At 44.2% G+C, this 288,358-nt stretch overlaps 1 long non-coding RNA gene across 1 annotated transcript; it reads left to right on the top strand.

Annotated features, from left to right (window-relative positions):
• Nucleotides 1–100,354: 100,354 nt before the first annotated feature.
• Nucleotides 100,355–257,553, top strand: LOC139353634 (uncharacterized). Its single transcript, XR_011604856.1, has 3 exons — nucleotides 100,355–102,198; nucleotides 256,247–256,928; nucleotides 256,982–257,553. It is a non-coding gene; the product is annotated as an uncharacterized lncRNA (long non-coding RNA).
• The last annotated feature ends 30,805 nt before the right edge of the window (nucleotides 257,554–288,358 follow it).

The following is a 288,358-nucleotide window of genomic DNA, read 5'->3' as shown; positions in this document are numbered from 1 at the left end:
AGCAGCCCAATACCCCAGTAGAATGGTTATTAGAAGGAAAACGAACACAAGGATTGATAACAAGTTACCGGGGGTGAACGTGGTGTAGGAGGGGTCTGGATGTAGGTAAATATCGAAGGTGTGCAACTTCGACATAGGTTAAGGAAAGGCAATCTCAAGCAAGATATGAACAAATGGTCAGTTAAGGTCGGGCCAGCATTGGCATAAGATGTCGCGATGCAACCATTCGAATTTCCTAAGCCTTAAGCTAAGAGTAGCTATTAAAAGCGGTTGCGGAGGTTTTTTAGCGGTTTTAAATGTATTTTGTATGAGTTGTTATACCCGTTACTCGTAGAGTAAAAGGGTATACTAGATTCGTCGGAAAGTATGTAACAGGCAGAAGGAAGCGTTTCCGACCCCACAAAGTATATATATTCTTGATCAGGATCACTAGCCGAGTCGATCTAGCCATGTCCGTCTGTCCGTCTGTCCGTCTGTCCGGATGAACGCTAAGATCTCGGAAACTATGGGAGCTAGGCTATTGAGATTTGGCGTGCAGATTCCTGAGCTTCCTACGCAGCGCAAGTTTGTTTCAGTAGACTGCCACGCCTACTCTAACGCCCACAAACCGCCCAAAACTGTGGCTCCTACAGGTTTGATGCTAGATAGAAAATTTTAACTGAAATGTAATGTTCTCATCAATACCTATCGATTGACCTAAAAAAAAGTTTGCCACGCCCACTTTAACGCCCACAAACCGCAAAACCCTGTGACGCCCACAATTTTCATGCTAGATAAAAAATTTTAACTGAAATGTATTAGTCTCGTCGATACCTATCGATTGATCCAAAAAAAAAAAATTTGCCACGCCCACTCTAACGCCCATAACGCTTAAATCTGTATACCGCCGGTAGGTGGCGCATTTTAATCTCGCTTTGCTGCTTGCATATCTCCATATAGCTGAGTAACGGGTATCTGATAGTCGAGGTACTCGACTATAGCGTTCTTCCTTGTTTTCTCCTCAAATCCTATTGATTGACTCAAGAAAAAGTTTGCCACGCCCACTTTAACTCCCACAAATCGCCCACAAACTTCAAAAAATCATAAATATGAACGCGGATATCTCGGAAACTATGAAAGATGGAGAATTGGGATTTCAGATTTAGATTCCATAGCCTTATACGCAGCGCAAGTTTGTGTCGGGAATATGCCACGCCCACTCTAACGCCCACAAACCGCGAAAACCTGTGATGAACACAATTTTTATGCTAGATAAAAAATTTTAACTGAAATGTATTGGTCTCGTCAGTACCTATCGATTAATCCAAAAAAGTTTGCCACGCCCACTCTAAAGCCCATAACGCTTAAATCTGTATACCGCCGGTCGGTGGCGCATTTTAATCTCGCTTTGCTACTTGCATATCTCTATTTAGCTGAGAAACGGGTATCTGATAGTCGAGGTACTCGACTATAGCGTTCTTCCTTGTTATACCCGTTACTCGTAGAGTAAAAGGGTATACTAGATTCGTCGGAAAGTATGTAACAGGCAGAAGGAAGCGTTTCCGACCCCATAAAGTATATATATTCTTGATCAGGATTACTAGCCGAGTCGATCTAGCCATGTCCGTCTGTCCGTCTGTCCGTCTGACCGTCTGTCCGTCTGTCCGTCTGTCTGTCCGGATGAACGCTGAGATCTCGGAAACTATGAGAGCTAGGCTATTGAGACTTGGCGTACAGATTCCTGAGCTTCTTACGCAGCGCAAGTTTGTTTCAGTAGACTGCCACGCCCACTCTAACGCCCACAAACCGCCCAAAACTGAAACTCCTACAGTTTTGATGCTAGATAGAAAATTTTAACTGAAATGTATTGTTCTCATCAATACCTATCGATTGACCTAAAAAAAAGTTTGCCACGCCCACTTAAACGCCCACAAACCGCGAAAACCTGTGACGCCCACAATTTGGATGCTAGATAAAAAATTTTAACTGAAATGTATTGGTGTCGTCAATACCTATCAATTGATCCAAAAATAAATTTGCCACGCCCACTCTAACGCCCATAACGCTTAAATCTGTCTACCGCCGGTAGGTGGCGCATTTTAATTTCGCTTTGCTGCTTGCATATCTCCATTTCCCTTTGAGTAACGGGTATCTGATAGTCGAGGTACTCGACTATAGCGTTCTTCCTTGTTTTTAATTGCAAGCGTATACTCATCCCATAATCAGTGTGTTTGGTATTCCACGGAACCCTCCCGTTTTATTGCATTTAAAATATTGTGACCCGTCGTTATCTTCTGAGAATGAGCAGGAGAAAGTGAACGTGCGTACCCACGAACCCGAATCTCACCCCCTACCCTCGAGTCCTTGCTCATGACTGCTTGTGCGCGAAGGTGTGAAATTTTAATTTTGTGAGTTTTGTTCAAAATGTGCAATTTTATTTTAGAACAGAGAAAATTATTCCATTGGAAAGGGCTTGAAAAAGTGCTTTCCAATGATACCAAATTTTTTTTTTTTTTTTAGTGAGGGGGTATACTTGTTATGGTATCGGAGGTCATCGTCGTTTTTTGCCTTTTTCAGACGAGTAGTGGGAATATACGGGAGGAGGCAGAATTTGAAATTCGGTATAATTTTCCGCTTCAGTGCACCGTTTTAAGAAATTCTTAAAACTAAACTTCTTATCCTACACATAAATATTATTGGGTGGCCTTTAGATATAAACCCTGAATAGTGTACCCAATAAGAAATTTAAAACATAAACCTTAAAGTGATCCCACTAGCTAATTTTTCTATACACACCCGTCTAACTTTATCGTAGACACAAACAATTTCGATATCCTCAGGTAATTTTTCTATACACTAACTTCTAACTTTATCGTAGACACAAACAATTTCGATATCCTAAAGCCTTGAAAAGTGGTACTATAAGTCTTATACAACTTGAACATTAAAGTGATTATTCAGCTAATTTTTCCTAGACACACTCCTCAAAAGGAATCGTATAACATATAAGAAAAACTAGACTCGAGGACTCGAGGTTAGGGGGTGAGATTCGGGTTCGTGGGTACGCACGTTCACTTTCTCCTGCTCATTCTCAGAAGATAACGAGGGGTCACAATATTTGAAGTGCAATAAAACGGGAGGGTTCCGTGGAATACCAATTACACTGATTATGGGATGAGTACACGCTTGCAATTAAAAACAACTCATACAAAATACATTTAAAACCGCCTAAAAAACCTCCACAACCGCTTTTAATAGCTACTCACGTTCAATACGAAGATAATCCAGCTGATTTGGCTAGTCGAGGAGTTCCCCTTCAAGAGCTGGTGGATAACCCGCTTTGGTGGCATGGACCCACTTGGCTGCAACGTCCACGCGATCATTGGCCCAGCCAGGGAACCGACCTGCCGGTGACTGAGATCGAAAAGCGTGCCGTTAAAGTCCATGTGGCGTCTATGCCGTCAGAAGATTTCCTAGATCGCTTTTCCAATTTAGATAGAGCTTTGCGGGTCCTCGCGTGTGTCCATCGATTTGTCCAACGATGTCGAAGACAACCACCGCCTTCCGGGGTCCGTCTAGAGGCCCAGGACGTTGCCGCCACGGAAGAACTCATGATTCTAGATAAGAAAGGGGTAATCAGGGCATGCGGCCGCGTAACGGCCTCCGACAGTTTGCGGTACGATGAACGACATCCGATAATCCTGCCGTACGAATGTGCACTCTCGCGGCTTCTGGTCAAATTCACGCATCTCATTACGTTACATGGTGGCAACCAGTTAGTGGTGCGTCTCACTCGGTCCAGATACTGGGTTCCGAGAATAAAGAACTTGGTGAAGGCAGTGGTTAACTCCTGCAAGGTCTGCGTTATCCACAAAAAGATATTGCAAGTCCAGATGATGGGAAGTTTTCCGATGGACTACGCCGGCCCGTTTGATATATAAAACAAGGAAGAACGCTATAGTTGAGTACCTCGACTATCAGATACCCGTTACTCAGATAACAAACTATAAAATAAGTTAGCCGCGCACTTTGTTCTCTCTCCCTTGCTCTCATTTCTCGGCTCTGCTTTTGTTTCAGCCAGCGCCAAGAATGAGAAAGCAACACATAAAATAGACAAAAAACATTTATATTTATGTATGCTTGCTAAACATACACAATTTTAAGGCACATTCTGTATTTCAAAATATTTGGTTGAATAGCTTTGTTTGAAAGAATTATATTTGCCGCGGATATTAGATTGCAATTTTTTACATTCACACATGCATAAACACATACATGTATGTATGTATGTATGTCGTTTTCTGGCTCTAGTGTCAAGGCTTGTCCTAACTACTTTGGTTTGAGAGCATTGGACTGAAAACGGAAGTGTTTTTTTGGGACAATCTATAGGTATTTATTAAGCTAATTCATATTTTTTGAAAGAGATAAATAAAGATGTACAGATCTTTAAAGGCTTTTGCCCGTCAATGGGACAAATAGATAAAGGGTTCATTATTCAATAGAATAAGTTAGCCGCGCACTTTGCTCTCTCTGAGCGCCGGCAGGGCTTTTTTTTTCCGCTGAGTTCGGCCGGCAACTATTTACATACACACACATACACGCGTAAAAACATTTCGCATTGTCTGGCTCTGACGTCATAGCTTTTTTCTTTGGAGGTTTGTGGGCGTTAGAGTGGGCGTTAGAGTGGGCGTACCAAATTTTTTTTTATTGACAAGACTAATACATTTCAGTTAAAATTTTCTATCTACCATCAAAACTGTACGAGCCACAGTTTTGGGCGGTTTGTGGGCGTTAGAGTGGGCGTGGCAGTCTACTGAAGCTCAGGAATCTGCACGCCAAATCTCAATAGCCTAGCTCTCATAGTTTCCCAGATCTCAGCGTTCATCCGGACAGACGGACAGACGGACATGGCTAGATCGACTCGGCTAGTGATCCTGATCAAGAATATATATACTTTATGGGGTCGGAAACGCTTCCTTCTGCCTGTTACATACTTTCCGACGAATCTAGTATACCCTTTTACTCTACGAGTAACGGGTATAATTATAACTGAAATGTATTAGTCTCGTCAATACCAATCGAAGAAACCAAAAAAAAAAAAATTTGCCACTCCCAATATAATGCCCATAACGATTAAATCTGTCCACCGCCCACATAACCATATTTTGTGATCAGGGGTAAGTGCCGCATTTCAGTCTCGCTTTGCTGCTGCATGTAAACTTGTAAGGGCTAAAACTGAGACTTGGCTGAAACCAGATATACATGACTCTGAAGTTCTGTCCAACAATTTGAATACGTATAGGACCGACCAGACTCCTCGTAGCGGAGGGGAGTGGGGTTCAGATTGCCGTTACCTCTAATCTGTCACCGGAGAGAATATACTTTCCTTCCAATAACATAGAATTCGTTGGTTTCTTTGCAATCTTAATCTATTTTTGTAACCTGTTAATATATTCCGCTTGGACCTGAGTAAGTAATTTATGAGCAACATTTGCTGCAATAAAATCTGTTCTATCTTATCTTTCCGAAAGCAATCTTTTAATTGTGTTGGGTGATTTCAATCTCCCTGACATTTCTTGGTCCCCATCCAATGACTCACTTGTCTCTACCCCTTTATCTGACCATGACTTCGTTGACGGTCTGTTAGAATGATCATTACAGCAATTTAGCTTTATACGTAATTCACTAAACAGACAATTAGATCTTGTAACTGTTTTAGATCCGTCTTTAGTCACGGTATCTGGAATTGACCCTCTAGTTGTGCCAGAAGACTGGTATCATCCCACATTGGAACTTACAATTTGTCCTCCCAGTGTTGATACCCTCTTTCCTTTACTTTCCTTAACTAAAAGTAGATGCTTTCGTAAATGCGACTTTAATAAACTCAACAACATGATTTCACAATATAAGTGGAAAAATTTATATAATTGTTTGGATATTAAAAGTGCTACTGTTAGTGTCCTAAACTCTTTTTCTGTGAATGTGTTCCTGATTGTATTTCTCCTAAGTTAGACAGGACTCCTTGGTTTACCAAAGAGTTGCAAAGAATTAGAAACCTTAAAACATGTGGTAACTCTTACTAATTTTAATGTACAGAACAGTCATTGCTATTCCATGTATTGGAACCGATGTAAATTTGAATTTTCAAAGGATCCGAGCCAGTTTTTTTACCCGTTACTTCCGACCCCATAAAGTATATATATTCTTGATCTGGATTACTAGCCGAGTCGATCTAGCCATGTCCGTCTGTCCGTCTGTCCGTCTGACCGTCTGTCCGTCTGTCCGTCTGTCCGTCTGTCTGTCCGGATGAACGCTGAGATCTCGGAAACTATGAGAGCTAGGCTATTGAGACTTGGCGTACAGATTCCTGAGCTTCTTACGCAGCGCAAGTTTGTTTCAGTAGACTGCCACGCCCACTCTAACGCCCACAAACTGCCCAAAACTGAAACTCCTACAGTTTTGATGCTAGATAGAAAATTTTAAGTGAAATGTATTGTTCTCATCATCATACCTATCGATTGACCTAAAAAAAAGTTTGCCACGCCCACTTAAACGCCCACAAACCGCGAATACCTGTGACGTTCACAATTTGGATGCTAGATAAAAAATTTTAACTGAAATGTATTGGTGTCGTCAATACCTATCGATTGATCCAAAAATAAATTTGCCACGCCCACTCTAACGCCCATAACGCTTAAATCTGTCTACCGCCGGTAGGTGGCGCATTTTAATTTCGCTTTGCTGCTTGCATATCTCCATTTCCCTTTGAGTAACGGGTATCTGATAGTCGAGGTACTCGACTATAGCGTTCTTCCTTGTTAACTTTGTCAATGTCAATTGTCAACTCTATTGAAGCATCTACGGATCCCGATATTGCAGTTTTATTTGCTGAATTCTTCCCCTCTACTTATAGTTCTGTTTCTTGGCCTTATACTAGCTAGCCTAATCACTTAAACAAGGCAAATTGTATTTTTATACCCGTTACTCGTAGAGTAAAAGGGTATACTAGATTCGTCGGAAAGTATGTAACAGGCAGAAGGAAGCGTTTCCGACACCATAAAGTATATATATTCTTGATCAGAATAACTAGCCGAGTCGATCTAGCCATGTCCGTCGGTCCGTCTGTCCGGATGAACGCTGAGATCTCGGAAACTATAAGAGCTAGGCTATTGAGATCTCGCGTGAAGATTCCTGAGCTTCTTACGCAGCGCAAGTTTGTTTCAGCAGAGAACCACGCCCACTCGAACGCCCACAAACTGCCCAAGCCTGTGGGGCCCACTAACTAAAATGTATTAGTCTTGTCAATACCTGTCGATTGATCAAAAAAAAGTTTGCCACGCCCACTCTAACGCCCACAAACCGCCCAAGCGTGTGGCGCCCACAATTTTTATTCTAGATAAAAAATATTAACTGAAATGTATTGGTCTCGTCAATACCTATCGATTGATCCAAAAAAAATTTGCCACGCCCACTCTAACGGCCATAGCGCTTAAATCTGTCCACCGCCGGTAGGTGGCGCATTTTATTCTCGCTTTGCTGCTTGCATATGGGATGAGTACACGCTTGCAATTAAAAACAACTCATACAAAATACATTTAAAACCGCCTAAAAAACCTCCACAACCGCTTTTAATAGCTACTCACGTTCAATACGAAGATAATCCAGCTGATTTGGCTAGTCGAGGAGTTCCCCTTCAAGAGCTGGTGGATAACCCGCTTTGGTGGCATGGACCCACTTGGCTGCAACGTCCACGCGATCATTGGCCCAGCCAGGGAACCGACCTGCCGGTGACTGAGATCGAAAAGCGTGCCGTTAAAGTCCATGTGGCGTCTATGCCGTCAGAAGATTTCCTAGATCGCTTTTCCAATTTAGATAGAGCTTTGCGGGTCCTCGCGTGTGTCCATCGATTTGTCCAACGATGTCGAAGACAACCACCGCCTTCCGGGGTCCGTCTAGAGGCCCAGGACGTTGCCGCCACGGAAGAACTCATGATTCTAGATAAGAAAGGGGTAATCAGGGCATGCGGCCGCGTAACGGCCTCCGACAGTTTGCGGTACGATGAACGACATCCGATAATCCTGCCGTACGAATGTGCACTCTCGCGGCTTCTGGTCAAATTCACGCATCTCATTACGTTACATGGTGGCAACCAGTTAGTGGTGCGTCTCACTCGGTCCAGATACTGGGTTCCGAGAATAAAGAACTTGGTGAAGGCAGTGGTTAACTCCTGCAAGGTCTGCGTTATCCACAAAAAGAGATTGCAAGTCCAGATGATGGGAAGTTTTCCGATGGACTACGCCGGCCCGTTTGATATATAAAACAAGGAAGAACGCTATAGTTGAGTACCTCGACTATCAGATACCCGTTACTCAGATAACAAACTATAAAATAAGTTAGCCGCGCACTTTGTTCTCTCTCCCTTGCTCTCATTTCTCGGCTCTGCTTTTGTTTCAGCCAGCGCCAAGAATGAGAAAGCAACACATAAAATAGACAAAAAACATTTATATTTATGTATGCTTGCTAAACATACACAATTTTAAGGCACATTCTGTATTTCAAAATATTTGGTTGAATAGCTTTGTTTGAAAGAATTATATTTGCCGCGGATATTAGATTGCAATTTTTTACATTCACACATGCATAAACACATACATGTATGTATGTATGTATGTATGTCGTTTTCTGGCTCTAGTGTCAAGGCTTGTCCTAACTACTTTGGTTTGAGAGCATTGGACTGAAAACGGAAGTGTTTTTTTGGGACAATCTATAGGTATTTATTAAGCTAATTCATATTTTTTGAAAGAGATAAATAAAGATGTACAGATCTTTAAAGGCTTTTGCCCGTCAATGGGACAAATAGATAAAGGGTTCATTATTCAATAGAATAAGTTAGCCGCGCACTTTGCTCTCTCTGAGCGCCGGCAGGGCTTTTTTTTTCCGCTGAGTTCGGCCGGCAACTATTTACATACACACACATACACGCGTAAAAACATTTCGCATTGTCTGGCTCTGACGTCATAGCTTTTTTCTTTGGAGGTTTGTGGGCGTTAGAGTGGGCGTTAGAGTGGGCGTACCAAATTTTTTTTTATTGACAAGACTAATACATTTCAGTTAAAATTTTCTATCTACCATCAAAACTGTACGAGCCACAGTTTTGGGCGGTTTGTGGGCGTTAGAGTGGGCGTGGCAGTCTACTGAAGCTCAGGAATCTGCACGCCAAATCTCAATAGCCTAGCTCTCATAGTTTCCCAGATCTCAGCGTTCATCCGGACAGACGGACAGACGGACATGGCTAGATCGACTCGGCTAGTGATCCTGATCAAGAATATATATACTTTATGGGGTCGGAAACGCTTCCTTCTGCCTGTTACATACTTTCCGACGAATCTAGTATACCCTTTTACTCTACGAGTAACGGGTATAATTATAACTGAAATGTATTAGTCTCGTCAATACCAATCGAAGAAACCAAAAAAAAAAAAATTTGCCACTCCCAATATAATGCCCATAACGATTAAATCTGTCCACCGCCCACATAACCATATTTTGTGATCAGGGGTAAGTGCCGCATTTCAGTCTCGCTTTGCTGCTGCATGTAAACTTGTATGGGCTAAAACTGAGACTTGGCTGAAACCAGATATACATGACTCTGAAGTTCTGTCCAACAATTTGAATACGTATAGGACCGACCAGACTCCTCGTAGCGGAGGGGAGTGGGGTTCAGATTGCCGTTACCTCTAATCTGTCACCGGAGAGAATATACTTTCCTTCCAATAACATAGAATTCGTTGGTTTCTTTGCAATCTTAATCTATTTTTGTAACCTGTTAATATATTCCGCTTGGACCTGAGTAAGTAATTTATGAGCAACATTTGCTGCAATAAAATCTGTTCTATCTTATCTTTCCGAAAGCAATCTTTTAATTGTGTTGGGTGATTTCAATCTCCCTGACATTTCTTGGTCCCCATCCAATGACTCACTTGTCTCTACCCCTTTATCTGACCATGACTTCGTTGACGGTCTGTTAGAATGATCATTACAGCAATTTAGCTTTATACGTAATTCACTAAACAGACAATTAGATCTTGTAACTGTTTTAGATCCGTCTTTAGTCACGGTATCTGGAATTGACCCTCTAGTTGTGCCAGAAGACTGGTATCATCCCACATTGGAACTTACAATTTGTCCTCCCAGTGTTGATACCCTCTTTCCTTTACTTTCCTTAACTAAAAGTAGATGCTTTCGTAAATGCGACTTTAATAAACTCAACAACATGATTTCACAATATAAGTGGAAAAATTTATATAATTGTTTGGATATTAAAAGTGCTACTGTTAGTGTCCTAAACTCTTTTTCTGTGAATGTGTTCCTGATTGTATTTCTCCTAAGTTAGACAGGACTCCTTGGTTTACCAAAGAGTTGCAAAGAATTAGAAACCTTAAAACATGTGGTAACTCTTACTAATTTTAATGTACAGAACAGTCATTGCTATTCCATGTATTGGAACCGATGTAAATTTGAATTTTCAAAGGATCCGAGCCAGTTTTTTTACCCGTTACTTCCGACCCCATAAAGTATATATATTCTTGATCTGGATTACTAGCCGAGTCGATCTAGCCATGTCCGTCTGTCCGTCTGTCCGTCTGACCGTCTGTCCGTCTGTCCGTCTGTCTGTCCGGATGAACGCTGAGATCTCGGAAACTATGAGAGCTAGGCTATTGAGACTTGGCGTACAGATTCCTGAGCTTCTTACGCAGCGCAAGTTTGTTTCAGTAGACTGCCACGCCCACTCTAACGCCCACAAACTGCCCAAAACTGAAACTCCTACAGTTTTGATGCTAGATAGAAAATTTTAAGTGAAATGTATTTGTTTATGGGGAAGACAACAAATATGCCACCCTTATATTTATAATTAATAACGCACGAATAGGTTATATTAAAATGTATAGCGTTTATTCGGAGCGGCAGACGGACTGTGAATGTGTAAAAAGCTTGGCTCCAAGATCTTCATATAGACATATGCAGGCTTACAAAGTAGTTGCTGAATAGATAAGCGACAGCTTTATGGGTATAAGAAAGAAGGCGAAAGATAAGCAGAGAGCGATGCAGGTGACGTCGTACACCTATGCGCGCATGACTAGGCGCTGGCGATCTGCTCCGAACATACTCCCCCCGTTGGAAGAGGTAAGGTTCCAACTATCTCGGAATCGATGGGCAGAACGGCTAGCTTGGCGACGGCTCTCTTGATCAGACCCGTAGCTGTACGGACCATAGCTACTCTGATGACTCCGTCCCCGCCGGGTATGACTTCTTGGATGCACCCAAGCTGCCATCTCAAGGGTGGAACGTTGTCCTCCTTAAGCAAAACTATGCGTCCAACCTTGATGTTAGACGTTTCGACGCGCCACTTGCTCCTCTCTTGAAGTAGGGACAAATACTCGCTGCTCCACCTTTTCCAGAAATGTTGCTGCATCTGGGTAACCCGCTGCCATCTGCTGAGGCGGTCTTCGCGGAGATGAGTAATGCCAGGCTCAGGAAACTTAGTGTAGCTGGAACCCTTCAGGAAATGCGCCGGTGTTAGCACCTCAAGGCTTTCAGCATTTTCTGAAATTGGACAGAGTGGACGGGAGTTAAGGATGGCAGAAATCTCATATGCAAGAGTTCTTAATTCATCGATGGCTAAGATGGATGCACCGACGACTCTGTAGAAGTGAAATTTAGCTGACTTCACAGCGGCCTCCCATAAACCACCGAAGTGCGGGGCACGCGGAGGGATGAACTTCCAATCGATCCCATCAGCTAAACAGACGGAAGATATCGATGCTGTGTGTTGCTCGCTCAAAAAGAGCTCTTTCAGCTCGGCAAGCTCTCTCTTTGCACCGACAAAGTTTGTAGCATTGTCGCTCCAAATGGTACGCGGACTGCCTCTAAGGCTGATGAATCTCCTCAGCGCTGCGATGAAAGAATCCGTCGTGAGATCCTGGACCACTTCCAAATGAGCAGCCTTCGTGGAAAAACAGACAAAGACGGCGATATAGCACTTGTGGGGTGCCTTATTTCTGGCCTCTGCTTTATGATAGAATGGCCCACAATAGTCCACTCCTGTGGTATGAAAAGCTGGATTAGGCTGCACTCTATTTGCTGGAAGGCTACCCATGACGTGCTCCCAAGTAACAGGCTTCATTCGGAAACATCGGACGCATTTGTTGATAACGCTGGCGACGAACTTGCGGCCTCCAATCGGCCAGTACCTTTGCCGTAATGCGGCAAGCAGCGCCTGCGATCCTCCATGCAAATATTTCTCATGATAATAAACGATGATCGCCTTGGTGACTGGATGATCCTTGGGCAACAGTATCGGATGCCTCGTGTCGTAGTCCAAGTTTGCGTTCTGAAGCCTTCCACCCACGCGAAGTAACCCATCGGAGCCGAGTATAGGTCTAAGCGAAACCAGCTTGCTTTTCTGTGGAAACGGCTTGCCCTGGCTAAGAGCTCCATACTCCTTCGCCAAGTTAACCTGTTGGATGCTCCTCAGAAGAAGTACAGTTCCAGAGTTGATCTCCTCCACCGAAAGTCGCCCTTTTAACGGCGCAGATTTGGCTCTGCAATTTGAAATGAATCGATAAATGTATGCAAATACGCGCTGCAACTTATCGAAAGAGTTGAGGAATTTGCAGTTTGATGAACTGTCTATGCAAACGGCCCCAATTAGAGCCACAGAACGGCGCTCTGGAAGATCCTTTACTGAGTCTAGCAGGGACGGCCAATTTGACGAGCCTTGCAGAAGGAATGGAGGCCCGTTAGCCCAAAGGGAATGTTCCAACAATTCTCTTGGGGTACATCCTCGCGATACGACGTCTGCCGGGTTCAAGTTTGTAGGAACGTGATGCCAAGACATGTCTTTCGTCATCTCCTGAATTTTCGCGATTCTGTTTGATACGAAAACGTTAAACTCCCTCGGAGGTTGCCGAATCCACGCCAACACAATGGACGAGTCCGACCAGCAATGAAAGGTGCAATCGAAATCTATGGCTTCCTTGGCGTTTACGATTAGCTCAGCCAATAAAAGCGCTGCGGAAAGTTCTAATCTTGGAATTGTTAAGGCCTTCAATGGAGCTACCCTTGACTTGGCACAGAGCAGATGGACTTTCGATTCTCCATTGGTCTCCGATCGCAAGTATAGACACGCTCCATAAGCTGACATGCTAGCATCGCAGAATCCATGCAACTCAACGGAAGCCCTTGGTTGCAGTACGAATCGTGGGAATTTTAAGTTCTGTACGACCGATAACTGTGAGGTCAACTCCCCCCATGACGAAAGAATGGGCTCTGGCAGTGCATCATCCCAATCCACGTTCGCACTCCATAGAGATTGCAGAAAAATCTTAGATTTTGTGATAATAGGAGTTATTATCAGATCATAGAATTTGGCAATCGTCGACAATGCAACCCGCTTAGTGGGTCGTTGATTGATTGGCAGTTGAGAAAAATGAAATAGGAGCTGATCAGAAGATGGATCCCAGACTAGTCCCAATGCCTTGGCGACATCCGATCCATCGTGAAATTTGATTAACTGCTCCTTGTCGCATTCAGACTCTCCCTTCAGGGCTGCTGACTCATTCGAACACCATTTGCGAATTGGAAAGTGGCCTCGCGACAGTAATTCCTTCACCTGACGACGAATTTCTGTCACCTCCTCAACTGAGTCCCCACCAGATATTAAATCATCCACATAGAAATCTCTACGAACAATTTTTGCTCCAATAGGAAATGATTCCTCCTCATCGTAAGAGAGTTGATGCATGGCCCTTATAGCCAAGAAGGCAGCTGGCTTGGTTCCGTAAGTCACCGTGTTCAATTTAAAAACACTCAATTCTTTCCTGGAGCTCTCTCTCCAAACGATGCACTGCAAGAAATCATCCGGGTACGAAACACGCACGCAACGGTACATCTTGCAGATATCTCCACAAAGGGCAACTTTAAAAAATCGAAAGCGAAGCAGTATATTGAAGATTTTTTGTTGAATTGTTGGTCCTGCCAGAAGTAAGTCGTTCAGAGAGCTACCAGAAGTTGTTTTAGCAGATCCATCAAAAACGACACGAAGCTTCGTACTCGTGCTTTCCTGCTTATGTACGCAATGATGGGGCAAAAAGAATTGTGTTTCTGGCGGTTCCTTAGTTACAAGAGACATGTGACCTAGGTCGATATACTCCCTCAAAAATGCTGAATACTGAGCTTTCAGGGCTGGGTTTCTATCTAATTTAGCTTCCAAACTCTTGAAACGACGACGAGCCAAGCAATAAGAATCACCTAAAGATTCGAATCCGGAAGTGGTCAAGAGACGAACAGAGTATTGGCCGTTTCCAAGTCGAATGCAATTTTCAGTAAAAAGTTGCTCACATCGCAAGTCTTCCGGCAATAAAGATGGCTTAGACGAAGTGAAGTCCTCAATTTCCCAAAATCGCTTTACAATGGCGGAAAGTGTGTCATCGGAATAATCAGCTGGGTCCTTGATGCTGGCTTGTAAAACCGACTTATGAGTTGGCATGTTCGATGATAACCCTCCAGAGACTATCCAACCAAGCTTGGTGTTCTGAAGAGTTGGCAAAGCCCTATCCAAATGAATTTGTCCCATAGAAATTATTTCGAAAAACAACCCAGCGCCGAGTAAAAGGTCAATTCGTTGTGATTGATTGAAATTAGGGTCAGCGAGTGAAATGTTTTGCGGTATCCTCCACGATGTTGCATTTATATTGAAATGGGGTTGATAATCAGTAATACTGTGAGTCACAACCGCTGTGAATGCCGCTCGATAGCTTGCATCCCGTGATTGCACAAGAATATCGACAGTCTTATCAGAGATCATGGAAGATTCTCCTATCCCAGAAATCGACGTTTGCGATCTTCTGTGATTCAAGTTTAGTTGGCTGGCTAAGCGAGAGGTTATGAAGTTTAGCTGGGAGGCCGAATCTAAAATTGCTCGGCAAGGCATAAATGCTCCAATTCTATTTCTGACGTAGATAATAGCAGTTGGAAGCAACACGTAGTCGATCGGCAAAATATTTAAGGCTTTGGGTGGAGGGCTTGGTAAATGATGATCAGGATGCGATGATGTATGCGAACATGATACTAATGCTGATGAAGTAGATGGTAATGGCTGAGAGCTCGAGGATGGATCGCATGATGGAGATGAAAATGAGGTTGATGTTGCGGATGGGTCATGGTTCATGTGTAATAATGAATGATGCTTCATGCGACAATACTTGCAGTGAGTCGACTTGCATTGCTGCAAACTATGCCCCTTGCGCAAACAGTTGAGGCAAAGGTGCAACTTCTTTGCTTCTCTATATCGAAGATTCGGACTCAAATTTAAAAATCGAGGACACTTTGGCAAATAATGATCCCGTGCATCGCAAAATAAGCATGTCAAATGATTTGAGTTAGTAGCAGATGCAATAAGTGTATTTTGGTTATATTTGTGCAAGTTTTTTCCCACCTGCTGGCCTGGTGTTTGAGTTACCAAGGCTTGATCCAAGTTTTCCATCATCCTGCACCTCTTTTCCAAAAACGACTCCATAGCATCCCAGGTAGACAGCTCAGTGATGGACAAATCCTCTTCCCATTTTTCCCGCGTCCTCTGATCCAGTTTCCGAGTGACGATGTGAATTAAAAGTCCATCCAAAATTTGTTGCGTATTGGCCAGGGTTCGAATTGCTCGCAGATGCGAATTCATGCAATCGCTCAGCTCCCGAAGACCCTTCGAAGATCCCTTCTCGACACCCTTTAAACCGAATATTGCCTGAACATGTGCCTGAAAGTGTAAAACTTTATTATCAAATCGATTAACCAGCAAATTCATAGCCTTTTTAAAATTAGCATTCGAGGGTTCGAGCGATCGTATGGTTTCCAGAGCCACGCCGCCCAAACTCGAACGCAAATATTGTAATTTTTCAATGTCGCTTAGCTCATCATCATTTCCGATGACCGTAGTGAAAGTCGCAAGAAAATCCGGCCACTCAGAGTAGGATCCATGAAAACGAACAATTTCCAAATTTGGCAACCGAGGCTTTCTAGATCGAAAAGAAAGATCCGCATTATTAGTGATGTCAATAGATGTTGAATTTGCAGCGGTTGAAGCCGGCAATTGTGACTTGCGATGAGCCGCCAAGCCTCGGCTTAGTTTCGCCTTCACATCCATGAAGACTTCAGCAAATTCAATCCGATGGTCGCTCGGGATCTCTGCAAAGTCCAGTCTTTCCAACGATGTCTGCGCAGAATCAAATGCCTGGTTTAAGGAATTGATCCATTCCATTCGCGCCAGCAAATCAGATTCGTCAAACTGATTAACCGCATCAGCGTTTAAATAGCATTTCATCGAGCTCATTTGCCGCAAAATAGATTGGGCTTTGACTCGGTAGTAGTCGACGTCACTTGTGGATTCATTTTGAGCCCGAACCGAGTTTTCCGTATCAGACATTTTTCAATCACGAAAAAGAAAAAAAATGAAATGAAAATGAAGTAAAGTAAAATGTCCGACCGCGTTAGAGGCACAAAACACCGTATACCCTTTACCGCGAAAACGTGAAGGTTAACAAGCGTCGCCGAGATGCAACGGAACCTTTAACTTTGTTGTTGTTGTTCTTGCCGATAAATTGCCCGCCTAGCAACAGCGGATTATGTAACTGGCAAACGAATGTATGTATGGCTATATGTACATGTATATATGTAATATGCGCTATTAACAAAGATTAAATGCGATTCCCTTTGTTAAGAATTATTTGCACAACACAAATTTGGTGCTTTTTCACAGCGCAAAATGTACAAAAAATCAAACGGCCGGCTGTGCACTTTTATATGCACATATGTATGTATGTTTGTCTGTTTGTGACCGAATGCACGATAAAGACAGCGAAACAAAGCGTTTGTTTAAACTATATTAAACAATCGCGAAACCGAGTTGCAGACTCCGATAAAAACTGCTATCACGTCGGGGTCACCAAATGTTTATGGGGAAGACAACAAATATGCCACCCTTATATTTATAATTAATAACGCACGAATAGGTTATATTAAAATGTATAGCGTTTATTCGGAGCGGCAGACGGACTGTGAATGTGTAAAAAGCTTGGCTCCAAGATCTTCATATAGACATATGCAGGCTTACAAAGTAGTTGCTGAATAGATAAGCGACAGCTTTATGGGTATAAGAAAGAAGGCGAAAGATAAGCAGAGAGCGATGCAGGTGACGTCGTACACCTATGCGCGCATGACTAGGCGCTGGCGATCTGCTCCGAACAGTATTGTTCTCATCATCATACCTATCGATTGACCTAAAAAAAAGTTTGCCACGCCCACTTAAACGCCCACAAACCGCGAATACCTGTGACGTTCACAATTTGGATGCTAGATAAAAAATTTTAACTGAAATGTATTGGTGTCGTCAATACCTATCGATTGATCCAAAAATAAATTTGCCACGCCCACTCTAACGCCCATAACGCTTAAATCTGTCTACCGCCGGTAGGTGGCGCATTTTAATTTCGCTTTGCTGCTTGCATATCTCCATTTCCCTTTGAGTAACGGGTATCTGATAGTCGAGGTACTCGACTATAGCGTTCTTCCTTGTTAACTTTGTCAATGTCAATTGTCAACTCTATTGAAGCATCTACGGATCCCGATATTGCAGTTTTATTTGCTGAATTCTTCCCCTCTACTTATAGTTCTGTTTCTTGGCCTTATACTAGCTAGCCTAATCACTTAAACAAGGCAAATTGTATTTTTATACCCGTTACTCGTAGAGTAAAAGGGTATACTAGATTCGTCGGAAAGTATGTAACAGGCAGAAGGAAGCGTTTCCGACACCATAAAGTATATATATTCTTGATCAGAATAACTAGCCGAGTCGATCTAGCCATGTCCGTCGGTCCGTCTGTCCGGATGAACGCTGAGATCTCGGAAACTATAAGAGCTAGGCTATTGAGATCTCGCGTGAAGATTCCTGAGCTTCTTACGCAGCGCAAGTTTGTTTCAGCAGAGAACCACGCCCACTCGAACGCCCACAAACTGCCCAAGCCTGTGGGGCCCACTAACTAAAATGTATTAGTCTTGTCAATACCTGTCGATTGATCAAAAAAAAGTTTGCCACGCCCACTCTAACGCCCACAAACCGCCCAAGCGTGTGGCGCCCACAATTTTTATTCTAGATAAAAAATATTAACTGAAATGTATTGGTCTCGTCAATACCTATCGATTGATCCAAAAAAAATTTGCCACGCCCACTCTAACGGCCATAGCGCTTAAATCTGTCCACCGCCGGTAGGTGGCGCATTTTATTCTCGCTTTGCTGCTTGCATATCTCTATTTACCTGAGTAACGGGTATCTGATAGTCGAGGTACTCGACTATAGCGTTCTTCCTTGTTTGACTTTATAAAGAAGTTTTTACATTTTAAATTTATAAATTTAAAATACTTAAAAATATTACTTTCTTTTGTTCAAAAAAGATTGTCAGCTTGGATCGTCACCTAATGTCATTATATCCCCGTTACTCGTAGAGTAAAAGGGTATACTAGATTCGTCGGAATGTATGTAACAGGCAGAAGAAAGCGTTTCCGACCCCATAAAGTATATATATTCTCGATCAGGATCACTAGCCGAGTCGATCTAGCCATGTCCGTCTGTCCATCCGTATAATCGCTGAGATCTCGGAAACTATAAGAGCTAGGCTATTGAGATTCGGCATGCAGATTCCTGAGCTTCTTCGGCAGCGCAAGTTTGTTTTAGTAGCGTGCCACGCGCACTTTAACGCCCACAAACCGCCAACAAACTTGAACAAATCGTACATATGAACGCGGATGTCTCGGAAACTATCAAGGACAGAGAATTGGGATTTCAGATTTAGATTCCGTAGCTTTGAGCGCAGTGAAATTTTGTTCCGCGAATATGCCATGCCCACTCTAACGCCAACAATCCGCCCAAACCTGAGGTGCCCACAGTTTGTATGACAGATAAAAAATTTTAACTAAAATGTATTAGTCTCGTCAATACCTATTGTTTTATCCAAAAACAAGTTTGCCACGCCCACTCTAACGCCCACAAACCTCCCAAACCTGTGGCGGCACAATTTTTATGTTAGAAATAAAATTATAACTGAAATGTATTAGTCTCGTCAATACCAATCGAAGAAACCAAAAAAAAACAAGGAAGAACGCTATAGTCGAGTACCTCGACTATCAGATACCCGTTACTCAGATAATGGGACCAAAAGGAAATGGAGATATGCAAGCAGAAAGCGAGATTGAAATGCGCCACCTACCGGCGGTAGACAGATTTAAGCGTTACGGGCGTTAGAGTGGGCGTGCAAACTTTTCGGTCAATCGATAGGTATTGACGAGAACAACACATTTCAGATAAAATTTTTTATCTAGCATGAAAATTGTGGGCGCCACAGGCTTGGCCGGCTTGTGGGCGTTAGAGTGGGCGTGGCACACTGCTGAATCAAACTTGCGCTGCGTAAGAAGCAATAGAATAAGTTAGCCGCGCACTTTGCTCTCTCTGAGCGCCGGCAGTGCTTTTTTCTTTGCCGCTAAGTTCGGCCGGCAACTATTTACATACACACACATACACGCGTAAAAACATTTCGCATTGTCTGGCTCCTGACGTCATAGCTTTTTTTCTTGGGAGGTTTGTGGGCGTTAGAGTGGGCATAGCAAAATTTTTGGGTCAATCGATAGGTATTGACAAGACTAATACATTTCAGTTAAAATTTTCTATCTAGCATCAAAACTGTAGGAGTTACAGTTTTGGGCGGTTTGTGGGCGTTAGAGTGGGCGTGGCAGTCTACTGAAACAAACTTGCGCTGCGTAAGAAGCTCAGGAATCTGTACGCCAAACCTCAATAGCCTAGCTCTCATAGTTTCCGAGATCTCAGCGTTCATCCGGACAGACAGACGGACAGACGGACAGACGGACATGGCTAGATCGACTCGGCTAGTTATTCTGATCAAGAATATATATACTTTATGGTGTCGGAAACGCTTCCTTCTGCCTGTTACATACTTTCCGACGAATCTAGTATACCCTTTTACACTACGAGTAACGGGTATAAAAATTTGCCACTCCCAATATAATGCCCATAAGGATGAACGCTGAGATCTCGGAAACTATAAGAGCTAGGCTATTGAGATCTCGCGTGAAGATTCCTGAGCTTCTTACGCAGCGCAAGTTTGTTTCAGCAGAGAACCACGCCCACTCGAACGCCCACAAACTGCCCAAGCCTGTGGGGCCCACTAACTAAAATGTATTAGTCTTGTCAATACCTGTCGATTGATCAAAAAAAAGTTTGCCACGCCCACTCTAACGCCCACAAACCGCCCAAGCGTGTGGCGCCCACAATTTTTATTCTAGATAAAAAATATTAACTGAAATGTATTGGTCTCGTCAATACCTATCGATTGATCCAAAAAAAATTTGCCACGCCCACTCTAACGGCCATAGCGCTTAAATCTGTCCACCGCCGGTAGGTGGCGCATTTTATTCTCGCTTTGCTGCTTGCATATCTCTATTTACCTGAGTAACGGGTATCTGATAGTCGAGGTACTCGACTATAGCGTTCTTCCTTGTTTGACTTTATAAAGAAGTTTTTACATTTTAAATTTATAAATTTAAAATACTTAAAAATATTACTTTCTTTTGTTCAAAAAAGATTGTCAGCTTGGATCGTCACCTAATGTCATTATATCCCCGTTACTCGTAGAGTAAAAGGGTATACTAGATTCGTCGGAATGTATGTAACAGGCAGAAGAAAGCGTTTCCGACCCCATAAAGTATATATATTCTCGATCAGGATCACTAGCCGAGTCGATCTAGCCATGTCCGTCTGTCCATCCGTATAATCGCTGAGATCTCGGAAACTATAAGAGATAGGCTATTGAGATTCGGCATGCAGACTCTCTGTCCTTGATAGTTTCCAAGACATCTGCGTTCATATGTACGATTTTTTCAAGTTTGTTGGCGGTTTGTGGGCGTTAAAACAAACTTGCGCTGCGTAAGAAGCAATAGAATAAGTTAGCCGCGCACTTTGCTCTCTATGAGCGCCGGCAGTGCTTTTTTCTTTGCCGCTAAGTTCGGCCGGCAACTATTTACATACACACACATACACGCGTAAAAACATTTCGCATTGTCTGGCTCTGACGTCATAGCTTTTTTTCTTTGGAGGTTTGTAAGCGTTAGAGTGGGCGTAGTCAATCGATAGGTATTGACAAGACTAATACATTTCAGTTAAAATTTTCTATCTTGCATCAAAACTGTAGGAGTTACCGTTTTGGGCGGTTTGTGGGCGTTAGAGTGGGCGTGGCAGTCTACTGAAACAAACTTGCGCTGCATAAGAAGCTCAGGAATCTGTACGCCAAATCTCAATAGCCTAGCTCTCAAAGTTTCCGAGATCTCAGCGTTCATCCGCACAGACAGACGGACAGACGGACAGACGGACATGGCTAGATTGACTCGGCTAGTGATCCTGATCAAGAATATATACACTTTATGGGGTCGGAAACGCTTCCTTCTGCCTGTTACATACTTTGCGACGAATCTAGTATACCCTTTTACTCTACGAGTAACGGGTATAAAAATTTGCCACTCCCAATATAATGCCCATAACGATTAAATCTTTCCACCGCCCACATAACCATATTTTGTGATCAGGGGTAAGTGCCGCATTTCAGTTTCGCTTTGCTGCTGCATGTAAACTTGTAAGGGCTAAAACTGAGACTTGGCTGAAACCGGATATACATGACTCTGAAGTTCTGTCCAACAATTTGAATACGTATAGGACCGACCAGACTCCTCGTAGCGGAGGGAGGTGGGGTTCAGATTGCCGTTACCTCTAATCTGTCACCGGAGAGAATATACTTTCCTTCCAATAACATAGAATTCGTTGGTTTCTTTGCAATCTTAATCTATTTTTGTAACCTGTTAATATATTCCGCTTGGACCTGAGTAAGTAATTTATGAGCAACATTTGCTGCAATAAAATCTGTTCTATCTTATCTTTCCGAAAGGAATCTTTTAATTGTGTTGGGTGATTTCAATCTCCCTGACATTTCTTGGTCCCCATCCAATGACTCACTTGTCTCTACCCCTTTATCTGACCATGACTTCGTTGACGGTCTGTTAGAATGATCATTACAGCAAGTTAGCTTTATACGTAATTCACTAAACAGACAATTAGATCTTGTAACTGTTTTAGATCCGTCTTTAGTCACGGTATCTGGAATTGACCCTCTAGTTGTGCCAGAAGACTGGTATCATCCCACATTGGAACTTACAATTTGTCCTCCCAGTGTTGATACCCTCTTTCCTTTACTTTCCTTAACTAAAAGTAGATGCTTTCGTAAATGCGACTTTAATAAACTCAACAACATGATTTCACAATATAAGTGGAAAAATTTATATAATTGTTTGGATATTAAAAGTGCTACTGTTAGTGTCCTAAACTCTTTTTCTGTGAATGTGTTCCTGATTGTATTTCTCCTAAGTTAGACAGGACTCCTTGGTTTACCAAAGAGTTGCAAAGAATTAGAAACCTTAAAACATGTGGTAACTCTTACTAATTTTAATGTACAGAACAGTCATTGCTATTCCATGTATTGGAACCGATGTAAATTTGAATTTTCAAAGGATCCGAGCCAGTTTTTAACTTTGTCAATGTCAATTGTCAACTCTATTGAAGCATCTACGGATCCCGATATTGCAGATTTATTTGCTGAATTCTTCCCCTCTACTTATAGTTCTGTTTCTTGGCCTTATACTAGCTACCCTAATCACTTAAACAAGGCAAGTTGTATTTTTATACCCGTTACTCGTAGTGTAAAAGGGTATACTAGATTCGTCGGAAAGTATGTAACAGGCAGAAGGAAGCGTTTCCGACACCTTAAAGTATATATATTCTTGATCAGAATAACTAGCCGAGTCGATCTAGCCATGTCCGTCGGTCCGTCTGTCCGGATGAACGCTGAGATCTCGGAAACTATAAGAGCTAGGCTATTGAGATCTCGCGTGAAGATTCCTGAGCTTCTTACGCAGCGCAAGTTTGTTTCAGCAGAGAACCACGCCCACTCGAACGCCCACAAACTGCCCAAGCCTGTCGATTGATCAAAAAAAAGTTTTCCACGCCCACTCTAACGCCCACAAACCGCCCAAGCGTGTGGCGCCCACAATTTTTATTCTAGATAAAAAATATTAACTGAAATGTATTGGTATCGTCAATACCTATCGATTGATCCAAAAAAAATTTGCCACGCCCACTCTAACGGCCATAACGCTTAAATCTGTCCACCGCCGGTAGGTGGCGCATTTTATTCTCGCTTTGCTGCTTGCATATCTCCATTTCCCTTTGGCTCCTTTAGCTGAGTAACGGGTATCTGATAGTCGAGGTACTACAGCGTTCTTCTTAAGTGACTTAGAAAGTGATTTCATTTAATTTGTTCCTCAACTTCTGTCCCTCTACTAAAAAAAATCTTTACTCATTTGCTTCAGTCTTAATTGTTCTATGTGCCTTCGTTGCGAACCGTATTTGCCCGAAATATAATAATTGGCGCCACGCGTAACAAACACGTGCTTAGTGTCATTCGGCCATTTGTTTGTACTGCTCTTAGTGCATCAACGTTCAACAATATACTAGAAAGAAAAAGTATTTAGTTTTAGTATTTACTTCTACTATGTGAAGTGGATTCGATGATCATTTATTTTTATACCCGTTACTCGTAGAGTAAAAGTGTAAATGTAACAGGCATACGAGTAACGGGTATGACAACTCATAAAAAATGCAAACTACACTTAAAACCGTGGAAACACTGCCCTGCCTGTTTATAATAGCTACTCAAGGTTATTGCCGCCTTTGCAACCAAACAGCCCACGACGTTTCTATGGTGCGATTCATAAACCGGATTACACTGGATCCGTAAAAACTCCGAAACATTATCAACATGTGTAGGAAATCGCATTTTGAAGCTCGAAGAGGTCCTCAATCCTAAGGATCTTATCTCGAGACGTTGTTCGGTTGCGGAGCTAAGGGCCTTCAGGTGGTTCGATGAACCCGAATGTCTGCGGTAGGATAAAACTCAGTGGCCAGCAGACAAGCGTAAGGACCCTAATGTAGATGTAGTACAAATGCTTGTCGCCCTATGCAGATTTTCAATGGTCGACGAGTCGTACGTCCGTGCGCGCACTGCGTACGACACCGCCCTGTCAACATGCCAAGGATTGACTTATCCCCTCGAGACCTTTCTCAAGATGCGGAATTTTTGTGGGCATACGCATACGCGGCAAGCCACCTAGTAAGGCTTTTTTTGTGACCAAGGCTGTACAGCTTTTATCTAGCCTATTAACTGACTCGTTCCTTGGTGCCCTCAAACGTTTCATATATTTTAAAAATGTGTTGTACGATCTACTAAATAAATTCACTCCCTTTAGCTGAGTAACGGGTACCTGATAGTCGAGGTACTGGGCTGTAGCGTTCTTCCTTGTTTTACATTCGGCACGCTGTAACTCAATATAACTGTGTTTCTCTCATTCGACACACTTCATCAACATCGTATATAGCTAAACACAGGAATACGGAATTGCAGCTAGTAATTCTACAAATAACGGTAATAGTAATAGCAGGCTTGGAAAACTTCAACTTCTGTAAGTAAGGAAAAATATCACAAGTTTCAATTCAACGTAACATAACATAACATAAAAGAGAAAATATAATGTCTAAAGTGCCGTGGGAGGATAAGCGGATTGTGACCAACAATCCTGATGAAGACAATGGTATGAAACATATTTTCAAACTTTTATTTATTATTTTAACACTTAATATAAATCTTTTAGTATCTGAAAGAATTGATTTATTTCATAGTGCAAAACAACCTGAAACTGGAAAGGAGTTGGAAATTTCTTGTCTTGTCGAATATGTAAAGAAAATGACAATTCTGTATTCATTAGACCAACGTGACTGGAATGTAAAGGTTGTTAACATAATAAGGATGTGGGTGCTTAAATCAACAGAACTAGTTCTTACAATATTTTACGATTGCAATGTTCTTACTGGTTGCCTAGGATTCCCTGTTGCTCCAGTGCTCGATGTATGCTACTTCATTCGTTTGTCCAATCAAGCTTTATCTATTAATTCTTTTCACGATTTGATTAACTTCGGAACTATACAAGACGACATCGACGGCTGCCTCTTGCGAACAATAGAGTTCATTTATGCACCCATATTTCGAAATTTTTCAGAATGGGGTGACAATGTAAAACAACGTTTTTGTACATCATTGGACAAGTTTTTAGGATTTTTAACTGCAATATATTTTAAAATGTCAGGCATGACCGTCCTCTATGTTCCATATGTTGTTAAACAAATAAGAAGAGATAGTATCTCCTATGACCGAGAGTTTGTCAAGAACTTGGAAGCCATCGCAGTGTCATGGGCAACGTTAATTCGAACTCTTTTAAATGACAAGACCTTGACAATATCAAACGAATTTGTAAGCGTTGGGGATGAGTTTGAGTTTTGGCTATATCGGTGTAAGTATTAAATAAAGTGAGCACTATAGTCGATGCCATCGACTATCAGATAGAAGGAGAAATGCAAGTTGCAGGGCGACAGTACCCAAGATTGCGTACTTTGATTACTTACAATTTTGTAATGATTAGATTGATATGATTTGATTTTTGGTACAGGTACACAGCTTAAAATTTCTAGTTTTCCATAATAACTGGATCCTTGTGAGTTAAAATCCCATATAAACTAGTTTTCCATCAACTACAGATTTCGCGGTGTAGCTAAGAAAACAGAAAACCGATGTTTTGAACTGTGTGACCCATATAATTATACTTATCTTAAATATTTTTGCTGAATCACACTCTAATACAAGACGATACTATAAAACAAGGAAGAACGCTATAGTCGAGTTACAGGTTTAATCGTTCTTAGCCTTTTTTGGGCGTTAGAGTGGGCGTGGAAAAAGAACGTGAAAATTGAATTCATTTTTTTTCGAAAGCTGTTGCTGACTAATGCAAAAAAATTGAAGAAACGGGCACTTTTAAATTAATTTGAATATTAATAGAATAGTTTACACTACTTAAGCGGTTCTTTTGTAATAACAAACTAAAACAAAAACTCATTTTTGAATACATTTATAAAGAGATTTCCACCTGGTTTAACGTAAGTGCTTACACTGCGTTGTAGAAAATAAAATTCTTGTTCGTAGGAATGAAATCTCACAGTGCACTTTTCGGGCTTTTTCTATAATTTGGAACTATAGCCATCTACCCGAAACATAACAAGGAAGATCGCTATAGTCGGGAACCTCGACAATTAGGTACCCGTTACTCAGCTAAAGGGACAAAAGGGAAATGGAGATATGCACCTACCGGCGGTAAACAGATTTAAGTCTTATGGACGTGGGCATGTCAAATTTCTTTTTTTGATCAATCGATAGGTACTGACGAGTCCAATAAATTTCAGTTAAAATTTTTTATCTGGCATAAAAATTTTGGACGCCACAGGCTTGGGCGTTTTGTGGGCGTTAGAGTGGGCGTGGCATACTCGCGTAATAAACTAGCGCTGCGTACAAGACTGCGAAATCTAAATCTGAGATCACAATTCTCTATCTTTGATAGTTTCCAAAATATCCACGTTCATATTTACGACTTTTTGAAGTTTGTTGGCGTTAGATTGGGCGTGGCACTCTGCTGAAATAAACCTGCGCTTCGCAGGAATCTCAGGAATCTGCATGCCTAATCCCAGTATTGTAGGTCCTATAGTTTCCGAGATCTCAGCGTTCATACGGACAGACGGACATAGCTAGATCGACTCGGCTAGTGATCCTGATCAAGAATATATATACTTTATAGGGTCGGAAACGCTTCCTTCTGCCTGTTACGTACTTTCCAACAAATCTAGTATACCCCTTTACTCTACGAGTAACGGGTATAATAATTCTGTAATCAATTTTTAAAATTTAGGAAAATGGAATAAAATAAAAATATATTATCTAAAAAATGGATACACTAAAGGCAACTAGAGATACATATGATAGGGACTCATTTTAAAGAAAGAATTCTGCAATTAGTTTCAGAAACTTAAGTGAACATATATGATTTAGAAAATGTATATATTGAAACATTTAATTTAGATGCTTCTCCACTAATACATTGAATATTATCCACGATTCCAGGTGTACAAGTTAGATCAGTAGTAGACGAACACCCAATACTAGGTAGAACAATAGTAATGATGGTCTTTAAGAAATAATTCATATCCATAATATAATGGAATGGAATTAATTATATAAGAAAAAAAATAACATAAAAGTTGACTTTGATAAATCATATAAGTCACTTACTCAAAACAGACCAATTCAAAAAAATACTATTAAAAAACATGTAGAAATACTAGTAAAATGCTTTAATAAACCTCGAAAACTAATACATGGCCAGAGGGAAATATTAAATCAAGAGCACTGGTCCCAAGTATAAAATTTTTTTTATCAGATTACGATCTAATTTAATATCAACTAAGCAAAAGTTCAATTTAGACATATCAGTACCGACTATACTTAACACTTCTATAACAGTTGAAACTGGTGATGAACCGGAATCAACAAAACAAACTGACATTTACCAAATAGAATCAGAAGACCTTACAGAAAACAACCCTAAAATAGAAGAGCAAGATTTAAATAATCTTACTATTCCAGCTGTTTTAATGTAAGATATAGATAATTCTACAGATTCTGATGATAGTTAAAGCATAATAGAAAACAAAATAAGCAACAATATCACAATGGCACAATCTAATATTGATTTTATTAATACAGCATCCAAGCTTTTACCAGTTTTCGATGGAAAGGCTGAAAACTTAACAAGTTTTATTGGTGCATTAAAAATAATAAAATCAATAAAAGGCGAGCACGAACAATTAGCAGTTTCCATAATAAAAACAAAGCTAAAAGGTGTCGCCAGAAATCTAATCGGAAATGAAACAACAATAACTGAAGTCATTTCCAGATTAAAAATCAACCTCAAAGGCGAAACTGTAGAAGTGTTGTTAGCAAAACTGATGAACCTACAGCAACGCAATACAACTGCTAACCAGTACACACAAGAGCTTGAGCAGATGACAAAATCTTTAGAAGGTGCATATATAACATATGGCTTACCCCTATAGTTAGCCAGAAGTTATTCCACTCAGCATGCAGTCAAAACTATAACTAAAAATTGTACAATCGATAAGGTAAAACTTATCATGCAAGCTGGTACCTTCAATACTATGAATGATGCCATATCAAAATTTGTAAACAGTTGCACAGAAGCAACCGGACAGCCAAACAATGTGCTATATTACAGCGCGGCGGAAACCGCGGACGAGGAAATTACAGAGGTAACTTTCGTAGTCGTGATAACAATTACAACAACAATAGTACCCAAAACAATACTGGACGAGGCCAATATAGAGGAAACTATAGAGGCCGTGGCAACTCAAGTCGAGGCCACAACAATAATAACCAAAATAATATCCGAGTAACCAATAGTATATCGGGAAACTCACAAAACACTTTAGATATTCAACAGTAGAAAATGAAAGGGTTCATACCGTTAATCTCAGTCAGAACATATTTGTATCATTCCATCATGTGGCTACAGGAAAAGAACTTGTCTTTTTAGTAGACACAGGTGCAGACATTTTAGTAGTTAAAGAAAATTCTGATGTCTTTCATGACATACCAGATAATTATATTATAGACATAAAAGGAATAAGTTAAGAGGTAACCAAATCCAAGGGGTTAAGTTATATTGAGATACAGACCACTAAGTACATAATCCAACACGATTTTCATATCGTGGATTTACATTTCGCTATCCCTTGTGATGGCATTTTAGGAATCGATTTTATACAAAAATACAACTGTCAATTAGACTTCAAGCCATCTGAAGATTGGCTTATAATTAGACCTAATAACTTAAAATTTGCAATTTATGTTCCAATAACATAAAGTTCTGGCAACAACTCAATACTTCTGCCAGCAAGATCCCAAGCTATTAGAAATATTCAACTAAATTCAAAAGAAAACAGTGAATTGATTCCAAATCAAGAAATTAAGCTTATGAATCACTTTCGAACTACTATGTAGTCAAAACTAATCTAGAAAATAAACAAAAAGCTGTACTATTGTACTATACAATATCTCAACTTTCAAAAAAATTTCCTTCACACTCCAATGTAATGATATATTTGGATTGTAAACAGAACCAATAAGCACAACTAATTTTTACAAACAAAAACTGAGATTAAAGGATGATGAACCAGTGTATATAAAAAACAAGGAAGAACGCTACAGACGAGTACCTCGACTATCAGATACCCGTTACTCAGCTAATGGGAGCAAAAGGGAAATGCAGATATGCAAGCAGCAAAGCGAGATTGAAATGCGCCACCTACTTGTGATCTCAATATGTGGTTATGTGGGAGGTAGACAGATTTAAGCGTTATGCGCGTTAGAGTGGGCGTGGCATTGTGGCGTTATGGATCAATCGATAGGTATTGACGAGACCAATACATTAGACACATTGTGTCTAGCATGAAAATTGTGGGCGCCACAAAACTGATTGGGACGTATGGCTTCAATATTTCGTTTTTTGTTTCAACACGACCCCTTCAATGGCACATATTTATTGTCCATACGACCTAGTATTTGGTAAAACAAATAATTTTCCAAAACAATTTAACATAGAACTTATATATAATATAGATGACTATGCTAAGGAAAGTAAATATAGATTAGAAATAGCATACAAAAGAGCTTGAACAATGATAGAAAAAAATAATAAGATACTATATGAAACAGGTCATAAGTTAGATTATCAATATACCGGTCCCTATATAGTAACGGAAATAGGAGAAAGAAATAACATTATAATAACTGTTCACGTCAAAAGGGCGTTTAATTTCAGGAGGCAGTGTCGAGCGGCAGTTTTATCCAGATGTCTACATATCGCGCGCTCGCACTGCCGTCCGCTCTCCTTCTCTCCCCTAAGTCTCCGCTCTGCTCTGGAGCGCTTAAGTTAAGTTAGGCTTAAGCAGTTCATGTTTCAAAGTGTACGAATAAACACCAACGCACGTCGCGTAAAAACCCCAAAAGTACTCCCGTGTTTTTTGGGTACCATTCAATCTTGGGGCTTCAATTATTTCATCGATCAAGTCGCACCCCCCCAACATTTTGGTCCACTTCGAGGCGGATTTCAAAATCTTTGGACTTTCCTCTCCTGGAGTTTCCTTTGATTTTGTCCCAGCAGGCTTGAAACACTCCAGATAAGTTCCGCTTACTATAATTTCCGGTCATACAGCCAGTTTTTCGAACCCTATTTCGACTAACTTTCTGTATGATATATTGTCTAAATCCAAAAGAGATTAATCCGACGCAACGGCATTTAATATATGTATTTCAATTCCGTTACTTGTGCCCGACAATATTCCAGTTTCCTTTGCCCTCAGTTGCACACTTGAAACAATTCCAGTAATTATTTCAGTGCTACTATTCAACGAAAATATTTGTCAAATATATTTTCAATTCCAATCGTGTGTAAAATATAACTCAGCCGCAGTAAAAAATTCCCCGTCATAAAATTTTTCCTTAAGATTTGCACTCTTTATTATACCCGTTACTCGTAGAGTAAAAGGGTATACTAGATTCGTCGGAAAGTATGTAACAGGCAGAAGGAAGCGTTTCCGACCCCATAAAGTATATATATTCTTGATCAGGATCACTAGCCGAGTCGATCTAGCCATGTCCGTCTGTCCGTCTGTCCGTCTGACCGTCTGTCCGTCTGTCCGTCTGTCTGTCTGGATGAACGCTGAGATCTCGGAAACTATGAGAGCTAGGCTATTAAAATTTGACGTACAGATTTCTGAGCTTCTTACGCAGCGCAAGTTTGTTTCCGCCCAAAACTGTAACTCCTACAGTTTTGATGCTAGACAGAAAATTTTAACTGAAATGTATTGTTCTCATCAATACCTATCGATTGACCTAAAAAAAAGTTTGCCACGCCCACTTAAACGCTCACAAACCGCGAAAACCAGTGACGCCCACAATTTGCATGCTAGATAAAAAATTTTAACTGAAATGTATTGGTGTCGTCAATACCTCTCGATTGATCCAAAAATAAATTTGCCACGCCCACTCTAACGCCCATAACGCTTAAATCTGTCTACCGCCGGTAGGTGGCGCATTTTAATTTCGTTTTGCTGCTTGCATATCTCCATTTCCCTTTGAGTAACGGGTATGTGATAGTCGAGGTACTCGACTATAGCGTTCTTCCTTGTTTTTTACTGTGTTCCAGCTGCGTGTGTATATTTACATAAATATTCTAATACAGTCCACTCTAACTACTTTTTCTAATACAGTCCACTCCAACTACTTTTCTCGACCTACAAATACGGCTAAACTATTTCCAATATTAAGAACAAAGTTACAAATTCCACAAATTTACTCCAGCAAATCGTTTGCAATTTAGTTGTGCAGGTGACAAACAAACGCACCGACATACAAACATAAGCGAAGTCTTTCCCATTCCCGCAACGTTATTCTGCTACTTGCAATCCACATATGTACACACATATATACGTATATCGATACCTTCGCCAGTGCACAGTGGGTCAAGAGCTCACAATAAATGTTCCTTCCAAACATACAACATTAAAGTCCGTAATTCTTTACATAAGTCCGACAATCCGATATAATAAATATTTATTGCCTATCCGACAGTGTGACCGTATATATTTACAATCTTAATTGGTTCCTAAATTCCAATGTGATTCCAATCCGTTTCCTTACATCAGAATTAAAATTCTAAATTATTTAACGTCATGGCAACATCAGTAAAATCCGCTTTAACCCGATTTATGGCCACAGCTGACTGTCTGTTCCACTTTGAGGCCACTGTGAACGCTCCAGGTGCTCCTACACCAACGTTATCCGCATGTAAAATCCGTCGCGATCACCTCAATTCCTTGTGGCAAACGGTAAAGGCAGCATACGACATATGCTCCGACTGCATTATAGCTGCAGGCGAGAGCGCCGCAGACACAAAATCCATACTAAAGTCCAACTATTACCAAACGTACTCCACTTACGAAATACTTGCCGCGCAGCTGATGGAACAAATCCAAAAGGGCTCCTCCCAAATACCTCAAGCTCCAGTAACTCCGTCCCAAAATTTCACGTCTTATGGCTGTCGGCTCCCTCCTATCGACACAGAGGTTTTCTCTGGCGATTATCTTCGCTGGCCGACTTTCCGGGACCTTTTCACGGCAATATACATAGACAATCCGAGTCTAACGCCCATTGAAAAATTATTCCACTTAAATTCAAAAACAAGTGGCGAAGCTCATTCCAATGATGGCTTTCGCTCAGCCTGGAATAACCTAACTGAGCGTTTCGAAAATAAGCGATTGCAGGTAAACAGTCACCTGAAAACACTTTTCAATGTGCAATCCATAGCACAGGAGTCGGGAGCAGCCTTAAAGGAACTTCAACGCACTTTTCAAGGTTGCTTAACTTCCTTAAAATTTTCCGGTGTTAATATTGAGAATTGGGAACCTATCCTGGTTTATATGTGCTCGACAAAACTACCAAAGCTCACTCTCTCATTATGGGAGCAATCCATCCAAAATAAAGCCGAAATTCCTACGTGGCTTGAGCTTGATTCATATTTGACGGAGCGCCATCTAACTCTTGAGGCCGTCGATAGCTTCCGATCTGCCAATTTCCACCACGTCCAGTCCAAAGACACAAGTCGAGAGGCAGAATTTCAAAAAATAAATTCCTTCAACACAAGGTTAGTTCCGATAACCAAAGGCTGCGATCTGTGTTCGAAGAAGAACCACCCCGTGCGTATATGTCCACGCTTCCTACAGATGACGGTAGAAGATCGCTTAGCCTATATCCAAAGGAAGCAGTTGTGCTCCAATTGCTTTGCAAGTAGCCATCAATTCCGGGATTGCACAAGCGCTCACAACTGTCTCACTTGCCAAGATCGGCATCACACATTGCTTCATCGAAACAGCGGTCCTACTACTCCGACGATTCCATCCGACCCTCCAAGGCCAGTATCCGCCTCAGTTCCACACATCATTTCGTCCTATTCAACGCAAGTTTCCGTACAAAAAGTTCCTCCTAAGAATACTCCATCCGAATATTGGGTTCCATACCCCGCCTTGGATGGCAGACGTACTCGAGGTATTAAATCCTACCAATGCCGAGTCTGCCAAAAGATCCATCCTCTACGGAAGTGCCACCACTTTCTACGGCTAAGCCCCCAGAATCGGCTTCAGGAAGTACATATCCAGAAGTACTGCTCCAATTGCTTGGCTCACAATCATTCCAAGGACTCCTGCCGCAGTGGTCATCACTGCCACAAGTGTGGAAAGGCCCACCACACTCTCCTACATACGGACGACCGATCTATACTTCCAACATATTCCTGAGCCTACTATCCTGAGGTTCTTGCTACGGGTGTCCTCGCAAGGGGGGGGGGGAGAATGTTCACGTCAAAAGGGCGTTTAATTTCAGGAGGCAGTGTCGAGCGGCAGTTTTATCCAGATGTCTACATCTCGCGCGCTCGCACTGCCGTCCGCTCTCCCTCTCTCCCCTAAGTCTCCGCTCTGCTCTGGAGCGCTTAAGTTAAGTTAGGCTTAAGCAGTTCATGTTTCAAAGTGTACGAATAAACACCTACGCACGTCGCGTAAAAACCCCAAAAGTACTCCCGTGTTTTTTGGGTACCATTCAATCTTGGGGCTTCAATTATTTCATCGATCAAGCCGCACCGCCCCAACAATAACGAATAATAAAAACAAAAAACAAAAAGTTCTTAGGGATAGATTAAAAACGTTTATATCATAATTGCATTTATTATGGCCATGCTTAGAAGCACTTTTTCTTTAAATACAATTCCGTTTTCTTAATAACTAAAAAAAAAAAATTTTTTTTTTAATTATCCTTTTAAGTAAAGTATTCACACACAACTTCACAATATTACGTTATTTTTCAAAAGGAGGGAGATGTAGTATGCACATATATTGAATATCTACTGTACCAAGAGTACTTGAAGTAAACACACTGTAACATTTTTTTTCAGTGCTTACATAAACAAAAGCCCGGTCAAACACCTAAGTGGCCGAACCATGAGTCGATCGGCGCGCACAGAAAGTGCAAGTGTGAGCATTCTGTTACACACGCAGGCCGCTCAACCGAACTCAAGTACACGCATATACCCTCGCGCGTTTAAGAGAGCATAATTAAATACTCATAATTTATATAAGATATACATAGCCGTCTATCTGCCGTCCAACTGTGGGCAGCGCAGATACGAGAATTAGGCTTACTTAGAACCTAAGGCAAAATGTAAAATCAGATACAACTGGACGTTGGTAGCAGCACCACAAACCGCCCAAAACTGTGGCTCCCACAGTTTTGATGCTAGAATAAAAATTTTGATTGAAATGTATTGTTCTCGTCAATACCTATCGATTGACCCAAAAAAACGTTTGCCACGCCCACTTTAACGCCCACAAACCGCCCAAAACTGTGGCTCATGCAGTTTTGATACTAGAATAAAAATTTTAAGTGAAATGTGTTGTTCTCATCAATACGTATTGGTTGACTCAAAAAAAAGTTTGCCACGCTCACTTTAACGTCCAAAAACTTCAAAAAATCGTAAGTATGAACGCGGATATCTCGGAAACTATCAAAGATAGAGAATTGGGAACTCAGACTTAGATTTCGTAGCCTTGAGCGCAGCGCAAGTTTGTTACGCAAATATGCCACTCCCACTCTAACGCCTATAACGCTCAAACCTGTCTACCGCCGGTAGGTGGCGCATTTTAACCTCGCTTTGCTGCTTGAATATCTCCATTTCCCTTTGGTTCCTTTAGCTGAGAAACGGGTATCTGATAGTCGAGGTACTCGACTATAGCGTTCTTCCTTGTTAAAAAATGTTATTTCCGAGCGTTGGAGGTTATATGTTAAAAAACATCGAAGCAATAATTTGTTTCATATTATTTTTCCACCAATTTTCCGATCGTTCCTATGGCAGCTATATGATATAGTCGTACGATTTTGATAAAATTTTATTCAAAATTCAAAACTAATTAAAAAATGTTTCCAAGCTGAGGAGGTTATATGTTAAGAAACACCAAAGACATAATTTTTTAAAATTTTTTTTCCGATTATGCCTATTGCTCTTATAGCTCAGATATAGTTGTCTGATCCGGCTGGTTCCGACTTATGTACTACCTGCGAAAGACTTTTGGGAAAGTTTCAGCCCGATAGCTTTAAAACTGAGAGACTAGCTTGTGTAGAAACGGACGGACAGACGGACATGGCAATATCGACTCGTCCAGTCATGCTAATCAAGAATATAACATATATATGCTTTATGGGGTCGGAAACGTCTCCTTCACTGCGTTGCAAACTTCTGACTGAAATCATAATAATAAACCAATTATACTATAACCAAAAAATAAGAAAGGAAGTTAACTTCGGCAAGGCGAAGCTTGTATAAACTTGTAGTTATATTTATTAAATTTTAAAATACAAAAAATGATATTTCCAATAATGTAAGCTATAATTTGTTTCATATTATTTTCCCACCAATTTTACGATCGTTCCTTCGGCAGCTATATAATATAGTCTTCCGATTTTGAAAAAATTTAATTCGAAATTCAAAACTAATTAAAAAATGTTATTTCCAAGGAAAAGAGGTAATATGTTAAAAAACACCAAAGATATAATTTTTTTACATTTTTTTTCCGAATATTCCTATGGGAGCGATAAGATATAGTTGTCCGATTTTGACAAAATGAAATTCAAAATTCAGAACTAATTAAAAAATGTTATTTTTAGTCAAGTACCCCGACTATCAGATACCCGTTACTCAGCTAAAGGGACCAAAGGGAAATATGAAAGCAGTAAAGCGAGATTAAAATGCGCCACCTACCGGCGGTGGGATGATTTAAGCGTTATAGGCGTTAGATTGTGCGTGGAAAATTTTTTTTTTGGATCAATCGATAGGTATTGACGAGACCAATACATTTCAGTTAAAGTTTTATATCCATCATGAAAATAGTGGGCGTCACAGTTTTGAGCGGCTTGTGGGCGTTAAAGTAGGCTTGGCAAACTTTTTTTTGGTCTATCGATAGGTTTTGTTGAGAACAATACATTTCTGTTAAAATTTTTATTCTAGCATCAAAACTGTAGGAGCCACAGTTTTGGGCGGATTGTGGGCGTTAGAGTGGGCGCGGCACATTGCTAAGACAAACTTGCGCTGCGTACAGTTTGCGTAACTGGCTCGGCTGACACTACAGAATGTGTTGATCGCTTGGCTGGTGAGTATGTCGTCGAGTCGGATGGTGAGTTAGTGAGTCATCGATTTATGTAAAATATTATGCTGTCAGGAATTCTTCCCTGCAGTAGGTGGTACTTAGCGCCTGGTTTCAAGCTTGGCTACTGCTTGGTTTGTTGGGTGCTGGTCATGTTAAGCACCCTTGGCTACGAACATTCTACCCCCTATTGAGGGGTAATTTGGTTGAATTGTATAGAAAGCAGCTTACAAATCATTGACCGGGGAGGATCTTTCCTTCAGCTGCGGGGGTTCATGTTTGTGATTAAGGTCCTTCATTTCTTCTTGATGCTGCTTGACACTCCTCTTTGCGATAAAATTGGCATTACCGTGGCGACTGAAATTGAGCCCTTCTAGAACTTGATCATTTGGCACGTCTATGGTATGTGAACCTTTTGCAACAAAGCACAGATAATTCTTGGTATAAAATGTTGAACGAAAGTGAGACTGTAGGTTTTATTTTAATTGGTTTTTCTCTTGCAGTATAAAGTTCAGTCAGCTACAATGAACCATTACTTGTAGCGGTTGATTCTAGATCGGACGAGTCAGTGCTGCTAGTTCTTGGTTGGCTACATACATGTTCAGGCTTTTTTATTTTATGATCCATCAATGCTAAGTTCGTTAAATGAATCCCTTTTTTATCGAGAGAATTCTTATTCTGCCGTTTGCTATCTTCTATATTAAATTGTTTATAATTCACCGGATTTTTATCTTTCGTTAGCTCATAAGCAACGTTGCTGTGATCACATAACCAAGCTGTTAGCCTTGTGCCAAAGGTTTATTAGGTACTAGTCTAAGAAGTTCACCGGATATTACAAGAGATTATACATCAACCCCTAAGGTTAGGTCAAAGGGTGCAGGTTGCCGAAAGTCAGTATCTGTTAACGGCAATATTAAGATCGGTTGCATTTGGTACTGACGGTTGGTCTGTAATGGCTGTGGGAATTATAAATACCACTATTAGTGTTGAAAAACCTGATTTAACTGATGGGAGCTTTAAAAGATAGCAGATCCGCCATCCTCCTTGAGATAAGATTAACCTGTGATCCAGCATCTATTACAACGCAACATGTTTGTAGTTGACTGGTTGGCCCTTGTAATGATACCTTGGCGGTCGCGAGCAGAGTATATCCTCTAATGTAGCCGTAGCCTGCAACGGTTGCTGCGCCGGGCACTGGATTGCTAGTCAGTCCTTGGTGTAACAGTGAGTGATGCCGTTGCTGGCAAGTGGCCGGTGATCCAAAGTTTTCGACCTGATGAGCTGTAGGCAAATAATTTGTGCATGCTCTTACTTGAACATTGGCTTGGCGACGTGTTTTGGTGTCCATTTCCTGGAAGCGGCTACATGCTCTTAGATGATGTGGTCCTAGGTGACAAATCGTACAGCTCTCTTCGTTGAAAACGGACTGATGGCGGAGTGTTGCTGTAGGTTGAGCGCTTATCGTCTCCAGCATGCAAGCGCGCCGCTCAATAAACGTCAGTACACTCCTTAACTTTGGAATTCCCGTTGGTGCATCCTCTGAATTTTCCAGTGGAGCTAAACACAGGATTGGATCCCAGAATTTTTTGCTGTCGTCGATGTTTTTGAGTTTTTGATGGTGTCATGTAGGGTTCTTAGTTGGCGCGAGCCGTCTATAGGCTTGTGGTCAGTAAATTTTGCTATGGCGGCGAATACTAGTATTTTTCCGTTCTGGTACCTGGCCTTCAATCGCAGCCAGGTATTGTCATAGCCAACCTATGAGAAGGCTGTGTCTGTCAAAGCGTTCCTCGCTTCACCACGGAGCGAACTCTGTAGAATAGGTAGTTTTTGCCTGGCCGAATTCGGTTTATTATGTACCAATTCCACAAAGAGATCATGGAACCGTGGCCAGTCTAGATACTCGCCGTTGTACTCTGGAATGCTAATTGGCGCAAGTGCCAAGTTTAGGCTCATTGGCGCGTCTTTTTCTCGAAGCAGGTTCATTTCGTATTTCTCGTATGAGTGGAATTGAGTTAGCTCTGCTTTTGCCAGAGCTGCGGCCCCAGGTGTGCTATCCAGTTCGTCGTGGGCTCACTGGAGGTCCAGGTGCCTTTGTAGGGCTGAAGTGACCGTTGGAGCATTAGAGGCTAATGGTAGTAGGTGTGAAGCTGGATGATGCGGACTATCCTGTGAATCTGGATTAAGCTGACGATCCTGTGAGGCTGGATGAAGCTGAGTATCCTGTGAAGCTAAATGAAGCTGAGTAGCCTGTGAAGCTTGATAAAGCTGACTATCTTGTGAAGTTGGATGAAGCTGTGTATCCTGTGAATCTGGATGCCGCTGAGTATCCTGTGAAGCTGGATGATGCTGAAGTTCCTGTGACGCTGGAAGAAGAAGCGTATCCTGTGAAGCTGGATTACGCTGAAGTTCCTGATACGCTGGAAGAAGAAGCGTATCCTGTGAAGCTGGATTAAGCTGAAGTTAATGTGACGCTGGAAGAAGAAGCGAATCCTGTGAAGCTGGATTAAGGTGAGTATCCTGTGTGCACCACTGTTAGGTTAACAGCTGTTAAGGCCTGTTTTTATTTTAACGAGGTGACAGCGCTGGTAAAACGGTATTATTCTTAATATTTTAAGTTGTCAAAAAGTGTAAAACTAAAAGCACTGACATTTTTGAAACACCATCCAATCAGAGGCACTTGTAACTTGTGTTTGTGACCTTGATATTGTATTTATTGATTGTGGTGCTCGTATATTCGTGTTCTAGTTCTAACCTCAAAAAAACAAAATCTTTAAGTTAATTTGTGTTTTTAAATGGAGCTACAAAGTGATTCCAGCTGTTTCCACCTCTGAAACCTTTTCTATCTTGTAGAGTATTTTATTCTCATTGAGGTCGGTCAATATAAAGGTGCATTTTGCGCACTTTATATAAAATTTACTTTTAAGGACCTCTACCTAATATGGTATATTTCTCGCATTTTTGTCTGGTAAATGGCAGTTTCGGTGTTATTTTAAGTGGTTATATACCTTCTTTGTCAAAGAGAAAGGGGAAAGTTTGGATTTTATTTAGGTATGTAGCAATTATTTCATTACACAATTGTTTTAATTTTTTGATAGTACACTTTATAAACAATGTTTGTGCAAAATTTTGTGGAAAAATATTAAATAGTTTTTAAGTGGTGGCTGTTTCCCTTAGAGGACTTTTTTTTAAGAGCCTTGCGGTGATACTTCCCCAGGTCGAGCAGGTCAACTGAAACCATAAAAGTAAACAAATTTCATTAGTTTAATGTAATTCCTTGTGCTTGATCGATCGTTTTTAAGAATTTTTTTTTTGTGCATACGGAAACGTTTTATGCTAAAAATAAACTTTTTGGTCGCTAAAAATTTTACTAAAAAATTGATTTCGGAGAAAAAAAAGTTTGTGCATGAAAAGTCGGTCGTTCAAGCACAGAAAAATTTCATTACGAACATTAAAAAAAAAATTTGAAGTAAATCGGTTCAGTAGTTTTCCGCCAACCCATATCATTCATATCATACCATTCAGTTTATGCGACGAGGCGCGCGGTTAGGAGCGCTGTTACTTTTTTTCTACTGCTCGAATCTACGAAAATTTATGAAAATGTTCTCAAGGAGTTGTTCTTTAAGATAAAGCAATAAAAAAATTTTCGATTTTTTGAAAATAAACAAGGAAGAACGCTATAGTCGAGTACCTCGACTATCAGATACCCGTTACTCAGCTAAAGGGACCAAAGGGAAATGGAGATAGCAGCAAAGCGAGATTAAAATGCGCCACCTACCGGCGGTAGACAGATTTAAGCGTTATGGGCGTTAGAGTTGGCGTGGCTATTTTTTTTGGATCAATCGATAGGTATTGACGAGACCAATACTTTACAGTTAAAATTTTTTATCTAGCGTGAAAATTGTGGGCGTCACAGGCTTGGGCGGTTTGTGGGCGTTAAAGTGGGCGTGGCAAACTTTTTTTTAGGTCGATCGATAGGTATTGATAGGAACAACACATTTCAAACATTTAAAAAAATTTTTTTCTAGCATCAAAACTGTAGGAGCCACAGTTTTGGGCGGTTTGTGGGCGTAAGAGTGGACGTGGCACTCTGCTGAAACAAACTTGCGCTGCGTAAGAAGCTCCTATAGTTTCCGAGATTTTAGCGTTCATCCGGACAGACGGACATGGCTAGATCGACTCGGCTAGTGATCCTGATCAGGAATATATATACTTTATGGGGTCGGAAAAGCTTTCTTCTGCCTGTTACATACTTTCCGACGAATCTAGTATACCCTTTTCCTCTACGAGTAACGGTGTTACGTGGGCATATTAGTGCCCGAGTCCTGACAAGGACTTGGGCCGAGGGAGAGGCGTCCGATGTTCAGGCACCATTTGCCGGCATAAGCTACGTCGCATTCGGGTCGTGGGATCTTGGTAAGCCTCTCTCCTCTCCAACATAACGAGAATAAATATTAAAAGTGGCTGGAAAATAATATTAGTCAACAAGTTCGTCAGTCATCAGTACACACTGCCCAACAAGCTTAGCTGTCGCTTGATCGCAATACGATCGGGCTGTGTTTTGGCCATATTCCCTCCCCTTCACACATTCGTGTGCCAATGGATCGTCGCGGGCCGCGCAATACGATCCCCTATTGTCAAGGTTGTCCGTCGAAAGTTATGTCATTGTTCTTGAGCTACTCCACTCCTTGCGTCAGCACACCCCCGTTGTTAGAGTTCTAGCACACCATGGTTTTGTATTCTTTTTCACATTATAAATTTATTAAATAATATTTATGTCGGCGTGTGCCGGGATTGAATAACATAATATTGGCTAATTCATATAGGGATTAAATTAATTGACAATTATTGTATTAGCGGAGAGTATCGACTTTACTACCTGTGAAGGTGCACACACCAGCAAAATGCTGACTATTCACGACTACAAACGTCGCTCAGAGGGTTCTTGCAATTGTACATACAATTACAAGGCTGATACTCGCCGCTGAAAAATTAACATTTGATTATTATGTATAAAAAAGGTATAAAAAGAAAAGTATATCTAAATGATTATATATATGAAACAATTATTATATGTGGATATTATATATTATTACATGTATTCCTAACAGATTAATTCTTTGTCTTAACTAGGAAAGTATTAACATTGCCCAAAAACAAATTCTTATCCAGACGGGAGAGAACAATGACCGTTGAAACGGTAGAGATAATGATAGCTTTTTCGGTCTTATTACAGTGGGCAAGTGGAAAAAAATCTAGACGGAAGGTCTCAATATATAAGTATTCCAATTAATTCACTGTTATTGGTAGGGACGCTTTTGATAACAAGTATAAAATTCTTACGTTAAATTGTGGATCAGTGTCTATTGTTTTTGCTAAAGCTTCTGATGTAATCATGGCGCAAGGATATATATGTATATATGTATGTATAAGAAAAGGAACCGTGTTCCGACAAACTTACCCTCGTTTTAATCCTGGGCGATGAGATCTCGACGCTCCGGATCCTGGGCTTTGGGAGATTTTATTATTGGTTTATATACATATATACGTACAAGACTTGAAGGCGGTTTACAAAAACAAAACACAAAAATTATGTTACACAAAAAAAATAACACTATCGCTGTATAGATATGCATGTATGCATGCATCGAATGCGAGTTCCACTACGGCGCACGTCGGTTCCAAAGCTCGAGCTGGGGGCTGGTCGGTGCAGCTCCAATTTCTTGTTCAGCGTATGTAATTGGGGGTTCTGTTTACACTTGCATTCAGAAATGCATGTACTCGCAAATTGTTTGTGATTGTTTTTGGCGATTCACTTTTTGGTTTATAATATTGGAGTGCAATTTATTTATTATTATTTTATTGTGTCTATTGTCTTTTTGCTGCTTCACTTCACTGTATCTGCTTGGCTTATGCTCCAATGTGGGTCACCACTTTCTCCAGGGCATGATGTTGGTCGCGGCGTCTCTGAACAGAGCGCTTGTAGATCTTTACAACCTTAAGGAGCACTATAACCAGGAGTAGTCCAACGATGAGCTTCATGGTCTTGTTGACATCTTGAATATTATCTTGGTGGTCAACGATCTCTACTGTGTTAATCACATTGGCGGTGCTGCCGGCCACTTTATACGTTTTGCTACCTATCTTGGGGTCCTTAGGCCATTCACTTGGTTCGCTAGTTCTTTTCGTCCTCCGGGATTTTGCAGGTTGACTTCCTCCAGATTGTGGTCGATCGCAGGACCGGTTATCGTGACTTTCTCCTGGGTGAAGTTGATCCTAGGGAAACGTCAAGACATCCTTCTGGACACCAGCCTTCTTCCAGTCGTGGTCTGTGTTGATGGGAGTTGAACTTATAGACCACTGTCAGGGAGAGATCAGAACAATTTCTGTCCCTTCTCTATTTGGCTGGGGTCTTTTATACCGGACTAGAGCTTTCGCTAGCTCCCCATATTAGATGAGTTATATATTTCCCCTATGGAGTGAATGGCCGGTTGGTGCACTTTGCTACCTTACTGGAGTACGGTTACGAGCAGGTCGATCGTGATCGTTGTTCTGGCCACGCGACACCCATGAGTTGCCGAATTGTTTTTGCTGATTTTCCCTTATAAATTGGAGTGCGGTTAGTCATTAGGGCCCCTACCCTCAACTTATGGCATTTGTTTTGCCGGGGTTAATCTTGTATGGGGGAAGGGCGTACGTAAGAGGCTCGAATGGAATGACTTCGCAAAAGGAATCTTCGTACGACCATCTCTTTAGATCTCCTTCTCCTTTATTCTTTTTTTTTTTAGGCGCCCATACATTAACCCAGTCTCAGATGAGCTAGTCGGGCTTATTATTTTATTATTTAATTATTGTACTTTTTTATTATGTTATTATTATAAATGCTGAAAAACAAAAGCTTTCCGGCCTCGCACGGAAACATACATACATACATATTTATACATGTAAATAAAAATATGGCTCATAAAAAATATATAATATAGCTTTAATGAAAAATAGTATATAAATATACAAAAAAAATTAGAAGTGAGTAAAAGTTAAAAAGTTGAGAATAAAATTGCTGAGTGTGCCGTAACCACGGTTTTTAACCGGGGGCTACTCAGCTGAAAGGTAAAAAGTTTTCCCATTTCCTGAAGAAAAATATATTAAAAGTATAAGAATTGTTTTTATACCCGTTACTCGTAGAGTAAAAGGGTATACTAGATTCGTCGGAAAGTATGTAACAGGCAGAAGGAAGCGTTTCCGACCCCATAAAGTATATATATTCTTGATCAGGATCACTAGCCGAGTCGATCTAGCCATGTCCGTCTGTCCGTCTGTCCGTCTGTCCGTCTGACCGTCTGTCCGTCTGTCCGTCTGTCCGTCTGTCCGGATGAACGCTGAGATCTCGGAAACTATGGGAGCTAGGCTATTGAGATTTGGCGTGCAGATTCCTGAGCTTCCTACGCAGCGCAAGTTTGTTTCAGTAGACTGCCACGCCCACTCTAACGTCCACAAACCGCCCAAAACTGTGGCTCCTACAGTTTTGATGCTAGATAGAAAATTTTAACTGAAATGTAATGTTCTCATCAATACCTATCGATTGACCCAAAAAAAAGTTTGCCACGCCCACTTTAACGCCCACAAACCGCAAAACCCTGTGACGCCCACAATTTTCATGCTAGATAAAAATTTTTAACTGAAATGTATTGGTCTCGTCAATACCTATCGATTGATCCAAAAAAAAATTTGCCACGCCCACTCTAACGCCCATAACGCTTAAATCTGTATACCGCCGGTAGGTGGCGCATTTTAATCTCGCTTTGCTGCTTGCATATCTCCATTTAGCTGAGTAACGGGTATCTGATAGTCAAGGTACTCGACTATAGCGTTCTCCCTTGTTTTGTTTTGTTTTGGGTTTCTTTTTTTATTTTTATTATTACTTTTTATACCCGTTACTCGTAGAGTAAAAGGGTATACTAGATTCGTTGGAAAGTATGTAACAGGCAGAAGGAAGCGTTTCCGACCCCATAAAGTGTATATATTCTTGATCAGGATCACTAGCCGAGTCGATCTAGCCATGTCCGTCTGTCCGTCTGTCCGGATGAACACTGAGATCTCGGAAACTATGAGAGCTAGGCTATTGAGATTTGGCGTGCAGATTCCTGAGCTTCTTACGCAGCGCAAGTTTGTTTCAGTAGACTGCCACGCCCACTCTACCGCCCACAAACCGCCCAAAACTGTGGCTCCTACAGTTTTGATGCTAGAACAAAAATTTTAACTGAAATGTAATGTTCTCATCAATACCTATCGATTGACTTAAAAAAAAGTTTGCAACGCCCACTTTAAAGCCCACAAACCGCGAAAACCTGTGACGCCCACAATTTTAATGCTAGATAAAAAATTTTATCTGAAATGTATTCGTCTCGTCATTACCTATCGATTGATCCAAAAAAAAATTTGACACGCCCACTCTAACGCCCATAACGCTTAAATCTGTATACCGCCGGTAGGTGGCGCTTTTTAATCTCGCTTTGCTACTTGCATATCTCTATTTAGCTGAGTATTGGGTATCTGATAATCGAGGTACTCGACTATAGCGTTCTTCCTTGTTTTTTTTGTTTTACTTACTTACTATATATTTATTTTAATACTAGACATCGTTCTTAAGTTAAGGTTTTCTTATTATTAGTAGGATATCTTCCCGCGCTAGGACTCCCAGGCGCGGGCTTCTTCTTGCCAATTTTCTGGCGAGGCGGTTCATGCGCCGCCCCACCCTCTGTTGGCTCTCCTGTATCCTGACTATCCAGCGCTGCTGGATGCACTCCTCATCGATGTTGATACTGTGGCAGAGCCCGTTCATCCATTCCGTAAGGAATGTTAGAAACGAGGCCCTGCTCTCGTACTCCTTCTTAAGCTTGTTAAGCTGATGAGCAGCTTGGATAGCGTGTTCATATACGCTGAACGTGTTCATCATGTCTGGATAATTTTCTGTCCCCGGCTGTGGCTTTTATAGCGGAATCAGGGTAGTTCTGATTACGTGTTCACCTCATCAGGTGATCGGGACCTTCTATCCCACAGTTCTAAGTTTGTCGCCTTCTGGAGTCGTCGGATTACGTTCAGAGGTTCAGGCGACATACAGGTCTTTAGCATGGAATACCCCGACACTTTTCCCCACTGCATTGCCCAGCTCATATAGCGCTTTGCCCTTACGCTGGAGTACAACATAGCGAATTCGATTCGGGTCAAGTTTGGCATTATATCCGTCAGCTTTGTTACTCTGCTTGTAGTTTTTCCTATAGACAACTTGTCCTACGGAAAACTCTACGAGCTTGCTACGGGTGTTATATGCCTTTTCTGCGCGTTCATGAGTTCGGTTTAATCCTTGGGTCACTTTTTGTCTTATAAGTTCCATCTTGTCTGGGAGACTTATCTGTGGATCTCCTGCCTGTATTCTCACCAGTTTTTGTAGAATCGGATAAGCTGTTCCATGGGTAACCATCCGCGTTTCGAACATGGCGTAATATGGTTCCATGCCTATTGACTCGTGTAGTCCATTACTAAGGGCACACTCTATTCGACTTAGTTCGGTATCCCAATTTCGCTGATCAGTGGCAATTGTTGCTCGCAAAATTTGGAGTACAGATCGGTTTACCCTCTCAGCCGCGTTCGCTTGCGGGGAGTAAAGTCCAGTCTTTACGTGTCGAATACTATAGCGGGTCATTAACTCGCCAAAAATTTGAGACACAAATAGTTTGCCGTTGTCTGAGTGTACAAACTCGGGGACTCCAAATTGATGGAAAATTTGGGTCTCAAGGAATTTGATGACTTCTGCAGCTACTGCATGTCTCATCGGCTGCAGCCAGACAAACTTTGAGAAATGGTCTAGGCATACAAAAATCACCGAGCTCCCAGCTTTGGTCCTCGGGTATGGTCCCATAAAGTCGATGAACAACCTTTGGCAAGCCCGCTCCGTAACCCGCTGTTCTCCCATGGGTGGTCGGTCATTTTTGTTGGCGGTCTTGGTGATCTTACAGACCTCGCATTCCTTCACTACTTTTTGAACATCTACAGCCATGCCTGGCCAATAGTAAAACTGTTTCAATTTGGCTAGTGATTTGTGCAACCCCCCATGCCCTGCGGTTTTGGCATGATGTGCTCTCCAGACTAAATCAGGACGCAGCTCGGCGGGAACCCAGAGCTTCCATTTTCGGGCTTCACCCACAGCGTCGTTTAGGCAGAATCCCATCCGTTTATATACATAGCCTTCTGATGTTTGAAGGTCTGGACTTTTACCTAAATTTTCGTCCACCGCCTGCACTAGGTTGACATAATCCGATGACTGGAACGCTGTCGAATCGAGGTTGATGTGTATGTCCAGTTCTTCCGCACCAGCCTTCTGTAGATCGTCCGTATGAACTCGTGAGAGAGCATCTGGGACTACATTTAGTGATCCTTTCCTGTGTTCTATGGTGAAGTCAAACGCTTGTAGCTTCTGACTCATCAGCCATTTTAGACTAGCATCAGTGATCACTTTGAAGGGCATCCCATCTACGTAGGCACGGAATTTGGTAATGCTGAGGATAGCGGCATAGCATTCCAACTCGGCAGTGATCACTTTGAAGGGCATCCCATCTACGTAGGCACGGAAATTGGTAATGCTGAGGATAGCGGCATAGCATTCCAACTCGGCAGTGATCACTTTGAAGGGCATCCCATCTACGTAGGCACGGAATTTGGTAATGCTGAGGATAGCGGCATAGCATTCCAACTCGGCTATGCTGTAATTCCGCTGTGCTTTGTTCAATTTGGCTGACATATAGGCGATTGGATGTTCTCCGCCCTCGTCATCGGTTTGGAACAAAACTCCCCCCACTCCAGTGGTCGAGGCATCACATTGGATGGTAAATGGTTTCTTAAAATCCGGGGTGACGAGTACCGGTGCTGTTGCCATGCTGGTTTTCAAAAGGTCAAACGCCTTAATTGCCTCATCTGACAGTTCAAATTTCTTTATGCGGTCTTTCTTCAAACAGTCATGAAGCGGTGCCGGTGTCTGGGCGTAATTTTGGATGAACCTCCTGTACCAGCCTGTCATTCCCAGGAACCTCCGCATTTGTTTGGCGGAGCTAGGCTGGGGAAATTCCTGGATCGATTGTATTTTCGCGTCATCCGTTCGGATGCATCCTCCCCCAACTACATATCCTAAATATCTTGCCAGGCTGTAGAAAAACTTGCTCTTGTCTACATTTATCGTTAGCTCTGCCCGCTGTAAGCAGGCACTGAGCTGGCTCAACATATCCATGTGGGCTTCAAATGTAGGTGAACAGACCAGTAAGTCATCCAGATACACAAATACATTATCGCGTAGCGCCGCTGGTATAACTTTATCCATTAGTCGGCACATTCGCTGCGCGGCATTGCAGAAGCCGAACGGCATGACTGTAAACTAATACAGTGGCCTGCCGGGTACTGTAAACGCGGTTTTCTCTCTGCTTTTGGTTTCGAGAGGTATTTGCCAAAAGGCGTCTTTTAAATCAATTGCGGAAATATAATACGTTTCCTGTAGTCGACTCAACAGACCCTCGATATGTGGTAGTGGATACGCTTCTTTGATCGTCCGGGAATTTACTATACGCGCATCGAGGCAAAGGCGAGTTTTCGGCCCTTTTTGCACCAGTGTTACCGGTGAACTCCAGCTACTATTGCTCTCCTCGATTACGCCTAGACCTAACATGTGATCTAGCTCGGCGTACACCAGCTTCTGTTTGGCTGGGGATATCGGGTAATGTCGCTGCTTGACTGGTAAGTCCTCGTTGGTCACTTCAATTATATGTTGCTCTAAACTGGTCTTTCCTAATCCTTTTTCTAGACAAGACGGGTATGTGTCTATCACTTGCTGCAGCTTAAAATGTTGTTCTGGGGTAAGCTGATGTGGGGTATAGGCGGTCCCGGGCTTGAGCGTATTGTTCATGTCTAGGTCGCCGGTCATAAGGTCGAAATCCGGTGTTGTTTCAACGGCGGCAACCTCGCGTCTACCTTTACCAAGGAATGTGAGGCCGAACGTATCCCAGAAATTAATTCCGAAATAAAATCGTTGTGTCAGATCTGGCACTATCAAAAACTCTAGGTCCTTGGTTTCTCCTTCCCATTCCACGGGTAACGTCATGGCTCCGGTTACTTGGGTTTCAACACCGCTGGCTGTGCGTACACATTCTTCACTTACCTTCCTTATCGGCCTCGTCCGGTTTTTTAAGAAAGCGTGCGCTCCTCTGCCAATACAGTTCGCACTGGCGCCTGTGTCCAGTAAGGCGAGTATCTCTTCTCCATCGACCTTCGTTTTGGCAAAGAAACGGTTGTCATTTTGCACGCTCACCACTGTGTCCACCCCCTTTTGCTTGAGCCGGCGATAGTCTGCTCGGGCATCATATAATTTTAGTATTTTTCGCGTTGTTCGTGTATCGCTGTCTGCATCTTCCAAGCCATTGAAGATACGTTCACGAGCAAGTTCGTACTCCCTCTCTCGTTGTCCCGGTTTTACCTGACGGACTCCGCGCAAAAGCCGCTGGGTTAGCATCTGCATCCGTCCCGACTTTCTCGCAGAACCTGCAGGTGGCATCGTGGAATTTGATCGGGCAGGATTCTTCCTTCAAAGGATGCTTCCTGTAGAAGTCTGCTCCTTTGCCACACTTATAACACACCAGCGCGTGTAATGGGCCTCGGCATCCTTGTCGATCCGCGTAACGCCCTCGCGTATCTTTCCGCTGCCGGTTGAATTCTTCCACCGTGACCGCGTCCGGCAAGTCCTCCAGTGTCTGGAATTCCTCTATTTCGTTGATTGCAGCTCGGCTGCGCATGTTTCTTCCTGTGTTTCTCAGCCAGCGATCAACTCTGAGACCCTCTCTTTTGAGCTCCGCTAATGACGTTATTGGGGATGTTAGGAGTAATCCCCCCACCTGGGAGTTCATGTTATCCTTTAAGAGCTCAACGAATTCATCTTCAGCGATTTTGTGCTTGAGCTTAAAATGCAGGTTATGCATATCCGAAACATAATCGCTAAAGGTTTCGTGTGGCCCTTGCTTGCGTTCCATTAATTCCTTGACTTTCATAAGGTCACTTCCGGTAGTGGAAAATGCCAGTCTCATTTCTTGGGTCAATGAGTAGTAGTCAAAGTCGTAATTTTCTGCCTTGTCCTCCATTAGCTGCCAACACCATTTCGTGGCTGCACCTGCCAGCAGAAGATGGAATTCACGAAAGACTTGTTGACGGCTGAGGTCATACAATTCTTGCAGTCGGTCCGCGCGGAATAGGAAACTCTCAACTGTCATGCCGCATCCGCTTCCATCGAACTTTAGGTTCCGTCTGTCTAATCTGACATCTTTTGGTCGCGGTCCTTGGAATGATGAGTTCCGATCGATCTCTGGATGCAGTTGGTAACTCGACTCCCTCTCATTTGTTCTGAATTGCCTGTGTGATGGGGTGTCCATCCGCCTAAGTGTTCTTAACCGGTGCATCTGGCTGTTGAGCATGTCCTGTGTTACCGGTTCCAGAGGCGGGGTCTCTTGGTATCTCAAAAAGCTGTCCGTTGGATTCGGAACAGTACGGGGCGGCGAAGGCAGTCCCTTCTGTTCGGGTCTCCTGGATGTCGGAGACTGCAATTCTGTTATCTGTGCTTTCAGTGCTTCTATCTGGGCACTCACTCCACGCTGCATTTCGTTGCTCTGCCTCAAAAGCTCCATCAATCTTTATTCACGTCGCTAGGCAGGCTCTAAGTTGTCCTCCTCGTGCCTCTGAAATTGGGGAAGCATACTTGATCTCCCCTTCGGCGGTCCTAGGGGTAGATTCTCCCCACCGGCGGCTCCTTCCATTTCAGAATATTGGTCCAGGTTGTTTTCTTCAGACAGGGTATCTACCTGTTTTGACTGATTCTGTGCGCGCTCCCACGGCTCTCTTTTAAGTGAATCTCCTAGCCTTGGCGCGCTTGCACTGCGGGGTTGGTGATTTTCACCGCGCGTTGTTGCTCGGGTCACTCTTCCGGTACTGGGTTGGAATAAGACCTTCTTCTTGGCCCCCTTCATTTAGACGATTGGACCTTCCTTAAAGGCCTCCGCTTTCTTTTATAGATTGTCACTTTGTGCTGATTAATACATGCACTAGAATTTGTCTTCACTCTATTTCGATTGGTATAAAAGCTTTACGTTATACTTTTCAAAACACCCGGTCAGCGACGTAAACGCTGAATAAGTCGACTATAACAATGTTTATAACCTGGGGGTGCTTCCCTCTGCTTCTCAAGTTTCTCTTCGGTCAAGAACCGTACGATATGTAAGCCCCAAACAAAAACAAAATAAATTTCCCTAACTAGGGGTGTTAGCCGCTTCTACACAACGCGGTTCCGCTAAGCTATCATGCCCTTACTTTCCCTTTCTATTCAGCTCAAATGTTCCAATGTTTAGATAAGGAATCTGTCCGAAAACCCCCTCCCGCCAGTCGTCGGAAAACAAGTTATTTGACCGATCATTCTCGGGCTCCACAACCGTCTCCTATTTCTCTGGACTCGAACCAAGCAAACGTCCTGACCAACTAGCCTAATACGTCGGCCAGAGAAACTAAAAATCGTCCACCGCCCAAATATGTCAAGGGAAACCGCAAAGACTCGAACCAAGCAAACGACTTGACAAATGCCTAGTACGTTGTGGGGCGTCGGCTTTACGTTTCCTGTCAGTTCCCCCTGGATCGACAAACGAACAGTAGATCCGCACCGCAACTGCTAAATGCGTTACCGTAATGTTTGCGCTCCTGCTCTTTCTGGACTCGAACCAATCAAACGACCGGACAAATGCCTAGTACGTCGTGGGGCGTCGGCCAGAAAGCACCTATAAATTGTATTTACGTTAATCTCAACAAATAGTCGGTCGGCACTTAGTTGTAGGTATAGTATTATAGAAAGGATAACTCATAGTTCTTGTTTTAAGGAAATTCTGGTAAATTTGTCCATGAACAAAACAGGGAATTTCTAAGGTTACAAATAATTTCAAAGTCAGGCCTCTATTCTGCGACAAAGTTCTGATTGAGTGGCCACTCAACACTGACAGTCACAGAAGTTGGGGACTTTACGGTTATTAATTTAAAGACAAAAACAAATAAGTAGGTGTACATTTAAAATTATTTAAGTTCCCTGCTCTATAAAACAGTCAAGTTACTCATGGCCAACAAAGATGAAAGCTTTGCCATCCCTAGGTACATCCACTCCGATACCGCAGGCATCGAGATTGTGGACCCTGGTAAAATTCCTTAAGGAATATATTAGTGCCCGAGTCCTGACAAGGACTTGGGCCGAGGGAGAGGCGTCCGATGTTCAGGCACCATTTGCCGGCATAAGCTACGTCGCATTCGGGTCGTGGGATCTTGGTAAGCCTCTCTCCTCTCCAACATAACGAGAATAAATATTAAAAGTGCCTGGAAAATAATATTAGTCAACAAGTTCGTCAGTCATCAGTACACACTGCCCAACAAGCCTAGCTGTCGCTTGATCGCAATACGATCGGGCTGTGTTTTGGCCATATTCCCTCCCCTTCACACATTCGTGTGCCAATGGATCGTCGCGGGCCGCGCAATACGATCCCCTATTGTCAAGGTTGTCCGTCGAAAGTTATGTCATTGTTCTTGAGCTACTCCACTCCTTGCGTCAGCACACCCCCGTTGTTAGAGTTCTAGCACACCATGGTTTTGTATTCTTTTTCACATTATAAATTTATTAAATAATATTTATGTCGGCGTGTGCCGGGATTGAATAACATAATATTGGCTAATTCATATAGGGATTAAATTAATTGACAATTATTGTATTAGCGGAGAGTATCGACTTTACTACCTGTGAAGGTGCACACACCAGCAAAATGCTGACTATTCACGACTACAAACGTCGCTCAGAGGGTTCTTGCAATTGTACATACAATTACAAGGCTGATACTCGCCGCTGAAAAATTAACATTTGATTATTATGTATAAAAAAGGTATAAAAAGAAAAGTATATCTAAATGATTATATATATGAAACAATTATTATATGTGGATATTATATATTATTACATGTATTCCTAACAGATTAATTCTTTGTCTTAACTAGGAAAGTATTAACATTGCCCAAAAACAAATTCTTATCCAGACGGGAGAGAACAATGACCGTTGAAACGGTAGAGATAATGATAGCTTTTTCGGTCTTATTACAGTGGGCAAGTGGAGTAAAATCTAGACGGAAGGTCTCAATATATAAGTATTCCAATTAATTCACTGTTATTGGTAGGGTCGCTTTTGATAACAAGTATAAAATTCTTACGTTAAATTGTGGATCAGTGTCTATTGTTTTTGCTAAAGCTTCTGATGTAATCATGGCGCACGGATATATATGTATATATGTATGTATAAGAAAAGGAACCGTGTTCCGACAAACTTACCCTCGTTTTAATCCTGGGCGATGAGATCTCGACGCTCCGGATCCTGGGCTTTGTGAGATTTTATTATTGGTTTATATACATATATACGTACAAGACTTGAAGGCGGTTTACAAAAACAAAACACAAAAATTATGTTACACAAAAAAAATAACACTATCGCTGTATAGATATGCATGCATCGTATGCGAGTTCCACTATGGCGCACGTCGGTTCCAAAGCTCGAGCTGGGGGCTGGTCGGTGCAGCTCCAATTTCTTGTTCAGCGTATGTAATTGGGGGTTCTGTTTACACTTGCATTCAGAAATGCATGTACTCGCAAATTGTTTGTGATTGTTTTTGGCGATTCACTTTTTGGTTTATAATATTGGAGTGCAATTTATTTATTATTATTTTATTGTGTCTATTGTCTTTTTGCTGCTTCACTTCACTGTATCTGCTTGGCTTATGCTCCAATGTGGGTCACCACTTTCTCCAGGGCATGATGTTGGTCGCGGCGTCTCTGAACAGAGCGCTTGTAGATCTTTACAACCTTAAGGAGCACTATAACCAGGAGTAGTCCAACGATGAGCTTCATGGTCTTGTTGACATCTTGAATATCATCTTGGTGGTCAACGATCTCTACTGTGTTAATCACATTGGCGGTGCTGCCGGCCACTTTATACGTTTTGCTACCTATCTTGGGGTCCTTAGGCCATTCACTTGGTTCGCTAGTTCTTTTCGTCCTCCGGGATTTTGCAGGTTGACTTCCTCCAGATTGTGGTCGATCGCAGGACCGGTTATCGTGACTTTCTCCTGGGTGAAGTTGATCCTAGGGAAACGTCAAGACATCCTTCTGGACACCAGCCTTCTTCCAGTCGTGGTCTGTGTTGATGTGAGTTGTACTTCTAGACCACTGTCAGGGAGAGATCAGAACAATTTCTGTCCCTTCTCTATTTGGCTGGGGTCTTTTATACCGGACTAGAGCTTTTGCTAGCTCCCCCCCATATTGGATGAGTAAACTAAGTGTTCCCACCTAGGGATACTGTTTCTCTATTTCCCCTATTTATGGAGTCAACGACCGGTTGGTGCACTTAAAAAATGGGAAAATAAAAAACGACAACATATTTTTTTAAATTCAGTTTGGTCTTTTATATAAAAAAATAAGAGGAAAAAATTTTTTTTTTGATAATACGAAAAAAAAAAATTTTTTTTTTTTTTTAAAAAAGACGGGAATACGTAAATGAAGGAAGCGAGAGAACCAAAGTGCCCCACTGACTTTTTGGGGCCTTTTGAAATTACAGGTTTCGAATATACATGTCACAGAAAAAACTAAGTATATATATACAAAAAATAATATGAATGAACATTTCTTTTTAAATAAATGAACAGTAACGCAATATCCAAAACAGAACTTAAATAGAGTACAGAAATAATACCCAAAATGGGTCTAAATGACATTAAAACAGTGGACTCCACTGCTAACGTAAATAATAAAATCGAATCAAAAATATTGATACCAACTTAACTTATCATCAACAATTGTTTTCATTATAAGATCATAAAATTTGTATAAAGCCAATATGTACCACAATAAGTGTGTATCAGACAGGCCAACGATCTGAATAAGATCTAAATTAATAAAGCGCAAACATTGTTATACAAATATGTTTCAAAATAAACACAATATTCAATATATTATTATGTACACAGTGACATATTAAAAAAAACAATTAAATGTTTTTTAAGAAAATATCACTTTTAAAAAAGAAATACAAATGATTGAAAACTAAAAATGAATACACAGGACTGCATTAGAATTATTATCGATAATAAACAAAATTTTGAGAACAGGGTATTAGCCTATAGTTAGAAACAGAGACGTGCATCTATTAATATAAGATTTTGAATATAAGTATATGAAACGGTACAACCTAGCTTTTTCCCCGCTTATTCACGGCACGCAAAAAAAAATAGTACTATCTACCGTATGAAATTGTAAAGATTTCTAGAAAATATACATGCATCCAGTGTTAGGACACATAAATGTGCTAAAAATTATGCACAATTTTTACAAAAAAAAACATTAAATTTTAGAATGGAATGGGAGCAATAAACTCTTCATATCCGAGAATTAAAAAAACACCTTTCATAAGCCTATTGAATGTATAAGCCAAAATAGGCCAATACATAAAGACACAATTAATAAACATGCGAAGGCTCTTGTAAATTCTTTCAATACGGCAAGAACCCGAGTACATAAAAATATGGAAGAATTAAACAAAACGTTCAAAATTATCTAAATTATTTATAAAATTATTAGTTGTTGATATAATAATCTAATAACTGACAAAGATAGGTATAATTTAAATATATCGATACCGACAATTTCAAGTACCCCTTTGACAATAGATCAAGAAATAGGAATTGAAATAAAAGAAAAATAGCAATATCAATGATCAAACAATTCCTTCAGTTATAACAGTAACAGAAGCAGAAGAAGAAGATATAGGCTCCGATATAAGTGTGTCAGACATAAAAGAAAACATAATGGCAGATCCAGCAGCCCAAAGGGCACATATGAAAGATATCTCGATTACCATCCCGGAATTTAACGGACAAAAGATATAACTCCAAAGATTTGTAACAGCCTTGAAGTTGGTTAACTTGCCTAGGGGCACATTCAAAGATTTGGCTGTAGAAGTCATTAAATTAAAAATTATAGAATCTTTATTATACAAGGTACAGAACGAATTAGAAATTAATTCAATCATGAAATAACTGCAAGACACTACAGTCGGTGAAACATCTGACGTAGTCAAAGCCAAAATGGCGATAACAAGCCAGAAAAGCAAAACAGCCGAGACATTTACAACAGAAATAGACAACTTACGAAAGCCCCTTGAAGCTTCGTAAAAATGGTGAGCAAGGCCACCTAAAAACAATTTTAGAGGCAAGCAACTTCTCAACTATGAATGAAGCCGTAACTAAGTACACACAATGCAGTAATGAAATTACAGGCAACGCCAACTCAACAATGTACACACAAGGAGGAAAGAACTATCGCGGTAACGATTTCAGAAATAACAAGGATGAACGCTATAGTCGAGCACCTCGACTATCAGATACCCCTTACTCAGCTAAAGGAACCGAAGGGAAATGGAGATATGCAAGCAGCAAAGCGAGATTTAAATGCGCCACCTACCGGCGATAGACAGATTTAAGCGTTATGGGCGTTTATCTAGTTTTATCTATCATGAAAATTGTGGGCGCCACAGGTTTGGGCGGTTTGTGGGCGTTAGAGTGGGCGTGGCATATTTGCTCTGGATTGCTCACCACTTGTACACTGTAACAAGACCGAAAAGGCAATTATCATCTCTATCGTTCCAACGGTCGTTGTTTTCTCTCGTTTAGATAAAATTGTATTTTTGTGCAATGTCAATACGTTTCTAGTTAAAATCAAGAATTAGTATTTAGAAATAACTATTCATATATAATCAATTAGATATGCATTCCTTTTTTTATACATTTTACATTTTTATATATAATAATTAAATGTTCATTTTTAAGCTGATGAGAAAACGCAAGAAAACTAAACTGGTTAATTTAAAATAAGCGAAAAGACGCAAAATCCCAAAAAAAAATTTAAGTTTCAACTTATGTACAAAATCGGTGTAACGACTTAAACTAGCACATAATTATACCCGTTACTCGTAGAGTAAAAGGGTATACTAGATTCGTCGGAAAGTATGTAACAGGCAGAAGGAAGCGTTTCCGACCCCATAAAGTATATATATTCTTGATCAGGATCACTAGCCGAGTCGATCTAGCCATGTCCGTCTGTCCGTCTGTCCGTCTGTCTGTCCGGATGAACGCTGAGATCTCGGAAACTATGGGAGCTAGGCTATTGAGATTTGGCGTGCAGATTCCTGAGCTTCTTACGCAGCGCAAGTTTGTTTCAGTAGAGTGCCACGCCCACTCTAACGCCCACAAACCGCCCAAAACTGTGGCTCCTACAGTTTTGATGCTAGAATAAAAATTTTAACTGAAATGTAATGTTCTCATCAATACCTATCGATTGACCCAAAAAAAAAAATTGCCACGCCCACTTTAACGCCCACAAACCGCGAAAACCTGTGACGCCCACAATTTTCATGTTAGATAAAAAATTTTAGCTGAAATGTATTGGTCTCGTCAATACCTATCGATTGATCCAAAAAAAAAATTGCCACGCCCACTCTAACGCCCATAACGCTAAAATCTGTATACCGCCGGTAGGTGGCGCATTTTAATCTCGCTTTGCTGCTTGCATATCTCCATTTAGCTGAGTAACGGGTATCTGATAGTCGAGGTACTCGACTATAGCGTTCTTCCTTGTTTTTTTATCATATAATAATAAATAAACGCCACGCTAATAGAGAAGTTTGACTCCTTCAGTAAAAGAATACGTGCGTAATTTAACGAAAACTTATTCCAAAACTCCATTAACCTTAACAAATACACCAATTAATGCTTTTATAGAGTGATAATGGACCCAATTGGTCCGTTACCAAGAACAGAAAATGGCAACGAATGCGAAGTAACTTTAATACGTGATATCACGAAATATTTAGTATCCATCCCAGTTGCAAATAAAATCACAACAACTAATGCAAAAGCTATATTTGAATATTTCCTGTATATCTGTTGACAAACCAGATTGGGAAGTATCCCTTTTATATTTCGTTTACTGGTTTAACACAAAACCGTCAAGGCTCATAATTATAGTCCATACGAGCTAGATTTCAACAAACATAATAAGGTAGATGACTATGCAAAAGAATCAAAATATAGATTAGAAATACGATTGAAAGGTAATTAACTTTGATATTAAGATAGGAGATAAAGTCTAACTAAGAAATTAGTCAGGTCATAAGTTAGATCCCGTTAACATCGGACCATTTGAGGTCAGAGAAATTAAAGATAATAATAATTGTAAGGATGCTTTCTCGGCCGGGGTACAGATCTTAGTCGGATCCAAGAGTCCTTTACAAGAAAATTTGTAAATTTGCCGGACTAGAGGGTTAAACTCCACAGGGGAACGGGTAACTTTGAGGGGAGTCTTCACCAGAGGTCCTTATTCACGTCGAAGAAAAGCAGATGTCGTTGGTAATGCAGAATCCGATTCCTGGGCTGCGACCTAACGGGCTGGCCGGAGTCTTGCACTCCGCATCAGAGGCGAAAAATCCACCGGGCTGGACCTTCGGGCGAGGCCAAGCCGAAAGATTACTTGGCGAGTGTAAGTCTTGGGTTTCGCGTCGGAGGTGAAAAAGCCATCGGGCTGGACCTTCGGGCGAGGCCAAGCCGGGAGATTACTTTGCGGCCGTAAGTCTTGGGTTTCGCGTCGGAGGCGAAAAATCCACCGGGCTGGACCTTCGGGCGAGGCCAAGCCGGGAGATTACTTTGCGGGCGTAAGTCTTGGGTTTCGCGTCGGAGGCGGAAAATCTACCGGGCTGGACCTTCGGGCGAGGCCAAGCCGGGAGATTACTTTGCGGGCGTAAGTCTTGAGTTTCGCGTCGGAGGCGGAAAATCCTCCGGGCTGGACCTTCGGACGAGGCCAAGCCGGGAGATTACTTTGCGGGCGTAAGTCAGCACGAGGGGCGGGGCCGCGCACGAGCCGCAGGATGGCGAAGGAGCTAGGATTGTGGATAAGGCGGGAAGGGTGTCCACGCGCAAATCCCAAATCTACGGGGGAGGCAGGGAAACTAGGCTTGTGGATACGGCGGGAAGGGTGTCCACGCACGAATCCCAAAACTACGGGGGAGGCAGGAAAACTAGGCTTGCGGATAAGGCGGGAAGGGTTTGACGCGAAAATCCCAAAGACTACGGAGGCGGTGGGAAAGCTAGGATTGCGGATACGGCGGGAAGGGTGTCCACGCACGAATCCCAAAAACTACAGAAGTAGGAAAACTACTGGACCGGACGGGAAGGGGGTTCAGATCCAGGTCCGAAGGAGCGGTGTGAGCGTGGTAAAGTTAGATTAGCTTTGGTACCTAACTACGAGAAGGAAACACACGATCGAGAGATGCAATTAGATATTCTTCACCGTTTATTCAATTTGTCCTCACTCGGGTCCGCTACACCGTCTTGAGCACATGAGAATCTGACCGTACTAACCTTAGCTGACTTGCTTATATATATATGTGTGCCTTATAATCGTCCGCGTGGCCACTCCGCAGAACCTGATCCCCTCCGCTCGGCTATTTCGAGGAGCACGCGTGACTTTTGAAACCTCGCTAAGCCGTGTACGAACCACACGTCTTTTCCGTTCCGCGATCCCGAGAGAAGAGCCCCGCCACGATCGCTGCGTGACCCTCCCTCATTTTCCGGCCTTTTCCTCTATTCGGGATTTCTAGTATTTTCCTACTTATGGTATTTTAGCTCCTTTGATTTTCTAGTATTTAACATGTCTTTATGAACTATCGGTTGGCGTTGCCACCCAGGGATCTGAACTAAGCTATGACTTATTTATTCTTAATTCGACTTAATATTTATTATAATTCACTGTATTTCTCTTAAAGCTATAATAAAGACAGTAGTACTTATTGTGGCGCACACGCCTTCTAGGCGGGTTCGTCACATAATATAATAAAAACTAAAAAGAACAAAGAAAAAGATCATAAGGATTGATTAAAGAATCTAAAGTTCGCAGCTCATGATATGTGGGAATCGACTTTCCAAAAAGCGGACAAAATTTAATCTTGCGGATTTAACGCCACTTCTTACAGGCCTTCAAAGTGTGGGGATCGAGGTTAAGTTTCCATTAAATTAAGGGAACTCCATTGCTCACTGCTTTGAGGATCGCTGAGGAACAGCTGCCGAAGCTTAACAAGCTCTTTTTTGGCCCACAAAGTTGGTTGCGCTGTCCGACCAATTTGTTTGTGGCTTTCCCCTCAGGCTTGTAAATCTTATTAGGACTGCAATAAAAATTTGAGGGCGCTTAATTTTCACACTAGATAATACATTTTACCTACCGAATGTTCAAAAAAAAGTTTGTCCGTCATTCTGTCAGTCTGTCAGTCTGTCAGTCTGTCAGTCTGTCAGTCTGTCAGTCTGTCAGTCTGTCAGTCTGTCAGTCTGTCAGTCTGTGAGTCTGTGAGTCTGTCAGTCTGTCAGTGTGTCAGTCTGTCAGTCTGTCAGTCTGTCAGTCTGTCAGTCTGTCAGTCTGTCAGTCTGTCAGTCTGTCAGTCTGTCAGTCTGTCAGTCTGTCAGTCTGTCAGTCTGTCAGTCTGTCAGTCTGTCAGTCTGTCAGTCTGTCAGTCTGTCAGTCTGTCAGTCTGTCAGTCTGTCAGTCTGTCAGTCTGTCAGTCTGTCAGTCTGTCAGTCTGTCAGTCTGTCAGTCTGTCAGTCTGTCAGTCTGTCAGTCTGTCAGTCTGTCAGTCTGTCAGTCTGTCAGTCTGTCAGTCTGTCAGTCTGTCAGTCTGTCAGTCTGTCAGTCTGTCAGTCTGTCAGTCTGTCAGTCTGTCAGTCTGTCAGTCTGTCAGTCTGTCAGTCTGTCAGTCTGTCAGTCTGTCAGTCTGTCAGTCTGTCAGTCTGTCAGTCTGTCAGTCTGTCAGTCTGTCAGTCTGTCAGTCTGTCAGTCTGTCAGTCTGTCAGTCTGTCAGTCTGTCAGTCTGTCAGTCTGTCAGTCTGTCAGTCTGTCAGTCTGTCAGTCTGTCAGTCTGTCAGTCTGTCAGTCTGTCAGTCTGTCAGTCTGTCAGTCTGTCAGTCTGTCAGTCTGTCAGTCTGTCAGTCTGTCAGTCTGTCAGTCTGTCAGTCTGTCAGTCTGTCAGTCTGTCAGTCTGTCAGTCTGTCAGTCTGTCAGTCTGTCAGTCTGTCAGTCTGTCAGTCTGTCAGTCTGTCAGTCTGTCAGTCTGTCAGTCTGTCAGTCTGTCAGTCTGTCAGTCTGTCAGTCTGTCAGTCTGTCAGTCTGTCAGTCTGTCAGTCTGTCAGTCTGTCAGTCTGTCAGTCTGTCAGTCTGTCAGTCTGTCAGTCTGTCAGTCTGTCAGTCTGTCAGTCTGTCAGTCTGTCAGTCTGTCAGTCTGTCAGTCTGTCAGTCTGTCAGTCTGTCAGTCTGTCAGTCTGTCAGTCTGTCAGTCTGTCAGTCTGTCAGTCTGTCAGTCTGTCAGTCTGTCAGTCTGTCAGTCTGTCAGTCTGTCAGTCTGTCAGTCTGTCAGTCTGTCAGTCTGTCAGTCTGTCGGGACTTTTGTATTTGCTTAAGTACACTGTAACATATTGTTGGTATTGGTACAGTGCGTACTCGCTACAATAATACATGCATACTACAAGACGTACTGTCAAACTATTTAAAAAATATAGAATAAAGCATGATATCCGAACTGTTTATCATGTCACATCATTCCAGCAATCATCGAGTAATTCACCCGCTGGCAGCTCTGCCGGCAACCCTGCCGAGCAGGTGCTTGGTGAGGAGTTGGAGGCACCTGGTGGGCCGAAGGGACGGCTACTCTACCGATTCGTCGCTGAGCAGAGAGATGCGAGCTGGACTAGGAACAAAGGAATACAAGCTTATGCTTTACCCCAAAGAAGTTAAAAATGGAACCTGCATATTAGCCAAAAGGCATCTTAGTATATTTCTGCTTCGCAATTACAGCAACGGAGACAACACCGCAGTAAGCCTGGTGCAGGGTACTATCGGCCTACTTGGCCCTTGAAAAGGAAAACCCCCCAGAGGCGCTGGTCAGAGAAAAATCGACCCGTTTTTGAAGAAGAGGAAATGGTAGAACACCTTTTCTGCTTCTGCCCAGCCCTATGCAGACTCAGACGACGTCGCCATCATCTTTAATGGAAAATATCCACAAACACTTTGCGACCTTATGACCGCTAAACTTAAAATACTATCGCAATGGACGATAGCGAATGGACTCGGGGTAAGTCCCTCGAAAACGGAACTTGTTCTATTTACAAATAGATACAAAATTCCACAACTTAGCCCACCCATTTTAAACAATTGTAATCTCTCCTTTAGCGATCACGCCAGGTATTTGGGGTTAGTACTAGATAAACGCCTCAAATGGGGCTTAAACAACCAAGAGAACCAAAAAGCGACCATTGCACTTTACTCCTGTAAAAAAGCAATCGGGCTAAGATGGGGCATGTCCCCAAGAATAGTTAACTGGATATACACAGCGGTAGTCAAGCCAATCCTACTGTACGGAGTGGCTCTGTAGTGGACCGCCTTGCACAAACAATGACTCCTCTGAACAAAGTACAGCGAATGGCGGCTTTGTGTATTAGTGGAGCCCTTCGAACCACCCCGAATGAAGCGCTGAATGCGATCTTGAACCTCCCTAGCCTGGACTTAGCAGGCATGGAAAGGGCCAAATCGGCAGCTATTCGACAGTGGAAAGCCCCATTTTATGGCCATGCTAAAATTCTCCAGCATGATAAGTCGATTCCGAAGATCACGGATCTATGCAAATCTATTGAATATAGTCACACACCCTTTGAGGCCCTGATTCCTGATAGAGAGGAATGGGAACAGGGCCGACCGGGCACGACGGACGCAATCTGTTTCTGTACAGATGGCTCCAAATTGGAAGGACATGTCGGCGGAGGTGTATACTCCGAACAATTAGATATCAGGAAGTCATTCAGGCTCCCGGACCACTGTAGCGTCTTTCAGGCGGAGGTCCACGCTATAAAAGAAGCACTAACCTGTTTAAGGAACCCTAGCCTCCAGAGAGGACACCTAAACATATATAGTGACAGCCAAGCGGCTATTAAGTCGATCTACTCGACAAACACCAACTCCCGTACAATAGCAGACTGTCGCAGATCTCTCCACGAGATGGCAAATCAGTTTACTATCAGCCTAATATGGGTTCCGGGTCACCGGGACATCGTAGGCAACTGCATAGCGGACGAATTAGCCAGGCAGGGCACCACCAAGCCTCTCCTACCAGGAGAGGAAAATGTCGGTATGCCCATGGCTACTTGCAAGCTAAACATAAAAAACCACTTCAACACACTAGCCAACACCCATTGGCAAAACGCACCACAGTGTCGCATCTCTCACCAGACATGGCCTGTGATAAACAACAAAAAAACCTGGGAGTTACTCAAGCTCAGCCGCACAGAGTGTGGCATGTTGATCCGAGCTCTTACAGGCCACTGTGTTGTTGGCGCACATTCCGGCAGGCTAAAAGCCCCGCAAAATGATTTCTGCAGAAGCTGTAGGGATGAGGAAGAAGTGGAAACGGTAGAACACCTTCTCTGCTTCTGCCCAGCCCTATGCAGACTCAGACTGAAACACTTAGGAAGCCCCTTCATCGACGATCTTACCGAAATATCGGAGATTAATCTCAAAAGCATAAGTGCCTTTATTAAATCTTCCGGGTGGAAGACATGCTGATCAGCTTAACACAGGCTGAAACTACTAGAAACGGGACCCTAGAGAAGGAAGAAGCGAGATCATGCGTTATCACAGCGGACCCATTGAGGTCTAAGTGTGTCGGACTATAGTCCGACAGCCGCCCTAACCTAACCTAACCCCCCAAGCCTATAGCGCCAACAATTTTCATGCTAGATAAAAAATTTTAACTGAAATTTATTGGTCTCGTCAATACCAATCGATTGATCCAAAAAATCTGCCACGCCCACTCTAACGCCCGTAACGCTTAAATCTCGCTTTGCTGCTTGCATATCTCCATTTCCCTTTGGTCCCTTTAGCTGAGTAACGGGTAACTAATAGTCGAGGTACTCGACTATAGCGTTGTGCCTTGTTTTTATTTCAATTTAAAAATTTTTTAATTTTAATTTTTAATTTTACATTTTTAATTTTAAGTTTTATTTATTTTTAATTTTTATTTAGTTCATTTTAACTTTAAAATTTAAATTTAAATTTTTAATTTTATTTGTTTCTCACTTTCTCTCTAAATTTAAATTCCAATATGCTAAATTGTGTAGTTAAATAGTCAAGCATTGTTCTTAAATAGTCTTAAAATAGTCTTTCAGTGCGTTTTTAATTTAAGTTTCGTTACTGATTGCCTTGATAGTGTGTGGAAGTTAGTTCCTAGTGCGAACAGCATTTTAATTTAAGTTTCGTTACTGATTGCCTTGATAGTGTGTGGAAGTTAGTTCCTAGTGCGAACAGCATTTACAAGGAACTGCCTCCTTGTGCATAGGTTCTTATACTTGAAGCTTATTATGTTTCTGGTTCTTCTTGACGAACTAAAAATAAGTTTTTCATACAGATACGACGGCTCTTGTTTGCTTATAATTTTATGGAGTATTAATAAGGCCCTATGGTTGTCCAGGATTTAAATGGCATGTTAAAGATCTATTATAAATATATCTTGCCACATTATTAAACTAGCGGCTTGCGCTGACCTACGGAGCTCCAGTTACTAAATACCTCTAGACCATATAAAAGAACCGATATGAGGTACATTTTTGCAATTGTCTTTTTTATTTTGGTCAGTAGGAAGTCTTTGGTCAAGTATAAGATTCTAAGTATTGCATCCCACGTCAATGTTTGATTAAATGTAAATCGAAAATTAATTGTAGTTTTTACATACTCAATAGGAGCATTGTTAATGGATCATTTTTGCAATGCATCGGTAGTCATCACTCTTTTACCTACAATAGTACATTTAGTTTTTTTCGTGTTTAATCCTAGCTCATTACTTTTCGCCCAATGGCTAACAATTTCCAATTCTGTTTGACAGACACTTATACTGTTCCTGAACGGTTTCAGTCATTAATAACCTCTCATCATTAGGCGCATAATGGCATCTCTAATAATAATAAATAATAATAATAAATAGGCTTCGCAACTGGCAAGAATAAAAATACATACAGTCCACACGTTCAAGTCGTTTATATTTCTAACCATGTTGCTGGTCCATCGTTCCGGATTCTTTGACAGTTTTGAAGTGCTTTGATTCTCAGAGTAATTCTAAAATTCAAATCAAACGGCTCTCGGGCAACAGCACAGAGGCGCCATCCTTTCAAGACATTTATGAAAGCACAATTCATAACAAACAGCATTTGTCCAACACCCAGAAGTTTCATCACTTTAAAACACTACTCGTTGATAAGCCTGCCAACTTGGTTCGACACTTGGCAATTACGGACACGGCTTACAACACTGCATGGGAACGTCTTAAGGAAAGATACAATCGTCCACGGCACATTGTAAACTCGTTTTTGGAACAGTTTATGAGCCTGCCAACAACTACAAAGATCGATGCAACAGTTCTACGGTAGGTTTCGGACGGAGCAAACGAAATTATTCGGAAACTGGATGCGGTGAACCAGACGGGACGCGATTGTTGGGTCATATAACTAGCCATAGAGAAATTTGACGATGACACACGGCGCAGGTGGAGACAGATTCACCCACTCTGGAGGAATTCTTCAAGTTTCTCGATTCTCGCTGCGAAGAACTGGAGCTGAGCAAAAAAGAGATTGCGACTGGAAGCCAGATAACACATCCAAAAAGGACCGCAAAATCGATGGTTGCGGTTGAAAGTAGTGACTGCACCAAATGTAGTTCTACAGAACACACTCTATATGGCTGTGAGCAGTTTCTGGATGTGTCTGGACGGCAGAGGCGATAATTTGTGAAGGAGAAATCACTATCCTGTAACTGCTTGCGACCTGGTCATGCGGTAAACAGGTGCAAGTCAACATAAAAGTGCAGGCAATGCAAAGGAAATCATTAATCTCTTCTTCATGACCAACCGAATCCACAGGCTAGTGGGAATCTTGCCCAGGTAGCGGAGGGGGACGGGCAAAACTTAAGCGCATCTAACACAAACTCAGTGACACTCAGTCATCTGGCCCAAGGAGCGGGCACCCAAAAGGTTGTATGTGCGCAGGTGGAGACAGATTCACCCACTCTGGAGGAATTCTTCAAGTTTATCGATTCTCGCTGCGAAGAAATGGAGTTGAGCAAAAAAGAGATTGCGACTGGAAGCCAGATAACACATCCTTAAATGCCAAAAAGGACCGCAAAATCGATGGTTGCGGTTAAACGTAGCGGCTGCACCAAATGTAGTTCTACAGAACACACTCTATATGGCGGCAGAGGCGATAATTTGTGAAGGAGAAATCACTATGCTGTAACTGCTTGCGACCTGGTCATGGGGTAAACAGGTGCAAGTCAACATAAAAGTGCAGGCAATGCAAAGGAAATCATCAATCTCTTCTTCATGTCCAACCGAATCCACAGGCTAGTGGGAATCTTGCCCAGATAGCGGAGGGGGACGAGCAAAACTTAAGCGCATCTAACACAAACTCAGTGACACTCAGTCATTTGGCCCAAGGAGCGGGCACCCAAAAGGTTGTATGTGCACAAGGCACTGCAAAATCTACACATCTAACGGAATTCAAGCATATTACCAACTGCTATGGTGTATGTTAAAAACTCAAAAGGTGATCACGTAACATGCCGTCTTCTATTGGACACAGATTCAGAGCTGTCTTATGTATCTAAGCGTTGCATCCAAGCTCTCGGATTGACACGTTCGGCATCACGCATTTTGGTAAAAGCAGACACGACAAGGGGATGCATCCAATGTCTATGCCCACGTCCTAGGTCGAATCCCCTCATCTCTGGAACATTAGGAAGCGAACACGTATGGTCAGTGTTCACAGTACGAAAGATGAACGAAAACAAGGGTAATCTTATCGCTATTTCCTCGGTATTTGGATGGGTTATCACTTCACTAATCACATTGAACGCAAGCAACGCTATTTTACTAGCCTCAACAATGGATATCGACAATACGCTTCAGAAGTTTTGGGAAGTGGACAACGTTCAAAGCAACACAAAATTGGAACCGGAAGACGAACAGGTCGAGAAGCACTTTCTCGCTACTCACAGTCGCGATGAAAACAGGAAGTATGTCGTTGAACTTTCATTCAACACGGAAAGTCCTTAATTCGGAGAAACTCCACATGGAGCTCTTAAACGTTTCAAATCGGTAAGAGACGACTACAACCAAACGAGCAGTTGCGGACCCAGTACATATACTTTATGCGGGAGTAAATCAATCTGGGGCTCATGCGTGAGGTGCCGACAGAGGAAATCGCTACTGGAAATCAGTCCTTTTTTCCCCACCACCCAGTGCTAGACCGATGGATCCTTTCGCGACGCTAATATTAGGGCGTTAAATGACACTCTTTTCACAGTGCCCAGTATCCAACGCGATCTATTTGCTGTGTGGCTTTCGAATGTACAGGTTCGCAGGTTAAATGGGTATCCAATACCTTATTCATACAAACGGATGATACCGACGCACAATCGTCGCCAGTTAAGGACCTTGGACTATACTGGCATCCTGGAAAATCCTGATTGTACAAAGAGACAAGTCTTGTCCGACGTCTCCAGGGTATTTGATCCACTCGGACTCTAGGCACCCATTGTAATCCAATTTTAGATTATTTTCCAAAAACTCTTACACTTGGATTGGGATGACCCGCTCACAACTAAACTCGCTGACAACTGGCTGAAGTGGAAAGCAGATCTAGACACTCTACAAAAATTGCAATTACCACGCTTCGTTGCCAACGACGCAGACATTATCGAACTCCACGGATATTCGTATGCTTCAACCAAGGCGTACGCTGCTGTGGTGTACAGCAGAGTTACAAATGACGACGGATTCATCTCGGTGGTCCTTGTGGCTGCGAAGACAAGGGTGGCTCGACTGAAACAACAATCATTGCCACCCTGGCAATGCGCTTTGCGCAGCACTTCTTCTAAGCCAACTCACTCGTTCGTTCTCTTTTGGATTTCGCCACAAGAACATAACTGCTTTTGCCTGGTCCGACTCATCAATAGTGCTCTCCAGGTTATCCTATGCACCAGCCCAACTAAAGACTTTTGTTGGAAACAGAACTTCGGAAATCCTTGACACTATTCCTAAGAAGGCCTGGCGGCACGTATACTCCAAATCAAACCCAGCTGACTGCGCTTCCAGGGGTCTGATGGATGCTGACCTCATCGACTTCCATTTTTGGTGGCATGGACCTTTGTGGCTACGGGACCAGGATCAATACCTGGTAAAGTTGAACGATTCACGTTTTGGTTTATCTCTATCAGACAAACGCATTAAAGGAGAAGTCAAGTCCAACTGTTTGGCCACATTGGCTCTTGCAACTCAGGTTCATCCAATCGATGAGCTGATCGCACGAGTTCTTGGCTCAAGCTCGTTCACATTGTCGCATATGTGAAGCGATTCATTCAACGCACACAAAATCCGTCCTGCGATAAGGCCTCAAGAGATCTTACATTTGGAGAAATTAAGGCAGCAAGGATCATTTGTATAATGACTGCCCAACAACAAATGGCTGCTTTACCCAGCGTGCCTGTCACTCAAGCCCTTCCATGTGCAGGCCCTACTACATTTGCCTTTTTGTCTGCATGGTCACCTCGGCTATACACCTGGAACTTGCCATAGACCTGACAACAGAAAGCTTCTTGGCTGCCTTGCGGCGCTTCATATCCCTACGTGGCAAGTGTAGCCAAATCTACAGTGACAACGGATCAAACTTTCTTGGAGCTAAGCAATCCGTCAACGAAATGCAAAAATTGTTTTCATCACAACGACATAAGGACATCGTCACATCCTCTCTGGCGGATGATGGAATTCAGTGGGTACTCATTCCCCCGAGAGCTCCTCATTGGAAAGGGAAATGGGAGTTGGCAGTTCGCTGCGACAAACTGCATCTCCAGCGCGTCACCGGCAATTCAACTCTCACCTTCGAACAGATGCGCACCTTTCATGGTCAAATCAGCGCAGTAATAAATTCACGCCCCTTATGCTACACATCGGATACCAAAAACAACTCACCCGCCCACTTCCACATTGCGCAATTGTTAAACACCGTGCCAGATCCTGACTTAAGCCACATGACTATGCTTTAAGGATTCTGGAAGAAATGGAATCAGGAGTATCTGACTACTCTGCAACAACGTTCGAAATGGACCACTTCAATACCCAACCTCTCGATCGATGATGTAGTTCTTGTTAAGGAGTCCAAAACACCACCAGCATCGTGGCATATCGGACTGGTTATGGAAACCTAACCAGGGAAGGAAATCCTCGTTCGAGCAGTCAAGCTGAAGACATCAATAAGAGAGATGATCAGGCCAATCCCGAAGGTTGGCGTTTTGCCCAATTCAGAAACTATGTTTCAGGGCGGGCCGAAATGTCCTAAACGGTCGCAGTAAAAAAAAAAAAAAAAAAAAATCTTATATCTTATATTTACGCGAATAATGCCATCTCTATCCTATGTAACAGAAAACCGACACACATATATATATATACATTTTTCCGTTTCTGGCAACGCTGCTACGAGTATCAAATAGGCGTCGCAACTGGAAAGAATAAAACAAGGAAGAACGCTATAGTCGAGTACCTCTACTATCAGATACCCGTTTCTCAGCTAAAGGGACCAAAGGGAAATGGAGATATGCCAGCAGCAAAGCGAGATTAAAGTGCGCCACCTACCGGCGGTAGATAATTTTAAGCGTAATGGGGGTTAGAGTGGGCGTGGCAAATTTTTTTTGGATCAATCGATAGGTGTTGACGAAACCAATACATTTCAGTTAAAATTTTGTATCTAGCATGAAAATTGTGGGCGTCACAGGTTTTCGCGGTTTGTGGGCCTTAAAGTGGGCGTGGCAAACTTTTTTTTGGGTCAATCGATAGGTATTGATGAGAACATTACATTTCAGTTAAAATTTTTATTCTAGCATCAAAACTGTAGGAGCCACAGTTTTGGGCGGCTTGTGGGCGTTAGAGTGGGCGTGGCACTCTACTGAAACAGACTGACAGACTGACAGACTGACAGACTGACAGACTGACAGACTGACAGACTGACAGACTGACAGACTGACAGACTGACAGACTGACAGACTGACAGACTGACAGACTGACAGACTGACAGACTGACAGACTGACAGACTGACAGACTGACAGACTGACAGACTGACAGACTGACAGACTGACAGACTGACAGACTGACAGACTGACAGACTGACAGACTGACAGACTGACAGACTGACAGACTGACAGACTGACAGACTGACAGACTGACAGACTGACAGACTGACAGACTGACAGACTGACAGACTGACAGACTGACAGACTGACAGACTGACAGACTGACAGACTGACAGACTGACAGACTGACAGACTGACAGACTGACAGACTGACAGACTGACAGACTGACAGACTGACAGACTGACAGACTGACAGACTGACAGACTGACAGACTGACAGACTGACAGACTGACAGACTGACAGACTGACAGACTGACAGACTGACAGACTGACCATTCTACTTGCTCCAGGAACTCGAATGGTTTTTCCGCCCCGTCGAACCTGAACGACCATTCACGGACCTGTTTAGCGACCTTTGCATAGTCCGACTGGCTTGGTCTCGGAGTTAGCGCTGCTGCTTTCTTTTCTTGGCTTGATTCTCTCCTGTGGGCCTCTTTTTGCATGTTGTCAATGCTCAGGCTTGCCACAAAGTTGTCCCCTTCAGCGTTCGTTAGCGTAATGCTTGGGCCAGCTCTGTCGTAGTATGTTGCCTCCAGCTCGGCCCAGATGTCGACGAGTTGTGGATCATTCTCTGTTTCGGAGTAGTATTCCGATAGTGCCTTCCTCATGTCGTCTAGCCTGCCCTCCAGGGCGACATTGAGCCTCTGTGCGACATGGGCGAAGTCTTCCTTCTTGAGGCGGTAAATCCACTTCTTTCCCACTTTTACTGTGCTGTTCTCACTGTTGGGACAATCACGTTGGGCGCCAGATGTAACGAACTGATTTTGTATGTCTGCTCTCTACGAGATTCGTGCGGCTAGCTCAGAAGATTGTGCGTTCGTCCCACCAAATTTATATGACGTGATTGGCCGTAGATCAGTGAAAAAACAAAGTGTTCAAATGGTAACAGTGGGATTTATTCTCGTGGTATTGGTACAGCGGGTGTGTGGCTATGCTGGCTTCTGTATCTCCTTGTTCAGGTTCCGCCGGCTGCTGGTGCTCCTCCTTCTGGCTTGTCGACGCGTTGACTCGGCTTCCGCTTGGATCCTGGGTCTCGGGACGCTCGTAGTGGCCGCCTCTGTTCACTCGCCGACGCGCTGCCTCGGGGTCGCTTGTTGCGCCTTAGACTCGCAGAGTGTTCGGCCTTGTGAGCTTAGGGAAGCGTCACCGTTCTCAGACTAGGGTGAACAAGCCTTGCTCTCCAGGCCAACGCCTTTCGGGGCAATACCTCTCCCTTGCTCTGTCCCGGACGGTCCCGCTAGGTTCTTGCTCAGATCGCGCTGACAGTCAGGCTATCGCCAGGAAGCTGCCTAGCAGTTCACATTACTTTACGCCTAGCGCAGACGAACGTTCACCCTAATGCGTGACGTCCGCGACGCTCCTGCGCTCCCCAATGAGCTCCGCGCGGCGATGGAAACGTGGCTGCCGGTGATGTCTGCTGGCGGCGCTGCCGATGTCCTCTGCGCTGTCTCCTGACTTGCCGCTGGGCTTCTCCAGGACAACGCCAACCGACTGCTTCAACGGGTCGTTCGCTCGCCCTTACTGACTAGTAGCTTGGCGTTCTGGCACTCGGGGATTTCGGCGGTTGCTATTCGGGAATTTCGCCGGTAATCGCAGGGCTCTCCTGGCCAACGCTTCTTGAAACCGCAAATCGATCCACCGCTAGTCCTTCACCCCAGGTCCTTCTTGGTCGGGCAAGGTACGCTGGGTCCTAGACAACTTTCCTCCCCTAGCTAACAGTTTTTCGTCGAAGGGCTCTTTCGCTTGACTCTGACAGACCCGACGGGCGATTCGCCAGCTTGTGGTCGATGTAAAACAAACGCCTTGACTTAGCCGTGTGATGCCTTCCGGACCGCAGCCACTTGTGTCTCAATTCGGAGATTCCTGATGTCCCAATCCCTAACGTCTCGACGTGGCGATCTTGCTTCCCCACGGTGCTGCTTCCGACGACTCCCCTTGTTGCGGCTCCCTCGTAGATTACTTGGTTGAGTGACTGTTCACCTTGGTACTTTAATTGATCTTGACGGTTTGACTCCTCGTGATCGACTGATCCAGCTGCCAGCGCTCTGCGGCCTTATATAGGGCCTCCAAGCACCGTTATTTCCCTTTTGCGCACGGCCCGCTGGATTTCTCCACTCTGGGTCCAAAGTTCGTGCCTCCTGGATGACCCACATGTCCTTTATGTACCGCTTCCAATAGATGTTCCGCCCACTGCTGCCGTTCCGCTGATTCCCGTGCCGCTTGTGGCACGCCTGTGTGCCGCTCCACTGCCGAGATGTGGCACTTCCTCTCCCGGTCCAAAGTTCACGGGAGAGTCCAAAGTCCGGTGGAGTTCCGTTATCCCCTTTTGCATACGGCACTCTTGCTCTGCCCGCGAAGTCTCCATTCTCTCTCGATCTCCATCCTTGGCCTCCAAACTCTCTCGCTCTCCTTCATTGGTCTCCAAACTCTCTCGCTCTCCTTCGTTGGTCTCCAAACTCTCTCGCTCTCCTTCATTGGTCTCCAAACTCTCTCGCTCTCCTTACTCTCCTTACTATTCAAGCAGTAAAGCGAGATTAAAATGCGCCACCTACCGGCGGTGGACAGATTTAAGCGTTATGGCCGTTAGAGTGGGCGTGGCAAATTTTTTTTGGATCAATCGATAGGTATTGACGAGACCAATACATTTCAGTTAATATTTTTTATCTAGAATAAAAATTGTGGGCGCCACACGCTTGGGCGGTTTGTGGGCGTTAGAGTGGGCGTGGCAAACTTGTTTTTGATCAATGGACAGGTATTGACAAGACTAATACATTTTAGTTAAAATTTTTTCTCTAGCATACAAATTGTGGGCCACACCGGCTTGGGCAGTTGGGCGAGTGGGCGTGGCACTCTGCTGAAACAAACTTGGGCTGCGTAAGAAGCTCAGGAATCTGCACGCCAAATCTCAATAGCCTAGCGCTTATAGTTTCCGAGATCTCAGCGTTCATCCGGACAGACGGACATGGCTAGATCGACTGGGCTAGTGATCCTGATTAAGAATATATATACTTTATGGTGTCGAAAACGCTTCCTTCTGCCTGTTACATACTTTCCGACGAATCTAGTATACCCTTTTACTATACGAGTAACGGGTATAAAAATACAATTTGCCCTGTTTAAGTGATTAGGGTAGCTAGAATTAGACCATGAAACAGAACTATAAGTAGATTGGAAGAATTCAGCAAATAAATCTGCAATTTCGGGATCCGTAGATGCCTCAATAGAGTTTAATCGTACGGATGATGGCAATGCTGAAGACTTTCGCTTAGCATTGACAAAGTTATAAAATTGCCTCGGATCCTTTGAAAATTCAAATTTACATCGGTTCAAATACATGGAATAGCAATGACTGTTAAGTACATTAAAATTAGTACGAGCCACCACATATCTTGAAAAATCGGATGGCCTACCCGACTTTTTGTACTTTTTATAGAAGTTGGTTTTTAGGTTTCTAAGTCTTTGCAACTGATTGGTAAACCAAGGTGGCCTGTCTAACTTAGGAGGAAAACTGTCAGGAACACATTCACTGAAAAAAGAGCTTAGGACACTATAAAATAGTTCCGTAGCACTTTCAATATCTAAGCAATTATATAAATTTGTCCAGTTATATTGTGAAATCAAGTTGTTGAGATTACTAAAGTCACATTTACGAAAGCATCTACATTTATTTGGAGAAAGTGAAGGAGAGAGGGTATCAACGCTGGGAAGACAAATTGTAAGTTCTAATGTGGGATGATACTGGTCTTCAGGCACAACTAGTGGGTCAATTCTAGATACAGTGACTTCAGACGGATCTAAAACAAATACTAGATCTAATTGTCTGTTTAGTGAATTACGTATAAAGCTAACTTGCTGTAATGATAATTCTAACAGACCGTCAACGAAGTCATGGTCAGATAAAGGGGTAGAGACAAGTGAGTCAGTGAAAAGGGACCAAGAAATGTCAGGGAGATTGAAATCACCCAAAACAATTAAAAGATCCCTTTCGGAAAGATGAGATAAAACAGTTTTTATTGCAGACAAATGTTGCTCATAAATTGTTAAGTCGGATCCAGGTGGTTTAAGAACAAGTTACATAAATAGAAAAAGATTTCAAAGAAACTTTAACACCAACGAATTCTATGTCATTGGGATTAAGAAAGTATATTCTCTCCGATGATAAAGTAGAGGTAACGGCAACCAGCACCCCACCCCCCCTACGAGGAGAGCGATCAGTTCTATACGTATTACAATTTTTGGACAGAACTTCGGAGTCTGATATCTCCGGTTTCAGCCAAGTCTCAGTAAAGGCCAGAATGTCTTCAGAATAGGCAGAGGAGTCAGCATAAATTAGGTAGTTTCATATTGAGTCCCCTAACATTTTGATAGGCCAAAAATAAACTGCTCAGTTTTTTGGCGCAGGTACAGTCGTGGAAGGCCTATTATTAGTTCTCCGTTTGTTTGGAACAAATTCTTTAATGACCAATTCATCATTAAGCCAAAATCTTTTAGAATTTAGTACATTAAATACTTCCGGAGGAGCAGATATTTTAAATGAAGATATCATACGAACATATGGAAATTTAAACTCCTCCACTGTGATGTTTTGAGATGAGAATTCCTGTTGTATGAATTCCAAAACATCTGCAGATGTGGTTTCAGGTGTTAAACGAGACACAAATAATTGCTTCCTATATGGAACAACCGAGAGGCTCTTTCTTCCACCATTAGCAATCTGAACATCGTTCGTCTGAGTATCAAGACTAGGGACTCCTATAGAGCTAACTTCACCAGTAGGCACAGAAAGCTGCATAGGGTTTGACCCCTTAGGCTGACTAGCAGAAACAGGGACTCCTCCAGAGCTTTTGGTACCTATGGGTACTGCTGTCAGAGAAACTTTAGGTCCCCCAGACCCAGTAGATGCCGACATAGCTGCCGTTACCGATCGGGTACAAATATTTGGAGCTAAGTTGGGATTTGGAACTGATGCCTTTACGGGAGCAGATTTTGAAGGAGCGGTCTTTTTGCGTTTAGGTGACCCTACTGACATTTTTTTATTATCAAGGTCCGCTTTAAACTCTTTAAAATCAGCAACTACGCTCATAAGCTTATCAAAAAGTTTCATAAAACGATCATTGGTCAGTGCAACATAGCCATCCAAATCACGGTCTATTTCAACGCAAGAGGCACAAGTCCACGAAAAACCAACACGCAGATCAATAAAATCTTTTACTCTGCCAACAAGTCCAGTACATTTTGGATGAATGACTGTATTGCAGAGACAGTAAATAAAAACATCATTAGGTGACGATCCAAACTCACAATCTTTCTTGGAACAAAAAAGAGCCATTTTTAGGTATTCAAATTTAAGAAAAAAAGTTGTTTATAAAACCAAAGAATCAAAAGAATTATAAATACCTCACCTAATTTGACACTGGGATCAAACAATAAAAATGTAGACACACAAAAACACAAAAGTATAAGAGCGCGAAGAGACTGCGAAAGCGAGAGAGCGCGACAGAGTGGCTGTCGACTGAGCGTGGCTTGCGAAACACAAACAAAATATACACGACAACAGTTGCGACGACGAGAAACGGGAGAGAGATTACAAGAGAGAGAGATTACAGATTATGGGAAACAACAACAAAAGCTATTGAAACAAATGCACCGCAGCTTACAGAAGTTACAATAACAAAATGCACAGGTTAAAAACAGAGTTAGGTTTTGTTAAAATTGCTACAATAAAATAGACAATTAAACATAAACAGACGACTTAAAACACAAGCACGGCTGGTTATGTTGGACTAAGACACAAAGCAAGGCACCAGTAACACAGATATTAATGACAAATTGACAAAAATCACAGAGCACAAGATAAACACAACCGGTCACAAGCGACGCTAAATCAGTCTTAGTTACTTTTCGATTTGTACCCTTTTTATTTGTACTATGTATCTTCCTCGCAAACCGTATTCGCCCGAAAAAAAAGGGACCTAAGGGAAATGGAGATATGCAAGCAGCAAAGGGAGATTGAAATACGCCACCTAACGGCGGTAAACAGATTTAAGCGTTATGGGAGTTAGAGTGGGCGTGGCTTGTTCGCGTAACAAACTTGCGCTGCGTACAAGGCTACGGAATCTAAGTCTGTGATCCCAATTCTCTTTCTTTTATAGTTTCCGAGATGTCCGCGTTCATATTTACGATTTTTCGAAGTTTGTGGGCGGTTTGTGGGCGTGGAAAACTTTTGGGTTAATCGATAGGTATTGATGAGAACAATACATTTCAGTTAAAATTTGTATTCTAGCATCAAAACTGCAGGAGCCACAGTTTTGGGCGGTTTGTGGGCGTTAGAGTGGGCGTGGCACATTGCTGAAATAAACTTGCTGTGCGTAAGAAGCTCAGGAATCTGCATGCCAAATCTCAACAGCCTAGCTCACGACAGACGGACATGGCTAGAACGACTCGGCTAGTACATACATACATACATGTTACATTTATTTGAAATTCAGAGCTAATTAAAAAAATTTTATTTCCAAGCGAAGGTGATTATATGTTAGAAAACACCAAAGATATATTTTTTTTTTCCGGGTATTTCTATGGGAGCTTTAAGACATAGTTGTCCGATCCGGCTGGATCCCACTTTTATGGGAAATTTCAGCCCGAAAGCTTTAAAACTGAGAGACTAGTTTGCGTAGAAACGTCTAGTGATGCTGATCAAGGATATATATACTTTATGGCGTCGGAAACGTCTTCTTTACTGGGTTGCAAGCTTCTGACTGAAATCAAGGGTAAAGAACGGTCTCTTTCGCCGAGGATTACTCGGCCTTATAGACAGGGGCAATCCGGAGGGCAGGATTCCCAGGAATAAGTGGGATGCAGTGGAGGCCCAGCTTTCCCTTATATGCCTACGCATGATGCGAGAGAAGCCAGGTACATCGGGCAGCGTCAAGGTGGTGGCCAGCGATGGTCAGCGGTCAGTCGGCTGACTTATACAAGCAGGCGACGAGCAAGCTCGGTAAGGTTTACGAAGGGGCGAACATTGTCGCACTAGATTGGTGTGATGTGCCCAGTAGGCTCCGAGCTCGGATTTGGCTTCCAGCAGCGTTCAGGGCGCCGGAGGACATCCTCTACATGTTGTAGGATCAATCGATAGGTATTGACGAGTCCAATAAATTTCAGTTAAAATTTTTTATCTGGCATGAAAATTGTGGACGCCACAGGATAGGGCGTCTCTTTTATAGTTTCCGAGATATCCGCGTTCATATCTACGATTTTTCGAAGTTGGTGGGCGGTTTGGGGGCGTTAAAGTGGGCGTGGCAAACTCTCTTCTGGGTTAATCGATAGGTATTAATGAAAACAATACATTTCAGCTAAAAATTTTATTCTAGCATTAAACTGCAGTAGCAGTAGTAGTAGTAGTTTTGGACGGTTTGTGGGCGTTAGAGTGGGAGTGGCAAATTGCTGAATCAACGCGCTGCGTAAGAAGCTCAGGAATCTGCATGCCAAATCTCAATAGCCCATTTATTCGCCATTTTCTGTGAAACTTTGCTGCAACTGTTTTGCTAACACTCCGATGTGGGTCACTATTTTCTCCAGGGCGTGATGTTGGTCGCGGCGTCTCTGAACGCTTAAAGATCTTAACGACTTTAAGGTTCGCCAGAACCAGGAATAGTCCAACGATGAGTTGGACGACGTTGTGGTTAATAACATTGGCGGTGCTGCCGGCCACCTGGGACGTTTTGCTGCCCCTCTTGGGGTCCTTAGGCCATACACTTGGTTCACTAATACTGTTCGTCCTTCGGTGTGTGTAGGTAGAGTTTCTTCAGGATGCGGTCGATTGCAGGACCGGTCAGAAGGATTTTCTTCCAGATAGGGTTGGATTCCAGGGAAGAATGGAAACTTCCTTTATTATAATCATTAAGATATACAACCTTTTTCCACGGCGCACGCGGATATATATATTAGCCAATACATTTATAATGTCACAAGGAAGAACGCTATAGTCGAGTACCTCGACTATCAGATACCCGTTACTCAGCTAAAGGGAACAAAGGGTAATGGAGATATGCAAGCAGCAAAGCGATACTGAAATGCGCCACCCACCCTTGATCTCAATTTATGGTTATGGTTAGAGTGGGCGTGTCAAATTTTTTTTTTCATCAATCGAAAGGTATTGACGGCGCTACAGGTTTGGACGGTTTGTGGGCGTTAGAGTGGGCGAGGCATATTCGCGTAAGAAACTTGCGCTGCGGCCAAGGCTACGAAATATAAACCTGAAATCTCAAATGTGTATCTTTAATAGTTTAAGAGACATCCGCGTTCATATTTACGATTTTTTTAAGTTTGTGGGCGGTTTGTGGGCGTTGAAGTGGGCTTTTATTTGGGTCAATCGATAGCTATTGATGAGAAAACTTCATTTCAGTTGACGTTTTTACACTAACATCAAAACTGTAGGAGCCACAGTTTTGGGCGGTTTGTGGGCGTTATACATTTATATTTTCGCTGCGTAAGAAGCTTGTGATTCTGCATGCCAAATCTAAGTATCCCTTTTATATGATTGACTGATTTAACCAAAAAACCGTCTAGGCTCATAATTATAGTCCATACGAGTTAGATTTCGGCAAACATAATAAGGTAGATGACTATGCTAAAGAATCAAAATGTAGATTAGAAATATGAACTAAACCAGGTTAGGAATAAAAACATTACGATTGAAAGGTAGTTACTTTTGATTTGAAGATAGGAGACAAAGTCTAACAAAGAAATTAATCAGTTAGATCCCGTTAACATAGGACCATTTAAGGTCAGAGAAATTAAAGATAATAATAATATAATACAAATTAATAAGAATTTCTTTAAGGATTCTAATTTTATAAGGATACATTAAAGAAACTAAAGTTCGCTGCTCATGATATGTGGGAATCGACTTTCCAACAAGGCGTACAAAATTTTATCTTGCGGATTTTACCGCCGCTTCCCATAGGCCTTTAAAGTGTGGGGATCGAGGTTTAGTTTCCATCAAAGTAGAGAACTCCATTGTCCACTGCTTTGAGGATCGCTGAGGAACAGCTGCCGAAGCTTAATAAGCTCATTTTTGGCCCACAAAGTTGGTTGCGCTGTCATACCAAATCATTTGTGGCTTTCCTCTCAGGCTTGTAAATCTTTTTAGGACTGCAATAAAAATTGCGATGAGATATACTGGACTACTTCCAAGTACGTAGCCTTAGTGAAGAAACAAACGGAAAGGGCCCACAAAAGTCTAGGAGGGGCGAGATGATGTGCTCTACTAGTTTGGGCTTTAATCTAAAGCATTGCATGCACTTGCTGATGACAGCAGAGAGGAAAATATTAGAACGAACGCGAAAGTGCTCGTGCTGATACTGAGGACTCCAAACTTTATAAACCCAAGAACACTCAGCTTTATTTACAGTATAGGTTATTTGTGTGTCATATATAAGTTTTGGATCTAGGAGAACACCTAAATGGTTAACTGAGTAAATTCGGTCCAGGGACAAGTTTTGAAGAGAGCCACTCATAAACGTTGGCGTACCCCAAGATAAGATAGTTTAATTTCAAAAGATTGTGCTGACACCATTCCTGGATTATTTTAATATCTGACTGAAGCAGAAACTAAACTCAATATAATTATATGATAAACATAACTTAACTTTTAGCACACATTAGTACACGAGAGTGAGTTAAAATAGAGGGCCTGAGGCACTCCCGTAGATCATTTTGGAAACAGCGTTTTTGAATATAACCCTCTAGGTCTACCATTCAAAGAACTTGTAATCCAAGTTAGAAGATTAATCGGAAACCCGAGCTGATCTAATTTGAACAAAAGAAGAGAGTGGTTTACAGGGTCAAAGGCTTTACTAAAATCTGTACATACAACGTCTGTCTGCAATTTTTTGTTAAACCCATCTATTACAAGAGATGTCAAATCGAGCAGGTTAGTGGTGGTCGATCTTCGCTTAACAAAACCATTTTGTCACGTTAAGGATCCCAAATGTTGAAAATGAGAGGTAATACTGCGTTTAAATGTTTTCGAAATTGCAAACATTTTTGGGATTTCTCTATAGATCGCACCCTTTTTTTGTAGTGGAATAATAAAAGAAAATATTAGAACGAACGCGAAAGTGCTCGTGCTGATACTGAGGACTCCAAACTTTGTAAACCCAAGAACACTCATAGCTTTATTTACAGTAGAGGTTATTTGTGTGTCATATATAAGTCATATAAGATAAGATAGTTTATTTTCAAAAGATTGTGCTGACACCATTCCTGGATTCTTTTAATATCTGACTGAAGCAGAAACCAAACTCAATATAATTATATGATAAATATAACTTAACAAAATCAGCACACATTGCCTGGGCCTGAGGCACTCCCGCAGATCATCTTTGCAACACGAAACGGCTAATGCAGACTAACATTTGGACAGGACAGTAGTTTCGCGATAGTCTAACAGAAACATTAAAGGTTAAGTGACTTACCATATTCACGAAATCAATGTAACCTCTGATAAGATTATGCGTAAAAATTGTACAGAGCATTATTCTACGATTTACTAGAGTAGGCAAATTAATCAAAAGCAATCCACTCGATTAAGAAGGTAACCTGATGTTTTGATCCCAGTTCAAACCTCGTAAAGCAAAAAGAAGAAATTGTTATACCCGTTACTCGTTGAGTAAAAGGGTATCCTATATTCGTTGGAAAGTAAGTAACAGGATCACTAGCCGAGTAGATCTAGCCATGTCCGTCTGTCCGTCCGGATGAACGCTTGGATCTCGGAAACTATAAGAGCTAGGCTACTGGGACGTGGCATGCAGATTCCAGAGCTTCTTGCGCAAGTTTTCAGCAGAAAGCCACGCCTACTCTAACGCCCAAAAAAAATTTTGCCACGCCCCCTTTAACGCCCACAAACCATATCGCGGGTAGGTGGCGCATTTCACTCTCGTTTTTCTGCTTACATATCTTATTTTCCCTTTGGTCCCTTTTGCTGAGTAACGGGTAACTGATAGTCGAGGTACTCGACTATAGCGTCCTTCCTTGCTTATGTACGGATTCAATACTGGCAATATGCCCTTGATGTTGTGCACTCCAAACCGAAGAATTGTATTCTATATTAGGAAGTACACGGGAGGAAAATAATAATTTGGTAGTGTATGTATCATCAAATTCCCCAGACCAACGCACTATGGAGAATTTTACCAACTTTTTGGCCAAAACCCATTTTTTAAAAGTCGTTAAAAATTGGTTTTGTTTATCAGAATGCATCAGGACAACATCAATATCTAATGTTACTAACAGAAAAGCTAACAGCTGTTAAGGCCTGTTTTTATTTTAACGAGGTGACAGCGCTGGTAAAACGCCTATTATTCTAAATATTTTAAATTTTAAAAAAGTGTAAAACTAAACAAAGCACTAAAAATTTTTGAAATACCCTACAATCAGAGGTACTTGTATCTTGTGTTTGTGACCTTGATATTGTGTTTATTGTTTGTGGCGCTCGTATATTCGTGTTCTAGCTCTTACCTCAAAAAAACAAAATGGAGCTACAAAGGGATTCCAGCTGTTTCCACCTCTGAAACCTTTTTTATCTTGTAGAGTATTTAATTCTCATTAATTGATATCATTTAAAATTTAGCTTTAAGGACCTCTTTTAATATAGTACATTTCTTGCGTTTTTGTCTGGTAAACGGCAGTTTCGATGTTATTTTAAGATAATTATATTTCTTATTAAATAACGATTATTTTAAAACTATTTTACAACATCATTAAAGGACTTAAGTACTTTTGTTAAGAATTATAGTGATAAAACAAAAAATTACAATTTCATTTAAAAAAATGGGAAAATAAAAAACGACAACATTTTCTTTGTAATTGAGTTTGGTCTTTTATATAAAAAAAAATAGGGAAAAACATTTTTTTATTTGATTGACAAGAAAAAAAATTTTTTGTTCTTAAAAAAAGGGCGGGAACACTTTATGTTTTTTATGATTTTAAGTTTTATGTTTGATCTAATTAATAAAACTTAGAGAATAAGTTTTATTCTTTCATTTTTATATAAAACTCAAAGAATAATTGTTATTTTTCAAGCAAAAAGTAAAACTCAGAAAATACATTTTATTTGTAACGATTATTTCATGAGTTTTAAATAAAACTCTGAAAAATAAGAATCATTGCGGTTATGTAAAATACAATGTCTAATAATGTCAGTGGTGTAGTTGGATTTTTTCCAGGATTTTCCCTTGTTAGTGATTTTTTTGTTTGAAAAAACAAAAATAACAGTTATTTTCGAACCCTAGGATAAACAGATGATGAGATAGACACATTAAAAAGTTTAAGAATTGGTTTACAAATAGTTCGGGCACAAAAGTTAAGCACTCATCCAGGGAGCCCATATGGCCCCGGAGAATAGGTTGGCGTTATAGTTTCTAAATCACTTAAGAGAGAACTTTCGGTGATTACAGGAGAAACAAGGAAGAACGCTATAGTCGAATACCTCGACTATCAGATACCCGTTACTCAGCTAAAGGGGCCAAAGGGAAATGGAGATATTCAAGCAGTAAAGCGAGATTAAAATGCGCCACCTACCGGCGGTGGACAGATTTAAGCGTTATGGCCGTTAGAGTGGGCGTGGCAAATTTTTTTTGGATCAATCGATAGGTATTGACGAGACCAATACATTTCAGTTAATATTTTTTATCTAGAATAAAAATTGTGGGCGCCACACGCTTGGGCGGTTTGTGGGCGTTAGAGTGGGCGTGGCAAACTTGTTTTTGATCAATGGACAGGTATTGACAAGACTAATACATTTTAGTTAAAATTTTTTCTCTAGCATACAAATTGTGGGCCACACAGGCTTGGGCAGTTGGGCGAGTGGGCGTGGCACTCTGCTGAAACAAACTTGGGCTGCGTAAGAAGCTCAGGAATCTGCACGCCAAATCTCAATAGACTAGCGCTTATAGTTTCCGAGATCTCAGCGTTCATCCGGACAGACGGACATGGCTAGATCGACTGGGCTAGTGATCCTGATTAAGAATATATATACTTTATGGTGTCGAAAACGCTTCCTTCTGCCTGTTACATACTTTCCGACGAATCTAGTATACCCTTTTACTATACGAGTAACGGGTATAAAAATACAATTTGAACTGTTTAAGTGATTAGGGTAGCTAGTATAAGGCCAAGAAACAGAACTATACGTAGATGGGAAGAATTCAGCAAATAAATCTGCAATTTCGGGATCCGTAGATGCCTCAATAGAGTTGACAATTGACATTGACAAAGTTAAAAACTGCCTCGGATCCTTTGAAAATTCAAATTTACATCGGTTCCAATACATGGAATAGCAATGACTGTTCTGTACATTAAAATTAGTAAGAGTTACCACATGTTTTAAGGTTTCTAATTCTTTGCAACTCTTTGGTAAACCAAGGAGTCCTGTCTAACTTAGGAGAAATACTATCAGGAACACATTCACAGAAAAAAGAAATTTTTCCAGTTTTTCCACAACTAGGGGGTCAATTCTAGATACCGTGACTAAAGACGGATCTAAAACAAATACAAGATCTAATTGTCTGTTTAGTGAATTACGTATAAAGCTAACTTGCTGTAATGATAATTCTAACAGACCGCCAACGAAGTCATGGTCAGATAAAGGGGTAGAGAAAAGTGAGTCATTGGATGGGGACCAAGAAATGTCAGGGAGATTGAAATCACCCAACACAATTAAAAGATTCCTTTCGGAAAGATAAGATAGAACAGATTTTATTGCAGCAAATGTTGCTTATAAATTACTTACTCAGGTCCAAGCAAAATATATATTAACAGGTTACAAAAATAGATTAAGATTGCAAAGAATTCTATGTTATTGGAAGGAAAGGATAATCTCTCCGATGATATATTAGAGGTAACGGCAATCTAAACCCCACTCCCTTCCTCTACGAGGAGTCTGGTCGGTTCTATACGTATTCAAATTGTTGGACAGAACTTCAGAGTCATGTATATCCGGTTTCAGCCAAGTCTCAGTAAAGACCAGAAAGACTTAAAAAAACCAGGGTAGTCAGCATGTAAGAACTGTCTAACTGAAAGACGTCCAAATTTGTTGAGTTATAATTACAACCTGACTTTATTTTGTATAAGTTTTAGCCCTTACAAGTTTACATGCAGCAGCAAAGCGAGAATGAAATGCGGCACTTAACCCTGATCACAAAATATGGTTATGTGGGCGGTGGACAGATTTAAGCGTTATGGGCATTATATTGGGAGTGGCAAATTTTTTTTTTACGTACGTAAGCTTGAACAAGCCAAAACTAAGTACTATGAACATTTTTCTTATCGGTTTCGGTATTATAGATGATCAAATCAAACAATGGCTCAAGGACGGAATCATCGAGCATTCTGAATCCAAGTACAGCAGTCCGGTCGTCCTGCTAAAGAAACGCGATAACACACCTCGACTTTGCATTGACTACAGAAAGATTAACAAGGTAATAGTACGAGATATGTTTCCCCTTCCCTTGATCTAAGACCAATTAGACCGTCTGCAAGATGCCCATGTATTCAGCACGATGGACCTCAAAACTGGATTTTCCAAGTTAATGTCGATGAAAAAAACAGCAAGCTAACATGCTTTGTAACTTACAATGGCCAGTACCAGTTCCTGAAAGTCCTTTTTGGCCTCACGAATTCTCCAGGCGTATTTCAAAGACACGTTAACACCATTTTCCGAGACTGGACCCGATCTGATATTGCCATTCCCTACCTCGACGACATCATTGTCCCAGCTGCAGACGAAGGCGAAGCAGTAGCCAATCTCAAGACAATCGTCAAGAGATGTGAGGAGTGTGGTTTAATTATCAACATAAAGAAATGCTGCTTGTGAGGAGTATGGTTTAATTAACATTCTAAAGAAATGCTGCTTCCCAACAAGGAAAATCGAGTTTCTAGGCCATTGTATTGAAAACAATCGTTTAGCATCTCAGATGACATGACGAAAGCTGTGACGAAGTTTCCTCTCCCAACAATCGCAGGACGAGGATTTAAAAGCCATAATAGACATAGTTAATGAAAAATATATCCAAAACAATTTCTTTTTACCATCTTTTTGCCTACTTTCCGACGAATCGAGTTTACCCTTTTACTCTACGAGTAACGCGTATAATTACAATTATTAGGACTTTTTATTTAAAACAGAAAAACCAATCCCACAGTAGGGTAATCCTACTCCGGATTCTAGCCTAAAAAATGGTCAAAAAATTATTAACTGTTCCTGTTGGTTCTCTTTTGTTCTCTGGATGATTTTACTGGGTTGTGTGTGCCTCTAGCTTTTTGTTTTGATTTCATCCGTTCTGATTACAGTTGTTGTTGCTATAATTATTACAACGCTGATTATTGTTATACCTTGGCCTATGCTGAACCTGTAGGGATTCATCTGCGTCCATCGGTTCTATAGGAATTATAGGAATTATATTAGGGATTATACTGTCTGCCCTGATTCCAATTATGATTTTTATTCGGGTTATAATTAGTAACATTCTGATGCTCTGATTGCTATTTTAGTTATTATGGTTAGCTGCCTGGGTTTATTATTTGAGTTTTGATTTGGGCCCCTTAAATTTTTGTACTTTCTAGTTCTTGTACTTTTACCATTGCGTTCGATAAGTCTGGCGGATTCATAAAAAATATTCGGTCTAAGATATGGACGTTGAGGCCAGTTATGAATATTCTTAGTGCTGTCCCTTTGTGTTTTTCATTAATTTCAACAGTTAATGGTTTGTTCCTGCCATAAGTCATAATGGTTTTATTTATTAGAAGAGCTAGTTTTTTATGAACTAGTATATTTCATTATGGACAGTTTTCCTTTACTTACTACTCCTAAGTCTTATTCAATAGTATAAATTGCCATTATGGCGTCAAAACTTAGTACTGTTCCATTTTTTTTTCTTAAGATTGACATGCTGAAAAGAATCTCGCAAACCTTTAGCATATTGCTGCATAGCTATTTCTGCTGATTTCCTCCAACACACATATTTGTCTTCCTCACCTTTAAATTCCCTGGCTGATTTTTTAATTTCAAATGAAGTTTCACAATTACTATTTGGGTCAACAACTTCTACAAGAAAATCTTCAACCTGTTTTATATTCAGGGGTGTCACAGAAACCGGCGACGGATTTGGAGACGGTTGGTTTGGAAACCACCACATCAATACCGTAGGTGTCACAGAAACTCGAGCGATTTCCTTTTTTCGGAAGTATTACCGAAAAATGCTCTGTTGAGGAACTTGTGAGATGGTTCCAAAGTCACCTAGCTGGGGCAACCGAGCGGGTCGCAGGTTGCGGATAGCGGACGACCTCTTTCGAGGCCTTCGCCTGAATGGCTAAGGAGGGTAGAATGGGCCCGGACATCGGCGAAGAGATCTAAGATCCAGCCATCGGTCTCTTTCGCCGAAATTAGCAAGGACCGAGTCTAACTCGGTCTCATAGACAAGGGCAGTCCGGAGGGCAGGATTCCCAGGAACAAGTGGAAGGCAGTTGAGTCCCACCTTTCCCTAATTTGCCTGCGCATGGTGTTGGAGAAGCCAGGCACATCGCCCTTCTGTATGGACGCGGGCTGGTACCAGGGCAGCGTCAAGGTGGTGGCCTGCGACAGTCAGCGGTCGGCTGACCTGTACAAACAGACGACGAGCAAGCTCGGTGAGGTCTACAAAGGGGCAAACATTGTCGCACAAGACTAAACGCACTAAAACTTACTAAACTGGTGTGATGTCCCCAGTAGGCCCCGAGCCGGAGGACATCCTCTTTATGTTGCAAGAATGCAACCCGCACCTCCCCACGAAGGACTGGAAAGTCGTCAAGGTGGAGAAGCATGAAGGGGATGTCAACCAGGCGGTGTTGGTTCTATACAAGGAGTCAGTTGCTCCAAACAAGACTGCTCGAGGAGTGCTGAACTTCGGGTTTAGTGCGATCCACATTAAGGTGTACAAGGGCGACTCCAACGCCGCTGGCAGCTCTGCCGGCAACCCTGCCGAGCAGGTGCTTGGTGAGGAGTTGGAGGCACCTGGTGGGCCGAAGGGACGGCTACTCTACCGATTCGTCGCTGAGCAGAGAGATGCGAGCTGGACTAGGAACAAAGGAATACAAGCTTATGCTTTACCCCAAAGAAGTTAAAAATGGAACCTGCATATTAGCCAAAAGGCATCTTAGTATATTTCTGCTTCGCAATTACAGCAACGAAGACAACACCGCAGTAAGCCTGGTGCAGGGTACTATCGGCCTACTTGGCCCTTGAAAAGGAAAACCCCCCAGAGGCGCTGGTCAGAGGAATGGCAGAGGAAAGGTTTGGTAATAGGCGGTGACGCCAACGCCCATCACACCCAGTGGGGTTGCCCAAACCATAACGACAGAGGTAAGTCTTTTTTTAATTTTGTTCTAAATTCGAACATAATTACGTATCGGTGCCACACGAATTAACGCAAAGAAACATCTTTGACCGTACCGACGCATGCGAATTGCTTCTGAAGAAGAGGAAATGGTAGAACACCTTTTCTGCTTCTGCCCAGCCCTATGCAGACTCAGACGACGTCGCCATCATCTTTAATGGAAAATATCCACAAACACTTTGCGATCTTATGACCGCTAAACTTAAAATACTATCGCAATGGACGATAGCGAATGGACTCGGGGTAAGTCCCTCGAAAACGGAACTTGTTCTATTTACAAATAGATACAAAATTCCACAACTTAGCCCACCCATTCTAAACAATTGTAATCTCTCTTTTAGCGATCACGCCAGGTACTTGGGGTTAGTACTAGATACGCGCTTCGAATGGGGCTTAAACAACCAAGAGAGAACCAAGAAAGCGACCATTGCACTTTACTCCTGTAAAAAAACAATTGGGATAAGATGGGGCATGTCCCCTAGAATAGTCAACTGGATATACACAGCGGTAGTCAAGCCAATCCTACTGTACGGAGTGGCTCTGTGGTGGACCGCCCTGCACAAACAATGCATACTGACTCCTCTAAACAATGTACAGCGAATGGCGGCTTTGTGTATTAGTGGAGCCCTTCGAACCATCCCGAGTGAAGCGCTGAATGCGATCTTGAACCTCCCTAGCCAAGACTTAGCAGGCATGGGAAGAGCCAAATTGGCAACTATCAGCCTTACATGGGTTCCGGGTCACCGGGACATCGTAGGCAACTGCATAGCGGACCAATTAGCCAGGCAAAAAACCTCGGAGTTACTCACACAGAGTGTGGCATGTTGATTCGAGCTCTTACAGGCCACTGTCTTGTTGGCGCACATGCCGGCAGTCTAAAAGCCCCGCAAAATGATTTCTGCAGAAGCTGCAGGGGTGAGGAAGAAGTGGAAACGGTAGAACACCTTCTCTGCTTCTGCCCAGCCCTATGCAGACTCAGACTGAAACACTTAAGAAGTCCCTTCATCGACGATCATACCGAAATAACAAGATTAATCTCAAAAACATAAGTGCTTTTATAAAATCTTGCTGGTGGAAGACATGCTGACCAGCTTAAGGAAAAACGAGATCATGCGGTATACACAGAGGTCTAAGTGTGTCGGACCATAATCCGACAGCCGCCCTAACCTAACTTAACCAAACGGCATTTTTTACAGTACTACTACGATAAAGGCAAAAATGGATCTCAAGCCGGCAATACAATTTTTGCGGTTTATGAACCCGATACAGTTTCCAATTCCACCGCAAAACGATGGTTTCAACGTTTCAGTTCTGGTGTAGAGGTGGTCGTTGGTGTGCCGCGCTCTGGAAGGCTTGTCGTCGAAAATTGCGAGAAAATCGCTTCATTGGTCGAAATCTCTTTCGAGCCGTAGCATCGGTCAAGAGCTGGGCATTAAGCCGCTATAAACCATTTGAAGAAGCTTGGTGTCACTAAGAAGATCGATGTATCGGTGCCACACGAATTAACGCAAAAAAACATCTTTGACCGTATCGACCGAATCGCAAAAAAATCGACCCGTTTTTGAAAAGTGGATCACTTACGACAACATAATGCGCAAAGGGACGTGGTCGAAAAGCGGTGAAGCGGCCCAGACGGTGGCCAAGCCTGGACTGATGGCCAGGAAAGTTATTCTGTGTGTTTAGTGGGATTGGCAGGCACTCATCCACTATGAGCTGCTCCCCTATGGCCAAACGCTCTGTTCGGACCTGTACTGCCAACAACTGGACCGCTTGAAGGCAAGCACTCATGCCAACAAAGGCCGAATTGTTTTCCATCAGGACAACGCCAGGCCAAACACATCTTTGGTGACGCGCCAGAAGCTCCGGGAGCTCGGATGGGAGGTTCTTTTGCATCCACCGCATAGTCCGGACCCCGTATCAAGTTATTACCACCTACTCGTATTTCTGTCCATGGCGAACGCGCTTGGTATTCTGAAGTTGGCCACAAGAGAGTCCTGTGAAAATTGGCTCTCCGAGTGTTTTGCCAAAGGGAAAGCGAACTTCTATAAGAGGGGCATTATGAATTTGACGTCTCGTTGGGAACGCGGAATAGAATAGAACGGGGCATATTTGACTTGAATCGCACTTTTGTAACCTATTTTATGAACAATTAAAAATTCAATAAAAATACCGCAGGACTTTTATCTGTTTATCACCCATTAACGCATTCTATGAACGATTGGACATTGTACGTTGAAAATCTAACGTAACACATATAAATTCCGCAACAACCCAGCATAGTAAAGAAAGTTCCGCAGAAAAACAATACTTATTATTGAAACCCCCTTAAACATTTTTTGGAATCAAGTATTTTTAAGTTTGGAAATAATATCTATAAATTTAGTATGCCTTTTGCAACGTTTCACCGTCATGAAATAAGTCAAAATGTTTTCACTGACAGACCTCATAAAAATATTAAAGTCAAATTTTAACCCATTACTAATAAGTGGAATTTAAACCTTGGAAAAGATTACGGAAAAAATTCAATTTCAAACATTAGAGTAAAAGATCTAATTAACGAAGCCCGTCAAAATTACTCAAAATTCACAATAGAACTCATCGAGATGCGATTGAATATCTAAAACAGCTTACAGAAAACGTACAATTTCAAAAAATTAAAGAAGAAATAGTTAAAAAAAATTTTAAAACAATGTGAAATTTTTAACCGCATTAGATAAATGCGAGCAATAAAACATGTGAAACCCGCTCTACATCATCTTTAATTTTGTTTCGGTATACCAAAAAGTGTAGTCTTTAATAACGAAAAGTCATTGAGTTTCGCTTCCATAACTTTTATGATGAAAGTCCAATTAAAAATTTAAATCTACACTGCTCCCCCGTATAATGGTTCAGCAAAATAAAAGAACAGTCAGACTTAAAAAAACATAATCAAATCAAGGAAGATCGCTATAGTCGATTACCTGGACTATCATATACCCGTTACTCAGCTAAAGGCTATCTTTTTTTTGGGTCAATCGATATGTTTTAAAGAGAACATTACATATCAGTTACAATTTTTTTCTAGCATGAAAGTTGTGGGAGCAACATGCTTTGGCGGCTTGTGGGAGTGGCAACTGTTTTTTGGATCAAACGGATAGGTATTGACGAGACTAATATATTTCAGTTTAAATTTTTTATCTAGCATGAAAATTGTGAAATTGTGTGTTATTTTTAGTTCAATCGATAGGTTTTGACTAGACCAATAGTACATTTCAGTTAAAAATTTGTTTCTAGCCTTAAAACTTGCGCTGCGTACAAGGCTACGGAATCTAAATCTGAAATACCAATTCTCTATCTCGGAAACTATAAAAGAAAGAGAATTGGGATCTCAGATTTAGACTCCATGGGAGGTGTCGCTGCCGTCTTGATTAACTCCTTAGCCAACTTCCGTTGGCACAAGAGAGCTTCCCTCGCATTTCTTGAACTTTGTTTTTGTCTCCGGATCGAATACAACTGTCACGGTCGCCATGTATTATTTATTGCCCGTCATGTATTATTTATAGTCATCTCTTATTTAATGATTATATGTAAAGTAAAGTAAAGTAAAGTACTTCAATTTGGTTTCAGTGGCCATCGGCCACGTCAATATGTTTATTGATTGGTGCTAAAAATTAGTGTGACTTACAATTAGGTATTCGCGCTGCCTGCATACTTTGGCAGCGGCCGTCATGCCTATATCAAAGTATATGCTCACAAATGTATTTGGCTGATAGCAGCGAGAGCGCAAGAGAAGTTGTATATGCACTTATTGTATGTGTCTGTACTCAGGCCATGGGAATATGCTGACGCTAGCACTTCCCATAAGTTCGGCTCTGAGGCGCGTACATATTTAAATGTTTTATCCTTTATCGCTAGCTAAGAAAAAGCTTTTGTGTGTCAAAATCGATCGCATGATTGAATTGGACGTCATAGAAGAGGCACCATCATCGCCTTCGTCTTCGCCGGTTACCTTGCACGTCAAACCTGGCAAGGTTTGATGGACGCTTATCCGATTCCTAATATGGAATTTGGCAAATCTGCCTAGATCAAGAGTCCCGTGCAAAGACAGCGTTCACGATACCGAACCGTCCGCTGTACCATTTCAAAAGGATGCCTTTGGTGTGACCAACGCTCCGAAAACCATGTGCCGTTTAATGGACCTTACGGTATTACTATCTGCTAGGCTACCTTGATGACCCTTTGGTGTTGTCAAACAGCTTTGAAGACCATCTTCTACATCTTCTGAGCTTTCTGAGAGGACTGGACGTACGGTCCCCGACTCCTCACTTCGTCGACGTTTCCTGTTGTGTTCATTAAGACTTCCGCAAGGATAGCCTTCAGCTCCATTCTGCGAAGGTATGACTTCCAACGTGCTCCCATGCTTGCGATACGGGATGCCTAAATAGGGTCAAAAATGGAATTCCGACTCAGAAGAATATATTATTGAATATACTCGACAAAGCCAAAGGCTTAAAAACAGAAGAAATCATAGGGAAGATTTTATTATATTTGTGGGTTGGTAACTGTGCACTGTGCACTGGTAACTTGGTGAAAGCTAACGAGGCAGTGGATCTAGTAACTGAACTGGATGACGACTGGATATGGACTCTGCTTGCTATGAGATCTTGATTCGGCGATGGTTTAATGCGAACTCCCTTTGTAGCCCGAGCAACAGGCCGCCGGATGCCGATAATTATACCTATAAATTACAATTAAAATGTCAGCTTTAATCTCCTTTGAACTCTTAAACTGGTTATGCGGTCTACCAGTTACAGTGAAAGCCGTTTTGTCTCAATCTCGGCATACATGGCCTTTCTATTGCGGGTAAGACAGGAGTGTCGTTGTTTTATCGGATTGGCCGTACCGACATCAATTGAGTGCGTTAACAACTTGGTTCTGCCGAGACCCTCTTGAGTGAATGACGGAAAACAATTATGACGTTCGTTAATTTTGCTTTGTCAAACTCGGACAATTTATGCTGATCAGCGTTAGCCTTACGATTAGGATCGGCACCTAGCGCGGGTACATTCAGGCATTTGGGAAGTAGATCATAAAGTCTCCAGAAATCAATGCCTAAATACAAATTCTGCTTCAGTGAAGGTAGCACATAAATTTTCGAAATCCTTTTGATATCCATGTATTCGATCTCAACTTCCAAATGACCAACTATCTGCTGAGGTTGTCCATCAGCAGTTGTAGCGCTGCCTTTTTTCGTCTTAAATTCTTTGCTGTTATTTAAGTCACTTTCTAGTTTTGATTCATTATTAACTTTTGGGATATGAATTAATCCTAATATTGGAATTTTCCCATTAAGCAAAGGACAGTTGCTTGGCTCCGAGTGCCAGTAAGGCGGCATCGACACGCCCCCTCTGGAGTTTTTTGACAGCTCCGCAACCATAGAAAAAGGCTCTTCTTTCGGCCACACAGTCCTGATACCTGAGACTTTCCTTGCCGCAGCTCTAGCACAACAAGGAAAAGGTTTCGATGTCGCGTTCTTTATCGGATTCCGATTCTAGCGGTTTGAAAGGGGAAGATCTCGAATAACCCTGACAACTCTTATTATCAGACAAAAACTCTTCACGCCTGGCACAAATCTCCCTCAATTCTGAAACTGATTGAATATCGATATTCAAGATCTCATGTCTAATTTCGGGACGAAAATGGTTTCGGAGAACCAGAATGAGCTTGTGAGGTATCCGATGCGATCTAATTGATCGACTAGACTTGAAATCGAGTCATAGAAACCATCGAATGTTTCGTTTGGCTTTTGTTTGGTGTTCCTAATCAACTCCTCAAGATCACCGTCATCCGTACTCTGCCGAAACTGTAGACGCAAGGCTGAACAAAAGCTATCCAATCGGACCTCGCCATAAGCTTTGTGATATCGCCAATAGTATTCGTTAGCTTTCCTTTCTACAAAGAACAGTGAAATTATTGCCTAACGTCCCCCTAGTTAGTGCTTCACGGCGGTAAATAAAATTGTCCACTGTCCTACACCAGAAAATTGTGTTTTCCAGCCGTTTAAAATATTAATTACTTTATCTGGTCGATTTAATAAGCTTTTAATTTGCATACCCGGAGCTAGAATGTCTTGCCTAGAATTAACAGCGATTTCTATATGGATTCTGTTGTAACCACTTCCGACCTGTTGATGATTGAAGTTCTCCCCTTGAGTGCTTCCGGACGCACTGCTCGCTTATCAATATAATTTATTTAATATATATATAATGTATTTAATTGAAGTAATTTAAATATTTGGTTCCGAATTCAATGTTTGGCTCTCTGCTTAACAAGTATAATTTAATGCTAGTTATTAGTGGACAGTTCGGGCTATTAAATAAAAAATTATAAGCAAATTAACTTTGTAATCTTGGGAACAAGCGCTTTTCTACTTGAGTATCTCTGTCTCCCAGTGCACTTAGCTGGGTAACGGGATCCCTCTGGTGTAATCCTCTTTTAATGCCAGTGCTTAAATACAATGCATTTTTTTTGCTGAAACTAAACTTAAATACAATTTGAATTAGTTTTATCTATAACTATTATCGATAATAGTTTAGCGACTACGAACGCAGGAAATAGAAGTCGGCGAAAAAGTATTTTATACTCACATTGAACGTTAAACGGAGCCGAGAAGCAAACTTTAATATTCTCCTATAGGTGCTGACGTGGTCCCGCGGAGCAGTCTAGGGTTAAGGCTGGCCGAGCCAGTGTGCTCGTGGGCGCGGCCTGGAGCACCTGTTGCGAATTGTGGATGGACGGGTGGCTGGCTGATAGCACGTATGTGGGCGCGGGGGTATTCCCTTTCTTCATCTGGTCATTTACAATACTTAGACGGGCCGGCTGACCGTGGGTCATCTATTGCAGAGTTATGATGATTAGGCTGGAAAGAAACTATCCTCCTTTTCCTCCTGGCGTCTTAGCAGAGCAAGTATAATTATAGGGGCTTAACTTCTACGGTAACACCGACTCCCAACGGGGGTCCCCTAGAGGAGCTAGAGGAGAGGTCTACGTCATACGCCCTTCCCTTAGCCCAACTGCCAAGAGATGTGACAGAAACCCTTACAGAAAGAGCCTCCCGGTGGCTTAGGACCAGTCAACTACAGGGAGCGACTTCGCTAGTATTCCGACGGGAGTTCTTTTTTGATTGGAGACGACGTCAGAGCTCGTTACCAACGCGAGGAAGAGGGCTTCAAAGATTATGTTATCGAATTTGTACGCTGATGCGACATGCCCCGGGTATGACCAGATGAAGGAGTTAGACAGGATTTCTCCCCGCTCACCAGATGAAGACAGCATCGCGACCGTATACGGTTAAAGTTCCAAGATCTCTCGAAGCACAGCCCCGCTCAAGCTCACGGGAACACTCGAAAGTCTCCGAGGTCACAGACGCCGTCGAACCCCATCCAGGCGCAGATGGTCACTTTGCGAGAGGGTGCTACAATTGTGTGTGTTGTGAATGTAGAAGGGAAGGGATCAGGACTATGATTGTTATAGACGTCCAGAGTCGAGAAACGCCCAGTGTCCTCGACCAACCCGGGAACAGTTGAGGACGAGAATACCCGAGGACCGGGAAGAGTTTCGTCAACAGCTGAGTCCAAAGCTTATACAGTTCACCCGTCGTCCTAGTACGTAAAAAGAACGACGAGTGGCGGATAAGTCTTGATTTCCGACAATTAAACGCGGTGTCGATTCTAGACGCGTAACCGACTCCTCGTATTAGTTATATCTTAGAACGTCTCAGCCAGACCCCAGTCTGGTCGACATTAGACCTAAAAAGTCGCTACTGGACAGAGCATACACGAAACCTCCGCGAGGTATTTCGAAGACTAAGGGCAGCCAACATACATATTAACAAGGAGAAATGATCATTCTTTATAAGGAAACTGGAGTGCCTTGGCCTCATGATAGGTAAAGACGACATTCATATGGATCCCGATAAAGTCGCGGCAATAAGTGATCTACGGCCACCTACCTCTTCGAAAGAACTGAGATGATGTCTGGGTAAGGCACCTTGGTACCGTTGCTTTGTGTCGAACTTTCCGACAAACGTTCAACCGATGGCCAAGCTCATAAGGAAGAGCGTCAAGTGGCGCTGGGATACTGAAGAGCAGACTGCATTCGACATGCTTAAGGAAAGTCTCACGAGCACCCCCACCCTGACTTGCCCAAACTTTGACCAACGATTCACGGTCCGGGAAGATCTATCGTCATCTTGGGACCCGTCCAGATGACGCCGACTTCGTGCCATGGAAGCTATGTGGACCTCACCACCACCGGAGGCGAGTACTGGAAGATGAACTTGGCATACGGAAGACAATCCTACAGGTTGCTTCAAAGTATTACTGTCCAGGGAAGTATCGGGACGTCAAAAGGTATGTTCAAAATTGCCTAACCTGCCAAAGATTCAAGGTCGACCAACAAAAGCCGGCGGGACCGATGCTGACTTGGCGAATAGAACAACCCTGTTCGACATGGTGTGCCGACTCTGTTTGACCCCTGCCGAAGTCAAAGAGAGGTAACACAATTTTCTTGCTTTTTTTAAACGCGTTTGCCAAATGGGTCGAACTCTTCCCCCTTAAAAAGGCAACCACAGCCACCCTAATCAAGGCATTATGTGAGCGTATTGTCGGTCATCCGAGAACTCGGATGTGAGTTACAGTATACGGCACCGTATTCGCCCCACGAAAATCATACGGGGCGGCCGAACCGTCAAAACCATGATCGCGCAGCTCATTGAAAGTGAAGAGTCGAAATGACACTGGCAGTCAACTGCAGAATTTCAGATATCGTGTTAGTGAAACGACACCAACTGTCCAGAGGACGGCTTCGCGGCGAAGGTGGCGCTGAAATATCGGTGAACATAGTACCGATCCAGAAACCTGGGGAACGTTACTAAAGTTAAAAGAATTCTGAAATGATGAGCCAGGTGAATAAGTAGCGTAAGGTATACCTTACTAACACCAATTATATTAAGATTGTAGCTAGATATAAGATGCAGGATGCACCAGTGGATAGCGGAGACGACGTTAGATCGGTTCAAATAGATAGAGAAATCCGAGAAAGAAGATGAGGACGAGAGAGAACGAGTGGATGATAATCACTGGGCGGCAATCCCCGGGGGATATCTGGTCACCCAAATCCGACAGGTGTCGGTGGACATAATTCCACCGCCAGCACAGGAACCAGCGTTCCTATTCGGGTCCAATTGCTGCAGACCCTTCGCGCCTTCTCTGCTTGAGCGGGCCACTTGAAGTGAAGTGAAGTCGCCCAAGCGACCAGAGCAACCACGCCTCCTCCTCAGGAAGAAGTCACCGATGCCGTCCGAGGCCGGCCTACGCCTGGCGACGAAAGTAATCAAAGCCCGGTACACTCTGGAGAAGTGGTGCCAGACGCAGTCGAGGAACCCGGAGCTACGCGACGCCATCGGATACGACGGCGGAAATACCGCATTTGGCTCGATCACCCGAGACATGGAAAGTCTACACGCCCGACCGTATGCTAGTGAGCGAACTTTAAAAACTCTTGCAACCTGGGCCTAGAAGAGACCGATTCACCAGGGAAATCGGCGATAGGGAGTATCGGGTGAAACAGAACTTGCCCACCGGACGGACGGGCCTTAGAGTGGGCGTGGCACACGGATGAAACAAACTTTCGCCGCGCAGGAAGCTTTCAAATCTTTATGTCTTATCCCAGTATGGCAGCTTTTACAGTTTCGACTTGGCTAGTGATCCTGATCAAGAATTTATATACATTATGGGGTCGGAAAAGCTTCCTTCTACCTGTTATATACTTTCCGTCGAATCTAGTATACCCTTTTTCTACTACTAACGAATATAAAAATAGTGGTTTAATATTGTTTTTTACTTTAACAACAGACATCTCTTATTTTTGGACCCTAGGAAGTTTGCACTCAATTATATATTAGGATTCTTTTACAGATTTGGATTACTATTCATTTGCTTATTTATATGCACCATTTACTAATATCCTAAACTGCAATTTTTTGGTCGTTTTTTTAAATTTTGGGTTTTCTTCTTTCTTAATATACATAAACTTGTTATCACTTTAACTGTTTAAAAAAAATATTGGTTTGCAAAAGACTTTACTGGGATTCGTATATATATATTTTTTTTAAATCACTCGTTTTCTTTAATAAACAATGTTAAGCTCCAATGTAACTCAAAATCCTTCACAAAAGTAAACGCAAGTGAAAAGGACGAAAAAAAGAGTGTCAATGCATGTTTCGTTGCACATATAAGCAGGGTATTTATAGACATATACACTATGCAAATCGGTATATAAAATTATAATTTTGAACTTCACATATTAATAAACAAGGCAGAACGCTATAGTGGAGTACCTCGACTATCAGATACCCTTTACTCAGCTAAAGGGAGATATGCAAGCAGCAAAGCGAGACTGAAATTCGCCACCAACCCGTGATCTCAATATATGGTTATGTTGGCGTTAGACATATTTAAGCTTTGTTGGCTTTAGAGTTAACAAACTTGCGCTGCGCTCAAGTCAACGTAACCTAAATCTGAAATCTCAATTTTCTATCTTTGATAGTTTCCGAGATATCCGCGTTCATATCTACGACTTTTTGAAGTTCGTGGGCGTCCAAGTGGGCGGGACAAAATTTTTTTTTTGGTCAATCGATAGGTATTGATGAGAAAAATTCATTTCAGTTAATTTTTATTCTACCATCAAAACTCTAGGAGCCACAGTTTGTGGGCGTTAGAGTGGGCGTGGCACGCTGCTGAAACAAACTTGCTCAGGAATCTGCATGCCAAATCCCAATAGCCTAGCTCTTATAGTTTCCGAGATCTCAGCGTTCATCCGGACGGGCGGACAGATGGACATGGCTAGATCGACTCGGCTAGTGATCCTGATCAAGAATATATATACTTAAAGGGGTCGGAAACGCGAGTACTATGAGTAATGGGTACAAAAAGTGGCTACTGGCCTCGGACAGTATAAAGTAAACTGCGTTCACAGACCCTGGCCCATGTCTCTTCCAGTGGCGTGTCATGCCATTCGGGTTATACTCCGCAGCTGCTACGTTCCAACGCACGACTCGTGCTCAATTTCGAAACGCTGCTGCCCTCAGGAAGTGGTTTCTCTAATTCAAATGTACCTTTAATCAGATCACACGTTAGCTGGAGTGCTCCGAATTTATTTATTTACACTGAATTATGAATTGAAGGAATTTACTTTAAATCGTAAAACTAATTTAATCGAATTTTGGGAATTTTGCAAAAGTCTATTTTATGTTTAGTTAAAGTTTTAGTTGTGTTCCAAGAAAATCCAGAAATTGGTGTGTGTTTACTGGTAAATATATCAAAGCAGTTAATGGTGCTGTTGCGCTATTGCTTTGTCTTCGTCCGTCGTGGTTTGTGCGTTTCCAAAACTATTAATTTAATTTAAATTAAATAATTAAATTTTGATTATTTTTCCCTTTTGAATCATATTTGATTTTGGTAGGTGCATCAAGTGTGTGTTGCCAAGGCTTTATATTTTTAATATGTGCACAGAAAATAAAACTAACGCGGAAAAATTAAAGAAATTGATTTCCGATGAGCAAGGAATGCAACGGCTACAGTATTCCACAGATGAGCGAAGTGTCAAAAATATTAAGAGCCTCTTTTTGGAAAAATTACAAACGCCGAAAAAATTATTTAATATCAATCTGGATGGATTAATTAAAAAGAATCATTTTCAATTGCAAGTCATTGCAATCAAATCAAATAGAGGAATGTGCTCAATGGGGCCGTCCTAAACTTAAACCTTAAATATCTTCCATTCTTTCTTAATATATTACTTTTATGTATATAAATAATAAAATCTTAATTAATTACGTTAAACAAATATTTTTTTTTAATTTTTCGTCGATTGTTCCTATGGGAGCTATAATATGTCCCATTTTTATACCCTTGCAGAGGGTATTATGATTTCAGTCAGAAGTTTGCAGTAAAGGGGACGTTTCCGACCCCATAAAGTATACATATTCTTGATCAACATCACTAGACGAGACGATCTAGCTATGTCCGTCTGTCCGTTCGTTTCTACGCAAACTAGTCTCTAAATTTTTAAGCTATCGGGCTGAAACTTTCCCAAAAGTTTTCTTTCTTTTGCACGTAGTATATAAGTCGGAACCAGCCGGATCGGACGACTATATCTTATAGCTCCCATAGGAATAGTCCGGAAAACAATATACAAAAATTATATCTTTGGTGTTTTTTAACATATAACCTCCTACTCTTGGAACATATTTTAATTAGTTCTAAACTTCGAATCGAATTTTATCAAAATCGGACGACTATATCATATAGCTGGCATAGAAACGATCGCAAAATTGGTGGGAAAATAATATGAAACAAACTAGAGCTTCGGAGTCTTCTTGAACATATTATCTTTTTCTGTTGGGAATATCTTTTTTTGTATTTTTCCGAATTTTTAAGTAAATTTAATAATTACAACTGCATCGGTATACAAACTTCGGCTTCCTTTCTTGTTTCGTTTTTAAATTTCAGCACGCTATGTCCAATATTAGTATTTTGGCCGCTCTTCCATAAAAGCGGATCCACTGTGCAACGCGTTTGCGTATTTGGGTGTAATTACATAGTAATATAGTAATTACACATACACTTCCTTCTACCTATTCCAACAAATACAAAAGATATTTTTGTCTATAAGAGTAAAGATTACAAATTATAATTCAAATTTTTACTTGTACGGGAAGCTAGCTGAAGATAACGAAAATATTTTGTATGTAGGCATTCTACTGCTGCCTAATAAGATTTTTTGTCATCATGTGAGTGACAGCTCATTCTAACGCCCACAAAACCCAGTAGTTTCTGACGTAAACTTAGATTTTTTCAGTGTTTTACTTAATTATCTTTCGGTTTGCGAAGATAAGTTACAATCGAATCGATATTTTATAAGCTTGTTCGCTGACTTTTTGATAGTCGTAGCTTTCGACTATAGTTTTATCTAGCCTTTATAAGAACTCCTTCTTTTTGATATTTATCTTTTCTAGTTGAAGTCCTTCAGGGTCTAAATGCGCAATTGGAACAAATAGACATTCAGCAAATTTTAAGAGTTCTACGTAATACTCATTCAGTTTATATTAAACAGATTGATGAATTAATTTATGAATCTAAGCATGAAATGGAAGAGGCAATGTCAAATATTAAATTCTTGCATTTATTAATGCAACCATGCTCAGAATTGGACTTTTCTAGAGACCCAACGTTTGTGTCCCAGCTTATTCCTCGTATTATTCATCTGATACGATTTATTTGGTTAAACTCTGATCGATACAATCGTCGTGATCTAATTACTGGCATTTTTAGAGATTTAAGCAATCAGATTATTCGATTCTGCACTGAAATCGTAAATGTGGAAAAAATTCTATCGGGAAGTTCAAGATTTGGGATCAAAATGTGCAACATGTGCATTGATTGTTGCTTGACATATAAAGGAATGTATGATGTTATGTCAAAAAAACATTCTGCTATGAATATCCAAATTGGTTGGAGTCTTGACAATGCCATGATTTTTAATCACGTAGACGCATTTATGGAACGACTAAATGACCTTATTGATATATGTGAATCAATGATGGTTTTCGGAAGACTTGATGAAACAGAGAGTATACCGAAGCCACAGTTTGGGGGTACTAGTGGCACGGAATTTGAAACTACGGCCGAGAGTGTTGAAAATCAGTTTCTGTCCACCCTCACTGCTCTTTGTACTGATTTAAAGGAGTTAATATTAAATGTGCACAAAAACGAGTGGTACGAGGAAGTAATTAAATATCGTCGAACAATACAAAGTATGGAAGAAACTGTACAACGATTAATGTCAAACGTTTTTCAACATGTGTGTAATGCTGAAGAGGCTCTTGAGTCACTAAATGTAATGTTATTTTATTCATATCGCAGTACACTTCGAAAGACATTTCTGCGTCAGGTTTCAAATGTTTGGCTTCTCTTTTCAAATGAAATAGATAGTACTTCCCATATGCTAATGGACCGGAGTAGGGTACACGAATCATGGGTACCTTACTACGCCTCACGGGCTCTCGGATATCGAATTAATTTGGAACGGTTGTCGTGGCTTCGAAATAGGTTAAACTCTTCAGAATGGTTACCGTGTGTGTCCGAGGCCTCGGTAGTCTTAAAAAAATTTGAAAGTGTTCGCAGAGAATTCGACAAAGAAGTCAAAAAATCATTTGACGAGTGGCAGAAAAGCTGCTGCAGCTTGCTGTTGAACCAAAAATTAGATCGATCCCTTCTCATTAGAAGTAAAAAAAAGAGGGGTTTAATCGAATGTAATATTGACAGAACAATTTTAACCATATGTGAGCAGGCACAACACTTTGAGAGACTTGGATTTGGAGTGCCGGGACTGGTTCGAAAAATTTTTGAAAAATATGAAACATTACGTTTTGTTTACAATAGTGTGGTACAAGTTTGTCTAAACTACAACCATATATTATCAGCGCTTTCGGAACAGGAACGAAAGCTTTTTAGAGCTCTAATTCAAGCATGTGATCGTAAAATAGCTCCAGGAGTGTTCAAATTAACCTACGGCGGTGAGCTAAGCGATGCGTATATAGCAGATTGTGCAAAGCACACAAATAAACTGCAGGAAACAATGGATATTTATAAGCGGGCCAATCAAAACATTGCTCGTACATGCGAAAAGATTTGTGACACTCCAATGTTGAAATTTAATTTTTCGGGTGCTGTTACTATTTTGCTATTTGAGCAACATCTGTCAAATTATACTCGCCGAGTTTCAAATATTCTTCGTGGATTTTATAGCACTATTTTAGACCTTATTTTTGCAGTATTTAAAGAGTTTCAGGCAGTTATTGAAGATGTAAGTGTAAGCAGTCGTAGTTGTAGTAAAATAATATGTTTATTTAACTTATTAACTTATTTTCCATCAAATTATTAAATTATTAGTTATTAAGGACGAATTTAATGTCAAGCCAAGGGTTTTCTTGGTTTGGGAATTTTATAGGTGGTATAATTCATTTATTATTTATTACACAGGATTTTATTTGGTTGTCCAGGTCTTCCATACACATATAACAACACTTGTGAACAGTTTGACCAGCATTAGATCTTTTGATGAGTGATTTTATTGATATATTACACCAGTTTACAAAAGAAAATTGATGAAATACGCCTTTCAGGAAACCTTTGTTTTCCGGTAAGATACATCTCCCTGATTAAGAAAAGGGCACTTAAAATTTTTTCTATGGTACCAATTTTTTTTAAAGTGTAAAAAACGTTTTTCGCACTTTTTTATTTTCTAACTCGAGTTGTGATAAACCGAATTCGGTCATTAAGGACTCATTTTACAGGTAATAGAATGCCCTTTAACTTTCTTATACACATCATTAAGTTCCATTCATTAGTTCAAAAGCTACACTTCGTCAAAGTTGAAAAATTTGGAAAAAAATCAAAAACGCTGGCATAAATGGCTTCTTTAAAAATACACGCGTAAAAACCGAAATTAGTTTTATATTGTTTTCTTGAAGGCTGAACCATAACGGAGAATATGCGCCATAGATCACGACAATCCGTTGGTAAATCGATTTTTAACAGATTTTTAAACGTATATACCCAAGTTCAGTATTCGGGAGCAGCGGCCGTTAAACGTTATTTTAAATTTTCAGTGTTGGGGAACGTAAGAATTTGGTGCAAGTTGTTATGCATAACGTCAGTTTCCTTGCTAAAAATATATAAAAATGATTTCCTCGTAACTGCAATCGCATACTTTTTAGCTTGCCCACCGCTAATAGCAAGGAAACTGACGTTGAAGGAGAGCGAGAGAGTTTGGAGACCAAGGATGGAGATCGAGAGAGAGTGGTGACTTCGCGGGCAAGGCAAGAGTGCCGTGTGCAAAAGCGGGTAACGGGATTCCACCGGACTTTGGACTCTCCCGTGAACTATGGACCGGGAGAGGAAGTGCCACATCTCGGCGGTGGAGCGGCACACAGGCGTGCCACAAGCATCACGGGAATCAGCGGGATGGCAGCAGTGGGCGGAGCAGCGATTGGAAGCGGTACGGGAACGACAAGTGGGTCATCCAGGAGGCACGGACTTTGGACCCAGAGTGGAGAGATCCAGCGGGCCGTGCGCAAAAGGGAAATAACGGTTCCCGGAGGCCCTATGTAAGGCCGCAGAGCGCTGGCAGCTGGATCAGTCGATCACAAGGAGTCAAACCGTCAAGATCACTCAGATACCAAAGTGAACAATCAAACAACCAGATAATCTACAAAGGAGCAGCAGCAAGTCGAGTCGCCAGAGAAGCAGCGCCGTGGGAGCCTACAAGGAGCGAGATTGCTACGTCGAGACGTTCGGGATTGGGATACCAGGAATCTCCGAATTGAGACGCAGGTAGCTGAGATCCAGAGGGCATCACACGGCTAGGTCAAGGCGGTCGATTAACCCTGTCCACAAAGTCCTGGCGTTACGCCTGGAAAGAGTATAACAAGCCAGAAGGGAGAGCGGTCGATCGGTAAGGTCTCGAGTGGAATTGTCCAGGAGAGCCCTACGGATTCGACTTGCGAGGTCCCGGAGCAGCGTGCCCGAACCACGAGTATAACAAGCCAGAAGCGAGAGCGGTCGATCGGTACGGTCTCGAGTGGAATTATCCAGGAGAGCCCTACGGATTCGACTTGCGAGGTCCCGGAGCGGCGTGCCCGAACCCCGAGTACCAAAAGCCACACGGAAACGTCCCGGACAAAAAGCAAAAGGCTGAGGCTAGGGTGGAACGTTCGTTTACACTAGGCGTGGAAGCGAACTAAGGCGCGAGGCAGCTTCCTGGCGTTCCGCCTTGACTGTCCGCGCGGGCTGAGCAGAAACCCCAGTGGGACCATCCGGGACAGAGCAAGGGACAGGTGGCGGTGTGTCGAAAGGAGCGATCCTGGAGAGCGCAGCTTCTGTTCACCCTAGTCTGAGAACGGTGACGCTTCCCTAAGCCCGTACGGCCGATACCCCTCGCGATTCCGAGTCGTTACCAGCAGTCACCAAGTCACGCGTGAGAAGTGAACAGCGAGCGAGCGTCTTCAGGGAGCTGCGAGGATCTTCAGGGAACGGCGAGGATCTTCAGGGAGCTGCGAGTATCTTCAGGGAGCTACAGGACTGGAGCACCGAGTCATCAAGGCGAGAGGTCGTCGAGTCATACAGGACCGTCGGAAGCACCGAAGGTCACAAGCAACGAGTCAAGGCCAACCAAGCGACTAAGACACTTGTAATAATATACCCGCAATAAAACCCAATACGAACCCGTGAATTCTGTGCTTTCTCACTGGGCTACTGGGCGGTCACGTTAATATAAATTTGGTGGGACGAACACACAATATACTGAGCTAGCCGCACGAATCTCGTAGCGAACAGACCATAAAAAACAGTTCGTTACATCTGGCGCCCAACGTGATTGTCCCAGCAGTGAAAGCAATTTAAACAGAATGGGGAAGAAGTGGATCTACCGGCTTAAAAAGGAGGATTTCGCCAATGTCGCACAGAGGCTTAATGTCACCCTGGACGGCAGATTAGAGGACATGAGAAAAGCATTATCCGAGTATTACTCAGAAACGGATAATGACCCACAACTCGTTGACATCTGGGCCGATTTGGAAGCCACATACCACGACAAAGCCGGCCCCAGCATCACGTTAACAACCGCCGAAGGGGACAACTTAGTGGCAAGCCTGAGCGTTGACAACCTACAAAAGGAGGCAAACAGGAGAGAATCAAGCCAAGACAGGAAAACAACAGCGCTAATCTCGAGACCCAATCAATCAGACTATGCAAGGATCGCTAAACAGGTCCGCGAATGGTCGTTCAGGTTCGACGGGGCGGAAAAACCGTTCGAGCTCCTGGAGCTGGTGGAATGGTCCGCCAACACATACGGCTTGGGGTTAGACATGATTCCACGAGCGATGCCTGAATTGCTGAAGGGAAGGGCTTTGAAGTGGTTCATCGCCAACAACAAACAATGGAAAACCTGGGCGGAGTTCATGGATAGTTTCCACACATACTTTCTACCGAGAGACTTCTTCACCAGGCTGGCGGATCAGGTCAGGCAACGGAAGCAGGGCTTCAGCGAGTCGTTCAAAGACTACATGATCGACATGCAGACGATGGTGAGGCCACTTAATTACTCCGCTATAGAGACCCGAAGGATCATCAAGGAAAACTTCACCCCCAGTCTAAGGATCTTCCTAAGGGCATACAAAGTGTCGAACCTGGACACGCTGATGATATTAGCAGACGAGTATGAAGAACTCGAAAAGGAGCGGGAAGCGTTCGCGCAGGAAAACAAATTCTCTAAGAACAAGTCGGCATCGCCAGCGCAGGTAACATGCAGAAGATGCGAAGAGACAGGAATCCAGGAGACACGGGGAAACGACCAATGGTCGCCACCTAACCGAGTACCACGGCAGCAGGCAACAGGAGCACCACGCGGAGGCCAATGGACACCACCACAACAGCAACAGATGCAACCAGCAAACAATGTTTGGAGGCCACCAAGTACAACACAAAGGCCTCGTGAAACGACACACATCACAGACCCCCAGGAGGCCTGCCGAAAGTGCGGCGGTCATGGACACTGGGCGCGGGGATGTCGGCACCAACGCCTGTTGTTCTGCTGGGTGTGCGGGAGAGTAGGCGTCAGGAGCGTTGAATGCTGCCAGCAGGCGGGAAATGCCCAGCGATCTCAGCCGCAGAGAGGCGAGCGGGGGTCGCAAGATGCTACCTCTCCAAACTAACGGGAAAGCTGATCGAGGAGGAGCAGCAGTTGTCCGCAGCGGGGACGATTGGTGGGGCACATACAAGGCCACAATCGACACCGGAGCAACAGCAAGCTTTATAAGCAAAGAGCTGGCGGACGACCTGGCTGCCCTCGGAAAGATTACGAGGATACGACGGCAAGTTAGGTTGGCAGACGGAAGATGTGGCGGAATCGATGAGCAGCTGGAGGTGGAAATCGCGTTCGGGAACAAGCGACTGAGCATGAGCCTGCTGATACTACCAGGGGTAGTGGATTCATTGGTGTTGGGATGGAATTTTCTAACAATAGTCGGTACCGAAATTAAGTGCGCTGGACACGAAGTGATAATACCGGCCAGGAATCGTCACAAGGGATGGCTCGAGGAAAAGTTGTCGGTGGCAGTCGTACAACGGGCAAGCGAAGATGACGACACGACGAAATTCCTGGAGGCAGAGCTATCGACTTTCAGCAGCATGAAGGGAGCATCAAACATGGCAGAGCATCAGATCACGATGAAAGACGACAAACCAATAAAGCAGCGATACTATCCCAAGAATCCGAAAGTTCAAGGGGAGATCAATGCGAAGGTGGACGAGCTTCTCCAAATGGGATACATAGAACACTCAACAAGCCCATACAGTTCTCCCATCGTGATGGTTAGGAAAAAGACGGGCAAATTGAGACTGTGCGTCGACTTCAGGCAAATAAACGCCAAATCTGTAAAGGATGCCTACCCGATGCCCCGAATAAATTATATTCTCGACCAACTGAGGGAAGCACGGTACATCAGCAGCTTGGACCTAAAGGATGGGTACTGGCAAATCCCACTGAAAGCGGACAGCAGGCAGTTTACGGCGTTTACAGTGCCGGGGAAAGGTTTATTCCAATGGAAAGTAATGCCATTCGGACTTCATTCGGCGCCTGCGACCTTTCAACGGGTGCTGGACCGGGTGATCGGCCCCAAAATGTCGCCGCACGCATTTGCTTACCAGGACGACATCATAGTGATTGGGCGCTCGCTGGAAGAACACAAGGCCAACCTAAAGGAAGTGTTCCGACGACTAAAAGAGGCAAATCTGAGATTAAGCCCGGAGAAGTGTCAATTTTTCAAGAAAGAGCTGTTATATCTCGGTCATCGAGTGACTAGCGAAGGAATAGCCACGGATCCGGAAAAGGTAGCAGCCATCGCCGAACTAGAACCACCATCGACAGTAAGAGAGCTCCGACAGTACCTGGGCGTAGCATCATGGTACCGCCGGTTTGTACTTGACTTCGCAAAAATAGTCAAACCTCTCAACGATCTGCTACGCAAGGGCAATAAATGGGTGTGGACACAGGAACATCAGACGGCGTTCGAAGAGGTGAAGGCAAGACTCGTCGCAGACCCCGTACTGGCATGCCCGGACTTCGACAAACCATTCATCTTGCAAACTGACGCAAGCGACTACGGCATCGGGGCAATCTTGACCCAGGAAACTGAACGAGTCGAAAAGGTAATCTCTTACTCAAGCCGAACGCTCAACGGCGCTGAGAAGAATTACTCAACGACCGAGAAGGAGTGCTTGGCAATCGTCTGGGCAATCCGAAAGCTCAAGCCGTATCTGGAAGGTTACCACTTTAAAGTAGTAACCGACCACATGGCACTGAAGTGGCTCAACAGCATAGAGAGCCCTTCAGGGAGGATCGCCAGATGGGCCCTGGAGTTGCAGCAGTACGACTTCGAAATAGCGTACAGGAAAGGGCAACTCAACGTGGTGGCAGACGCTTTGTCAAGGCAGCCACTGCCGGAAACGCTTCGAGGGATCAAGGAGACGTCGGCGGCGGAAGTTTCTGCAGCATGCAGCTGGATTCTGGAAATGCGCGAAAAGATAAGGACCCAGCCGCAAAAGTATCCGGACTACGTGATGGAGGGTAACACCCTGTACAGGAATATACCTCATAGGGCGGGCAGCGAAGATGTTGCAACATGGAAGATGTGCGTCCCGAAAGCTCTACGGAAAACGGTGCTGAAGGAGAACCACGACTCACCGGCGGCTGGCCATGTAGGAAGCCGAAAGACAATAGCACGTCTGGCAGCCCGGTACTACTGGCCAGGAATGCACAGAGACGCCCGAGCCAACGTGCGAGTATGCGAGACATGCATGAGATTCAAGCCGAATCAGATGCAAATGGCTGGGAAAATGCTTACGCAGGTGCCAGAGGAACCATGGTCTACGGTATGTGCGGACTTCGTCGGACCCCTGCCGCGTTCGAAGCACGGCAACCAAATGCTGCTGGTATTGATAGACCGGTTCTCCAAGTGGACTGAGTTGGTGCCGCTGCGAAGCGCGACGGCCGAGTCCCTAAAGAAAGCTTTTAAAGAACGCATAATCGTGAGGTAGGGGTCCCCAAAATAGTCATAACGGACAACGGAGTCCAGTTTACCAGCAAAACTTTCAAGAGTTTCCTGGCCGAAATGGGAGCCAGGCAACAGTTCACAGCTCCATACACCCCACAGGAGAACCCGACTGAGAGAGCCAATAGGACGGTGAAAACAATGATTGCGCAGTTCGCAGGGAGAACCAAAGAGCAGTAAACACGAGCGTTTCAGAATCCACAGGTTACACACCGTCGTTCATTACCCAAGGCAGAGAACCAAGACTACCGAGCGCCCTATACGACAGAGAAACCGTAGGGACCGGACGACCGACAGAGACCCCGGAAGAGAATGCAAAGAAACTTAGGGAAATCTTCGAGATTGTAAGGCGGAACCTGGAGAAAGCATCCCAGGACCAGGCTAGGCATTATAACCTAAGGAGGAGGCAATGGACGCCAAAGGTGGGTGACGTCGTGTGGGCCAAGGAACACCACTTATCAAATCGGCCGAGGGGTTCGCAGCAAAATTGGACCCAAGATACGACAGACCTTACCAAGTCATAGGTTTTGCGTCACCAGTAATCTGCAAAATACGACACATAAACACAAAGAAAGAGCGGACCATCCACGTAAGCGAGCTGAAACAGCAACAAACGGAAAACACAAGCGAGCGGCTACAGCAAGCAGACACAACAGATGCAAAACAACATTAAAAGTCCAAGGATACCTCCAAGGATGCCCAAAGGATACTACGAAAGGAGTCCAAGGATACCTCCAAGGATGCCCAAGTGATACTACGAAAGGAGTCCAAGGATACCCCCAATGGTCGCCACCTAACCGAGTACCACGGCAGCAGGCAACAGGAGCACCACGCGGAGGCCAATGGACACCACCACAACAGCAACAGATGCAACCAGCAAACAATGTTTGGAGGCCACCAAGTACAACACAAAGGCCTCGTGAAACGACACACATCACAGACCCCCAGGAGGCCTGCCGAAAGTGCGGCGGTCATGGACACTGGGCGCGGGGATGTCGGCACCAACGCCTGTTGTTCTGCTGGGTGTGCGGGAGAGTAGGCGTCAGGAGCGTTGAATGCTGCCAGCAGGCGGGAAATGCCCAGCGATCTCAGCCGCAGAGAGGCGAGCGGGGGTCGCAAGATGCTACCTCTCCAAACTAACGGGAAAGCTGATCGAGGAGGAGCAGCAGTTGTCCGCAGCGGGGACGATTGGTGGGGCACATACAAGGCCACAATCGACACCGGGGCAACAGCAAGCTTTATAAGCAAAGAGCTGGCGGACGACCTGGCTGCCCTCGGAAAGATTACGAGGATACGACGGCAAGTTAGGTTGGCAGACGGAAGATGTGGCGGAATCGATGAGCAGCTGGAGGTGGAAATCGCGTTCGGGAACAAGCGACTGAGCATGAGCCTGCTGATACTACCAGGGGTAGTGGATTCATTGGTGTTGGGATGGAATTTTCTAACAATAGTCGGTACCGAAATTAAGTGCGCTGGACACGAAGTGATAATACCGGCCAGGAATCGTCACAAGGGATGGCTCGAGGAAAAGTTGTCGGTGGCAGTCGTACAACGGGCAAGCGAAGATGACGACACGACGAAATTCCTGGAGGCAGAGCTATCGACTTAAAGCAGCATGAAGGGAGCATCAAACATGGCAGAGCATCAGATCACGATGAAAGACGACAAACCAATAAAGCAGCGATACTATCCCAAGAATCCGAAAGTTCAAGGGGAGATCAATGCGAAGGTGGACGAGCTTCTCCAAATGGGATACATAGAACACTCAACAAGCCCATACAGTTCTCCCATCGTGATGGTTAGGAAAAAGACGGGCAAATTGAGACTGTGCGTCGACTTCAGGCAAATAAACGCCAAATCTGTAAAGGATGCCTACCCGATGCCCCGAATAAATTATATTCTCGACCAACTGAGGGAAGCACGGTACATCAGCAGCTTGGACCTAAAGGATGGGTACTGGCAAATCCCACTGAAAGCGGACAGCAGGCAGTTTACGGCGTTTACAGTGCCGGGGAAAGGTTTATTCCAATGGAAAGTAATGCCATTCGGACTTCATTCGGCGCCTGCGACCTTTCAACGGGTGCTGGACCGGGTGATCGGCCCCAAAATGTCGCCGCACGCATTTGCTTACCAGGACGACATCATAGTGATCGGGCGCTCGCTGGAAGAACACAAGGCCAACCTAAAGGAAGTGTTCCGACGACTAAAAGAGGCAAATCTGAGATTAAGCCCGGAGAAGTGTCAATTTTTCAAGAAAGAGCTGTTATATCTCGGTCATCGAGTGACTAGCGAAGGAATATCCACGGATCCGGAAAAGGTAGCAGCCATCGCCGAACTAGAACCACCATCGACAGTAAGAGAGCTCCGACAGTACCTGGGCGTAGCATCATGGTACCGCCGGTTTGTACTTGACTTCGCAAAAATAGTCAAACCTCTCAACGATCTGCTACGCAAGGGCAATAAATGGGTGTGGACACAGGAACATCAGACGGCGTTCGAAGAGGTGAAGGCAAGACTCGTCGCAGACCCCGTACTGGCATGCCCGGACTTCGACAAACCATTCATCTTGCAAACTGACGCAAGCGACTACGGCATCGGGGCAATCTTGACCCAGGAAACTGAACGAGTCGAAAAGGTAATCTCTTACTCAAGACGAACGCTCAACGGCGCTGAGAAGAATTACTCAACGACCGAGAAGGAGTGCTTGGCAATCGTCTGGGCAATCCGAAAGCTCAAGCCGTATCTGGAAGGTTACCACTTTAAAGTAGTAACCGACCACATGGCACTGAAGTGGCTCAACAGCATAGAGAGCCCTTCAGGGAGGATCGCCAGATGGGCCCTGGAGTTGCAGCAGTACGACTTCGAAATAGCGTACAGGAAAGGGCAACTCAACGTGGTGGCAGACGCTTTGTCAAGGCAGCCACTGCCGGAAACGCTTCGAGGGATCAAGGAGACGTCGGCGGCGGAAGTTTCTGCAGCATGCAGCTGGATTCTGGAAATGCGCGAAAAGATAAGGACCCAGCCGCAAAAGTATCCGGACTACGTGATGGAGGGTAACACCCTGTACAGGAATATACCTCATAGGGCGGGCAGCGAAGATGTTGCAACATGGAAGATGTGCGTCCCGAAAGCTCTACGGAAAACGGTGCTGAAGGAGAACCACGACTCACCGGCGGCTGGCCATGTAGGAAGCCGAAAGACAATAGCACGTCTGGCAGCCCGGTACTACTGGCCAGGAATGCACAGAGACGCCCGAGCCAACGTGCGAGTATGCGAGACATGCATGAGATTCAAGCCGAATCAGATGCAAATGGCTGGGAAAATGCTTACGCAGGTGCCAGAGGAACCATGGTCTACGGTATGTGCGGACTTCGTCGGACCCCTGCCGCGTTCGAAGCACGGCAACCAAATGCTGCTGGTATTGATAGACCGGTTCTCCAAGTGGACTGAGTTGGTGCCGCTGCGAAGCGCGACGGCCGAGTCCCTAAAGAAAGCTTTTAAAGAACGCATAATCGTGAGGTAGGGGTCCCCAAAATAGTCATAACGGACAACGGAGTCCAGTTTACCAGCAAAACTTTCAAGAGTTTCCTGGCCGAAATGGGAGCCAGGCAACAGTTCACAGCTCCATACACCCCACAGGAGAACCCGACTGAGAGAGCCAATAGGACGGTGAAAACAATGATTGCGCAGTTCGCAGGGAGAACCAAAGAGCAGTAAACACGAGCGTTTCAGAATCCACAGGTTACACACCGTCGTTCATTACCCAAGGCAGAGAACCAAGACTACCGAGCGCCCTATACGACAGAGAAACCGTAGGGACCGGACGACCGACAGAGACCCCGGAAGAGAATGCAAAGAAACTTAGGGAAATCTTCGAGATTGTAAGGCGGAACCTGGAGAAAGCATCCCAGGACCAGGCTAGGCATTATAACCTAAGGAGGAGGCAATGGACGCCAAAGGTGGGTGACGTCGTGTGGGCCAAGGAACACCACTTATCAAATCGGCCGAGGGGTTCGCAGCAAAATTGGACCCAAGATACGACAGACCTTACCAAGTCATAGGTTTTGCGTCACCAGTAATCTGCAAAATACGACACATAAACACAAAGAAAGAGCGGACCATCCACGTAAGCGAGCTGAAACAGCAACAAACGGAAAACACAAGCGAGCGGCTACAGCAAGCAGACACAACAGATGCAAAACAACATTAAAAGTCCAAGGATACCTCCAAGGATGCCCAAAGGATACTACGAAAGGAGTCCAAGGATACCTCCAAGGATGCCCAAAGGATACTACGAAAGGAGTCCAAGGATACCCCCAAGGATGCCCAAAGGATACTACGAAAGGAGTCCAAGAATACCCCCAAGGATGCCCAAAGGATACTACGAAAGGAGTCCAAGGATACCTCCAAGGATGCCCAAAGGATACTACGAAAGGAGTCCAAGGATACCTCCAAGGATGACCAAAGGATACTACGAAAGGAGTCCAAGGATACCCCCAAGGATGCCCAAAGGATACTACGAAAGGAGTCCAAGGATACCTCCAAGGATGCCCAAAGGATACTACGAAAGGAGTCCAAGGATACCTCCAAGGATGACCAAAGGATACTACGAAAGGATCCCAAGGATACCTCCAAGGATGCCCAAAGGATACTACGAAAGGAGTCAAAGGATACGTCCAAGGATTCCCAAAGGGTACTACGGAAAGAGTCCAAGGATACCTGCAAGGATTACTACGAACAAATTCCAAGGATACCTCCAAGGATTCGAAAGCGATACTACAAACCGACTCCAAGGATACTACAGGGCATCTACAAAGGCGCAATGAAACACATAAAGGACATCAGAAGAACGTTATGAACACAAAGGGAGCGAACCAGAGCGTCTAAGGTCTCGATTGGGACTGATCGGAGGAAAGGAAAAAACACGCATCAAAAGTCTGCCGAAGGAAGGGGGAAGACGGCACAGAGCAGAGAGCTGTACCGTAGATCTGGGTACTAAGAAGGAGAGGCCGATGGAAATAGCGGGATTGAGCAAAGAGGAAGGCTCGGAACCGAGGTGTAGTTAAAAGGAGCCCAGGCTCCTGCTGAACAATCAAAATCGACGAGCATCATGAGCACACGTGTAACGAGGAGCGAAGCGCGCAAGATGATGGCTGCCCACCAGCCGTCCGGAGGATCTAGCCCGGGGCAAGGATGGTCGGCAGCCCGGCCTACCCGAACCTCGCGGCGGATCTCCGGGCGGGGCGTCCCCGAGCCGGTTATCAGCTCCGACAGCGACGTCGAGTTGGTGGAGGACCCGCGGGTGGAGCAACGGCGATGGCGGCTTCGCAGAGCGGTCAACCGGGCCGACGGACGCATCCCGACTGGCGCGGCGGAGGTGGAGTGGGCCAGCGAAGAGCCGCCCCAGGACCAGCTAACTCCCAGTAGCCATGCCGAGGCTGTGGTAGCGGCTACGTGGGAGTTTCGACGAAAGTGCGAGGCGCGAAGGCGGAGCGAGGAGCGGCGGTTAAAGGAGATGGAGGAGTCGCCGGAGTGGCAGGCCCAACTGCGGATGGCCGAGGAGGAGGAGCAGCAGCTGTGGGAAAACCCGGGGTACCCACCCACGCCGAGGTATGCGCCCGAGCGTCCTCACCTCCGCGGTGGCTGCCCGAAATCCCGCCCACACCGCGGTACGAGGGGTCACCACAGTGGACGCCAGCACGACCGCCCACGCCGAGGTTCGAGCAGCCACCACCGCGAGCAGCCACCACCGCAGCAGCAGCCACCACAGCAGCAGCAGCCATCACCGCAGCAGCAGCCACCACCGCAGCAGCAGCCATCACCGCAGCAGCAGCCACCACCGCAGCAGCAGCCATCACCGCAGCAGCAGCCACCACAGCAGCAGCAGCCATCACCGCAGCAGCAGCCACCACCGCAGCAGCAGCCATCACCGCAGCAGCAGCCACCACCGCAGCAGCAGCCACCATCGCAGCAGCAGCCATCACCGCAGCAGCAGCCACCACCGCAGCAGCAGCCATCACCGCAGCAGCAGCCACCACCGCAGCAGCAACACATCCGGACGGACAAACCGGCGGCCCAAGTGAGCCACAGCACCCGGACGTTCGTGGCCGAAGGAGTAAGGTGGCGACAGCAGACGGTTGTCTGGACCTGGCCGGAGGGACCCGTAGAGGAGACGGCAGCGCCCCGAATCTGGGAGGAAAGTGGTCCCCGGGTGAGCCCGCTGGATCCCAGGACCCGTGGCAGACCGGAGCAGTGGGCGCCACCGACGCCGAGCACCGGACCCACAACGCCAAGGACAGGGCCATCGACGCCAATGTCTACCGGGAGCGCGACACTAACCGCGGAGCCTCTGGAGCGAGGACCCTGGTTGTGGCCTAAGCCCGTGGAAAACGGCCGTCCTCCGCTCAAGAGGCAGCACTCGGCGCCCGAAGTATCCGAGGTGGTGGCACGGCCGAAATTGTCGCGGACGGTGTCGGCGCCGGAGGGCCAGCGATGGCGAGAGATCGCGGAGCATGATTGGCCCGAAGGGATCGCGGAGGCACCGGTGGTAGAGGAGGCTCGCATCCTGGGCGGCAGGCGCAGCGTGCGCGTATGGCGAGAGGGGCGCGCGTTCCGCGTCCGGTTCGGGCTGGCGGGCACGAGAGTGTTCGAGGAGCGGCAATAAAATTTGAATAAAACGAAAAACAGAGTTTGAACAACCGGCATAGAACGGGAAACGCGGTGAAAACAGGGGCCAGAAGTAAGGGGCATACATGGCAGCTCCAGCATCCTGAAATCAATATTAGGTTAATACAGGAAGCAGCCAAGCGACACCAAAATACTTACCTGCAGCGAAGCAAATGCGAAGACCTCTCCGCACCAGCTTTCGAGTGTTGCCAGCGTAAAGCCAGGCTCAGCCGGCTGAGGACGATTGAAGGGCGAGAGAGAGAGACGAGAGGCGAGAGAGGTCGTGTGGAGAGAGAAAGGGTGAAATAGAAAGGAGTGAGGAAATGCGAAAACTTACCTAGAAAGTTGCAAAATCACCATGAGCCAGGGAAGGGGGCGCCTCGATAGGCGATCGATTGGCACTAGATGAAAGTGCGATCGATGGGTACACGTCAAATGGTAATATCGGCCAAAGGTGGAAATATCGCAACGAGCAGGTGGCAACGCCGCACCGTCGATATCGATATCGCACATCGATCACACCCGAATGGTGTGACCAGGCGGAGGAAGCTAATAAAAGGAGTAGAACGCAGCGATGAGCAGCGAGGTGGGGATCGATAGCACACGAGTATCGATGTCCCAGTGGAGTCAGGAAAGATATCGGCGCGGGAGATTCAAGTTGCTACGAGTTGACCAGCGCTGTAGAAACTCAACGGAGTTAAGAGCGTCGTGGGAGCATCGAGGGAGCAACGAGGGAGCGCCGCGGGAATCACAAGGACTCGAAGGCTAGGATAAACAAGAAAACGCCGGAGAGTAGGAACGAGTTTAAAATGTTTCCCGAAGTAAGGGGGGAATGTGAGGAGTTGAATAACTCCCCACAAATAGAAACAGCAGCAGATGGACGGCCGCTTGCCAGATACGCGGCGTAGTAACGAGAGCGAGAGAGTTTGGAGACCAACGAAGGAGAGCGAGAGAGTTTGGGGACCAACGAAGGAGAGCGAGAGTGTTTGGAGACCAATGAAGGAGAGCGAGAGAGTTTGGAGACCAAGGATGGAGATCGAGAGAGAGTGGAGACTTCGCGGGCAAGGGAAGAGTGCCGTGTGCAAAAGCGGGTAACGGGACTCCACCGGACTTTGGACTCTCCCGTGAACTTTGGACCGGGAGAGGAAGTGCCACATCTCGGCGGTGGAGCGGCGCACAGGCGTGCCGCAAGCATCACGGGAATCAGCGGGATGGCAGCAGTGGGCGGAGCATCGATTGGAAGCGGTACGGGAACGACAAGTGGGTTATCCAGCGGGCCGTGCGCAAAAGGGAAATAACGGTTCCCGGAGGCCCTATATAAGGCCGCAGAGCGCTGGCAGCTGGATCAGTCGATCACAAGGAGTCAAACCGTCAAGATCACTCAGATACCAAAGTGAACAATCAAACAACCAGATAATCTACAAAGGAGCAGCAGCAAGTCGAGTCGCCAGAGAAGCAGCGCCGTGGGAGCCTACAAGGAATCTCCGAATTGAGACGCAGGTAGCTGAGATCCAGAGGGCATATCACGGCTAGGTCAAGGCGGTCGATTAACCCTGTCCACAAAGTCCTGGCGTTACTCCTGGAAAGAGTATAACAAGCCAGAAGGGAGAGCGGTCGATCGGTAAGGTCTCGAGTGGAATTGTCCAGGAGAGCCCTACGGATTCGACTTGCGAGGTCCCGGAGCAGCGCGCCCGAACCACGAGTATAACAAGCCAGAAGGGAGAGCGGTCGATCGGTACGGTCTCGAGTGGAATTATCCAGGAGAGCCCTACGGATTCGACTTGCGAGGTCCCGGAGCGGCGTGCCCGAACCCCGAGTACCAAAAGCCACACGGAAACGTCCCGGACAAAAAGCAAAAGGGTGAGGCTAGGGTGGAACGTTCGTTTACACTAGGCGTGGAAGCGAAGTAAGGCGCGAGGCAGCTTCCTGGCGTTCCGCCTTGACTGTCCGCGCGGGCTGAGCAGAAACCCCAGTGGGACCATCCGGGACAGAGCAAGGGACAGGTGGCGGTGTGTCGAAAGGAGCGATCCTGGAGAGCGCAGCTTCTGTTCACCCTAGTCTGAGAACGGTGACGCTTCCCTAAGCCCGTACGGACGATACCCCTCGCGATTCCGAGTCGTTACCAGCAGTCACCAAGTCACGCGTGAGAAGTGAACAGCGAGCGAGCGTCTTCAAGGAGCTGGGCGAGGATCTTCAGGGAGCTGCGAGTATCTTCAGGAAGCTACAGGACTTGAGCACCGAGTCATCAAGGCGAGAGGTCGTCGAGTCATACAGGACCGTCGGAAGCACCGAAGGTCACAAGCAACGAGTCAAGGCCAACCAAGCGACTAAGACAATTGTAATAATATACCCGCAATAAAACCCAATACGAACCCGTGAATTCTGTGCTTTCTCACTGGGCTACTGGGCGGTCACGTTAATATAAATTTGGTGGGACGAACACACAATATACTGAGCTAGCCGCACGAATCTCGTAGCGAACAGACCATAAAAAACAGTTCGTTACATCTGGCGCCCAACGTGATTGTCCCAGCAGTGAAAGCAATTTAAACAGAATGGGGAAGAAGTGGATCTACCGGCTTAAAAAGGAGGATTTCGCCAATGTCGCACAGAGGCTTAATGTCACCCTGGACGGCAGATTAGAGGACATGAGAAAAGCATTATCCGAGTATTACTCAGAAACGGATAATGACCCACAACTCGTTGACATCTGGGCCGATTTGGAAGCCACATACCACGACAAAGCCGGCCCCAGCATCACGTTAACAACCGCCGAAGGGGACAACTTAGTGGCAAGCCTGAGCGTTGACAACCTACAAAAGGAGGCAAACAGGAGAGAATCAAGCCAAGACAGGAAAACAACAGCGCTAATCTCGAGACCCAATCAATCAGACTATGCAAGGATCGCTAAACAGGTCCGCGAATGGTCGTTCAGGTTCGACGGGGCGGAAAAACCGTTCGAGCTCCTGGAGCTGGTGGAATGGTCCGCCAACACATACGGCTTGGAGTTAGACATGATTCCACGAGCGATGCCTGAATTGCTGAAGGGAAGGGCTTTGAAGTGGTTCATCGCCAACAACAAACAATGGAAAACCTGGGCGGAGTTCATGGATAGTTTCCACACATACTTTCTACCGAGAGACTTCTTCACCAGGCTGGCGGATCAGGTCAGGCAACGGAAGCAGGGCTTCAGCGAGTCGTTCAAAGACTACATGATCGACATGCAGACGATGGTGAGGCCACTTAATTACTCCGCTATAGAGACCCGAAGGATCATCAAGGAAAACTGCACCCCCAGTCTAAGGATCTTCCTAAGGGCATACAAAGTGTCGGACCTGGACACGCTGATGATATTAGCAGACGAGTATGAAGAACTCGAAAAGGAGCGGGAAGCGTTCGCGCAGGAAAACAAATTCTCTAAGAACAAGTCGGCATCGCCAGCGCAGGTAACATGCAGAAGATGCGAAGAGACAGGAATCCAGGAGACACGGGGAAACGACCAATGGTCGCCACCTAACCGAGTACCACGGCAGCAGGCAACAGGAGCACCACGCGGAGGCCAATGGACACCACCACAACAGCAACAGATGCAACCAGCAAACAATGTTTGGAGGCCACCAAGTACAACACAAAGGCCTCGTGAAACGACACACATCACAGACCCCCAGGAGGCCGTGAATTCTGTGCTTTCTCACTGGGCTACTGGGCGGTCACGTTAATATAAATTTGGTGGGACGAACACACAATATACTGAGCTAGCCGCACGAATCTCGTATCGAACAGACCATAAAAAACAGTTCGTTACACTAGATGTGGGTTCATATTTCTTAGAGAAAGTGCATAATGTGTGTATGCGAATTAATAGATTCACTCGTGAATTGTTTAAAAAAGTTTATTTTTTTTTATTTACTAAGTTATAGATTCACAACATTTCCTTAGTATCGACTTTTATTCAACGGTTCACAATTATTTTCTTATTCAACCGATCTTCTCGGATGCAAAAACGGACTGCTGGCCAAGGGCCGCTTATCTGATAAACAAACCTCGGTTTAAGATAATTGGGGAACTCATTAAGAGTTGGACAAGGGTTGGACTCAAGAGAGTCGGGAAATCGGATGATCTAATTCTCTGCTCAGTTGCCAAACGGATTACGCTGCAGTTTTGGGGCTCGTCGGGTGTTGACCGGATGCTTGTGTTTACATTAGCTGGACCCAGCTTAGTTTATGTTAGGAGGACTGCGGCGCAATTGAATCTTAATAATTAATAATAATAATAATAATAATTGAGATTCTGTGGGAACGCTGAGTAAGGGCGATCCCAGCTAAGAATTGTTTATAAGAAATTGTTTACGACTTGGGTAAGGCGGATGGGTGCTCGAGCTGGAAAGCGTTCTCAGCTAAGAATTGTATATGCAGAGTTTGTTTATAAATTGGGTAAAGAGGCTGGGATTATGAGCTGGATAACTTGCATGTGTGGAAGTATGGACATGTATATCCCCCCACCTTTGAATTTGGCCTGCCCTCAGGGCGATAAATTTGGATATAATGAAATGTTTTCTTGTAAGTTGAAGCTATGTTGATTGTTTATAGTTTCAGCATTTTTCGGTATGTCTTGCTTTGGTTTTTCATGTTTATACCTGTTACTCATAGAGTAAAAGGGTATACTAGATTCCTCGGAAAGTATGTAACAGGCAGAAGGAAGCGTTTCCGACCTCATAAAGTACATATATTCTTGATCAGGATCACTAGCCGAGTCCATCTAGCCATGTCTGTCTGTCCGTATGAACGCTGAGATCTCGGAAACTATAGGAAACTATGCTGATTCCTGAGATTCCTCCGCAGCGCAAGTTTGTTTCTGCAGAGTGCCACTCCCACTCTAACGCCCACAAACCGCCAAAACTGTGGCTCCTACAGTTTTGGTGCTAGAATAAAAATTTGAACTGAAATGTATTGTTGTCGTCAATACCTATTGACTGACCTAAAACAAGTTTGCCACGCCCACTTTAACGCCCACAAACCTCAAAAAATCGTAAATATGAACGTGAATATCTCGGAAACTATCAAAGATAGAGAATCGGGATCTCAGATTTAGATTCCGTAGCCTTGTACGCAGCGCAAGTTTGTTACGCGAATATGCCACGACCACTCTAGCGCCCACAAACCGCCCAAACCGGTGGCGCCCACAATTTGTATGCTAGAAAAAAATGTTAACTAAAATGTATTAGTGTAGTATGCACATATATTGAATATCTACTGTACCAAGAGTACTAGAAGCAAACACACTATAACATTTTGTTGCAGTGTTTACATAAACGAAGGCCCGGTCAAAAACCTAAGTGGCCGAAACCTGAGTCGATCGGCGCGCTCACAGAAAGTGCAAGTGTCAGCATTCTGTTACACAGCCGGCCGCTCAACCAAACTCAAGTACATGCATATACCCTCACGCTCCAGCTAAAGAGAGCATAATTAAATGCACATGATATATATAAGATATACATAGCCGTCTTTCTGCCGTCCTTTTCTTTGGGAATCTGCTTTGGAAGTGGAGGTGTTATCTTTGTATCATTATTAATTGTCTTTATCACAGAGTGAGCTGGAGTTTTTTTATTTACAAGACCTGCATTAAGAAATTCAAGTTCTTATAATTTTTGGGCTTTTGCCCAGGGGGGTGGTGTTTGGTGTATTAATAATAGCCACTTAAGGTGTGCTATTCCTTTATTTATTTGGCTCTTTACGCCCCCACGTTTTGCCATAACTCCATCTCTACTCACTCAGATTTTTATCTGTCCAAATTTTAGTCCAAATTGCAGTTCCTTCTATTCCATCATCATCTTATCGTTGAAATCCAGATTGCTGTCTCGATGAGCTTCTTCCGAGACGAATGTTGTAAAGTGGTCGCGGTTGCGAGTAGACCTGTCGACGGCGGGAGTTCCACCAAGTCACGGTCGCCGTGTAATATGTTGTCCATATTATTTGTGTACGCCAACCTTTTTGTTCTCTTTATTGAATAACTCTTAACTCTATTACAATTCTAAGTTTTGGTATCGATTAACCCCACGTGGTTCTATCATTCATATAAAATTTTGTTTCAAATTTGCCTTTACTTTTATGTATCCTTTCCCCGTGTCTACTGGGTGCCTGTCTCTTCGCACCCTCTGCACTTTACCTGCCTCGGTGATGCCGACTTGGTCTTCGAGAATTTGTTTTCTTTCGCGAACGCTTCCCGTTCCTTTTAGAGTTCTCCGTACACATCTGCTAATATCATCAGCGTGTCCAGGTCCGACACTTTGTACGCCCTTAGAAAGATCGTTAGACTTGGGGTTTTCCTTGATGATCCTTAGGGTATCTTTATCAGAATAATTCAGTGGCCTCTTTTGAACGGTGCGCTGAAGCCCTGCTTCCGTTGCCTGACTTGATCTAGCCTGGTAATGAAGTCTCTCGGCAGAAAGTATGTGTGGAAGCTATCTATGAACACCGCCCAGGTTTTCCATTGTTTGCTGTTATCGATGAACCTTTTCAAAGCCCTTCCCTTCCAAGCCGTATGTGGTGGTGGACCGTTCCACCTGCTCCAGTAACTCGAACGGTTTTTCCGCCCCGTCGAACCTGAACGACCATTCGCGGATCTGTTTACTGTTTACCTGTTTACATTAAGTATCTGTGCGACATTAGCAAAGTCCTTCTTTTTAAGTTGCTTTCACTGCTGGGACAATTACGTTGGGTGCCAGATGTAACGAACTGATTTTTGTAGTCTGCTCGCTTTAGATTCGTGCGGCTAGCTCAGTAGATTGTTGTTCGTCCCACCAAATTTATATAAACGAGACCGCCCAGTAGCTCAATGAGAAAGCACAGAATTCACGGGTTCGTAGTGGGTTTATTGCGAGTATATTATTAAAAATGACTTGGTAGCTTGGTTGCCCTTGATATCGCCACTTGTGGCCTTTGGTACTTCCGTCGGTTCTGGTTGTCTCGACGACCTTTCGCCTCGTTGACTCGGTGCTCCAGTCTTGAAGCTCCCTAAAGATGCTCGCTCGCTGCTCGTCCCTGACGCGTTGACTCGGTGACTGCCTTTGACGACTCGGACTCTCATGGTGGATCAGCCGTGCGGGCTTAATGGCGCGTCACCGTTCCCAGACTAGGGTGAAAAGATGCTGCGCTCTCCAGGATCACTCCTTTCTACACACCGCCTACTGTCCCTTGCTCTGTCCTGGATGGTCCACTTTGGTTTCTGCTCAGCCCGCGAGGACAGTCAAGGCTAAACACCAGGAAGCTGCCTCGCGCTTTACTTCGCTTCTACGCCTAGTGTAAACGAACGTTCCTCCCTAGCCTCACCCTTCTTCTTATTGTCCGGGACGTTTCCGCGTGGCTGTGGTGACTTGAATGTGTGTTGAATGTGCCAAACTCCATGATAAGTTTAATCTTATGGATTGTACAGTTCTTCATCGTTGCCTTGACGGCATGTGTTTTTCTGTACTGGGTGGCCAAAACTGAGAACATTCCGTAATTTATGTAGGCAATGAGTGTTGAGGCTAATTTTAAGAATTCAGTTGGTGTGATAGCCATTTCTTCTTGTTCCGGTAATGTTATTACCGCAAGAATTATTAGATCGTGTTGATCTTTTTCTTTTATAACAATTCCTTCACTTGATTCGAAATCTTCGTCTTTCTTTGAATCTGGTTCTAACTTTTGCTCCTCACTAGTATCTATATTCAAAGTGGTATTTAAGATTTTCGGTATCGATATATCTAAATTATACCTTCATTTGTTAGTTATTAAGTTTAAACGTAAATTTATCCATAAGTTTAATTTCCGAGAATACTTTGCAATTTCTCACAGTAGACAGTAATATTGCCTTCTGAGTGCTGTTGCAATGGATAATGGGTGAAAAAGGTAAGTTGTACCTATCCATATATTCGTATTCAAAATCGGAAGTTGAAAGAGACTCTTCTATATTCCTGATCAATTTATGTTCTGTTTATTTTTATTTAATTAATTCATTTTTCAAAAGTATTTATGTTTTTGTGTACATATATATGTTTTCTTTTTATTATTTCGTTTTGAATATATTTTTATGACACTTGTTTTTTCGTTAAGTAAATTATATCTTTTCTAGGTCGTTAGCTTGACTTAAGGCTCTTTTTGTTAGACACTTATTGTGTAAAATATACGCCTTATAAAGAATATAGGCTCACAAAATTTAAACAATTATCAAAAATAATTCAATTTTATTAATAACATTAGCAGTGGAATCCACTGTTTTGTTATCGATTAACCCCATTTCTTCAGACGCTCTATTGCATCAGCTGGGCGTCGCCGGTGTTGGCACCGGTGCTTGGGTGCGTAGGTGGGTGCTTGCAGATGTCCTGGGCCTATAAGCTCAGGCGGTACCGGTGCCGGTCATCGCAAAAATTAAAACTCTCTTTGATAGTTATTAAATTTGAACGTAACTTCATCAATTAGTTTGATATTCGTGACCATTTTGTTTTATTTATTATTTCTCTATTTTCATGAACTGTTATTCTTGCCTCATTAAAGGAAAAGACAAGAATCTTAGCATGTTTATTAATTGTTTCTTCCTATATTACCTTACTTTGGCTTACACATTTGTAAGACTTATCGAAAGTTTCATTTATTTTACGGATGTGGAGAGTCAGTTATTCCCATTTCATAATAAGTATTTAATCTAATGTTTTTTAAATATTTTCTTATAATTTGTAATATAAATGTTTGTCCTAACATTGGGTCTTTGCTTATTTCCGAGAATACTTTGCAATTTTTCACAGTAGACAGTACTATTGCCTTCTAAGTTCTGTTGCAATGAATAATGGGTGAAAAAGATAAGTTATGTACAACTTCCATCTATACATTCATTATCAAAATCGCAACTGGCTTCAGCGGTATGTGGGCGTTAGAATGGGCGTGTCAAACTTTTTTGGACCAATCGATAGGTATTGACTACGGAATCTATATCTGAAATCCCGAGATGTCCGCGTTCACACTTACGATTTTTTTAAGATTGTGGCCGTGGCAAACTTCTTTTGGGTTATTGGATAGGTGTTGCTTAGAACAATACATTTCAGGACAGACAGACGGACAGCTGAATCCGAAAAAATCGCCGGTCTGCGACGTCATAACCCCCAAAATTATCATTGAGCTCCCCTATTGCGCCGTTTGCGCTATCACCCAGCTTTACAATCGCATCGCAATACTTGGCTACTTTCCAGTGAGATGAAAAAAGGCAATTATAATAATGATTTCAAAGCTGGGAAAAGACCACACAATCCCCACGTCGTATACACCAATAAGCCTACTTTCATGCTTGTCTAAACTCTTTGAAAATGCGTACTGACTCGGATTAACACATACCTAAGAATCCAGGAAAGAATCCCGTCACATCAATTTAGGTTTCGTGAAAAGCACGGAACAATGGTGCAGGTCAACCGGATAACATCAGAAATTCGGAACGCGTTCGAAAAACCTAAGTACTGTAATGACATATTCATAGATGTCTCTCAAGCATTCAATACAGTTTGGCTAGAAGGTCTGCTCCCCTATAACACCCACAAGTTTTTAGAGTCTTACCTCTACGACAGAAAATTTGCTGTGAGGTGCAACACTGCTATAACTGACGATTTCGCTACTAGAGCTGGAGTTCCTCAAGGTAGCGTGCTTGGGCCAACATTATATGTCCTTTACATAGCAGACATCCCGACAAGCGCGCGACTAACAACATCTAAGTTTGCTGGTGAGACAGCTATTATTAGCCGCTCAAAATTCCCGACGCAAACAACTGCTCAACTAACTTCTTTTCTGGTCGATGTCGAAAGATGGCATTCAAATTGGCGAATTACCAAGCTTTCTTTGCATCCTAACCACCTGGCGAAAGGTCTTACAAAGTTGACCAACCAGTCACTTCTCCGTCGCAACCCAGCGACCGACTTAAGAGACGCGCAAACAGAATGCAGTCTTAGTATACTGTTAGTTAAATTTTAATGTTAATAGTTGTAAGTTTACTAACTGTAAAAGTTAAGGGGAGATTCAATAAATAAAAGAAAAGAATGGAAATTGTTTATCAAAACAGCTTCTAAACAGCTTTTATACAGCTCGTGACCAACTCATGGGGTTCTTTTGATTTCTTAATTACTTTTACAATCACAGGACACATCTTTCCCCAACATAATCGGACATGTTCCTCTAAGATATCAATCTTCAAAAATTTTGGTTGTGCGATCTTTCTCACCTACACAGCAAACACTTTGAAAATCGGAGTGTAAGTTTATGCTTCACATCGAAAGTCGTTTAGAAGTTAAGAATTTTCGACCATTCTCAACAAAAGACTATAACAGCTCGTAGAAGTTAATAACAGATAGTAACCAGCTAATAACTAGTAGTAAACCAGAAGTAAACAGATACTAAACAGCTATTTACCAGCTCATAACATCTAGTGATCAACTAGTATACATCTACTAAATAGATAATAACCAGCTAAAAGCAGTAGACATAGGAAGCATCTAATAATAGCTCAGAACAGTTAGAGCAGCAGCTCAACATCCATCATGAATCAGGAAAAACAGTCGTGTATTCTAATTATAGAGTTTAATAAACTTAACTTAATGCGCTGCTATTTTAGACAAGGATGCCGAACTCATACAAGTAGTGTACAAACTAATAGTGTTAGTGTGGGATGGAACAAATGAATGCTTTAAAAATAATCCAAAATCTGTGAAACATTAAATTGTGAGAATTATTTTGAACGATGAATAATAACGAAAATATTTCTTAAAGAGGTTGGACTCAGAAAGTTAACTATAGACAAATACATATTAGATATATTTAGTTATGAATATAATAAAATATGTGTACAATAAGAAAATAAATTAAAAATATTAAACGATCCTACAAAATATGTTTCTGGCTGTAATTAAAACTACAGGTACGAAAGAAGGAGAGTATTTTATTCCATGTGGTACGTTCGCTACTTGGAGATTGTTGCACGGCCGTAATTTCATTCCTTATCAATGGTCTTGAGGTGTATGACTTATCAGTGGTCCTCCGCATTAAGTGATGCGCATGTGACTTTAATGACGGTCAGGTAATGATAGTTTACGCAAGTCGGTTTTTCGTAAGTGAGTTTGATGATTGGGGTAGGTCTTGTGTGCGTCCCTATTATTGACAACAAGTTAATTAATCATTTGCAGAATGAAGAGAATCTTTCACATTTTTGTAGTTAATGATTCTGGGATGGAATGACTTACACATCTGAGAATCATTAACTTGTGTGATTTGATCGTTCTTAATAAGAGACTATAACAAGTTAGTTACCAACTAAAACCAAGCACTTTACAGATACTGTACAGATAGTAACCATCCAAAACCAAAACAAAACAAATAGTAGCAACTAAAATACTGCTAGGTAACAACTAAATACTGTAAGGATGCTCTCTGGCCAGGATATAATTCTCAGTGCGATCCAGAGGTCCTTTTACAAGAAATTTGTAAAGTCTCTGAGACATAGGGCTAGAGCGTAATATTGTTGATTAAGAAGTAGAATGAGGGGGTCTTCCGCCTCACTGTGCAGGTAGGTTAGTGGATGAAATTCAGAAGATCGGGACAACGTTTATATATATATAGAGTAAATAATTTACCTCTTCCAATTGGGTCATCGGTCATTGGAAAACCTGATTTTCCAATAATTATGATGTACGATGATATTAAAAGTGGTGTAAGTTATCGCTAACCGCGAAATAACAAGATTTGCAATAATTGGATTTACACTAAATGGAGAACTTATCACAAATAATTTACCAAACTTGAAAGTTCACTTGAATTCTGAGTCATGTTCATAATCTGAATGTCGATTTTGTTTGACAAGATTGGAACTATTTAATCCAAAATTATTAAAACACGATTATTTATGAACCCTGATAAATTGTTGGAAATTAAAACATCCACTGGGCCTAAAACAGACACAAATGAAATTTTGATTATTTCCCAAACTCCTTCAGAGATAGTCAAATCTCCCGTTTTTGAAATTATTCCTTATGCCGATGAAAATAACAATATTTTAACAGCAAAAAAATATACTTGATAAGTGTTTCCTATATGAAGATAATGTATTTAATAAAGAAACAGGGAAAAGTTTAGTTGATGATTGTATAAATGGAAATCACCGAATTATGTTGAACCCAATATTTTATTGACATTGAATAAAGAAATTTCTATAGTTACATCTATAAAATTAGATGAATTCACAATCTCAAATTCAATTTTAGATTACACACAGAGTGATTACGTAAATAACAATATAACAAAATTGGAACCATTATCTTAATTCAAACAAAAGAAATAATATAATAACATACAAAATATTTTAATGTAAACAATTACTTTAACAATCTTTGTAATCATTATTATAATTATTATAATAGTTATAAAATTAAGAACATACCAAGAAAACTTGTTGTAAAATAATTAAAACAAAATGAAGAAACACCGAAGAGTACAGAAATTGTAAACGATCTACCCAATCAGATTAACATAAAAGAAAATGTAATGTTATACCCAAGATAATCGACCTGAAGACAGGCCAAATTCAACGGATGGGGGAGTGACATATCCATAGCACCACGTACTCCTATGTACATTTCCACACACCCACACATACATGCTCACATTACGCAGTCACCCTCGAGACACCCTCTAAGAAATAATAACACAAATTTAATTGTAAACAAGTCAACAGAAAAGATTCTTAAATGAGTGTATACATGGTATATATTTTCTTCGTCATAATAAAATATTATTAAATGAGTGTATACATGGTTAAGGAATGCTAATCTAAACTCTTTGAAAAATGAGTATTGATTCGGATAAACACATACCTAAGAATGAAAAGCACGTAACTATTGAGCAGGTCAACCGGATAACATCAGAAATTCGAAACGCGTTCGAAAAACGAGAGTACTGAACTACCATGTTTTTAGGTGTCTCTCTAGCATTTTATAGAGTTTGGCTAGAAGGACTAATGTACAAGATCAAGAAAATGGACCCATACAACACCCACAAGCTTTTAGAGTCTTACCTCCGCGACAGAAAATTTGCTGTGAGGTTCAACACTGCTATATCTGACGACTTCTCTATTGGAGCTGGAGTTCCTCAAGGAAGTGTATACATGGTTAAGGAAAAACATTTAATTATACATATTTTCTTCGCCATAATAAAAGATTATTAAATGAGTGTATACATGGTTAAGGTAAACGACGTCATACTTGCATGCTAATCTAAACTCTTTGAAAAATTAGTATTGATTCGGACTTGGACTTGCTTGGTCGGGCAAGGTACGCTGGGTCGCAGAAAACTTTCCTCCCCAAGCTGACGGTTCTTCGTCGTAGGACTCTTTTGCTTGTCTCTGACAGACTTGCCGGGCGACTCGCCAGGGTGTGGTCGTGACAAAGTTGGAAAACAAACGCCTTGACTTAGCCGCGTGATGCCTTCCAGAACTCAGCCACTTGTGTCTGAATTCGGAGATTCCTGATGTCCCAATCCCGAACGTCTCGACGTGGCGATCTTGCTCCTTGTGTGCTTCCCACGGCGCTGCTTCCGACGACTCGCTTGGTTGTAGCTCCCTCGTAGATTACTTGCTTGACTGACTGTTTACTCGGTACTTTAACTGATCTTGAAGGTTTGACTCCTCGTGATCGACTGATCCAGCTGCCAGCGCTCTGCGGCCTTATATAGGGCCTCCGGGAACCGTTATTTCCCTTTTGCGCACGGCCCGCTGGATCTCTCCACTCTGGGTCCAAAGTCCGTGCCTCCTGGTCGACCCACTTGTCCTTTACGTACCGCTTCCAATCGATGCTCCGCCCACTGCTGCAGTCCCGCTGATTCCCGTGATGCTTGTGGCATGCCTGTGTGCCGCTCCACTGCCGAGATGTGGCACTTCCTCTCCCGGTCCAAAGTTCACGGGAGAGTCCAAAGTCCGGTGGAGTCCCATTATCCGCCTTTGCACACGGCACTCTTGCCTTGCCCGCGAAGTGTCCGTTCTCTCTCGATCTCCATCCTTGGTCTCCAAACTCTCTCGCTCTCCATCCTTGGTCACCAAACTCTCTCGATCTCCATCCTTGGTCTCCAAACTCTCCTCGCCGCGCCGTTACTACGCGAATTCGCCGCGTATCTGGTCAGCGGCCGGCCATCTGCTGCCGCTTTTATTTGTGGGTAGTTATTTAACTCCTCACACTCCCCCTTACTTTGGGAAACATTTAAAACTTGTTTCTACTCTTCGGCGTTTCCTTGCATGATTCGGATACACACATACCTAAGAATGAAAACGCTATAAACGCAGTATTTTCCATCAAACTCGGGTAGTTTTAATAAAAGCAATCGATTGTGATGCGATTGCGCAGTAGAAGAGTTTAGAAAGATGGTGTCGTCTGTTCTCTCCCGATTTAGTTTGGAGGAGCTGATGAAAATGGCTGCTTAGGTCGTGCTGAAAATCTCATCGAGAGACTCTCTTTGTTTTCTGGGTCTAGTCGGTCTATGTTGGATTGTATTTGGGACGCTTCCTTGAGTCTAGCACCTGGTCTCGGCAATATAGTTGTGCAGCACTCATCCGACAATCAGCTTCAGCATGTTTCTTTAAATTCTTCATGGCTAAAACTAAGCTACTCTTTTATGGTGAAAGGGTAGCTAAGCGTTCGACTAATTTGTTCATTGTTTTGCGTCGTGATTAATTTTCAAGGGCCGTCCCTTTCCACTTTTGATGGGATCTCGAAGGCCCTTGCTTAGTGTGGCAGTTTGAAAGAAAAGTCGATATTTCTGTACTTGCGATTCTCACTTCCCAGTAAAAGGAAGGATGAAGAAGAAAAGGGATAACCGAGTGATTATGTTTATGACGACCACGAAGTCACAGAATAAATAAATTAAAATAAACAATAAAAGTTAAGATTATTACTTGAACGCGCCAACCCAAGCCGCATGGCCACACTGATTCGCCAACCTACGGGGCGCCTGGTCATATTTGAAAGCTCATAATAAACCCTGGAAAACCCGATAGCAATTTATCGGCCGGGAACGGGTTTAAAAGGAGGCACACGGACCAGTATGAGTCACTTGATCTCCGGCGATCTATCGAGGAAGACATAACTCTTATATTTTGTACTTGGTAGTGATAGTAGCTGTTGACTACTCAGGACGTGACCGAACATTCGCTTCGTAATCGGGTCTGAAGTGCTCCCACAGGGATTCGGTTTAGAGCCGACCCTTGTAGAATCCGCTTCCCAATCGGTTTTATCGATCTGGCAAGGATCACCAAATTCCCGGGTGTGCTCCGCTTTAGAACCGGTCCCGGTCCTTGCGAGTTCCTCAACCACATAGCTACTGGGACGTCCACAGGGTGCCCGTAGGGGTCCAGTCTAGAATCTACCATCATAGAACCCGGTTCGCAACCGGTTCTACCGCCTTGGAAAGGATCACCGAATTCCCGGGTGTGGCCTACGGGTCAGCTCGAGAGCCGGTCATGATTGCTTACTCCGGATCCGGTTTATGGATTGGTCCCAGTCCTTGCGAAATATTTCCAGACGAAACATCTCCGGCTCCTAACCCGGAGAATACACGGAACTGTGGTAGACGAATCCAACAATGCCCTCACCCAACCCCTGACTAAACTCACTAATCCAAGCACACGTACAAGATCAGAGCCAAGGCTCATGAGACTACGACAAACGCACTACATCGCCACGCGGAGACCCGCTCCAGATCCGACGGGTGCATCAGAGCCACATTAAGCACAACGAGGACCGAGACGCCCGCCAATGGACCTCGGACAAACATACACTCACCGAAAGTTTACTGAATTGTCAAACATATTAATCTTTGTACCATATTTTAAGTTAAGAATAAACCCTAGAAAGCCATACGGTAACTGTCATTATCGGGAGGGGGAACCACGTTCTATCGAGAGGCCGATAAGTAATATACAAATTTCTGTCCCGAACCCTGACCAAGGCGAGCTATTCCGCCTCCCCACACAGGGTCGTTACAGGTTCCAATTTGATTGCCCAATGTATGGAACGATTACATAAGCTCGCACATATCCCCTTCCAACACGTTTTGAACCTACCTTTTCCCTTCCCACACAACTCATCTCACCCCGGCTGGACTAAGGTGTCATTCGTACCTTACTGAGAGCCAATCTGGCTGGGAGCCCGAGTCAACAAAAAACTCAGTCTCAAACGGTAAGCTCAGGCAAGTGGCCTGTTCCAAGTCAGCCTTACCCGGGTACAGCGGATCTCTGCCCGGGACATGGAGGACTTTAATATAAATAAAAACGATAACAGCACCAAAAAAGAGCCCGACACTCTAAAAAAGTCGGAGGTCGTAACCAAAGACGACAAGCAGAACAAGGGAAGCGAACAACGCAGCCGTATAAGCCCAACTCACCATAAAGACAAGCCCAAGCCTCCCACCAGCGCAGGTGTGGCTAACCAGCTACTTCAACCGGAGGGGACTGCCAAAGCCGGTCTCGTGGTGTGTACCAGGGCAAAGGAGTTCAAGAGGACACCACCTAACCAGGCAGGACCTTTTGAACGTAAAAAAGCATTCCGTATCCTCAAACGGCTGGCCACCAACCCAATACGTGAGGATTAAACGTCGAAATTGAATTACCAAAAAATCCAAGGAGACATAGCCTGGGCAAAGGCGGTAATCCCAGACTTCGACATCGCTATGACCACCAGCAACAGCAACAAGCGAGAGAGGTCGATGGAGACAGCTTAACCAGCGAGCAAGAAGGCCAAGAAAACCAACCGCGGCACATGGTCCTGATCCTTTGCGGAGTAGTAAAGGATCGGAAGATCATTGGCATCATTGACCAGAGCGATGAAGGCGGAAGGATCCCAAGGAACCAATGGGGTCTGGTTAGACGGGCCCTTGCGTCAGTGGCCTTAAAAGTGCTGGACGAGAACCTAGGTCCGCCACCCGATAGCATAGAGTCAAGGTTGTACCAGGACCACGTTAATTTGATCGCCTGTGAAGACGAGAGATCGACAGCACTTTACAAGGCTGTTTGCGAGGCTGCGGACATCCCGTCTCGACCGAGAGCGAGGGTGTGGCTGCCGTCGGAACCAGGGGCTATCCTCTAAGTAATCCTCCTGTATTTATTATTATTAATTATTATTTATTTCTTTTTATTAAATAATTTATAAAAATAGTAAAGTCCGATCGGTAAAGGGCCAAACTTCCTGCAGTACCAGGCAGGCGGGGAAATGGCGGGCAGGGGATCGGGGGCACAATAGTGGAGGCACGCCGGCAAACAAAGGCCTGGCTGCGCCGGCTATTGCCGACGGCTTCCACACGCCTTTGTCCAGTCTACCTGACTGGGCCAGCATGGGAGCTGACCCGTTTAAATAAAGCAGTGCAATGGTGAGATCGCCAGAACGCTAGCTGTACCAGCGAAAAAGGCGATGCATAAGGCACCGGCAAGTGATGCCAGCCAAGGTGTAAGTAAGGGGAAAGATGCTCGGACAGTGAGCACCAGCAAGTCCCAAAAACCTGGGAAGAGGCCAGAGGAGTGGACACAGGTGAAGCAGAAGGTTAGGAAGCCTAAGGTGCGACCGCCACGGAACGACGCGAAAGTCATCGCAACCTCCGCTGGAGGGTCCTATGCCGCTATCCTTAAAAAGGTTAAGCCTGAACCGCAGCTTAAGGAGCTAGGACATGCAGTAGAGGCTGTTAGGCGCACAGCTAAGGGGAACTCCTTGTCATTCTAAGCAAGGTCTCTGAACCTAAAACCGTAGAGCTTTAGACCACAATGAAGGCTGTCCTGGGCAACAATGTTGACGTCAGAGCGCTGACTGAGACAATGCTGATTGAGGTAAAAGACATCGATGAGACCACCGACAAATCACAGTTCGACGTGGAACTTCCAGAATCCGCGGTGGTAAATCTAAGGGTGGCATACGGAGGCACCCAAACCGCCACACTAAGAGAAGGACAAAATTAGGCTGGGATGGGCCTGGTGTAAAGTCCGCCCAAAGCTAACACCTAAAAGGTGTTTTAAGTGGATGGAGTATAACCATACAGCAGGGAACTGCAGGGTCCAGGAGGACTGCTCAAAATGCTGCTACAACTGTGGCACAAAGGAGCCACCAAGCCAGAGGCTGCAAAGCAAAGACCTGCTGCATGCTATGCGATCATCCAACAATGGGAGACGCCCATACTTCTGGAGGGCTATGCACGGGAATAGTATGGAAACGTGGATTCTGGGACAATTAGCATATTAATGGCAACCGACCCCCCTCCCCCCCACATTAACGTATGCGGGTTCTGGGACAATTAGCATAATCCAGTAAATTAACTGATTTTAATGGGCTTTGAAGTCATAAAAATGTCATGATCATGTCTATAAAGAGTAAAATTAATTGCCCCCATCGCCCCCACATCCCCATGTGACAATATTCATCATGTATCCTTCCCCTATTTATGTGCAATTAATAGTCAGGTGAGAAAGGTTCACGTGAGAAAGGTCGCACACCCACAGTATCCAAAGGTTGTTATATCAGAGGAGATTGCCCCCATCGCCCCCACATCCCCATGTGACAATATTGATTATGTACCCTTCTCCTCATTATGTGCAATTAATAGTAAATGAGAAAGGTGCACGAGAAAAAGGTCGCACAACCATAGTATCCAAAGGTTATTATCTTAGAGGAACATATCCGATCATGTTGGGGAAAGGTGTGATCACGTACCCTTTGGCCTCATTATCACAGGTGTTGCTGTGCACGTGAGAAAGGTCTCACACCCAAAGTAACCAAAGATGGTTATCTTAGAGGAACATGTCCGATCATGTTGTGAAATAATGTTTCCAAGCCTGAAGGCGCACGCTCATTGACAAGATCATGGTCCTCACGGCAACGACCTCACAGCTGACTGCTAGCTCTAACACGTCCCATAATAGGGGGACGCTGGAACTCGCAAGTAGCCGACATATCTCAGTCAAAGAAATATTTTCCATTCTCCGTACCTGTAATTTTAACTTATAATAAAAAGTCAGAAGTTTATTTGTAGCATAATAATATTCATTTATTTTGATATAAATGATACCCAGTAGTGTGAGGAGCTGAATAACTCCCCAGCAGCAACAGATGGCCGGTGAATACGCGTAGTAACGGAGGAGTTTGGAGAGTACGATGAAAGAGAGAGTGCGCGATACCGGAATTGGTTAAGGGAAGGGCTTTGAAGTGGTTCATCGCCAACAACAAACAATGGAAAACCTGGACGGAGTTCAAAGATAGTTTCATTATCTTAGTTTCCACACATACTTTCTGCCGAGAGACTTCTTCACCAGGCTGGCGGATCAGCTCAGGCAACGGAAGCTGGGCTTCAGCGAGTCATTCAAAGACTACACGATCGACATGCAGACGATGGTGAGGCCACTAAATTATTCCGCGAAAGATACCCTAAGGATCATCAAAGAAAAGTGCACCCCAAGTCTAAGGATCTTCCTAAGGGCGTACAAAGTGTTGGACCTGGACACGCTGATGATATTAGCAGATGACTACGAGGAACTCGAAAAGGAGCGGGAAGCGTTCGCGAAAGAAAACAAATTCTCGAAGACCAAGTCGGCATCACCAACGCAGGTTACATGCAGAAGATGCGAAGAGACAGGCACCCGGGACACACGGGGAAACGACCAATAGTCGCCACCTAACCGAGTCCTACGGCAGCAGGCAACAGGAGCACCATGCGGAGGCCAATGGACACCACCACAACAGCAAAATATGCAGCCAACAAACACTGTGTGAAGGCCACCAAGTACAACACAAAGGCCTCGTGAAACGGCACACATTACAGACCCCCAGGATTCCTGCCGAAAGTGCGGCGGTCATGGATACTGGGCGCGGGGATGTCCGCACCAACTCCTGTTGTTCTGCTGGGTGTGCGGAAGAGTAGGCGTCAGGAGCGAATGCTGCCAGCAGACGGGAAATGCCCAGCGATCTCAGCCGCAGAGAGGCGAGCGGGGGTCGCAAGATGCTACCTCTCCAAACTAACGGGAAAGCTGGTCGGGGAGGAGCAGCAGTTGTATGCAGCGGTGACGATTGGTGGGCGCACGTACAAGGCCACCACCGCAACAGCAAGCTTTATAAGCTAAGAACTGGCGGACAACCTGGCTGCCCTCGGGAAGATTACGAGGTTACGACGGCAAGTTAGGTTGGCAGACGGAAGATTTGGCGGAATCGATGAGCAGCTGGAGGTGCCAATCGCGTTCGGGAACAAGCGACTGAGCTTGAGTCTGCTGATACTACCAGGGGTAGTGGATTCATTGGTGTTGGGATTGTTATCGCCGTTCTATGTTCACTTTTTATTCGTATTCCTCTATTTTTTCTTTTATTTGCACATGTGCTCGCTAGTCTCTTATATCGCAGTGTGACCTTTCTCCGATCGTTACAATATCCGTAGCTTTCTATATTAGCATTACTTAGTTTTACATTGAAACGGAATATCGAAATTGTTACATAAACGCGGAAGTTAGCAAATAAATGATATTAATACTAAATAGTTCTCGGCATACAGCTTATTCTATTAACCACTGCTAACAGCTCGGCCATCCTGACAATTAGGTCGTCCTCGATCGTGGGTAGTTATGATATATATGTGTGCACAACCTTGGTTAGTAATTAAGATATAAATAAATTAAACACTAAATAGATTATATTAACATTTTAGGAGTTACTTTCACACTGATTACGCCAATCTGCACATTTCCTCAACCGACAAGCTTCTACAATTCCATACTTTGGCACAAATTTTTTATTTGTACCAATTGTGGTGTCAATGTTTCGCATTACAACAAAATCGCCTTCTGCGAATTCTACATGATTTTTCTGAAAATATTCCTTGCTTCTTTTCTGACACTGTTCAATTTTATATGAAGAGTTTTTGCGGACATTTTCTAAATCACACTGTGGTACATCATTTCTATCATCTAAGTATTCTGTTAATGCGTCAATATTACAACCTCTCTGCTGAACTCCAAATAACAACACTGAGGGTAATTCTTTCGTAGTTGAATGCATTGAATTATTAATGGCATATTCGGCCTTAACTAAGAGTTTGCTCCAATCCTCGTGCTTAATTGGTTCATATCTTCGATATGACTGAAGGCAATAGTCCAAAATGATCTATATGTAGTGTATCAAAAGGAATTGTTCGCTTGGGTATATTATGTAGTGTTCGATTATTCGCATGTGTGGATACCGTAAACATGATTCAGTTCAGACAATTTCCAATAAATGCTTCTATTTTAGATTTAATGTTCGGAAACATTATTTCCTTTAAACATTTCTTAGTACCTAAATGGCATAAATTTTCATGAACTCTTCTAATTATATGGGATTCCATTTCAGCTGGTACATATAACAGTTCAATATCATTCTCACCTAATCTATAAACAATTCCATCATTTAATATAAAGTTCTTCACAATTCCAAGTTATATTTTGCGTTATCTGAAGCTGAAGATTAATGTTGGCACTGTCAATTACTGAAACTATTTGATCTTTGTTGTCACTTTCCTGAATATTCACTAAAGGTTCATATTCAAAATTCTCATTTAAGGCTGAATGGTTTAATTGTAATGGGTATAATTATAATTGGCCAATTCTAAAGCCCATCTGGCAATACTTTAATTAAGGCGTCCTTTCCCTAGACATAATACTACTGCATTACAATCTGTTACTATATTAAATGGAATTCCCTTTACGTTTATTCTAAATTTTCGTAATGAGTAGACTACAGCTAATGTTTCCATTTTGAAGCTTTCATATCTTGCCTCTAATTTTCCTGCTCTTTGTGAAAAATAGGCTATTGGGTGGAACTTGCTATCATCCTGTCTTTGCAATAAGATTCCACCAAATCATTCGCTACTTGCGTCACAATGCAATTCAGTTTCTCGGTTCGGGTTGTACAAAGATAGTATAGGAAATGAAATTAATTTCTCCCGAAGATATTCAAAAGTATTTATGCAATCTTCCCTGAGTTCATACCTAGCGCCTTCTTTTGTGAGCTCTTGCAATGGTTTCGCTATTTTTGAGTATGCTGGAAAAGTCTCCTAAAGTAAAAAAATAATCCTAAGCATTTTTGCATTCTATGGCGATCTTTTGGTATCGGAAGATGTTTAATAGTTGATGTGTGCTCATAATTTGGACTGATTCCTGACTTAGCGTGTACCCTAAAAATTCAATGCTTTCGAACTGGCATTTACTTACTTTAATTTCTAATCGGTACTCTGCTAAAATTCGTACTACTCTTCCTACCGTCGTAAAATGTTCATTCAATGTCTTCGAACCTATAGCACTATCATTGATATAGACTACTACATTTCCTTCGCTTATCAAAGGTTACATAATAAAGTTAATAAATCTCATGAATACTGCGGGTGCTTTCATGAGTCCGAAAGGCATTCTTGTGTATTCATATTGACCGGAGGGTGTTACAAAAGCTGTATACTGCACTGAACTTTCTGCTACTTTCACTTGGTGGTATCCACTTTTCAAATCTAAATGTGTGAAATATTTATTTCCTTCTAATCTCTCTAAGCATTCATCTATGAAAGGAAGCGGGTATCCATCACGAATGGTTATCTTATTAAGTTGTCGATAATCTACACACACGCTTTTCTCCAGATTTTTTCTTAACAAGTACAATAGCGGAACGAATTCGCGGAAAGCGAATTGCTTTCTCTTATGAATTCCTTTTTCAATAACTCATCAATTTTTAAATCTACTTCTTTCTTTTCCTGATATGAAAGTCTTCTTGGCACAGATCGTACAGGCTATGTTGGATCGCTAAGATGTTGGATAAACTTAAGTAATTTTATCTTATTATTTCATTAAGCTCGCACCTATCCTTATCACTTAACTTCGGGTCAATGTCAATACTTTCATCATCCTTAAATACACCAATACTATATATGTATGGTATGCTATCATCACTATCTATTTCACTCTCATTACATAATTCTTTAAAGCTTCTACTGCTTTTCAATGGGTCACTGTCTCGATATGTTTCAATATTCACTAAACTCTTCAATGGTTCACTGTCAATGTTCAATCTGTTCAATGATTCACTGGCTCGATAGGTTTCAATATTATTAAACAAATGCAATTCTACAATTTCTCCTATTTTATCCTTAGAAATCAATTTTATTCCAAATTTTTCAAAAACTTACTTCCTAAAAGAACATTAGTTGCAACATAGTTGTTGGGTAGAACAAAAAATTAAATTTCTTCTTCTATGTTTTGAAAAACAAGTTTAACAAATATTTTCCCGAAAGTTTTAATCTTAAATCCATTAACTCCACAGTAGTCCGTCGGAAACAATACATCGCTAAAGTTACTATTAGGAATCGCAGCGTGCTGAATTAAATTAATGGCGCTTCCGTATCAAACATGGCAGAAAGTAAGGTTACGTTAGGCTTCTGTTGACAATCAGTGTAAAAATATACTCCTGCCTGGTTAATAATCGGAATAAACATATTGTGCCCCTCTTCGTCATCCCGTATCGGCTGGTTGTCCCACCATCTGTTGACAATCCTTCAGCATATGTTGGAGGGATCCACAACGGAAACAGGACCCCTTTTCGCGTTTCGACGCAGTGCACGATGAAGCGTAATGCCCATAAGCGGAACAATTATAGCAGCGGATTGTGTTCCGCTCATTTCCAGAAGTTTCTGCGCGGTGGGAAAAATCTTGGGACTTCCTTATTAGACTTGCATACTTCCGAGCCAACTTTTTCAATTGTCCGATTGTTGTTGCTGTGTACAATAGGGCAATATTGGCTGAACGATCGCGAAAACCATCAATGATGAACTGGACTGTCAATTTTTCGTCGATGTTAGCACGCATAGAAATTTCCTCCATAAGAAGTATGTACCCCATAACGGTGTTCTTCGCAGGGTTGAAAATGGTTTCCTTTAACAGCAATACAATATCAGCAGTTGAACTGCCACGACCAAATGTTTCTATAGTTTTTCTTAAATTCGTCGTAAATACTCGATCGGTCAACACGCACAAACAAGTCCGCATCTGTGCCCGGTTTCATAAGCATTCGTACGCAGCGCAATTCAAAATTTTTACACTCATTAACATCTCTGCAGATTCTCTCAAAATCCAAAATCCACTTAAGAGCTTCCTCATTTTCAGTGGCAGAAAACGGGACCATGAGCTGCTTCACCATTCGGATGTCATCTGTCGCCTTGTTGTTGTTTTGCATCAATCCGGCCAATATCTTTTTCTTTTCAGCCACCCTTATGGCGGCGTCAAGCAATGCTTGCTCTTCTTCCAATGTGTGTAAGTGTATGTCTTCGCTAGCGGTTCCTTGACTTAGTATATCAATTTTGGCGTCTTCTTCCTCCAATGTGTTTTCCGGGATATCAGCCGCTTTTTGGCAACCGGCATCCAACGCAAGCTTGCGCAATTGCCTTAAAGTTGCACTTGCTGGGAAAGAGATTTCATTGGCTTGTAGCCACTCAATAATTTGTTTCTTGCCCATTTCAGAATGGCGTCGTACGCGATCGCAATTGTAAGGGGAAAAAAACTGTGTGTCCTCGGATAACCAGAAATGTTTTTGTAGGCGGGTGTTTAAAAGGTGTCTATCCCACTTCTGAAGTTGTTGTCGCCGTTCCATGTTCACTTTTTTATTCGTATTCTTCTATTTTTTCTTTTATTTGCACATGTGCTCGCTAGTCTCTTATATCGCAGTGGGACCGTTCTCCGATCCTTACAAAATCCCTAGCTTTCTATATTAGCTTAACTTAGTTTTACTTTGAAACGGAATATCGGAATTGGTACATAAACGCGGAAGTTAGCATGTAAATGATATTAATATTAAATAGTCATCGGCATACAGCTTATTCTATTAACCTATTTAATACACTGCCAACAGGATAGAACTTTCTAACCTATGCCTACCCGAATTATATTCTCGACCAACTGAGGGAAGCACGGTACATCAGCAGCTTGGACCTAAAGGATGGGTACTGGCAAATCCCACTGAAAGCAGACAGCAGGCAGTACACGGCGTTTACAGTGCCGGCGAAAGGCTTATTCCAGTGGATAGTAATGCCATTCGGACTTCATTCGGCGTCTGCGACCTTTCAACGAATTCTGGACCGGGTGATCGGTCCCAAAATGTCACCGCACGCATTTGCTTACCAGGATGACATCATAGTGATCGGGCGCTCGCTGGAAGAACACAAGGCTAACCTGAAGGAAGTGTTCCGACGGCTAAGGGAGGAAAACGTGAGGTTAAACTGGGAGAAGTGCGTCTGTGACCTTTCAACGGGTACTGGACCGGGTGATCGGTCCCGAAATGTCGCCGCACGCATTTGCTTACCAGGATGACATCATAGTGACCTGAAGGAAGTGAGGTTAAGCCCGGAGAAGTGCCAATTTTTCAGGAAAGAGCTGTTGTATCTTAGTCATCGAGTGACTAGCGAAGGAATAGGCACGGATCCGGAAAAGGTAGCAGCCATCGCCGAACTAGAAGCACCATCGACAGTAAGAGAACTCCGACAGTACTTGGGCGTAGCATCATGGTACCGCCGGTTTGCACCTGACTTCGCAAAAATAGTCGAGCCTCTCAACGATTTACTACGCAAGGGCAATACGTGAGTGTGGACACAGGAACGTCAGAGGTGAAGGCAAGACTCGTCGCAGACTCCGTACTGGCGGGCCCGGATTTCGACAAACCATTCATCTTGCAGACTGACGCGAGCGACTACGGCATCGGAGCAATCTTGACCCAGGAAACTGAACGAGGCGAAAAGGTAATCTCTTACTCAAGCCGAACGCTCAACGGCGCTGAGAAGAATTACTCAACGACCGGGAAGGAAAGCTTGGAAATCGTCTGGGCGATCCGAAAGCTCAAGCCGTATCTGGAGGGTTACCACTTTAAAGTAGGCGCTGAAGTGCCTCAATAGCATAGAGAGCCCTTTAGGGAGGATCGCCAGATGGGCCCTGGAGTTGCAGCAGTACGACTTCGAAATAGCGTACAGGAAAGGACAACTCAACGTGGTGACAGACGCTTTGTCAAGTCAGCCACTACCGGAAACGCTTTGAGGGATCAAGAAGACGTCGGCGGCGGAAGCTTCTGCAACATGCAGCTGGATTCTGGAAATGCGCGAAAAGATAAGGACCCAGCCGCAAAAGTACCAGACTACGTGATGGAAGGTAACACCCTGTATATACCTCTTAGAACGGGCAGCGAGGATGTCGCAACATGAAAGATGTGCGTCCCGAAAGCTCTACGGGAAACGGTGCTGAAAGAGAACCACGACTCATCGGCGGCTGGCCATGTAGGAAGCCGAAAGACAATAGCACGTCTGGCAGCCCGGTATTACTGGCCAGGAATTCACAGAGACGCCCGAGCCCACGTGCGAGGATGCGAGACATGCATGAGATTCAAGCCGAATCACATGCAAATGGCTGGGAAAATGCTGACGCAGGTGCCAGAGGAACCATGGGCTACGGTATGTGCGGACTTCGTAAGACCCCTGCCGCGCTCGAAGCACGGCAACAAAATGCTGCTGGTATTGATAGACCGGTTCTCCAAGTGGACTGAGTTGGTGCCGCTGCGAAGCGCGACGGCCGAATCCCTAAAGAAAGCTTTTAAAGAACGCATAATCGCGAGGTATGGGGTTCCAAAATAGCCATAGCGGACAACGGAGTACAGTTTGTTAGCAAAATTTTCAAGAGTTTCCTGAAATGGGAGCCAAGCAACAGTTCACAGCTCCATACACCCCACAGGAGAACCCGACTGAGAGAGCAAATAGGACGGTTAAGACAATGATAGCGCAGTTCGCAGGGCAGAACCAAAGAAAATGGGACGAAAAATGGCCGGAAATCATGCCGGCAGTAATCACGAGCGTTTCAGAATCCACAGGGTACACACCGTCGTTCATGACCCAAGGCAGAGAACCAAGACTACCGAGCGCCCTATGCGACAGAGAAACCGTAGGGACCAGACGACCGACTGAGACCCCGGAGTAGAAGGCAAACAAATTCAGAGAAATCTTCGAGATTGTAAGGCGGAATCTGGAGAAAGCATCCCAGGATCAGGCTATGCATTATAACCTAAGGAGGAGGCAATTGGCCCCAAGATACGACGGACCTTACATGGGTTGTGCGTCACCCGTAATCTGCAAAATACGGCACATAAACACAAAGAAAGAACTGAAAGAGCTGAAACAGCAACAAAAGGAAAACACAAGCGAGCGGCTACAGCAAGCAGACAGAACAGACGCAAAACAACATTGAAAGTCCAAAGATACCACCAAGGATACCTCCAAGGATCCCCAAAGGATACAACGAACACACTCCAAGGATACCTCCAAGGATTCGAAAGGGATAGTACGAACCGACTCCAAGGATACTACAGGGCAACTACAAAGGTACAATGAAATACATAAAGGACATTAGGAGAACGTCAAGAACACAAAAGGAGCAAACCAGAGCGTCCAAAGACTCGATTGGGACTGATTGGAGGAAAGGAAAACACGCATCAACAGTCTGCCGAAGGAAGGGGGAAGACGGTGCAGAATCAGATCTACACCGTAGCCAGCATGTCACAAAAGACAGAAACACGCACCGCACCAACAGTTAACTAAAAAAAAAAATGAACGGACCGAGCAACCAAAACGCCATATATACCCTAAAATATTTTGCAGTAATACCAGCCTCAAACGGCATAAGCTTATTTATATGAGACAAATCCGGTGAAATTTTCTAGACGTAAGTTACTTGCGACGGCACAAGAGGCGCATTCATGGTAACCAACGAGCAGACCAAGAGACCAACACGCCATATCTGCCTTAAAACATTTGGCAGTAATTCGGGCCTCTGTTATTTTATTTTAATCGAGATAAATCCGATGAAATGGTCGAGACGTGCGGAGGCACAAGAGGCGGAATCAGGGTAACCGATGAACGTCAAAGGAGCTGAGAAAATAAAGTGGAAAAGACAGATCAGCCAGAAGCCGTGCGGGCAGATGGAAAGTTGCAAAATCACCACGAGCCAGGGAAGGGGGCGCCTCGATAGGCGATCGATTAGCACTACACGATAGTGCGATCGATGGGCACACGAAAATGGAAATATCGGCATAAGGTGGAAATATCGCAACGAGCAGGTGGCAACGCCGCACCGTCGGTATCGATAGTCGAATAAACATCGATCACGCACGGATGGTGTGACCAGGCGGAGAAACCAATGAAAGGAGTGGGACGCAGTATTGAGCAGCGAGCTGGGGATCGATATTCCATGAGTATCGAGATCCCAGTGGAATCATGGAAAATATCGGCGCGGGAGATTTCAAGTTGCTACGAGGAGGATGACCAGAGCTGTAGAAACTCAAGGGAGTTAAGAGCGTCGAGGGAGCATCAAGGAAGCAACGAGGGAACGCCGCGGGAATCGGAAGGAGCATCACAAGGACTCGAAGGCTAGAATATGCAATGAAACGCCGGAGAGTAGTTTGGAGACCAAGGAGCGGGTAATGAGAGAATGGAGACTTGGCGGGCAGGGCAAGAGTGCCGTGTGCAAAAGCGGATAACGGAACTCCACCGGACTTTGGACTCTCCTGTGAACTTTATACCGGGAGAAGAAGTGCCACATCTCGGCAGTGGAGCGGCACACAGGCGTGGGAAGCATACAAGAAGCAAGATCGCCACGTCGAGACGTTCGTGATTGGGACAACTGGAATCTCAGAACTGAGACACAAGCGGCTGAGTTCCGGAAGGCATCACACGGCTAAGTCAAGGCGTTTGTTTTCCAACTTCCACACAAGAGACAAGCAATAGGGTCCTATGACGAAGAACCGTTACTTTTGGGGAGGAAAGTTGTCTGAGACCCAGCGTACCTTGCCCGACCAAGCAGGACCTGGCGTGACGGACGAGCGGTGGATCGATTTGCGGTTTCAAGAGGCGTTCGCCTGCAGAGCCCTGCGATTACCGGCAACCGCCCAACTCCCCGAGTGCCAGAACGACGAGATACCGGTCAGAAGACAGCGCAGAGACATCGGCAGCGACGCCACCAGAAATCTCCGGCAGCTCATCGCGGGGCGCAGGAGAGTCGCGGAAGTCAAGCATTAGGTGGAAGCCGGGTGGAACGTTCGTCTGCGCTAGGCGTACAGCAAAGTGAACTGCTAGGCAGCTTCCTGGCGGTAGCCTTGACTGTCAGCGCGATCTGAGCAAGAACCTAGCGGGACCGTCCGTTACAGAGCAAGGCACAGGTATTGCCTCCAAATGTGTTGGCCTGGAGAGCAAAGTTTGTTCACTATAGTCTGAGAACGGTGACGCTTTCCTAAGCCCACAAGGCCGAATTCTCTGCGATTCTAAGGCGCGACAAGCGACCACGAGGCAGCGCGTCGGCAAGCGAGCAGAGGCGGCCACTACGAGCGTCCCGAGACACAGGAGCCAGCGGACGTCGAGTCAACGCGTCGACAAGCCAGGAAGGGGAGCACTAGCAGCCGGCGAAACCAGAGCATGGAGATACCGAATCCAGCCCAGCCACACACCCGCTGTACTTATACCACGAGAATAAATCCCACTGTTACCATTTGAACCCTTTTTTTTCTCACTGACCTACGAGGCAGTCACGTCATATAACTTGGTGGGACGAACACACAATCTTCTGAGCTACCCGCACGAATCTCGTTGCGAGCAGACAACAAAATCAGTTCGTTACAATATAAGTATATAAATATATATAATAATTATATTATTATATTATATAAATAAATATATTTCTATTAAAAAACTATTATTTAAGTTTGGATCTTTTTCGAATACAATTCCAATCTCCCTTAGAATAAAATTATTATTATTATCAAAGAAACCTTGAACATCAGTCGAAACAGTATCTATTAACATTTTTCTAATGTTAAACAACTCGTTGTACTAGCCCGTTTAACGGGTTAAATTCAACTCATCGGTCATGTATGAGGAGAGTAAGCTTGGGTATTTTCATCACTTGGTGTCTTCAGTTCTATTGAAATTCTTACATCAATAGGACCAGCGACTACGGCATCGGAGCAATACTGACCCAGGACACCGAAAAGGGCGAAAGAGAAATCTGCTACTCGAGCCGAACAACGGAGAAGGAATGCTTGGCGATCGTCTGGGCGACCCGAAAGCTCAGGCCATATCTGGAAGGGTACCACTTTAATAGTAACCGACCACATAGCCCTGAAATGGCTCAAAAGCATCGAAAGCCCTTCAAGACAACCACTACCAGAGACGCGACGAGGATTAAAAGAGGCAGCGGCAACAATGGCTTCAGGAGGGTCAGGAGGCCGGATCAAGGACATGGGCAAAAAGATAATGACCCAACCGCAGAAGTACCCGGACTATGTTATGGATGGTGAGACACTGTACAGAAACATACCTCACCGAGCAGGCAGTGAAGACGTCGCGTCATGGAAGATGTGCGTCCCAAAGTCGCTACGGGAAAAAGTGTTCAGGGAAAACCACGACGCTCCGCCTGCGGGACACGTAGGAAGCTCGAGGTCAATTGCACGGTTGGCAGCCCGATACTACTGGCCAGGCATGCATAGAGACGCCCGAGCCCACGTAAGAAAATTCGAGATTTGCATGCGGTGTAAGCCCAATCAGATGCAGGCGGCCGGGAAGATGTTGACCAAAGTGCCGGAGGAACCATGGGCTACGGTATGTGCAGACTTCGTTGGACCCCTACCAAGATCTAAGCACGGGATCCAAATGCTGCTGGTCATGATAGACAGATTTTCGAAATGGACGGAACTGGTGTCCCTGCGCAGTGCGACAGCAGAGTCGCTCAAGAAGGGGTTTAGGGAGCGCATAATCGCAAGGTACGGGGTCCCAAAGGTGGTCATAACGGACAATGGAGTGCAGTTTGCAAGCCGCATCTTTAAATGTTTCCTGGCTGAGATGGGTATCAGTCAACAATTCACCGCACCATACACACCACAAGAGAATCCGAACGACAAACAGAACAGTCCAGACCATGATTGCGCAATTCGCAGGGCAGGACCAGAGAAACTGGGACGAGAAGTGGCCGGAGATTATGTTAGCAGTGAACACGAGCACATCGGAATCCACCGGCCATACACCGTCGTTTCTTACCCAGGGCAGGAAGCCGCGTCTACCCAGCAGCGTATATGAAACCCTAGGCACTGGACGAGCTACGGAGACCCCGGAGAAAAACGCCAACAAACTGAGGGAGGTATTCGAGATCGTACGGCGAAATATGGAAAAGGCGTCAAAGGACCAAGCCAGACACTATAATCTGAGAAGGAGGCAATGGTGACCAGCGGTGGGCGACATAGTGTGGGCCAAGGAACATCACCTGTCCAAAGCGGCTGAAGGATTCGCTGCAAAACTAGCCCCGAGGTACGATGGCCCTTACCAGGTTGTAGATTTCGTCTCTCCAGTGATCTGCAAAATTCGCCACACAGAGTCGAAGAAACAAAGGACAGTTCACGTTGGCGAGCTCAAGCAAAAACAAAACGAGCAGACAGCAGAAACGTAAGATGTCTAACGACAGGTACGAGGCGACAGGATTAGGCGTCAGGCCGAAGCGAGAGTCATCCATACGCCACACGGAAAGGACAATCAGGATAGCGCAAGGACATGGATAAGGATTTCACGTTGGTCCAAACTGCGAGGCCACAGGATTATGCGTCAGGCCTAAGCGAGAGTCATCCACACGCCACGCAGAAAGGTCAACCATAAGGATAGGTCACAAGGACGTGGATAAGGATGGATGGTGATCCCGACCGCAAGGCAACAGGATTCAGCGTAGGGCAGTTGCCAGAGTCATCCGCGATTACGCCAGGCGGAAGGGACACTTACAGTCGGGACAAGGATACGGGTAACATGTAGGGATCCAATCGCAGGGCAGCAGGTTTCAGAGTCGGGCGCGAGCCAGAGTCAACCGTTTACGCCACGTAGAAAAGAGTACGCGCGGAGGGAGACAAGCAACACAAGTCGCGCAGTCCAGACATACACCGTAGCATCCGGACGAGCTCGTCTAGTGTTTACCGAGGAAAAGGGGATCAGATCTACAATGTAGCCAGCTGGTCTCAAAAGACAGAAACACGCACCACACCAACAGTTAACAAAAAAAAGAAGAATGTTTTCATGGCAATAGTAGTAGTAATAAGATCAGAAATCAAAAAAGTGCCGAAGAAAGCAACACGCCATATCTGTCTTAAAACATTTTGCAGTAATGCCGGCCTCAAACGGCATATGGTTCCAGACATGAACTACTTGCGGCCGCAGATGAGGCGCATTCATGGTAACCAACGAGCGAAGAGAAGTACATGCCAAAAGTGCAACTCACTACGATGGCCAAACGCTGTTCAAAGCCGCTGGGGCTTTTGTACTTGGGGTTAAGCACAAAGAACGGCATAAAGGAGATGAGAAAGTAAAGTGGAAAAGACAGATCAGCCAGAAGCTGTGCGGGCAGATGGAAAGTTGCAAAGTCACCACAAACCAGGGAAGGGGGCGCCTTGATAGGCGATCGATTGGCACTGGACGATAGTGGCAACGCCGCACCGTCTGTATCGATAGTCCCAGAAACATCGATAACGCACGGATGGTGTGACCAGGCGGAGGAACCGTGGAAAGGAGTGGGACGCCGCAATGAGCTGCAAGCTGGTGATCGATAGCCCATGAGTATCGATGTCCCAGTGGAACCACGGGAAATATCGGCGCGGGAGATTTCAAGTTGCTACGAGGAGGATGACCAGCGCTTTAGAGACTCAATAGAGTGAAGAGCGTCGAGGGAGCATCGAGGGGGCAACGAGGGAGAGCCGCGGGAATCGGTGGGAGCATCACAAGGACTCGAAGACTAGGATATGCTAGGAAACGCCGGAGAGTAGGAACAAGTTTTAAATGTTTCCCGAAGTAAGGGGGAATGTGAGGAGTTGAATAACTCCCCACAAATATAAGCAGCATACGCGGCGAATTCGCGTAGTAACGGCGCGGCGAGGAGAGGATGGAGAACGAGAAAGCTTGGAGACCAAGGATGGAGAGCGAGAGAGTTTGGAGACCATGGACGGAGAACGAGAGAGTTTGGAGACCAAGGATGGAGAATGAGAGAATGGAGACTTGGCGGGCAGGGCAAGAGTGCCGAGTGCAAAAGGGGATAACGGAACTAAACCGGACTTTGGACTCTCCCGTGAACTTTGGACCGGGAGAAGAAGTGCCACATCTGGGCAGCGGAGCCGCACACGGCACGCCTGTGCATCACGGGAATCAGCGGGACGGCAGCAGTGGGGAGAGAATCGGTTGGAAGCGGTACGTGAAGGTCAAGTGGGTCAACCAGGAGGCACGGACTTTGAACCCGGAGTAGAGAGAACCAGCGGGCCGTGCGCGAAAGGGAAATAACGGTTCCCGGAGGCCCTATACAAGGCCGCAGAGCGCTGGATCAGTCGATCAAGAGGAGTCAAACCATCAAGATCAATCAGATATCAAAGTGAACAGTAGATTAACCAGATAGTCTACAAGGGAGAAACAGCAAATCGAGTCGTCGGAAAAGCAGTGCTGTGGGAGCAAGATTGCTACGTCGAGACGTTCGGGATTGGGATACCAGGAATCTCCGAATTGAGACGCAAGTAGCTGAGGTCCAGAGGGTATCACGGCTTGGTCAAGGCGGTCGGTTTAACCCTATCAACAAAGTCCTGGCGTTACGCCTGGAGGATAACGAGTATCAGAAGGGATAGCGGTCGATCGGTACGGTCTCGTTGGAGTTGTCCAGGAGACCCATATGGTTTCGACTTGCGAGGTCCCGGAGCGGCGTGTCCGAATCCCAAGTACAACAAGCCAGAAGGGAGAGCGGTCGATCGGTACGGTCTCGAGTGGAGTTGTCCAGGAGAGCCCCACGGTTTCGACTTGCGAGGTCCCGGAGCGGCGTACGCCCGAACCCCGAGCACCAAAAGGCACGCTACGTCCAGCCGCGCAGCCAGCACAACCAGGAGCAGTGCGCAAGATAGAGCTAGCCACGCGGAAACGTCCCGGACCACACGCAGAAGGGTGAGGCTAGGGTGGAACGTTCGTTTACACTCGGCGTAGAAGCAAAGTAAAGCGCGAGGCAGCTTCCTGTCGTTCAGAGCAAGGGACAGACGGCGGTGTGTCGAAAGGAGTGAGCGCAGCTTCTGTTCACCCTCGCGAGTCCGAGTCGTTACCAGCAGTCACCAGGTCAACGCGTCAGGGGCGAGCAGCGAGCGAGCATCTTCAGGGAGCTGCGAGGATCTTCAGGAAGCTACAGGACTGGAGCACCGACTCATCAAGGCGAGAGGTCGTCGAGACAACCAGGACTGTCGGAGGTACCGAAGGTCACAAGTGACGAGTCAAGGCTAACCAAGCTACCAAGACATTTGTAATAATATACCCCCAATATACCCACTACGAACTCGTGAATTCTGTGCTATCTCACTGAGCTACTGGGCGGTCATATAAAGTTGGTGCGACGAACACACAATCTACTGAGCTAGCCGCACGAATCTCGTAGCGAGCAGACCACAAAAATCAGTTCGTTACAATGTTTTTAGCGCCGGTAGGTGCCGCATTTTAATCTCGCTTTGCTACTTGCATATCTCTATTTAGCTGAGTAACGGGTATCTGATAGTCGAGGTACTCGACTATAGCGTTCTTCCTTGTTTAAAATCAATACATCTCATCGATGTAACCTACTAGAATTACCTAAGTTTTTTAATTTAAAAAATCTTAAGAATGCACCTCTCATCTTCAATTATATCCTACGCCCAGGAAGGGGAGCACTAGCAGCCGGCGAAACCAGAGCATGGAGATACCGAATCCAGCCCAGCCACACACCCGCTGTACTAATACCACGAGAATAAATCCCACTGTTACCATTTGAACCCTTTTTTTTCTCACTGACCTACGAGGCAGTCACGTCATATAACTTGGTGGGACGAACACACAATCTTCTGAGCTACCCGCACGAATCTCGTAGCGAGCAGACAACAAAATCAGTTCGTTACAATATAAGTATATAAATATATATAATAATTATATTATTATATTATATAAATAAATATATTTCTATTAAAAAACTATTATTTAAGTTTGGATCTTTTTCGAATACAATTCCAATCTCCCTTAGAATAAAATTATTATTATTATCAAAGAAACCTTGAACATCAGTCGAAACAGTATCTATTAACATTTTTCTAATGTTAAACAACTCGTTGTACTAGCCCGTTTAACGGGTTAAATTCAACTCATCGGTCATGTATGAGGAGAGTAAGCTTGGGTATTTTCATGACTTGGTGTCTTCAGTTCTATTGAAATTCTTACATCAACAGGACCAGCGACTACGGCATCGGAGCAATACTGACCCAGGACACCGAAAAGGGCGAAAGAGAAATCTGCTACTCGAGCCGAACAACGGAGAAGGAATGCTTGGCGATCGTCTGGGCGACCCGAAAGCTCAGGCCATATCTGGAAGGGTACCACTTTAATAGTAACCGACCACATAGCCCTGAAATGGCTCAAAAGCATCGAAAGCCCTTCAAGACAACCACTACCAGAGACGCGACGAGGATTAAAAGAGGCAGCGGCAACAATGGCTTCAGGAGGGTCAGGAGGCCGGATCAAGGACATGGGCAAAAAGATAATGACCCAACCGCAGAAGTACCCGGACTATGTTATGGATGGTGAGACACTGTACAGAAACATACCTCACCGAGCAGGCAGTGAAGACGTCGCGTCATGGAAGATGTGCGTCCCAAAGTCGCTACGGGAAAAAGTGTTCAGGGAAAACCACGACGCTCCGCCTGCGGGACACGTAGGAAGCTCGAGGTCAATTGCACGGTTGGCAGCCCGATACTACTGGCCAGGCATGCATAGAGACGCCCGAGCCCACGTAAGAAAATTCGAGATTTGCATGCGGTGTAAGCCCAATCAGATGCAGGCGGCCGGGAAGATGTTGACCAAAGTGCCGGAGGAACCATGGGCTACGGTATGTGCAGACTTCGTTGGACCCCTACCAAGATCTAAGCACGGGATCCAAATGCTGCTGGTCATGATAGACAGATTTTCGAAATGGACGGAACTGGTGTCCCTGCGCAGTGCGACAGCAGAGTCGCTCAAGAAGGGGTTTAGGGAGCGCATAATCGCAAGGTACGGGGTCCCAAAGGTGGTCATAACGGACAATGGAGTGCAGTTTGCAAGCCGCATCTTTAAATGTTTCCTGGCTGAGATGGGTATCAGTCAACAATTCACCGCACCATACACACCACAAGAGAACCCGAACGACAAACAGAACAGTCCAGACCATGATTGCGCAATTCGCAGGGCAGGACCAGAGAAACTGGGACGAGAAGTGGCCGGAGATTATGTTAGCAGTGAACACGAGCACATCGGAATCCACCGGCCATACACCGTCGTTTCTTACCCAGGGCAGGAAGCCGCGTCTACCCAGCAGCGTATATGAAACCCTAGGCACTGGACGAGCTACGGAGACCCCGGAGAAAAACGCCAACAAACTGAGGGAGGTATTCGAGATCGTACGGCGAAATATGGAAAAGGCGTCAAAGGACCAAGCCAGACACTATAATCTGAGAAGGAGGCAATGGTGACCAGCGGTGGGCGACATAGTGTGGGCCAAGGAACATCACCTGTCCAAAGCGGCTGAAGGATTCGCTGCAAAACTAGCCCCGAGGTACGATGGCCCTTACCAGGTTGTAGATTTCGTCTCTCCAGTGATCTGCAAAATTCGCCACACAGAGTCGAAGAAACAAAGGACAGTTCACGTTGGCGAGCTCAAGCAAAAACAAAACGAGCAGACAGCAGAAACGTAAGATGTCTAACGACAGGTACGAGGCGACAGGATTAGGCGTCAGGCCGAAGCGAGAGTCATCCATACGCCACACGGAAAGGACAATCAGGATAGCGCAAGGACATGGATAAGGATTTCACGTTGGTCCAAACTGCGAGGCCACAGGATTATGCGTCAGGCCTAAGCGAGAGTCATCCACACGCCACGCAGAAAGGTCAACCATAAGGATAGGTCACAAGGACGTGGATAAGGATGGATGGTGATCCCGACCGCAAGGCAACAGGATTCAGCGTAGGGCAGTTGCCAGAGTCATCCGCGATTACGCCAGGCGGAAGGGACACTTACAGTCGGGACAAGGATACGGGTAACATGTAGGGATCCAATCGCAGGGCAGCAGGTTTCAGAGTCGGGCGCGAGCCAGAGTCAACCGATTACGCCACGTAGAAAAGAGTACGCGCGGAGGGAGACAAGCAACACAAGTCGCGCAGTCCAGACATACACCGTAGCATCCGGACGAGCTCGTCTAGTGTTTACCGAGGAAAAGGGGATCAGATCTACAATGTAGCCAGCTGGTGATCGATAGCCCATGAGTATCGATGTCCCAGTGGAACCACGGGAAATATCGGCGCGGGAGATTTCAAGTTGCTACGAGGAGGATGACCAGCGCTTTAGAGACTCAATAGAGTGAAGAGCGTCGAGGGAGCATCGAGGGGGCAACGAGGGAGAGCCGCGGGAATCGGTGGGAGCATCACAAGGACTCGAAGACTAGGATATGCTAGGAAACGCCGGAGAGTAGGAACAAGTTTTAAATGTTTCCCGAAGTAAGGGGGAATGTGAGGAGTTGAATAACTCCCCACAAATATAAGCAGCATACGCGGCGAATTCGCGTAGTAACGGCGCGGCGAGGAGAGGATGGAGAACGAGAAAGCTTGGAGACCAAGGATGGAGAGCGAGAGAGTTTGGAGACCATGGACGGAGAACGAGAGAGTTTGGAGACCAAGGATGGAGAATGAGAGAATGGAGACTTGGCGGGCAGGGCAAGAGTGCCGAGTGCAAAAGGGGATAACGGAACTAAACCGGACTTTGGACTCTCCCGTGAACTTTGGACCGGGAGAAGAAGTGCCACATCTGGGCAGCGGAGCCGCACACGGCACGCCTGTGCATCACGGGAATCAGCGGGACGGCAGCAGTGGGGAGAGAATCGGTTGGAAGCGGTACGTGAAGGTCAAGTGGGTCAACCAGGAGGCACGGACTTTGAACCCGGAGTAGAGAGAACCAGCGGGCCGTGCGCGAAAGGGAAATAACGGTTCCCGGAGGCCCTATACAAGGCCGCAGAGCGCTGGCAGCTGGATCAGTCGATCAAGAGGAGTCAAACCATCAAGATCAATCAGATATCAAAGTGAACAGTAGATTAACCAGATAGTCTACAAGGGAGAAACAGCAAATCGAGTCGTCGGAAAAGCAGTGCTGTGGGAGCAAGATTGCTACGTCGAGACGTTCGGGATTGGGATACCAGGAATCTCCGAATTGAGACGCAAGTAGCTGAGGTCCAGAGGGTATCACGGCTTGGTCAAGGCGGTCGGTTTAACCCTATCAACAAAGTCCTGGCGTTACGCCTGGAGGATAACGAGTATCAGAAGGGATAGCGGTCGATCGGTACGGTCTCGTTGGAGTTGTCCAGGAGACCCATATGGTTTCGACTTGCGAGGTCCCGGAGCGGCGTGTCCGAATCCCAAGTACAACAAGCCAGAAGGGAGAGCGGTCGATCGGTACGGTCTCGAGTGGAGTTGTCCAGGAGAGCCCCACGGTTTCGACTTGCGAGGTCCCGGAGCGGCGTACGCCCGAACCCCGAGCACCAAAGGGCACGCTACGTCCAGCCGCGCAGCCAGCACAACCAGGAGCAGTGCGCAAGATAGAGCTAGCCACGCGGAAACGTCCCGGACCACACGCAGAAGGGTGAGGCTAGGGTGGAACGTTCGTTTACACTCGGCGTAGAAGCAAAGTAAAGCGCGAGGCAGCTTCCTGTCGTTCAGAGCAAGGGACAGACGGCGGTGTGTCGAAAGGAGTGAGCGCAGCTTCTGTTCACCCTCGCGAGTCCGAGTCGTTACCAGCAGTCACCAGGTCAACGCGTCAGGGGCGAGCAGCGAGCGAGCATCTTCAGGGAGCTGCGAGGATCTTCAGGAAGCTACAGGACTGGAGCACCGACTCATCAAGGCGAGAGGTCGTCGAGACAACCAGGACTGTCGGAGGTACCGAAGGTCACAAGTGACGAGTCAAGGCTAACCAAGCTACCAAGACATTTGTAATAATATACCCCCAATATACCCACTACGAACTCGTGAATTCTGTGCTATCTCACTGAGCTACTGGGCGGTCATATAAAGTTGGTGCGACGAACACACAATCTACTGAGCTAGCCGCACGAATCTCGTAGCGAGCAGACCACAAAAATCAGTTCGTTACAATGTTTTTAGCGCCGGTAGGTGCCGCATTTTAATCTCGCTTTGCTACTTGCATATCTCTATTTAGCTGAGTAACGGGTATCTGATAGTCGAGGTACTCGACTATAGCGTTCTTCCTTGTTTAAAATCAATACATCTCATCGATGTAACCTACTAGAATTACCTAAGTTTTTTAATTTAAAAAATCTTAAGAATGCACCTCTCATCTTCAATTATATCCTACGCCCACTTCAAACACTATAAATGATCGAGGACAATAGTTAGTCTTCCAAAAATATTCTTGAAGTGGGATACTCTGCTACGCTAAACACAACTTAAGTAAAAGTGAAAAAGTTATCGTTAAAAAAGAGTTTAAACAAAAAAATATAATAAAATGAATAAAAAAATAAAAATTTCTGAGGGATTCAAGGAAAGACTTGATCTTAACTGAAAATTTCTTGAGTGAAGCTGGATTGTCACTGCTACCTCATCTCAGCATTATATTTGAAAGTTATACTTCAGCAAAAGTAAACGTCGAACTGTTTGCAGAGTATATACTTTTTAAAGATGAATCTGAAGAAATTGATATGAAAAGTTTTCAAAGTAAAATGACGGTCATGAATAAAGATTCTGATTTTGAATGTGTCTTTCATGAAAATACCATGGAAATAATTTCTAATTTCAAAAGAGAGACAGTGGATGGTCTCTTATAAAATTGATTCGCTTAGAAATGAATGTGAATCATTACCGGGTATAAAAAAAGGAAGAACGCTATAGTCGAGTACTGCGACTATCAGATACCCGTTACTCAGCTAAAGGGACAAAAGGGAAATGGAGATATGCAAGCAGCAAGGCGAGATTGAAATACGCCACCTACCGGCGGTAGACGTTTGCGTAACAAACTTGCGCTGCGTACAAGGCTACGGAATCTAAATCTTAGATCCGTCTGTCCGTATGAACGCTTATATCTCGGAAACTATAAGAGCTACAATACTGGGATTAGGCATGCAGATTCCTGAGATTCCTTCCACGTTTGTTTCAGCAATGTGCCACGCCCTCTCAAACGCCCACAAATGGCCCAAAACGGATCCACTGTTTTGATGCTAAAACAAAAAATGTAACTGAAATGTGTTGTTCACATATTTACCTATAGATTGACCCAAAAAAAAGTTTGCTACGCCCACTTTAACGCCCACAAATTTCAAAAAATCGTAAGTATGAACGCGGATATCTCGGAAACTATCAAAGATAGAGAAATGGGATCTCAGATTTAAATTCCGTAGTCTTGTACGCAGCGCAAATTTCTTACGCGAATACGCCACGCCCACTCTAACGCCCACAAACCGCCCAAAACCTGTGGCGCCAACAATTTTCATGCTAGATACAAATCTAACGCCCACAAACCGTCCAAAACTGTGGCGCCCACAATTCTCATGCTAGATAAAATTTTTTAGCTAAAATGTATTATATTGTGTTGTATTGTATATTGTCTCGTCACTACCTATCGACTGATTAAAAAAAAAAATTGCCACGCCCACTCTAACGAGCATAGCGCTTGAATCTGTCTACCGCCCACATAAACATAAATTGAGATCATTTAATTATACACGTTACTCGTAGAGTAAAAGGGTATACTAGATTCGTCGGAAAGTATGTAACAGGCAGAAGGAAGCGTTTCCGACCCCATAAAGTATATATATTCTTGATCAGGATCACTAGCCGAGTCGATCTAGCCATGTCCGTCTGTCCGTCTGTCTGTCTGTCCGGATGAACGCTGAGATCTCGGAAATTATAAGGGCTATTGAGATTTGGCGTGCAGATTCCTGAGCTTCTTACGCAGCAATGTGCCACGCCCACTCTTACGCCCAAAAACCGCCCAAAACTGTGGCTCCTACAGTTTTGATCCTAGAATAACTGAAGTGTATTGTTCTCATCAATACCTATCGATTGACCAAAAAAAAATTTCCCACGCGCACTCTAACGCCCATAACGCTTACATCTGTCTACCGCCGGTAGGTGGCGTATTCTAATCTCCCTTTGCTGCTTGCATATCTCCATTTCCCTTTGGTCCCTTTAGATGAGTAACGGGTATCTGATAGTCGAGATACTCGACTATAGTTTCCTCCTTGTTTTAATCTCGTTTTGCTGCTTGTATATCTCCATTTCCCTTTGGTCCCATTAGCTAAGTTACGGGTATCTGATAGTCGAGGTACTCGACTATAGCGTTCTTCCTTGTTTTTTATCTCAAACGCGCCGGGGTAGTCCATCCCTGTGTACGTGAACGGACGGTAAAAAGACACTCGCTCTTCCGGAAAACTTCCCGCCATCTAGATTTGCAATCTCTTTTTTGTGGATAACGCAGAACTTGCAGGAGTTATCCTTGCAGGAGGAACCCAGTATCTGGACCGGGTGAGACTCACCACTAACTGATTACCACCATGTAATAAAATGAGATGCGTGAATTTTACCAGAAGTCGACAGTGTGCACATTCGTACGGTAGGATTATAGGATGTCGTTCATCATACCGCAAACTGTCGGAGGCCGTTACGCGGCCGCATGCCCTGATTAGCCCTTTCTGGTCTAGAAAGGGGTTCAGGGAGAGAATCAAACTTGCCGCATGCACAGGTCGCTTCTGACTCAAGCAGCGGTGTTCTTCAGAAAAAAACCTGCGATGAGTGCAAATTGTCATGAGCTGTTCCGCGGCGGCGAAAAGTGATGATTGTCTTCGACATCGCTGGACAAATCGATGGACATACGCGAGGACTCGTAATGCTCTGTCCAATTTGAAAAAGAGAAATCTTCTGTCTGTATAGAGGCCACATGAGCTTGGACGGCACGCTTTTTGATCTCGGTCACCGGCAGGTGTGTTCCCTGGCTGGGCCAATAATAGCGTGGACGTTGCAGCCAAGTGGGTCCAACCAGGGTTATCCACCAGCTCTTGAAGGTGAACTCCTCGACTGGCCAAATCAGCTGGGTTATGTTCGGATTGAACGTGTGACCAATTGGCTTCCTCTGTAGACTCGGTGATCTTCGTCACCCTGTTGGCAACGAACGTTGTCCAATGGCACGCTGGTTTGGCTAACCATGCTAGCACAATCGTGGAATCTGTCCAACAATGGAGTTTTGAGGTCAGCCTCGGCATATTAGTAAGAAGGGCTTCGGCCATCTCGAACAAAAGGAGATCCCCACATAACTCCAGCCTGGGAAGGGATACCGTTTTGACTGGCGCCACACGTGTCTTGGGCGTGAGCAAGTGCACCGTCGTCTTATGGCCCACAGCAGCTCCGTATTCCTTTTACGAGGCGTCACAAAATCCGTGATGCTCTACGTGGAACTCTGGACGAAAGGAAACCCATCTAGGTATTCTGACCTGGATAGATCTGGAGAAAGCTTTTCCGCCTTTGGCACAGCTCGATTGGAAGTTTATCGTCTCAACCTAGATCCTGAAGACATATCTCTTGCACAAAGATTTTGGCACACACAACAAATGGAGCGAGCCAGCCGTCTGGATCAAATAGCTAGGCAATTTGGGAAAGGACTTGGCGTTTTGTGTGGGAGATTTCCGTTGCTAAATCTGGTGGGACGACAAAGAACACATCGGACTTCGCCTTCCATCGTCTGTAACTCGAAATCTCGAATGTGCCCCTCGCTGTTGCGGAATAGGATGCGCTGGAATGGGGGAATGTTTCGGATCTACCCATATCTGTAGATATGTATATTTCTGTATATTTTCTCGATATCGGCACTGTAGACGTATCGGAAATATTGCCACTTCTGGATCTGGATAGTTAGATCGGACTGTATGAAGGACCAGCATGAAGGATATCATTTAAACTAACCCTTTTGCGCACGGCCCGCTGAATCTCGCCACTCCGGGTCCAAAGTTCGTGACTTCTGGTTGACCAACTTCTCCTTTACGCACAGCTTCCAACCGAGGTTTTGCCCACTGCCACCGTAACGCTGGTTCCGGTGATGCTTGTGACACGCCTGTACCGCTCCGCACTTCTTCTCCCGGTCCAAAGTTCACGGGAGAGTCCAAAGTACGGTGGAGTCCCGTTATCCCCACATGGCACTCTTATTCTGTCCGGCAAGTCTCCACTCACTCCTTATCCGCTCCTTTGCCTCCAAACTCTCTTGATCTCCATCCTTGGTCTCCAAACTCTCTCGATCTCTATATTTGGTCTCCAAACTCTCTCGCTCTCCATCCTTGGTCTCCAAACTCTCTTGATCTCCATCCTTGGTCGCCAAACTCTCTTGTTCTACATCCTCTACTCGCCGCGCCGTTTCTACGGGAATTCGCGCGTATCTGGTAAGCGGACGGCCTTCTGTTGCTGCTGCTGCTTATATTTGTGGGGAGTTATTGAACTCCTAACAAATGGCTACGGACTAGGGTGTATATGTATTCAGGTTCCACTATGGATAGAAGAGGTCTACCGACAAGAAATTGCCCTGGTGTCAGCGCTAAGACACCAGTTGGATCCTCGGGGATGGGAGATAGCGGTCTGGAATTCGGACAAGCTTCGATTCTCGCTAGGAGGGTGGACAGCTCTTCAAAGGTGTACTTTCGTTTAGCGGTGGAATTGTAAACCAAGGTCTTAAAGCTCTTGACACCAGCTTCCTAAACGCCGCCCATATGGGGTGCCCCAGGAGGAATGAATTGCCAGGCGAGTTGCTGATGACTATACGCATCGGTCACAGACTCCTTAACGGCTTGCAGGAAGTCTCGGGAAAGCGCGGTGGAAGCGCCAACGAAGGTCTTTCCATTGTCGGACTGGACTTGGCGAAGACACCCTCTTCTAGATACGAAACGAGCGAAAGCGGCAAAAAACTTTCCAGTCGTTAAGTCGGCTTTAGGCTTAAGGATGGATGGCCTTTGTAGAAAAACAAACGAAAACCAACACATGCCCTTTGCAATGAGACAAGCTCTTCCGGTATAATTATACCCGTTACTCGTAGGGTAAAAGGGTATACTAAATTCGTCGGAAAGTATGTAACAGGCAGAAGGAAGCGTTTCCGACCCCATAAAGTACATATATTATTGATCAGGATACTTTGCCGAGTCGATCTAGCCATGTCCGTTTGACCGTCTGTCCGTATGAACGCTGAGATTTCGGAAACTATAGAAGCTACAATACTGGGATTAGGCATGCAGATTCCTGAGATTCCTTCCACGTTTGTTTCAGCAATGTGCCACGCCCTCTCAAACGCCCACAAATGGCCCAAAACGGATCCACTGTTTTGATGCTAAAACAAAAAAATTAACTGAAATGTGTTGTTCACATATTTACCTATCGATTGACTTAAAAAAAAGTTTGTTACGCCCACTTTAACGCCCACAAATTTCAAAAAATCCTAAGTATGAACGCGGACATCTCGGAAACTATCAAAGATAGAGAAATGGGATCTCAGATTTAAATTCCGTAGTCTTGTACGCAGCGCAAATTTCTTACGCGAATACGCCACGTCCACTCTAACGCCCACAAACCGCCCAAAACCTGTGGCGCCAACAATTTTCATGCTAGATACAAATCTAACGCCCACAAACCGTCCAAAACTGTGGCGCCCACAATTCTCATGCTAGATAAAATTTTTTAGCTAAAATTTATTATATTGTGTTGTATTGTATATTGTCTCGTCAATACCCACAAACCGAACACCCGGGTGCCCGCGACTCCGAGCCTCACCCGGTACCGTCGTCCGCCTTCGCTGACCAGGACGCAACGCCTGCCACCCTTCCGCCGTGCCGTCGCGACCGCGGGTGCCTCCTCTATTCCCTCCGGCCACTCGCTCCTGGCGATCTCGCGCCAACCGCCTCCCTCCGGCGCCGATACCTGCCGCATGAACTGCGGCCGCCGGCGCGTCGATCCGGGCGTCGAAGTTCGTCGCTGAAACGGAGGTCTTTGGGTGGCCGGTGGCTCGGGCCACACCCAAGGTCCCTTCTCCAGCGATTCCGCCCTCCCCGTCGTTGCCGTCGTCGCCGGTGCTGGCGGGCCCGTGCTCGGTGTTGGCGGGACCCACGCATCCTGCCGGCCTCTCGTCCGGGGATCCCGAGGATTCACCTTGGGTACCCCCTCCTCCCATATCCGGGCCCCTCGGGCCACGTCCATACCAGCGCACGCCCTCGACCACGAACGCCCGCGTGCTGTGGCTCACGTGCGCGGCCGGTACCTCCGTCCGCACCACCGACGGCTCCTCCGCCTGTGCGTGGTGGACTGCCTCCTCCTGCGGTTGTGGTATCGGCTGCGCGGTCGACTCCTCGGTCCATAACATAGTCCGGGTACTTCTGCGGTTGGGTCCTTATCTTTTCGCCCATGTCCTTGATCCAGCTGAACCCACCTGAAGTTATTGTTGCCGACGCCTCTTTTAATCCTCGTAGCGTCTCTGGTAGTGGTTGTCTTGATAATGCGTCGGCCACCACGTTTAGCTGACCCTTTCTGTACGCTATCTCAAAGTCGTACTGTTGTAGCTCCAGGGCCCATCTGGCGATCCTTCCTGAAGAGCTTTCGATGCTGTTAAGCCACTTCAGGGCCATGTGGTCGGTTACTACCTTAAAGTGGTAACCTTCCAGATATGGCCTGAGCTTCCAGATCGCCCAGACGATCGCCAAGCACTCCTTCTCCGTTGTTGAATAGTTCTTTTTCGCGCCGTTCTGTAATCGTCTCGAATAGGAGATTACTCATTCGCCCTTTTCGGTGTCCTGGGTCAGTATTTCTCCGATGCCGTAGTCGCTGGCGTTTGTTTGCACGATGAAAGTTCTACTGAAGTCCGGGCATGCTAGCACCAGATCTGCCACGAGTCATGCTAGCACCAGATCTGCCACGAGTCTTGCCTTTACTTCCTCAAACGCCATCTGGTGCTCTGGTGTCCACTCCCACTTACTGCCTTTGCGCAGCAGGTTAATCATGGGTTTGACGATTCTGGAGAAATATGGTACAAACCGGCGGTACCACGACGCTACTCCTAGATATTGCCGGAGCTCTTTGACGGTCGATTTTGTTTCCAGTTCAGCGATGGCGGCTACTGTTTCTGGACCTGTTCCTATTCTCTCGCTGGTCACTCGATGTCCCAGGTACAGCAGTTCCTTCTTAAAGAATTGGCACTTTTCTGGATTCAGCCTAAGGTTCGCTTCCCTTAGACGCCGGAACACTTCTCTAAGGTTTCTCTTGACTCTCTTCACTATTATGTCATCCTGGTATGCGAATGCGTGAGGTGATTACTTGGTCCAACACTTGTTGAAACGTTGCCGAGTGAATGCTCAACGGCATTACCCTCAACTGAAAAAGACCTTTTTCCTGGTAATGTGAACGCCGTGATTGCCTGCTATTCTCTTCCAGTGGGATCTGCCAGTATCCATCCTTCAGGTCCAAACTGCTGATGTACCGCGTTTCATTGGCATTGGGTAGGCATCGTTCACTGACTTCGCGTTGATCTGTCTGAAGTCGACACACAGTCTCCACTTGCCTGTCTTCTTTTTCACCATCACGATGGGGGAGCTGTATGGGCTCTTTGATTGCTCTATGAACCCCATTTGGAGAGGCTCGTCAAGCTTTGCGTTAATTTCCCTTTGGATTTTTGGCTTCTTGGGGTAGTATCTCTGCTTGAATGTCGTCCTTCATTTTGGTCTGGTGTTCTGCCATATTCGATGTTCCCGTCATTGTGCTGAAGTCTGCCAGCTCTGCTTCCAAGAACGCTGTAGTATCGTCCAACTCGTTGAACTGCTACCGATAGCTTCTCCTCGAGCTATCCATTGTGTCGGTTCCTGGCTGGTATTATTATCTCGTGTCCAGCACACCTTATCTCGGCTCCGAGTTGTTTCAGGATGTTCCATCCCAACACCAACGGATACACTACTCCGGGTAAAATCAACAGGGTCATGGTCACTTGTTTGTTGCCGATTTTGAACTCCACCCCGAGCTGCGCATTAATTCCGCCGCATCTTCCGTCTGCCAACCTAGCTTGCCACCCCGTCCTTGTAATCCTTCCTAGAGCAGCAATATTGTCCGCTATTTTTTCGCTTACGAAGCTTGCCGTTGCCCCGTTGCCGAATGTGGCTTTGTAGTTGTTCCCACCAATCATCACAGCTGCGGACAACTGCTGCTTCTCCTCGATTAGCTTGCCCGTTAGTTTGGAGAGGTAAGGCTTGGGGTGCAGTTCTTTTTAATAACCCTTAGCGTCTATTTCGTAGGATAGCTTAGTGGCCTCACCATCGTCTGCATGTCGATTATGTAGTCCTTGAACGACTCGCTGAAGCCCTGCTTCCGTTGCCGGACCTGGTCCACCAGCCTGGTAAGAAGTCTCTCCGCAGAAAATAGGTGTGGAAGCTTTCTATGAACTCTGCCCAGGTTCTTCATTGCTTGTTGTTGGCGATGAACCATTTTAATCGCTCGGGGGATCATATCTAAGTCCAAGCCGTACGTCTTGGCGGACCATTCTACCTGCTCCAGGAATGCAAATGATTTTTCCGCCCCGTCGAACCTGAACGACCATTTGCTGACCTGTTTAGCGACCTTTGCATAGTCCAACTGGCTTGGTCTCGGTGTCAGCGCTGCTGCGCTCCAGGCTTGTCGACGAGTTGTGGGTCGTTCTCCGTTTCTGAGTAGTATTCCGACAGTGCCTTCCTCATGTCGTCTTGCCTGCCCTCCAGGGCGACATTATGCTTCTGTGCGACATGTGCGAAGTCGTCCTTCTTAAGGCGGTAAATCCACTGTTGGGGCAATCAAGTTGGGCGCCAGATGTACCGAACTGATTTTGTTGTGTCTGCTCGCTACGAGATTCGTGCGGCTAGCTCAGAAGATTGTGTGTTCGTCCCACCAAATGTATATGACGTGTCTGCCCCGTAGATCAGTAAGAAAGCACAGGGTTCGAATGGTAACTGTGGGATTTTTTCTCGTGATATTAGTACAGCGGGTGTGTGGTTGGGCTGGCCTCGGTATCTCCTTGCTCTGTTTCCGCCGGCTGCTAGAACTCCTCGTCCTGGCTTGTCGACGCGTTGACTCGACGCCCGCTGGCTCCTGTGCCTCGGGATGCTCGTGGTGCTGCTCGCTTGCATACGCGCTGCCTCGGAGTCGCTTGTCGCGCCTTGGACTCGCAGAGAGTTCGGCCTTGGGGGCTAAGGGAAGCGTCACCCTTCTCAGACTAGGGTGAACAAGTCTTGCTCTCCAGGCCAACGCCTTTCGAGGCAATACTGGTCCCTTGCTCTGTGCGTGCGGTCCCGCTAGGTTCTTGATCAGATCGCGCTGACAGTCAAGGCTATCGCCAGGAAGCAGCCTAGCAGTTCACTTTGCTTTACGCCTAGCACAGACGAACGTTCCACCGGCATCACCCTAATGCTTGACGTCCGCGACGCTCCTGCGCTGCCAAATGAGCTCCGCGCGGCGATGGTAACGGGGCTGGCGGTGAGTTCTGCTGGCGTCGCTGCCGATGTCCCCTGCGCTGTCTTCTGCCTTGCCGTTGGGTTTCTCCAGGACAGCGCCTATTGACTACTTCAACGGGTCGTTCGCTCGCCCTTCCTGAGTAGTAGCTTGGCGTTCTGGCACTCGGGGATTTGGGGGGTTGCGGTTTGGGAACTTCGCCGGTAACCGCAGGGCTCTCTTGACCACCGCCTCTTGAAACCCCAAATCGAACCACCGCTCGTCCTTCACGCCAGGTCCTGCTTGGTCAGGCAAGGTACGCTGGTTCTTAGACAACTTTCCTCCCCTAGCTAACGGTTCCTCGTCAAAGGCCTCTTTCGCTTGACTCTGACAGACCCGACGGGCGATTCGCCAGGGTGTGGTCGTGACACAGCCTTGACTTAGCCGTGTGATGCCTTCCGGAGCTCAATTCCTGATGTCCCAATCCCGAACGTCTCGACGTGGCGATCTTGCTCCTTGTATGCTTTTCACGGCGCTGCTTCCGACGAGTGGCCTTGTTGTGGCTCCCTCGTAGATTACTTGGTTGACTGACTGTTCACTTTGGTATTTGAACTGATCTTGATGGTTTGACTCCTAGTGATCGACTGATCCAGCTGCCAGAGCTCTGCGGCCTTGTATAGGGCCTCTAAGAACCGGCCCGCTGAATCTCTCCACTCCGGGTCCAAAGTCGGCTTTTAACCATTGCCGCCGTCCCGCTGGTTCCCGCGATGCTTGTGGCACGCCTGTGTGCCGCTCCACTGCAGAGATGTGGCACTTCTTCTCCCGGTCCAAAGTTCACGGGAGAGTCCAAAGTCCGGTGGAGTTCCGTTATCCCCACATGGCACTCTAGCTCTGCCCGCCAAGTCTCCACTCTCTCCTACTCCGCTCCTTGGTCACCAAACTCTCTTGATCTCCATCCTTGGTCTCCAATCTCTCTTGTTCTCCATCCTTGGTCTCTAAACTTTCCTCGCCGCGCCGGTACTACGCGAATACGCTGCGTATCTGGTAAGCGGCCGCCTAAGCCTGTGGCTCCCACAACTTTCATGCTAGAAAAAAATTGTAACTGAAATGTATTGTTCTCTTCGACCCAAAAAAAAGTTAGCCTTTAGCTGAGTACCGGGTATATGATAGTCGAAGTAATCGACTATAGCGATCTTCCTTGATTTGATTATGTTTTTTTAAGTCTGACTGTTGTTTTATTTTACTGAACCATTATACGGGGGAGCAGTGTATCTTAGATATTTTAATGCCCAAATCACTGCTAAAATATTATTTTCGTTGTTCTGAAGATGAATGCGACTGGTTTGTTATTTTGAGCAAGAACTGCGCCTAGTGCGTAATTGGATGCGTCTGTAGTGAGTTGGAATTCTTTCTGGAAGTTGGGGTATTGTAAAACTACTTCGCTGGAAACAAAGGTATTTCGTAATTCTTTGAAATACAAAAAAAAAAATTAAAGTTAATTAGTTTTGTACTTGACATTATTTTAAAAAAATCGATGTTCTTTGATAAACCTTCTATTATATTTTCAAAAAAGTCCAGCGGTATTTTTATTGAATTTTAATTGTTCATAAAGTAGTTAACAATAATGCTATTCAAGTCAAATATGTGCCGTTTTATTCGATGACGCGTTCCCAACGAGACGCCAAATTCATAACGCTCCTCTTATAGAACTCGGGGACCCACTTTTCACAGGAATCTCTTGTGGCCAAGCGCGTTCGCCATGGACAGAGGTACGAGTAGGTGGTAATAACTTGGTGCGAGGTCCGGACTGTACGGTGGATGGAAAAGAACCTCCCATCCGAGCTCCCGTCACCAAAGATGTGTTTGGCCTGGCGTTGTCCTGATGGAGACAATTCGGCCTCTGTTGATTAAAGATGGCCTCTTCTGCATGATTGCTGCCTTCAAGCGGTCCTGTTGTTGGCTGTACAGGTTGGCAGTACAGGCTTGGCCACCGTCTGGGCCGCTTCACCGCTTCTCGACCACGTCCGTTTGCGCCTAACGCAAACGCAATAAGTGATCCACTTTTCATCGACAGTCACCATACGCTTCAAAAACGGGAAGCGATTCCCTTGAGTCGATACGGTCAAAGATGTTTCTTTGCGTTAATTCTTGTGGCACCCATACTTCTTCTTCTTAGTGACACCAAGCTTCTTCAATTGGTTCATAGCGGTTTGATGACTCATGCCCAGCTCTTAGCCGATGCTACGGTCTCTTTCGACCAACTAAGCGATTTTCTCGCAATTTTCGACGACAAGCTTTCCGCCTCGACCAGAACTAAAAAGTTGAAACCATCTTTGTGCGGTGGAAATAGAAACTGTATCGGGTCCATAAACTGGTCAAATTTTTTTGGCGGCTTGAGATGCATTTTTGCCTTTTTCTCTTTATTTTTCTGCATGTTTGCGAAGCTATAACTCACGAACGACTAAAACGAATAAACAATCAATCAATCACATGAAAGAACAACAAGGTATAGCATTACCCGATGCTACGAACAAAACTATAACTACGCGCTTGCAGCGACAACTAGCGAAAATACCGCAAGACTGTTTTGACAACCTAATATAATAAACAGACATAGCTAGGAAAGATAGCAAGTTTAATGATTTTGGGCAGAAAAATTGAGAATGGCCACTTCTTTAACCGGATTGGTTTCGATACCTTTTTTGAAAAAATCGCATTTGTCGAGTTGATATTTTGTATTTGCTTTGTCTAGGGTATCAAATTCTGTTGCCACTTTTTTGGCGTGGGTTCCATTATCTTTACCAACAATAATTACATCATCAATATAAATGTAAGTTTGGTTAATGGTTTAAAAGTTACCACAACAGAAGAAAGCATTATACCAGCAGCAGAAAATACCAGCAGAAGCAGTGAAAAGACCAGCAAAGCAACATAAAGCTTTTGATTTAGGATATTTCTGTACGTGGTTGCAACGTCACGTGTAATATTTTTTTAATAATTTCTTTTTTAGTGGGAAGTTTGAGCTTCTACAAAAGGAGGCTCTTAGAAGAGAAATAAGCCAAGATAGGAAAACAACTGCGCTGACCTCGAGACTACGCAAGGGTCGCTAAATAAGACCGCAAGTGGTCGTTTAGGTTCGACGGTGCGGAAAAACCATTCGAGTTCCTGGAACAAACGGAATGGTCAGCAAACACATATGGCCTGGATTTGGAAATGATTCCCGGGGAAATGACCAATGGTCACCACCACACCAAGTCCAAGCAAGCTAATCGAAGAGGAGCATCAGCTGTCCACAGAGGGTATGATTGGTGGGGACAGCTACAAAGCCACATTCGACAACGGGGCAACGGAAAGCTTCGTTAGCGATGAACTGGCGAACAATCTTGCTACTCTAAGAAGAATTACAAGGACTAGGCGGCAAGTTAGGTCGGCTTACGGAAAATTAGGCGAAATAGATGCACAGCTCGAGATGGAGGTCAAATTCGGCAGCAAGGAACTGACCTTGATCTTACCAGGAGTCTCTCTTCCGAAATAAGGTGTGATGCACACTAGATCGTAATACCAGCCAGGAACCGACACAATGGATGACTCGAGGAGAAGCTATTGGTAGCAGTCGTGCAACAGACAAGCGAGGTGAACGATACTACTCTGTTTCTGGAAACAGAGGTAGCAGACTTCAACCCCATGACGGGAACGCAGAGCACCAGATCAAAATGAAGAATGACAAGCCAATCAAGCAATACATCGTGGCAATACTGACCTAGGACACCGAAAATGGCGAAAAAGTAATCTCCTACTCGAGACGAACGTTGAACGGCGCGGAGAAAAACTATTTAACAACGGAGAAGAGCTTGGCAATTGTCTTGGCAATCCGAGAGCTCAAGCCGTATCTGGAAGGTTACCACTTTAAAGTAGTAACCGACCATATGGCTCTGAAGTGCTTCAACAGCATCGAGTTACAATAGTACGACTTCGAGGTAGCTTACAGAAAGGGACAGCTAAACGTGGTGGATGACGCCTTGTCAAGACAACCAGTACCGGGGACGCTACGAGGCTTAAAGGAGGCAACGGCGCCAAAAGTTTCAGGAGGTTGCAGCTGGATTATTGGTATGTGCAAAAAGATAAAGACCCAGCCGCAGAAGTACCCGGACTATGTGATGGAAGGTGAGACTCTTTACAGAAATGTTCCACACAGGGCGGACAGCGAAGTCGTCACATCATAAATCTGAAAGTCGCTACAAGAAACAGTGTTGAGGGAAAGCCGCGACGCACCATCGGTGGGACACATAGGAAGCCGAAGGGCAACTGCACGGTTGGCATCCCGAGACGGACGAGCCCATGAGAGAAAATGCCAATGAAATGTAGACGTCTGGCAAACTACTAGCCCAAGGTCCAGAGGAGCTATAAGCCACGGTATAAGCAGACTTCGTCGGACCCCCACCACGATCTCAGCGCGGAATTAAAATACTGCTGGCTCTGATAGGTAGATAGACTGGTGCCACTGCGCAGTGCGACAGCCGAGTCTCTTAAGGCGTTTAGGGAGCGCATAATCGCAAGGTAACGGGGAATGGTGGTCTTAACGGAGAACGTAGTGCAACTTAGTGAATGGAACGGTCAAGATAGCGCAGTTCGCAGGGCAGGACCAGAGAAACTGGGACAAGAAGTGGTCGGAGATTATGCTAGCAGTGAACACTGGCATATCGGAGACCTCCGGCTATACCACGGCGTTTCTTACACAAGGCAGGAAGCCGCGACTCCCCAGCCAATATTTTTGTTTTTATGCTTTGCTGTTTATGTAACAATAAGTGTATCAAATCTGTATGACTGATATTGTGCTAAAGTGGGCCCGAAAGGTCATTGCGTTGTAGACAGAATCGGCTGGAAACCTAAGTCAAGCATCTTGCGAGGCGATTGGGGTGCACAGAAAGTTTTTCATTGTTGGATGCTTTTTGTTTGTCTATTTCATCTTTTACGGTAAGAATTCCTAGGTCTCTGTAGATGTTTTGGTTGCGAATATACCACGGTGCCCCAGTGATAGCTCGCAGGTTTTTCGACTGAACGCGCTGTATAGCGTCTATGTTGCTGCTGCTGGCGTTCTCCATAGCTGGGAGCCATATGTCCAGATGGGCTTGAGAGTGAAGTTGTAGAGCAAAACCTTGTGGTCCAGACGCAGGGGCGAACGAGCGTTAAGAATCCAGTGGAAGCTGCTGGCTTTTAGTTTTAGATGTACTTTCTTGCGTTCGATGTATCTTCTCCAGGTTAGTCGTCTGTCAAGGTGGACGCCGAGATACGTTACATCGTTGACTAGGGGAATCTGCGTATTATGCAATGATAGTGTGTTTACATTTTTGTTCATTTATATTTTTACGTAGTAGAACGACTTTAAATTGCGGTGTCATCAGCAAACGTAGATGTTGTTAGCTGCTCGTTAGTGGGAATAACCGCTGTGTATACGAGGAAAGGAGTATGCCCTAGCGCGCTTCCTTGCGGGACTCCTGCTTTGATTATGTAGTCGGATGTTTAGTTGCACTTTACTGCGAAGGTTCTGTTGTATAGATACGACTCAAGAAGCTTGTGAGTGTAATGAGGCAAGTGTGTTTTGATTTTGTGCATGAGGCCATCTAGACATACCCGATCGAAGGCTTGAGATACATCGAGTAATATTGCGCTGCAGTATTCCCGATGCTCAAAGGCTGTGCGTATTTCTGATGTTATTCAGTTAACTTGTTCGATTGTTCCATGGTTTTGACGAAATCCAAATTGAGGAGCAGGGATAACATTTTGTGCTAGACATGGTATTATGCGAGTAAGAATGCATTTTTCGAAGGCAGGGTTCGGCTGGAAGACGTTTCTGAGATGTAAAGCAAAAGTTTCGGCTCTATCTTCGTCGCTGAGGAAACAGCTGTCAGATGATTTTCTCATCGGAGTGACTGTTGCGTTTGGAGAGCTCAGATTTGGGTTAGCCCTCCACAGAGGATGTTTTGTACTAGTTGGCGGATGTTTTTTAATGTACCCCAGCTGGGCATTTTCTGTTTCTTGCTTTAGAGCTCGATTTAGCGTGCGAGTGGCTTCCATAAGACGTTGTTTTGTTGACGGCGGTCAGACGGTTTGCCAGGTACGTCGCAGGCGCCTCTTTTCTAGGACTAGCCTCTTTTCCAGATTAGTTTTAGCCTTGTGGTGTTGAGATAGTGGCTGCCTCCACGAATACTTCTTCAAGAGCATTGGTAGAGCAGTCGATATCCGCTTAATGTGATGTGTAAGCTTACATACTTTTTATATTTTAACCAGTTGGTTCTGTGCGACGTCAGCCTGAGGGGGTGATATGTAGTTTTTGTGCTTTGAAGAAGAGTTATTAGCACTGGCGAATGACCTGACGACAGGTCCGAAAGCGCTTTGGCGCTTATTATATTGCGGGGAATGTTTTTTGTCACCGCGAAGTCTATAAGGTCTGGAACTTTCCTGGGGTCTGTTGGCCAGTATGTGGAGCTGCCAGGGGAAACATAGTCTAATTTGTTGTTCGGTTTTATGATTGCATTGTATAATTGCCTTCCTTTGGGAGTCACAAGGCGAGAGGTGTACGACGGCACCTGCAGCGCTCTCTGCTTATCTTTCGCATTCTTTCTTATACCACTAAAGCTGTCGCTTATCTATTCAGCAACTACTTTGTAAGCCTGCATATGTCTATATGAAGATCTTGGAGCCAAGCTTTCTTCACATTCACAGTCCGTCTGCCGCTCCGAATAAACGCTATACATTTTAATATAACCTATTCGTGCGTTATTAATTACAAATAATATAAGGGTGGCATATTTGTTGTCTTCCCCACAAACAGCGGCTATGGGGAGGTTTCCGTTGCTTGACTGCACCTTGATAGACGTGGCTTGCAAGTAATTCATTGGCGTTCCACGTTATTATTCGTTGATTTGCCATATGTTACTTGGACTGCTTATCTGCAAGTAGAAGTAACATCACGTTCTGGTTTTGAACCAGTGTTTGCATGGTCGTTTTCATGAATGACTTGCATTCCATCATACTTTGTTGCATGGTGCCCTTCTGGGTATTTAGTTGACCAACTGAGGATCTTGCAGCAGTGCCCAAAGATACATCTGGCGTCGTACGCGAGCAAGTGTACGCATTTTGGGTCTTCTGATGACGCGTTGCTATCACTTTTCGCATGCGGTCTTTTCCTGTTTATATCTTTTTTCCTGTTTATAATTTTACTGACCTTCTTTGCAGAAAACCCTTTTTCCTTAATAGCATCGATAACTTCCTTGGCGGTAACGTGGGCTCGATTCCTTTTAAGTATGTGTTGGTACGTGCAGTAGCTTTTCCTAGCTTCCTCAGGTATTTGGATACTTCTCGGAAATGTTCTTCAGGTTTGGTCTTAGGCTTGGTTTCATGGATATCCCCCTGTGACCGGAACAACATGAAACATGGCGTTCGAGATTTTCTACCTTATGTTAATTGGTGGGGGCTTAGGTTTCGGTTGGGTCTCCTGAGCCTGTTCTGGTTCATTTTCCGCTAGAAGCGCAAATCTATTGCTGTTGGATCTCCCAGGTAAATTATTTTCTTTTTGGACACGGTTTATTTTTGAATTCTTACCTACCGCGGTATTGTGCGGGCTAAGATTACGCTTTTTATGGATGTACCGATCTAGTCCGGTCTGCATGGCCGGACCCGCTTGCTGAATTTTGTTTTGGTTTTGATTTGTTGTCGTGGTTTTTGTTGCCGTTGTATTTAGAGCTGCGGTTACAGACGATTCCGAAATAATAGTCGTAGCTGTGGTTGTCGTTGGTTTTTTTGCCGTAGCTGTAAATGTTGCTGACAAATTTAGTGCGGATGCAGAAGTTTTACCGTTGAATGTTGTTGGTGCGCCAGGGGTCGAAACTGGTGGTGGGGGGTTTTGCATTGTTGACTCCACGTCGTCAGAGTAGGGTGTGAGGATGCGTGAAACACACCCTCCTCATTTCGCCACTTTTATTCTTTCCGCCACCAAGGCATACAATTGGATATTACGGCACGACGGCCATTTATTTATAAGTTATAAGCATAAGTTAGCCATAAGTCGTTACGCCACGAAGGCAGTTTATTTAAGTTCAAACTAGAAGCTAAGCTTATCAGATTTAAATATCGCGCGCACCAGGGCTGGAAAACCGCCCAGTGTTGGTCAACCGAGGGCCAACAGCTGATAGTGCCGATAGCGATAGGCGGAGGATCGATAAGAAACTGTGTTGGGAAACGGAAAAACCCGGAAAACCGGGCTTACATGCGGCCGCAAGGGCGGAAGCTCGCTCTCATTCCCGAATGGCAGAAAAGGCGACCAGACCTAGGAGCGGACTTCAACCCGGAGTGGTACAGCGGCACGAGCATCGGCACGCCGGATCCAAGGAGTAAGTGGGACAGACAATAGAGATCAGACTGAGTGCGAGTAGGGGACTAGGAAAATAACTTGTAAAACTAGCGAGTAATAAAGACAAGAGAGAATGAAGAAGTATGTGTCCGTGTGAACTTGTGCATTTTTCGGGAACCCACGTGCAGTGATTTGTGCCGGTCGGGAATCGTGTTGCGCCAGAGAAGCTTACTCAGTGCAAACGACCACCCGATCGCCCACAAAGAGCATAGGAAAGGATCGCCTCTGGCCACCCTCTCCTGGGAACCCCGCCCCAAATACGGTTTAGGTAGTCGCGAGCCATGTGCAGTGATCTGGGAATCGTGTTGCGCCAGAGAAGCTTACTCAGTGCAAACGACCACTCGATCGACCACAGGGAGCACAGGGAAGGGTCGCCTCCGGCCATCCTCCCCTCGGATCCCTACCCCCTACCTTAGTAGCTTGTGAGTCGCACATCCAGGGGGAACGGCCACGCCGTCCAGTTTTGTTGGTATTTTCTCAGGGATCGGCTACGCCGCTCGTTTTCGTTAGTATTTTCGCCGGGAGCAGCCCCGCCCTCCACTATACATTTCGGGTGCCGTGATGCGCTAGAGCTGCTTACTCGGTGCAACGCGGATACTCTGGCCTCCTTTCCCCTACAAATCCCCGCGGCAACTCCCCGTCCAGTTTCGATCCAATATTTTTCTACAAATTTAACTGTAGAGGACCCTGGCCGGACTGAGTTTTATCCCAGCCTATGAAAAAGGTCCTTTACAGCTTGGCGCCCGAACAGGGACGAATAAGGACGACTTGATATCCTTCAGGAGAATTGGGTTTTTACCACCAACCGCATGGCCTAAAGACCCATGTCCAGTAGATGAGATTTAGGGAAAGATAGGAGACCGCAGGAATAGTTAGAGTAGGGGATCCCGTAACGCTGCGCCCGCCAACGCTAACCCACTCCCGGAGCGCCACAAAGCCACGTGGCCTCCCACGAAGCCGTCAAGCGCATATCACGCCCCGAGCAGCGCCAACCGCGCCGGACACGTGGTCACCAGCCACACAACGAGCGTCACCAGGAGCACGCACAGCGCGGCCACCGCGCCCTCAGCAGCGTCACCCGCGCCGCCAGCCGCGTTATCAACAGCGCAGACCCAGCAGCGTCCCGCGCCGTACAGCGCCACCCACGTGGCCATCAGGTGCCCACAGAGCGGCCACCTCGCCCTCCACAGCGCCCAACGAGCGCCCATCGAGCGTCATCAGTGCCCACCGCGGCCAACATCAGTGCCCTCAGCGGCATCCGCGCCCAACGCAAAGCCCTACGAGCGGCTACCACCGAGCGCTCACCACACCGATCAGCGCTGCCGAGCGTCAGTCGCGCCGCGGGAAGCGCCCACCCACGTGTTCATCAGCCGCGCTCACCGAGCGCCATCAGGAGCGCCAGCCTCAGCAGCGCCCACCGAGCGGCTTCCGCGCCCTCAGTAGCGTTCAGCGCCCATCAGCAGCGCCCATCGAGCGGCGTTAGTGCCCAACAGGCGCCCTCAGCAGCGCCAACCGAGCGCCAATCACCGCGCCCACAGCAGCGCCCAGCCGCGCCCTCAGCAGCGCCGCCGCTCACCAGCCGCACTCACCGAGCGCCAGCCGCAACCACATCGGTCAGCCACTGCCGCACGTCAGCAGCACCTGCCGTGCGCCCGCCGCATCACGCCCCTGGTAGCGCCCAGCGCCCAGTCACGCCACTAGGAGCGCTCACCGAGTGAATCCCCAGCAGAGCCATCGGCAGCGCACCGCGCGTATGCCCAGTGACTCGGGAAAGAATAACGTCAGAGGACGCAGAATCAAAGCCAGATCCGGCAGCTGCCGGACTGGAAGAGGACAGGTTTTTCACCGCATCCGGGGGTGATTCCACGACCGCAAACATGGGGGTCAGGTGGATCGCCTACCGCCGGAAGGACGAGCTGCAGGCTCTGCTAAAAGAGTTTGGACTTGACCCGAACGGCCAAGTAGACGAACTACGACCACGATTGGCATCCTTCATCGGAGGAGGAGACCACAGCCCGGCTCTACGAGAGCGCTTTGCCGCACTGGAGGCAATATACCAGGAAACACCCACCCAGAGGACGTCCACCAGTCGGGCCACCTCACCGATGCCCGGAATTGAGGACCACACGCTTCCCGTGCCCTGCTTAGGGAACCTACGGAAAAGCACTGGACGGGAGATACCGGCCGCCAACCCAGCCGCCCATCTTCCGCACAGCCCCACATCCGCGGCCGTGTTCGCCGAGAAACTGCGAGGATGGGGCGTACTTTTTGATGTTCAATTTATAGAACGCATCGAGGAAAGTGCCACGGCCTACAATGTGAGAACGAGTGACATACCGAGGGCCGTCATTGGACTTCTCTCAGGCCGCGCCGAAGGCTGGTACCGGGCATACCAAATGCACACCGAGCCATGGGAAACTTTCCGGAGAGAGTTTCTGGAGTTTTTCTTGCCTCCGCGGTACTACCAGAGCCCAGAAGATGCCATCCGGACCAGGCAACAACAAGTGGGCGAGCCCTTCAAAATATACGTAGTGGAATTACGCCTGATGATGCAACGCGCCAAGTACTCACTAGGCCAGGAGCTCGAGCGGATCTACGAGAATTTGATGCCGGAGTACCAGCATTTCATACGGCGACATGAGTTCTCCTCACTAGAGGGGCTTACCCAACTGGCAACTGCGTTCGAAATCGCACGGGATCGAGACCCCGTTCGACATGCAGCCCTAATTCCAACCGCAAGCTGGAATTCCGGCAGGGAGAGCAGCGGAAGACCCACACCTCGACTCCAGAACTTTCTCGCTCCAATGCCCTCTGGACCCAGGAGGCCGGCGATTTCCAACGGGATGATCGCCCAGGAAGCGGAACCACCGGTTGACGTCGGCCGAGCTTGTCACCGCTGCGGAGAAATTGGACACTTCACACGAGAATGCCGAAACCCACCGCTGATGTACTGCTGGGACTGTGGGAAACGAAGCATCCGTACCATCGACTGCTGCCGCCGGACGGAAAACGGCCAGGGTCGCCGCCCACGTCGGGAGCCGCGGTGACCCACTCGGTGCTGCCCCATCACTAGATTCCCCACTCCGCCTGGCGGGGGGGGCGAATTGTTGCTAATGTTACCATCGAGGGACAACCTTTCTCGGCAACAATTGACACAGGAGCCTAGCGAAGCTTTGTCAGCGAAGCGATCGCCAAGCGCTTAGACTCAGGAAGAAACAGCAGAGAAGTCCGCTCCCGCATCTCTCTGGCGGATGGATCCCAGAAAGAGGTGACCAAGGCCCTCCGGGCGCAAGTCGGCTTAAACGACCGACAGATCGGGCTGACGCTACTAGTCCTGCCAACGATCCTGGATGAAGTGATTTTGGGCATCGACTTTCTTTGCGCCATCAGCGCAACTCTAATCTGCGGGCAAGTCTGCTTGCAACTAGCCCCACCTGCCACCCGGAAGGTAGAACCAACCCCAGATACGCGGGCGACTCCTACGGCCGCAACCGCGCAATCCCCAAGCACACCCGGTACGCCGCAATCATCGCAAGCCACCGAGGGGTCTTAAGAATGGATACTGGCAGATCCCTATGGCGGAAGCACGGCTTTTACCGTCCCTGGGCGTGGACTCTTCCACTGGAAAGTCATGCCCTTTGGACTGCATTCTGCCCCAGCAACGTTCCAGCGAGCCCTTGACAGCGTCATCGGGCCGGATATGGAACCCCACGCCTTTGCCTACTTGGATGACATCATCGTCATCACCCGGTACGCCGCAAACATCGCAAGGCACCGAGGGGGGACCAAAACAGTTCCAAAGCCTGCTCCGAGGACTCACATAAAGCCAAACGCGCCAGTGCGGAAGACAAGACCTGACCCCTCGGGACCTCCGTTGTCAAGGAACCCGTCAGGCGACACCGCGGGAACCTGCATCACCACGGAGAACAGGTACGGCCTACAGCCGCAGGCGGACGCCGCCACGGCAAAGGAGAAGAACCCATTTCGACGCCCCTCCACGAGCGCCATGTTGGCCACTACAACGGTGGAAACTCACATGCGCAATCCAGCCACCTCTCCTGGGCCTCGGGAACCACAACGGAAAATCGGTGTATATCAGCTGAAAGCCCAGTCGGACGCAGCCAGCGCACGGAAGCACAGCCCGTTCCGGAGCCACTGTCCCCACGGACACCTGGCCACTGTAGCGGAGGACCCAACCAGGCTACAGGTGACCGAAGAACCTCACGCCGAGGAAACCGCCCACTTTCTGCAGGGGGAGCTACAGCTTTTCGACGAGCTAAGCGGGCCAACGGAGATCGCCGAGCATGCCATCACTCTCCGGGATAATAAGCCACTAAAGCAGCGGTATTACCCAAAGAACCCCGCCATGCAGAGCATAATCAATCAGCAGTTGGACGAGCTACTACGAGACGACCGAATCGAGCCCTCCCGTAGCCCGCCCAGTGCTCCGCTGGTGCTCGTGCGGAAGAAGACAGGGGATATGCGGATGTGCGTCGACTATCGACAACTCAACGCACATTCCATACCCGATGCGTACCCACTCCCACGAATCAACCACATATTGGAGCGGCTACGGAACGACCGGTTCATCTCAACGCTGGATCTTAAGAATGGATACTGGCAGATCCCTATGGCGGAAGGAAGCCGCGAATGCACGGCTTTCACCGTCCCTGGGCGTGGACTCTTCCACTGGAAAGTCATGCCCTTTGGACTGCATTCTGCCCCAGCAACGTTCCAGCGAGCCCTTGACAGCGTCATCGGGCCGGATATGGAACCCCACGCCTTCGCCTACTTGGATGACATCATCGTCATCGGGGCGACGTGGGAGGAACATGCCAGGAATCTCAGGGAAGTCTTCCGACGACTGCGGGAAGCAAAGTTTCGGCTGAATCAAGGCGGAAGCTACGCTGCTACTTGGTGGGCTACCAGTTTGACGTGATTACGGTTCACCTCGCTCTCAAGTGGTTGAACTCGATTGACCACCCCACGGGCCGCATAGCCCGGTGGGCTCTGGAGCTGCAGCAATACCAGTTTACCGTCCTCTATCGGAAGGGCAAATACAACGTTGTCGCCGACGCCCTCTCCCGACAACCCCTCGGGATGCTTCAGCTGCTCGCGGAACACGGAACTCAGTGCAAATGGATCCGGAGGATGCAAGAAGAAGTCCAGAGGCGCCCCGAAAAGTTTCCGGATTACACTCTGGATCACGGACAGCTGTATCGACACATCGGACACACCTCATACGTGGGAAACAGCAACCCATGGAAGCTTTGCGTGCCTCGGGAGCAGAGACAACGAGTGCTGGAGGAATGCCACGACCACCCTTCTGCTGGTCACGTGGGCATCCGGAAGACTCGCAGACGGATTGCCCAACGATATTTCTGGCCGGGATTACATCGAGACGTTGTGCGGTACGTCACCAGCTGCTAGGTTTGCCAACAATACAAGGTGAGTCAACGCAAACCGGCGGGCAAAATGCTCACCCGCCATCCCACGGAGCCATTCGCGCTCGTCGGAGCCGACTTCGTTGGACCTCTCCCTCGGACCCGACGAGGGAATACCATGCTGGTCGTATTTATAGATGTCTTTTCCAAATGGGTCGAGATCATCCCCCTAAAGAAGGCCACAGCCGCCCAACTGGAGTTTGGATTTCGGGAAAGGATAATACTGCCAGAGATCTCGCTGGCCATAAACACGAGCATCTCAGATAGCACCGGTTTCAGCCACGCCTATCTGGTGCAGGGTAGGGAACCCAGATTGCCAGGAGCCCTCTTTGATGTGGTCACGCCTAGTCTACACTCGTCGCCGTTGGACCCCACTGAGCGAGCTAAACGACTTCAGGAAGCTTTCCGCACTGCGCTGGAAACCAACCAGATGGCTTCTCAGGAACAAGGCCGCCACTACAATTTGCGACGTCGCGAGTGGAGACCCCAGCTCGGATCACAGGTTATGGTCGACCTCGCACTCAGGCAGGGCAAGTAAGGAACGTAGGCCTAGGCTAATTTTCTAGCAATCTACAGATCGGAACTACAACAAAAGGATGGAGCCCTTCTACCCAAACTTCGTCGCAGGGGTCTACCAACCGGTCGACCACCATGACTCGGACATGGATACCAACGACGGCGCACCCCCCAGCCGGGACTCGGCCCTGTCAGACCGGAGCCCCACACCACCCAGCTTCAGCCCAATCCTCAGCCTCCAGTCACGCGAAGCTCGTAACGGCGACTCCATCTCCACCGTGCCGTGGTCGCCGGACGCAAGCATCGCAGTTAGCGGCGAGCCACCTGCGGCGTTTGCAGCTGGAGCATCGGGGGACGAGCGAGGAACCGGACCTGCAATTATTCCTCAGCGGGGAAGAGGAGGAGGAGGTCCTGCAAGCCCTCCGGGAGTGTCCGGACGCTGGACAAGTCATGGAGGAGGCCCAGTGGATCGTCGCCCCTACAGCCCTAGTCGCATCCATCCAGTAGCAGGATCGACGGAGGGTGCGCTACGTGCGCCAGATCGAGGGTCATCGGTTCCAAGTCACCATCACCGCCGGGCGGGAGGTGATCGTTTCCCTCCACCATAATCACGCCGAAGAAAGGGGGGGGGTGTGAGGATGCGTGAAACACACCCTCCTCATTTCGCCACTTTTATTCTTTCCGCCACCAAGGCGGATAAGTTAGCCATAAGTCGTTACGCCACGAAGGCAGTTTATTTAAGTTCAAACTAGAAGCTAAGCTTATCAGATTTAAATATCGCGCGCACCAGGGCTGGAAAACCACCCAGTGTTGGTCAACCGAGGGCCAACAGCTGATAGTGCCGATAGCGATAGGCGGAGGATCGATAAGAAACTGTGTTGGGAAACGGATAAACCCGGAAAACCGGGCTTACATGCGGCCGCAAGGGCGGAAGCTCGCTCTCATTCCCGAATGGCAGAAAAGGCGACCAGACCTAGGAGCGGACTTCAACCCGGAGTGGTACAGCGGCACGAGCATCGGCACGCCGGATCCAAGGAGTAAGTGGGACAGACAATAGAGATCAGACTGAGTGCGAGTAGGGGACTAGGAAAATAACTTGTAAAACTAGCGAGTAATAAAGACAAGAGAGAATGAAGAAGTATGTGTCCGTGTGAACTTGTGCATTTTTCGGGAACCCACGTGCAGTGATTTGTGCCGGTCGGGAATCGTGTTGCGCCAGAGAAGCTTACTCAGTGCAAACGACCACCCGATCGCCCACAAAGAGCATAGGAAAGGATCGCCTCTGGCCACCCTCTCCTGGGAACCCCGCCCCAAATACGGTTTAGGTAGTCGCGAGCCATGTGCAGTGATCTGGGAATCGTGTTGCGCCAGAGAAGCTTACTCAGTGCAAACGACCACCCGATCGCCCACAAGGAGCATAGGAAAGGATCGCCTCTGGCCACCCTCTCCTGGGAACCTCGCCCCAAATAGTAGTCCCGAGCCACGTGCAGTGATTTGTGCCGGTCGGGAATCGTGTTGCGCCAGAGAAGCTTACTCAGTGCAAACGACCATCCGATCGCCCACAAGGAGCATCGGAAAGGATCGCCTCTGGCCACCCTCTCCTGGGAACCCCGCCCCAAATACGGTTTAGGTAGTCGCGAGCCACGTGCAGTGATCTGTGCCGGTCGGGAATCGTGTTGCGCCAGAGAAGCTTACTCAGTGCAAACGACCACTCGATCGACCACAGGGAGCACAGGGAAGGGTCGCCTCCGGCCATCCTCTCCTGGGAACCCCGCCCCAAATACGGTTTAGGTAGTCGCGAGCCACATGCAGTGATCTGTGCCGGTCGGGAATCGTGTTGCGCCAGAGAAGCTTACTCAGTGCAAACGACCACTCGATCGACCACAGGGAGCACAGGGAAGGGTCGCCTCCGGCCATCCTCCCCTCGGATCCCCACCCCCTACCTTAGTAGCTTGTGAGTCGCACATCCAGGGGGAACGGCCACGCCGTCCAGTTTTGTTGGTATTTTCTCAGGGATCGGCTACGCCGCTCGTTTTCGTTAGTATTTTCGCCGGGAGCAGCCCCGCCCTCCACTAACCTTTCGGGTGCCGTGTTGCGCTAGAGCTGCTTACTCGGTGCAACGCGGATACTCTGGCCTCCTTTCCCCACAAATCCCTGCGGCAACTCCCCGTCCAGTTTCGTTCCAATATTTTTCTACAAATGTAACTGTAGAGGACCCTGGCCGGACTGAGTTTTATCCCAGCCTATGAAAAAGGTCCTTACAAGGGGTAGCCGTAAGTAAGCGTGGTGAGCAAGATCGTGCTCTTTGGCTATCGACCGACAGTAGGGTCGTTTTTTGCACTTCGCTATCACTCGTTGAGACATACGAAAAGTAACCGCCTCTTCGGACCGCGTAGCTTAGTCGCTCTTTATTTGTTCAAAGCTCATTGAGCTTTTATTAGCGTGGCACTTATTTATTATTATAATATAAATTATAAATTATTATAAATTAAATTTTGAAATTAACCAGTTTTGGTTTTTTGTTTCCATTTAATTTATCAACTTTCTTGCACTTTTCGCGGAGCTCGCACGAGACACGTCCGCTCTCTTCAGCTGTTAACGATGAGTTTATTTAATAACTTTTTATTTTTGCTAGCATTTAGCTAACTCCTTGTATTGGATCATCATGTAGTGTAGACAGTGTAGCTTCTGTATCTTTTTCTTCATTGATTGTGGTTACCGGCTTGAATAGCGCTGCTCTTAAATTTGTTAGTATTTTATTGCCCTTATTTGTAAAATTATCTTGTTGAGCAAACGTTCTTTTTCATGGCTATTAAATTATAGTCAGCGATTTAAAATAAGGAATTTTCATATACATATATTGATTAAGTATGAGTAGGTATCTAAAACAGGCAAGCAAGGTTTATGGTCTGTTTTAATAGTAAAGGGTTTGGTTTATAAGTATGGTCTAAAATGGTTTATATGATTTCTGTGTTGTGTTGTTACTTTCGCCTATTGTAAATGTTCGTGGGGCGTATGCTACTGGAAGGTCTACCCCATCACATGATTGGGTTAAGACCGCTCCACAAGCTTATTTACTAACATCTGTCGTTATTCATAAATCAGTTGCAGCATCATTGCAGATCTATTATTTCACCTTGTCAGCATGGCTTCACTAGATGTCGCTCTACTTCTACAAACCTACTTGAAGTTACGTCTTTAATTACTAGAGGTTTTCTGACAAATCATCAAACCGATTTCTCTAAAGCTTTTGATTCGTGAACCATAAAATTCTTATTTATAAATTGTCCCTTTTAGGTTTTCCACACAACCTACTAGAGTGGATATTTTCCTACCTTTCTAATAGAACTCAAATGGTCTGTTTTCATAATAAAATTTCCAAAATAATTAATGTTACTTCTGGAGTGCCGCAGGGTAGCCACCTGGGACCTTTACTTTTTGGCTTAATGGTTAATGATCTACCTTATGTCATAAAATCGTCAACTGTTTTAATGTATGCAGATGATGTCAAGCTATGTTTGTACATGTGTTTACCTTATTCATATAATGACCTTCAATTAGATCTTGATTGTTTGTATACGTGGTGCATGATAAACATGTTGAATTTGAACTATTCTAAATGTAACTTTATGACCTTTTATCGTTGTAATCCATCTCTGTATTCTTATTCTATAGGAAATAACGCCCTTGAACGTATTTTTTCTGTTCATGATCTTGGCGTTCTATTTTATCATAAACTTAGTTTTAAAGACCATATATCTACTATAACTAACAAAGCCAGAAGTCTCCTGGCGTTTATGAAGCGTTGGTCAAGGGAGTTTGATGATCCATACACAAAAAACCTTTCGTATGTTTCTCTTGTTCCTCCGTCAATGGAATATTGCTCGTGTATATGGTCACCTCCTGGCGTTTATGAAGCGTTGGTCAAGGGAGTTTGATGATCCATACACAATAAAGATTTTGTATGTTTCTCTTGTTCGTCCGTCCGTCAATGGAATATTGCTCGTGTATATGGTCACCTCAAATTAGCTGTTACCGTTCAAAAACAATTCCTTTTATTTGCTTTGAGAGGTTTAAACTGGAACACAGGAAGTCGGTTGCCCTCTTATCATGCGAGGTTGCGCCTGCTGGACTTACTGATATGTATCGTAATCACGAAATCTTGGCCATTTGCTGTTTACTTTATCGATATTCTCTGTTATTATGTACACTCTAACATACCAAAAATACCACAGCTATACAGAGCCGAATAAAGTCAGTTGGACAATAAATCTCAGCCCGATCTGTCGTCTCCTTTTAATCGGAACACAACATTTTCTGGCGACGAGGAAAAAAGTGCCGCAAAATTTTATGTTGTGTAATTCGTGTCGGTAGACTAAAACAACAGTGATCGAACTCAAAAAGATATACAATGGCTGACAGCCAAGTTAATTTTGAAACATTATTGGCTCAACAGCAAGAATTTGCGCAGAAGTTGATGCAACAACAACAAAAATGGATGGAATCCATTCTTTCACAAAACAGTGGTTTGAACTTAGCCAGATCGGGAGAATTATCCGTGTGCCCGCCGTTTCCAAACTTTAACAAAGAAAATCAAAATTGGGAAACGTACCTCCAACAATTAACACAGCACTTCTCCGCTTACTCGGTGCAAGCAGCAGATAGGAAAAAAGCGTATTTTGTAAAAACTCTGTTTGGTTGCGAAAACTTGGACCAGCAGACATATGAACAAATAACGGAAAAACTAACAGAACATTTCAAGCAGAAGCGTCATATTGTTGCTGCACGGTACGAATTCTTCAAACGTCAGATGCGGCACTCTCAGACACATAAGGAATGGGTCGCCGATCTACGTGGCATTGCTAGAGAGTGTCAATTTGTTTGCCAATCCGATGGGTATTCATTTAATTAAGTTAATGAAATGATCCGCGATCAAATAATTCTGCACACTCGTCGCTCGAAGACGTTCTCTTAATTGCCGAAACTTACGAGGCAACAACAAAGACAGTGGCAGTAATCAAAGAGAGTGAGAAGAGAGCTCTTGATACAAACGCAGTATACACACAAAAATCAAATCATCAAAAACGTAATTTTTCTGATGGAAAAGGCGGCAAGACTGCTTTAAAATCGTGCTCTTGCTGTGGTCACTCTCGTTCTCGCGAAAATGGCAAGTTTCGAGAGGCAATATGCCATAAGTGAGCCTGAAAGGGGCACATAGCTGTCGTTTGTTTATCCAAGCAGTGCAAAGACAAAAAAGACACCGATCAACAAAAAACCCGAAACAAAAACGCAGAGTCAATTCAAACAATTTACAACGTTTCCAGCTTGGTCAAGTTTGAAGGAAACAAAACTGTAATTGAAGTGGAACTCTTTAATACAATAGTATCCTTCCAAATGGATTCTGGTGCAACGGTGTCAGTATTGAATGTCAATACATACATAAACTAAACAGTCCGATACTGCAGAAGTGCGATCGAATCTTGCACGCATTTGGCCAACAACAAATTCCTGTACTGGGTGAGCTACACACTGTAGCAAAGTGTGGCAACAAATTGGCAAATGTAGTGATAATTTTGGCTAATGTGGAGAACTCCAATAATCTGTTCGGCTTGGATTTGTTTAAAACATTCAATTTTGAAATTCAGCAAATCGCAAACGTCACAGAAAAGCAGGGGACTCAAATGACAAATCTTTGCCAGAGGTATAAGGAGGTATTTGAGCCGGCTATTGGTACGATAAAAAACTTTAAGGCAAGCATTTGCCCGTACCAAAGTTCTTCAAAAGCAGGCAAATTCCGTTTGCCCAATTGGATAAGTTCAAGGAGGAAGCGCAGCGTCTCATAGAAGCACGTATTTGGAAACCCATAAAATTTAGCAACTGGGCATCGCCAATAGTACTAGCACCGAAGCCAGGTGGAGCACTACGAATCTGCGGCGATTTCAAGCAAGGCGTCAATTCCCAATTGGACATCGAGCAATATCCATTGCCGACACGTGAGTCTTTGTTACACAAGATTCGTTACGGCACGCATTTCTTGAAAATTGACCTCAGAGACGCATACTTACAAATATAGTTAGACGATGCAACGAAAGAAATTATGGTTGCCGTTGGGTCTCTTTCAGTACCATCGTTTGCCTTATGGAATAGCTAGCGCACCAGCTATATTCCAGCGTCACCTTGAGCAACTTCTAAGTGAAATAAAAGGTTGTGGAAGTTATCTCGACGACATAATTATTTCGGCTCCTACAGTGGACCAACACCTAGCCAGAGAAATGTTTCTTTCTAAGGGATGAAATTGAGTACCTTGGGAGAAGGGTCAGTGTTAAGGGCATCCTTCCGGATTCGTCAGGACTAGAAGCCGTTAAGGAATTAAAGCCGCCCTCCAATCTACAACAGCTAGATGCGTTTATGGGAAAAGTGAACTATTACTGCAATTTCATTCCAAATTACTCCCAGTTAGCTTCACCCCTAAATCAATTGCGTAGGAAGAACGTACCCTTCAAGTTTGGATCAGAGCAACAGCAAGCTTTCTCAGCTTTAAAGAACCATATCCTCGACGCTACTTAGCTAGCACATTTCAACGATAATCTTCCGCTTGTTTTAGCCACAGATGCATCCTCTTTCGGCATTGGTGTTGTATTATCACACATACATCCAGATGGCAAGGAAAAGCCAATAACCTTCGCATCAAAAACCCTTGACGTTCACCAAGTCCGATACAGCCAAATTGAGAAGGAAGCCCTTTCAATAATATTTGGGGTAAAGAAGTTTCATCAGTATTTATATGGCAGGAAATTTATTCTCATAACTGATCATAAGCCGTTGGTCACAATCTTTAATCCTAGCAAGCATTTGTCAACAATGACTTCAAACAGACTCCAGCGTTGGGCTATAATATTGATGGCTTACAATTTTGATATTAAATATCACTCAACCACAGCTCATGGAAACGCAGACGCACTCTCACGTCTTCCTATAAGCTCAGATCCCCTTTTCGATAAGGAAGAGGAATGCTATAACATCGTCGATACATTCTGTCCAATAAATGCCGATATCATCAACGAAAGTCTAAAAAGCGATGCAATTTTGCAAAGTTTTTGCAGTTCCCGTTTATAACCAAAATGTCGTCAACTACAACTGCAAATACAATATCAGCGCTCACAGCTATATTTGCAATTGAGGGTTACCCCAAAACAATTGTCAGTGATAATCGACCGCAACTCACTGCAGAAACCTTTAAGGAATTTTGCCTTCAACAGCTCCTTTTCACCCAGCATCGAATGGACTTGCTGAGCGCTTCGTCCAAACTTTTAAAACTTCTGTTGGCAAAAACATCAGTAAAAATAGCCGTTACGAAATACCTTACTTCGTATCGTTTCACCCCGAACTCGGAAGTAAAAGGTCCTGCAGAACTTCTACATGGTCGCCCTGTGCGTACGATCTTAAGTCAACTTTTTGAAAAACAAACTGAAAGCCAGCATATCGAACAAAAGAAGTATTCACCGAACCAAAAAGTATTTGCCAAAAATTACGCCAGGGGAGAAAAATGGATAAAAGCTGTCATCGATCGGTCCTTAGGCAGTATGGTATTTATTCTTCGAACATCCACAGGCTTTATTAAGCGCCACATAAATCAGATTAAGCCGAGATCTGATCACGATGACCTCAGTAGCAGCACCAATAATGACAACAATCCGTTTTGGTGGATGCCCGACACTTCCAATCCAATAACAAGACGTCACAGCGACGTCAATCTGGTATCCCCATCCGCAGCAGTACTCGTTCGCGCCAAGATGTCAACCATTCCAGCCCCCAGATTTCAGAAAGCGTAAAGCTACTAACAAAATGTAAATTTAGGGGAGAGATGTGATATGTATTATAATCACGAAATCTTGGCCATTTGCTGTTTACTTTATCGATATTCTCTGTTATTATGTACACTCTAACATACCAAAAATACCACAGCTATACAGAGCCGAATAAAGTCAGTTGGACAATAAATCTCAACCCGATCTGTCGTCTCCTTTTAATCGGAATACAACACTTACCAACCCTGAACCATCGTAGAAAGAGTCATGGAGTTATGTTTTTGCATAAATTAATTAATGGTGATGTCGACTCTCCCTTCCTTCTTAGTTCCCTCAACTGGAATGTACCCTGTAGAACAGTTCGTCGTTTTCGTCCGTTGTCCCTGCCAATTTGTAGATCCAATTATGCCCTTCATGATCCTTTTCGGGTTCATTGTGACGACTATAATGCACTGTGTCACGTCTTACTTTTTGATAGCCCTAATGCAACTAATTATGTAAAACTTACGTATTTTCTATCTTCCAATAATTTGTTAACTTCTATGTTACTGGCCATTCTATGTCAGCATGTATTTTAAACCGTCTATTGTTATGTCGTCTTTTTCATGTCCGCGATTTCGTTTACTTGCCCAAATCGGTTTAGGGCTCCGCGCGTAACAAGCATTGCTTGGTGTCGTAAGGGCCACTTGTTTGTACTGACCATAGTGCATCAACGTCCAAGAATATTCAAGTCTGGGTACTTTAAATAGTATACATATGCTTGATAAGCATCACTAGACGAGTCGATTTAGCCATGTCAGTCTGTCTGTCTAACATATAGCTTGCAAAGAAGCGGTCAGAGAAATTATGAAATAATTATTAAACCCTTGCATTTATTTTTCTATTTGTAATTGATTTTAGTTTTGCTAACCTTTACAGAAATTGTCGTCTATTTCAGCAATCAAAGTTCATAGCCTAGCTAAAATAACACGGATATCAAAATGCCATAGTTTCATAATGTTGTGGATCCTCTAAAAGATTTAATTTTATTATACTTTTGCAGAGGGTATTATGATTTCAGTCAGAAGTTTGCAACGCAGCGATGGAGACGTTTTTGATTTAATTTTATTATACTTTTGCAGAGGGTATAATGATTTCAGTCAGAAGGATGCAACGCAGTGAAGGAGACATCCGACCCCATAAAGTATATCTATTCTTGATCAGCATCACTACACTAGTCGATCTAGCCATGTCCGTCTGTCCGCCTGTCAGACTGTACGTCAGTCCGTCCTTTTCTACGCAAGCTAGTCTATCAGTTTTAAAGCTATCGGGCTGAAACTTTCCCAAAAGTTTTCTTTCTTTTGCCGGACGACTGTATCATATAGCTGCATAGGAACGGTCGGAAAAGTGGTGGGAAAATAATAAGAAACAAATTATACCTTCTGCGTTTTTTGACATGTTACCTTATCATTTCTGTGTTTTTAGGAATTTAAATAATTTAAATATTTAAATAAAAATCGGACGACTCTAACATATAGCTGTCAAAGAAACGGTCAGAGAAAAAATTAAATAATTATTTTAAAAAAAATTTGTTTTGTTGATTTTGATTGTGTTTTCTTTTACTCTGGGATACAGAATATTTTAATTTTTCAGCACTGAAGCTAGCAACAAGCCTTAAGAATTTAACATGGTGTGGCTAACATTGATTATTTCTTATAACTGCAAGGGTATACAAACTTCGGCTTGCCGAAGTTAACTTCCTTTCTTGTTTTTAACCAATTCACCACAATTTGCCTGACGTCCAAAAACTTGTGTTGCTTTGTTATTATCTAAGTTGACATAAGTTAACCGGACCGAGAGTCCGAAAACTGAGCGATGACCAAATTGCTGACACTGCATATTTGTCTGGACGCTATCTAGTTTTCTTGGTAGCTTTAAGTATGTTATCTTTTGAATAAAGAACAGAAGTTCTCAGCAAAATAATTCTGGCAACTCATGTTAAACTTTGTATTTATTTGATCTTGACTGAGTCTCTAGGCCAGCAAGAAAATGAGGATAATTTCCTTCCAGCCTAATCATCATAGCTCTGCAACAGATGATCCACAGCCAGCCAGCCCAGTTAAGAAGCAACTGCAGCGAGGACCACCCACTCAGTTCCAGCATAATAATTCTGCGTTGGATGACCAACGGCCATACGGGCCATCAAAATTTAACTTCAGCGTGGGAATACCCCACGCTCCCACATACGTATTATCGGCCAGCCGCCCGGCCGTCCAACTCGCAACTGCTGCTCCGGGCCATCCCGCGCCCACGAGCTCACAGCACCCAAGGAAGAATTTTAAAGTAAATTAGAAATCTGCATTACGGGCTTCGTTTGGATAACTAATACTCTCTGAGAATCACCTTCTGCAGCTCCGTATTAAAAATTAAAAAACAAATAATATTTAAATAAATAGTTTAATAAAAATTAAACTTGGTGAAGTTAAAAAATCTTCAAAGCTGGATTTATAAATTGATTGACACATCAGCTAATTTCACCGTTACTAATGCTTAAATAACGAAACATTTAACTCTCGTACCATTTATCTTGCGGCATATCGCATACGACAATATTAAATGGCATTTCTGTTTTATTTGTATTTAATTTTCGTTGATTTCGTTACACTTATTGGAATGCAGTGTCTCAAATAATTATCGCTTTGTGTTCATTATAATTTTCATGCAGCGGCGCATACATTCTTTTACGCTGCATACATGTTGTTGTTTTTATTGCCCCGAGGAAATACAAACCCTACTGTTGAGAGCGAAACTGAATTGGTTTTACAGCAGCCCACACCACCAAATTGGAGGCACAGACGGATAGCGGTAAACTACGATTTTAAAAACAGCTTTATTTAAATTTCAGCTTCCGAATCAATGTGTATTACATTTGGCGTTGCGAAGCACGCTTAAAAACTTTGTCCATTTCCTTCTCTTTTTTCGCTTCTGCCGGTTCTAGAGATGGTTCTTAAAAGGATAAATGAGGTCGATATTTCTTATATAGGTACCTCGAGAATTATCAAATGCTTATATATAACACAGGAAATTAAAAATTAAATTTAAATTTAATGACTACGCTTCCGACTGATATAGGGGGACATCTTTCGAACCATTTTGTCCGTCTAGTAAGTACCGGTGTAAACTCCTTCACCCAGCGTTGCCAAAAGTGATCTCCAAAAAGTTTTACCACGTTCCAATGATGTCTGATTGGTCTGTACCCATTCGATGAACCTATTAGCAGGTGGTTTAAAATCAGCGCAGAGTCGTCCTCGGAGTCCAGGCTGACGAAAGTTAACGGACGTGAGTTTATGATGAACTGTGCTTTCATTAGAGCACACCTCAGGCTTTGCTTTTTTGGACTGTTTTGGTTGTGCGGATATAATCAACGCCAGTGCACGTGAATGGTTTTTCGAAACTGGTCAACCTAGTTTTTGGAGGCTGTGGCATTGCGCAACAAATTTTACATAACTGGCAGGCTTTTCTTACGGATTTGTGCTGTACTCTTAGGCGCAGAGTATAAAATTTGTATTTTATATCATTTATCATGGTTTCGTGAGCGAGGTGATGATATTTTTCGTGATAGAACCGGACTATTAGGAGTCTTACTCGGCTCTCTGGGGGCAATATTATCGCGCCTATAGTATATCCGACTGCGTTCACTCGACCTTTTGTGCGAAGGATTCCGGATAAACCAAGATATGTTTTTATCCAGTCAATCAGCATTTTGCGCTTATTGGTTTTTTACTCATCAATAAATGGATTTCATCCGTGAACTCGATCCTCAGTGCTTTTTTGTATAGTAGGGACTGCGCTTCTTTGACGTGAAATTCGGTCACTGCTGACGGCATTTCAGTCCTTCGGCATTTAGCTTGAAGTCGGTGGATTTATATAGGCGCTCTGTATAGGCGCTCCAATTGGAATAATATTCCACGTCGACTAATACTTTATTCGCACTTCGAGTTGTGAAGACATGTCTGCGTAGTACGGTTGTATCGATCTCCGTTGCTCGTGATGGAACTGTTGGCCATTTACTGGGTTCGATTTTCAAAAACTCTGGTCCGTAAAGCCATTTGTCCACACACATGACCTTCGTCTGCGACGTTGAGCTTTGATGGGATCCATCGCCATTGATCGACCCGAGTGGTCTCCAGGGCTTCGCCGATTCTGTGCATCACGAATCACCAGCCATTTGCTCGGAGCAGATCGCCAGCGCTTAGTCATGCGCGCATAGGTGTACGACGGCACCTGCAGCGCTCTTTGCTTATCTTTGTCGCCTTCGTTCTTATACCACTAATGCTGCCGCTTATCTATTCAGAAACTACTTTGTAGGCCTGCAAATGTCTATATGAAGATCTTGGAGCCGAGCTTTTACACAGTCCGTCTGCCGCTCCGAATAAACTCTATACATTTAATATAACCTATTCGTGCGTTATTAATTATAAGCCTTTCTCTCCAGGCAATCCTTTGGTCGACAATTGTTTCGATGAAGCTTTAAGCATCGAAAGCAGGCCTTTCCGGCTTTAGCGACTTGCCGTCTCTACGGCGCTGGATTTAAATTGTTCGCATTGTGTTACCCAATGATTGATTACGAATCCACCGTATGCAATGCACTTTGGATTAGCCTGCTGCTGTAGATACCTGACTCGAACTGGCTGCGCATTTATTTTGGGTATTCACAGAACTTGTCCTTGTTTTGTAGAGCCAGTCGCTGAAAGCTTTAATGGGAGGGACCGATTCGTCGTTTGTGGCTACAAGCACCTTGACTAACATTGGGTTGTTTAAGTGCGCTGTTAGGCTGCATGCATCGATCGTTGCGCTAATGTTGCGTACTGCGAGCGCGTACTATATTATTGATTGTAATTATTCTTTGGGTGGCGCAAGCTTCCTCACCTTGGCAAACATCCTCTCCAGGATGTGCTCGGGTCTGCCGAAGAACATTTTTAGCGTGCTCATTACTTCCGGAACTAGGCTAGGAAGTAGAACCTTCACCATTTATTGTGTCCAGCCTTTTAGGCACTTTTGTAGACGGAGCATGTTTTCCACATTGGATAACCCTGCTACGGAAGTACAGTGCTCGAATGTACTGATAAACATTGGCCACACCTCAGGGTCCCCTCTGAACGAAGGAAGCTCCTTGGGAATTGCTTGTCTTGCGGCGATTTGGGAGCTGGACGGTCATGCGGGTGTCGCCTGAAACAGCCCGTCTGTCGATACGTTTAGCGTATTCATTTGCAGTACAATTTTATACTTCTCCTCGATAAAACTCTGCTCGGGAGCTCTTACTTCTTCCAGCATATAGAGCATTAGCTTGTTTTTGTTCGCGGTAGAATTATTATCGGGAATAATGTGTTCGTCGCTCGTTCTATCCATTTCGATGAGGTCGTCGGTCGTCCACTAGCTGCTCGACCTTATTTTGGTTTACGGGTAATATGTTCGAGTTGTCGAAATGATTTGGAGTCGGTGATCGTAGTATCCTTCCAGGTGGGTTTTCGGAGCTACCTCCAGCAAGGCGCAGATCGCTGCGTTGTTCTCGACGTCGTCGTCGACGCCTGCGCAGCGAAAGTGGTACCAACTGTCACAACTGTGCCATTAAACCCAGCTTTCCTCAGTTCCAGCCGGTTTTTGGATATGCTGGGTCTCGGGGTTGTGGCGCATTCGAAATGGGTGATAGTCAGAATTTTTGGAAGGGAAGAATAATAGATCTGCCAAATTTCCATGGACTGCCAGAAGACCGGTCAATATTTAGAAGTATGTTTGTTGAGACAACTCTCGCACCTAAGTACTCCGATTTGGAAAATGTACTCCGACTGCAGGAGAGTTGAAATGGTGCTGCCAGGGAAGAGGTGGTAGCAATTTATCATGTTATGAGCGCCTACAGTTTAAGTGTGAACAATCAGGACTGCTTATTAGGAGTCAGTTGGAAAATGTATTTAAAATACAGCGGATCTTAGAAAACCACTTGCAGCAAATATATTGTTGAGCTAACAAGCTCTTTTGTTAGCTGTTTAAATACAAATCGCAAGGCGAGATAAATTCAATTCTTCAGTTTATTAACGTTTATATACAAGGGCTACGGGCTTTACGAACACCGCATCTTGCAAGTAACAACAACAAAACCAAACGTGTGCGCGGACCGTAGGGGTTGTGAGACGAGCTCAGACTGTGTAATCCAGCTAATAGAGAGATAAGAGGAGCCGCTTTGAAATGAGTGATTCTGACTCTTTCTTTAGTTGGAGTGGTTTGCCGCTGCGCTCTACAGGACAGGGCTGTCCTACTAAGTGACCCTATAAAGTATAAAGTATCCATGCGAACTCGTATAGAATGGACAACATGTGCATCAGGTATCCAACCCTATGCTAGGACACTTTGGTTCTTGGATAGATAAAATTGCAATGGATACATCTTAAGCTTATCTTACAACTGCATCAAGTAAGCCAAACTCTAGGCATGAGAAAGGCTCAAATCAAAAGACGGTGATGCAGATAACCAAGGAATCGACTAAGGATACAGGGAAAACTAAATGCTATTAATGCAAGGGCCAACACATTTTTGAAAAATTTACAAGGTGTGACGTATATAATAGAAAAAAGAAAAAAAGTATTTGTAAGGACGAAAACTGTAAATCTTTTCACAATTACATTCTTGTGGCTGTAAAACAGTTCACGATCAACAAGAATGTAGTACAGAAAATAGAAACAGCACATCGATGCTTTTACTTAAGGATCTGCCAATTGAGCTTACTGAACCAAATAGATAGATTCTTAAAAAATTTGCCTTTATAGACGAAGGCATCATTAGTAGAAAAGCAGAAAAGCTTGGTGTGACTGGAGACGCATAAAAAAAAACCCTCAACTGGATAGGAAATCACAAAAAAGTACTTTTAACGATAAAATATCAGCTTAAGGTTCGAACAATAGAAGGTGCAACAAATTGATTTCCCTTACGAGGTATCACATTTCCGTCTTTGGAACTTTGGAATCACTTGATATATAAAAAATATACCAAATTAAGGGTACGGAGATGCCAAGCCAAGTATTTTTATTGGAATGGAAAATTTCCATTTGACATTTGACCAAAAAGCTTCGAAGTGTTTATTAGGAAAACAGTTTAATAACCGTTTAGCTAGTGGCTAGCACACACAACCTCAGCATGAAAATCCTTATAATGGTATAAACATACATACATACATAAACATTTTTCTTACTTATTTATGTAAATGATTTAATGACGGAATATTTTAGTACAGAAAGCCTTCCCGTTATGTTACCAAATAATCCATTGGAATCGAATGCATTTATCAGGGCTCGAAAAATATTGAAAGAATGTACACTACGTGTTGGTATTGTAATCCTTCCTAATAGGTGTCACAGGAGGAATACAAACAGGATATAATGGATTTTATAAAATTGACAAAAGAAGATGCTGAGAAGGTCGGCCGAAGAACCTGGTATGTTTCTCACTTTAGTGTGCATAACAATAATAAAACAAACAAGAGAAGGCTTGTTTTTTGATGCGGCAGGCAAAGTCAATCAGGAAAGAAGCTGTTGTTAAGGCCATACAAGAAAATCATTATGTAGATGATTTTGAAGCCAGCTTTGACAATGAAATGGATACGAGGTCAGCAATGAAGTAAAAAACGTCCACAAAGTATCATCAAATATCTAAAATGTGCCAAACAGTTCAGACAGCTTTCCAGCTGTTACAATTCCTTCATCGGTAAATCTCGATTCCAGTTCCGTCGATAAAATCTTAGGTATGTTTTGGGATAGTGGAAAGGATGCATTCTTGTTTGATATTAAAATGAACAGAGTTGATAAGGAAATAAAGCAAGGAAATAAAGTTCCATATAAGAGACAAATTCTCTGTATCATAATGTCAATGTACTACCCGTTTGGTATGCTGCTGAACAACAAAGTTTAAATGCAGGATATCTGGCGCATAGGAATTACTTAATGGACGATAATATATATAAGCGCTTCAAGGAATGGATCGGTCAAATGAATAGATTGAAGCGTTTTCAAATTAGTCGTCGCTATTCTCCATAGTTCTTAGATTCAAGTATCACAAAGAAACTTCACATATTCGTCGACGCAAGTGAGCAGGCATTTGGTACAGTACAATATTGAAACTTCCTTTGTATCAGTCGGTGCCCAGGGTAGAGCTACAAGCCGCAGTACTAGGAACGCGATTGAGAAACTTGATATTAGAAAGTCATAATATTGTCATTGAAAGATCTGTGTTCTGGTCAGATTCAAGGACAGTGCTCGCCTGGATTTATCCATTTGACCATAGACAAAATAAACACTTTGTGGCATACCGGAAAATGATTGGCGTTGGGTTCCAATAAAGCGACACAAACCACCAAGTGTCAAGAGTATGACTGCAAACTGTATGGACTAGGCCCGTTATTCCTGAAAGAACATGAATCCGTCTGGCCAATAACTTATAAAACGATCCCATTACCAGATGACTCTAACAAAAAGCGAAAGATTGTTCTGACAATGGCAATAGAACCAGCAATAGACTTTTGACGTCTTTCAAACATAATGCTCCTAAAGCGAACAATGGGATGGATGCTCAGATTTATAGGAAACAACGCATAGCAACAATTTCTAATAAACATATATAGTCGCCGATCAAAAACGTTTTATTAAAGTAACACCGCCCACAAATTTCAAAAAATCGTAAGTATGAACGCGGCTATCTCGGAAACTATCAAAGATAGATATTTGGGATTTCAGATTTAGATTCCGTAGCCTCAGCTCACGATCCGCATCAACCCCCGACTCATTGGGAGAGTGTGAGAACGATGAGAGCATCGTACAACAACAACAACTTATTCCTAGAACGTACAAAAATGATCTAAAAGGAATACAACAACACATACATACATACATACTACGACGTAGCAATCCTGCTACAATTCGGCCGTCCTAAAATTTTAAGATCCCCTGATCTTGTGTTAGTTTACAATTGATTTCGGCTTATATTTATCTTAGTTTCTATAATTTAGTTTTGTATTTACAAGTTCTTAGATATATTTACAACTTTATTTTCGTTTTCCAATCCAATGCTTAATATTTTGGCTACTCCAGACACCTTGATAAGGGCAACGCGATCGTTGAAAACCTTCAACATCTTTTATCAAGTATCTATCATTTCTCAAAACTGTATCTATAACATAAGGACCCTTGTCTTTAGGTATTAGTTTCCTTGCGACTCCTACTGAGCTATCAAAATTGTTTACCATAATATGGTCTCCCACTTTATACTCCGAACTCTTTGTCCTTTTTTCATTATATCTCTGTTCGTTGTCTTTTTGTAATTTTCTTTGCGCTTCTGAACCATCTTTTCTAATTTTGTCTAAATCTCTAACATCACTAACATTATCTAATTCTTCTAACTTTTGTCTCAATTCATCAATAACTTTTCCTTTCTGCTCGATTCCAAACAAGATTTTACATTTGTGCTATGCTTCTTTGCTTCGTGTTGTTCAATGAAAACTCAACATCTTCCACAACTGTGTCCCAATACATTTTCTCTTCTGGATCTGCTAATTTAGCTATCAATGGTCCCACAATTCTATTAATCCTTTCTACTTGTCCATTGGCTTGAGGTGACCCAGTCGTAATTTTGACATGTTTAATATTACATTCTTCTATAAATTTTACAAAATCTTCCGACGTAAAACAGCTTCCCCTATCTGAAACTAAACAAGTAAGACCTAAAGTAGTCTTTCAATGCTATAATAACTTCCTTTGTGTTCGTCGTTTTCGTTGCATTTAGCCTAAGATATTTGGTAAATCCGTCTATAACCACAAAGAGACGTTTCTTTGCTCTTCCATTATCAACCGGTCCATAATGATCAATATGTATAATTTCGAATGACACATTTCCTTTTGGTATACTGTGCAACAGTTTTTCCCCTTTCCCTGACTTTGGCGAATAATTTTCAATTCAATTTCAATTCAAATTCAATTTTCAATATGTCTAACCACTTTCTCATTCATATTCGAAAACCAATACGTCCTTATAATAGCATCCATAATTTTATCTCTTCCTAAATGACCTAATTCATTGTGATATTTGTATAATATCTTTTCCTCCATTTCTTCTGGAACACAAAATAACAGCTTTCCATTACTCGACTTTCTATATATAACTCCATTCCTCATCTCAAACATATTATCTTCCTTCTTTTCTAACTTTTTTTTAACATCTTTTAATTTTTCATCTTTCGCTTGACAAATAATTAAATTATCTTCAAAGCTATTCGTTTCTACTACCATTATGTTTGTATTTCTACTTAACGCGTCAACGTGTTGCATAAATTTTTCCGACTTATGGACTAATTCAAAGTCATACTCTAGCAATTCTAATGCCCACCGTGTAATACGGGGGTTTAACTCAATTCTATTTAACGTCAACTTCAGTGAGTTACAATCTGTGACTATTCTAAATCGTCTGCCCTACACATAAATTCTAAATCTTCTAAGAGCGTAAATTATTGCTAACGTTTCCAGTTCAAAACAAGGAAAAGCGCTATAGTCGAGTACCTCGACTATCAGATACCCGTTACTCAGCTAAATAGAGATATGCAAGTGCAAAGCGAGATTAAAATGCGCCACCTACCGGCGGTATACAGATTTAATCGTTATGGGCGTTAGAGTGGGAGTGGCAAATTTTTTTTTGTACCAATCGATAGGTATTGACGAGGCCAATACATTTCAGTTAAAATTTTTTATCTAGCATAAAAATTGTGCGCGTCTCAGGTTTTCGCGGTTTGTGGGCGATAAAGTGGGCGTGGCATATTCGCGTAACAAACTTGCGCTGCTTATAAGGCTACGGAATCTAAATCTAAAATCCCAATTCTCTATCTTTGATAGTTTCCGAGATATCCACGTTCATATTTACGATTTTTTGAAGTTTCTGGGCGGTTTATGGGCGTTAGGGTAGGCTCGACTAGTGATCCTGATCAAGAATATATATACTTTATGGGGTCGGAAACGCTTCCTTCTGCCTGTTACATACTTTCCGACGAATCTAGTATACCCTTTTACTCTACGAGTAACGGGTATAATAACAAGGAAGAACGCTATAGTCGAGTACCTCGACTATCAGATACCCGTTACTCAGCTAAATAGAGATATGCAAGTAGCAAAGCTGTTAAATAAACCTATAAAATTTTTGAACTCGGCATTTGTTGCCGTCGAATTTTGGGAGTTTCATTTGTGGTAGTATTCTGCTGTGACTTGCTGAAGAATTTAAGCTGCTATTATGTGCGAAGGTAGAATGATTTCTTTCTCCTTCGGCCCGATTACAATTTGACATTAATAATGCCTTTGCGGATACACATAATTCTTCTAACTCCTCTCTACATGCAAATTCATTATTAATTGCCTCTAGTTGTTGTTGCAACTCGAACGCTTTTTCGATGTATCCATTTAAAATACCTAAACGACATTCTGTTTCGCATACATTAGGGGGAGTTACTTGACCACGAATTGAGGCCTCAATTCTAATTATATGATTCTTATTCCGCTCAAGCTGTCCCAGCCATTCGTTTGTGTCGTCCTCCGCTGAGGGAGTTCTGCCAATACGTTTCCGACTTCCACCCATTGTGACTAGCAACTTCCGCTTTTTAGATTATTTCTAACCAGCAAATGCCAATGCAATGCTGGTAGCGATAGAATGTATGCACTGTCCCACCGTACTGAAAATATCTGCTAGGCTATGCGCGATTGGAGCAAGGAAGGCGAAAAGACCGACACAACCAAAGAGCGCGCGAAGAACGGGGCAAGGCACATTAAGCAAGCCCGAATGTGTGTGTGTGTGTATGTGTTGGGTATGGGCCTTTGTGTGGTTGATGACTGAAACCCAAGTGAATTATGATATATGTTTATGCAAGTGATGGAAATAAAGTTTGCATATATTTACGTGGCCACTTTACCATATAAATTTCGGATTGCTGTACAAGCGCTCCCGCGATGAGGTGACGATTGGGATGTACTTCTCGGTGTTCCCGACGAGGTTAGGTTAAAGCCCGCTGATGCTCTCCTGTGACGAAGTGGAGGTTAGGGACGCAGCCGATGTGCGCTCCCTCTACGATGATGTATGTGGGGCTCACCACTCTCCGGGTGCTCCAGCGACGAAAGACGATGTTCTATTGCACCTCTCTATGGGTGCCGATAAGATTGTGGCGAGGAGATGGACTCAGCCGATGTGCGCTCCCCCTACGCCGAGATGTAAGTGGGTACTGCGCTCCGGCTGTGCGGGCGCTCCAAAGACGAAAGACGAAATTAAAGTTGAACGGGCACCCATTGTACGATGCCGATGCACTTGTTGCGTAACGCAAAATGGCCGCGTACACTTGTTATATAACTCTTGGTGATTTGCCAACCAGTGGCCAAGAACCAGTGTGTCCACCCGGGGGCCCCAATGTTTGCTCAGGGAGCAGGAGTAAATATGCAACTTCGCGAACCCACTGGTTTTATTTAAAACATAGCTTAGCCGTCATCTATGTATGTAAATTGTGCCTTTATTCCAAGAGCTTTTTTGTTCAACAATGTTACCAACTCCCTTTTTTCAGATCTTCCTATTCCATTAGTATCTAGAGTTAGTATTTTTTGTAATCTAGTATTATTTTTAATCTAGTAGTTTGTTGTATGATCGTTGCTTGCCGACCTGTAGGGGGTAATTTATTAGCTATTATCAGCTGTGCTACGCCCCTGCTCACAGCTTTCGGTAGTCGGCGTCGCAACGACCATAGAAAACAAAAATAGTGAGATGATTTCAATTACTATAGAAATAGTGAGATGACCAAACACACTTTTTTTCAAAAAAATTACCATTTGGAAGATTTGTACAAAGCGATTAAAAGTGCAATCCGTTTTAGTTCAGTATGAACAAGAAAGGAAGTTAACTTCAGCAAGCCGATGCTTGTATACCCTTGCAGTTATAATTATTCGTTCCTATGGCAGCTAAATGATATAGTAGTCCGATTTTGATAAAATTAAATTCGAAATTCAGAACTAATTAAAATATGTTATTTCCAAGCGAAGGAGGTTATATGTTAAAAAACACCAAAGAGATAATATTTTTTAATTTTAGTTATGGTTATTCTTATGGGAGCTATAAGACATAGTTGTCTGATCCGGCTGGTTCCGACTTATATAATACCTGCAAAAGAAAGAAGACTTTTGGGAAAGTTTCAGCCCGATAGCTTTAAAACTAAGCGACTAGCTTGCGTAGAAACAGAATGACAGACGGACATGGCTTGATCGACTCGTCTAGTGATGCTAATCAAGAATATATATACGGGAGATCCGCCTGCTGCCTTTTGATGTGTATTATTTGCTGGATGTTCAGTGTTCAAAACGCTTTAGTTGAGTACCTCGACTATCAGATAGCCGTTAATCACCTAAGGGGACCAAAGGGAAACGCAGATATGCAAGCGAGATTGAAATGCGCCACCTACCCTACCACATACTTGCGCTGCGTATAAGGAAACATAACCTAAATCTGAAATACCAATTCTGTATCCTTTATAGTTTCCGAGATATTCGCTTTTATACTTACGATTTCTTGAAGTTTGTGGGCGTTAAAGTGGGCGTGGCACCCTGCTGAAACAAACAAGAAGCTCAGAAATCTGCATGCAAAATCCCTGGCCTAGCTCTTATAGTTTCCGAGATCTCAGCATTCATACGGTCAGACGGACATGGCTAGATCGACTCGGCTAGTGATCCTGATCCAGAATATATATACTTTATAAGGTCAGAAACCCTTCCTTCTACCTGTTACATAATGATTTAATTTATAAAACTCTTCAATGGAAACACCTATCTTGTTTTCCTGATTTATGTTGATCTTTGGTATAGGCAATAGCTGTTTCTAGTTATTAACTAATTGTTTTCTATTTGTGCCGTAGCTGTTTTCTAGTTGTTCACAAGCTGCTTAAAAGCTGTTTAGGTATATGTGTATCCCGAAAAACAGGTTCTAAAACAACATGGTAATTTCAACCATTTAGACAAGTGAATTGTAAAAAAACATTTTTTTTTCGCAAATTGTATTTAGTGCCTCAACAATAGTTGAAATGGGCGCCACCGTTTTGGCCGGTTTGTGGCCGCAGGAGTGGGCGTGGCACCGTGTTGAAACAAACTTGCGCTGCGCAAGAAGCACAGCCATCTACATACCAAGTCGAACCTTATAGCTTTTATAGTTTATGAGATCTCAACGGACAGAAGGATATGGCTAGATCGACTCTGAATCACGCTAGTGATCCTGATTAAGAATATATATACTTTATGGGTTCGGAAACGCTTCCTTTTATCTGCTAAATGCTTTCCTACGAATCTAGTATAATTATACAATATCCCTAGGCTAATAAATAGTAAAAATTATAGTGAACGTAACTGTGTGTCACTTTAATTGAAAACTCACGAAAATTCCACTTATAGTGCGTTTATTATACCCGTTACTCGTAGAGTAAAAGGGTATACTAGATTCGTCGGAAAGTATGTAACAGGCAGAAGGAAGCGTTTCCGACCCCATAAAGTATATATATTCTTGATCAGGATCACTAGTCGAGTCGATCTAGCCATGTCCGTCTGTCCGTCTGTCCGTCTGTCGTACAGATTCCTGAGCTTCTTACGCAGCGCAAGTTTGTTTCAGTAGACGCCCACAAACCGCCCAAAACTGTGGCTCCTACAGTTTTGATTCTAGAATAAAAATTATAACTGAAATGTAATGTTCTCATCAACACCTATCGATTGACCCAAAAAAAAGTTTGCCACGCCCACCCTAACGCCCATAAACAGCCCACGAACTTCAAAAAATCGTACATATGAACGTGGATATCTCGGAAACTATCAAAGATAGAGAATTGGGATTTCAGATTTAGATTTAGAAGTTTGTTACGCGAATATGCCACGCCCACTCTAACGCCCACAAACCGCGAAAACCGGTGACGGCCACAATTTGCGTGCTAGATAAGAAATTTTAACTGAAATGTATTGGTGTCGTCAATACCTATCGATTGATCCAAAAATAAATTTGGCACGCCCACTGTAACGCCCATAACGCTTAAATCTGTCTACCGCCGGTAGGTGGCGCATTTTAATCTCGCTTTGCTGCTTGCATATCTCCATTTTCCTTTGAGTAGCGGGTATCTGATAGTCGAGGTACTCGACTATAGCGTTCTTCCTTGTTTTTTATTTGAAGCGAGTACATTAGCCCGGATGACTTCGCATGAGTGTACGCTCCTCACGCCGCACCGTGTTTCGACTCGCCTCACCGCACCCCCGCTTTGTGCGCGCACCTTAAACCTATTTTTGGGCTGCAAATGGTGGAACGCAGCTCCGCCAGTAGCTTACTCGACTTAAGTGAAAATCGAAACTCTCATTTGCTGGCCTGGTAGACAATTACCACCGCTCAGCAAATTTCCGATGGTTTTATGATCCAGCAATGGGAGGAGAATCTTCTTAGCTCAATATTACCAATATGGACAACAATGGCCTCATTCTTGGCCGTATGAAGGAATACTATGAATCGGCTTTGGCAACCGTTTGCGCCTAACCAAGGTAGACACTTCTAGGTCTCTCCGCAAGGCAAGGGGGAAGTGAGGGCTTCCCGCTGCGTAGTTAGCTAGCAATTCGTCATTTTAATTCACCGGCGCACATTTTACTCGTTCCTCGTGACCATTTCGCCGCATAAATTCGACGCATACCGTCTCGCATCTTCCTAATTCGAATGAATCGGCTATTCTCAAAACACCAGAGACCACTTCATGGAACGCGATTCGAGCCGATTGAGGAGCTAAAAGATGAATCGAAGGCGCTGAAGGCTATACCGGACAGGGACTGCTTGGCATGTTTCGATTATTGGTAAAAACGTTGGAATAATTGTATTTTATCGGGAGATTACTACGAAATTTATTTACAAGAATAAATTAAGACTTTTAAATTTACATTTAGTGAGACTTCGAGGTTTTAAATATGACATGCTAATCAGCGTTTCGCAATTGGCAATTCATTGGGTTCTGGTTACGATGAGCCACCTTGGGTACGAGCATTCTCCCCCCTTTGAAGGGTTCCCCCAACAAAGGCGTTCTGTCTGTCAGCCGATAATAAAATTCTATAGCAGGCAGCTAATTGCTAATTGCTAATGGCGGATCCTGCTGCTGAACGCTCCGTTATGCGACTTAATTGGCCTTGCCGTAAGGACTAATGGTGCCCTCGAAGAAATTTATCATAAAGCATTACTACAGTATGTCTAGTCTATAGTAGGACGTCCTACAAAAGTGGTTAGATATTTCTTTTTTTAAATTTAGAAATGTCATCAAAATTTTAGAATTCTTATAGTTTTGAAGTTGACAATCTTATTGTAATCGTTAAATCCCTTGCAGTACGTACTTTTGTTAACTGTTAGGAACCATTACCTTTTTGCGTATGTATCTTTAGGCTCTATTAATGTTGGATTCATAAATGATAAGTTTGTTGAATGGATAATTTCTTCATCGAGAAAGATCTCATTCGTTCGTTTACTAAAATAGTTTTGATTTTCGTATTACATAGTTTCTTTTTTGAGAAAACCTGTTACTATACTACCAAGCCGTAAGCCTTGCGCAAGAAGTTTATTGGGACATAGTCTATGAAATTATCCGGTAATTAAGCTGGGGTACAGACCAGCCCTCAAGTTTAGGTCAATGGGTCCATGTTGCTGATAGTACCGATGTGCAAATGCCACTTCCTCAAGAATACTAAGATCGTTTGCATTTAATACTGATTGATTTGATCCATTTACTGAAATCGGCTACATGCAATTAATTGATACCAACGGCTGCCGTGTCTCGGGAAGCTCGTAGTGGCCGCCTCTGTTCGCTTGCCGACGCGCTGCCTCGGGGTCGCTTGTCGCGCCTTGGACTCGCAGAGTTCGGCCTTGTGGGCTTAGGGAAGCGTCACCGTTCTCAGACTAGGGTGAATATGCCTTGCTCTCCAGGCCAACGCATTTCAAGGCAATACCTGTCCCTGACGGTCCCGCTAGGTTCTTGCTTAGATCACGCTGACAGTCAAGGCTAACGCCAGGAAACTGCCTAGCAGTTCACTTTCCTTTACGCCTAGCGCAGACGAAAGTTCCACCCGGCTTCACCCTAATGCTTGACGTCCGCGACGCTCCTGCACTCCCCAATGAGGTCCGCGCGGCGATGGTAACGTGGCTGCCGGTGATGTCTGCTAGCGTCGCTGCCGATGTCCTCTGCGCTGTTTTCTGTCCTGCCGCTTGGCTTCTCCAGGACAACGCCTTGAACGCCTCAACGGGTCGTTAGCTCGCTTTTCCTGACTAGTATTTTGGCGTTTCTGGTAGTCGAAGTTTTTGGCAGTTGCTGTTCGGGAACTTAACCGGTAATAGCAGGGCTCTCCAGGCCAACGCCTCTTGAAACCACGATCCACCGCTCGTCCTTCACGCCAGGTGCTGCTTGGTCAGGCAAGGTACGCTGGGTCCTAAACAACTTTCCTTACCGAGCTCACGGATCCTCGTCGCAGGCCTCTTTCGCTTGACTCTGGCAGACCCGCCGGGCGATTCCCCAGGGTGTGGTCGTGACAAAGTTGAAAACCAAACGCCTTGACTTAGCCGTGTGTTGCCTTCCGGACCTCAGCCACTTGTGTCTCAACTCAGAGACTCCTGATGTCCCAATCCCGAAGGTCTCGACGTGGCGATCTTGCTCCTCGTATGCTTCCCACGGCACAGCTTCCAACGACTCGCCTTTCTGTGGCTCCCTCGTAGATTACTTGGTTGACTGACTGTTCACTTTGGTAATTTGACTGATCTTGATGATTTGACTCCTCGTGATTGACTGATCCTGCTTCCAGCGCTGGGCCAATTTATATAGGGCTCCTGGTACCGTTAATTCTTGGCATCTGCGCACGGCATCACTTCAGGGTCCAAATACGCGGTTTTACCGTTCGACCTTTCGCCCTCTGCACACGGCCCAACACTAGGATCTACCGGTAACCCTTCTCTTTCTTCGAATTCTCCAAGCTCTCTCGTACTAAAATCTTTAAACTCTCTTGAAATGAATTCTCCAAACTCTCTTGAACTGAATTCTCCAAACTCTCTCTTCCCGCAGTGCCGTTACTACGCGTATACGCCGCGTACCTGGTAAGCGGCAGCCATCTGTTGCTGCCGCTGCTGAGACTTGTGGGGAGTTTTTCAACTCCTCACAGGGTGACTGATTTCTTCATATACTACTTGGAACACGGAAGTTAAGAGCAATGAACAGAGGAGTTGTATTCTAGAGTAGGTGAGTGAATTTTGATTATGTTAACTGTTTGCGTAGTTGGCTCGGGTGACTGCAGAGTCAGATGGCTTGGCGGGTGAGGTTGCCATCGAGTCGTACGGTGTCCAGATGTAAAGTCATGCGTTGACATTAAATATAATATGCTGATCAGCAAATCTCATGTGGAGTCGAGGCAACTGGTCCCCTGGTACTGTAACCAATTTAACTACTGCTTGATTGGTTGGCCACCTTGGGTATAATTGGGAAGATAAAAACATAACATTGTATTTACCTTCATTATTGCTCGCCAATCACACATGTGTCCTTTTTTCAGTTCCCCATAACCTATCTAAATTTATCGAATTTGTAAACTCATCCGCTATTGCTCGATGGCGTGAGGCTAAGAAGAAATACTTATTTTTAAACTGCCAAGGCAAGGAACAATCATTGCAGCGTTGCAAGTCGAGTAAACCGGCTTTGATGAATTTACGCATATCCTATCAGCACACGTTGCGTAGATTTTTGAATTTAGAAAAAACTTGCTGAAAACAAACCGCTCACAGCAAAGTATTCGTAATTTCTACAGCAATATCTTGACTTAGGTCACAGTTGTCCAGCTGCCTAACAGATGCAATTTATGGCGGAACGATTCGTATCACTTGGCAGCTTATGAAGGACGCCTCTTCTATCATGTCGATGATCTGTTTTCCAACAAAGCTTCTCTGGAAGAAAAAAAAATTGTTATACTTCTACGACGGCACTGCGCGAAGGCGCTCTGGATCTTTTGGGATCCCTCAAGGGAAAATCTTCTGTTTAGTGTAACTGAAGTCGGGGACAGGACCAACACCAAAGCGTTCTGTCCTCTCGAGTTTACCCAGACTCGACGACCCCTTCGGAATCACTAAGCTAAAATCTTTATGTTTTACTTTATGGGATGAAAGCTTTAATTTACCCTGGGTAGAAAGTCTTGCAAAGGATCTACATACAGCTTGTTTTGAGCTTACTTTACTACTCTTAAATGTTTAAGATTTCTAAATTTCTTCGCTATGTACCTCGACCGCAGTCTAATTTGGAAATGTACTTGTTTTGCATTTTTGCCGCCCTTGTTTTGGCGTAGAAGTTTTTAAAATTATAGAAAGTTTAGCAGTGAACTGTGGGGGCCGTTGTTGGTCAGATTCCATTATTGCCATTTCCTGGAGTTTAAAATCGGCCTTTAAAGTGTTCGTAGCAAACAGAGTCAAAAAGATTCAGGAAATCACATATGAAATGATCTGGCACAACGTGCAAGCAAAAGGAAATTCCACACCTACTGAGTTCATGAATTGCAATCTTTGGAATTGCCTGCAAAAACAGCGAAGCGTCGTTATGTTTTATTGGTGATCGGTAGCAAGAGTGATTGCAAATTGCAAAACTATCTTATATCATTACAGCGTGTTTTTGCATATCTATACATCATATGCCTAAAATAAAACGCCAGCTCACTGTTAATAACATCGACAGCGGAACGAAATTGCTTATTAATGCGATTCAGCAACAAATCACTCAAATTTTCGGCGAAAGTTGTGAGAAACCGTGAAAAGATAGGAAAGCGCGGACGGCGTGGGAAGAGGTAAACATGACTAGAGGTGGTAACCATCAGCTGGTCGCAGCCGTAGTGAGCGATCGTTAAACCTATCGGGTAGCGGTCACCGTTGGAGGGCGCCAGGTATCTTTTTTATACCCGTTAGATCTGAGATATCGGTAACGATAAGAGCTAGGCTATTGAGATTTGGCATGCAGATTTCTGAGCTGCTTACGCACATCAACTGCAGTTACTGCCCCTACCCAACCAAATAATACGAGAAATGTTGAGGGATCAATAATTCAAACTGGAATCGATACGTGCCAACGAAAAGAAAACTAATCCCAGAAGAAACTAAAAAGACAAATGCATCCAAAGTCATCAAGTTAGTTGAAGCCGCTGTGCCAAAAATATCGATGACAAGAAATCGATTTTCTCTCGGCTGAGGAACTAGTGAGATGGTTCCAAGGTAACCTAGCTGGGGCAACCGAGCGGGTCGCAGGTTGCGGATAGCGGACGACCTCTCTCGAGGCCAACTGTGAATAAGCCGGTGGGGGAAGTCAAACACGGAATCGTGGACCGAAACCCTAGTGAATAAACAGTCCCGGACAGCCAGCGGGTATCCAGCAACGAAGCAATACCGACGATTCGAATTCTTTAGCCGCATATATATAGTAGCATTACACAACCCCATACCCAACACAACACCTACCCATCTCCGCTTCCAAAACAACATCTCACTCCGGGCCAAACTACGGTATAATACGGAGAGTGCCGGATCAAAAACTAGCCCAGTCTCAAACGGTGCGCTCAGGGACATGGCGACCCCCTGATGTAACTATCGCCTTAGCCCGGCATGGCGGATCTCTGCCCGGGCGGACCAACAAAAGTTATAGAAAAACCAAATACAGAGAAGGGAACTCTCAAAATACCCACGGAAAAGCTGAACACTGGTTCCAGCATCCGCACCAGCATAGTCCCAAAAGGGCCGCATCCCAAACTGGCGATTACGAGTGGCAGAAAGCCAGCCGCGAACGCCTACGCAGGATGCGAGGAAAGCCAGATACATCGCTCTGCTGCATTGACGCGAGCTGGTGGAGGAGCATGAAGGGGATGTCAACCAGGCGGTGTTGGTCCTAAACAAGGAGTCAGTTGATCCAATCGAGACTGCTCGAGGAGATCCACATTAAGGTGTACAAGGTCGACTCCAACGCCGCTGGCAGCTCTGCCGGCAACCCAGCCGAGCAGGTGCTTGCTGAGGAGTTGGAGACACCTGGTGGACCCCAGGACGGCTACTCTACCGTTTCGTCGCTGAGCAGAGAGTTGCGAGCGCTCGGACCGGCTATCGAGGACTTGGACCTCAGCGACACAGAGGAGGCCGACGTCACTGTGGTGGTGGTAGCAGATGTAGATGTCAATATGGCTTCTATAAAGCAGCGTCGGCTGCACTTTTGCTTCGACTGACCGAAGGCGGAGCCGACCTAGTCCTAGTAGTAGGGTAGTAGGAGGCAAGCTTGCTGGACTAGAAGCAAAGGAAAACAAGCTTATGGTTAACCCGAGTTCGAACCTGCATATTAGCTAACAGGCATCTTAGCATATTTCTGCTTCGCAATTACAGCAACGGAGACACCACCGCAGTAAGCAAAAAGCTGTAAAGTGGCTCTCTAAGAGTACTATCGGCCTACTTGATCTTTGAAAAGGAAAACCCCCAGATTCACTGGTCAGAGGACTGGCAGAGGAATGCGAAAAGTTCAGTAAAGGTTTGGTAATAGGCTTCGACGACAACGCCCATCACAACCAGTGGTGTTGCCCAAACAAAAACGACAGAGGTGAATTCCTATTTGATTTTGTCAAAAATTCGAACATGTTATTATGCAATAGGGGCAATGTCCGTACATTCATAATTAAAACTTGCCAAACGATTAGAGAACTAACTTTGGTATCAGACTCACTCGTAGGCGCATTCAAAAACTGGGCAGTCTCTGACGAGCACTCCTTTTCGGACCTTAGATTCATAGAAACCGTGTTGTCCCTTGATTCGCCATTGCCGCTCAGCTTCGCTAGCCCCAGACGAGGCGAATGGAACAGGTACAAAGAAGTTCCGACGAATATCCTCCCAAGGAACCGTCAGAAAGCGTTACAAACGCATAGGTGCTGGACAGAACAGTAGATAAATTCACAAGAAATTTTCCTTATGAAATTTTTTATTTTTGTTCTTATTTTTTTTATTGTTATATAATCATTATCTTTAATTTCTGTGAGCGCAAATGGTCCTATGCAAACGCCATCTTACTTATGACGTGTTTCATTTTTTAGAAAGCTATTTTCTCCCATCTTAATATCAAAGTTAACTTCCTTTCTATAGTAATGGTTTTTGTTCCTAGCCTTGTTCTGTTCGAGTAGTATGCTATTTCTAGTCTATATTTTGATTCATTCGCATAGTCATCTAGATTATACAATGGAGCTATGCATAAGTTAGCTATTAAAGAATTTAGTTTACCGAAAATTAAGTCGTATGCACAATAATTATGTGTCATAGAGGATGTTGTCTTAAAACATTAAGCAAGAGTCATCCATAGTTACGCCAGGATATGTACTGAATACGGCACACAGCAAACGGGGTACTCGAGCACCGTGGGGGGTCCTCGTCGAAGACACCGCGCCTTTTTGTAATAAGTTCCGAGGTTCCATAGTAATAGTCCAGATTGTAATTAAAATTAATTAATTTATTTAGAAAGCGACACTACAGGTCGGTTATCTGGATCTTGATCGAATGAATATGTGTTTTTAACTTAAATGACGTCTTAGAACGAAGGGCAGCGCTGCTGCTAAGGACAGCAGCGAAGCGGCTGGCTTATATATTATATATATATATGTTTATAAATATATAAAAGGAGAATGTTGGGTATGCATATGTTATTCACATATTCATGTAAGTGACTGTAGCCGGGGAGTATAGGAACAATGACCATTCATTTACTCCATATGCGCATTAGTGGAGTAATCATTATGTAATCATTGCACCAAAGTTTCTCAGTTTTGTAGTTGATATTATTTATTACTGTAAACAGTATGGAAACGCGGATTCTGGGACAATTTGCATATTAATGGCCCGCCCCTTACTCACTAGCATACTTATAACCTCCGTTCCCCACTAAATAGCATGTTAGTGGCCTCCGCCTCCTCATTAATGTATGCGGGCTCTGATTTTAATAGGTTTAGATGTCATAAAAATGTCACGATCATGTTTATAAAGAGTATACTAAATTGCCCACCGCCCACACACCCCAATGTAACAATACTGATCACGTGACATTTTTCCCTATTATAGGCAATTAATAATCGGCAGGTGTTGCTATACACGGGAGAAAGGTCGCACACTTTCCCCACATCCCCAAGTGACAATGTTGATCATGTATAATTTCCTTCATTATCAGCAATTAATATTCAAAAAGGTCGCACACCCATAGTATCCAAAGGTTGTTATCTTGCAGGAACATGTCCGATCATGTTGGGAAAGATGTGATCACGTATCCTTTTGCATCGTTATCACTGGTGCTGCTATGTACGTGAGAAATGTCGCACACCTAAAACATCTAAAGATGGTTATCATGACCGATCATGTTGGGGAATAACGTTTCTATGATTGTAAAACTAATTTGGAAATTAAAAGAACGTTTAACTGGTAAATTGTCTAAGAGCTCTCCTTTCCACAAACGAGTCATAAAGATGTCATAAAAGGGATTCAAGCAAGAGTAACCCGAACACGCGCACCTCTCCATTAACTCCCAGGAATAAAAGGGACACATGCACAACCCAGAAGGCGCACGCTCATTGACAAGATCATGGGCCTCACGACAACGACCTGACGGCTGACTGCTAATTCTAGTACGTTCCCATAAGGGTTGAAATCACGACCGCGCAACAACTCGCAAGTAGACGACATATCTCAATCAAGGAAATATTTTTCATTCTCCGTACTTGTAATTTTAAATCGAAATAAAAAGTCAGAAGTTTATTTTGTAGCATAATAATACATTTATTAATTTATTTTGGTAATGCGAACATGTTTTATTATATATTGAAACTTGTTTTCTGGATTGGTTCCGGCGATTTGCATAAAAGACTGCCTCTTTCTCTTTGCACACGTTTCCGACGTCAGTTCAGGATTACAAAACGTAAAGTGTTCACCATAGCTCGTAGTTTTGAGATTATGTCCATCTAGATTCATGAACATAGTTTTTGTGTTTAGAACGTATTGAAAATGCTGACCAGTTATCAATCTTTTAAATTCATCATGAAATTTCATTTTGTTAATTGTAAATTAAACATTGTATGCATTGTTCAGAGCACAAACTCCACCCTTAACCTTAAACCGGTTTCCTTTAAACCTGTTTAATGACGGACAGCCCATTTGCCCGATATTAATGAGCTGACGACTCCCAAAAAACGTCTGTAGAAATCGTTTCCTTTGCACACCTTTAAAAATAATTTGTTTTCCGCTTATAATTGTCCTCAGATACTTTCGAGTTTGTGGAAAACTATTTTCTCCATCGTTCCAAATAATTTTGTGATGTGTATTGGCTAACCAAATTGCAGTCTTTCAAGATTTTGTATTTAGCAAAGTTCTATTAAAAACTCTTATCCAAGTTTTGATCTTTTTCGAATAAAATTCCAGTTTCCTTTAGAATAAAATTATTATTATTATCTAAGAAACCTTGAACATCAATCGAAACAGTATCTTTCGACATATTTCTAATGTTAAACATCTCGTTGAACTAGTCCGTTTAATGCGTAAAATTCAACCAAGCGGTCATGTATGTGTAGACAATAAGCTTGGGTATTTTCATGACTTGGTGCCTCCAGTTCTATTGAAATTGTCACATCAACAGGATTCGTTTTGATATGAAAAACCAACCCAATTATTGGAAATCATGATTTCAACTGTGTTGACTGTCATACCCCAATTTGGCGCTAACATATGAATCCAAACTCCAAAATGCGCTTGGTAGGCTTACACCACTTTTAATAATATCGTACATCTTTTCCTCGTTTCTCGTCATTTCCAATTAAAAAGTTTGTACATTTCTGGATTGTTCAAACACATAGCTTGCTTACATTAAAAAAAACTTTCTTATAATCCTCAGCAAAACCCAACAATTTTTTTAATGGTACAGAAAAGTTGAAGTGGGGGTCCCGTTTTTGTCTTTTTGTCTCCACTGCTCCATTCAGAATTTAATAGATTTCGGCTTTGAAGATTATCCTCAGATATACAATTTTTAGGGTAGTAGTCATACCGACAAAGACTTGACATGTTGGACACAGTGTATTTAGTTGTCACCTAGCAGTATTTTGATGGTAACTATCTGTTTAGTCTTGGTTTTGAATGGTTACTATCTGTATAGTACCTTTAATGTACTTGGTTTAATTAACTGTTAACAAGTGTTAATATGAAAATTGGCAAACTCTATTGATAAATCTAACAGTTTGTAACATATATATCTCTTTTTTAATACACTGTTCCCGGTTGGCAACCGACATATTTAGGAATCGGGGACATAGACGAATAGGATGGTTCTCCCTTGGACAAAGTTTACACGACTGTGGATTTACGGTCACCCTATTCTCAAAGTTATGGATAATCCGTGGCCCACTTTCAGGTAGCGGGGCTTTGGATTGAGCGGTCAAATTAGGTTTAAATTCTTCAATTGCCTCAAGGGTTCGATGAAGATCTTGTAAGAAGGTATTGAATTCTTCCCGATTGGAATTTCGGATGGTTTGAGGAGGGACTGCTCCCACAGAGCCAATGTCAACTTTGGCAGCTTTGACGAGCACAGGGAGACGAGACCCCAATCCCAATTTGTTATATCTACTTTAGCTATTTTTAGAGCTGTCAAAGAACCTTGGAAAGTGGTCTCCAGGTGCTTTAGGGAATTGCCACACTCTTAGAAAATAGAGGAAAGATTGAACAGGATCTTTAGTTGGCTGTTAACGAGCAGCCGCTTGTTTTCGAAACGAGTCTGAAGATTTCCCCATGGGACTGAAGAGCTTCGTTAGTCAACGGTGATAATGCAGCAATAGATCTTGCTTCTCCGTTCGTTTTTGAGTTGAGGTAGAATAGCTTTTTCGACGCCCGAGAGCTTTGGATGGCGGAAAAAAGGTGCTCCAGAGGTTGTCGGGATAGAGCGACGGCTACTACGTTATACTTCCCGCGGCGGTAATGTTCGTTGTATTGATATTGCTTCAGTTCTAAGGCCCATCTGGCAATCCTTCCGGTTGGGTTTTCTATTTAACCAAGCCATTTCAGGGCCAGGTGGTCGGTGATTACGTCGAACCTAAAGCCTTCGAGGTAGCATCGCAATTTCCGTATTCCCCAGACAATGGCCAAGCACTCTTTTTTCGTGGGTGAATAATTCAGCTCCGCGGCATCGAGATTCCGGCTGACGTAGGAAATGACTCGTTCCTGGCCGTCGATCTCCTGGGTTAGTACTCCCCCGAGTCCGTAGTTTCTGGCGTCAGTCTGGAGTGTCATCTTGACGGAGAAATCTGGGAATGCCAGCACGAGTGCGTCTGTCAGTAAATTTTTCAGGAGATCGAAGGCACTCCGGATCCAACTTCCACCGTTGGTTCTTTCTCAGCAGGTTCGTCATGGGCTGCCATCCCGAGGCATCTCCCCAGCTCCCGTGAGCTCGTGGGGGGTTCAGGTTTCGTACGGCGGCTACCTTGTCCGGATCGGTGTGGAAGCCCTGGTCACTGATCACATGTCCGAGGTAGGCCAGTTTTTTCTTGAAGAATGAGCACTTTCCTGGTTGATGCGCAGGTTGGCTCTCCTCAATCGTTCAAAGACTTTGCGCATTGTCCACTTGTCCACGTGTTCTCCTAGGCAGGCTCCGATGACAATGTCATCGAGGTAGGCGAAAGCGTATGGGTCGAGGTCTGGCCCGATCACGCTATCTAGAGCACGCTGAAATGTTGCCGGGGCCGAATGCAAACCGAAAGGCATGACTCGCCACTGAAATAGGCCTCGTCCGGGTACCGTAAATGCAGTACTCGCCCGGCTGTCCTTGGCCATGGGTATCTGCCAATATCCGTTGCGTAGATCCAGGGTCGAAATGTAATTTGCGTTTCTCAGTCGCTCTAAGCTGTGGTAATACGCGGCAACGGATATGCGTCCGGGATGGACTTTGCGTTTAGTTGTGGGTAGTCCACGCACATGCGCCACTGGCCGGTTTTCTTCGATACATCCCTGCTCCAGCAACGGGTCCACTTCTTCGTATATGATCCGCTGTACGGCAGGGTTCTCTGGGAAATAGCGTTGTTTAATCGGCCGGTCGTCCCTCATGTTGATTCGGTGCTCCCCTATGTTTGCTACTCCCGCCATTCCTTCAAATTGTGTTAGCTGTTCGCTAAAGAACGCAGCCGCGTTACTTGTACTCCTGATTGATTATTTGATACCTCTCGGTGTCCTTGTCGGGTATTCCTCGTGAACTCTCTGCGCGTTTCTCCTGGTTGTGATCTTCCTGCTATTCTTAGCTATTCTGGCCTCATCGTTCTCTGTTGATATTCTACTGTTTCCTCCTGTGTTGTTGTTCTCGTCGTTTTCCTTGCTTTGGCTGCGTTATGCGTTACTCTGTGCGGCTCTTCGGGCGCATTGGCATCCCTGTCATTCTGTGGTCCTATGTCATGATTGGCTATGCCTCGAGGTTCCGTTGATGGCGTGTTCGATGTCCGGGGTGTAGTTTCGTGGCCGAGTGGTCTTCTTGGTCGCGGTCGAGGTTGTGGTTCCCATTGGTTGCTGATCTGATCGTCTCACATTCTCCGGGTCTTCGTTGAGACAGCGTGAGGCTTTCCGTACCACATCGGAGGGTAGTGCCGATGGAAGCGAGAAAATCCAAGGTAACTATTAGACGCCCCGGTGTCGATGGTACTAAACGCCAAGGTCGACTTCAGCGGCGATCCTTCCTCTCTCTATCCTAAGCGGTGCTGTTACTGGTGGTTCTGTGGTGGATTGGGTCCCGACGGACTCCGCCGGTCGAGGGGACCCATCCCGCTTTCCGGTTGGGAGCGTCGACAACATTCGCCGTTCCGGACCTCTCGTCGTCCGCAGTCCCAACAGAAGTGGATTTCGGCAGTCGCGGCTTTAATGTCCCGGTGCTCTGCAGTTCTGGCAAGCATCCCGCACGTTGATTCGACGCTCGGATGCGGTCACACGGTTAACCCTAGCTGGCGGGGCAGCTCTGGGTTCTGGCGATGCGAGTGGTGGGTTTCCTTGGGGAATTCTCTCAGAGAACTCAGGTTGAGTCCGACCCTGTGAGGGTGGGCTGTAAGCTGTTGCATTTTTAGAGGCTTGTTGATTAAAGTTCTTGCTCCCGAGGCTCCGCTTCTGGACGGCCTCGAACTCCGTGGCCAACTAAGGCAGTTGCCCAATGGTCCGGAACTCTATCGCGTGGACTGTACGGGATCACGAGTAAGCTCGTTGGCTTAATACCTGGCGCGATCACTAGTTCGTTGAGGTTATTTTCCAGGGTCGGGACACTTGTTCTAGTTTTTGATTGTTTTCGAGGAACCTTTGGGTTATGTCACTCGTCGTGGGGCTACGCACTCCCATACATGTGGTAATTTTCCTGGTCTTTCTCCCTATCAGGTCCCTGCTCGGGCGCCAATTGACACGAAGTTCTCTGGCCGGGGTAAAACCTCAATCTGGGCCAAGGAACGTGTATTTTGGTGCTCTGATCGGTATTGTGCAGATCGGCAAAAGCCTAAAACACTAAAATACGCAAATACGCGTATCTCTCCGTGTGGTATGATCTCCGGTAGTGGTGTGCCGCAGGGATGCTCGGACACACGTCCACTCTAGGCGAAAAGTCAAGAACGGAAGAGGGCGGGTTTTGGAATCAGAGATCGCACTTCAGTCGAGCGTAGCGCTCGCTGAAACAGTTCCCCGCTATCGATTGTGCTATCGTTAGCGGGCCTTACGAGTGCGATAGCGCGTTAGGGGGCTTTGTCTAGGGTGCGTGTCTTGGCTCACAATTAATACTAGTTTAATTAGTCTCCTTAGTTCCTATTATTTTAATTCATAACGTTGAACTTCATGTCCGATATGACTATGATTACAATAAACTAAATAAGAATGAATAGGATTTGTGCGCCTTTGATTTAGGGCGTTACACTCCAATGTTCTTTTATTGAACGTTCTTTAATTGTTCTATTACATTTGCGCATATAGCTAAAGATCGCTTAGCTATGTCGGCACTTATGAATAAATGGGTATATATTTGTGAGGCTGACAGAGGATCGCCGCGGGAGAGAGGAGTACTATGTTCACTGAGAGACAGAGCGGTCGCGCATGGCAATTATACTGACTCTGTAATGTCCAATCCCAGTGCACTCAAAGGTGGTCATATTACCGAGCGCTTGGGGAACTGCTTGGGTCGTAGATTTGTATTGAAGTGTTGTGGCCAAGTGCTACAACCTTTTTATACCCGTTACTCGTAGAGTAAAAGGGTATACTAGATTCGCCGGAAAGTATGTAACAGGCAGAAGGAAGCGTTTCCGACCCCATAAAGTATATATATTCTTGATCAGGATCACTAGCCGAGTCGATCTAGCCATGTCCGTCTGTCCGTCTGTCCGTCTGTCCGTCTGTCCGTCTGTCCGTCTGTCCGTCTGTCCGTCTGTCCGTCTGTCCGTCTGTCCGTATGAACGCTGAGATCTCGGAAACTATGAGAGTTACAATACTGGGATTAGGCACGCAGATTCCTGAGATTCCTGCGCAGCGCAAGTTTGTTTCAGTAGAGTGCCACGCCCACTCTAACGCCCACAAACCGCCCAAAACTGTGGCTCCTACAGTTTTGATGCTAGATAGAAAATTTTAACTGAAATGTAATGTTCTCATCAATACCTATCGATTGACCCAAAAAAAAATTTGCCACGCCCACTTTAACGCCCACAAACCGCAAAACCCTGTGACGCCCACAATTTTCATGCTAGATAAAAAATTTTAACTGAAATGTATTGGTCTCGTCAATACCTATCGATTGATCCAAAAAAAAATTTGCCACGCCCACTTTAACGCCCACAAACCGCAAAACCCTGTGACGCCCACAATTTTCATGCTAGATAAAAAATTTTAACTGAAATGTATTGGTCTCGTCAATACCTATCGATTGATCCAAAAAAAAATTTGCCACGCCCACTCTAACGCCCATAACGCTTAAATCTGTATACCGCCGGTAGGTGGCGCATTTTAATCTCGCTTTGCTGCTTGCATATCTCCATTTAGCTGAGTAACGGGTATCTGATAGTCGAGGTACTCGACTATAGCGTTCTCCCTTGTTGTACTTATATTATATTATATAATGCATAACACTGAGTACAGTGTGCATTCGATATGTGAACATACTACAATACGCATTATTGTCTAACGTACCTGTTGTGTATTTCAAGACAATGTAGTTAAAACGCATGTTTTTTTTAATTTTAATACCTTAATAACCTTTATATTGATAATGGTAGGGATTATCTATCGAATGAAATAAATGAGTTCTGTGTACAAAAAGTCATTAGTTATCACTTCACGGTTCCACATATTCTACAACAAAATTGTGTATCCGAAAGGATGATCAGATCCATAAAGGAAAAAGATCGTGCTTTAGTTATAGGGGGCAAGGTTCAGAAAACTTTCTACGGTGAAGCTGTGCTAACAGCCACCACCTACCTTAATAATAGAAACCCAACAAGTGCATTACATAAATGCAGAGAGACACCTTTTAAAATGTGGCACAGCAAAAAGCCGTTTCTTAAGTACTTAAAAGTTTTTGGTTCGACAGTATGAGTTCTCAATAAAACGAGAAAAAGGAAATTTGATGACAAATCTTGGAAAGGTGTACTTGTCGTGTTGGATAACAAGTATGGGATGTCGAGAAAAACAGATTTTTTATTGCAAGAGATATAGTGTTTGATGAATCAAACAAGATAATGTCTAAAGCTGTGGATGTTGATAACAACATGAATTTTCACAATCTTCAAGAAATTATTGAACATGTTTTTTAAGACTCTGGTCTTATTGAGAGTGAAAGGGTTCAGAAAAACACAAAAATGGTAGTATCAGATGTGCAGCCTAGTGAAATGGAAAATGAAGTGGAAAATGCCCGTACAGAGATATCTGGTGTTATATCTGAAGATGAAAAAACATAGTCGATTGTAAATGGATATCTGCAATAAAACAGAACGAGTTTGGAAGACCAGTAAAATATAAAACGAGAATTGTAGCACGTAGATTTGCACAGGAGTATTTAATCGATTACGACGAAACATTTGCCCCTGTGGCTAGAATTTCAAGTTTTAGACTTATAATGCCCTTTCAAACCAGTATAGCCTTAAAATACTTTACATATATGTAAAGTGTGCTTTTTTAAATGGGGATTTAAAAGGGGAAATATATATGAGAGTTCCTCAAGAACTGTCTTGCAATAGCAGTCATATTTGTAAATTGAATAAAGGAATTTATGGTCTTAAGCAGGCGGCTAGATGTTGGTTTAAAGTGTTTGAACAAGCTTTGAAAGATATTGGTTTAAAAATTCACCTGTAGATAGATGTATATATATTTTGGATAAAGGGACTATTTTAAAAAATATATATGCTTTGTTATATGTAGATGACTTTGTTATTTTCTCCGTGTAGTTGGATGCCTATGCCGTTCGTTGTCCTTACGCTTAAGAACAATATCCTTAGGGGTTTTAAATACCGTTTGGTCTTTTCTGCCCGTGGTGAGTCGCACTTTTAGTTGGACCAGCATTTACTTCTCTTTCATTTTAGGCTTTTCCCGCGCTTTTTTCCCTGTTGTTTGTGCGATGCGTGTTTCTGGAACGTCTTTAAAGGCACTTACAGAGCAAAGTTTAGAGGAATGCGAATGCTCACCTTGCAGCTTCGGAGCAAGTGGCTTTCTCCAAAGGCTAACATAGTTTCTGGGCACCTGGTCATTATCCATGACGACAACGCTTCACCTCAGGAAGGCCCCTGGGGCGCGTTACCAACACTTGCTCTGGAGCTGACGAAAGGGTCAGAGGGTCGGTAAAAGGAGTCATTCGTCGACCAACGGGTGCAGTATGTTCATGCTTGCCACTTTATTTTATTTGATATTGTATGCTAAACTGTCTCTCTCTATTGTAAAGTAAATATTATGATCCACATTAAAACAGGTAAGTCTTAGGCGCTCTTGTAGAGTGTAACGGAACCACATGCATAGCTGATATAAGAATATAGTCTCACACAGAACTTCGAGAAGTAAGCATCATTGCCTCCGTAGTTTCATTTTTGAATCGAGATTCACCATCTGCACAGGGGCAGAGGCAAAACAACAACAGCAACCACACTGACATTTGCACTAGGGCAAATATCACACTAATATCACTGCCTCCCAATAGGCAGCGGATAAACAGATACGTTTTAAAAGAAAATGGAAATAACATACATATTTTTCAAACGAACGTAGGTAACGGAATGTGATAGGACAATACTACGAAATCTTAAATCAGATACATTCAATACCAATAATTAAAAAATGGTCCTAAATTAGCCAATTTAATAATGTAAAATAAAGATAGTTGTACATTTGTGGAAGTCTCGCATGCAGTCGTATTCGTCTAATACCTGTGAGTGAGACTCTTTCTCAATTTGGGGTCAGGTTAACCCGGACGTAGCTCACGGACCACGCATAGGCCAATATGGCCCTTTGTTGTCCGATTGATTTGTATGAACCTTGAGATAAGTTAAAAAGGATCGAGGAGTTTTTGGCAAAGGCAAGACGTTCGCCCGGTTTCCTGACGGAGGCGTGATGCCAGTACTGGGGCACCGAGGTATCTTCTCGGTTTATATTTTGAGCAACTTCTGCCTATTTTCTTATGGCAAAGACTACTGGCTTGAATATGCTGCTGCCGTTGGGTAGCTTATAAGACAGCCTTATTTCAGGGTCCGTACAGTATAAGCCCGCTTCTACTACCCCTTCCATCTTGGAGCCGTCTGTGTATATGTTGAGGTGATGAGTGTGGTCCCGACCCGTTCTCCAGTCGTCTGGGCCCATGAGAGAGGTTGCTTTAACCTCCGAGCACGATCTGGTGATCATGTAGTCCGTTTTGTCACGCTTCGGCGGATTAAACTTTGCCCGAAACTGATGCACCTAGACGTTGTGCTGCCTTTCCTGCAGTCAGTTGAGCGTGGATATCTATGGGGTCGATTCCGAGGATCGTTTTTAGAGCATTAGTTGGGGTTGTCCTCAGCGCCCCCGTTATGCAGACCTGTGCTAGTGGTGGCTTCCCACCCCACTAAAGCTATACAGCAGTCGGACGCACAACCGAAGCGTTGATCTAGGTTATCAGAGCAGGTGGCAGGCTATTTGTGCTCCTAAGCCTCTTCCATTATTGCATCTGTTTTGACATTGCTGAATGCTCCGGATATATATACGAATACTCCAAACGCATATTCCTTAATGCGTAGGGCTCTCTCAAAGGTTACTACTAGCGAGTTAGTGCTGTTTCCACAGATTTCCCGTTGGTGTAGGCATCGTTCCTGATGTGTAGATCCAGCAGCTTTTCTAGTGTTTTGAGTAAGAAATATATAGTCCATGACAATCAACCGCCTACTAATCGAGGCGCCCCTTTCCCTAGGCAATTGTGAATTGGCCAAATTGGTTCTGCCAGTACAGCTTTCGGTTGATTTGTTCTTGTCTTTCCTTTTTAGCTTTCCTTACGCTTAAGTACAATAATCCCAGCGGTTTAAAATACCGTTTGGCCTTTTCTGCCCGTGGTGAGATGCACTTTTGGTTAGACCGGCATTTACTTCTCTTTCATTTTAGGCTTTTCCCGTGCTTTTTTCCCTGTAAATTGTTGGTGCGATGCGTGTTTCTGTATACGGTGTAGATCTGAATCTGCATCCTTATTGTTCAGGCCCACTGTCCGGCGAATCTGGACCCCGACCCCGCTATCCAACTGCACCGCTCTCTTGCTCTCCCGCTCTCTCGTGCTCCCGCTCTCCCGCTCTGTTCCCAGCTCCCCTGCGTGAAGTCTCCGCTGCGCGAAACTCAGCTTAAGCGGTTCGATTTTGGCATTCTTACTGAATAAACCGCCGTCGATCCCCTGCCTAATTTGTAAAGTGAACAATTTGCGTAACTCTCTTTCGGTGTGGTTCCTCCCCTACAGCTCGACGCAGTCCGCAGCATCCGCCATACGCCAGCTGCACCAGCAGCATACGCCGAAGCCCAGCGCGCAGCAGTCCCCGCCGACGCCGCCAGTTCCGGGCGCTGCCTCCCACGCCATTCTACCACCGCCGGCGGTACCCCCCGGCGTACATTTTGGTCCTTGGAGCCGGATCTTGAAACCACATAAGTAATGCTTTTCGTCTTATTTATTGCAGGTTTGCAGCCAGCCACTCGAAAATATTATTATATAATCCAAATCCTATTAAATCCGACAACGGCAATTAATCAATCAATCAATCAATTAATAATCAATTCCTTTTGCTACGTGCGGCCATATTGCCCATTTTTCAGACTCCTTTTTTAATTGCATTTGGCCGTCCATTCATACATACATACACTTATATAAAATCGAGAAAAAAAATTCCAAGCGTAGACAAAATATTGTGCAAATATAAGCCAAGTATACAGTGAGAGTTATTTAAGTTCCAGTGGTCTGCCAATTCTGCGCCACAAAACTTTACAAGATTTTCTCACTGGATATCCGCAGCCGCTAAATACTTGCACATATTTTTTCGTTATTCCAAATACAGTCCATGTACAAATAAATCAAAAACGTCCAACAGAACACATACCCCCCGGCAAAAATTAATTAATAAATATAAAACCTGCGAACATTACATACACACAAATTCATATCTACATACATACATATCTACATACATATAAATATCTACAAACATATCTATATCTACATATATATATATATATATATAAATAAATACAAATACCTACATACATTCACATATAATTTTAATTCCCACCAAACCGTTCCCACTAATTAAAGTTTTCCGTCGGCCATCCGGTTAAACGTAATAAAAAACAAGGAAGAACGCTATAGTCGAGTACCTCGACTATCAGATACCGTTACTCAGATAAGATAAGTTAGCCGCGCACTTTGTTCTCTCTCCCTTGCTCTCATTTCTCGGCTCTGCTTTTGTTTCAGCCAGCGCCAAGAATGAGAAAGCAACACATAAAATAGACAAAAAACATTTATATTTATGTATGCTTCCCACTAATTAAAGTTTTCCGTCGGCCATCCGGTTAAACGTAATAAAAAACAAGGAAGAACGCTATAGTCGAGTACCTCGACTATCAGATACCGTTACTCAGATAAGATAAGTTAGCCGCGCACTTTGTTCTCTCTCCCTTGCTCTCAGACAAAAAACATTTATATTTATGTATGCTTGCTAAACATACACAATTTTAAGGCACATTCTGTATTTCAAAATATTTGGTTGAATAGCTTTGTTTGAAAGAATTCTATTTGCCGCGGATATTAGTTTGCAATTTTTTACATCCACACACATGGATATATACATATGTATGTATGTATGTCGTTTTCTTGCTCTAGTGTCAAGGCTTGTCCTAACTACTTTGGTTTGAGAGCATTGGACTGAATACGGAAAAGTTTTTTTGGGTCAATCGATAGGTATTGATGAGAACAATACATTTAATTTAAAAATTTTATTCTAGCATCAAAACTGTAGGAGCCACAGTTTTGGGCGGTTTGTGGGCGTTAGAGTGGGCGTGACACTCTACTGAAACAAACTTGCGCTGCGCAGGAATCTCAGGAATCTGGGTGCCTAATCCCAGTATTGTAACTCCCATAGTTTCCAAGATCTCAGCGTCCATACGGACAGACGGACAGACGGACATGGCTAGATCGACTCGGCTAGTGATCCTGATCAAGAATATATATACTTTATGGGGTCGGAAACGCTTCCTTCTGCCTGTTACATACCTTCCGACGAATATAGTATACCCTTTTACTCTACGAGTAACGGGTATAACAAGGAAGAACGCTATAGTCGAGTACCTCGACTATCAGATACCCGTTACTCAACCGTGCTTTCACGAGACTTCCTGCAAGACGTTAAGGAGTCTGTGACCGATGCGTATAGTCATCAGCAGCTCACCTGGCCATTCATTCCTCCTGGGGCACCCCATATGGGCGGCCTATGGGAAGCTGGTGTCAAGAGCTTCAAGACCCTGTTTTACAAGCCCACCTCTACACGGAAGTACACCTTTGAAGAGCTGTCCACCCTCCTACCGAGAATCGAAGCTTGTCTGAATTCCAGACCTCTATCTCCCATGTCCGAGGATCCAACTGATCTCTTAGCGTTGACACCAGGCCACTTTCTTGTTGGTGGACCTCTTCTATCCATAGTGGAACCTGAAGTTAAGTGCGAATCCAAGTCCATTCTGAACTGAGTACCTTAAGGAGCTCCACAAGCGCAACAAGTGGCAATTTGCCCTCAAATGAGTGGCGACTCGGAAAAATAGACTTCGTTTTTCGGGTAATCGACGTTCGTACGGCACGCGGCATTGTCAAACGTCTAGTGACCAAGGTGGTTATTGTTCCAAGAGAGCCGTCCAAAACTACCTAGTAACGAGCCGCGTTTCTTATACACCTTAGTCCGTAACCAAGTCATTGTTAATCAACCCTGTTTGTGTTTTCTTTATCCACACTCTAACCAGAAAAAGGGCACCCCCGTCCATGTAGCACTCAGGTGTGCGAGAGGTACTCAATCCGACCGATGCCGAGTCTGCCGCGGAATCCATCCTCTTCGGAAGTGTCAGAGGTTCCTAAAGCTGAGCGCAGAGAAGCGGCTGCGGGCAGTTCTTATAAACAAGTACTGCGCAAACTGTCTCGCACACGAGCACTCCATTGGGAGAACGTGCAACCGGAACCTCGCTGCTCCACATGCACGAACTTATTTCCCCGAAAAAGTCCGGCTCTCAGCAACAGCCCGCTTCTCCGCAGCGTTCGCGCCGGCAAGATCCATCCACTTGCCAAACGCTAGCCCCTCCACCGCGCTTAGCATCCTCGACGTCAGCTCCGTCGCTCGCGGCACTTCTCCATCGTCATAGTGCCAACGTCGTCGAGACCGGGGAGAAGACGTTCGACACCGCCGCACTCATTGATCCGTGCACCCCGACAAGCTCCATCGATGCATTTCTGGCCTCCGCGTTTCGTTTGCCGACAACAAACGTGGGCGAAGAGAGCATCTGAACGGCGACGGGCGCCGGGGTTCCGTCCCTTTTTTGCAACGCTAGCGATTGCAAGGGGGATCCCTGCCCCGCTATCCAAACCGACCGCTCTCCCGCTCTATCGTTCTGTTCCCAGCTCTCCTGCGCGAAGTCTCCGCTGCGCTTTGAAGCGTGGAACTAGGCTTAGACTTAAGTAGTTCGATTTTGGCATTCCTACTGAATAAACCGCGGTCGCTCCGCCGCCTAATTTGTAAAATTAACAACTTGCGTAACTTTCTTTCGGTCAACGGGGCACTTCGCATATCGTGTAGTTTCTCCCCTACAGCTAGACGCAGTCCTCCGCACCCGCCGTACGCCAACCGCACCAGCAGCTTACCCCGAAGCCCAGCGCGCAGCAGGTTCCGCCGACGCCGTCAGTTCTCTCTTTTAGGCCTGACGCATAATTTTGTTTTCTCGCAGTCGAGATCAATGTAAAATCCTGATCGTGTCCTTGTGCCGTATTCAGCGTATGTCCTTTCCGCCTTGCTTGATTTCCGGATGACTCTGAATCCCGTTTCCTTGCGGTCTGAATCTGCCCTTTTGTTTGTCGTTGCTTAGGCTAACTAACGTAAATGGTCCGTTCTCTCTTCGTATTTTTCAGATCACCGGAGACACGAAATCTACAACGTTCTAAGGACCATCGTACCTCGGTCCTGGCATGCCTTTTCCAGATTTCGCCGTACGATCTTAAAGATCTCCCTCAGTTTGCTGGGGTTTTTCTCCGTGGTCTCCTTAGCTCGCCCAGTGCCTAGAGTCTCCCTATCATAAAGGCTGAATAAATCTCTCGTCTCGTGCGAGCTCCGGAAATAGTGCAAGAAAGTTTATGAATTAAATGCAAACTAAACACAAAAACTAAACTGGTGAATTTCAAATAAGCAAAAAGACGCCAAAACACAAGGAATAACAAGAAAGAACGATATAGCCGAGTACCACGACTATCAGATATCTGTTACTCAAAAAAAAGGGACCAAAGAGAAATGGAGATATGCAAGCAGTCAACCGCGATCTCAATATATCGTTATGTGGGCGGTAAACAGATTTAGGCGTTATGGGCGATAGAGTGGGCGTGTCAAACTTTTTTTTTGATCAATCGTTAGGTATTACTAGTTAAAATTTTTATATAGCACGAAAATTGTGTGCGCCACAGTTTTGGGTGGTTTGTGGGCTTTAATCTAAATCTGAAACCCCTATTCTCTATTTTTGATAGTTTTCGAGGTATCCGCGTTCATATTTACGATTTTTTTAAGAAGCTCGGGAATATGCAAGTTATATGACACATTATTTAGGGTCTCTTACCCAATTTATAAACAACTTTGAGCCGAGAGCTAATTTCCAAAGAACTCTGACAGACCCGAGATAAATCCGTGGTCAGCTATTTCTGCCAAGCAGGCCTCCAAATCATTCCCACCCAGATCAATTTCACGCAGTCCGAATCAAACGGATGCTGTAAACATCCAAACCGATATTGTAAACAATCGGAGACCCAAGCGAGCCCTGAGTCCGCTAACGTAAACAAAAGATCCCCAAAGCGAGTCCCGAGTCCGCTAACGTAAACAAAAAGATCCCCAAAGCGGTCCCTAAACTCCGCTAATGTAAACACCAATTTCCGGCTAAGATTGGACTTCGAATTTAATTGGCAAATTGCATCATCCTATTTTCCGACTCTCTTGAGTCATTCTCTTTATCAATTTTTGGGGATAAAATCTCTTAAGCCGAGGTTTGATTATTGATCATTGAACTAGAGAGCAGGCAGTCCGTTTTTGAGATCCGAATCGAGCAGAACAAATATTCAAGAATAAATACAAGAGCAGTGAATTAAATAAGTTCGACCTATTGTAAAATTGTAATAGTGAATAAGTGATTGTTAAAAATAAAAATAAATTTTTTTAATCAATTCACTAGTGAGAAACTTAATTGGCGCCCAAAGTGGGGTCGTGTGATTAAAAAATTCTAAAGCAAAGCTTTTAAATAAACCCCAAAAAAGTTTAAAAGTGAAAAAGGAATTTTGCGCGGCCAACAACCCGATACAACCGACGAAAATATAAAGCCTGTGTTGAAAAAAATAAGGTGGAAATTAATAAATGCAATAATCCCCTTAAACTCTATACAACCGGCAAAAAAATAAAAAGTTTGTGTTGATCAAAAAATAATAAGGTGGAAAATAATTAATGGAATAATCCCCTTAAAATCTCACATTACAAAATAGTGTTCGTAACATAAATTCACTGCTCGGACAAAATAAAAAATTTAAAAAGTGACAACAAAATTCATCGAAATAAATAACCATTGTAAAAAACAATTTAATTAAAAAAATATCTAAAAACAAAAATCTACAAACAAATCTTCGAAAAGACATTTAAAGACAAAAAGGCTGAAGGGCAATCCCTCGCCAAGAAATAAACACTGAAGAAAGAAGGAAGACATCAATTCAAAAACCCGAAGAAGGAAGGAAGACCCCAAGATACAAAAAAGGGAAGGACGACCCCAAGCAGGATCATCCAAGAAAAACAACAACCCCAAAAACAACGACAAGAAAAATAAGGAGGACGATTCGTGAGCGATATAATCTTTTTTTTATTATTATTATTATTTAATAAGAAATTTGTAAAAAAAATATAATTATACAAAGTGGAAGAATTAATTTCTGATTTCGAAAATATTCTCAAAATGTCAGAACCTTCAACAAGCCAGAACGGAGCAAATAAAAGACTCCACATAAGTTCCCCTCAAGAACATCATCAGGCGATTACAAACAATACCATGTTAAATGTAGGAGATTTAATTAAACAAATTGTAAATTTTGAATTGAATCCATTAAAGGAAGAGATCGTTAACTTAAGATCGCAGCTTTCACATAAAATTAAAACGGTTGAAGATTATCAGATAGAGATTATAGATCCAAATATAAAGTGCGACACATCTTATGAGATCATCAAATCTGTTAGGGAATATAAAGGAGAAGAAGATAAATATGTAAGTTGGAGAGAATCGGCTGAAATAGCCATGGGGCAATATGCCAGAGGGAGTTAAAGATTTTATTCCGCCCTATCGATATTAAGAAACAAAATAACGGGAATGGCAAACGATTCCTTAACCCATAACGGTACGGTATTAAATTTCGATGCCATAATGGCCAGACTAGACTTTGTCTTTAGCGACAAACGTCCTATTCATATTATTGAACAGGAACTAAGTGTTTTGAGTCAGGGAAAATTATCAATTATGGATTATTATGGTACAGTTAATAGAAAGTTAACTCTACTTATTAATAAAACAATTATGACCTACGGGAGAAACAAACCGATAACAGCAGAAATGAATGAAAAACATAGGAAGACTGCTCTTAGAGTTTTCATTACCGGCCTAAACGGCCAAATTTCAGACACAATTTTCTCAATGAATCCACCTGACCTACCGAATGCAATGGTCATAGTTCAGGAATTGGAAAGCAACAACATGAGGGCGCATTTCGCAAATAGTTTCTCAACCACTCAGAGAAAAAATAGTGAGCCAAACTCTGGTGGAAATGGCCAAAAACAACAATTACAATAACCATCGAAATAGTAATAATTTAAGGTTTAATCATGACAACAACCAGAACAAAAATAATTATGGTTATTATAATCAGAACAGAAATAATTCCTGGAATCAGGGTAGATTTAATAATAACCAACAAAATCAGTGGAACACCTATAGGCAGCCACAAAATAAGCCAGAACCAATGGAGGTAGACGAGTCTATCCAGGTTCAGAATAGGGCTAACAACGGCTATAATCAAAACTATAATAAATATCAAAATAATAATTATAGCCAGAACAAGTGGGATCAAACAAAAAAGTTTGAGACCCAGAATACTCAGCAAGGACAAGCCCAAAATAAAAGGGTACCAACTGGAACTGTTAACCAACCGGCTAACAAGACAATGAGACTAAACAACATTGAGGAGAACCATTTTTTAGACAAAAGTCAGGAGTAGGCTTACCCTACTTATTTAGAAATGACCCGAAAATAAATAAAAAATTAAAAATATTAATTGACACAATTATATTAGAACTGGAGTTTACAAAAATAAGAATGAGCTTCCAATATACAAAAGAGTATCCACAGTGAATGGATATTCAATAATTAAATATTATCATATGATAACTATTTTTGATACACGATATACTTTTTATGAAATAGAAGGGCTAGACTCAGATCTACTGATCGGCTATAACCTATTGAAAAAAATATGAGCGGTGATTGATACAGCTAAGGGAGTTATTAAATATAACGGAATAGAAGAGAAATTAAATTATGACAACGGAAACAATTTAAACCAACATTCTTTAACAGAAGAAAACACCATTCTTCCATTAAAAGAATTTATATTAAAAAAATACTTTGATGAAAAGGCTCAAATCAGATCCGAATCTGAAATGGGTAATCAAAGCAAATTTAGTTTGGGATATACAAATCCTGAACACGCCGTCGTTGAAATATCCGACAAAAATAAAAGTTTGGAATTTAAAAATTCCGAACACGCCGTCGTTGAAATATCCGACAAAAATAAAAGTTTGGAATTGAAAAATTCTGAACACGCCGTCGTTGAAATATCCGACAAAAATAAAAGTTTGGAATTGAAAAATTCTGAACACGCCGTCGTTGAACTATCCGACAATCAAAAAATAAACAACATAAAAATATCATCTGCAGATCAAAGAAAAGATCTGGAGAATGAAATATTAAATATTATAAATGAAGAGCATTCAAAAATAAATATGCAGATTCCTTTTAGGACAGATATACGCGGTGAAATAAACACCGTAAATGATAGGGCCATTTACAGCAAACAATACCCTTATGCTTTATCAGCTTCAGATTTTGTAAATTCTGAAATAAGTCGAATGCTAAAAGAAGAAATTATAAGGCCAAGTAGAAGTCCTTATAATTCCCCTGTACTAGTGGTACCAAAAAAGGGTTTCAATGAAGATGGAACTCCAAAACTAAGACTCGTAATTGACTATAAAAAACTAAATGAAAATACTATACCTGATAGGTATCCAATGCAGGACCCTTCAGTGATTTTATCAAATCTCGGAAAAGCCAAATACTTATCAACAATTGACTTGGAATCTGGATTTCATCAGATTCTCATGAACGAACCTGACATACAAAAAACCTCATTTTCAATAAATAATGGGAAATACGAATTCCTAAGAATGCCTTTCGGTTTGACAAACGCTCCTAGAATATTCCAACGAGCGATGGACGATATTTTGAGAGAACAAGTGGGTAAAACATGTCATGTTTATATGGATGACATAATCATATTTTCAAAAACAATTGAGCAACATTACAAAGACCTAACGCAAACATGAAAATTTCGGTTGAAAAATCAAAGTTCTTTAAATTAGAAACAAACTTTCTCGGTTACGTTGTTTCTCACAATGTGATCAGAACCGATCCCGAAAAAATTTCAACAATTGTAAAATATCCGATCCCTAAAAATATTCGAGAGCTTAGAAGCTTCCTTTGCATTAGAGGATATTACAGGAAATTTGTGCAAAATTACGCAAAGATAGCTAAACCATTAACAAAATATTTAGAAGGCCAAAACGGCAAAGTATTTAAAAAAGCATCACGTAAAACTTTAATACAGTTTGATGATTCAGCTGTAAGAGCTTTTAACGAGCTCAAAGAAAATTTAATTGCACAAGTAGAACTAGTACAACCGGAATATAATAAAAAATTTACCCTAACAACTGACGCGTCTGACTTAGCAATTGGTGCGGTTCTTTCTCAGGAAGGAAAACCAATCACATTTATTTCAAAAACTCTAACCAAAACTGAACAATTATACGCGACAAATAAAAAGGAACTTTTAGCCATAGTATGGGCTTTTAAAAACCTTCGTAATTACTTATATGGGGTTAACAACATCGAGATCTATACCGATCACCAACCTCTTTCATTTTCCATTTCTCAAAAAAATCCAAATATCGAAATGAAAAGATGGTAATCTTTTATTGAAAGCTATTCACCCAAAATAATTTATAAGCCAGGAGCAACAAATGTTGTTGCGGACGCTTTATCAAGGATACAAATTAATAACTTAACGGAAAGTAATGAATCGGTCTCAGATCAAAATACTCAGCATTTAGCAGAGAGTAGTTTTGAGAATGTTATACAAGAAACCCGAAAACCCTTAAACCAATTTAAGCAACAATTGCTAATAGCAACGGGGAGGTATACAATACATGAGTCGATTAATGTATTCGGAAATACTAGACATATAATAGAGTATGATACTCCAGAAAATTTAATATCAATATTAAGAGAATATATTCCACCCAATATAACAATAGGAGTTCACTGTACTCTAGAAGATTTTTATAGAATTCAAAAACCACTTAAAGACAATTTAATAAATACATTTTTATACACTAAGACATTTGTCCAGGATGTCGAAGACGCTGAAGACAGATCCGTGATTATCACAGAAACTCATTGTAGAGCTCATAGAGGGCTTGATGAAAATTATAAGCAAATAACTAGACTCTATTATTGGCCTAATTTATACAAAAAGCTTAAGGAATTTATAAAGAATTGCACAATCTGCAATCAAAACAAATACAACAGACACCCAGTACAGATTCCTATCGGTCAAGCGCCTATTCCAGAAAGAGAAGGTGAAAATTTGCATCTTGACATATATTACGCCCAAAATCTTATATTCATTACTTGTATAGATTCCTATTCGAAATATTTGGTCGTAAAAGAAATCCCTAACAAACTAAATATAGAAAATAAAGTTTCAGAAATTTTACAACAATTTCCATTAGCCAAATCTTTGATGATAGATAACGAACCAAGTTTCTCTTCATCCCAATTCAAATCCTTTGCTCAAAGAAATGGGATATCTCTATTCTTTGCAGATCCTCGACATAGTACGTCCAACGGACAAATAGAAAGGGCACACTCTACTTTAACAGAAATTGCTCGCTGCATTAAAGATGAGCTTAATTTAGTTGACTATTCCGAAATTATTATGAAAGCAGCACAAAACAAGGGAGAACGCTATAGTCGAGTACCTCGACTATCAGATACCCGTTACTCAGCTAAATGGAGATATGCAAGCAGCAAAGCGAGATTAAAATGCGCCACCTACCGGCGGTATACAGATTTAAGCGTTATGGGCGTTAGAGTGGGCGTGGCAAATTTTTTTTGGGTCAATCGATAGGTATTGATGAGAACATTACATTTCAGTTAAAATTTTCTATCTAGCATCAAAACTGTAGGAGCCACAGTTTTGGGCGGTTTGTGGGCGTTAGAGTGGGCGTGGCAGTCTACTGAAACAAACTTGCGCTGCGTAAGAAGCTCAGGAATCTGCACGCCAAATCTCAATAGCCTAGCTCTCATAGTTTCCGAGATCTCAGCGTTCATCCGGACAGACGGACAGACGGACAGACGGACAGACGGACAGACGGACAGACAGACAGACGGACATGGCTAGATCGACTCGGCTAGTGATCCTGATCAAGAATATATATACTTTATGGGGTCGGAAACGCTTCCTTCTGCCTGTTACATACTTTCCGACGAATCTAGTATACCCTTTTACTCTACGAGTAACGGGTATAAATATAATTTAACAATTCACTCAATAACCAACCAACGACCTTTTGACATACTATTTAATAAAATCAAACACGAAGATATGCCTAAATTATTGCAACAAGCTCAAGAGAAAATGTTGCATTCCCACAATAAAGATAGACAAAATAAGAATTATCACGTAGGAGAGGTAATTTACGAAAAGAAACATGGGGAAAGAAACAAGCTAAATTCTAGATACAAAAAACAAGTAGTTAAGGAAAATCTCCCTAATAAAGTTATTATAAATAACAGAAACCGTACGATTCATAAAGATAATATAAAATAATTTGTTTCAAATTACAGATAATGATTTCAATAATGTACTTATTACTGCTGGTAGCTACAACCAAATCCGAAATTATGGATTACACGAACCATGATTTCCTTCTTTACAAGGATACCAAAGATGTTCTTATTTATGAATCATACGCAGATTTATTTCATATAACTAATATAAGTCTTTATAGAGATATAATTAATCTTGAAACAGAATTTCTGAAGAGTCACGACAGCAACAATTTTCTTTGGGAAATATCCCACGATTTAAAAATTATCCAAATACTTATCTCCCAAATTATACCCAGTAGATCGAAAAGAGGCATTAATGAAATAGGCACTATTTGGAAATGGATAGCGGGAACACCAGATCATGATGATTTCATAACTGTTCAAAATAAAATCGATGCTTTAATACAAAATAATAACGATCAATACGTTATTAATTCTAAAATATTTAAAGAGATAAAATCTTTATCTGAAGAATTCAAAACAGCCTTTAAAGATCAAGAAATTCCGCTTAGAAAATATCGTCTCCGTTTGCTTACTTACGATCTTATGAATTTAATGGACACAATTACACTCGCCAAAATCGATGTATTTAGTACTAAAATTCTAAACAACGACGATATACAAGAAATTTATAAACACGAAAATAGACCTGTAGTTATAACAGACCTTTTAGATATATCTGAATTTAAAATCGCTTTGCATCAAGATCTTATTATAATTTACATAAAATACCCTATTATTACCGATCGCTGTGACGTTTACAATTCAAGATCCATTTCACATGATGATGGAAAATTATTAATTGATAATCACGTCGCAAAATGTAGAAATAAGTACTATGTAATGTCTAATTTTAAGACAGAAATATTTAACAATTATTGCACACTTAACCCAGAAGGTTCTTGTTTCACCAGATTACTAAATGGAGAAAAATCTTTTTGTAACAAAATCAGAGAAAACAAGGAAGAACGCTATAGTCGAGTACCTCGACTATCAGATACCCGTTACTCAGCTAAATGGAGATATGCAAGCAGCAAAGCGAGAATAAAATGCGCCACCTACCGGCGGTATACAGATTTAAGCGTTATGGGCGTTAGAGTGGGCGTGGCAAATTTTTTTTTGGATCAATCGATAGGTATCGACGAGACCAATACATTTCAATTTAAATTTTTATTCTAGCATCAAAACTGTAGGAGCCACAGTTTTGGGCGGTTTGTGGGCGTTGGAGTGGGCGTGGCACATTGCTGAAACAAACTTGCGCTGCGTAAGAAGCTCAGGAATCTGCACGCCAAATCTCAATAGCCTAGCTCCCATAGTTTCCGAGATCTCAGCGTTCATCCGGACAGACGGACAGACGGACAGACGGACATGGCTAGATCGACTCGGCTAGTGATCCTGATCAAGAATATATATACTTTGTGGGGTCGGAAACGCTTCCTTCTGCCTGTTACATACTTTCCGACGAATCTAGTATACCCTTTTACTCTACGAGTAACGGGTATAAAAATAAAAAAGTAGATGTAATCCAAGATGGAGCCATTTTTGTAAATGGAGAAAATACAGTTAATGACACTCATTTAAATGGGTCATATTTAATTACTTTTAATGGCACCTCTATAATTAATAATATTTCCTACACCAATGTAGATAATAAGATATTGGAATACATCACAGCTCGAAAATATACAGATTATTTAATATCCGAATATAGAAGAAAATATCATTGTCGAATTAACCAATCAATTACATTCAATATACCCAACAGTTCCAATGAATCGGGACGATTCAATTTAGATTGGGGGGAGTTATATGACACATTATTTAGGGGCTCTTACCCAATTTATAAACAACTTTGAGCCGAGAGCTAATTTCCAAAGAACTCTGACAGACCCGAGATAAATCCGTGGTCAGCTATTTCTGCCAAGCAGGCCTCCAAATCATTCCCACCCAGATCAATTTCACGCAGTCCGAATCAAACGGTCGCTGTAAACATCCAAACCGATATTGTAAACAATCGGAGACCCAAGCGAGCCCTGAGTCCGCTAACGTAAACAAAAGATCCCCAAAGCGAGTCCCGAGTCCGCTAACGTAAACAAAAAGATCCCCAAAGCGGTCCCTAAACTCCGCTAATGTAAACACCAATTTCCGGCCAAGATTGGACTTCGAATTTAATTGGCAAATTGCATCATCCTATTTTCCGACTCTCTTGAGTCATTCTCTTTATCAATTTTTGGAGGTTTGATTATTGATCATTGAACTAGAGAGCAGGCAGTCCGTTTTTGAGATCCGAATCGAGCAGAACAAATATTCGAGAATAAATACAAGAGCAGTGAATTAAATAAGTTCGACCTATTGTAAAATTGTAATAGTGAATAAGTGATTGTTAAAAATAAAAATAAATTTTTTTAATCAATTCACTAGTGTGAAACTTAATTTGCATGCCAAATCCCAATAGCCTCGCTCTTATAGTTTCCGAGATTTCAGCGCTCATACGGACGGAATGACATGGCTAGATCGACTCGGCTAGTGATCCTGATGAAGAATATATATACTTTATGGGGTCGGAAACGCTTCCTTCTGCCTGTTACATACATTCCGAGGAATCCAGTATACCCTTTTACTTTATGAGTAACGGGTATAATTATAATTATTTTATTAAATTATGAGTGCCGGGAAAAGTGCCAGAAAGTTGATGAATTAAATTTAGAATAAGCAAAAAGACGCTAAAACACACCTAAAAAAAATTTTGGGTTAAAATCACAAAATCAGTGTAATGATTTAAGCAAGTGCATAATTATTTTATTTTATTATAATAAATTAGTGCCACTCTTAAAAAGCTTAATGAGCAACGAACAAAACAAATTCAGCTGGAGGGCCCAGCCATACAGAGCGGAGAAGATCGCTACATCCATATCAAGCATAAGCTTAGCTTGCAGAACGCGATAAATAACTCAAGGGACCCAACCGAAACCTAAGCCCCCACCAATTTACATTAGGGAGAAAATCTCGAATGCCCTGGTCAACAAAATTGTTGCGCTTTTGTGATTTTCATGTCACAAAAGGTGATGTACATGAAACCAAGCTTCAGACCAAATCTGAAACCTGGAGGAAGCTAGAAAAAGCTACTACACGTACCAAGTAAAAAGCAGCAATGGCTTGCAAGTGGTAATAAAAGGAATCGAGCCCGACGTAACCCCCAAGTAATCGATGCTCTTAAAGAAAACGGGTTTTCTGCAATGAACGTCAATAACATCATCAACAGAAAAAAGTGACGCAACCAGTCTTCAGGGTCGTGGAGCCAGACAGCAGAGTTTTACCTTCTTACATACTTATTGCAACGAAGATTTAAGGTGGAAGAGCCACATAAAAGGAACGGCCCAGTGAAATGCACAAATTGTCAGGAGTATGGTCACACCAGAGCATACTGTTCACGTCGAACAGTCTGTGTAGCTTGTGGAGACTTCCACAATTGCTCTGTCTGCTCTGTCAACAAGAATGACCCAAGAAAAAAAGAAGAAATGCGTAAACTGCAAAGAAAACTACACGGCAAACTACCGGAGCTGTGAGATCTACAAGGAGATGAAGGATCGCATGCGACGAGTGACAGCAACGCGCCATCAGAATACCCAAAGTGCATACACTTACTCGCGTACGACGCCGGAATTATTTGTCGGCACGGCTGCAAGATCCTAATTAAATACCTAAAAGGGCTTTTTATTATAATTCAGTAAACGATCAGCAGAACCAAGTACAGTCACAAAGCACTCTGGAAAATATGATGGTCATAAAATTACTTTGAACATGCAACAAAGTATGATGAAACTGATTTCATTCATAAAAACGACCATGCAGACAATGGTTCAAAAACAGAACATGCTGTTACAGCTGCTTGCAGCTTAGCAGTCCAAATAACCGATGGCAAATCTACTAATAACAATGTGGAAAGCCAATGGCGTTTCACGGCACAACCTTGAAGTAACACAGTTCTTGAATGAAAATTATCAATATTATGCTACTGGTAAAAACGCACCTTACAAGCAAATAAAACTTTCAAATAAGTTGTTAAATACCGCGGCGGAACCGACATCTTAATCAGGGAATGCAAGCACCACTTTCACCAAAGGCTTTTAACTAATTTAACGGAAACCTCTCCACAGCCGCTGTTAACTGCCCGCCACGCTTTACAATTTCTGAAGGACAATTCATGGACTTTTACAACTTACTTGGAGATTGCTTTATAGCTGCAGGGGACTATAATGCCAATCACACGCTGTGGGGCTCCCAAAGTAAGGCAATTATATAATGCAGTCATAAAACCGGGCAACAAATTAGACTATGTTCCCCTGGCAGCCCCACATACTGGCCACGAGGCCCCAGGAAAGTTCCAGACTTAATGACTTTGCGGCGACAAAAAACTTTCCACGCATTATAATAAGCGCCAAAGCGCTTTTTGACCTCTCATCAGAAATTCGCCAGTGCTAATAACTCCTCTTCAAAGCCCAAAAACTACAGATCAGAACCAACTGATTGAAATATGAAGAGTATGTAAGTTCACAAATCAAATTAACCCCTCAGCTCAACATCGAAACGTACATCGACTGCTCTACCGATGCTCTTAAAGGCGTACTCGTGGAGGCAGCCTCGTAGGACAGCAAACCTACCACTTTAAAATTAAATTGGACTGCTTGTCCGTGCTTGGCAAAGATCGCCGTCATCTAAGCAACGTCTTCAGCCCATTAAAAATAAATGATTAAAAATGTAAACACAACGTTTACTCTCTCAACAGGCAAACATGCCCTCCATTATCATTGAACAGTACGCATGTTCCCCAAGTCATCCAAGTAACGTATCTCGGCGCTCACCTTGACAGACGACTAACCTGGAAAAGACACATCGAACCCAAGAAAGTACATCTAAAACTAAAAGCCAGCAGATTCCACTGGATCATTAACACTCACTCGCCCCTGCGTCTGAACTACAAGGACCTGCTCTACAACTCCACTCTCAAGCCCATCTGGATATATGGCTTCCAGCTATGGGGAACGCCAGCAGCAGCAATAACTTTCGGGCCTCCTTACCTCAATAACTAGTATAAGATTTGATACACTTATTGTTAGTATCCAAAGGGAGAATATTCAATAAATAAATAGCAAAGCATAAAAACAAAAATATTGGCTGGGGAGTCGCGGCTTCCTGCCTTGTGTAAGAAACGCCGTGGTATAGCCGGAGGTCTCCGATATGCCAGTGTTCACTGCTAGCATAATCTCCGACCACTTCTTGTCCCAGTTTCTCTGGTCCTGCCCTGCGAACTGCGCTATCTTGACCGTTCCATTCACTACGTTGCACTACGTTCTCCGTTAAGACCACCTTTCCCCGTACCTTGCGATTATGCGCTCCCTAAACGCCTTAAGAGACTCGGCTGTCGCACTGCGCAGTGGCACCAGTCTATCTACCTATCAGAGCCAGCAGTATTTTAGTTCCGCGCTGAGATCGTGGTGGGGGTACGACGAAGTCTGCTTATACCGTGGCTTATAGCTCCTCTGGACCTTGGGGTAGTAGTTTGCCAGACGTCTGCATTTGATTGGCATTTTCTCTCATGGGCTCGTCCGTCTCGGGATGCCAACCGTGCAATTGCCCTTCGGCTTCCTATGTGTCGCACCGATGGTGCATCGCGGTTTTCCCTCAACACTTTCCCGTAGCGACTTTGGGATCTATGATGTGACGTCTTCGCTGCCCGCTCTGTGTGGAATATTTCTGTAAAGAGTCTCGCCTTCCATCACATAGTCCGGTACTTCTGCGGCTGGGTCCTTATCTTTTCGCACATGCCATTGATCCAGCTGCAATCTCCTGAAACTATTGGCGCCGTTGCCTACTTTAAGCCTCGTAGCGTCCCCGGTACTGGTTGTCTTGACAAGGCGTCATCCACCACGTTTAGCTGTCCCTTTCTGTAAGCTATTTCGAAGTTGTACTATTGTAACTCGATGCTTTTGAAGCACTTCAGAGCCATATGGTCGGTTACTTCTTTAAAGTGGTAACCTTCCAGATACGGCTTGAGCTATCCGATTGCCAAGACAATTGCCAAGCTCTTCTCCGTTGTTAAATAGTTTTTCTCCGCGCCGTTCAAGGCCATCAAGCTGGAGGTGGTCCTGAAGATCGTGCGCATCCGCACCCCCATCCGTGCGCTCAGTGAAGAAGAAGTTTAGGGAGCTACCGCTCGCGGATGAGCGGTTCCATGGGCCAGCCACCTTTTTCTTAATCCTCACAGCCGGGCTTCCACATGGTCGACGCTGTCGGTCCCCCGCCTAATTTGTAAAATTAACAACTTGCGTAACTTTCTTTCGGTCAACGGGGCACTTCGCGTATCGTGTAGTTTCTCCCCTACAGCTCGACGCAGTCCTCCGCACCCGCCGTACGCCAACCGCACCAGCAGCATACCCCGAAGCCCAGCGCGCAGCAGGTTCCGCCGACGCCGCCAGTTCTCTCTTTTAGGCCTGACGCATAATTTGGTTTTCTCGCAGTCGAATCAATGTAAAATCCTGATCCTTGTGCCGTATTCAACGTATGTCTTCTCCGCCTTGCTTGATTTCCGGATGACTCTGAATCCCGTTTCCTTGCGGTCTGAATCTGCCCTTGTGTTTGTCGTTGCTTAAGCTAACTAACGTAAGTGGTCCGTTCTTTCTTTGTATGTATGTGGCGTATTTTTCAGATCACCGGAAACACGAAATCTACAAACGTCGTAAGGACCATCGTACCTCGGTCCTGGCATGCCTTTTTCAGATTTCGCCCTACGATCTTAAAGATCTCCCTCAGTTTGCTGGGGTTTTTCTCCGTGGTCTCCTTAGCTCGCCCAGTGCCTAGAGTCTCCCTATCATATAGGCTATATAAATAGATTGCAGTTGAAGAGGCCGGGGGTGTCTCGTGCGAGCTCCGGAAATAGTGCAAGAAAGTTTATGAATTAAATGCAAACTAAACACAAAAACTAAACTGGTGAATTTCAAAACACAAGGAATAACAAGAAAGAACGCTATAGCCGAGTACCGCGACTATCAGATATCTGTTACTCAAAAAAGGGACCAAAGAGAAATGGAGATATGCAAGCAGTCAACGAGATTGAAATGCGCCACCTACCCGCGATCTCAATATATGGTTATGTGGGCGGTAAACATGTTTAGGCGTTATGGGCGATAGAGTGGGCGTGGTAAACTTTTTCTTTGATCAATCGTTAAGTTTTACTAGTTAACATTTTTATCTAGCACGAAAATTGTGTGCGCCACAGTTTTGGGTGGTTTGTGGGCTTTAATCGAAATCTGAAATCCCTATTCTCTATTTTTGATAGTTTCCGAGGTATCCGCGTTCATATTTACGATTTTTTTAAGCTTGTGGGCGTTAAAGTGGGCGTGGCAAACTTTTTGGGTTACTCGATAGGTATTGATGAGAAAAATACATTTGAGTTAAAATTTTTATTCTAGCCACAGTTTTGGGAGGCTTGAGGGCGTTCTTGCGCTGCACAAGAAGCTCGGGAATCTGCATGACAAATCCCAATAGCCTCGCTCTTATTGTTTCCGAGATTTCAGCGTTCATCATGTCAGAATATATATACTTTATGGGGTCGGAAACGCTTCCTTCCGAGGAATCCGTTTTACTTTACGAGTAACGGGTATAATTATAATTATTTTATTTAATTATGAGTGCCTACAATCATAAATACTGGATAAATAGGTTGCAGTTGAAGAGGGCGGACGTGTCTCTTGCGATCTCCGGGAAAAGTGCCAGAAAGTTGATGAAATAAATGCAATCTAAACTAAATTTAGAATAAGCAAAAAGACGGTAAAACACACCTCAAAAAAAATTTTGGGTTTAAACTAACAAAATTAGTGTAATGATTTAAGCAAGTGCATATTTATTTTTTTTTATTATAATAAATAAGTGCCTCTCTTAAAAAGCTTAATGACCAACAAACAAAACAAATTCAGCTGGAGGGCCCAGCCATTCAGAGCGGATTAGATCGCTACAAGCTTAGCCCGCAGAACACCGCGATAGGTAAAAGTCAAAAACAAACCGTGTCCAGATAGACAATAAATTACCCGGGACATCCAATAGATGCGCGCCGAAAATGAACCAGAGCAGGCTCAAGGTACCCAACCGAAACCTAAGCCCCCACCAATTTACATTAGGGAGAAAATCTCGAATGCCATGGTCAACAAAACTGTTGCGCTTTTGTGCTTTTCATGTCACAAAAGGTGATGTACATGAAACCAAGCTTCAGACCAAATCTGAAACCTGGAGGAAGCTAGAAAAAGCTACTACACGTACCATGTAAAAAGCAGCAATGGCTTGCAAGTGGTAATAAAAGGAATCGAGCCCGACGTAACCCCCAAGTAATCGATGCTCTTAAAGAAAACGGGTTTTCTGCAATGAACGTCAATAACATCATCAACAGAAAAAAGTGACGCAACCACTCTTCAGGGTCGAGGAGCCAGACAGCAGAGTTTTACCATCTTACATACTTATTGCACCGAAGATTTAAGGTGGAAGAGCCACATAAAAGGAACGGCCCAGTGAAATGCACAAATTGTCAGGAGTATGGACACACCAGAGCATACTGTTCACTTCGAACAGTCTGTGTAGCTTGTGGAGACTTCCGCAATTGCTCTGTCTGCTCTGTCAACAAGAAAAAAAGAAAAAATGCGTAAACTGCAAAGAAAATAGAATACTACAAACTACAGGAGCTGTGAGATCTACAAGGAGATGAAGGATCGCATGCGACGAGTGACAGCAACGCGCCATCAGAATACCCAAAGTGCATACACTTACTCGCGTACGACGCCGGAATTATTTTTCGGCACGGCTGCAAGACGCTAATTAATACCTAAAAGGGCTTTTTATTATAATCCAGTAAACGTTCAGCAGAACCAAGTACAGTCACAAAGCACTCTGGATGCTATGATGGTGATAAAATTATTTTCAACATGCAACAAAGTGTGATGAAACTGATTTCATTCATAAAAACGACCATGCAGACACTGGTTCAAAAACAGAACATAGTATTATAGCTGCTTGCAGTCCAAATAATCGATGGCAAATCTACTGATAACAATGTGGAAAGCCAATGGCGTTTCACGGCACAACCTTGAAGTAACACAGTTCTTGAATGAAAATGATCAATATTATGGTACTGGTAAAAACGCACCTCACAAGCAAATAAAACTTTCAAATAAGAGGCTACACTTTCTACGGCACAGGTCATCCAGTTGTTAAATACCGCGGCGGAACCGGCATCTTAATCAGGGAATGCAAGCACCACTTTCACCAAAGGTTTTTAACTAATTTAACGGAAACCTCTCCATAGCCGCTGTTAACTGCCCGCCACGCTTTACAATTTCTGAAGGACAATTCTTTGACAACTTTTACAACTTACTTCGAGATCGCATTATAGCTGCAGGGGACTATAATGCCAATCACATGCCGTGGGGCTCCCAAAGTAAGGCAATTATATAATGCAATCATACAACCGGGCAACAAATCGCCGTCATCTAAGCAACGTTTTCAGCCACTTAAAATAAATGATTAAAAATGTAAACACAACGTTTACTCTCTCAACAGGCAAACATGCCCTCCATTATCATTGAACAGTACGCATGTTCCCCAAGTCATCCAAGTAACTCACCTAAAAGCCAGCAGATTCCACTGGATTATTAACACTCACTCGCCCCTGCGTCAGGACTACAAGGACCTGCTCTACAACTCCACTCTCAAGCCCATCTGGATATATGGCTTCCAGCTATGGGGAACGCCAGCAGCAGCAATAACTTTCGGGGCTCCTTACCTCAATAACTAGTATAAGATTTGATACACTTATTGTTAGTATCCAAAGGAAGAATATTCAATAAATAAATAGCAAAGCATAAAAACAAAAATATTGGCTGGGGAGTCGCGGCTTCCTGCCTTGTGTAAGAAACGCCGTGGTATAGCCGGAGGTCTCCGATATGCCAGTGTTCACTGCTAGCATAATCTCCGACCACTTCTTGTCCCAGTTTCTCTGGTCCTGCCCTGCGAACTGCGCTATCTTGACCGTTCCATTCACTACGTTGCACTACGTTCTCCGTTAAGACCACCTTTCCCCGTACCTTGCGATTATGCGCTCCCTAAACGCCTTAAGAGACTCGGCTGTCGCACTGCGCAGTGGCACCAGTCTATCTACCTATCAGAGCCAGCAGTATTTTAGTTCCGCGCTGAGATCGTGGTGGGGGTACGACGAAGTCTGCTTATACCGTGGCTTATAGCTCCTCTGGACCTTGGGGTAGTAGTTTGCCAGACGTCTGCATTTGATTGGCATTTTCTCTCATGGGCTCGTCCGTCTCGGGATGCCAACCGTGCAATTGCCCTTCGGCTTCCTATGTGTCGCACCGATGGTGCATCGCGGTTTTCCCTCAACACTTTCCCGTAGCGACTTTGGGATCTATGATGTGACGTCTTTGCTGCCCGCTCTGTGTGGAATATTTCTGTAAAGAGTCTCGCCTTCCATCACATAGTCCGGTACTTCTGCGGCTGGGTCCTTATCTTTTCGCACATGCCATCGCCGTTGCCTCCTTTAAGCCTCGTAGCGTCCCCGGTACTGGTTGTCTTGACAAGGCGTCATCCACCACGTTTAGCTGTCCCTTTCTGTAAGCTATTTCGAAGTTGTACTATTGTAACTCGATGCTTTTGAAGCACTTCAGAGCCATATGGTCGGTTACTTCTTTAAAGTGGTAACCTTCCAGATACGGCTTGAGCTATCCGATTGCCAAGACAATTGCCAATCTCTTCTCCGTTGTTAAATAGTTTTTCTCCGCGCCGTTCAAGGCCATCAAGCTGGAGGTGGTCCTGAAGATCGTGCGCATCCGCACCCCCATCCGTGCGCTCAGTGAAGAAGAAGTTTAGGGAGCTACCGCTCGCGGATGAGCGGTTCCATGGGCCAGCCACCTTTTTCTTAATCCAGCCGGGCTTCCACATGGTCGACGCTGTCGGTCCCCCGCCTAATTTGTAAAATTAACAACTTGCGTAACTTTCTTTCGGTCAACGGGGCACTTCGCGTATCGTGTAGTTTCTCCCCTACAGCTCGACGCAGTCCTCCGCACCCGCCGTACGCCAACCGCACCAGCAGCATACCCCGAAGCCCAGCGCGCAGCAGGTTCCGCCGACGCCGCCAGTTTTCTCTTTTAGGCCTGACGGCTAATTTGGTTTTCTCGCAGTCGAATCAATGTAAAATCCTGATCGTGTCCTTGTGCCGTATTCAACGTATGTCTTCTCCGCCTTGCTTGATTTCCGGATGACTCTGAATCCCGTTTCCTTGCGGTCTGAATCTGCCCTTGTGTTTGTCGTTGCTTAAGCTAACTAACGTAAGTGGTCCGTTCTTTCTTTGTATGTATGTGGCGTATTTTTCAGATCACCGGAAACACGAAATCTACAAACGTCGTAAGGACCATCGTACCTCGGTCCTGGCATGTCTTTTTCAGATTTCGCCGTACGATCTTAAAGATCTCCCTCAGTTTGCTGGGGTTTTTCTCCGTGGTCTCCTTAGCTCGCCCAGTGCCTAGAGTCTCCCTATCATATAGGCTATATAAATAGATTGCAGTTGAAGAGGCCGGGGGTGTCTCGTGCGAGCTCCGGAAATAGTGCAAGAAAGTTTATGAATTAAATGCAAACTAAACACAAAAACTAAACTGGTGAATTTCAAAACACAAGGAATAACAAGAAAGAACGCTATAGCCGAGTACCGCGACTATCAGATATCTGTTACTCAAAAAAGGGACCAAAGAGAAATGGAGATATGCAAGCAGTCAACGAGATTGAAATGCGCCACCTACCCGCGATCTCAATATATGGTTATGTGGGCGGTAAACGTTATGGCGTTATGGGCGATAGAGTGGGCGTGGTAAACTTTTTCTTTGATCAATCGTTAAGTTTTACTAGTTAACATTTTTATCTAGCACGAAAATTGTGTGCGCCACAGTTTTGGGTGGTTTGTGGGCTTTAATCTAAATCTGAAATCCCTATTCTCTATTTTTGATAGTTTCCGAGGTATCCGCGTTCATATTTACGATTTTTTTAAGCTTGTGGGCGTTAAAGTGGGCGTGGAAAACTTTTTGGGTTACTCGATAGGTATTGATGAGAAAAATACATTTGAGTTAAAATTTTTATTCTAGCCACAGTTTTGGGAGGCTTGAGGGCGTTCTTGCGCTGCACAAGAAGCTCGGGAATCTGCATGACAAATCCCAATAGCCTGGCTCTTATTGTTTCCGAGATTTCAGCGTTCATCATGTCAGAATATATATACTTTATGGGGTCGGAAACGCTTCCTTCCGAGGAATCCGTTTTACTTTACGAGTAACGGGTATAATTATAATTATTTTATTTAATTATGAGTGCCTACAATCATAAATACTGGATAAATAGGTTGCAGTTGAAGAGGGCGGACGTGTCTCTTGCGATCTCCGGGAAAAGTGCCAGAAAGTTGATGAACTAAATGCAATCTAAACTAAATTTAGAATAAGCAAAAAGACGGTAAAACACACCTCAAAAAAAATTTTGGGTTTAAACTAACAAAATTAGTGTAATGATTTAAGCAAGTGCATATTTATTTTTTTTTATTATAATAAATAAGTGCCTCTCTTAAAAAGCTTAATGACCAACAAACAAAACAAATTCAGCTGGAGGGCCCAGCCATTCAGAGCGGATTAGATCGCTACAAGCTTAGCCCGCAGAACACCGCGATAGGTAAAAGTCAAAAACAAACCGTGTCCAGATAGACAATAAATTACCCGGGACATCCAATAGATGCGCGCCGAAAATGAACCAGAGCAGGCTCAAGGTACCCAACCGAAACCTAAGCCCCCACCAATTTACATTAGGGAGAAAATCTCGAATGCCATGGTCAACAAAACTGTTGCGCTTTTGTGCTTTTCATGTCACAAAAGGTGATGTACATGAAACCAAGCTTCAGACCAAATCTGAAACCTGGAGGAAGCTAGAAAAAGCTACTACACGTACCATGTAAAAAGCAGCAATGGCTTGCAAGTGGTAATAAAAGGAATCGAGCCCGACGTAACCCCCAAGTAATCGATGCTCTTAAAGAAAACGGGTTTTCTGCAATGAACGTCAATAACATCATCAACAGAAAAAAGTGACGCAACCACTCTTCAGGGTCGAGGAGCCAGACAGCAGAGTTTTACCATCTTACATACTTATTGCACCGAAGATTTAAGGTGGAAGAGCCACATAAAAGGAACGGCCCAGTGAAATGCACAAATTGTCAGGAGTATGGACACACCAGAGCATACTGTTCACTTCGAACAGTCTGTGTAGCTTGTGGAGACTTCCGCAATTGCTCTGTCTGCTCTGTCAACAAGAAAAAAAGAAAAAATGCGTAAACTGCAAAGAAAATAGAATACTACAAACTACAGGAGCTGTGAGATCTACAAGGAGATGAAGGATCGCATGCGACGAGTGACAGCAACGCGCCATCAGAATACCCAAAGTGCATACACTTACTCGCGTACGACGCCGGAATTATTTTTCGGCACGGCTGCAAGACGCTAATTAATACCTAAAAGGGCTTTTTATTATAATCCAGTAAACGTTCAGCAGAACCAAGTACAGTCACAAAGCACTCTGGATGCTATGATGGTGATAAAATTATTTTCAACATGCAACAAAGTGTGATGAAACTGATTTCATTCATAAAAACGACCATGCAGACACTGGTTCAAAAACAGAACATAGTATTATAGCTGCTTGCAGTCCAAATAATCGATGGCAAATCTACTGATAACAATGTGGAAAGCCAATGGCGTTTCACGGCACAACCTTGAAGTAACACAGTTCTTGAATGAAAATGATCAATATTATGGTACTGGTAAAAACGCACCTCACAAGCAAATAAAACTTTCAAATAAGAGGCTACACTTTCTACGGCACAGGTCATCCAGTTGTTAAATACCGCGGCGGAACCGGCATCTTAATCAGGGAATGCAAGCACCACTTTCACCAAAGGTTTTTAACTAATTTAACGGAAACCTCTCCATAGCCGCTGTTAACTGCCCGCCACGCTTTACAATTTCTGAAGGACAATTCTTTGACAACTTTTACAACTTACTTGGAGATCGCTTTATAGCTGCAGGGGACTATAATGCCAATCACATGCTGTGGGGCTCCCAAAGTAAGGCAATTATATAATGCAATCATACAACCGGGCAACAAATCGCCGTCATCTAAGCAACGTTTTCAGCCACTTAAAATAAATGATTAAAAATGTAAACACAACGTTTACTCTCTCAACAGGCAAACATGCCCTCCATTATCATTGAACAGTACGCATGTTCCCCAAGTCATCCAAGTAACTCACCTAAAAGCCAGCAGATTCCACTGGATTATTAACACTCACTCGCCCCTGCGTCAGGACTACAAGGACCTGCTCTACAACTCCACTCTCAAGCCCATCTGGATATATGGCTTCCAGCTATGGGGAACGCCAGCAGCAGCAATAACTTTCGGGCCTCCTTACCTCAATAACTAGTATAAGATTTTATACACTTATTGTTAGTATCCAAAGGGAGAATATTCAATAAATAAATAGCAAAGCATAAAAACAAAAATATTGGCTGGGGAGTCGCGGCTTCCTGCCTTTTGTAAGAAACGCCGTGGTATAGCCGGAGGTCTCCGATATGCCAGTGTGCACTGCTAGCGTAATCTCCGACCACTTCTTGTCCCAGTTTCTCTGGTCCTGCCTACGTTGCACTACGTTCTCCGTTAAGACCACCTTTCCCCGTACCTTGCGATTATGCACTCCCTAAACGCCTTAAGAGACTCGGCTGTCGCACTGCGCAGTGGCACCAGTCTATCTACCTATCAGAGCCAGCAGTATTTTAGTTCCGCGCTGAGATCGTGGTGGGGGTCCGACGAAGTCTGCTTATACCGTGGCTTATAGCTCCTCTGGACCTTGGGCTAGTAGTTTGCCAGACGTCTGCATTTGATTGGCATTTTCTCTCATGGGCTCGTCCGTCTCGGGATGCCAACCGTGCAATTGCCCTTCGGCTTCCTATGTGTCGCACCGATGGTGCATCGCGGCTTTCCCTCAACACTGTTTCCCGTAGCGACTTTGGGATCTATGATGTGACGTCTTCGCTGCCCGCACTGTGTGGAATATTTCTGTAAAGAGTCTCGCCTTCCATCACATAGTCCGGTACTTCTGCGGCTGGGTCCTTATCTTTTCGCACATGCCATTGATCCAGCTGCAATCTCCTGAAACTATTGGCGCCGTTGCCTCCTTTAAGCCTCGTAGCGTCCCCGGTACTGGTTGTCTTGACAAGGCGTCATCCACCACGTTTAGCTGTCCCTTTCTGTAAGCTATCTGGAAGTTGTACTATTGTAACTCGATGCTTTTGAAGCACTTCAGAGCCATATGGTCGGTTACTACTTTAAAGTGGTAACCTTCCAGATACGGCTTGAGCTACCCGATTGCCAAGACAATTGCCAAGCTCTTCTCCGTTGTTAAATAGTTTTTCTCCGCGCCGTTCAAGGCCATCAAGCTGGAGGTGGTCCTGAAGATCGTGCGCATCCGCACCCCCATCCGTGCGCTCAGTGAAGAAGAAGTTTAGGGAGCTACCGCTCGCGGATGAGCGGTTCCATGGGCCAGCCACCATTTCCTTAATCCTCACAGCCGGGCATGGTCGGACATGGTCGACGAGGGACTGCTAGTAGCCCAGGAGACGGTGTTCCGGTGGATCCTGTCCGGCGCCGGGGTTCCGTCCCTTTTTTGCAACGCTAGCGATTGCAAGGGGGGCGAAATATTCAGGCCCACTGTCCGGCGAATCTGGATCCCGGCCCCGCTATCCAAATGGACCGCTCTCGCGCTCTCCCGCTCTCTCGTTCTGTTCCCAGCTCTCCTGCGCGAAGTCTCCGCTGCGCTGCGGTCGCACGTGGGTTCGGGCTATTGTTTTTCGGCTTCCTACATGGCCGACCGCCGGTGAGTCGTGGTTTTCCGTCAACACTGTTTCCCGTAGCGACTTTGGGACGCACATCTTCCATGACGCGACGTCTTCACTGCCTGCTCGGTGAGGTATGTTTCTGTATAGTGTCTCACCCTCAATAACATAGTCCGGGTACTTCTGCGGTTGGGTCTTTATCTTTTCGCCCATGTCCTGGATCCAGCTGCACACTCCTGAAGCTGTAGTTGCCGATGCCTCATTTAAACCTCGTAACGTTTCCGGTAGTGGTTGTCTTGATAATGCGTCGGCCACCACGTTTAGCTGACCCTTTCGGTACGCTATCTCAAAGTCGTACTGTTGTAGCTCCACCAATAGCTCCAGGGCCCATCTGGCTGGTTGAGCCACTTCAGAGCCATATGGTCGGTTACTACTTTAAAGTGGTAACCTTCCAGATACGGCTTGAGCTCTCGGATTGCCAAGACAATTGCCAAGCTCTTCTCCGTTGTTAAATAGTTTTTTTCCGCGCCCTTCAACGTTCTTCTCGAGCAGGAGATTACTTTTTCGCCATTTTCGGTATCCCAGGTCAGTATTGCCCCTATGTATTGCTTGATTGGCTTGTTATCCTTCATTTTGATCTGGTGCTCTGCGTTCCCGTCATGGGGTTGAAGTCTGCTACCTCTGTGTCCAGGAACGTAGTAGTATCGTTCACCTCGCTTGTCTGTTGCACGACTGCTACCAATAGCTTCTCCTCGAGCCATCCATTGTGTCGGTTCCTGGCTGGTATCACGATCTAGTGTGCATCACACCTTATTTCGGAAGAAAGCTCGTGTAAGGAAGTTCCATTCCAACACCAACGGATCCACTACTCCTGGTAAGATCAACAAACTCATGGTCAGTTCCTTGCTGCCGAATTTGACCTCCATCTCGAGCTGTGCATCTATTCCGCCTAATGTTCCGTATGCCAGTTCATCGCTAACGAAGCTTGCCGTTGCCCCGTTGTCGAATGTGGCTTTATAGCTGTTCCCTACCAATCATACCCTCTGCGGACAAGTGATGCTCCTCTTCGATTAGCTTGCCAGTTAGTTTTGAGAGGTAGCACTGTGTGACATCCTCGAGCCCAGTGTCCGTTCCCACCGCATTTTCGACAGGCCTTTTGCGGGTATGTAATATGTGGCCTCTGTTTGGTGCTTGGCGGCCTCTACAAAGTATTATTTGGCTGTCTCTGTTGCTGTGGACCACCTCGTGCTGCTGCGGTGGACTGCTGCCGTTGGACTTGGTGTGGTGGTGACCATTGGTCATTTCCCCATTTATCCTGCCTGATTCTTCGCATCATCTGCGCGTGACTTGCATTGGGCCGCCGACTTGGTTCTCGAGAACTTGTTCTCCTGTGCGAATGCTCCTTTTCCAGTTCGTCGTATTCGTCGGCTGATGATGATGATGACTTAGGAAAATTCTTAGACTCGGTGTGCTGTTCTCCTTAATAATTCTTAGAGTCTCTCTCGGCAAGTAGTTTAGTGGCCTCACCATCGTCTGGATGTCGATCAGGCTTCCCTTTGCCTGACCTGATGACCTCTCCGCCCAGGTTCTCCATTGCTTGTTGTTGGTAATAAGCCACTTCAAAGCCCTTCCTTTAAGCAACTTCGGCATCGCTAGGGGAATCATTTCCAAGCCATATGTGTGTTGCTGACCATTCCGTTTGTTCCAGGAACTCGAATGATTTTTCCGCACCGTCGAACCTAAACGACCACTTGCGGTCTTGTTTAGCGACCCTTGCGTAGTCTCGAGGTCAGCGCAGTTGTTTTCCGATCCTGGCTTATTTCTCTCCTAAGGGCGTTTTCCCTCGACCCTGATATCGACGAGTCAGACAATGCCTTCCTAATGTAGTCCAACGTGCCATCCAGGGTGATATTAAGCCTCTGTGTGACATAAGCGAAGTCCTCCTTCTTGAGGCGGTAAATACACTTCATTCCCATTTTGCTTCTGTTGTTCTGGGCGCCAGACGCAACGAATTGTTTTTGTTGGTCTGCTCGCTACGATATTCGTGCGGCTAGCTTAGTAGATTTGGTTTTTCGTCCCACCAAATTTATATGACGCGACACCCCATAGATCAGTAACAACGGACAGAGTTCAAGGGATAAAAGTGGGCTTATTTTCGTTTTACCTATTACAGTGGTGGGTGGCTCGGTGTTGTCCAGCGCTGATTCCAATGGCAGCTGACACGGCTCGTCTCGGCTCGTGGACGCGTTGACTCAATGATCACTGACTCCTTCCTGTATCTCGGGATGCTCCGAGTGTCCCATGCCGCTGCTCGCTCGCCGTCGCCTTGACTCGAGGCCGCTTTTCGCGCCTTGAACTCGCAGAGAGTTTGGCCTTGCGGGCTTAGGGAAGCGTCACCGTTCTCAGACTAGGGTCAACAGGTGCCGGACTTGCTGAACCGTTGGGCCACTCCAGGACAACGCCTCTTGAATGCATCAACCGGTCGACTGCTCGCCCTTTTTGGCTGGTAGTGTGGTTCTCTGGCACTCGGGGTTTTGGTCGGTTGCTGTTCCGGGACTTCGACGGTAATCGCTTGAAACCACAAATCGATCGATCGCTCGTCCTTCGCGCCATGTCCTGCTTAGTCGGGCAAGGCACACTGGGTCTAGACAACTTTCCCCTCAAGTGTACGGTTCCTCGTCGCAGGACTATGTTACTTGACTCTGACGGACCCGCCGAGCGAGTGCCAGTGAGTGGTCGCGACAAAGTTAGCCGTGTGATGCCCTCTGGACATCAGCTACCTGTGTCTCAATTCGGAGATTACTAATGTCACAATCCCGAACCTCTCGACATAGTGATTTTGCTACTTGTAGGCTTCCCACGACGCTGTTGACTTGTTGTTCTCGTGCTGCTGGTCAACTTGTTTCTTCGATAGCTGACTGATCTTTTTGGATTAACTCCAGCTCCCAGAGCTCTGCGGCCTTATATAGAGCATCCGGGAACCGTTGTTTCCTCTTTGCGCACGGCCCAGGTACAAGGTCATCGGATACAGTTTGCCATCTTGGTCCCAGACCCAAGGCTACCACCTGGAGTCCGATGTATTGGCGCTATCCTGCTGAACCTCCTGTGGCAGGTGGCATGCAGATTCGCCGTCCTGCTGCTGAGATGTGGCACTTCTCCTGGTCTCCAAACTCTCTTTCTGCAACTTCTCTTTCTCCAAACTCTCTCCAAATTCTCTTTCTCCAAACTCCCGTCCTCGACATGTCATTACTACGCGCCAATTCGCTGTCCTCATGTACAATTGCCGCTGCTCACAACCCTTTTTTCTAAATTCATTTATACTGGCCTGCTTAGAATTTTCCTCAGACATGAAATATTCCTTGCGTGTTCGGTTTTTTATACGGAAAATTTAACTCTACATGCAGGTCTGACTTACTTTTGATTCTCTAATTACTTGTATTAATGCAAAGGGTGGATGTTACTCAGCTTAAGGGAGTGCGAGAGGGATGAAGATATGCTTAGTCATTAGAGCCACCTATCCTCTTCTATTGCGCTACTTGGCCTGAAGCCAATTTAGCCAATAGCATCCCTAGCGGCTTGGTGGCGTATTAGTGAAAACACGTGATTTGCTGCATATAGTGTGCATTCTTGATTGAATTTGCAAAATATTGAACACAATTTGGTTATACCTTCTTGAAGACTAGACCTATTTCAATAATGTTTGTTATATATTGTAGATGTGTATTGATAATAAAAACAAAGATTCATTTCAATTTTTACATAATACTAAAAACTGGGTGCTGGACGGGTTAGTGTTATAGTCGTGCTAAAACAAACTTGCGCTGCCCAGGAAGAACAAGAGTCAACATGCCAGGTCTCAACAGGCTTATAGTTTCCGAGATCTCAGCGTTAATACGGACAGACGGACGGACGGACAGGCGGACATGGCTAGATCGACTCGGCTGTTACTCCGTAAGAGCTCGGTTTTAAATTGGCTCTGCTACCTATTGAGGATCACCGGCGTCCCGGCTTGATTTCTAGGAAATCCGCCCATGCCCGATCGTGATCACTGAGCCCGGCCCGGTTTTCGTAATTCAGGCTCATCTCAGTGAGTTCTACCCGGATACAATACGGAGTAGGCGGCAGTTCGAAACAAACGATGCCTGGCAGTTCGATCAGTTGTTGAACATGTTCTTTAAAAGAACTATCCCTTTCAGTTTTCGAAGATCCAGCGGTGCAGCTCAGCGAGCAAATCGACCGAGCCACTTCTCTAACAATCATTAACACCAACAATCCGCCCACATACATTCCGTCGGGCTGTCCCTGTGACATAGAAGTACTCGAAGGAGACTATCTCAAATAGCCACCATTCAGAGACCTTTGCACTGCCCTCTATATCAACCACACAAGGTTGACGCCGGTCGAGAAACCATTCCATCTCAACGCTTAGACGAGCGGTGAGGCGAAGGAAAGTGTTGCTCACCAATGATGGGTTCAACCTTCTATTCAACTTGAGCTGCGTCAATGCTGAAACTGGCCACGCTATAAAGGGGCTTCAGAGCACCATCCAAGTGTGCCTGGCAGCCCATTTTAAAACATCCACGGAAAACTGTTATACCTGCTGGTATACCTGTGCGCCACCCTTTGGGGAAAGAATCCCTTATGCCCAAGTCCGATATGCCTACATGGTAGGAAATTAACGTTTTTTTTTGTAATATATACAGAACATTAGAATCTAGTTATCCGTCAACTTCCTAAAATTCTCAGTTTACCAAGAAGCTTTACTCCTTTGAAGCCAACATAGGGGCCAAAGAAAGTCACACAGTACGTTTGTACACATGCATCATCCAGATGGCAGTCAAGGTGCGGGAAAACTACATTAAAAAGAAGCAGTTATTCTTAAATTGGTTAACAAGAGGCCATCAGATTCGCGATTGTACCAGTACACACAGCTGTTTTGTATACCGAGGTAAACACCACACGCTGCCGCATAGGGGAAACCTTAATCAAAATGGGTAAAATTTCACGACAGCCGCCACTGCGCCAAACCCACAAAATAGTGGGCAATGACCTATCTGAAAACTCCGCTTGTGTACAGAATGGGGACGATCTATAGAGCTCGATCGATGATCGACTCATTCATTATGGAACGCCTTTTCAATATAATTAAGCTTCCACTCCGCTTCATCCAAACCGATATCTTGGAAATAATAACGGAGTTGATACTTTGCCATTCCTGGGTCAGGAAACCATTTTCGGCTGGGTACTCACGGTCCCAGTGTCCAATTTGTTCAGCACCAATCAGGTCGCTGCTTTCTGAGGAGTCAATAGATAAACTTCCCACAAAGTTTTGTGTGGCTGAGAATGTACCAATGGTAGAAGAGTCAGATTCCACCGAACCACTACCAGAGACGCATACGGAAAATACGTGGTAACGTTGCTTTTTTACGACCCATGTTTTTACGGATCTCATATAGGAAGAATCGCTTAAATAGAGACTGTCCTTTAAAAGAGCAGTACTATTCCGTTGTCCAAGAATATGATTGAGGTTTATCCGACTCACGTTTCTCCAAATTACTATCTCCCACATTGCGCTGTTATTAAGCCACGAAACTATGAGTGGTATTTAATGGTTTAAGCCCTTCAGCGAACGGGACAAGCTTGAACGACGACCATTCAGATCTGGAGGTGGCGATATTTCCAATTCGTTTTAAGTGCGGACATTACGACAGTAATCCAAAGCATACTCCGTTGCAGAGAGTCCAATAAATACGCGATTTTGAGTTGTTGCCGTGTCCTTCGTGACCTTCCCGCTTTACAGGTACGGCAGCAATTGGCAGATGACGTAGAAGAAAAGTTTCCACATTATTCGGCATTACGTCGATGACATTCTGGCGGGAGCAAATTCCTTAAAAGAAACTCGGATAGCCATTCGAGAGTTGCAGAACGCTCTCAGCTCCGCAGGTTTACCGTTAGGAAAGTGGACGTCCAACAAAAAAAATCATTCTTAAGGACATTCCGAACGAGCATCTTTACGATGATTTCAGTATCGATGCCGAAAATACTACGAAAACTCTCGGTACTCGATGGAAGGCTACGTCCGATGAGTTCTATTTTGTACCACTAGTGATTACCATCGAAACCTCCTGTACAAAGCGAAAAAATCTATTTCAAATTGCCAAGCTTTTCGACCCCGACGGGTTCAAGAGATTTGGTTGCACGAGGTGGGTTGAATTGACAATATTCCTGAAGAAATGACTCACAGGGTGATTCCTACAATGCTATTCCGATCTCGGTCAAATTCGTATTCCGAGATCAGCCCGAAGGGATAGTCAAGCATCTTGGTTAATGTGACGCTTCCCAAAAGGCTTATGGGGCTGCGCTATATGTTAAGGTAGAATTCGGTCATCAGATAATGACCAACATGCTTACAGCAAAAACACGAGTTTCCCCTAAGAAAACTTTTTCCCTTAACCGACTTGGTGCACTGTTGCTGGCAGAAATGGTATCAACCATCTTTCCAAATATGCCAAAAGCCAGCTCTGATACTTTATGCTGGACAGATTCTACCATCGTCCTTCTATGGTTGAGAAATCCAGCCTCAGACTCACAGGTGGCAAGATTTCTTACGATGCTGGCCCGACCTCGCTCAAATTCGTATTCCGAGATGGGTCAGTTATCACCCCTAGGTGAAAGTGGAGCGTCATGGTATCTCTGACGCTTCTCTCTGCGCATTCGAACAGTGCACTGCAACAATCAAGTATAAGCTTCTCGGTCTACTCCCAGTCGCTCAACGTTTACTTTTTCAATGCTGTAAGTTAAATCATAATAAAAGTGAATCTGAAGTTTCTATAACGTGAACCGAGGCCGAACTCGTCTTAGTATTTCTGCGATCGACTGTTTAATATCTCCCAGGAAACTCAATCACCATTGGCAAAACTAAAAATCCTTCCCCCTTCATTACGGTTAGGTTTCCACAAGTCGTCTAATGACTATAACCAGTTACTCCTAAAGTAAGAGAATATACTAGATTCTTCAGAATCAGGATCACTTTGTCTGTTAGTCCTTATGAAGTCCGAGATCTCAAAAAACTATAAAAGCTAGAAAATTGGGACTTGACATATAGACAAATCAGCTTCTTGACCACCTTAAGTTTCTTCTAACGCTCTTCCCGTCCAGCAGCAACATTTATGAAATTTTTGGCTCCTACAGTTTTGATGCTAGAATAAAAATGTTAACTGTAATGTATTGTTCTCATCACGAACCGCCCACAAACTTAAAAAAGTCGTAGATATGAACGCGGTTATCTCGGAAATAATTAAAGATAGAGAATTGTACGCAGCTCAAGTTTATTACGCGATTATGCAAACAAATTTGCGCTGCGCAAGAAGCTCAGGAATCTACACGTTAAGTCCCAACATTCTAGCTTTTGTACTTTCCGAGATTTCAGCGTTCATCCATCAGGAAGTTACGTTGTTATTTGGAAGGGTATCGACTTGCGGTAACAACAGACCACCTCGCGCTGAAGTGGCTTAACTCAATCGATAACCCCACTGACCGAACAGCGCGCTGGGCGTTAGAACTGCAACAGTATCAGTTTGACGTCCAATACAGACATAGTCGCAGATGCTTTGTCCCGACAGCCTTTAGATGTAATACACTGGATTCAAAAAGACGCCCCCGAGAAAACTTGGTACCAGCGGATGCTAATAGTAGTACAGGAAAAACCAGAAGATTTCCCGGACTACGTTTATGAGAACGAGCAGTTATATCGACAAATAGGATCACGGCTCGACGATGGGGAATCCGTGCCATGGAAGCTGTGTGTGGCCAAGGAACACCGACCGCGGGTGCTGTTGAAGTGCCATGACCAGCCGACGGCGGGGCATCACGGGTTGCCCAGCGTTACTACTGGCCAGGACTCTTCCGCGATGTCGCTAGATACGTCCGTTAGTGCGATACGTGTCAGCGGTATAAGGTAAGCCAGAACCAGCTGGCCGGTAAACTGTGCACCAGACAGATCAGTGAGCTCTTTGACACGATCTGTGCAGATTTTATTGGGCCCCTTCCGCGATCCAAGAGTGGGAATAGTATGCAACTGGTATTCTTCGACGCGTTTTCGAAATGGGTAGAGTTGGTCCTTTTGAGAAAAGCCACCTCAGCCCATCTCGAGAAATCCTTTCGAATTGTCCCCTGAATTGTCGACTTTAAAATTTATAATAAAATGTTGCGTGTCTATTTTTGCCCGGGGTCGGACAAGCCGACCGGAAAATACTCTCATTTTAGGCTGACCACAGAATAAGTTTCGTGCTAAGGGAGATCAGGCGTGCCGGCTAGATCGTAACCCAGGCCACAGCACAAAATGTCGGGCTAGTGCGACATAAAGAAGCCCCTCCAAGAGATATTTTGCCCCTTTACGGTCATTTGTGGCGCTTGCCACGAGTCAGACCCAATAGGCGTACCTGAAGAGTGACCCGCGGGGCCTTTATTTTCCTAGTTGTATCCAAATAAACATTTTTCTCAGTCTTATTGATCGATTAAAAGGGGCGAATAACTTCGACATAGCGTCCGCTCCAATCCATTTCCCATCCTTTATAAATTTTTCTGTAAAGGGGATCCTGGCCAGACTGAGCCGCATCCCAGCCTATGATTCCAGAGATTTCTGCGCAGCGCAAGTTTGTTTCAGCAGAGTGCCACGCCCACTCTTACGCCCACAAATTTCCCAAAACTGTGGCTCCTACAGTTTTAATGAAATGTATTGGTCTCGTCAATACCTATCGATTGACCCACGAGTCAGACCCAATAGGCGTACCTGAAGAGTGTCCCGCGGGGCCTTTATTTTCCTAATTGTATCCAAATAAACATTTTTCTCAGTCTTATTGATCGATTAATTGGGGCGGATAACTTCCACCTAGCGTCCGCCTACCAGTTATCTCCAATCCATGTCCCATCCTTTATAAATTTTTTCTGTAAAGGGAATCATGGCCAGACTGAGCCGCATCCCATCCTAAGAAACTACTTTACACGAGTATCGGGTATAATTACACTAAGTAAAATGGGTATAAAGTAATATATTATTTAATTGATCTGGGAACTATACTATCTCGGCGTAATTTGGTTGCCTATGTTAATTCCATGTTATACCACTTAATTAAGTTGTAACTGTTCATTGCATCATACCACGTTCCGTACGGCAGTTCGAGAAGCAATTTATAAGTTGAAATAAATTATTCTTCCGCTACTACTAACACCGAAATCTATAAATACTTTTTTTTGTAGATGCCCATCGAATGGTACAGCTTTGTTAATGTGTTCGATGATATGCTTGCTACAGCGTTTCTGACAAGTGCCAAAAATTCATTAGCTATGGTAACTTCATCATTACACCGTGACTCCGATATGGCAGCTGCTCCGATACTTGTAATGGAATCGGATGTTAGAGAGAGGCGTGTTGTTCTTACCCCGGATATGGATGCTATTGCTAACATACTTACCGGTAATATTGACCGAATTCAGAATATTCTTCAGCAGTTCCCACGAATAGGAAATAAAATGAAATTACCAAAGGAACACCAGTATGATTCCTTTTCAAAAGCTTTTTTAAGTGACTCAGAGTGTAGGGAACTTGTCTCAAGTGTAGAAGCTGAAATAAACCATGAACGTGATGAAATTGACGGATATATATCTTTTTGGAACAGTCACGGTGTGCTATGGGAAACAACAGAATTGGAATTCACCAAGCGTGTCAAATCCACTCAAATGACTGCCGATGTTTTTGAAGCAAGTATTGAGTATTATAGCGCCATGGCTGACGATATATCTTTTGTTGATGCCATAACTCATATTTATTTTATATTAATGAATCAAAACTATATTAAAAGTTCAATACTAGATTGGATTGAAAAATGGCAAGCTTTAAACATTAAGATTCTTTTAAGCCATTCATTCTCATTAATCAGATGTAAGTATTGCCCTTTCTTATCGAAAAAAATTAAAATATTCCTTCGACTAAAGCAATCTACCGATACATGCGTAAAAATGATCGAAAAATTATGATGGTGCCACGAACTCTAAAGGAATCTTTACATGCAAAGGAATTCTTCGAACGCCTTATAAGTGAAGTGCCTCTTAAGCAGGCCAGCTTTCCTCCCACTCTTGAACTGTTTGCTGTGCTAGACAAATACCAAGTAGATGTACCTGAAGAAATTCGCCAAAAAGTTATTGGATTAGAAGCTGCATGGCAACATTATCTTAAAAAATTAGGAGACGCTGATGAAATGCTTGATAATAATCGGGAAGAGTTTAAAAAAATGCTAATTCAACAGGCTGAAAAATTTAAAATTATTCTTAAAGAATTCTTTGAAGACTTTTTTATGAAATTACCAACGGCTGCCAGCATGTAAGAATTTTTAAATCATTATACCGGGACTAAAAAATTCGCGCTCCAATTAGTTAAATTTAAGCTTATCTTTATTTGGATTTTAGTTGATTCGCCTGTAACAAGTAGAAGGAACCGTTTCCGACAGTGTAATGTATTATATTCTTGATCAGGATCACTCGCGCGCTCGCACTGCCGTCCGCTCTCCCTCTCCATCTCTCCCCTAAGTCTCCGCTCTACTCTGGAGCGCTTAAGTTAAGTTAAGCTTAAGCAGTTCATGTTTCAAAGTGTACTAATAAACACCTACGCACGTCGCGTAAAAACCCAAAAGTACCCGCGTATTTTTATGCGTACCATTCGATCTTGGGGCTTCAACTAATTCATCGATCAAGCCACCCTGCCCCAACATTTTGGTCCAGTCGAAGCCGGATTTCAAAATCTTTGGACTTTCCTCTCCTGGAGTTTCCTTTGATTTTGTCCCAGCAGGCTTGAACCGCTCCAGATAAGTTCCACCTACTATAATTGCCGGTCATACAGCCAGTTTTTCGAACCCTAGGTTAGGTTAGGTTAGGGCGGCTGTCGGACTATAGTCCGACACACTTAGACCTCAGTGGGTCCGCTGTGATACCGCATGATCTCGTTTCTTCCTTCTCTAGGGTCCCGTTTCTAGTAGTTTCAGCTTGTGTTAAGCTGATCAGCATGTCTTCCACCCGGAAGATTTAATAAAGACACTTATGCTTTTGAGATTAATCTCCGATATTTCGGTAAGATCGTCGATGAAGGGGCTTCCTAAGTGTTTCAGTCTGAGTCTGCATAGGGCTGGGCAGAAGCAGGGAAGGTGTTCTACCGTTTCCACTTCTTCCTCATCCCTACAGCTTCTGCAGAAATCGTTTTGCGGGGCTTTTAGCCTGCCGGCATGCGCGCCAACAAGCCAGTGGCCTGTAAGAGCTCGGATCAACATGCCACACTCTGTGCGGCTGAGCTTTAGTAACTCCGAGGTTTTCTTGTTGTGTATCACAGGCCATGTCTGGTGAGAAATGCGACACAGTGGTGCGTTTTGCCAATGGGTGTTGGCTAGTGTGTTGAAGTGGTTTTTTATGTTTAGCTTGCAAGTAGCCATGGGCATACCGACATTTTCCTCTCCTGGTAGGAGAGGCTTGGTGGTGCCCTGCCTGGCTAATTCGTCCGCTATGCAGTTGCCTACGATGTCCCGGTGACCCGGAACCCATATTAGGCTGATAGTAAACTGATTTGCCATCTCGTGGAGAGATCTGCGACAGTCTGCTATTGTACGAGAGTTGGTGTTTGTCGAGTAGATCGACTTAATAGCCGCTTGGCTGTCACTATATATGTTTAGATGTCCTCTCTGGAGGCTAAGGTTCCCTAAACAGGTTAGTGCTTCTTTTATAGCGTGGACCTCCGCCTGAAAGACGCTACAGCGGTTCAGGAGCCTGAATGACTTCCTGATATCTAATTGTTCGGAGTATACACCTCCGCCGACATGTCCTTCCAATTTGGAGCCATCTGTACAGAAACAGATTGCGTCCGTCGTGCCCGGTCGGCCCTGTTCCCATTCCTCTCTATCAGAAATCAGGGCCTCAAAGGGTGTGTGACTATATTCAATAGATTTGCATAGATCCGTGATCTTCGAAATCGATTTATCATGCTGGAGAATTTTAGCATGGCCATAAAATGGGGCTTTCCACTGCCCTGTGTCCCTCAGTCGAATAGCTGCCGATTTGGCCCTTTCCATGCCTGCTAAGTCCAGGCTAGGGAGGTTCAAGATCGCATTCAGCGCTTCATTCGGGGTGGTTCGAAGGGCTCCACTAATACACAAAGCCGCCATTCGCTGTACTTTGTTCAGAGGAGTCAGTATGCATTGTTTGTGCAAGGCGGTCCACTACAGAGCCACTCCGTACAGTAGGATTGGCTTGACTACCGCTGTGTATATCCAGTTAACTATTCTTGGGGACATGCCCCATCTTAGCCCGATTGCTTTTTTACAGGAGTAAAGTGCAATGGTCGCTTTTTTGGTTCTCTCTTGGTTGTTTAAGCCCCATTTGAGGCGTTTATCTAGTACTAACCCCAAGTACCTGGCGTGATCGCTAAAGGAGAGATTACAATTGTTTAAAATGGGTGGGTTAAGTTGAGGAATTTTGTACCTATTCGTAAATAGAACAAGTTCTGTTTTCGAGGGATTTATCCCGAGTCCGTTCGCTAACGTCCATTCCGATAGCATTTTAAGTTTAGCGGTCATAAGATCGCAAAGTGTTTGTGGATATTTTCCATTAAAGATGATGGCGTCGTCGTCTGCGTATGCCACGACCTTACAACCTCCTCCCTCCAGAATCCGCAGTAGTTTATTTACTGCGATATTCCACAAGAGGGGTGATAGTACACCTTCTTGCGGTGTGCCTCTGTTCACTAGTCTAGTCTGGGTTGAGGTCCCTAGTGTGGCTGTGACCATTCTGCTTATCAGCAATTTATGGAGTAGCCTCACCATTGGCGGCTCAACCCCTAGTTCTGTGAGAGATTCTGTATTGGAAGTGGGAAGCACGTTATTGAAGGCTCCCTCTATATCCAGGAAGGCGATCAGTGTGTATTCCTTGATGTTGAGTGATTTCTCGATGCTGCTTACCACCAAGTGTAGCGCCGAATCGGTTGACTTACCTTTGGTGTAAGCGTGTTGTGCTTCTGATATTTGTGTCGGGTCTACGGTGGCCCTTATGTGTAGGCTTATCATTCTTTCAAAGCTCTTAAGCAGGAATGATGTTAGGCTTATTGGCCTAAAATCCTTTGCTGTGGTGTGAGTGGCCTTCCCTGCCTTGGGAATGAAAACCACCTTTGTTTCTTGCCATGCTGTTGGTAGTTCTCCTACCGCCAGGATGGATTGGAAGATTTTTTTCAACCAGTTTATGGCTATTTGTCCTGCTTGCTGGATGTGAGCCGGTGTTATCCCGTCCGGTCCCGGCGATTTGTATGGTTTGAAACTAATAATGGACCATTTCATGTTGCGGTCTGATAGGAGTGGATCTATTTCGATTCCCTCTCCTGTTCCTTTTTCAGGTGGATGACCTGCTTGTTGGCTCCCCGGGAAGTGAGCGTCTAGGAGCAGGTCCAAGGACTCTTTACTGGAGTCTGACCATGATCTGCTTTTTGAAGGTAGCCCAAAGGCGCGGCTGTCTTAGAAAGTATTTTCCTGAGCCTAGCGGCATCAGTTGTTTTTTCTATGTCAGAGCAGAAGGTCTGCCATGCCGTTCGTTTTGCTCTTCTAATCGCCTTTTTGTAAGAGGCTAGTTCAAACTTGTAGTTCAGCCAATTGGTGTCCTCATTTCCCGCTTTTGCTCTGTTAAACAGGCATCTGAAGTTGGTTCTGAGGATAGATAGTTGTTGGGTCCACCAGGGGGGTTTTTTCCTTCCTCTTGGTTTCTCTGTGGGGCATGCCACTTTGAAGGCAGTGTTGCATGCCTCTGTGAACTTGTATACTGTTTCGTCCAGCTCATGTGGGTTTGTGATGCTTTCTGACGGTTCCATGGGGAGGATATTTGTCAGAACTTTTTTGTACCTGTGCCAGTCTGCTCGTCTGGGGTTGGCGAAGCTGACCGGCAAGGGCGAATCAAGGGACAATACGGTTTCTATGAATCTACGGTCCGAGAAGGAGTGCTCGTCAGAGACTGCCCAGTTTTTGACTGCGCCTACGAGTGAATCTGATAGCAAGGTTAGATCTATGATCGTTTGGCAAGCTTTAGTTAAGAAAGTAGGGGCATTGCCCCTATTGCATAAAAATAGGTTCGAATTTAGAATAAAATCAAAAAGAGACTCACCTCTGACGTTGTTGCTAGGGCAACCCCACTGGGTGTGATGGGCGTTGGCGTCACATCCTATTACCAATCCGTACTTAAGCTTTTCGCATTCCTCTGCTAGTCCTCTGACCAGCGCATCTGGGGGGTTTTCCTTCTCAAAGGCCAAATAGGCCGATAGAACCCTTATAGAGCCACTCTGCAGCTCCAGGCTTACTGCGGTGTTGTCTCCGTTGCTGTAATTGCGAAGTAGAAATATACTAAGATGCCTTTTGGCTAATATGCAGGTTCGAATTTTACCTTCTTTGGGGTCAAGCATAAGTGCCTCCAACTCCTCAGCAAGCACCTGCTCGGCTGGGATGCCGGCAGAGCTGCTAGCGGCGTTGGAGTCGCCCTTATACACTTTGATGTGTATCGCACTGAACCCGAAGTTCAGCACTCCATGAGCAGTCTCGATCGGAGCTACTGACTCCTTGTTCAGGACCAAAACCGCCTGGTTGACATCCCCTTCATGCTCCTCCACCTTGACGACTTTCCAGTCATTCGTGGGGAGGTGCGGGTTGCATTGTTGCAACGTGAAGAGGATGTCCTCCGGCGTCTTGATCGCTGCTGGAATCAAGATCCTAGCTCGGGGTCTACTGGGGACATCGCACCAGTCAAGCGCAACGATGTTCGCCCCTTCGTAAACCTCGCCGAGCTTGCTTGTCGCCTCTTTGTACATATCAGCCGACCGCTGACTGTCGCATGCTACCACCTTGACGCTGCCCTGGTACCAGCCCGCGTCCATGCAACAGGGCGAGGTGCCTGGCTTCTCTCGTACCATGCGCAGGCAAATGAGGGAAAGGTGGGACTCCACTGCCTTCCACTTGTTTCTAGGGATCCTGCTCTCCGGATTTCCCCTGTCAATCAGGCCGAGTAGTACACGATTCTTCGTGATTTCGGCGAAAGAGACCGATGGCTGGATCTTTGATCTCTTCGCCGATGGCCCGGGTAGTTCGAGGGATCGCTGCCTTTTCGCCTGAGTCGCCTCTTGAGTGGGCTTTTCCTGCCCGTAGTTTGGGAGCACCTTCCTTGCCCACGTTACCTTCTTTAGCCATTCAGGCGAAGGCGTGGCAACGGTGCTCCTGGTGTGTGAGCGCAGAGTCTGGGCGGCAGTCCGCCTTTCTGCGTATGTATGTTTTGCACCAGCGGGTGGCCCGAGCGCCTTGCCGTCGCTTTCGGCGCAGATGCGCACGTCGCGGAGGCGTTTGCGGTTGGCTTTCTGCCACCCATCATCCCCAGTTTGGGATGCGGCCCTTTCTGGGCCGTGCTGGTATGGAAGGTGGAACCAGTGTTTTTTAAGAGTACCCGTCTCTGTGTTTTGTGTTGTGTTGTTTGTTTTCTTGATATGTTCCATAATTTGGTCCCACGAGTTGCGGAGAAGGGGAAAAGTCCGCCCGGGCAGAGATCCGCGATGCCCGGGTAAGGCGATAGTTAGAACAGGGGGTCGCCATGTCCCTGAGCACACCGTTTGAGACTGGGCTAGTTTTGATCCGGGCGCCCAGCCAGGCTGACTCTTGGCACCGTAGTCCGGCCCGGAGTGAGATGTTGTTTGGGAGGGGAGTTGGGTAGGTGTTGTGTTGGGAGTGGGTTTGTGTAAAGCAACTATTTAGATGCGGCTGATTCCGTCCACGGTACCGTGTTTGACTTATCCCACCAGCTTATTCACAGTTGACCTCGAGAGAGGTCGTCCGCTATCCGCAACCTGCGACCCGCTCGGTTGCCCCAGCTAGGCGACTTTGGAACCATCTCACAAGTTCCTCAGCCGAGTTTTCGAACCCTATTTCGACTAACTTTCTGTATAATATATTGTCTAAATCCAAAAGTGATTAATCCGACGCAACGGCATTTAATATATGTATTTCAATTCCGTTAATTGTGCCCGTCAATATTCCAGTTTCCTTTGCCGACAGTTGCACACTTGAAACAATTCTAGAAGATATTTCAGTGCTACTATTCAACTAAAATATTTCTCAAATATATTTTCAATTGCAATTGTGTGTAAAATATAACTCAGCCACAGTAAAAAAATTCCCGATCATGATATTTTTCCTTAAGATGTGCACTCTTTATTATACCCGTTACTCGTAGAGTAAAAGGGTATACTAGAATCGTCGGAAAGTATGTAACAGGCAGAAGGAAGCGTTTCCGACCCCATAAAGTATATATATTCTTGATCAGGATCACTAGCCGAGTCGATCTAGCCATGTCCGTCTGTCCGTCTGTCCGTCTGTCTGTCCGGATGAACGCTGATATCTCGGAAACTATGGGAGCTAGGCTATTGAGATTTGGCGTGGATATCTTGGAAACTATCAAAGATAGAGAATTGGGATTTCAGATTTAGATTCCGTAGCCTTATACGCAGCGCAAGTTTGTTACGCGAATATGCCACGCCCACTCTAACGCCCACAAACCACCAAAACCTGTGACGCCCACAATTTTTATGCTAGATAAAAAATTTTAACTGAAATGTATTGGTCTCGACAATACCTATCGATTGGTCCAAAAAAAAATTTGCGACGCCCACTCTAGCGCCCATAACGCTTAAATCTGTATACCGCCGGTAGGTGGCTCATTTTAATCTCGCTTTGCTACTTGCATATCTCTATTTAGCTGAGTAACGGGTATCTGATAGCCGAGGTACTCGACTATAGCGTTCTTCATTGTTTTTTACTGTGTTCCAGCTGCGTGTGTATATTTACATAAATATTCTAATACAGTCTAACTACTCTTTCTAATACAGTCCACTCCAACTACTTTTCTCGACCTACAAATACGGCTAAATTATTTCTAAAATTATAAAGAAAGTTACAATATTCACAAATGTTCTCCAGCAAATCGTTTGCAATTTAGTTGTGCAGGTGACGCACCGACATACAAACATAAGCGAAGTCTTTCCCATTCCCGCAACGATATTCTGCTATTCGCACCCCACATATGTACATACGTACAGTGTACATACATACGTATTTCGATATTTTCGACAGTGCACAGTGGGTCAAGAGCTCAAAATAAATGTTTCTTCCAAACATAAAATATTAAAGTCCGTAATTCTTTACATAAGTCCGACCATCCGATATAATAAATATTTATTGACTCTGCCTATCCGACAGTGTGTCCGTTTATATTTACAATCTTGATTGGTTCCTAAATTCCAATTGGATTTAAGCCCGTTTCCTTACTGAATTAAAATTCTAAATTATTTTACGTCATGGCAACATCAGTAAAATCCGCCTTAACCCGATTTATGGCCACAGTTGACTGTCTGATCCACTTTGAGGCCATTGTGAACGCTCCAGGTGCTCCTACCCCAACGTTATCCGCCGGTAAAATCCGTCGCGATCACCTCAATTCCTTGTGGCAAACGGTAAAGGCAGCATACGACATATGCTCCGACTTCATTATAGCTGCAGGCGAGATCGCCGCAGACACAAAATCCATACTAAAGTCCAAGTATTACCAAACGTACTCCACTTACGAAATATTTGCCGCGCAGCTGATGGAACAAATCCAAAAAGACTCCTCCCAAATACCTCAAGCTCCAGTAACTCCGTCCCAAAATTCCACGTATTATGGCTGTCGGCTCCCTCCTATCGACACAGAGGTTTTCTCTGGCGATTATCTTCGCTGGCCGACTTTCCGGGACTTTTTCACGGCAGTATATATATATATATATCAAAGTGATCCAATAAACACCTACGCACGTCGCGTAAAAACCCTGAAGAACCCCCCGTGTTTTTATGCGTACCATTCGATCTTGGGGCTTCAACTATTTCATCGATCAAGCCGATCAACAGATGTATTTCAAAGCTATCAGCAATACCGAAGCTGTATGAAAACATTATTACACCCCATTTGCAACATAGTTTTAAGATTCGTATTTCCTCATGCTAACACGGATTTATAAAACGTAGGTAATCGAAAACCAAACTTTTTGGAGTTAACTTTACACTGATTTCAGTAAGCGTTAGATTCGGTTATAGTTCTTCTTTTAGTTTTTAAATTGGAGCTATTGGGGTTTCCATGTGATCGTCTTAAGAATGATCCGAGAGATCATTTTGAAAGCTCTTAGTCTCGTCAGATCCGTCCTAATAAGACGACTTCATCCCTCTGGTACGTGGCCTTAACTATTTTAACTCCCTTTTCATCGGAACAGTGAAACAGTGGACTTAAATTACTTAACTAATACATCAGGTGTGTGTACATCTTATCTTATAAGCTATTATTTGCCATTTTCCCTTTCTTACTCAACAGAACTTCTGGTTCCCGTGGCCTTATAGCTTTCTACTTCTGTATTCTCTTCAGAGTGATACGCCTTCAGTTTGGCAATGTCGGCGGAACTTCGGAACGTCTTTCTCCCGGACGTCGTAAAGAAACCAGGTTCGGTGATGTAAGTCTCGTGACAATGTCGTGGAGAGCTTGGCAGCGAACCCCTCGACTACCTTCGGGAGAGGGTAATGCTGTAGTCATACCTGGTCTATTAGTTTCGGCCTCCACTCCCCGGTGTCGAAGATTGTAGAATAGCGCTTACTCTTGGGATTTTGTCAAGCCTGTATTTTAAAGCCCCATTTACATCCATTGCTGAAAGATTCACTAGATTACACTAGATTCGTCGAAAACTATGAAACAGGTAGAAAGAAGCTTTTCCGACCCCATAAAGTATATATGTTCTTGATCATCTTAATCACTAGGAGAGTCGATCTAGCCATGTCTGTCTGACCGTATGAACGCCGAGATCTCAAAAACTATAAGAGATGGAATGTTGGGACGTGGCATGTAGATTCTTGGGCTTCCAGCATAGTGCAAGTGCAGCAGTTTGCCACGCCTACTCTAACGCCCACAATTGACCATAACGCTAAAACCCGTCTAGCACCCACATTTTTTGAGATTTTTTAAAAATCCCAAAATTCACAATATAAAAATCACAATCCAAAAACAAACTATAGCCAAACAAAAAAATTTAAAAATAAAATAAATTAAATTTAAAAATAAAACTGGCCAACTCAAAAGAGTTTGAGAGGGATGAAGTCCTACTTATTCATTAGCGCCACCTAGACCTTACGTTGTGTGGCTTGTTAGTGAAGTCTCGTAAGCAGCCAATAGGAATGAACGAAAGTCGGAGCTTATTGGGTATCTGGATTCTGATAGTCGAGGCCGTCTCTGCCGACATAGCTGAGCGATTGTTAGCTATATGCGCCAAAGTAATAGAACTAAAGAGCATTCAATTAAAGAATCTTGGAGCGAGCGATCAAGTCGATCCTAAAAAAACCAACCCAGTACCCTGGAAGGAAAATGTAAAGATTAAGAGAGAATACTTATAGAGAGTTAGATGCGTATAAAAATAAGAATAGCACGAAAACCAAAGTGCCCTGCAGATTGTAAAGGGCCTTTCGAAAATACAGATTGCGAATATACATGTCACAGCAAAAACTAAATATATGCAAATAAAAGAAGCATTTAATATAAATGAACATTTTTTAAAATGAACAATAACGCAATATCTAAAACATTACATTACAAAAATAATAATTAAAATGGATTTAATTGGCACTAAAACAGTAACCTCCACTGCTAACGTAATTAACAAAATCGAATCAAAATCTATTGATACCGAACTAACAAACATATTATTATAAATAATTGTTTTCATTATTTAGGGGGTCTAACCCAATTTATAAACAACTTTGAGCCGAGAGCTTATTTCCAAATAACTCTGACAGTCCGCATCAAACGGATGCTGTAAACATCCAAGCCGATATTGTAAACATCGGAGTCCCAAAACGTAAACAAAAGAATCCCAAAGCGAGCTCTGAGTCCGCTAACGTAAAAAAATGACCCCCAAAGCGATCCATAAAGTCCGCTAATGTAAACATTAATTTCCGGCCGAATTTGGACTTCAAATTTAATTGGCAAACAGCATTATCCTTTTTTTGACTCTCTTGGTCCATTCTCTTAATAAATTGTTGGTAATAAATCTCTTGAGCCGAGGTTTGATTATTGATCATTAAACTCGAGGCAGGCAGTCTGCTTTTGAGATCCGAATCGAGCAGTTGAATAAATCGAGTAAAAGTAAAAGAGCAGTGAATAAAACAAGTTTGACCTATTGAAACATTGTAATAGTGAATGAGTGATTATAAAAATTAAAATAAATTTTTTAATTAATTCACTAGTGAGAAACCTAATTGGCCCTCAACATGGGGCCGTGTTATTTAAAAAATACTAAAACAAAGCTTTAAAATAAGTGCTAAAAAAGTTTTAAAGTGAAAAAGAATTTAGCGCGGCCAAAAACCCGATACATCTGACGAAAATATAAAGCCTGTGTTAATAAAAATAAGGTGAAAATTAATAAAAAAATATTAATACTCTTAGACTCTGTACAACCGGCCAAAAAATAACAAGTTTTTGTTGATCAAAAAATCTAAGGAAAATAATTAATGAAATTATACTCTTAAATCACAAATTAAACAAGGAAGAACGCTATAGTCGAGTACCTCGACTATCAGATACCCGATACCCGATACAGATACTCAGCTATATGGAGATATGCAAGCAGCAAAGAGAGATTAAAATGCGCCACCTACCGGCGGTATACAGATTTAAGAGTTATGGGCGTTAGAGTGGGCGTGGCAAATTTTTTTTTGGATCAATCAATAGGTATCGACGAGACCAATACATTTCAGTTAAAATTTTTTATCTAGCATGAAAATTGTGGGCGTCACAGGTTTTCGCGGTTTGTGGGCGTTAAAGTGGGCGTGGCAAACTTTTTTTTGGGTCAATCGATAGGTATTGATGAGAACAATACATTTCAGTTAAAATTTTTATTCTAGCATCAAAACTGTAGGAGCCACAGTTTTGGGCGGTTTGTGGGCGTTAGAGTGGGCGTGGCACTGTGCTGAAACAAACTTGCGCTGCGTAAGAAGCTCAGGAATCTGCACGCCAAATCTCAATAGCCTAGCTCCCATAGTTTCCGAGATCTCAGCGTTCATCCGGACAGACGGACAGACGGACAGACGGACATGGCTAGATCGACTCGGCTAGTGATCCTGATCAAGAATATATATACTTTGTGGGGTCGGAAACGCTTCCTTCTGCCTGTTACATACTTTCCGACGAATCTAGTATACCCTTTTACTCTACGAGTAACGGGTATAAAAATAGTGATTGTACCATAAATTCACTGCTCGGGCAATATAAAAATTAAAAAGTGACAAAAAATCATCGAAACAAATAAACATCGGAAAAAACAATTGAATTAAACATTTTTATAAAACAAAAAAAATTATCGAAACCATCATCAAAAAACATTCAAGAAAACAAGCTGAAAGGGTACTCCCTCGCAAAAAAAAAACATTTAAAAAGAAGGAAGACCCCAAGTAAAAATCTGAAAACCAAAAAAGAAGGACGACCCCAAGCAGGATATCAACCAAGAGAAGGACGACCCCAACAGGATCAGCAAGCAGCAATACTACTTTTTTATGTTATTATATAAGAAATTTTTGAAAAAGAAAATATAAAAACAAAGTGAAAGAGCTAATTTCTAGTTTCGAAAAAATGTTTAAATACAATTTTCACAATGAATCCACCTGAGCTTCCAAATGCAATGGTCATATATCAGGAATTAGAAACCAGCGAAACAATAATAAATTATGGCTTAATCATGACAACAACCAGAAATAAAATACCTATGGTTGATATAATCAGCATAAAAATAATTTTTTGAAATTAGGTAGATTTAATAATAACTGACAAAATCAGTGGAACACTTATAGGCAGCCACAAAAAAGGCAGAACCAATGGAGGTAGACGAGTCTATACAGGTTCAGAACAGGGCTAATAACGGTTACTATCAAAGCTATAATAAATATCAAAATATTAAATATAGTCAGAACAAGTGGGATCAAAGAAAAAAAATTTGAGACCCAGAGCACTCAGCAAGGCCAAGCGCAAAATAAAAGGGTACCAACTGGAACTGTTGACCAAGTGGCTAACAACACAATGAGGTAAAATATTAAAAAATATTAATAAAAAATTAATATTAATTGAAACTGGAGAAAACTCGTGTTATATTAGAACAGGAATTTATAAAAATAAGTATGAGCTTCCAATATATAAAAGAGTATCCACAATAAACATGATAACTATTTCTGATACGCGATATTCTTTTTATGAAATAGAAGGGTTTGCCTATTGAAACAAATAGGAGCTGTAATTGATATAGCTAATGGAGTTATTAAATATAATGCAAAAGAAGAAAAATTACATTATGATAACGCAAAAATTTTTAACCAACTTTCTTTAACTGAAGAAAACACCATTCTTCCATTAAAGGAATGGGTACTCAAAGTAAATTTAGTTTGGGATATACAAATCCTGAACTTGACGTCGTTGATATATCCGACATAATTAAAAGTTTGGGAATTAAAAATCATGAAAGCGCCGTCGTTGAAGAATCCGACAAAAATAAAAGTTTGGAATTTAAAAATTCTGAACAGGACGTCTTTGAACTATCCGAAAATCAAAAAACAAACAACATCTGCAGATCAAGATCTGGCAAACGAAATATTAAATATTATCAATGAAGAGCATTCAAAAATAAATATGCAGATTCCTTTTAGGACAGATATAAGCGGTGAAATAAGCACTTACAGCAAACAATACCCTTATTCTCTATCAGTTTCTGATTTTGATAATTCTGAAATACATCGAATGCTAAAAGAAGAAATTATGAGGCCAAGTAGAAGTTCTTATACTTCCCCTGTACTAGTGGTAACAAAAATGGTTTCAATGAAGACGGAACTCCAAAATTCACACTCGCATCAATGAAAATACTATACCTGATAGGTATCCAATGCAGAACCCTTCAGTGATTTTGTCAAATCTTGGAAAAGCCAAATACTTTTCAACAAATGACTTGGAATCTGAATTTCATCAGATTCTCATGAATGAACCAGACATTCAAAAAATACGAATTCCTAAGAATGCCTTTCGGTTGGCAAACGCTCCAAGAATATTTCAACGATCGATGGATGATATTTTAAGAGAATAAGAACAATTGAACAACATTACAAAGATTAAAATGTCATAATACAAATTTTGCTAAGCGAAAAAATGAAAATTTCGATTGCAAATTTAAAGTTCTTTATATTAGAAACAAACTTTCTCGGTTACGATGTTTCTCACAATGTAATCAAAACCGATCCCGAAAAAATGTGTACAAAATTTTAAATATCCAATCCCTAATATTCTAGAGCTTAGAAGCTTTCTAGGCATTACAGGATATTACAGAACTACGCAAAGATAGCTAAACCTTTAACAAAATATTTAGAAAGCCAAAATGGCACAGTATCACGTAAAACTTTAATGCAGTTTGATGATTCAGCTGTAAGTGCTTTTAACGAGCTAAAAGAAAATTGAATTGCACAAGTAGAACTAGTACAACCAGACTATAATATGACATATAATAATAATAATAATAATAAATAATAATAATAATAATATAATATAATATAATATAATATAATATAATATAATATAATATAATATAATATAATATAATATAATATAATATAATATAATATAATATAATATAATATAATATAATATAATTTAATATAATATAATATAATAAAATAATTTTATATAATAATATATTAAACTCCAGAAAATTTAATATCAATATTAAGGGAATATATTCCACCCAATATAACAATAGCAGTTCTGTTTGTGCCTAACCGAAGTAGACACTTCTGGGTCACACCGCGGGACAGGGACGGGACAAGTCGCTGGCACGGGGACGCTTTGCTGGCAGAACGATCGCGTCGCGGCAGTTGTAACGATGGTTACTGCGATGCCGGACCACAGGCGATGCGGAACTGCGCTGAGGTTTTTTACTACGAGCCCTAAGGTAGGATGTAGAACCGCGGAGTTATGAGATGCGTTGATAAATGATTTGTTCTTTATTTGGTACATGTTTATATACAACTTGGAACACGGAAGTTTAGTGTAATGACTAGTGGGAATTTTGATTATGGTAGCAGTTGGCTCGGCTGACACTGCTAAAAGTGCTGACTGCATTGGCGGGCTAGTGTGCCCTTGAGTAGGTGAGTTAGTGTGACATATAATATGCTATGCTATACTGAGCGCCTGGTACTGTTCCCAACTTCGCTACTGCATGATTTGTTGGGTGTGGTCATCTTGAGCACCTTTGGGTACGCGCAAGTTCACTGTACTCAACAAGATTTTTATAGAATTCAATAACCAATTTTGTAAATACATTTTTATACACTAAGACATTTCTCCAGGATGTCGAAAACGCTGAGGGTAGATCTCTGATAATCACAGAAACTCAATGTAGAGCTCATAGAAGGCTTGATGAAAATTATAAACAAAAAACTTGACTTTATTATTGGCCTAATTTATTCAAAATTTCAAGTTACAGGTAATGATTTCAATAATGTACTTGTTATTGCTGGTAGCTACAGCCAAATTCGGAATTATGGAATTATTGAAAAATTTTAATAGTGAATAAGTTCTAATTAATTAACTAGTGAGAAACTTAAATTGCGTACAGTTTCTAAAAGGCCTATATGTAGCTCAATAAGTGTGTATTAAAAAGGGCCATAAACAGAAGCCAGGCTAACGATCTGGATTAGATTTAAATTAATAAAGCACAAGCAATTGTTATAAATATATGATTTAAAGTAAAAACAAGGGAGAACGCTATAGTCGAGTACCTCGACTATCAGATACCCGTTACTCAGCTAAATGGAGATATGCAAGAAGCAAAGCGAGATTAAAATGCGCCACCTACCGGCGGTATACAGATTTAAGCGTTATGGGCGTTAGAGTGGGCGTGGGAAATTTTTTTTTTGATCAATCGATAGGTATTGACGAGACCAATACATTTCAGTTAAAATTTTTTATCTAGCATGAAAATTGTGGGCGTCACAGGGTTTTGCGGTTTGTGGGCGTTACATTGGGCGTGGCAAACTTTTTTTTGGGTCAATCGATAGGTATTGATGAGAACATTACATTTCAGTTAAAATTTTCTATCTAGCATCAAAACTGTAGGAGCCACAGTTTTGGGCGGTTTGTGGGCGTTAGAGTGGGCGTGGCAGTCTACTGAAACAAACTTGCGCTGCGTAGGAAGCTCAGGAATCTGCACGCCAAATCTCAATAGCCTAGCTCCCATAGTTTTCGAGATCTCAGCGTTCATCCGGACAGACGGACAGACGGACATGGCTAGATCGCCTCGGCTAGTGATCCTGATCAAGAATATATATACTTTATGGGGTCGGAAACGCTTCCTTCTGCCTGTTACATACTTTCCGACGAATCTAGTATACCCTTTTACTCTACGAGTAACGGGTATAATAAAATTCAAAATATCTATATGTACTGTCACGTAGTTCTCTGGCCGCGGCCAAACCTCAATCGGGGCCAAGGAACCTATACAAGAAATTTATATAGAAGGGTGGAACCCGTAGTAAAAATTTGTATGGGAGGTGGCAGCACGAGGTACTGAGAGGGCGATCGCACTGCTTGGTGGGGAACTTGGTTTCTACACTTCGGATATTCTCGGAGTCTACGAGGTTTCTACACTTCGGGTATTCTCGAAATCTACTAGCTTTCTACACTCCGGATGTTCTCGGAGTCTACGAGGTTTCTTCACTCCGGATATTCTTGGAGACTACGGGGATTCTACACTCCGGATGTTCTCGGAATCTACGAGGGTTCTAAGGTGGGAGCTCTCGGCCAAGATGCGCCGCGCGGATGCGAAACCAACCACGCGCCGTTGATCTGGGTCGAGAAAGGATAGGAGAAGGAGGAGGGTGTGTAGGGGTAGAAATAACACACGGGGTTGGTAAGTTCCAGGTTTGTATTGGCAATTGATAAGAATAGGGGCCCTGGCTGCTGCCCTCACAATGGGTAACTAAAAGGTGCGGCGTCGGGAGCGTGTTCGGATACGCAAGGATGAAAGTCAAAAACGGAAGAGGGCCGGGTTTAGGAATAAGAGATCGCACTTCAGTCGAGCTTCGCGCTCGCTGAACCAGTTCCTTGCTATCAATTGTGCTATCGTTAGCGGGCCTCACCAGTGCGATAACGCGTTAGGGGGTCTAGGGTGCGTGTCTTGGTTCAAAATTAATACTAGTTTAATTAGTTTCCTTAGTTCCTATTAACAACCTAACAAAAAGTCGTCCAAAAATTAAAAACTTTATATAAAAAAAAATCACAACATTTTTGTGACGTTTTTTTCATATACAATTTTTGGTTTTGGACGACTTTTTGTTAGGTTGAAAACTAGGCCTAACACGGAACTTCATGTCCGATCTTAAAGCTAATAGCGAAACTATGACTATGATTACAATGGTTACAATAAACTAAGTATGATCCTCGTCACGACTCGTGGGATTTGTGCGCCCTCGATTTAGGGCGTGACCTGGCCGTTCGGCTTCAGGGTGACCTGGTAGGAAACTTCCTCGGTCGGGACCCTAAAGCGCTGTCGTGAGACGCGGGCTGCAGGGCGTCGTGCGCAGATGGCCTGCCAGGCTGCGGCCGAGACTTGGCCGTCCGTAGTGTTGCACGTCAACCCAGCCGAAAGCGGATAGCGCTCGCCAGCGGATGCAGAACTGCTTTCAAGGGCTAGGCGACCCTCGTTCGGAGCTGTCGCTTCGGACTGTGGATTGGCGACCTCGCCCGAGTCCCACTCGGATGGCGACTCCCACCATCGGTTCTCCATTTCCGGTAAGATTTGCCCCAACAGGCGGTTGACTGTTGTGGGCGACATCCCCATCGAGGTTTCCAATGAGCTGGATGTTGGTGTTGTTGGAGGGTGCGAGTCGTTGGCGACTACCTCCGCGTCCCCGTCCGCTAAATGTGGGTGCGGGTATAGGCTCCTTGCGTCGAAAGCGCTGCTCGGTGTTCTCCTCGTCGTCGCTGGGCTCCCCGTCGGCCCCGGTCCCATCACTTCGACCTGCGGACTCCTCGGCTACCTCGGTATCATCGGGCCCCATGATGTACAGGCGTACGGGGGACGGCAGGAAGGTCACAAGCCTCTCCCGAGGCTCCGCTTCTGGACGGCCTCAAACTCAGTGGACAACTGAGCCAGTTCCCCAATGGTCCCAATGGAACTCGCTACGTCGGATATACATCTGGTATTCTGGCGCGACATTTTCGTATTACCTATCCAGCTCTTGGGTTTCGTTGTAGCCCGCATGGCGCATAAGAACTCGAAGATCTAGCATAAAGTCTTTAAACGTTTCCCCTTCCAGTTGCTCACGACTCCGAATCTTGTCGTCAAAGCGCTGGAGGTATCAGGGTGCAAGGAAAAACTCGAGGAATTCGCGCCGAAATGTGTTCCAGTCAGCCCCTTGGAGGCGGCTTGTATGAAACCACTTGTCCGCTCTCCTCGTCAGCAGCTCTGCCATGGCTCGAGGAAGGAGTTCTAGGTGTGACGATCCTGCCCGACGGCTAGACCGTCACAATATATAGTAAGTAGTAGTAAGTAATAGTTGACTAAGTTTGCCATTGTAATTATTAGTACGTAAGTGATATGAAGTGAAGGATTATGAGTTAGTAAGTAGAAAGCGAAAGGTCAGACCCTCTGTTCTTGATCGCCGAACTGGAGGAGAAAATAGCAACGTATGGAATTAATCAGGAGGAGGTACCCCGCGCTATGTCAGAGATTTTCGAAGGTAGAGCAGCACGATGGTTCCGCACGAGCCACTTACAGACAGCTGGGCGACTACCTCCGCGTCCCCGTCCGCTAAATGTGGGTGCGGGTATAGACTCCTTGCGTCGAAAGCGCTGCTCGGTGTTCTCCTCGTCGTCGCTGGGCTTCCCGTCGGCCCCGGTCCCATCTCTTCGTCCAGCAGACTCCTCGGCTACCTCGCTATCATCGGGCCCCATGATGTAGCCGTGGTTCTCGAGCTTGTAGGAGAAAGGCTGGGCTATACCCGTTCGATTCCGAGACACTTGTGTTGGTTGCGAGTGACAGTTCTGGTAGCAAACTGTACCAGGTGTTCTCGGTCGGATTCTCTCGTGGGCCGAATGGGGCGGTGTACTGGGGTTCCACTCCCGTTTCCTTAAGGAAGTCCTTGAACGCCTTGCTGATGAACTGTGAACCGTTATTGCACACCAGTTTCCTCGGGGCTCCGATGTGGCTGATGATCCGTTCGCGGAACGCTCGTATCAGAGCCGCCGTAATTTCCTTTCGTAGGGGTATCAGCTCGACCCACTTGGTGAAGGTGTTGAAAAAGACGAGGAGTGTGGTATTCCCCTCTTTGGAGCGGGGCAGCGGCCCGACAAAATCCGCACACAGTGCCAAAGGGCTCGCTGACCTGTCTCGTTAGCATCTTTCCGGCTTGTTGTCGCTGTTCTGACTTGTATTTCTGGCACGGGATACATTGACGTACGTATCGTCGCACATCGCGAAACATCCCTGGCCAGTAGTACTTCTGCGAGATTCTGATGATAGTTTTTCCTAACGCCAAGCGATATAGTTCTCCGTTTTCAATAACGAAGTCGGGGAACTTCTGTTGGTCGTCCCGAACGTCCTTCATCTTTCGTTGCAGCCACTTGCACTGGTGCTCGCCTTGCGTAAGTCCCTGTAAGTGCTCCAGAGGTTGTCGGGATAGTGCGTCGGTTACTACATTATACTTTCCGTGGCGGTAATGTACGTCGTATTGATATTGCTAGAGCTCTAAGGCCTATCTGGCAATCCTTCCGGTTGGGTTTTCTATTTGGTCAAGCCATTTCAGGGCCAGGTGTTCGGTGATTACATTGAACTATAGCCTTCGAGGTAGCATCGCAATTTCCGAATTCCCCAGACAAAGGCCAAGCACTCTTTCCGGTGGTGAATAATTCAGCTCCGCGGCATCAAGCTTGCCGTTCACGTAGGCGATGACTCGTTCCTGGCCGTCGATCTCCTGGGTTAGTCCGTAGTTGCTGGCGTCAGTCTGGACAATCTTGACGGAGAAATCTGGGCATGCCAGTACGGGTGCGTCTGTCAGTAAACTTTTCAGGAGATCGAAGGCTCCCACTTCCACCATTGGTTCTTCCTCAGCAGGTTCGTCATGGGCTGAACCACTGAGGCGAAGTTGGCACGAATCGCCGGTACCATGTGGCCATCTCGAGGGCTCAGGTTTCGTACGGCGGCTACCTTGTCCGGATCGGTGTGGATGCCCTGGTCACTGATCACATGTCCGAGGTAGGCCAGTTTCCTCTTGAAGAATGCGCACTTTTCCAGATTGGCTCTCCTCAATCGTTCAAAGACATTGCGCAGATTGTCCATGTGTTCTCCTAGGCTGGTTCCGATTACAATAATGTCGTCGAGGTAGGCGAACGCGTGTGGGTCGAGGTCTGGCCCGATCACGCTATCTAGAGCACGCTGAAATGTTGCCGGGGCCGAATGCAAACCGAAAGGCATGACTCCGTAAATGATACCGTAAATTCGGTACAAGCCCGGCTGTCCTTGGCTATGGGTATCTACCAATATCCGTTGCGTAGATCCAGGGTCTAAGTGTTGCGTTTCTCAGTCGCTCTAAGATGTGGTTAATACGCGGCAAAGGATATGCGTCCGGTATGGATTTTTCGTTTAGTTGTCGGTAGTCCACGCACATGCGCCACTGACCGGTTTTCTTCCGGACCAGAACCAAAGGGGCACTGTGCGGGCTACGCAACGGTTCGATACATCCCTGCTCCAGCAACGCGTCTACTTGTTCGTCTATGGAAATAGGGTTGTCGGCCGGTCGTCCCTCATAGTGATCCGGTGCTCCGCTATGTTTGCGGAACGCTTTGGCGGATTAGTCTCGCAGCCGCGTTCCTTGTACTCCTGATTGATTATTTGATACCCCTGGGTCTCGGTGTCCTCGTCGGGTATCCCTCGTGAATTCTCAGCGTGTTTCTCCTGGCTGTGATCTTCCCTATGCTCCCTGTCGTTGTTCTTAACTATTCTGGCTTCGTGGCGTGTTTACAGTTGTTTCTCCCGAGGCTCCGCTTCTGGACGGCCTCAAACTCAGTGGACAACTGAGCCAGTTCCCCAATGGTATTCTGGCGCGACATTTTCGTATAACCTATCCAACTCTTGGGTTTCGTTGTAGCCCGCACGGTGGATAAGAACTCGAAGATCTAGCATAAAGTCTTTAAACGTTTCCCCTTCCAGTTGCTCACGACTCCGAATCTTGTCGTCCAAGCGCTGGAGGTATCAGGGTGCAAGGAAAAACTCGAGGAATTCGCGCCAAATCTCAATAGCCTAGCTCCCATAGTTTCCGAGATCTCAGCGTTCATCCGGACAGACAGACAGACGGACAGACAGACATGGCTAGATCCACCCGGATAGTGATCCTGATCAAGAATGTATATACTTTATGGGGTCGGAAACGCTTCCTTCTGCCTGTTACATACTTTCCGACGAATCTAGTATACCCTTTTACTCTACGAGTAACGGGTATAATAACAAGGAAGAACGCTATAGTCGAGTACCTCGACTATCAGATATTCGTTACTCAGCTAAATAGAGATATGCAAGTAGCAAAGCGAGATTAAAATGCGCCTCCTACCGGCGGTGTACAGATTTAAGCGTTTTGGGCGTTAGAGTGGGCGTGGCATATTTTTTTGGACCAATCGATAGGTATTGACGAGACCAATACATTTCAGTTAAAATTTTTTATCTAGCGTACAAATTGTGGGCGTCACAGGTTTTCGCGGTTTGTGGGCGTTATAGTGGGCGTGGCTTATTCGCGTAACAAACTTGCGATGCGTATAAGGCTACGGAATCTAAATCTGAAATCCCAATTCTCTATCTTTGATAGTTTCCGAGATATCCACGTTCATACTTACGATTTTTTGAAGTTTGTGGACGGTTTATGGGCGTTAGGGTGGGCGTGACAAACTTTTTTTTGGATCAATCGATATGTATTGATGAGAACATTACATTTTAGTTAAAATTTTTATTCTAGCATCAAAACTGTAGGAGCCACAGTTTTGGGCGGTTTGTGGGCGTTAGAGTGGGCGTGGCACTCTACTGAAACAAACTTGCGCTGCGTAAGAAGCTCAGGAATCTGCACGCCAAATCTCAAAAGCCTAGCTCCCATAGTTTCCGAGATCTCAGCGTTCATCCGGACAGACATACAGACGGACATACGGACATGGCTAGATCGACTCGGCTAGTGATCCTGATCAAGAATATATATACTTTATGGGGTCGGAAACGCTTCCTTCTGCCTGTTACATACTTTCCGACGAATCTAGTATACCCTTATACTCTACGAGTAACGGGTGTAATAACAAGGAAGAACGCTATAGTCGAGTACCTCGACTATAAGATTCCCGTTACTCAGCTAAATGGAGATATGCAAGCAGCAAAGCGAGATTAAAATGCGCCACCTACCGGCGGTATACAGATTTAAGCGTTATGGGCGTTAGAGTGGGCGTGGCAAATTTTTTTTGGATCAATCGATAGGTATTGACGAGACCAATACATTTCAGTTAAAATTTTTTATCTAGCATGAAAATTGTGGGCGTCACAGGGTTTTGCGGTTTGTGGGCGTTAAAGTGGGCGTGGCAAACATTACATTTCAGTTAAAATTTTCTATCTAGCATCAAAACTGTAGGAGCCACAGTTTTGGGCGGTTTGTGGGCGTTAGAGTGGGCGTGGCAGTTTACTGAAACAAACTTGCGCTGCGTAGGAAGCTCAGGAATCTGCACGCCAAATCTCAATAGCCTAGCTCCCATAGTTTCCGAGATCTCAGCGTTCATCCGGACAGACGGACAGACGGACATGGCTAGATCGACTCGGCTAGTGATCCTGATCAAGAATATATATACTTTATGGGGTCGGAAACGCTTCCTTCTGCCTGTTACATACTTTCCGACGAATCTAGTATACCCTTTTACTCTACGAGTAACGGGTATAATAAAATTTAAAATATCTATATGTACTGTCACGTAGTTCTCTGGCCGGGGCCAAACCTCAATCGGGGCCAAGGAACCTATACAAGAAATTTATATAGAAGGGTGGAACCCGTAGTGAAAATTTGTATGGGAGGTGGCAGCACGAAGTACTGAGAGGGCGATCGCACTGCTTGGTGGGGAACTTGGTTTCTACACTTCGGATATTCTCGGAGTCTACGAGGTTTCTACACTTCGGGTATTCTCGAAATCTACTAGCTTTCTACACTCCGGATGTTCTCGGAGTCTACGAGGTTTCTTCACTCCGGATATTCTTGGAGACTACGGGGATTCTACACTCCGGATGTTCTCGGAATCTACGAGGGTTCTAAGGTGGGAGCTCTCGGCCAAGATGCGCCGCGCGGATGCGAAACCAAACACGCGCCGTTGATCTGGGTCGAGAAAGAATAGGAGAAGGAGGAGGGTGTGTAGGGGTAGAAATAACACACGGGGTTTGTAAGTTCCAGGTTTGTATTGGCAATTGATAAGAATAGGGGCCCTGGCTGCTGCCCTCACAATGGGTAACTAAAAGGTGCGGCGTCGGGAGCGGGTTCGGATACGCAAGGATGAAAGTCAAAAACGGAAGAGGGCCGGGTTTAGGAATAAGAGATCGCACTTAAGTCGAGCTTCGCGCTTGCTGAACCAGTTCCTTGCTATCAATTGTGCTATCGTTAGCGGGCCTCACCAGTGCGATAACGCGTTAGGGGGTCTAGGGTGCGTGTCTTGGTTCAAAATTAATACTAGTTTAATTAGTTTCCTTAGTTCCTATTATTTTAATTCACAAGGCCTAACAACCTAACAAAAAGTCGTCCAAAAATTAAAAACTTTATATACAAAAAAATCAACATTTTTGTGACGTTTTTTTCATATACAATTTTTGGTTTTGGACGACTTTTTGTTATGTTGAAAACTAGGCCTAACACGGAACTTCATGTCCGATCTTAAAGCTAATAGCGAAACTATGACTATGATTACAATGATTACAATAAACTAAGTATGATCCTCGTCACGACTCGTGGGATTTGTGCGCCCTCGATTTAGGGCGTGACCTGGCCGTTCGGCTTCAGGGTGACCTGGTAGGAAACTTCCTCGGTCGGGACCCTAAAGCGCTGTCGTGAGACGCGGGCTGCAGGGCGTCGTGCGCAGATGGCCTGCCAGGCTGCGGCCGAGATTTGGCCGTCCGTAGTGTTGCACGTCAACCCAGCCGAAAGCGGATAGCGCTCGCCAGCGGATGCAGAACTGCTTTCAAGGGCTAGGCGACCCTCGTTCGGAGCTGTCGCTTCGGACTGTGGATTGGCGACCTCGCCCGAGTCCCACTCGGATGGCGACTCCCACCATCGGTTCTCCAATTCCGGTAAGATTTGCCCCAACAGGCGGTTGACTGTTGTGGGCGACATCCCCATCGAGGTTTCCAATGAGCTGGATGTTGGTGTTGTTGGAGGGCGCGAGTCGTTGGCGACTACCTCCGCGTCCCCGTCCGCTAAATGTGGGTGCGGGTATAGGCTCCTTGCGTCGAAAGCGCTGCTCGGTGTTCTCCTCGTCGTCGCTGGGCTCCCCGTCGGCCCCGGTCCCATCACTTCGACCTGCGGACTCCTCGGCTACCTCGGTATCATCGGGCCCCATGATGTACAGGCGTACGGGGGACGGCAGGAAGGTCACAAGCCTCTCCCGAGGCTCCGCTTCTGGACGGCCTCAAACTCAGTGGACAACTGAGCCAGTTCCCCAATGGTCCCAATGGAACTCGCTACGTCGGATATACATCTGGTATTCTGGCGCGACATTTTCGTATAACCTATCCAGCTCTTGGGTTTCGTTGTAGCCCGCATGGCGCATAAGAACTCGAAGATCTAGCATAAAGTCTTTAAACGTTTCCCCTTCCAGTTGCTCACGACTCCGAATCTTGTCGTCAAAGCGCTGGAGGTATCAGGGTGCAAGGAAAAACTCGAGGAATTCGCGCCGAAATGTGTTCCAGTCAGCCCCTTGGAGGCGGCTTGTATGGAACCACTTGTCCGCTCTCCTCGTCAGCAGCTCTGCCATGGCTCGAGGAAGGAGTTCTAGGTGTGACGATCCTGCCCGACGGCTAGACCGTCACAATATATAGTAAGTAGTAGTAAGTAATAGTTGACTAAGTTTGCCATTGTAATTATTAGTACGTAAGTGATATGAAGTGAAGGATTATGAGTTAGTAAGTAGAAAGCGAAAGGTCAGACCCTCTGTTCTTGATCGCCGAACTGGAGGAGAAAATAGCAACGTATGGAATTAATCAGGAGGAGGTACCCCGCGCTATGTCAGAGATTTTCGAAGGTAGAGCAGCACGATGGTTCCGCACGAGCCACTTACAGACAGCTGGGCGACTACCTCCGCGTCCCCGTCCGCTAAATGTGGGTGCGGGTATAGACTCCTTGCGTCGAAAGCGCTGCTCGGTGTTCTCCTCGTCGTCGCTGGGCTTCCCGTCGGCCCCGGTCCCATCTCTTCGTCCAGCGGACTCCTCGGCTACCTCGCTATCATCGGGCCCCATGATGTAGCCGTGGTTCTCGAGCTTGTAGGAGAAAGGCTGGGCTATACCCGTTCGATTCCGAGACACTTGTGTTGGTTGCGAGTGACAGTTCTGGTAGCAAACTGTACCAGGTGTTCTCGGTCGGATTCTCTCGTGGGCCGTATGGGGCGGTGTACTGGGGTTCCACTCCCGTTTCCTTAAGGAAGTCCTTGAACGCCTTGCTGATGAACTGTGAACCGTTATTGCACACCAGTTTCCTCGGGGCTCCGATGTGGCTGATGATCCGTTCGCGGAAGGCTCGTATCAGAGCCGCCGTAATTTCCTTTCGTAGGGGTATCAGCTCGACCCACTTGGTGAAGGTGTTGAAAAAGACGAGGAGTGTGGTATTCCCCTCTTTGGAGCGGGGCAGCGGCCCGACAAAATCCGCACACAGTATGCCAAAGGGCTCGCTGACCTGTCTCGTTAGCATCTTTCCGGCTTGTTGTCGCTGTTCTGACTTGTATTTCTGGCACGGGATACATTGTCGTACGTATCGTCGCACATCGCGAAACATCCCGGGCCAGTAGTACTTCTGCGAGATTCTGATGATAGTTTTTCCTAACGCCAAGCGATATAGTTCTCCGTTTTCAATAACGAAGTCGGGGAACTTCTGTGGGTCGTCCCGAACGTCCTTCATCTTTCGTTGCATCCACTTGCAAGTCCCTGTAAGTGCTCCAGAGGTTGTCGGGATAGTGCGTCGGTTACTACATTATACTTTCCGTGGCGGTAATGTACGTCGTATTGATATTGCTAGAGCTCTAAGGCCCATCTGGCAATCCTTCCGGTTGGGTTTTCTATTTGGTCAAGCCATTTCAGGGCCAGGTGTTCGGTGATTACATTGAACTATAGCCTTCGAGGTAGCATCGCAATTTCCGAATTCCCCAGACAAAGGCCAAGCACTCTTTCCGGTGGTGAATAATTCAGCTCCGCGGCATCAAGCTTGCCGTTCACGTAGGCGATGACTCGTTCCTGGCCGTCGATCTCCTGGGTTAGTCCGTAGTTGCTGGCGTCAGTCTGGACAATCTTGACGGAGAAATCTGGGCATGCCAGTACGGGTGCGTCTGTCAGTAAACTTTTCAGGAGATCGAAGGCTCCCACTTCCACCATTGGTTCTTCCTCAGCAGGTTCGTCATGGGCTGAACCACTGAGGCGAAGTTGGCACGAATCGCCGGTACCATGTGGCCATCTCGAGGGCTCAGGTTTCGTACGGCGGCTACCTTGTCCGGATCGGTGTGGATGCCCTGGTCACTGATCACATGTCCGAGGTAGGCCAGTTTCCTCTTGAAGAATGCGCACTTTTCCAGATTGGCTCTCAATCGTTCAAAGACATTGCGCAGATTGTCCATGTGTTCTCCTAGGCTGGTTCCGATTACAATAATGTCGTCGAGGTAGGCGAACGCGTGTGGGTCGAGGTCTGGCCCGATCACGCTATCTAGAGCACGCTGAAATGTTGCCGGGGCCGAATGCAAACCGAAAGGCATGACTCCGTAAATGATACCGTAAATTCGGTACAAGCCCGGCTGTCCTTGGCTATGGGTATCTACCAATATCCGTTGCGTAGATCCAGGGTCTAAGTGTTGCGTTTCTCAGTCGCTCTAAGATGTGGTTAATACGCGGCAAAGGATATGCGTCCGGTATGGATTTTTCGTTTAGTTGTCGGTAGTCCACGCACATGCGCCACTGACCGGTTTTCTTCCGGACCAGAACCAAAGGGGCACTGTGCGGGCTACGCAACGGTTCGATACATCCCTGCTCCAGCAACGCGTCTACTTGTTCGTCTATGGAAATAGGGTTGTCGGCCGGTCGTCCCTCATAGTGATCCGGTGCTCCGCTATGTTTGCGGAACGCTTTGGCGGATTAGTCTCGCAGCCGCGTTCCTTGTACTCCTGATTGATTATTTGATACCACTGGGTCTCGGTGTCCTCGTCGGGTATCCCTCGTGAATTCTCAGCGTGTTTCTCCTGGCTGTGATCTTCCCTATGCTCCCTGTCGTTGTTCTTAACTATTCTGGCTTCGTGGCGTGGTTACAGTTGTTTCTCCCGAGGCTCCGCTTCTGGACGGCCTCAAACTCAGTGGACAACTGAGCCAGTTCCCCAATGGTATTCTGGCTCGACATTTTCGTATAACCTTTCCAACTCTTGGGTTTCGTTGTAGCCCGCACGGTGGATAAGAACTCGAAGATCTAGCATAAAGTCTTTAAACGTCTCCCCTTCCAGTTGCTCACGACTCCGAATCTTGTCGTCCAAGCGCTGGAGGTATCAGGGTGCAAGGAAAAACTCGAGGAATTCGCGCCAAATCTCAATAGCCTAGCTCCCATAGTTTCCGAGATCTCAGCGTTCATCCGGACAGACAGACAGACGGACAGACAGACATGGCTAGATCCACTCGGATAGTGATCCTGATCAAGAATATATATACTTTAGGGGGTCGGAAACGCTTCCTTCTGCCTGTTACATACTTTCCGACGAATCTAGTATACCCTTTTACTCTACGAGTAACGGGTATAATAACAAGGAAGAACGCTATAGTCGAGTACCTCGACTATCAGATATTCGTTACTCAGCTAAATAGAGATATGCAAGTAGCAAAGCGAGATTAAAATGCGCCTCCTACCGGCGGTATACAGATTTAAACGTTATGGGCGTTAGAGTGGGCGTGGCATATTTTGTTTGGACCAATCGATAGGTATTGACGAGACCAATACATTTCAGTTAAAATTTTTTATCTAGCGTACAAATTGTGGGCGTCACAGGTTTTCGCGGTTTGTGGGCGTTATAGTGGGCGTGGCTTATTCGCGTAACAAACTTGCGATGCGTATAAGGCTACGGAATCTAAATCTGAAATCCCAATTCTCTATCTTTGATAGTTTCCGAGATATCCACGTTCATACTTACGATTTTTTGAAGTTTGTGGACGGTTTATGGGCGTTAGGGTGGGCGTGGCAAACTTTTTTTTGGGTCAATCGATATGTATTGATGAGAACATTACATTTTAGTTAAAATTTTTATTCTAGCATCAAAACTGTAGGAGCCACAGTTTTGGGCGGTTTGTGGGCGTTAGAGTGGGTGTGGCACTCTACTGAAACAAACTTGCGCTCCGTAAGAAGCTCAGGAATCTGCACGCCAAATCTCAATAGCCTAGCTCCCATAGTTTCCGAGATCTCAGCGTTCATCCGGACAGACAGACAGACGGACAGACGGACATGGCTAGATCCACTCGGCTAGTGATCCTGATCAAGAATATATATACTTTATGGGGTCGGAAACGCTTCCTTCTGCCTGTTACATACTTTCCGACGAATCTAGTATACCCTTTTACTCTACGAGTAACGGGTATAATAACAAGGAAGAACGCTATAGTCGAGTACCTCGACTATCAGATACCCGTTACTCAGCTAAATAGAGATATGCAAGTAGCAAAGCGACATTAAAATGCGCCTCCTACCGGCGGTATACAGATTTAAGCGTTATGGGCGTTAGAGTGGGCGTGGCATATTTTTTTGGACCAATCGATAGGTATTGACGAGACCAATACATTTCAGTTAAAATTTTTTATCTAGCGTACAAATTGTGGGCGTCACAGGTTTTCGCGGTTTGTGGGCGTTATAGTGGGCGTGGCTTATTCGCGTAACAAACTTGCGATGCGTATAAGGCTACGGAATCTAAATCTGAAATCCCAATTCTCTATCTTTGATAGTTTCCGAGATATCCACGTTCATACTTACGATTTTTTGAAGTTTGTGGACGGTTTATGGGCGTTAGGGTGGGCGTGGCAAACTTTTTTTTGGATCAATCGATATGTATTGATGAGAACATTACATTTTAGTTAAAATTTTTATTCTAGCATCAAAACTGTAGGAGCCACAGTTTTGGGCGGTTTGTGGGCGTTAGAGTGGGCGTGGCACTCTACTGAAACAAACTTGCGCTGCGTAAGAAGCTCAGGAATCTGCACGCCAAATCTCAAAAGCCTAGCTCTCATAGTTTCCGAGATCTCAGCGTTCATCCGGACAGACATACAGACGGACATACGGACATGGCTAGATCGACTCGGCTAGTGATCCTGATCAAGAATATATATACTTTATGGGGTCGGAAACGCTTCCTTCTGCCTGTTACATACTTTCCGACGAATCTAGTATACCCTTATACTCTACGAGTAACGGGTGTAATAACAAGGAAGAACGCTATAGTCGAGTACCTCGACTATCAGATACCCGTTACTCAGCTAAATAGAGATATGCAAGTAGCAAAGCGAGATTAAAATGCGCCTCCTACCGGCGGTATACAGATTTAAGCGTTATGGGCGTTAGAGTGGGCGTGGCCTATTTTTTTGGACCAAATGATAGGTATTGACGAGACCAAAACATTTCAGTTTAAAATTTTTATTAAGCATAAAAATTGTGCGCGTCACAGGTTTTCGCGGTTTGTGGGCGTTATAGTGGGCGTGGCTTATTCGCGTAACAAACTTGCGATGCGTATAAGGCTACGGAATCTAAATCTGAAATCCCAATTCTCTATCTTTGATAGTTTCCGAGATATCCACGTTCATACTTACGATTTTTTGAAGTTTGTGGACGGTTTATGGGCGTTAGGGTGGGCGTGGCAAACTTTTTTTTGGATCAATCGATATGTATTGATGAGAACATTACATTTTAGTTAAAATTTTTATTCTAGCATCAAAACTGTAGGAGCCACAGTTTTGGGCGGTTTGTGGGCGTTAGAGTGGGCGTGGCACTCTACTGAAACAAACTTGCGCTGCGTAAGAAGCTCAGGAATCTGCACGCCAAATCTCAAAAGCCTAGCTCTCATAGTTTCCGAGATCTCAGCGTTCATCCGGACAGACATACAGACGGACATACGGACATGGCTAGATCGACTCGGCTAGTGATCCTGATCAAGAATATATATACTTTATGGGGTCGGAAACGCTTCCTTCTGCCTGTTACATACTTTCCGACGAATCTAGTATACCCTTATACTCTACGAGTAACGGGTGTAATAACAAGGAAGAACGCTATAGTCGAGTACCTCGACTATCAGATACCCGTTACTCAGCTAAATAGAGAAATGCAAGTAGCAAAGCGAGATTAAAATGCGCCACCTACCGGCGGTTTAAGCGTTATGGGCGTAAGAGTGGGCGTGGCAAATTTTTTTTGGACAAATACATTTCAGTTAAAATTTTTTATCTAGCATAAAAATTGTGGGCATCACAGGTTTTCGCGGTTTGTGGGCGTTAGAGTGGGCATGGCATATTCGCGTAACAAACTTCTAAATCTAAATCTGAAATCCCAATTCTCTATCTTTGATAGTTTCCGAGATATCCACGTTCATATTTACGATTTTTTGAAGTTTGTGGGCGGTTTATGGGCGTTAGGGTGGGCGTGGCAAACTTCTTTTTGTGTCAATCTATAGGTATTGATGAGAACATTACATTTCAGTTAAAATTTTTATTCTAGCATCAAAACTGTAGGAGCCACAGTTTTGGGCGGTTTGTGGGCGTTAGAGTGGGCGTGGCACTCCACTGAAACAAACTTGCGCTGCGTAAGAAGCTCAGGAATCTGCACGCCAAATCTCAATAGCCTAGCTCCCATAGTTTCCGAGATCTCAGCGTTCATCCGGACAGACATACAGACGGACAGACGGACATGGCTAGATCGACTCGGCTAGTGATCCTGATCAAGAATTTATATACTTTATGGGGTCGGAAACGCTTCCTTCTGCCTGTTACACAGTTTCCGACGAATCTAGTATACCCTTTTACTCTACGAGTAACGGGTATAATAACAAGGAAGAACGCTATAGTCGAGTACCTCGACTATCAGATACCCGTTACTCAGCTAAATAGAGATATGCAAGTAGCAAAGCGAGATTAAAATGCGCCACCTACCGGCGGTATACAGATTTAAGCGTTATGGGCATTACAGTGGGCGTGGCAATTTTTTTTTTGGACCAATACATTTCAGTTAAAATTTTTTATCTAGCATAAATATTGTGGGCAACACAGGTTTTCGCGGTTTGTGGGCGTTAGAGTGGGCATGGCATATTCGCGTAACAAACTTCTAAATCTAAATCTGAAATCCCAATTCTCTATCTTTGATAGTTTCCGAGATATCCACGTTCATATTTACGATTTTTTGAAGTTTGTGGGCGGTTTATGGGCGTTAGGGTGGGCGTGGCAAATTTTTTTGGACCAATCGATAGGTATTGGTATTTTGGGTCAATCGATAGGTATTGATGAGAACATTACATTTCAGTTAAAATTTTTATTCTAGCATCAAAACTGTAGGAGCCACAGTTTTGGGCGGTTTGTGGGCGTTAGAGTGGGCGTGGCACTCCACTATCAGATACCCGTTACTCAGCTAAATAGAAATATGCAAGTAGCAAAGCGAGATTAAAATGCGCCACCTACCGGCGGTATACAGATTTAAGCGTTATGGGCGTTACAGTGGGAGTGGCAAATTTTTTTGGACCAATCGATAGGTATTGACGAGACCAATACATTTCAGTTAAAATTTTTTGTCTAGCGTACAAATTGTGGGTTTGTGGGCGTTATAGTGGGCGTGGCTTATTCGCGTAACAAACTTGCGATGCGTATAAGGCTACGGAATCTAAATCTGAAATCCCAATTCTCTAGCTTTGATAGTTTCCGAGATATCCACGTTCATACTTACGATTTTTTTAAGTTTGTGG

Source organism: Drosophila suzukii, chromosome Y (assembly GCF_043229965.1).
Source record: "Drosophila suzukii chromosome Y, CBGP_Dsuzu_IsoJpt1.0, whole genome shotgun sequence".
NCBI lineage: Eukaryota > Metazoa > Arthropoda > Insecta > Diptera > Drosophilidae > Drosophila > Drosophila suzukii.
The sequence above is the reverse complement of the archived record's forward strand: the minus strand, read 5'-3'. Positions and strand labels throughout refer to the sequence as shown.